Source organism: Gopherus evgoodei, chromosome 11, assembly GCF_007399415.2.
Source record: "Gopherus evgoodei ecotype Sinaloan lineage chromosome 11, rGopEvg1_v1.p, whole genome shotgun sequence".
NCBI classification, from domain to species: Eukaryota; Metazoa; Chordata; order Testudines; family Testudinidae; genus Gopherus; species Gopherus evgoodei.
The window spans coordinates 20509970-20736415 of NC_044332.1; the positions used below are offsets into that span (position 1 = coordinate 20509970).

A 226446-nucleotide genomic window follows, 5' to 3' on the forward strand; every position below is an offset into this window, starting at 1 on the left:
GACCTGGGCAGTGCTTAAAGAGCTGGAGGCCAAATTCTGCCCTGATTTACACTCCTGCAACTACACTGGGCTAGAGTCTGATTTCAGTTACACCAGTATAATAGCAGAGTAACTCTGGATTTATACTGGTGTAACTGACAGCAATACAACAGAATCTGGCCTACAGCATTTAGGAAGCAGGATAAGATGCCAGAGAGAGACAGGAATACAAACAAGGAAACAGAGTCAGATATGGAAGGCCATATATTACATATGGCAGGAATCATCAGAGGCTCAAAGAGAATTAGAAAAAGTTATCTTATGGGGAAAGATTGTACCAGAGCAATATCAAGGAAATGAATGGTCTTGAAAGGACAGAAAATCAGATTCAGTCAGCTGAAAAAAGGCAAGTTTGGTGGCAAATCTTGACTGCCAGCATCCTGCCATAGGAATTTGGCATGCTGACTGAATCATTTTTCCACAGTTTTTTAAGGTGTTGGAACATGAGCCATTTTCAAATACAGCTACAAAGCTTTGCTCAGTGCCACACCACGCTAGATACTTCAATTTTTTAACTAATTACTTCTTATTAAATTTATTTCAGCAGGGTAAATAATCACTCTTGAGACACAGGCCTCATGTGGGTGGAATGGCCAGTAAGGAAGTAATTACTTCTTTTTAATTAGACAAGTTCTATTACCCTGGGAGGAAGCTGTGGTCACTCACCTCAAGAGATGAATGGTCACAATACATGAAGTCAATGTATGTAGTGTTACATACGTTCTGAGTGTCTTCACCATAAAAAGTTGAAATCTCTCCCACATGGCCATAACTTTTAAAAGTGCATGTTTAAAATTCTAAAAGCAAGATGAATTAAGAGGTCTATACAAAACTCTAAGAAAACTAGTTTTCACTTAACTCAGCTGCCGCCAATTAGGATAAACATACTTCCATATGCAATTTGATGGACATGGCTCCAGACCTCAATATTTACCTCTGCAGAGGTATTTAATAGATGCTTAGCTGCTCATCACATGACTGTTTTGTATCAATCATAAGTCAGGCTTTTTTCTCTTGTAAGTAACAAAATGCAACCTACTTATATTCAAGATCTTAGTAGGACAGTTCATTAGGATTTCTGATAAATACACATTAATGGCAATCAATAAAAAATGTTCATAAATATAAACTGTGAAACTGCAGCAAAAATGAAATGGAAAAATGGCAGACTTACTTTGTTTCCTCACATTTTGTTCAACACTGTCTTGCTTAGAGCTTCCCCTTCCAGTGTCATGTCTCCTATGAAGGAAACTGGTTAACATATGGAAGGTTGAAAAGAAAGGCAGCTGAAATCATATTTTGTTTGTTCCTTTTAAAAGTCCTTTCAAAATGGGGAAAACTCATGCATTTTCCATTATAATCTTAGAGCTCATTGATAGATATAGGCAGCTGCTTCAAGCTGGCTATGGTGTGCAAAGTTCACTGTCATTAATGACCGACTGCCAAACTGTCAGGAAAAAAATTAACAAATACTCACGAAGAGGGGGCGAATGTGTGGCAGTTTTATAAACGCACTTTCCAATAAAGCATACTGTGAACTATAGACTATTGCACATTTCAACATAACACAAGAAAAGTAGGGCATTCAAAAGATAATACATTCTGTAACATAGAAACATACTAATTAACTTAAGCACAGAAAAGAAAACATGGGTACAAGACACCACTGCAGTCAAACCTGTCTTAGGCCTGGTCTACACTACGCATTTAAACCGAATTTAGCAGCGTTAAACCGATTTAACCCTGCACCCGTCCACACAACGCCCTTAATATTGATATAAAGGGCTCTATAAACTGGTTTCTGTACTCCTCCCCGACGAGAGCAGCAGCACTGAAATCAGTACTGCCATGTCGGATTAGGGTTAGCGTGGCCGCAAATTGACTGTATTGGCCTCCGGGCGGTATCCCACAGTGCACCATTGTGACCACTCTGGAAAGCAATCTGAACTCGGATGCACTGGCCAGGTAGACAGGAAAAGCCCTGCGAACTTTTGAATTTCATTTCCTGTTTGCCCAGCATGGAGCTCTGATCAGCATGGGTGGCCATGCAGTCCCAAATCCAAAAAGAGCTCCAGCATGGACCGTACGAGAGATACTGGATCTGATCGCTGTATAGGGAGACAAATCTGTTCTATCACAGCTCCGTTACAGAAGACGAAATGACAAAGCATTTGAAAAAATTTCCAGGCTATGATAGACAGAGGCCACAGCAGGGACTCAGCACAGTGAGCGTGACAAGCGTAACGGAAAGCCAAAGAATCAAATGGACACTCATGGAGGGAGGGAAGGGGGACTGAGGACTCCAGCTATCCCACAGTCCCCGCAGTCTCCGAAAAGCATTTGCATTCTTGGCTGAGCTCCCAATGCCTGAAGGGTCAAAAACATTGTCACTAGTAGTTCAGGGAATATGTCATCAATTTACCCCCTCTCCCCCCCTTAAAGAAAAGGGAAAAAAATAGTTTCTCACCACTTTTCAATGTCACTGTATGTCTACTGGATGCTGCTGGTAGACGGGGTGCTGCAGCGCTAAACAGCAGCATCCTCTCCTCTCCCTTCCCCGGTGGCAGACGGTACAGTACAAAATGACTGATAGCCGTCCTTGTCATCATCCTGTGAGTGCTCCTGGCTGGCCTTGGTGAGGTCGGCCGGGGGCGCCTGGGTAAAAATGGGAATGACTCCCTGTCATCCCTGGCAGACGGTACAAAATGCTGGGTAACTGTCCTCATCATAGCAGCTGGAGCCTGAGCTCCATCAGCCCCCCCTCCTTTCGTGTCTAAAGAAAAGATTCTGTACTCCCTGGACTATCATAGCAGCGGGAGGCTGCGTTCCTCTCCCCCTACTCTTTAATGTCCTGCCTGGACTATCATAGCAGCAGGAGGCTGCCTCCCCCTCACTTTATCTTGCTAACAAGTCAGTGTTTCTTATTCCTGCATTCTTTATTACTTCATCACACAAATGGGGGGACACTGCCACGGTAGCCCAGGAGGGGTGTGGGAGGAGGGAAGCAACGGGTGGGGTTGTTGCAGGGGCACCCCCTAGAATGGCATGCAGCTCATCATTTCTGCGGGATCTCTGGAGCTCTGACCCAGAGCGGCTGTGCCCTTTGGCTCTCTAGTAGACTTCCCCCTTATTTTAGGCAGGACTGACTACTTTTAGACAAAACCTAAAGAAGGGAATGACCCGGGGAGTCATTTTTGTCCATGCGTCCTCAGCTGACCTCAGCAAGGCCAGCCAGGAGCACCCATGACAGCAGCAGACGGTACAAAAGGATTGATAACCGTCATAGCCAATTTCCAATTGCAAACGGTACAAAATGACTGAAAACCGTCATCTCATCACCAATTTACAATGGCAGATGGTGCAATAGGGATGGTAACCATCTCTGCTACCTTGCAAAGGCAAATGAATGCTGCTGTGTAGCGCTGCAGTACCGCCTCTGTCAGTGGCATCCAGTACACATACAGTGACAGTGACAAAAGGCAAAATGGGCTCCATAGTTGCCGTGCTATGGCGTCTGCCAGGGCAATCCAGGGAAAAAGGGCGCGAAATGATTGTCTGCCGTTGCTTTCACGGAGGAAGGAATGAGTGACGACATTTACTCAGAATCACCCGTGACACTGTTTTTGCCCCATCATGCAGGGGAGACTGCAGGAACTATGGGATAGCTACGGGATAGCTACCCACAGTGCAACGCTCCGGAAATCGACGACAGTATCGGTACATGGACACACACCGCTGAATTAATGTGCTTAGTGTGGCCGCGTGCACTCAACTTTATACAATCTGTTTTACAAAACCGGTTTATGTAAAATCGGGATAATCCCGTAGTGTAGACATACCCTTATAGTCTGCTTATGTTTTTAGTGACCTTTAGGAACTGGTCCAAACTGATTATCAGCAATATTTTTTTTGTTATTTTTTTTAAAAAAATATTTTGAGACCACATTTTTGATACACATATATATAATTCTGTGGTCAAAGACAGACAGACTTAACCTTAGCGATACTAAATAAAAGTGCAAAAACGTTCAAAAAATGAAAAAAAAATATGGAAGCATAAGCTAAAAAATTTCTGCATAGCTGAAATCTATTTAAAGCGAGTTCTTGGCAGGGGGAGCTGACAGGAGGAGAAAGCAGTTTTTTAAAATGTCTTCTGCATGTTTGTTTCAAATAATGCAAAAATGTCATTTTGTTGGCTTTTAAAATATTTCACAGGCAGTTCACTCCTGCATCCTTGGACACCATTGTTGTGGCAGTACCGCCGTCTGCCAGGTAAACAGCAGTGTTGGATTTAGAGTGGACTGCCCTGTCACTGCCATTGTTGTTCACCTCGCAGTCCAGTGGTTCAGTGGAGATGACCCATGTTGAAGGGCGCCACCGCTTAAGTGAATATGGAGTTTTCACACGTTTCTTGATCTTTTCTCCTGAGCCCGGTTTGCCATCTTGTGATGAGTCACCTACTGAAAATAAAAGTCGCAAATAAAATGTTACAAGAAGAGTATGCTTGAGAGTTCAAGGTAGTTACATGTACATGGCTGAAAAAAACCAATCCTGTCAAAACTGGCAATAGTGACAGAAAAGGTAACTAGTATTTATGTACAGTGGGTGCCATTAAAACAAAGGGCCAGATTGTGCTCTCCATTATTACAGTGTAAATCCGTAGTAACTCCAGTGGAGTAAATTCAGCTACCCTACGCATACAGTGGTGTAAGAGAGTAGAATCTAGCCCTCAGCATTTAAATTAATGTGACTTTTGTATCCATGCTATTTTTCTATACTTGGAATGGGAGACAAAGCACTACTGCAATATTACAGGGCAGTAAATGCTGAGTTTTTAAATGGTATCATTACATCATTTCCCTTTTAAATTCCATTCTACCTGGCAAATAGGTTCTTACATACATGACCACAGACAAAACCCAGCTTTTAATTTTGAGGCCAAATGTTCTATTCCAGGGGTTGGCAACCTTTCAGAAGTGGTAAGTTGAGTCTTCATTTATTCACTCTAATTTAAGGTTTCGCGTGCCAGTAATACATTTTAATGTTTTTAGAAGGTCTCTTTCTATAAGTCTATAATATCTAACTAAACTATTGTTGTATGTAAAGTAAAGAGATTTTTTAAATGTTTAAGAAGCTTCATTTAAAATTAAATTAAAATGCAGAGCCCCCCAGGCCAGTGGCCAGGACCAGGGCAGTGTGAGTGCCTCTGAAAATCGGCGCACACGCCACCTTTGGCACACGTGCCGTAGGTTGCCTACCTCTGGTCTAGTCTCTGATTTTCCTGAACCAGAACTTGAGTCTAGGATAGTGAAACCTTTAAGAGAGTTGTTTTGTCACCTTTTCTGTGTTTAAATATCAGCAACTGAGATTTTATTTTAAAAAAAAAAAAAAAAACAAAAAACCTACATCTTCTTTATTTAACCTGTAAAAAGATGAGGTAAGAGAAAAGTACTACAATAAAAAAACAACCCCAAACCTAACTGAATTCATTTTACTAAATTAGAACAAACTGAAGCTAGAAAACCATTCCACCAGTGAACATTTAACCATATTTAATGAGTGCTCTGTTGCTGGTTTGCACTCTTCCTTTCCAAAAAGTACCAGTGTGTTCTACATTGCTAATTAAACATGTGTGTCTCCTCAGTTTCTGCTGAAAAAGCCCCCACATCCACATAACTTCGCTAATAATATATTCTCTGTCTGCCTGAGCACATTCAAAGGCTTCCAATCCCAGTTACCTTGGCTCCTTCCAAAATACCCTGTGTTCTTGGAAAAGAAAAATTTTTCCCCAAAGAAAGATAAACAGGCCTTTCCAACAGTCCCTTTGAAACTGAACAGAACAGGGAATAACTAATGGAAGCTATAACCAATGGAGAGCTTAGCTATAACCATTCGTTACTTTTGCCTTGCAGGGAAAAGACAAAAAGCCCATTGTGGCTTCTTGTGTCCTTTGCTGTTGAAGCCCAAAGGGTGATTACAGTTATTCTACAGTCTATTAAAGTTGTTTATATCTAAAAATATGTTGCTTTATACAACTGTTGATCAATTTCTCGAACACGCACACTATGTTGATGAAATATTTACTATTACACTGGGATTCAGACAAAAGTATGGAGCAGTCTGTAGTTTTTCTATCTAGTCTGAACCCCCCTAATGGGACATACTGATCTTCCAGGTCTTAGCCCTGGTATCTAATGCTAATTATACGTGAGAGCTACATACCAATATTGGGTACCAAGACATCAGCTCACAGGATTGGAATATTTCAAGAAAAGTAATTTATATAACTGTAATTGTTGTTATTTACCACAATAAAATCAGATGTACTTATTCAGAAAAGCTAATAATAATATAGTACAACCAGTCATTTAAAAATAATGGCATATGTAACTAGTTATTGTAATCATTTATTTTAACAACCCTGAAATATTGGACAGGAGGAGAAAATGGAAGGCTTAGGGTCTCCAGAATACCCAGGAGAGGAACCGGGATGGCAGTAGCAGAGAAGCTCTGCAAAGAGGAAGAGGTTTAGAAGTGATTGGATTTGGAGAGTGAAAGCAGAATTGATTAGAAAGGAAACCAATTTATTCCACAGGTGAGGGAGGGAGAAAACTGATATATTTTCAGGCTAGGGCTACAAATTTAATGTAATAGGGATGAGTGAAATTACACCAATAGAAATTAAATATGCATGCAATTCGGAGGGTGGGGTTGCCTATTTGGGCTGTGAGACAATACAGATATTTTTCAACCACGCACTTATGTTTAATTCTCAGGTAAGAAAATGTTGGGGAAATTTTTTGAGTTCTGTCAACACTTACATTGCAAGCTACTGCTGTCCAAAGAATTTGTGGCTGATAGATCTAGTGAATTAGGCCTCTGTGCTCTTCTAGTCTGCGTCTGCCCAGGGTATGTTGTCATTCTCTGGGTGCCAAGTGTAGTAACATCTTGCATTAGACATGGATTACTGTTGTTGTTATTGGCGTTTGTTCGGCCATTATCCAGCGGTCGCTCTCTCCTGTCCACTAGACGATCCAAAACACCTTCATCTTGGCCAACTTGCTGCTCCCGTCTCAGTAAAGGTTCATGCTCATCGGGGCTTGAGTTAATATTCAGCCGACTGTCCTCTCCACTGAACTGATTCTGCAGCATTTCCTGGGCCCTGTGTGCCACTGAACTGGTTGTCTGGCCAGATGGCACTGCACCATTGGCGTATTGGGTTGTTACACCATGAGAGTTTATGCTTTGGCTCCTCCCAACCACTCCATTCATGGTAACTGTTACCACATGAGGTTCTGCAGCATTGATCGTATTCATCTTGGCAACTCCAGTTTCCACTTGCTTCAAGTTTGATTTGTGCTTGCCACCAAATTTCAGTCGTGGCTCCTTTGTTGAATTTTTGGTGTTTAAAGGTAGACTAGTAGGCCTCTTCGGAAGGTTCTGCTGCTTGGGTAGAGGGTAGACCTGAGTAGATGGGACATCTGGAATCAAACATGCTTGACCATTCCCAGCTTGCGTGAAGTCCTGCTGTCCTGTCACCTCTGCTGCAAGTTTGATCAGTGGGTAAAGCAAGCTGGAGCTGGTGCTGCTGAGTGGATCCGGTCCACTGAACTGTTTAAGGGAATGCTCCATCAGATTCTCATCAGAGCTCTCCTTTAGGTTCTTATCTACTTCTTTTGGATCCAGCTTGTTGGTTTCTAAGTCCTCCTCTGTTAGTTGCAGACAAACAGGAGTCGGTCCAACAGGCTGCATGACATTTGTAGCATGTTGGTTTGTTTCATCTGAGTAAGGCATCTCAGATATGGTAGTCATGCCAGTGCTAGGCGTGAGGCCAGTTGTGTTGGTGGTAGTTGTGTTGGTGGACAAACTGGTGACACTAGTCTCAGGGCTAGGGATGCGAGCCTGTGCTTGCTGTCGTTCATAGTTAATGGAGTTTCTGTTCTTCTCCCCTGAAGTCAATGGTGTAGTGGACACTGAATGCTCAGAAGAAATGTTCTTCACTATACTGTCAGTGTGGTGGATTGAGTCTTCAATATAAGAGGAAGAAGAGTAATCTGGATATGGCCTGATTTTTGGCACACGCCTGTGATGTGACAGGTTGCTTTAAAAGAAAAGAAAAAGTCTGACATTAAGACTTTATATATATATATATATAAACAAACTGCCTCTCACCACTAAAGGTCTCTATTTTTCCCTTCACGTATAATCCAAAGACCAACCACTTAAGGAGCTCTGATAACACACTATAGCTTCCATGAAAAATTCTGGCTGCCATGAAATTGAACTTGTAGGGCAGCAGGTTTCATCATGGATGTTATTTATGTAACAAAGCCTCTTAATTGTTTTTAAAGCCAAAAGTAAGGAATTTTGTCATCCCATCTGATGACTGCCCATTTCACTGCTGAGGCTCCACTCTAAGTGCAATGAAGAGATCTTGGGGTGAGGGAGGTGAAGAGAGCCCTGCGGAGAGGATGGAGGAAATGAAACAGGAAAAATCATGGAGTTGCAAATTATGATAAAAATCCATGATACATAATTTTAAACACAAGTTTAATATGGTAAGACACACTGCCTTGGGTATCAAGAGTAACCCCTAACAGGATAAGACAGTTACTCACCTTTGAAACTGTTGTTCTTCGAGATGTGTTGCTCATATCCATTCCAAGTAGGTGTACGCGCCGCGCATGCACGTCTGCCGGAAACTTTTTACCCTAGCAACTCCAGTGGGCCGGCAGGTCGCCCTCTAGAGTGGCGCCAGTATGGTATATACCCCTGCTGGCCCGCCGCTCCTCAGTTCCTTCTTGCCGGCTACTCCGACAGTGGGGAAGGAGGGCGGGTGTGGAATGGATATGAGCAACACATCTCGAAGAACAACAGTTACAAAGGTGAGTAACCGTCTTTTCTTCTTCGAGTGATTGCTCATATCCATTCCAAGTAGGTGATTCCCAAGCCTTACCTAGGCGGTGGGGTCGGAGTGAGAGGTCGCGGCCTGGAGTACTGCAGAGCCAAAGGCTGCATCATCTCTGGACTGCTGAACCAGGGCGTAATGGGAAGCGAATGTGTGGACCGATGACCAGGTCGCCGCCCTACAAATCTCTTGGATTGGCACCCGGGCAAGGAAAGCCAGCGATGATGCCTGTGCTCTGGTGGAGTGAGCAGTCACACCGCCCGTCGGAACGTGGGCCAGATCGTAGCAGGTCCTGATGCAGGAGGTAACCCAGGAAGATAACCTCTGGGAGGAAATCGGCAGCCCCTTGACCCGGGCCGCTACCGCCACAAATAACTGGGGGGACTTGCGGAGGGGTTTGGTCCTGTCCACATAAAAAGCTAGCGCCCGACGGACATCTAGCGAGTGGAGCTGTTGCTCCCTGCGGGACGAATGGGGCTTTGGGAAAAAGACTGGGAGGAAAATCTCTTGGTTAACATGGAAAGCTGAGACTACCTTGGGGAGAAAGGCAGGGTGAGGCCTCAGCTGCACCTTGTCTTTATGGAAGATGGTATACGGGGGGTCCACTGTGAGGGCCCTCAGCTCTGACACTGGTCTAGCTGAGGTAATGGCCACTAGGAAGGCGGTCTTCCACGAGAGGTAGAGCAGGGAGCAAGTAGCTAATGGCTCGAATGGAGGGCCCATGAGCCGAGTTAGGACCAGGTTGAGGTCCCATGAAGGGGCCGGAGGGCGGATTTGTGGATAGAGCCACTCCAGTTCCTTCAGGAATCTCGCCACCATAGGGTAGGAGAAGACAGAACATCCGTCCATTCCAGGGTGAAACGCGGAGATGGCCGCTAGGTGGACCCGGAGGGACGACAACGCCAGACCCTGGGTCTTGAGGGACCAGATGTAGTCTAAAATAGTGGTGACTGGAGACTCCATAGAGCGAAGAGCTTTCTCTGAACACCAGCAGGAGAAACGCTTCCACTTAGCTGAGTAAGTTGCCCTGGTGGAAGGCTTTCTACTGCCCATGAGAACCTCCCGAACCGGGGTAGAACAGTGCAACTCGGAGCCTGTCAACCACGCAGGAGCCATGCCGTAAGGTGTAGAGACGGAAGGTCCGGGTGACAGAGCCTGCCTTGGTCCTGGGTGATCAGTTCCCGATGTAGGGGCAGGGTAACTGGGTTGGCTACTGAGAGGTCCAGCAACATGGGGTACCAATACTGTCTGGCCCATGCTGGAGCTATGAGAATCACCCGGGCTCTGTCTCTGCGCACCTTGAGGAGAACCCTGTGTATCAGAGGAACAGGAGGGAATGTGTAACACAGGTGGGCTGTCCATAGGATCAGGAATGCATCTGCTAGAGACCCTGGTTCCCGACCCTGGAAGGAGCAGAATGCTCGACACTTCCTGTTGTGCCTGGACGCGAAGAGGTCCATCCGGGGACGACCCCACCTCTGGAAGAGTGAGAGGGCGACGTCCGGACGGAGGGACCACTCGTGCGAACGGAAGGATCTGCTCAGCCGATCCGTTAGAGTGTTCCGCACTCCCGGGAGATAGGAGGCGGAAAGGTGAACTGAATGGGCTATGCAAAACTCCCAGAGGCGCATTGCCTCGAGACACAGGGGAGAGGATCTGGTGCCGCCCTGCTTGTTGATGTAAAATATGGTTGTCGTGTTGTTGGTGAACACCGCGACACAACGACCGTGAAGGAGATGGACAAACGCTTGACAAGCAAGGCGGACCGCTCTCAACTCTCGTATGTTGATATGGAGGTTGATCTCTTGAGGTGTCCACAAGCCCTGAGTTCTCTGGTTGCCGCAGTGCGCCCCCCAGCCCAGATCTGAGGCGTCCGTGGTCAGGGATGCCGAGGGTTGGGGCGGATGGAACGGGAGCCCCGCACAGACCATGGACTGGTCCAGCCACCAGCGAAGAGAGTCCAGTACTCTCTGAGGAATAGTGACGACTGTGTCCAACGAATGTCTGGCCGGCCGATACTGCGCAATGAGCCATGATTGAAGAGGCCTCATGCGGAGTCGGCATATGCCGTTACGAACGTACAGGCCGCCATGTGGCCTAGAAGGGCCAGACACGTTCGTAGAGAGGTCAGCGGGGCCGTCTGCAAATGCAGAATGATGGCCGACAGCGACTGGAACTTGGGGAAGGGTAGCAAGGCCCTGACCAGGGTAGAGTCCAGAACGGCCCCGATGAACTCTATCCGCTGCGTGGGGAGCAGAGTAGACTTGTCCACATTGATGACGAGGCCCAAGGCAGCAAAGAGGGTGCTGATCCTGTCGACATGGACACGGACCTGGAGCTCCGATGTGCCTCGGATCAGCCAGTCGTCCAGGTAGGGGAAGACGTGAATGCGGCAACGTCGAAGGTGTGCGACGACGACTGCCATGCATTTCGTAAACACCCTCGGGGCCGTAGAGAGGCCAAATGGGAGGACCGCAAACTGATAATGTTGGCGGCCGACCACAAAGCGGAGAAAACGTCTGTGTTGGGGGGCAATGGAGATGTGAAAGTAAGCGTCCTGCATATCAAGGGCGGCGTACCAGTCTCCGGGATCCAGGGATGGGATGATGGTTCCAAGGGATATCATGCGGAACTTCAACTTCACAAAATACTTGTTGAGTTCCCGCAGGTCAAGGATGGGCCTGAGGCCGCCCTTGGATTTGGGGATTAGAAAGTAGTGGGAATAAAACCCCTTGCCCTTCTCGTTGTCCGGAACCGCCTCTATGGGTCCCTTGACAAGGAGTGCTCGCGCGTACCTCCTGACGGAGGAATTGCTCGTGAGAGGGGTCCCTGAAGAGGGACGGGAATGGAGGGTGAGGGGGGGGGCGAAGAAAACTGCAGGCGATAACCAGCCTGCACCGTATGCAAGACCCAATGGTCTGACGTTATTCGGGTCCACACCGGGAGGAAAAAAGAAAGGCGGTTGGAAAACTGTGGGAAGGGATCCGGAGGGGAAACTGGTACTGCGCCCTCGGGCGCACCTTCAAAAGGAAGGCTTAGGCCCTGGAGGGGCCTTGGCGGAGCCTTGGTTCTGCCCCGTTTGGCCACCGGACTGCCTGCGGCGGTTGTTCCTGCCGCGGCGCCTAGAGAGGTCCTGCCGCGGGCGGAACTGGAGGTACGGCCGCCGCTGCTGCTGCTGCTGGTTTTGCTGCCGGAATGGCCTGTGCTGCATCGCAGGCATATGCATTCCCAGCGACCGTATTATGACCCTGTTATCCTTGAGGTCTTTTAGTCTTGGGTCTGTTTTATCAGAAAACAGGCCCTGGCCTTCAAAGGGGAGATCTTGGATTGTATGTTGGAGCTCCGGTGGAAGGCCAGAGACCTGCAGCCAAGAAATACAGCGCATCGTGAGCCCCGAGGCCAGGGTCCGAGCGGCCGAGTCGGCAGCATCAAGGGAGGCCTGTACGATGTTCTTGCTACTTTCTTGCCCTCCTCCAGGGATGATGGAAAACTCCTGGTGGGCGTCCTGAGGCAAGAGCTCTGTGAACTTCCCCGCCGCTACCCACGAGTTGAAGGAGTAGTGGCTGAGGAGGGCCTGCTGGTTTGAGACCCGGAGGGCTGTAACGCCCCCGCCAAATAGACCTTGCGGCCCAGGAGGTCCATGTCTTCTTGCCTCCTTCGACTTGGGCGCTGGGGCCTCTTGTCCGTGGCGCTGTCCGTTCACCGACTAGACCACCAATGAGCAGGGTGTCGGGTGAACGTATAACGTATTCATAGCCCTTCGAGGGGGCCATGTACTTTCGTTCCACCCCTCGAGCGGTCGGAGGGATGGAGGCCGGTGACTGCCAGATGTTATTGGCGTTGGCCTGGATTGTCTTTATAAAGGGCAGGGCCACTCTGGTGGGCGCATCGGCGGAAAGGATGCTCACCACCGGGTCCTCAATTTCAGACACCTCCTCCGCTTGCAAGTCCAGGTTCTGTGCCACCCGGCAGAGGAGGTCTTGGTGCGCCCTAAGATCCAGCGGGGGAGGACTGGAGGACGAGGTACCCGCCACTGCCTCATCCGGAGAAGAGGACGAGGAAACCCCCGGCAACAAAGTGTCCACGGGAAGGTCCGTGTGGGGCTGCACCTCCGTCCCTGGAGGGAGCTCTGGGTCCCGGTGACTGGACCTGCCGTCTGCTTCCGGGGAGTGAGGGGGTCTAGATATCGTCGCCTCCGGAGGTCTGCGTTCCCCCGTAGGGCGCGGGGTAATGTGCTGCGGACCCTGGGCCTGGGAATACGCCCATGGGGTCCAAAACCCCCATTGTTGAGGCCCTCGCTCTTGTGGGGGAGAGTCCTGGAACAGGGCCGAGTGCGTGTCCTGGCCCATGGCATAGGCACTGTCAGTCTGGGAAGGAGACCCGATGGCTCCCTAGACGGCCACGGAGGCGCTGATCCTGATATGGTATGCGACTCTGTGCGCCGAGACCGACGCTCCCCTCGGTGCCGAGGCTCGGTGCCCGCGACCACAATCGGTGCCAGGTCAGGATCGGGATCGGGAACGGCGATGATGACTTGGTGCCAGGATCCGGATCAGGACCGGGAGCGATGTCGTGTGCCGGGAGCTGGACCGCGACCTTCGATGAGCGCGGTGCCGGGATGCAGCGGGACCGGGACACTGCCACGGCGCAATGCCGGGAGGTCGACCGGGATCGGGACCTACCACTGGTTCGGTGCCGGGAGGTCGACCGAGGAGCCGAACGCCGAGGTGAACGGCTCCTGGAGTCTCAGTGCTGGCGGTGAGACGAGCCCGACCGGGACTGTGCAGATGGCGATCGGTGCCGCGAGTACGACCGGTACCGCCTGGGAGAGCGGTGCCGGGACTCCGAGCGGCGACCCGAGCGCGAGCGTTCAAGCCTCCGGGGTGATCGGTGCTGGGACTCGGGAGACAGCGCTCAAAGCATCGGTTTACCCCTGGAGGTTACCCATCCCGGGGGAGCCGGCTGAGGCTGCGATGGCTCTGTCATCGCGATCAGGTCCCGAGCCGAGGCAAAGGTCTCCGGCGTAGACCGTACCCGTAGCTCGACCCCTGATCTTAATGGGGAGCTAGGAGGGGCTGGACTCGACGGACCTTCCGGGCCCGGAGTCGACAGCAGTCCTGCAGGCGGTGCCGCGGCCAGGGTAGGTGCCGGGCGCTCCACTCGGGCCTGCCTGGATGGTGTTGCAGACGCCGAGGGACGAGAGTCTGCTCCCGGTGCCGGAGATAGTCGGTGCCGGGGAGTCTTGCCGGTGCCGGCGCAGTCCGGTGCTGGAGTAGAACTGGCTGACTGCGCTGCCGGTGCCGGAGACAGAGCCGCTTCCATAAGGAGAGCGCGGAGTCTTTGGTCTCTATCCTTCTTCGTGCGAGGCTTGAAGGCCTTGCAAATGCGGCACTTTTCGCTCATGTGCGATTCCCCCAGGCACTTAAGGCACGCGTTGTGGGGATCGCTCGTAGGCATCGGCTTCTTGCATGCCGAGCACTGCTTGAAGCCCGGCGAGCCAGGCATGGGCCCGGTGCTGGGTGCCGGGGAGGGCAACGGCCCACCCGCAAGCGATGTTAGACAACTATATACAAGATTCTAACTAACTACTATGCTAACAGTCTATCTACTAATTAACTATGAACTATTTACAACGAAAAACGACGAACAAGTACAGGAGAGCTAGGTACGTGGAGGTCAGCAAGCCGCACTCCACAGTTCCAGCAACCGACATGGCGGTAAGAAGGAACTGAGGAGCGGCGGGCCGGCAGGGGTATATCAGGTGCCATACTGGCGCCACTCTAGGGGGCGACCTGCTGGCCCACTGGAGTTGCTAGGGTAAAAAGTTTCCGGCAGACGTGCACGCGCGGCGCGTACACCTACTTGGAATGGATATGAGCAATCACTCGAAGAAGAACTCTAGCATACACAGAGCATTAATATCAACTCAGCTGACTCTCCTTCCCCTTTGGATCATTTACAGTCAGAAAAGGGAAATACGCAGTCTCTCTCTGCAGGTCAGAATCATTATAAAGTCAATGCTGACCTTTTGGTTCCTTACTTGAAAAATACAGGACTGGGATTCTGAATGATTTCCTGAACTCATGTCTCTCAGCTGGCAGTGAACACACAAAGCTTTTAGCAGAAACATTTTAAACAGAAATGTCATGAATCATTTAGCAAGAGTTCCTGAAGACACTTCATAATCACTTCTTTATTTTGACTGTGGAAGTTCAAGGCTATTTTTCAGGTAGCTATATAACTCAGTGAGAAGGTCTGATCTTCTCTCTCCAAAATACATTGTGTACATCCATAGGTATATTGAATTTGTGGGAATCTGGGGACCCAAAGCTACAAGGAATCAGTTAGTTGTGGATTCATATAGTAAGTTTGTGAAAAATCTACACAAAACTATGCAAAGTCCATATACACACTAGGTCACACATGTTCATATAAATATGCCAGTTCCCAAGAATAGTCAGCTACTGTTAACATTCTGATCTCACTCCCAGAGTGACCTGTGTACTGAGGACAGCTGACTAACACCAGACTACTTCACTTCTTACCGCTCATTCTGCATGGCAGTAGACATAGGATTGACTGTTGGGCTGACTGATTTGTTCCTCTCCCAAATCATCATGAGTTCAGCCATCCTCTCTTCAGCACACTGCGCTGTCAGTCGAGCTTCAGCATCTTGGTCCCAACAGTCTTCGATCGTCTCTTTAAGGGACCTCACAGCCTGCAAGAGAAACATTGTGTTAAATTATTCTCCTTTACATGTTGTGTTTTTAATCTACTTTCTTATGATTTATAGTGATCTGAATAAAGTGGAATACTGACTTTTAGCCATAAGTTGGTGTGCATTTTAATGAGAGAATGAAGGTAAAAATGCATGAATCTGTTTATTTAAAGTTAATTTACACAAAAGAGTGAAAATTTACATGATGCTATAATCCTAATACCTTTCATAATATATTACATTACAAAATATATGGTCAAGTATTCAAAAATCAAGAAATGCCAGAATTATGGTTGCCTGTGCAACCTTCCTTCTGGCTCTGGTGCATATGGATTATGATAGTCTTTAATTACATGATCACATACTTTTTTTTTTTTTAAACTGAGGCCCTGCCTCATTCAATGTACAGAATGTACTCAGGAATACTATCATTTTTATCCTATCATTCAATTGACGGTTCCTGTTTTATTTTGCTAGAGACACAATTAATGCAAGATCACTTATTTTCTCCTGGTCTCTTCCAGACTGTTCATCACTGCAGGCTCTGAGTACCTCACAAACATCAACGAATTTCTCTTCACTGAGAGATATGAAAAGGTTGTTATTCCCATTTTACAGATGGCAAAATGCAGAGAGAGTCTCTCACGAGTCAGTGGCAGAGGTATGTGAGACTCTGAACATTCCTCCAGACCATGCTGCCATGCTCCACACATAGTGGTGCAGAGCATGCACAGCTGCAGTTACAAGTGCTCCACACTCCTACTTCCTCAGGGTCCAAAGTGGGGCACAGAGGAAATGAGAACACATTTAATGGCTACCTACTAACATTTTGACTTAAGGCTTAAATTTTCAAAAGAGCCTGTGTATTTTAGGAGCCTAGGACCCATTTTCAAAACTCACCTCAGTATTTCAGAGCCTCTTTTGAAAATGGGATTTATGTGTTTTTGAAAATTTTAATCTAAATTTCATGTTCAATGTCATATACAAAAACAGTGGCAGAAATAGACCTGAGCTGTCCTGTGACAGTCACCTGCTTTAACCACAAGACCATCCTTTTTCTTCCTGTATTTCCCTCCCTGAGCCAATTACACACCTTCCAGCTTCTAGAGCAAATGAAGCAGGGAATCTACAGACTGTTTCATTCACTACACCACCCTGGTTATTCCCCAGAGCACCATCCAGTGCACCAAATGAGACTGGGCCCTATGGAAAAAATAGAACGTGATCATGTAATTATAGACTGTATCATAATTCAAGTTCAGCAAAAAAGATTCTGCAAATAGTAAATTTGCTAAAAAATGCATTATGTGCAACTGTAACTGTCACGTATCATGCATCACTGGTGGGGTTTGAACCCTGAAACTTTCACGCATAACACAAGGCAGTTATTCCCATGGAGTGGGGTGGTAAAGATGAACCCAGCATATGTCCCCAGTGGTCTAAGGAGTGGTCCAGAGGAGCCCAGCCCTCTCTTCCCACTCCTCCCAGGAGGTAGGGAGAGCTCTTTCCCCAGCTGGTGCCCCTAGAGTTGGGAAATGGACCAGTGGGACCATGTCTTGGGTATGGAGGAGGTGAGGGAAATTACTAGAAAATGCCTAGACTAGTTCTCCCCCCCACCCCTCATAGAGATGTTGTCTGTTCCTAGTGCTCCTACTGAAGTGTGTGTACTGCCAGGGCCGCCCAGAGGATTCAGGCAGCCTGGGGCAAAGCGGGGCAGCGGACATTAAAAAAGGCGCCACCAGCTGCAGAACTTGTACTCACCAGGAGGCGGTCCGAGTCTGTGGCAGTGGCAGGTCCTTCGCTCGCTCCGCGTCTTTGGCAGCACTGAAGGACCCGCCACTAAAGTGCCACCAAAGACCTGGAGCAACTGAAGGCCCCCCCCGCAGCCAAAGTGCCGCCAAAGACCCGGACCGCCGCCAGGTGAGTAAAAATTAAAAAGGCGTCTCTAGCCAGGAAAGGGGTTCTCGCCCATGGCTCGCAGGGCCCCTGTGGGGCCTGGGCAAATTGCTCCACTTACCCCCCTCCCCGGTAGCCCTGTGTACTGCTACTGATGATTATTTTGTAAGCAGCATAGACCCAGCCTTAGATTAGAATGTACATTTTCAGTTATTTTGGAATGTAGCCAAAAGCTTAGTGACAACACAAGAAAAATGGTAGTCACCTAAACACAGGGGCTACCAGTCCACCCTATAATAATCCTAATAGTTCTATAGTTCAACATAATTAGCATTTAAAATGAAAATCTGTAAAACAACATAACCCAACCTGAGCATCAACAGGGTATGTCTGCACTGCACTAACACACCCCTGGCTGGCCCCATGTCAGCTGACTTGGGCTTGTGGGGCTCAGGCTGTGGAGCTATAAAACTGCAGTGCAGACATTTGGGCTGGGGCTGGAGGCCAGGCTCTGGGCCTCTCCCCCACCCTGAGATCCCAGTGCCCTGCCTCATCTAACCCAAACAGCTACGCTGCAATTTTACAGCCCCATAGCCTAAGCCTAAGTCAGCTGACATGGGCCAGACACAGGTATTTTACTGCAGTGCAGACATACCCAAAGAGTCCAATCAACATTGTGAACAGGACTAGCTACAACTGTGCCAAACTTGGTTCTTCCAGAGCTGTATTTACCAGCAATATAATATCCGTGCTGTAGTGAGAACAGTGCACCATGGTTTTCTTGAACAATATGGATGAACCTGTGCAACTGTTTCTAGGTAGTTTCACTTTTTCAAAAACGTCACAATGTCTTGCAATAACATTACTCTGGTAGACCATGTCCAGATCTGAAATGGTTTAAGACATGCTGACACGCGCTAGAGCAGATATGGCCTTAGGTTCTCTTATCACCTTGAGAGTGCAGGTTGTTACACGTTGACTACCAAAGTGTCTGATGGTTCAAGAAGACAATTTCAACCATTGAAACAATACAACTAGAAAATCACTTTTATTAAAAGCCAAATATTTAGTCCATTTATTTTTTTACCCACCATTTCTCTCACTTCTTTGACTATTTTTATATTTGTTCTGACATAAACATGTAAATCATCATACTTTTCATTTTCTACCTTTAACAAACAGCCTAAAGATCACCTCCAATTTACAGAGATTATTTTAACTCAATTACTAAGTAGGGAGTAGAGTGCAACAGATATTGTCAGTGCTGGATCAGCTCAGTGGAACAGACAAAAAGTTGGGAAATTTTTCTCATCTCCTAATCAGAAAACGGCCTTATTTATATTTTTTGAGAACAGAAATTTTTCAAATGAATATCAAATTAATAAGCAACATAGTATTTCTAAAATCTGGTAATATTTATTAAATGATCAGTGAACGCTGTAGGCTCTGCAAATGTTGAAGAACATATTTCTTGGCAAAAGAAGATATAATTTAAGGAAGTACTCAGCTTTACAATCCTTATGTTGCTTAGCTTCAATAGCAGATACTATGCAATTTTTACCAGCTAAAATTTTGAGGCATTCTTAGTTTATAAAATTTCCAGATATGGACTGTCTTGATATTTCTGCCTTGTTTACGTTGAGGAAATTTGGGCACTTGGCATATAATAATATTAATAATAAATATAATGTACTTTTGCACCTATAACACTTAAAAATCCAGTAGTAAATACAGTATTTCTCTTTTAAAACCCCTAGTTTTAATCTGAACTGTTTTATAACAATGAATTCTTTTAAATTGAATTCAGTATTTTAAAAAGTCCAGCCTGGAGCAGCTCTAGAACTTTAAATATTAATGTAAAGTAGAAAAAAATGGATTTAACATTTGGCTTTGAAGAGGGAGAGCACGACTTAGCTGCCTCAAGAAAATGCTTCTTTTTAACTTTCTATCTTACCAGGCTGTTCTCTTTCCAAGCTTCTGGGAATTTTGGTCGTTGCTTCTCCCTAGACACCAGTACTTGCATATCTTCAAAAGTGGGATGGTTTCCAACTTCTGTCTGGAATGCCATCTGGTACTCTGGCACTGACTCCCCTGTTAGGAAAGAAAAACAAACAAACAAAAACCCCATAATGAAATCACAGCTGTAAAAAAACAAACAAACAGGGAATCAAGAACTTTTACATGAGAGGAGCTGGCATGGAGATTGCTCCCTATGACGTTTTCTTCCCTTTCCCTTAAAACAGACATTTTAAATTAACAAAATGTAGTTGAGTTAGTTAAATATGAACAAGTCATTGTTTAGAACTGCCTAGGGAGGCACTCAAAGCTTTGCCTAATTGATGGGTGCATTGGCAACTGCCCAGGAACCTGTGGGACACATCTAATTTGTATGGAAAAAAAACCAAACAGATTGTATTTAACATGGGAGGGAGGCATAATCAGACTATAGGTCCCAGCATGCCATGTACAGCTGTTCGGCTATAGATGGAATACTACATGCCAGCACCTGTTAAATCCACAGGCTGCACCTCAGTAATACATACAAGGGTGGCTATGGGTTCCACTTTACCTGCCCATTTCCCCTTCTACCATATTACAGGCACTGAGTGAGTCTTCAGAGGATACTGGTATCAAAAGGGCAAATGAACTATACAAGGATGTGTTTCATCCATGTCCATTGTATTACAACTGAGTACACTGTACTAATTCCAATAAAATCCTTAACAGGCACTGAGATAAAGGTGAAAAACAGTGAAGAAAAATCTATTCTGTAACACAAGTGTAATGGATTGTATTTTTAAAATGTGAAAACACAAATTTGGTTTCTGATCCATATTTATTAACTTCATTATTTCAGTCAATCTTTTAGTTACCTGGGAAGAGGTCTGTGCATCTCATGAAGATCTCCCAGTAGATAAGGCCTAGTGCATACATATCTACTTGTTTCAGAGCAGATTCACAGTCCCTCAAGTTCACTGCTCCTTCGAGCACCTCAGGAGCCATATAGCGGATTGTACCAACCTGTAAGAACAAACAGTTGCAGTCTTAACTCATTAGGTAAAGTCTACATTTGACTCAGTTTATTACAGATCCTATTTATTATTCTTACCCTACCTTGTGTGTTCTTCTATCATTTAGAAGAAAAAGCAGTTACTTCCATTACGTATATCCTTGGACTCTAACCTCTTATCACCAGCCTAGTCATAATAAAACCTTTCCTGCGCTATCTTGCTTCTGTTGTACTTATCAAATACATGCAAAATAAATGATTACGTCCCTTGTATTGTGTCCTCATATTCAGCAGGACACAGTGGAAATGCCTTTGATAGAGGAATAATAATTCCACAAATAACTTCACTTTATAGCAGAGTATTTTATGGCAACAGGAGAGGACCTACTGGGAAAAATAATTCATCTTCTTCACCTAGGAACATTGGCAGGGCCGCCCCTTCTTTCCTGCAGGTTCAGGGAACATTGACGACTGTATGCCTACTCGCATGTCTATCACCACACATTTACTCTCATTGGGGAACAGGCAGCAAGGTCAGTCCAGCCCTTCTTCGTTACCGATTGGGTAGTGTTAGGTTCCACTTATGCTTGCCCTTTAAAAAGTGGTAACTTATTCTCTCTCTGCCTCTTTCTTCAGTTAGGCATTAAGTTCTGTATATCTAGAGAATTTACATCTAAGCATTAAGAATTATTTATTTATAGCATATTATTATTATTATTATTATAGCTGAATTCCAAGGGAATTACATTAACACAGTTGAACACATATTGAGAAGTGAGACTTCACTGTAAATGGACTGAAGCATTCTGGGACTTTCACTCTTTTTCACTTAAAGCAGTGCTTCACTATAATTGAGTTTCCTATATTCAGATTCCACTGTATTCATGCTTCTACAAGTTACAGAAAGAAGCAGGTTCTTAAACATCCTTGCATGGGTCAGCACCCCTCAATCTCCACAATCTGACCACATAATGATGTCAGGGGATGATGGAAGGGTCTAAATGGCTTGTAGAAAGCTGGAAGTGGGACATGGAGACTTTATTTCCATGCCACTTCTTCAAATCCACTTCAGGGTTGGTCATGACAAAAGATCATTACCATCTGAAGGTTGTTTGGGGCCTATACAAAAAGAACTGGCAATCTCGATACAAGACCTAAAGACTGTGTATCCAAACCACAACAAACCCCAATGCAATTGCACCTATGTTTACAGATCTCAGCAGAGAGACAAAGGATTGAATTGGTATGGAGAGTCAATTACTTTCTGGGACCTAGCAGTGGTCTCTCCAAGTTTGGACCAAGGGGCTTTGGTGGGAAAATGTGCACTGCCACTGATCTGTCAGACCTATTCTATTGAAAGAGCACTTCCAACTCCAGGGCTGTCTATATGTTCTCTTTCAAAAACACCAAATTTGTTTTAAAATGTTTTATTAAAAGGGCCAAAGAATCTTATCGCCCCAATGCTATAACCCACTCTTTTCAATATCTTCCCTTCATAGAAATTGGGCAACCATTGCATTTACCCTGTGACTTGAGGAGCAAATATTTCAAGACTGCTTCCAAATTCATTTTTCTCTTGCTAGATACCATTTACAAATGCCCATCATTGTGTTTTCTTAATTCATGCTCACCTCACTAATGGCTGCATTGTCCTCCTCGCCCGGACGTACCAGTCGATTTCCAGTTAATCTCATGGATAATCCAAAATCACTAATTACACATGTTCCATCATTCTTCACCAATACATTACGGCTGTTCAAGTCGCGATGGGAAATTGCAGGTTTATAATGGTCTATTGGGAGAGATGGAAATGTTCATTATTACTTGAGTAGCTCTTTTGCTTGGCAAAAGAGGAACCAAATTGTGTTTGCTTGGTTTTTATAGAACTTTTGTTTTTAAGGCCGCTAACAATTTCCCCTGCTTACAGTGACCACTGCAACATGTTCTATTAACTACTGAAACACTGACAGGTGTTCATGATATTTTGCTATTTATGTGCAATGCATTATTATATAATTGTGATACATAGATCTAATAGTCAGTAAGATTCTTTTGATTCCAAAAGTAGTTCAGCATTTTAGCTGTAGTGTATTTAAGCATAGATCTGCTGTCACGGATCTAATGGCTAGTCCAAATGAGGTCACCATATTCATACAGTCCTCATTTAAAAGAAAGCACCAGCAATTCACTATAATTAGCTTGGTGTCTGTGCAGAAACTGGACAGATGGGGGCACTTATATCAGTATACGTCTCACACTTATTCCAATGCTTGAACACATTACAGTACTATTGAAATGGATCTCAGTTGCCCCACAGGAGAACCTCAGATTCCTCTTAAATTTACTACTCCAGTTGGACAACTGAACACACATGGGTAAGTCTAAACTGCAATTAGACACCCATGGTTGACTTGGGCCATCAGACTTGGACTCGTGGGCCTTGAGCTAAAGGGCTATTTAATTGCAGTGTAGAGGTTTCAGATCATGCTGCAGCCCAAGCTCCGGAACCCTCCCACCTTGCAGGGTTCTAGAGCCTGCGCTCCAGCCAAAGCCTGAACATCTACCTTGCAGTTTAACAGCCCCTTAGCCTTAGGCCCACGAGCTCACATCAGCTGGCACGGGCCAGCCAGAGGTTTTTAGTTGCAGTATAGATGTTTTTAGCAAATTTTTGTGGATTTCACTATAAATTGTATAATATAGCTGAACAAGTTAATTATACAGAGGCTTAGCAATGCTTTTATCATAAAATATTGTGACTATAATCTTAACAAGAATTCTCAAGTTACTACTGCTAGACAGTGGAAGAGTTTATATCCATTATTTGAATCAAGACTTGTTCACTACAACACCCAAGACTATAGAGGTGATTTTGTTCTGATCTGATATTCATAGAACCACAGGAGCTTCTTAAACACTGCGAGCTCCTTGCTGGCTTTTACAAATCAGTCTATTGCTCTCTCTCTATGGTGGTGGACGGCTTACACAATTATAGCTGCTTACGAAGATACCTGGATGTAAATTTCAAAATGATTAAATTAAGGTGGTGCCTGCAGTTTCACTAGCATACATGAATACCAAGTATGGTAGCACTAGCCTGGTATTTAAGTAGCTATTTTCCTTTATTTTTCACAGTCTTAGCAAATATCAATCCTTATTTTTATGTAACCTTGCTTTTTTAATCGAACATTCAGCACACTCTCAAGTTCTAGCAGTTACTGGTGAATTGATCTTTCCACAGCTTTTTATCTTTTCCTTTTGTAACAAAAAGGCTAATACCTCACTGCCTGCCAATACTCCGCAATCTTTTACATCACACATCTCAGAATATGTCTGGTATAAAATCACGATACTTTAGCTCCTAAAATGTTAAATGAAGCATGCAAGCACAGAAGAAAAACCCTTATATCAGTATGTTGTCCCATCTAGTGCTGTAATAAACCATTAAAGTATGGTAGGTCATGTCATTTATACACCAAAAAGCTATAATCTTTGTCCTGAAATAAAAAATGAAATAGTATGAAAAATAAAACTACAATAAAACAGAAGATTTAAATATTTTCCTTCCATATACATCATACCCACCCTTTTAAACCACATACACTATTTCAGTGACCTATACCTGAACTGCACAATGCATGAGAACACTTCAATTTTCTTGCATTTAGATACTGTACGTTAAATTTTTTAGGTCTTTAGTAATTTGTTGCTATGATACAGCAGCATTGTGCAACTCTGCTTCTTGCTTGCCTGTTTATAGGATTCTGTAGCATCTCATTCCACATTTTCATAGAAGTGTCTACAGATCTATATCATGGTCCTGACGTACTCAGGAGATCAGAATGTACTGCAGGAAGCTCTTTGTAGTCTATTCTGAGTCATCATCTGCTCACATTAATTAATTTCTCAAACCATATATTTTCTCTTCATTACTAAGATTAAAAACAAAACAACCACCTCCCGCCCCCAACTACTACCTGGTACCAGCACAGTTATTGTGGTGAAAACATGTCCCTTCCTGACCATACCTCCTCGAGGTAACTCTGTGTGAAGGTATGCCAGGCCCCTGGTTACCGAATGTGCCAAACGACAGGAGCTCACCCAGTCGCTGGTGTGAAGACTCAAATACTTGCACAAAGAACCCTAGAGAAAGAATAAAAACAGTGCATTGACATTTTATCATGTTGAATAACCAAGTCAAAATCTTTTCAAGGGCCCACATGACACACAGTACTCCCTAATACCCTGATCCTGAAATTGCTCATCAGTCTACCTGCATCCCATCAGTTGCTGGATCAGGGTCCAAGTTTACCTTTATGAGTGTTTGTTGCTGCTATTGGTTTTTTGGTTTAGTCAGAAAATGAAAGTAGATAAACCAAGAGACTGCATTTATTTTTTGCAGCTGTTATAATATTCTGAAATTCCTGATGAATAGTGCCTGAACAAAGGTAACTGAAGAAACTATTAGGCTGAGTACAAAGTGGTGGACTTCAAACAATATCAAGATTTTAGTCATAATAAGAGGTTTACTAACTTATCTCCCTGATATTTTCCCAGTCCCAGCAGATTTAGGCTTGGTCTGCACTACCAATTGATGTTAGTATAACTATGTCACTCAAGGTGTGCAAAATCCACCCTCTTGAGCAACACATTCATACCAACCAAACTTGCAGTGTCGACAGCGCTACATAGCCAGGAGGGCTTGTCCAGTTGACATAGTTACTTGAGAGGTGGAATATAAATGTCGACGTAGACGGCGTCTTCACTAAGTGCTATAAGTGTAGACAAGCCCTTAGTCAGTCAGCAAATATTGCAGGGATAGAAACAGGAACATCATGATCCCCTTTCCCACCGAGAGAAGTTAAACAAGGAAATAGAGCTCCTGACAAAGCTGTGGAGGAACAAATCTGAAAGAGAAACTGAATGCTGTCATTTTGGGAATTGAAAAGATTCCAGATAGCTCTTATTTTCAAAAAGTGTCTATAGGAAAAACTCCAGTCTCATCTATCTGGAAGATGCAAGATTCCCAGTAAAATAAGGACTAGATCCTACCAATCTTTACTCCCACATGCACTCCTTTATGCAAGTAGTCTTACTAACATTACAGTCCATTAAACCTCTCCTCCCCCCAAGAGCCCAGCAACAGAGCACTCCCCAGCCCAGATACTCAGACCCTCTGCCCCCTCCCCGAAGCCCAGCCATGAGGTGCTCCCCTAGGCCAGGCACCTGCACCCCCTTCCCACAGAGCCCTGCCATAGGGCACACACCCAGGCCAGCCAGCCAGCCACATCCACTATCCCCAGACCTCAGCTGTGGGTTACCCCCTATCCCAGACTCTTGCAGGCCCTCCTCTTAGAGCCCAGGGATCCAGAGTGAGAAACAGCCTGATGCTGAGTCCCGGGCTTGTACATAGTTTCCTGCACACTGCCACCTTCCTTCGGGACATGCTGGGAAATGCAGCTGCCAGGAACTCTCCAGACCCCCGTTCTTCCCAACAGTGTCTTATATTTGCAAGCTAGGGAGCTGGTCTCTGCTGGGTCCAATGTCCCCTAGTGGCAGCCAGCAGCTCTGCAGCCCCAGTTCTGTGGACGTAAAGGAAATTCTGCACAAATTCTGCATTGCACAGTGGTGCAGAACTCCCCCAGGGGTAGTATATGCATTACAATAAAGTGCTTATTTACATGATTGCATACTATGTTTGCCTATAAGACCCGCTTCATTCATACTCAGGTACATAAGTAGCACAGTGGCAAAAGTGTTTTTTCCACTGTCTTCATACTGAAATTAGCTGAACCAGTTTTACTTGATCTTTCAAGAACAATTTTTCTCTCTCTCAGGTTATGACCAAGTGGAAAATTTCAAACTAGAAATTAGTTTGGGAAAGTGATCTGTAACAAAAAGGCTACGTTCACTGCCTGACAATACTCTGTAAACTTTACATCACACATCTCATATCTCTGATATACAATTACAACACTTTTTGCTTGTGTAAATCACTGCACCTGAGGTCTGCATGTGACTGAGCTTTTCCTGTGGGAATTCTTGGTTTGTAGCGGTCTCTCTACTTACATATCCATCTCACTGCGAGTGCTTTTTCAGAGGCATTTTTAGTTTTAATCACTGACAACTAAGACATCTTTATAGCATTCAAGTTTAATCACTGGCACCTGGTACTGTCTCCTTTACAAGTTATGCCACATAGTTTGGCTTTTAAAATATTTTATATAGCTTTTATATTATGTATTCATTTTTAATTCTCACTTAAAGTGTGCGCGCACGTGCGTGTGTATATTTATATATATGAAAGCTTAAATATCTTGGATGGGCAGCATTTATATATAAGAAATAATGTTTTACTATTGATTAAAATAATTACCCTTGGATATTCCATTCCTATTGAACACTGATGCTTCCCACCCATTTTCACCCCCAAGACTCATCCCACAATCCTCATCTTTCTGGATAGTAGAGAATATGGTTTAGTAGCTCAGTTATACAAGGACAAATCTCATTTTTAAAGTTATCTGATTGCCTGAATATATAACTATTTTATCTATTAAAACCAACAAGAACCAAATAAAAATTAAAGCTTGTGTTTGTTATATATATTTCACATACACTTCAATTATTTTATAATATTATTTCATCATTAATGTATGTAACATTAGTTACTATGTATGCACACTCCCCCAATGATGAATTCAGCCAGTTCTGGTATGAGGTCACAAAATCAACCAGAACAAAGCATGCTACACAACATTTTGGCAAAGGGCATGAAGAAAATTATTCCCATCAGTCTCACTTCCTGCCTATCTTTTTTAAACAAAATACTATGAGGTCTTTAATGTCCACATGGAGCAACCGACTCATCCGTAGTTTTTAAAATCTCATGTGAAAGATCACTCTCCACCTCCCCCCTCCGTAACACACACACTATAAGTTGCATAGAACTCAATTTATTTGCTGTGGGAGAATTAAGGTGAGGTGATTCAGTATTTCTAGCCTGACCTCAGGCTCCTTTGAAGTACACTGGTCCTTTATGACTTTGCTCTTCTAGCCTCCTAGTTCAACTCCAGCTATTCTCAAATCCTTATGTCATATTTCTATCTCCTCTAACTCAGAGAGTATAGCAGATGCGATACCTGCTTAGGGCCTCTGTGCCCTCCCCAGCAGTCTCATATCAGTCCTCAGGAGCTTCTAATCCTATTCCTTGAATAGCTTTCTGCCAGTCTGCTGCTGGTGCAAAGTGGTTCTCAGCCTCTCTGGCAGCAGCCCCCTTCTGCCTCGGCTGCAGTTTCTTATGTCAACTGTTGGTGATCAACCAACTGGCCACACCTGAGGGAGTAGCTACTCACCCCTTAATCCCTTAGGCTGGGTCAACACTATCACCTATTTCAGTGTAACTTACACCGCTCAGGGTGTGAATAAGACCCCTCCTGAGCAACATAAGTTATACCAATCTAAGCACCAGGGTGGACACTACAACATCCTCTCTACTTTACTATTCTTAGTATAAACCAATTTATTTCTGTGAAGTACTTACATTGGGATAATATTCCATCACCAACAAATATTCCATACGTCCATCTGCAGTGAATCGCTCGTCGCCCACAATGAAGCGGCAATATGTGTCATGGTCCAGTGGGACTCTGTAAATGTTCCTCTCGTTGATAAAGTTCTGGCGGTTAGCAAAGGAAAATACTTTTACAGCCTGGATGCTCATCTAGGGAACCTTTATACACAGCTCCATATCGCCCCCGGCCAATCAGCTGTAAAAAGTTAAAAGTAGTCATTACATGGATTAAAATAGTAATGATCAAGAGAGATTTTCACGCTGCAAAGTAGAATGAATATAGTTAGGGTCACGTTTTAAAATTTCACTATCATATACTCCACATGTATTACCAAATAGAGTGTCAGCATTCAAGAAATACATTCTCATAAAATTGAGGTTCAGATTTGCATGAAATAAATGCATACACATGCTAAAATTTGATAATGGCATAGCACTATACTTCCACAAGGAATTACTCATTATGTACAGGCAAAGAAATATACATGTGAGCACAAATTTTTGGAATACAAACCTCTAGCTCTAGTTTAAAAAGTTTGTTTTTAAAACAGTTACTGTCCCATGAGAGAAAGAGCAGGTTCCAAGTAAACTATGACGTTTTGAACACTGTATTGAATATGGTTCTCAGAGAAGACAGATCCTACAGCTGCATTTCTGTGACCCTAAAAGTGTCTCAAACCAAGAAAGCAAGAGACTCTCTGGTATCAAGCACTCAGTTTCAGCTGGCTTGACCAGCCCAGTACCCCAACTCACTGTTGTCATAATCTGTATCTAAAAGGTGTCATGTAAGGTATCGGAAGTGAACAGGTGACGCACTGGTGATTAATATCATTGTGAAATGTACGCATTAACGTTATATATAATTACACATAGTCTGTAAACCAGCCATGTAGGTAAAACAGGTTTTTTTCTAGCCAAAGGAATGTGGGTCTGCCTGCTTGAGTGTGCTTCCATGTTTCAAGCCAGGTAAAAGACCATGGGTATCGGAGACTGCAGGAAGATCATTTGCATTGTAAAAAAAAATCATAAACGGGAAGAAGCCAGCATAGCCTCTACACCAGACAGTGTGACATTTACATTCAGCAGGGGAAAGGAACTTTATTAGGGATACTCTTCAGAAAAATGCATTTCAAAGGTTGACTGGACTATAAAGAGGGGAAAGCGAACCTCTAAATCATTCTTCACCTGAGGAGTCAAGAAACTAAGTGCTTTGAGCTCTGGTTAATGAACGGGTTTGCCGTGCTGGAAGATGACAGTGGTGAGAAAAATTTGAACAAAAGACTAGTTTGAAGTTGAGTTTTAGTCTTATAAACATCTTTTTACTTTTGTTTGTAACCATTTTTATCCTTATTCCTTATACTTGGTATCACTTAAACATATGTCCTTTTGTTAATAAACTGGTTTTACTTTTACCATAAACCAACTCAGTGCTTTGATGGAAGGGAAGGGTGTGCTAACCCTCTAGTCAAGTTAATAAGATGCTGTGTTCTGTGTCTTTAAAGGGCAGTGAACGTAAGATTTTTAGGTCCTACAGTCAGAGGGGCTGTGCACTGGAGAAAAGATGTCTCTGTGACCTCAGGAACTAGAGTTCACTGATTATAACCTCTAAGCACGGTTGATACAAGTAGATTTGTTGTTTTTTGTTTTTTTGGGCAAGTCCTGAAAAGAGTTTGCTGGCACAGAAGACAAGCTGGTGTGTCAGGGAGCTAACACATCTCTTAGCGGCAGCAAAGCTCTCACTTGCTGAGGCTGAGGGGTAACATGGCAGCTCATGGTTCCAAGAACCCTAGCACAGTGTCACAATTTACAACTGTGGTTCTACTTTGAGTAGTTATATTGTAATATGGCATTGCAGAATTTCATGTTTATTGTGTCTCACTTATTTTCACAGACAGCTTGCTGAAAGTTCGGAAATTAAAAATAAAACAATCCAGTCAGCCTGAGTCTAGCCGGGTTCCTTCCTTTTCCCACAGTTACATCCAGATATCCCATTATCTTCAAATGATGCTATCAGTTACATTTGTGCAGTCCCCTAAGCCTTCAGCCAGAGTTGCACAGGTGTAACTGAGGGCATAAGTAGAATTGCAATATATTTATTAAGATGCATGAGAAGAAAAGAAGCAAGTCTGGCTCTCAGAGCCCAAGAGGAGTTTGCATCTAGCAGTTAGAAAAGACCCTATCTTTTTATTTCTAAATGGAACAATCTTGATATAAAATTAGCGAGACACAATAATTAGAGGGTTCTACTAAAAATAAATATTCACCTTTCAGGGTAGAATACTTTTAAAATGTTATTTAAAATTTTGTTTTAAAACCAAGCAATTTAAAACATTTCTCTGTTTGAAATTGTTTTTTAAATCCCAAATAGAGTTTTTAAAGTAGCCACTGGGACACAGACCTTCAAAAGGAGCAAATAAAAAATGGACAAGACAATCTGCTGGCATTTCATAGTTTTTATATAGACGGTCCTGAAGGAGCTACAGATCCTACACTGCAATGCATCATGAAAATGTCACTACTGCACAAACACATAGACACACTGTAGTGAATATATTGTACTGTATAACAATAACGCAACGTTGCCCAAAAGTCTATATAACGTTCCAGTGCAACCATAGGCAAAACTAGACTTTACTCCATTTCTTTCTGCTCCAAATGTATAAATTAACTCATTTATTCAGCATATTTTTTAAAAAACGCACCACAGATAAAACCCATTTTTTCTGTAGTGCTGATTTTCTTACCATCAATATTTTGCAAAGTAAATGTTTTTAACTCATGCATGACCAATCAATCTCATTGTTCACAGTTAACTGTACTCTTTTAGGGAGTTTATGAGCACTAAGTAATCTTACTTGTTGTATGTATTGAAAACCCAAAGAACAAAAGCAATGAGTTAAGGATGCTGTGTCAACCTCTCCTTGCTTTTAGTGGTTTGCATATCACCCTTAAAGACATACATACTTTCAGCTTGTTTAGGTTCTATATTTGCCCTGATTTAAAACGGTTATAATCTATTGCAGAAAGTCATGAAAATCTAACTTCCATCTTTGCAACCTCCACTTTTCCATAACTCCCTCCCAGTTCTGATCCAAAATATAATCCGGTCCCAGCATAATTCCCAGTGCCTTAAACCAGTTCGGCTCCACAATAGTCCCCTAGCAAAGTTGGGGGACAAGAGATCACCCAAGCCCCAGCAGGATTGCGTCACTCTTCTCTCAATTTATGAGAGCTGATGAAGCCTGATCAAAAGAGTGCTGATATTCAGTCAAAACCAGATCATAATCATGAGTAATAAACAGAGTCACATCATCAGTTTATGTGGAGACTCACTGGGGTACAAGCTCAAACAGGGAGAGAAAGGATTTGCAATACGCAGAACAGAGGCTTGATAGAGCATACAATATCCCAGACAGGGAACAACCCTGTTTGATTCCCCTACAGCAGTGGTGGGCAACCTGCAGCCAGCACACGGGCCGTCAGGTTAATCCGCTGGTGGGCTGCGAGACAGTGTTTACATTGACCATCTCCAGGCACAGCCTCCTGCAGCTCCCTGTGGCAGCGATTTGCTGTTCGCAGCCAATGGGAGTCGTGGGAAGTGGTGGCCAGCGCGTCCCTGTGGCCCATGCTGCTTCCCACAGCTCCAAATGGCCAGAAACGGGCAACCGTGGTCACTGGGAGCTGCAGGCGCCCATGGCTGGGGACGGTCAATATAAACAAACAGTCTTGCAGCCCGTCAGCTTACCCTGACAGGCTGCGTGCGAGCCGTGGGTGCGGGTTCCCCATCACTGCCCTATAGACTGGAAAGCGGGCATTCAAAATACCATTCATCTTAAGAAGACGACTATATCATTACACACTACAGCAACTGAATGCAGAGGACAAACCTGGGCTCAAAACCAAAAGCACAAAGGATGCAAAAAACAAATATCTATGATCTACACGATCAAAAGCCTTTTCTTGGTCAAGGAAAATCAACCCAATATGCAAATCAAAATTTCTGAGGCTGAAATTACCTCCTGCATTAGGAAAAGGTTATCAAAATGGACCTGTATGAACGCAATAGGTCTGATCAGGGTGCATGACTGAACCCGTCAATGTTCAGTCTATTTGCCAAGGCATTTGAAAAAAGGTTATATTCAGGGCAAAGTGGGGACACAGGTCTCCAATTCTTCACCTCCCCAAGGTCTCTATTCCTAGGCAACAGGAAGAACCACTTGATGACAACTGAGTGGCTGTTTTCTCTGATACCCCCTGAAAAACTTGAAGCAAATCAGGCCCAAGAAGGGTCCCGAAAGGCCTTATAAAACTCAATAGGCAAACCATCAATACCTTGTGCCTGTCTTAGAGCAAAGTCATTTAGTGCAGAAGTCAATTCTGAGAGTGCCAGATCCTGTTCAAGTCCGTCCACATTCAATGCTGAGATCCTAAGAAGATCCTCAAGGAGCCACCAAGTCTCAGATGGACACACAGGCTCTGTGGCATACAGGTCTGAGAAAAAAATCACAGCAAAGTTCCTAATCCCATCCTTCATCTGTTGATGCTATGAAGTGTCTTGTTGATAGTGTTGGTTTATTATTTTGGGGGGAAAGGAGAAACTTCTCCCTGGGACAATGAGTGAGTTGTATCAAATATCCTTCCCTTATTATCTCAAGCACTCATTTTCTGAGATGGTTCATTCCCAGAGGAAGGCACTTTTCATGACGTCTGAAGCCTTGCAGGTAAAACAACTTGTGGGAGGGGGGGATGCTTTGCAGCCTTCTCAACCACCTCAGCACTGACATTGCCTCCATGATGGCTTGGAGCAGAAATTTCTTCCCTCCTGGTTCCCACCAACCTTGCCTTCCCAGGAGATTCAAGAGGCTACAGTGAAACCTTCCTGTTTGCTCTGCAAACTGTACAAACAGGAGCACCATGACCAAGGGAGAAGCCATGGGGACTTGAAAACATGTCACTGACTGTGGCCTGGTCTTAGTGAAGGAAGCTTCCATAAAGACAGCTCAAGTCTCTTGGCACAGACCTTGCCCAAACTCCAACTTGGAGCTAGTTTCACTGTGGCCTGCTCAGCTGTCTTAGAGATTACCTTGCCTACATGCCATCAGAAGCCAGACTTCCCTGCAGTGTCTCAGCAGGGACATGGAAGCTGAGTTCCTGTGGTCTGCTGTCATTCTCTGCCATTTCTGAGACATGGGAAAGAGGAGCAGCAATGCTGTCCTTCAAAAAAAAATTGGCACTGAGGAGGGTTTAAGTTTAACAGTTTTGAGATGGAAAAACCTTTAAGTAAATGAAGAAAGAGACACTCTATTAATCTTTTATACATCCTCTGAAAGTTCTGATACAAAGGGAGACCTGGAGCCAGCTGTTTGTGCCACCCAGAGGCAGAGAATTCTGGAGAGTTATTCCTGATTCCTAAGCTCAGGCCCAGAGAAAAGATCTGGACTGCCTTCAGTTGCCATAGACATGGGAAACACCTTACTGTGCAGACTATTTGACATGAAGGAGATTGAGAAAACATGCAGCACCCCACTATTATTGAAATATACTACTGCAATCCACAGTAAATTTCTATACTTACAGTAATGTGACGACAATGTTTCAGACTATTACTGTAAGATATTGTACCTCTAAAATATTTTTGAACATGGTTATCAATGTCAAATAGAAAAAGCATTTTTGATGTGACACTGAAATACAATACGTGCAAGTACTCCTTACTGTTCTTCAGTAGTTAATGCTCTTCTAAAAGAAGAGCACGTTCTGACTAATATCAATGATACTGCTGAGTAAAGGGAGAAGGTAAAATAATGTCTTTGGCTTCTGGTGTTTCTGAGGTAACCTCTATTTGTTTAGTGATTTTGTTTATGGTTTTTACCGCAGTTCACAACAGTTTACAACCAGGACAATACAAATGTGGGAAAACATAGCACATTTATTACATATATCTTTTCTTAAATATTACAACAATATCTGGCAGGTAATTTGATCACAGGTGGAGCAAACAATGAAGAGTAAATAAAGAGACAGAAATTCTGAGTGGCATACTTACTTCTAGCAATTTTAGATTATCCAGGTCTAGTGAAGGCTCTGATGCTGCTGCCTCCATCATGTTCATACTGTGTAGACCTTGCTTACGGTCCCCTGCAGATACAGGAACCAAAAGTTCTGATAGTTAAGATTTTATGCAAAAATACATATGAGAATGGTTACAGAACTATTCTAGGACTTGACAGCACCAGTGGCTGTTACAGTGAAGGACAGGCCAAGCCAGGAGTAACACTGCAAACCCTTCTCCCCTGAGCTAGTAAAACTTAAGATGGGAAGAGTAAGTGGTTGGGAAGGTGCTGGCTACTTGCTACACAACTATTCTTTCCTGCACAACATGGAATCCCACTGGTGTTGGCCCTAGAGAAGACTGATGGCTCTACTCCAGCTATTTGTTAAGCAGAGGATTCATGGTAGAAAAATGGAACCCAGATTGAAAACATGTGGGAGTCCTTATAAATTTCTACGGGCCATTAAGAAATGTACATCTCTACTCTGAGATAATGCTGTCCTCGGGAGCATAAAAATCTTACCGCGTTATAGGTGAAACCGCGTTATATGGAACTTGGTTTGATCCACGGGAGTGCACAGACCCGCCCCCTCCGGAGCACTGCTTTACCGTGTTATATCCGAATTCGTGTTATATCGGGTAGCGTTATATTGGGGCAGAGGTGTATTTAAAGGGGTTGGAACAGAGGGAGGTAAGGGAATTATAATTGTGAAGAACAGTCAAAAGAATAATATGAAAAAAGAAAAGCTCATCAAATTCTACCTGCAAGCATCCTATATCCAAAGAATATAGCAGCAATCAAAACAGCTAATACAGAGACTGAAGCCAAGGCAATAACAATAGTCTCATCTCGGTGAAAAGAATTAGATGAATCTGAAAGAAAGGAGAAAGAATATACATTTTTTTAAATGTACATTAGAAAGATTCAGGACCATACAACAGACAAAGTAACAGAAATGAGAAACAAATCATGCTGTATGGATTATACTATATGTCCCTAATTTATTTTTACCATTAAAATTTGAGGAAAGAACAGGTGGCTAGCTAAACATGGCTGAGAACATTACTTCTGCAGCATCACCAGGGCTTCCTTGCCTGTATGGAGAGTGAGACCACCAAAACTGGAAACTGAATCACTGTCTTCCATATGGCAACGTACAGAACAACCACACAAGGCTGATTGTTAAAAATACAAATTGGAGGGGTGGGCCAATGTTATGAACAACAAAAGCTGTAGCAAGCCCATTATATTACTAGAAAATGCTATAGTAGTACAATGTTCAGGACTTCTTCTAAAAGGGTCATTCAGTTATGTTGATTTAATGAACTTGGCATATAAATTCACCAGAAAGCTCCTCTATTCTCCTATGATTTCTACTTCTAACTCACTTGTTTTCCTCTCATCCCTCATTTCTCTAGGTTCTGAAACACATAAACTGTACAAGGACGATATCTGAAATCAAGACATCTTAATATAATTAAAATCCTTAGTTTTCTTTAATGAATAATAATCCTTCAGAAATACATTGCAGCATGAAATCTAGGAAATCAATCAGTTGCTGAAATTAAAATAAGTTAGATTCAAAGGTTGATGGTATCTCCCAAAGCCCTGAATTGATTCCTGGTCTCTCTAAATGCACCCACTCAGGTGTCATACCTCATGATTTTATCTATCCGAGGCGGAATTTTGTTATTCTCCCACTCATAGACCAGGCCTTGGGCTACCATACCCCATGTATCAACAGTGTTGCTGGGTCAGACTTGAGTCAGTGGCTTTGTAATCTAGCACGTGGGGTTACAGTGCTACTCACATTTGGCCTGCCACTCACTAAAACCTGGCCCAGCTAACCCTCTGTGTTGCTGTGACCTCGCACATGAGATCACAACACCCAGACCCAGGGCCATTCCCCTATGGAAACGGAGCCACCAGTGTTGGGTGTGAGGAGGGCTCACTCTCCTACCACCTCACTCCCAGTGACTCCCTTCCACACCAGGCCCATGACCCAGCTAGGATCTTCACTAGCACAAAGAAAGGAAATAATGGAAGTTTATGATACTCTGAATGGGGCAGCCCTAGGCACTGGAAAATCCAGCAAACAAGATGTCACAGGGACCTTAATGGCTGTTGGCCTTGGAAATGATATTTAGAGTGTGTATACATCACTGTTTGCAAGGCCCTATAAAACCTTCAGTCAGGGCCGTTTTTAGGAATATACAGCATATGTGGCTGTGTAGGGCACCCGAAAATTTGGGGCACCATTCCCTCAAACTGGCTGCGGCTGAAATCCTCTTTTCTCCGGCCCCTCCCATGCACTGGGCCAGTGGGCTTCTCCCCGACCTCAATCCCACCCCCTCACTCACTCCCTCCTCAGCTGGCCAGCTGAGGGCCCCAGCCCCGGGGAGCCCAGAGCGGCCCGGCCCACTGACACCCAGAGCAGAGTCCCTCCCTGGACCCTGACTGCCTGTGCCGCTAGGTCTCCAGCGGGGGCCAGGCCAGGGCAAGGACAAGAGGAGTGAAACTTCCACATGAGTTGGCAGTGGGGAGGGAGGACAGGGAAGAGTCAGGCAGAGCGAAGGAGGGAGGAAGAGGAGGGCTTAAAGTATACTTCCCTAACTAAATCTACCTCACACACACACACACACACACACACACACACACACACACACACAGAGTTTCTCTCTCACACAGACCAGTTCTCACACCCACATACATTCTGCCTCTCACAAGTCACAGTCCCCCAACACAGTCACATAAACTCTCTCTCTCTCACACACACGCACACAAGAGAAACATTACAAAAAAACCCCTATGAGGAAGTGAATAATTCTGCATTTAGAGCAGGATGTGAATAATATGCAGTAAATAAGGGCTGGGGTAGCACGCTGAAAGATGAAGATCAAATGGAACACTAAATAGCTGTTCATTTAGTGAGCACCATCCATGCTGTACACTGAATGAGGCAAGGGTCCTATAGAAAAATAGTATGTGATTACACATTGATAGTCTTTAATTACATGCACAGAAGGGGACCAATTAAGGGTAAATAGGCAACCTTAAAAGTGGGGTTTCCTTATTTTTGAATGTTTGACTTTGCAATCATAACATTTGTTTAATGTAGCTCTTTGCATGTAATGTATATAAACAAGCAGACAATGTAGAATAGTTGTGCAAATTTGTGTATATTATATATATATCATATCATTCCATTTCAGAAGTAATATGTGATCAAATAATTAAAGACTGTACTGCAATGCATATTTTTATACACATTAAACAACTTCCCACTAGTCCTAATCTAGTCCTCTATGTTGCCCATTGAAGCTCAAGTGCTCTTGTGCATGTACGGTCTGCTTTGCACTCCATACAGTAAATGATTAACTGATTAAGTTTTTCTGGCATACACAGAACATGAGACAGTGCTAGAAGATACTACATATATGTATGTACGTTGTAGGTAAACACTTTATGATAACGCATTACTTGAGAAATAGTTTGTGATTACTTAAATAAAGACTGTATTGTAATGAATAAACACAAGGGGGCAGGAGTTCACAAAAGGTTGTATGCGCAACCTTAACCAGGGACCTCTATAGTCCATGATCTTTTGTCTGTAATATTTAGTGACATTAACTCTTGCCATATAATTGTACTCCAAATGTAAGCTCTCATTTAAAACATTAATGAAGTTTCCAACCTTTAAATATGCAAGGAAAACAGTAAAATGTGAACTAATACAAAAAATAAATAAGAAGAAGGAATGTACAAACAGGACAATGTTGTCTTCCTAATTCTTCAGACAATCTAACAATTGTTCAAGAAGAGGTGTTCTGCTCAATGAGTTGCTAACACTAAACATGAAACACTAAATTTACTATGGCCATGATCCTATACAGCAGGGGTCGGCAACCATTGGCACACGGCCCATCAGGGTAATCCGCTGACGGGCCACGAGACAGTTTGTTTATGTTGACTGTCCAGAGACACAGCCCCCCCCCCCCCCCCGCAGCGCCCAGCAGCCATGGTTCACCCCATTCCTGGAGAATGGGAGCTGCAGGAAGCAGCGGCTGGCACTGCAGCCCACTGCTTCCCACATCTCCCACTGGCCAGGAATGGCGAACCGTGGCCACTGGGAGCTGGGGTGGGGGCGTGCCTCCAGATGGTCAATGTAAACAAAACGTCTCGCAGCCTGTCAGCGGATTACCTTAACTCTGTGCACTGAGTAACCCCACTGATTTAACCAGGATTACTCAAAACATATAAAGTTAAACATACATGTAAGTTTTTCATAATCAAGACATAGTAAGTAACACAAAGGATACAGTAGTGATAAAATTCATTTTAACATTTAAATAAACAAAAAATTCTATCTTAAAAATTGCACAAAGCTTCCACAGAATTTCTAGTCTCATGTACCAGAGTGTTGCAGAAACGAAAGCGGCTCTGCTGCAGAATACAGTTCCACCTTGCATCAGAGTACATGGGGCCTTGTTATTATTTCTATTACTATAGCATCAAGGAGCCCCAGTCATGGACCAGGACTTCACTGTGCTAGCCACAGAACAAAATGACAGTCTTGGACCTTAACTTTGTTGTATTCACTTCTAAATTCTTAACAGTGCAGCCTGAGGCCTGATTCTTCAAAATATTGCGTGTAGGCAGACCTTTACAACCTATGTGGACTCCTATCAAAGAAACCAGGACTTCACGTGGTCCTAAGGTACTGCCCAGGCAGATTGCTTTGAAGGATCAGGGTCTTAAAACTCTCAATATAAGTTTCTCTGTTGTGATAGATTTAAAATATTCATTTTGAAACTGTTATTGCAGGGTTTTTTGTTTTGGTGATTTTAAGTAAGGAATCTGAATGACACTGGAGATGAGATCACACAGAGAACAACATAGAGAAGATCCTGAAGTTCAAAGCATGAACTTAATACAAAACAGAACTACAGAATATGTGCGCAATGTGGCCTTCAGCTGCGGAGAACTGTACATAATGCTGCTTTTCCAAGTAGGCAAAAAGGACCTTGCAAGTATAATTAATTCTAGCTGCTTCTAAAATTATTTCCTTTCACAGTGGCCCTGCAGGGCTTTTATGAAAGTGCTTGGCTTCCAGCTCTCTGAACAGATACATAATATTATCAACTGTTTCCAAGAGCTCAAGTATTTCAGCTGTCATTCTAAATTTTAATCTCACACTGATTGGTCTATCACATAATGGTCTGTATGATCTAATTTCCAGTATCTGTCTCCTCACTAAATATGGCAGTTAAAACATTTATATTTTACTCTAAAATATTTGAAACTATTTTGATCCACTTGACCCCTCAGGAAACCACACTAAAATATAAACAGAAAAAAAGAATAAATTCAGCAAACACAGAATCATAGAAATGTAGGGCTTGAAGAGACCTCAAGAGATCAACTAGTCCATTCCCCTGCACGAAGGCAGGACCAAGTATAATTAGACCATTCTGGACTGGTGTGTGTCTAACCTGTTCTTAAAATCCTCTAGTGATGGGGATTCCATAGTCTTCCATGGTAACCTATTACAGTGCTTAACTACCCTTACAGTTAGAAAGTTTTTTCCCCCCTAATATTTAACCTAAATCTTCCCTGCTACAAATTAAGCCCATTACTTCTAATTCCGTCTCCAGTGGACATGGAGATCAATTGATCACTGTCCTCTTTATAAACTGCCCTTAACTAACAGAAGACTTATCAGCTGCCACTCCCAGTCAAGACTAAACTTGTCCGTTTTTTTTAACCTTACCTAACAGGTCATGTTTTCTAAACCTTTGATCATTTTTGTCACTCTCCTCTGGACTCTCCTCAATTTGCCCACATCTTAAAGTGTGGAGCCCAAACTGGATACAGTACTCCAGCTGAGTCCTCACCACTGCTGAGTAGAGTGGAACAATTACCTCCTGTGTCTTCTATATGACACTCCTGTTAATGAACCCCAGAATAATATCAGCCTTTTGTGTAGCATATAAATGATGAGTAAGGCTAAGATTTTTGTCAGATATTTTTAGTAAAAGTCAGGGACAGGTCACAGACAAAGAAAAATTCATGGAAGCTTGTAACTTGCTCCTGACTTTTACTAAAAATATCCCTAACGAAATGAGGAGCCCAACTGCAGGGTCCCACACTGCCTGCAGAGGTTGGGCAGCTGCAGGGGCTGCTCCAAGCTCTGGGTGCCCCACCACCTGTGGGGGCCTGGAGCTCCGCGGCTGCCAAGAGTTGCAGGGGGCCCCACTGCGGCCAGGAGCTGTGGCCGGGAGCTGCAGGGAGCCCCACCGCCTGTGGCGGCCGGGAGCTGCGTGGGAGAGGCAGCTCTGAGCTCCAGCTGCAGGGGGCCCTTGCCGTCTGCAGAGGCCAGGAGCTGCGGCCCCGCTGCCCGTGGCAGCTGGGAACTCTGCAGGGCCCCCAGCATCCATAGCCAGGGTTCCTGTGGCTCCTGGGGAGGGGGTTTCCATGCGCTGCCCCCCATCCCTAGCATTGACTCCGCAGCTCCCATTGGCAGAAAAAACACCACAGTGGCCCAACATGTAGCATTTAATTTCAGAAAGGGGAACTATACAAAAATGAGGAAGTTGGTTAAACAGAAATTAAAGGGTACAATGCCAAAAGTGAAATCTCTGCAAGCTGCGTGGAAACTTTTTAAAGATACCATAATAGAGGCTTAACTTAAATGTATACCTCAAATTAAAAACATAGTAAGAGAACCAAAAAGAGCCACTGTGGCTAAACAACGAAGTAAAAGAAGTAGTGGGAGGCAAAAAAGCATCCTTTAAAAAGTGGAAGTTAAATCCTAGGGAGGAAAATAGAAAGGAGCATAAACGCTGGCAAATGAAGTATAAAAATACAATTAGGAAGGCAAGAAAGAATTTGAGAAACAGATAGCCAAAGACTCAAAAAGTAACAGCAAATTATCTTTTAAGTACATCAGAAACAGGAAGCCGACTAAACAACCAGTGGAGCCACTGGACAATCGAGATGCTAAAGGCACACTCAAAGACGATAAAGCGATTGCAGAGAAACTAAATGATTCTTTGCATCAGTCTTCATGGCTAAGGATGTGGGGGAGATTTCCAAACCTGAGCCATTCTTTTTAGGTGACAGATCTGAGGAACTGTCCCAGATTGAGGTATCATTAGAGAGGTTTTGGAACAAATTAATAAAATAAACAGCAATAAGTCACCAGGACCAGATGGTATTCACCCAAGAGTTCTGAAGGAACTCAAATGTGAAATTAAATCAGTTTTCAGAATGGAGAGAGGTAAATAGGAGTATCCCCCAGGGTCTGTTCTGGGACCAGTCCTATTCAACATATTCATAAATGATGTGGAAAAAGGGATAAACAGTGAGGTGGCAAAATTTGTAGATGATACAAAATTACTAAAGACAGTTAAGACCCAGGCAGACTGTGAAGAGCTACAAAAGGATCTCTGAAAACTGGGGACTGTGCAACAAAATGGCAGATGAAATTTAATGTTGATAAATGCAAAGAATACATACTAGAAAACATAATCCCAACTATGCATATAAAATGATGGGGTCTAAATTAGCTGTTACCACTCAGAAATGGATCTTGGGGTCATTGTGGATAGTTCTCTGAAAACATCCACTCAATGTGCAGCAGTAGTCAAAAAGCAAACGGAATGCTGGGAATAATTAAGAAAGGATAGATAATAGGACAGAAAATATCATGCTAACACGGAGAAGGACAGGGATACTATTCAGGAAGATCTGAACCACCTTGTAAACTGGTAGTAATAGTAATAGGATGAAATACAATAGTGAAAGTGCAAGGTCATGCACTTAGGGATTAATAAGAAGAATTATACGTTGGGGACTCATCAGTTGGAAGCGACAGAGGAGGGAGAAGGACCTTGGGGTATTGGTTGATAGCAGGATAACTATGAGCCGCCAATGTGATACGGCTGTTAAAAAGCAAAATGCGATTTTAGGATGCATCAGGCGAGGTATTTCCAGCAAGGATAAGGAGGTGTAGTACCGTTATATAAGGCGCTGGTGAGACCCCATCTGGAATATGTGTGCAGTTCTGGTGTCCCATGTTCAAGAAGGATGAATTCAAACTGGAACAGGTCCAGAGGCGGGCTACTAGGATGATCCGAGGAATGAAAAACCTGCCTTATGAAAGCAGACTCAAAGAGCTTGGCTTGTTTAGCCTGGCCAAAAGAAGGCTGCGGGGGGATATGCTTGCTCTATATAAATATATCAGGGGGATTAACGTTAGGGAGGGAGAGGAATTATTTAAGTTTAGTACTAATGTAGGCACGAGGACGAATGGGTACAAACTGGATATTAGGAAGTTTAGACTTGAAATTAGACAAAGGTTTTTAACCATTAGGGGAGTGAAGTTCTGGAACAGCCTTCCGAGGGAAGTAGTGGGGGCAAAAGACTTATCTGGCTTCAAGACTAAGCTTGATAAGTATATGGAGGGGATGTTATGATAGGATAGTTTAATTTGGGCAATTGATCTTGGATTATCACCAGATAAGTCTGCTCAATGGTCTGCGGGGAGATGTTGGATGGGATGGGAACTGAGTTACTGCAGAGAATTCCTTCTTGGGTGCTGGCTGGTGAGTCTTGCCCACATGCTCAGGGTTTAGCTGATCGCCATATTTGAGGTCGGGAAGGAATTTTCCTCCAGGGCGGATTGGCAGGGGCCCTGGAGGTTTTTTGCCTTCCCCTGCAGCATGGGGCATGGGTCGCTTGCTGGTGAATTCTCTGCAGCTTGAGGTCTTCAAACCAATTTTGAGGATTTCAATAACTCAGTCCTGGGTTAGGGGTTGTTATAAAAGTGGATGGGTAGGGTTCTGTGGCCTGCTTTGTGCAGGAGGTCAGACTAGATGATCATATTGGTCCCTTCTGACCTATGAGTCTATGTTGCCTCTGTATAAATCCATGGTATGCCCACATCTTGAATACTACGTGCAGATGTGGTCACTCCATCTCAAAAGAGATATATTGGATTTGGAAAAGGTTCAGAAAAGGGCAACAAAAATGATTAGGGGTATGGAAAAGCTTCTGTATGAGGAGAGAAATAAGATTGGGACTTTTCAGCTTGGAAAAGAGACGACTAAGGGGAGATATGACTGAGGTCTATAACATCATGACTGGTGTAGAGAAAGTAGATAAGGAAAAGACGGTTACTTACCTTTATAACTGTTGTTCTTCGAGATGTGTTGCTCATATCCATTCCAGTTAGGTGTGCACGCCGCGCGTGCACTTTCGTCGGAAGATTTTTACCCTAGCAACTCCGGTGGGTCGGCAGGTCGCCCCCTGGAGTGGCGCCGCTATGGCGCCTGATATATACCCCTGCCGGCCCGTCTGCTCCTCAGTTCCTTCTTGCTGACTACTCCGACAGTGGGGAAGGAGGGCGGGTGTGGAATGGATATGAGTAACACATCTCGAAGAACAACAGTTACAAATGTGAGTAACCGTCTTTTCTTCTTCGAGTGATTGCTCATATCCATTCCTGTTAGGTGATTCCCAAGCCTTACCTAGGCGGTGGGGTCAGAGAGAGATGTCGCAGAGTGCAACATGGCGGAGCCGAAGGCTGCATCATCCCTAGATTGCTGAACCAGGGCGTAGTGGGAAGCAAAGGTATGGACAGAAGACCAGGTCGTTGCCCGGAAGATTTCCTGAATGGGTACGTGAGCAAGAAAAGCAGCCGATGAGGCTTGAGCCCTGGTGGAGTGCGCAGTCACGTGGCCCGGGGGGGCATGCGCCAATTCATAGCAGGCGCAGGTGCAGGACGTTACCCACGAGGAAATCCTCTGCGAGGAAATGGGTAACCCCTTGACATGTTCCGCCACCGCAAAAAAGAGTTGGGGGGTTTTGTGGAACGGCTTAGTCCTTTCTATGTAAAAGGCGAGCGCTCTACGGACGTCCAGCGAGTGTAGCTGCTGCTCCCTGCGAGACGAATGGGGTTTCGGGAAGAAGACAGGTAGGAAGATCTCCTGGTTAAGATGGAAACCCGATACCACCTTGGGGAGGAAGGCTGGGTGTGGTCTCAGCTGCACCTTGTCTCTATGGAACACGGTATATGGGGGATCTGCTGTGAGGGCTAGAAGCTCCGAGACCCTTCTTGCTGACGTGATGGCCACCAGGAAAGCGGTTTTCCATGAGAGGTAGAGAAGGGAGCAAGTCGCTAAAGGTTCAAATGGAGGGGACATGAGCCGGGTCAGAACCAGGTTAAGGTCCCAGGTAGGAGCAGGGCGGCGAACCTGGGGGTAGAGACGCTCCTAGCCCTTAAGGAATCTAGTCACAATGGGGTGAGAGAACACCGAGTGGCCATCCCCGCTTGGGTGAAAGGTGGAGATGGCTGCCAGGTGAACCCGGAGAGATGAAATCGCCAGGCCCTGTTGCTTGAGAGACCATATGTAGTCTAAGATCTGAGCAATGGAGACCTCGGTGGGAACGAAACTCCGTTCCGCACACCAGCAGGTGAAGCGCTTCCATTTGGCCGAATACGTCGCTCTGGTGGAAGGCTTCCTGCTGCCCAGGAGCACCTGCCACACTGGGGTAGAGCAACGGAGCTCAGACCGGGTCAGCCACTCAGGAGCCAGGCCGTGAGGTGGAGCAATTGGAGGTCTGGATGACGGAGCTTGCCATGGTTCTGAGTGATCAGGTCCACATGAAGGGGCAGCGGGACAGGGTCAGCTACGGAAAGGTCCAGCAGCATGGAGTACCAGTGCTGCCGAGGCCACGCTGGAGCTATCATGATCACGTGGGCCCTGTCCCTGCGCACCTTCAACAGGACCTTGTGGACAAGCGGAAACGGTGGAAAGGCATATAGCAGGTGCGTCGTCCACGGAACAAGGAAGGCGTCCGCCACCGAATCTGGTGAGAGGCCTTGGAAGGAGCAGAACATCTGGCATCTCCTGTTCCCGCGGGATGCGAAGAGGTCCATTTGGGGAAACCCCCACCTCCGGAAGAGTGAAAGAGCCACATCCGGGCGAAGGGACCATTCGTGGGACAGGAAGGACCTGCTGAGATGATCTGCCAGCTTGTTCTGCACCCCTGGGAGAAAGGACGCGATGAGGTGAATGGAATGGGCTATACAGAAGTCCCAAAGTCGTAAGGTCTCTTGACACATGGGGCAGGATCTCGTGCCGCCCTGCTTGTTTATATAATACATGGTCGTCATGTTGTTGGTGAGCATGGAGACACAACGGCCCTGCAGATGGTGGTGGAACGCTTGACAAGCAAGGCGGACCGCTCTCAACTCCCGGATGTTGATGTGGAGGGCTAGTTCGCGAGGTGCCCACAGGCCTTGTGTTTGCAGGAGCCTGAGGTGAGCCCCCAAACCAGCGAGGAGGCATCTCTTGTCAGGGACAACCGAGGGTTGGGGTGGATGGAACGGGAGCCCCGCCACACACCACAGAAGGGCCCAGCCACCACTGAAGGGAGTCAAGACGTGTGCGGAATTGCGACAATCATGTCGATTGGGTCTCTGGCCGGACGGTATTGGGCGTGTAGCAAGGACTGGAGGGGTCTTAGGCAGAGCCTTGCATAGTTCGTTACGAACGTGCATGGCAGCCATGTGGCCCAGGAGGATAAGGCAGGTGCGCACCGAGGTTAGGGGCGCTGCTTGCAATCTCCATATGATGGCTGCCAAAGTTTGGAACCTCGAGGGAGGCAGAGAGGCTGTGGCAAGGGTGGAGTCCAGGGTGGCGTCGATAAACTCTATCCACTGTGTGGGGATTAGTGTTGATTTCTCCACATTGATCAGTAGGCCTAGGCTTATGAACAGGCTTGTGACCATGCGGATGTGCCTGAGGACTTGCGCCTCCGAAGTCCTCCAGATAAGCCAGTCGTCCAGATAGGGGAATACGTGAATACGACTGCGGCGAAGGTGAGCGACGACTACACCCATACACTTGGTGAACACTCTTGGGGCTGTAGATAGGCCAAACGGGAGGACCGCGAATTGGAAATGTTGCCGGTTGACCACAAACCGGAGGAACCTCCTGTGGGGTGGGAAGATGGCTATATGGAAGTAGGCATATTGCACGTCGAGGGCGGCGTACCAGTCTCCAGGAATGGGATAATGGTCCCCAGGGATACCATACGGAACTTCAACTTTAGTAGGTATCTGTTGAGTTCCCTCAGATCGAGAATAGGTCTGAGACCTCCCTTGGCCTTGGGGATTAGAAAGTATCGGGAATAAATCCTCTTGCCCCACTCAAACTCGGGAACCTCCTCTATGGCTCCTTTGGCGAGAAGCGCTTGTACCTCCTGTAGGAGGAGTTGTTCATGAGAGGGGTCCCTGAAGAGGGACGAGGGAGGGGGTGGGAGGAAGGAGTTAAGCAAATTGTAGGGCGTTATCCAGATTCCACCATGCGTAAGACCCGGCGGTTCGATGTTAGCTGGGACCACACAGGGAGGAAAAGGGAAAGACGGTTGGAAAAAAGGAGGGGATGGATCCATAAATGAAACTGGTACAACGTCCTCGGGCGCACCTTCAAAAGGAAGGTTTGGACCCGGAAGAAGGCTTGGAGGGTTTCTGGTTTTGGCCCCCTTGGTTGCCAGATTGTCTGCGGCGACCATTCAGGCTTCGCCGCCTGGTGAAGTCCTGCCTCTGCCGGGGTTGGGGGAAGGGCTGGCGTTGCTGCTGTGGCCAGAAGGGTCTGCGCTGGGGTACAGATGTATGCATCCCCAGGAGCGCATGATGACCCTATTGTCTTTTAGGCTTTGTAGCCTAGGGTCAGTCTTGTTGGAGAACAGGCCTTGGCCCTCGAATGGGAGGTCTTGGATGGTATACTGGAGTTCCGGGGGAAGGCAGGAGACCTGCAACCAGGAGATACAGCGCATAGTAACGCCAGATGCCAGAGTACGCGCAGCTGAGTCTGCAGCATCTAGGGCAGCCTGCAGGGAAGTTCTCACGACCTTCTTGCCCTCATCCAGGATCACGGAGAACTCCTGATGCGCGTCCTGAGGGAGCAGCTCTTTAAATCTGTCCGCTGCGGCCAGGTGTTATAATTGTAGCGGCTAAGGAGGGCCTGCTGATTAGAGACGCGGAGCTGGAGGGCCCCAGCTGAGTACACCTTGCGGCCGAAGTAAATCCATGCGTCTCGCCTCCTTGGACTTTGGGGCTGGGGCCTGCTGACCATGTCGCTCCCTCTCGTTCACATATTGGACGACGAGTGAACAAGGGGAAGGATGGACATACAAGTATTCTTACCCCTTTGAGGGGACCATATATTTATGTTCCACCCCTCGTGCAGCGGGGGGAACAGAAGCCGGAGACTGCCAGATGGTAGTGGCGTTGGCTTGGATGGTTTTAATAAACGGGAGGGCCACCCGAGTGGGGGCATCCGCTGACAATATGTCCACCACTGGATCTTGTATCTCCGAGACCTCCTCGGACTGCAGGTTCATGTTCTGTGCGACACGCCTGAGGAGGTCCTGGTGCACCCTAAGGTCAAGTGGAGGCGGGTTGGTAGATGATGTCCCAGCGACAGCCTCGTCCAGAGACGATGACGAGGAGAGACCCAGGAGGAGTGGGTCTGCAGAGGGCTCTGTCTGAAGGACTGCGTCCGACTCCGCAGGGGGTTCCGGGTCTTGAGGCTGGGACAACCTTTCCTCCACGGTAGGAGGAGGAGGACGGGAAATCGTGGCCTCAGGGATCCTGTGCTCTGAGACATTGGAGCGTGGGGGCCCCCGCTGAAAACCTTGGGCTTTATGGTATGCCCAGGTGTCTAGAACCCCCACTACTGCGGTTCATGCTCTTGGGGGGTGGGGTTCATGGAACAACGTGGCCAGGACATCCATGTCCAGGGCATATAGACTATCTGCCTGGAAGGACACAGAAGGTTGGCGAGACGGTCGGGGGGGCCGATCGAGGTTGGTACGGGCCTCTTGCCCCCGTTGGTGGAGACCTTCTCGGTGCCGGAGACCAGTACCGGGAATCATAACGGTTGCCAAGACCGCGATCGGGACCTGCCACCAGCTCGGTGCCGGGAAGTCGACCAGGATCGGGAACGTCGACGTCGCGAGCAGCTGGGGGAGTCTTGGTGCTGGTAGTGGTGGCTAGAACCGAAACAGTGCCAAGAATACCGGGAGGTGAATCTGCGCAGCGAGTACGACTGGTACCGCCATAGTGAGCGGTGCCGGGACTGCGAGTGGCGCCTCGACCGAGATCTTCCACGGGACCTGGAGCGGTGCTGGGACCTAGGTGGAGATCGGTGCCGGCTTGTCGACTCCCGGGACGGAGGTCTCATGGCTGCCGGTTTGCCTCTAGATTGAGAACCCGCACCGTCGGTGCCGGGGGTGAGGCAGAGCAGACTCGGTCATCGCGATCAGGTCCCTGGCCGACGAGAATGTCTCTGGCATAGATGGGACAGTCAGCTCTACCACGAGTCCCCGGGAAACTCACCAAGACCAGACTTGACGGACCTCTCGGGCCTGGAGTTGACGGTATTACTGGCATCGAGGCCGCGGCAGGAGTTGGTGCTGGGCGGTCCGCACGAGTCTGCGTCGCAGGAGTGGAAGCCGCTGATGTTCGTCTGTCGGGACCCGGTGCCGTGAAGGCTGGTGCCGAGGCATCTTCGCGGTGCCGCGCGGTGTCAGCACTCGGTGCCGAAGAAGGAGGGTTGAGAGCTTCCTCCATGAGGAGAGTCTTCAACCGATGGTCTCTCTCCTTCTTGGTCCGCGGCTTGAAGCCTTACAAATGCGGCACTTCTTGGATATTTGCGATTCCCCAAGGCACTTTAGGCAGGCGTCGTGGGGATCGCTCGTGGGCATCGGCTTTTTGCAGGCCGAGCATGGCTTGAATCCCGGCGATCCGGGCATGAGCCCGGGCACCGGGTGTGGGGAAGGGCTAGGGCCTGAACCCGCTAAACTATATACAGAAAAACTAATTGACAACTAAGAACTAAGTACTCTATACACTAACAACAACTATATACAACAAATGAACAAGGAGAAGCTAGGTACATGGAGGACAGCTATGCCGCGTTCCATAGTTCCAACGACCGACACAGCGGTAAGAAGGAACTGAGGAGTGGACGGGCCAGCAGGGGTATATATCAGGCGCCATAGTGGCGCCACTCCAGGGGGCAACCTGCCGACCCACCGGAGTTGCTAGGGTAAAAATCTTCCGACGAACGTGCACATGCAGCGCACACACCTAACTGGAATGGATATGAGCAATCACTCGAAGAAGAAGTGTTGTTTACTACTTCTCATAACACAAGAACTAGGGATCACCAAATGAAATTAACAGGCAGCAGGTTTAAAACAATTAAAAGGAAATATTTCTTCACAACGCACAGTCAACCTGTGCAACTCTTTGCCAGAAAATGTTGTGAAGGCCAAGACCATAAAAGGGTTCAAAAAAGAACCACCATATATACTTGATCATAAGCTGGTTCATTTATAAGCCGACTCCTCCTCCCCATCCCCAAGATGGATCAGTAAAAATGGAAAATGTTTATGACTTGTTCATAAGCCTATGCTATCATTCAAGGGTCAGCAAACTTTGGCTCCCAGGCCATCATGAATAGCCCCTGATGGGCCAAGATGGTTTGTTTACCTTGCATCCGCAGGGACGGAGATAAACCTAAGTGAACGAAGTGTCCCGGCACTCCAGCTGCTTACCCTGATGGGCCAGGACAGCAACTGGTGGGGAAATTTTTTGGGGAGGGGGGAAGCTGGGGGTCAGGGAAGTAACCCCTGTGACCCCCCCCACGACCCCACCCATAGCCCGGGACCCCCACACTCTCCCCATCCCATCCCTTCCCACCTTATCTGGGGAGGGCCAGGGGAGGATGTCTCTGGCCTGGCTGGAGCTGCTCCCGGCAGGCTGGGCAGCACAGCTGCAGCCTGCTCCGGTGGGCCAGACTGGGCAGCGTGGCCGCAGCGCGTTCAAGCAGGCTGGGTTGGGCAGCATGACTGCAGCGTGCTCTGGCGGGCCGGGCAGCACAGCCACAACCTGCTTTGGGAGGCGGGATGGAGCGGCACGGCACGGCTGCAGCCTGCCAGCCCCAGAGCTGCAGCTGCTTTGGAGGCTGGAGGAAGAGCAGCGTGGCCAGAAGCAGAGAGACTATGGTCCCACCTTCTCCCTTCTGGCTGTGCTGCCTCTCCTTGCTCCCTCTGCTCAGCCTACTCTGGGGGGTGAGGCCAAGTGGCATGGCTACTGTCTGCCAGCCCTCAAGCTGCAGCTGCTTTGGAGGCTGGGGGGAGAGCAGTGCGGCCAGAATTGGAGAGACTTTGGCCCCGCCTCTTCCCTTCTGGCTCTGTTGGGGGGAGGGGCTGTGTCCCACATCTTCCTCTCTATACCCGTTCATAAACCGACCGCCTTTTCTGGTGCTTCCCCCTTTTACTAAAAAAATTCGGCTTATGAATGAGTATATACAGTAGATAAATTCATGGACAATAGGTCCATCAATGGCTATTAGCCAGGAGGGGCAGGAATGGTGTCCCTAGCCTGTTTGCCAGAAGCTGGGAATGAGTGACAGGGGATGGATCACTTGATAATTACCTGTTCTGTTCACTACTTCTGGGACATCTGGCACTAGCCATTGTCGGAAGACAGGACACTGGGCTAGATGGACTTTTGATCTGACCCAGTAGGGCCATTCTTATGTTACATTGGGGGAATTATGACATTGTGAAAAAAGTTTTGTTGTAGTTCAGAACAAGAAGTTAGAGATTTCAAAATTTCCCACAAAAAGAAAATTCTAAAAATTTGTTTCTGAGAAATCAAATTGTTCCCACTCAATCTTTCCAAAACACCACAGAGCCGTCATCTGCCCTGACTCCAAGAGGACACTTCAAAAAGCAGAAGAGTTGTCTTGGATGCTTAAATTTTCCAGTACGTATGTCACTCTGATGCAATTTCCTTTGTATAAAATATCTTTCATAACAAGTATCAAAAACTGCTCTCATGGTAAGACATCAAGAGGTCATTTCCCTAATCTTTAGGTTGAAAGTAACTGAAAACTCTTTCAAACACAGCACACTTTCAAAAGCAATAATGGTTTAAAGTGCTGAGAAATTTGCTATTATAGAATTTGCCAATCAATGGCAGATGAAAGAGACCTGTAATGTGCTATTTCTTCTCAAAGGGACATTTTCTCCCTTACTCATTTTCCTCATTTGGAGGTAAAAACTCCATCAGTTTCAACTCAGTTTCCTGCTCATTGTTCTGTGCACAAGGAGTAGACGAGCAAGACTGATGACATTTTACCCTGAAATGAATGGTTCTTCAGAAATTGTAGATTGACACTGTTGGCCCCTCCTCCCATCAATACATGGTATGCTCTATAGAGGGAAGTCTGCAGGTTATTAATACTGCTTCAACCTCATCCCTTTACAGCTAAGCTTCCGATAACACTGATGTAATTAATTACTGTATGCAATGGAAAACAAAACCTTATCTGTACATTATCCATACCTTTAACTTGTAATGTAAATAAATTCCAACTTTTTTTTTTAAAGTGTAGTTTTATACCTGTGTATTGTAATCTACTGAAATCTTAGGTATTTTAATTAAAAAACAAACAAATTTTTCAGTTCTTTAAAAGTTATAAGGAACACTTTCTACTCTTATAAGTAATATAGATAAATAGTTGAAGAGTACCTGATTTAGGTTTTTTTTTTTGTTTTTTTTTTTTAATTCCAAGGACCTGATGGTGCCCCTGATATCTGTTCATGGAGTGAGTCTCTGTGTGTGGAAATGTCCTCATTACCAGGCGGAATGGAGGCCAATCTCCTCTCACAGCTCAGTGGGAGGACTCCTCTTGACTTCATAGAGGGAGGAGTGGATGGAGTGAGCAGACTGGGAGGAGAGGGCAGGCAAGAGACACCATGATGTCAATATGTGTGTTTCATATCATCAGTATTGCCAACACTAAGTGTTCAAAAATCATGAATCAGGCCTTAAAAACTCATTAGATTTTTAAATAATAAATTTTGGGATATTTTTATTTGCCTTCTGATTTCTGAGCATTTAGAGTACACTTAGGTCACATGTTCATGCTTTTCTTGACAACCATTTTGGGTAGGTTTTTAAAAACAAACAAACAAAAGCTGAGATTTCCATGTAACCACTTGACTCTAGGAACTCAGGCTTTAAGAAAAAAAACACCAAATATCATGAGACTTGCAATGAAATCACGAGAGATGGCAACACTCATACCCCTCTAGCACCACAAAGAGAGAGAGATAATACAGCTGGGACTGTAATATCTTTTTAGCGGAATCCCCAGAGAGGTCCTTGAAGAAACATGGCAAGATTTTGGTAGCGTGGCTCCAGTGGGCCTCCATGCATATCTCTCTGTCTCCGTGCAAATCCACCAGAATCTATAGTTGAGGTTTGGGCCCTTGGCATTTTTGCACACATGTAGTAAAAAATCTGTGCCCACTCCTCCACCCCCCGCCTTGTCATGAGATAACATGAGGGAACATCTATACAAGGAAGTCCTCACCGAGACCACCTCCTCTAGTGCCTCGGGGTTTAATATGGAAGGGTTTGATCTAGACTCAAGTCTTGTGTGTAAAAATTGTCATTTTCTTCAGCAAAGTTCTTAAAAGCCCAATTCATCTTTTCTCTCTGTTTTCATTACTCTGAATCCAGAGACATCTGTGGGTTAGCTTCTAATAGTACAGTGTGAAAAGACTGCCATATACTAAAATACTGTTTCTAATTATAGTCTTGATAGATCTGAAGTTCCTTGCTAATGTGAAATTAAACCTGAAGTAGGCTACACAACAAATTGCATTTTAAAAAGGTAAAGAGAGAGATTCTTGGCTACTGAAGAAGTAAAGTGAGAGAAGGTCTCACCTCCAAAAGCAAATTGAATGAAGTACACTTTATCGTGGTTTCAAGATTAGCATTTAGCTGCTGGAAGATAAGCATATACAATATCTGGTTTGCAATCATGAAAATGAAAATTATTTGAAAACTTTAAGACGTTCTTTAATAAATGAGAAAAAATTCACTGAAAGATAAAACGTCCCCTTACACTGATGTTGGACCCATTGGCCTTAATTTCTGACATTAAATCAAAGAGCAGCTAACTGCTTTCAATTGAGGGAAGTCACTTACTCATTTTACTGTGTAAAAATGTTGGGCCACAAAAGAATGCCTGTACCAGAACTATGAAAGTCAGACTACATTACAAAGGCAGGTTAAAACTATTTTAATTGCAACGGACTCAATAATTAAATATTTCACAAGAGCAACATTCTTGGACAGATATATCACAGACCAGAAAACATTAGAAACTGCAGAAAAACTGCTACGAAAAATATTTACATAGACTTTAAGGCCAGAAGGGACTGTCATGATCATGGCCTGGTCTACACTGGGGGGAGGAGGGAACAATCTAAGATACACAACTTAAGCTACGAGAATAGCGTAGCTGAACTCGACGTATCTTAGATCAACTTAGAATCACTTACTTCGCATCCTCGCAGCATGGGACCGACGGCCACCACTCCCCTGTTGACTATGCTTCTGCCTCTCACTGAGCTGGAGTTCAGCAATCGACGGGAGAGCGATTGGGGATCGATTTATCGCGTCTACACTACAAGCGATAAATCAATCCCTGATAGATTGCTCGCTAGCAGCCAATCCGGTGGGTACTGTAGACATACCCATCTAGTCTGACCTCCTGCACATCGCAGGCCACAGACCCTCACCCACCCACTCCTGTAATAGACCCATAACCTGTGGCTGAGTTACTGAAGTCCTCAAATTGTGATTTAAAGATGTCAAGTAACAGAGAGCCACCATTTACTCTAGTTTAAATCAGCAAGTGACCCCATGCTCCGTGCTGCAGAGGAAGGTGAAAAAAACCCAAGGTCTCTGCCAATCTGACCTGGACGAAAATTTCTTCCTGACCTCAAACATGGCAATTATTTGACCCTGAGCATGACAGCGAGACCCACCAACCAGACACCTGGGTAAGAATTCATTGCAACAACTCAGAGCCCTCCCTATCTAGTGTCCCATCTCCAGCTGTTAGAGATATTTGCTACTAGCAGTTGCAGATGCGCCATGTGCCCTTGTAGGCAATCTCATCACACCATCCTCCAAAACTCTTATCAAGTTCAGTCTTGAAACCAGTTAGCTTTTTGCCTCCACTGCTCCCTTTGGGAGGCTTCAACCCTGCAGAACTTCACTCCTCTGATGGTTAGAAACTTTCATCTAATTTCAAGTCTAAACTTGATGGCCCATTTATATCCATTTGTTCCTGTGCCAACATTGGCCCTTAATTTAAATAACTCCTCCCCCTCCCTGGTGTTTATTTTCTCTGCCGTATTTATAAAGAGCAATCTTATCTCCCTTCATCATTCGTTTGGTTCGCTTAAACAAGACAAGCTCTGAGTCTCCTCTCATAAGGTAGGTTTTCCATACCGCTGATCATCCTAGGTAGCCCTTCTCTGCACCTGTTCCAGTTGGAATTCATCTTTTTTAAACATGGGATACCAGAACTGCATATGGTATTCCAGATGAGGTCTCACACCAGTGCCTTGTATTGCGGTAATAACACTTTCCTTTCGCTACTGGAAATATCTTGCCTGATGCAACCTAGGATTGTATTAGAATTTTTCACGGCCACATCGCATTGGTGGATCATAATCATCCTGTGATCAACCAGTTACACCCACGTTTTTTTCCTCCTCTGTCGTTTCCAATTGATTTGTATTCAGCTTATAGCAAAAATTCTGTTAGTCTCTAAATCCATGACCTTTCACTTTTCACTATTAAATTTCATCCATTTCTATTACTCCAGTTTTCAAGGTCATAGAAATCTTCTTGTATTATATTCTGGTCCTCCTTCGTACTGGCAACACATCCCAACTTTGTGTCATCTGCTAATGCGAGCAGTCTAAAAATCAGGCTTTTAAATGGAAAGCACTCTAACAAACGTTATTACTTCTCTTTTTTAAAATCTTTTTGGTGTTGCAGAACTTAGGAATGCTGTCTATGATTTCAGTCAACTCATATTTCCTTCCCTCTCCAATAATTTTCACAGTAAGAAGGTTCAGCCAAACCTAAACACTGAGTTATATGTGCTTATGTGCAATAGCTGTACTTGTACAAGCAGGCACTTCCTGCATGCAGATCAGAAGCAGAGCCACTGTCTGCCTTATTGGAGCCTAGGATGTTTCTGTTTACAAATCCTGGAGCCAGGCAGGGGCATTGACTGGAGGCGTCAGCGTGCTGTCTGCTTCCTTGCTACACTCAGCCTTTGTCTGGGTCTGCGTCAAAGAAAGAACAACAGTGCTGTGCTAGCAGTAAAGGGTGGTTTAAATACAACGCCCCAGCCCAGATTCCTTAATCCTTTTACAGTCCTGTTCAGAAAGATAAACTAAGGATTAATGTGTTTTTAACAAAGCCATATGCCTTCTGGTTCAGGATTCAATAGAGTTTTAAGTCAAATTTATAGCAAATATTCTAGTACTAAAACATAGCTCTTCAGTAAATCAATACAACATTACATTCCTGTACTTTCAGTCAGCATAACATTGTACACATACAACACAACATTCCTGTACTTTCTAATTTGAAGGAACATGTTATGGTTACGGGTTAAACACTTATGTGACATTTCAAAAATTATTGAGTTTGTCTGAAGAGTGTCTATTCAGATAACCAGTGCTGTTTTCCTATAGGTACTCAGTGGTTAATGCACTGATTTCAGTCAATGTGCCTGCATTACACACAGTAAAATATTTTTAAGATTTTTGATCCCATCTTCAATGGTACTATATCCTGATCAGAACCAACCAGAGTCCAGAGGAACTGACAGTATGACTGGAAGAAAGTCTAATGTTAGAATACTGGGGGCATGGTTGAAAGGGAAAGAAAGAGGACTATACAGAGATACGAAGTTGAAGTGTCTACACAGAAAGGTGTGAAAGCCTCATTATTTATGCCTCCAGATAACAGTGTAAGCCTCAACTGTTCCATATGAACAAAACTTCCTATATTTAAATAAATCAAAACCAAAAACACCTCTCTGTTGGTCAGTAATGAGCGGGAAAATTGTGTTTGTGCTTATTTAAACCATGGATGTTTAAACTGTACGTTTATTCCATGCCTAGAGAGATTTTAAAATGTCCATATAATTCATATATATTGACAGTGGCCTGTAAAACTAGAGGAATCAGAGGGACCAGGCAAAAAACTAAATGGGAGCCCCATTTTTCCCACTAGCCCTCTGACTTCTCTGCTGTTTTCCCCATCTGCCTTCTCTCCAATAACCATTTTTTAATCTTTTACCTTCTTGCTTAATTAGGTTTTTTCCAGTTATGTTACCAGAATAATTATTCTTGTTCATTCTTCTGAATAGCAGTTTCTCTTACCAGATGATTCCACAGGCCAGGTAGGAAGGCCAGCACTGTAGACAGCTGAATGGATAACTGAGTCTCACACAGCAGGCAATTCAGGCCAGCGAAGACTCTCCAAATGTGTCTATGCCCTTCTGTTGTACTTTACCCTTGTCACTGAGGAAAATGTTGTACAATACCTCCCTCTTTCATTCACCATCCCAGCTAGCACCCAATCACTTTCACTTTTTCTCATTCCCAGCTCTGCCAGCACTCTTTCTACCATTCTCTCTCTCTCTGTTATCCTCTTTCCTTTTCCTCCTTCCAGCCTCAGCTAGCACCCAATGTCATTGCAGAGTCCTCTCTCCACACCACCGAGGATCTTCTGTGTCCCTTCCCACTGCACAGCAGAGGTGGAACCTGCCATGGATAGATCTTTTTGTTTGGACACTGCCGACTAAGGGCTTGTCTACACTGGCACTTTACAGGGCTGCAACTTTCTCGCTTAGGGGTGTGAAAAAACACACGCCTGAGCGCAGCAAGTTTCACTGCTGTAAAGCGCCAGTGTAGACAGTGCACCACCACTGGGAGCTGCGCTCCCAGCGCTGGTAGATATTCCCCTCGTGGAATTGTTTTTTTGTTTGTTTGTTTGTTTTTTAAGAGCGCTGGGTTGTGACTACACAAGCCACGTTAAAGCAGCAGTACTCTAAAGACGTGCTCTAAAAGGACAATCTTCTCCTCTTCTATATGGCAGGCTTTGGGAAGGGCTGTTCTTCCTCTTTTCCTATCCTTGCCCAAGGGAGGGTTCAGCTTCCTTCTGGACATAAAACATTAGCTCCTGCAGGGGTCTCTCTCCCGATTCAGGGGTATGTGGGGCACAGTAAGGAAGTAGCAGAAATAGAGAGAAAAAAAACAACATTGTGATCCTTGATTCATTTTGACCACGGGGTAGAAAAAATAAATATATAAAAACGAAAAAAAGTTTTTAAAAATGGAGGAAAAAATCCTAAGGGAGGTGGGGAGGCAGAGACAGAAGTTAAATAGAAAAGGAGAAGATTTAGGGTATGTCTACAGTACCTGCCAGATCGGTGGGCAGTGATCGATCTAGCGGGGGTCAATTTATCGCATCTAGTCTAGACGCCACAAATCGATCACCGAGCACTCTCCCCTCGACTCCTGTACTCCACTGCCACGAGAGGTGCAGGCAGAGTCGACGGGGGAGTGGCAGCAGTCCACTCTCCGTGGTGAAGACACCATGGTAAGTTGATCTAATACATTGACTTCAGCTATGTTATTTATGTAGCTGAAGTTGGGTAACTTAGATTGATCTGCCCTCTCTAGTGTAGACCAGGCCTAAGAGAAAACGAAGAGAAAGCAGAGACAGGGCAACCACATACAGACATGCCTTGAGGACACAGAAGGCTGGAGGAGAAGATTGCCTATCCAACAATCCATCACATGGGGGAAGGGAGGGAGGTTTATTCAAGGTAGAGTGGCCCATTAACACCTCTGCAGTCATAGAACAAAAAGAGGGACTTAGTGGGTTACAAATTGTTGCAATAAACTGTAACACTAGAGTACCTTTCCCAGACCTGAAGAAGAGTTCTGTGTGGCTTGAAAGCTTGTTTCGCTCACCAACAGCAGTTGGTCCAATAAAAGATATTACTTCACTCATCTTGTCTCTCTAATATCCTGGGACTGACATGGCTACAACTACAGAGTTTACACCTGATAGTTACCCAGGATCAAAAAGCACAACTGAAATGCAGTTTTCATTTCTGAGAAACTAACTGAAAGTGGTTTCTGCCCTGCTGACTTGCACCAAATAAATAACTAGCTCTTGTATACAAGTTTTTTTTAAACAAAAGGAAAAAGAGTATTTTCTAGTGGTTAGACTATAAAACCAGAAGGTAAGAATTCTATGTTCTATTTCCAGCTCTGCTACTGACTCACTGTGTGACCCTAGGGAGGTCACATCATCTCTCTGTGCTTCACTTTAGCCATCTGTATAACGAGGAAAATAATACCTTACCTAACCTTAGAGCCCTGTTGTGACACTTGTTGGTAAATATCTTGAAGATGAAAAGTAAAACAACAGTAATAAAGAGTAATACATGTTCTGCACAAATGCAGAAGATTCCTAAGGATCTAAAATAGTTTGACTGTGGATGGAATGAGTAGGGCTGGGATCAGAACATTCCAAGTCCTTTGCTCAGACCAATAGATTACCCCACTACTACAGAGTATGTTTGGAAAAATACAATGCTATTTCCACTCTGCGACAAGTCCCACCTACCCTATATTAACAAGCTTGGAAGTGCACCCCTGTCATAAACAAATAAGTAAGAGTTAATAGAACAGAAGTAATTCATATCTCTTTTGCCTGTAAAGGGTTAACAAGATCAGTGAGCCTGGCTGTCACCTGACCAGAGGACCAATCAGGGAACAGGATACTTTCAAATCTTGAGGGAGGGAAGTTTGTGTGTGTGCTGTTAGTTTTTTGGTTGTTGTTCTCTCTGGGTTCCGAGAGGGACCAGACGTGCAACCAGGTTTCTCTCCAATCTCTTTGATACAGTCTCTTATATGTCCAGAATAGTGAGTACTAGGTAAATAAGGCGAGTTAGGCTTATGCTTGTTTTCTTTATTTGCAAATGTGTATTTGGCTGGAAGGAGTTCAAATTTGTATTTTGCTGAAAGGATTTTAATTTGTACTTGTATACTTAGGCTGGGAGGGTATTCCCAGTGTCTATAGCTGAAAGACCCTGTAACATATTCCATCTTAAATTTACAAAGATAATTTTTGCTGTTTTTCTTTCTTTAATTAAAAGCTTTTCTTGTTTAAGAACCTGATTGTTTCTTTATTCTGGTGAGACCCCAGGGGACTGACTCTGGATTCACCAGGGAATTGGTGGGGAGAAAGGAGGGAAGGGGGAGAGAAAGGTTAATTTCTCTCTGTGTTAGGATTACTTTCTCTCTCAGGGAGAGTCTGGGAGGGGGAGAGAGAAGGAGGGGGGAAGGTGAATTTTCCTGTCTGTTTAAAGATTCAAGGAGTTTGAATCACAGTGATCTTCCAAGGTAACCCAGGGACAGAAACCCTGGGAGAGGCAACGGTGAGGGAAAGGGTTTACTTTCCTTGTGTTAAGATCCAGAGGGTCTGGGTCTTGCGGGTCCCTGAGCAAGGTTTTGGGGGGACTAGACTGTACCAGGCACTGTAATTCCTGGTTGGTGGCAGCGCTACAGGTTCTAAGCTGGTAATTAAACTTAGAGGAATTCATGCTGGTACCCATCTTTTGGACGCTAAGGTTCAGAGTGGGGAATTTTACCATGACAACCCCAAACAGTCAATAATACAGAAGTTCACAAAGAGACTGAACAGAGAGACCAGGTGGGTGAGGTAGTATCTTTTATTGGACCAGCTCCTGTAGGTAAGAGACACAAGCTATTGAGCCTATGCAGAGCTCTTCAAGAAGTTTGCAGACAAAAGTCCAAAATTCTAAGGAACTCAAAATTTAGGGTGAATTCAATTCAAAGCTGATTTCTGAGTACTTTAATGGGTTCAGTCAAACCTTTTGCACACCGAAATACCTAAGCTATTGTAAATATATATGCCTTTAACATTTCTGTTCTGGGTATACTATCTGCAATCTATTAAAATACAAACACTACTGAATCAATTCCAAAATGTTCTGTTTGCTTATCTTGCGCCTTGATATACTCCTTCTTTGACCATTTCAAAAACACATAGTAAAACTAGATAAGTTTATCACCGCAAGCAATAACTTCACAAGGCAACGATTCTTTACATAAACACCTGCTGGAAAAACCTGTAGTAATCTGATTAGAAATAGGTAAAACAACCATTTTTTAAAAATGCTAGCATAAAATGAAGATTTATTTTTGACAAACGTACTGTATGCTGATTTACTCAAATCCTGAATGTACCATGAAATTCAGTGAAACACATAGCAAAAAGTAAACCTGTTAAAGGATAGAAATCCTTTGTGTCAAACAACAAAGTATCATTATGATACTCCTGAAGGACAAGCAGTTAACTATTTCAGAGCACCTTAAAAGTAACTTTCTCTATTTAATTGAATAAATATTTAAAATCAATGGGATAGATGTTTCCATTCTTATTTCAATGGCTACATTATAAGACAAAAATGTTCACCTACTGACAGTGTAACGGTACCTAAATAAATGTACAAGACACTTTGACAGACATCATAACACAAGGAGCCAGTACATCAATGTAACTGCTATGATTTCAAACACACAATAAAGGTTTATCACTGTTAATTGAATTAAGCATATTCAGTATCAGCTTTTTTCACAGTATCAGTATCATTTTGACTGATCCTTGTAAAATGTGCAAGATTGAGGCACTTCAGCTCTAGGGTAAGTGGAGGCTGTAAATGGCTGCAGGCAAAATCAAGTGATGGTCTGAATTCTTGATGCTGACCGGTAAACATCAAACCCCATCCACTTTTCTCTCTTGCAAGCACCAGGTTAGTAAGAGGCAGGGTTTGGGCAGAAAGTGGGTTTATCTAGAGAGAGACAGGGAATAACATGTGATCCTCATCATGCTAATTAAGTACTTAGCCATACACTCCCCCTACAGTAGGTAATAATTCTGTAATCATGAGAATAATATGGTGGCCACCCAGATGTTCTCTCCTTCATGCAGGACTCAGCTACCCTCTATCCTCATCCTACTCATTACTGTGTAAATAAGTATTTATACATATAACACTGCACCAATTCAATGGAGGAGTTCAATATAGGGTGGGGGGAAGCTATACACATTAACAACTTTTGTATCGTGTTTCACGCTCATTTAATCTGTCTCAAACACTGTAAACGAGATAAAGAATTTACAACCTTTGAGTTTTTTCCATTAGGAAATTTTAGTCTTCATTATAATCTTCACAACATGCACTGGTGCACTCTAAGTCCTTTTCACCTTTTTTCTCTGCATGGCTTTATATCTTCTCTCTTAATTTGGAAATCAATCTAATTTAATTGACATGTTCATAAGATATTCAAAAATCTCATAAATTTGTTTTAAAAGTATTTGCTTGTTGTATGCTCTCATGCTGACATTACACACTTGCAATGATATGATAATAACTGACAGACAGTTTGCTGCTGAAAATGACAAATCTGGTCTCTTATTTATTCTCAAAGACTAAGCAATCTCTGCCCAGGTCTATCCAGTATCTGTCTCACTAGATGTTAACCGTTTGGCTAAGTTCAAGAGAAACATTCTTGATTTACCTCTCAGACAAAAGATTCAGAGACAACTGGTCATTCAGTTCTTGATTCTGTTGAATTGATTTAAATTACTGAATGTGTCAGCCAGTGCCACACAGTACAGTCAGCAGTTTGAAAAACAAACTCTTGTTTCAGCACTGTGTCAAAAATCATCAAAGGGAAAAAACTAACTGAGAATCCATAAAAAAGGAGGGCTATAAGCGTATCTGATCTCCATTTTGGGATTGTTATATTTGTGCCCTCTTCTTCTTCCTCCCTCCCGCCGCACACTTAAGGACAAATAAAAAAAGTGGTAAAGATTACCTAAAAATAGGTCATGGAAGTGACATGACTGTTCTAGATTTGCATCTAATATGTATCTAAAAGTACAGAATAGCAGTGTTCATGGAGTACAACACCTGACTACATCCCTGTAATATGGTTAAAATACTCATCTTTTACTAAAATTAAAAACACCAAGACCTTGACCTTAATAACTAATGACAATATGGAATTTAATACATTTTAAAAATACAGCTACCAATATACAAAGAGGTCAGGTCTGTAACAGTCACACTAATGAAATCTGTGTAACCTTGTATTTCTACATTTATATTCAGCAACTGTCTTTTAAACAGGAGAAAAATATTTTTATATACAATTACAGCAAAATAAAAGCACCCAGGAGAAATGGTAAGAAAAACATTTTTAAAGAGATGATACAGTAATGCCATGTCTGCAGTATAGAACTGCCCCACTGACCAGTGCATCAACACTACATATTAAGTTTCAGGAGCACAACGTGCACTGAAATGACATACAACACTCCTGTTAAGAGTTGCAAGGCTTGTGGATTAGTGCATCTCTGCCAAAATTCCTGGCACAGCTCTCTGGAGAAGAATGCATAGTGCCTTTGGTCTGCAGTATATATTGAAATCTACTCATATTTTTTGTTTGCTCCAATGGCTGTACCTCTGAATCATCCTGGATCTGGGCATGTCCTATGAAGACAGGGGTGTGCCTTGCTATGTCTACACAATGTAAATATCTTAAGGTATGTCTATAGCTGCTGACAAGACTGACCGTGGGTCTGCTAGCACTGCTCAGAAAGACGAAGCAGCTTAGTTCCATTCTTCTAAATTGTTTATTTGATATTTTCAAATAGCTTTCTATTTTTCCTTTAATTGTGGTTGGGCTTTTTTATGTTTTGTATTGCAGCTGTACTAACAGTTTTCTCTCTCTTGTTTTCCACTAGGTTCCAGAGACAAGGTTATCAGGACTTGTGTCCAAAAGGAAAGACATTTCTCCATGTCTCTCACTGTGGCTTCCTCTGTCAGCTAGTGCAATGAGGTTCCTGGGAACGTGTCATTCTTTTAGGGGGGAGATAGGAGGAAAGTGGATGCACTTTGGATATAAGGAATGAATATGAGAAATAGCACAGCTGCAGAACCTTTAACTGTGTTCTTTTTTTCAGATCTCAGGTATGTCGGAGATTCTATTAAAGCAGCACAGACTACCACGGCAACTGCCCTCACCTCAGAAAAGTACCTACATTGGGAAGAGCAGGAGAATGGGTGCGTCTGAACTTGTGTTTGTTCATTTTAGTCTGCTCATTAACCTGTGACTTTTTCTCTGTTTTCCAGGTGAAACTCCATGGGATATATATATATATATATATATATATATATATATATATATATATATATATATATATATATATATATATATATATATTTTTAGAAAAGTATACCTGATTTACAAAATATAAAGTTGGACTTGGCAAACCTATTTCCGCATCCCTTTGTTACACATGTGGTGAGTGAGTAAAGAGAGAGCCAAGACCAAGAAAGAACATCCTAAGTTGCTCCAAATGAAGAGTAGGGTTGGACATAGGATAGATCAGCTGAATATTGATTCAGCCGTGTACACACAATTGGTGACTAGGTTGACAGGTGGCAAAGCCAGAGCTCTGAGCCACCACCGGGAAAGCAGGGACACTGTCTGGCTACAATGTTAGAATTAGCTTTACTACTGCAGTTCCAACACTTACATTTCCTGTCCAAATGTTACAATGCTGCAGTGACCCGATGATGCAGGATGCAATGGTGCTTGAGTCTTGCTTGTACTAAGTATAACTTTGAGGGTGTGTATATATCTGTGCACTACTGTAAGAAGTTTTATATATGAACATGAGGTATTTTACCAGCATAGTAATGGTATGGAAATGGATGTTCTGCCTTTTGCTTTGATGAGAGCAGGACTGGAACCAATCTTTTGAGAGGTTGAGTGTCCTCAATTTCTATGCAAATTAGTGGGAGGTAATCATCCTCTGAACCAGACAGGAAGCACTCAGCAGAACTGGGTTGCTAACTAAAAAAAGATGGTAGTTTGGAAATATGTAATCAGTCTGACTGGGCTTTTCAAAGGAGCTTAAAGGAATTAAGTGGCCATGTCCTATTCAGATTCAATGTGATCTGAGCACCAAACTCCACTGGGCTCCTTTGAAAATCCCAGCTTCTATCTTTATCTTAAAAAACATGAAAAAGGTAAGGAATAGATGTGGATTGGACAAGGAGCATGAGTCATGTTGACCATGGTTACAATAGTGATTTTTTTTATTGAGGCATATAATGCTTAGTAACACATTTGAAAGGGTCTCTTCTTTCTCCTATACCAGTGTTTCTCAAACTGTGGGTCAGGACACCAGAGTGGGTGCCGATCCTGTTTCAATGGGATCGCCAGGGCTGGCGTTAGACTTACTGGGGCTCGGGGCTGAGCCCCACCCACCAGAGCTGAAGCCCTCAAGCTTCGGCACCTTCCAGGATGGCAGGGCTTGGGCTTTGGCCCCTCTGTCTGGAGTGGTGGAGCTCAGGCTTCAGTCCCCCTTCCCGGGGTTGTGTAGTAATTTTTGTTGTCAGAAAGGGGTCATGGTGCAATGAAGTTTGAGAAACCCTGTCCTACACCTTTCCTCTTTCAGTTTCTACACATGCCCTTGGGGGTTGAATTCATAATTCACCCTGTTTGGACATAAATCTCATGCTGCTAAAGTTATCTAAAGAATTAGGCTCTTAAAAGCTATGGCTCTGTATTTGTATGGATATGCACTATACGAACCATCCACAAGACCCATTCATTTATTTTTTTATAGATTGGATTTTAAGATAAAGCACATATCTGTTCCTTAAAAAGTTTTAAATCATCAACAAACACTGCAATGTCCTTTAATGAACTGGGGAAATCAAACAAGATTTCTTTAAAATAAACATAAGAGCATGCTAAACAAACATGCACCAGAAAAAATGTATCTAGAAAGATCTGCATCCATTATGATAGTAGCAAGCAGCCCCAATTAGAAACCTACGGAGTGTTTTCCTAACAGCCTGAATAATCAGACTTCACATTCCTAAGCCAGTACTAATGGAAATTGCAACAATGACAAGTTTCTCTCTCACACTTTATTAAGGGCTTGTCTACGTTGGCAGTTTACAGCACTGCAACTTTCTTGCTCAGGGGTGTGAAAAAAACAACACACTCCTGAGCACAGCAAGTTTCAGTGCTGTAAAGCGCCAGTGCAGACAGTGTACCTGCACTGGGAGCCACGCTCCCAGAGCTGGTAGCTACCCCCCTCGTGGAGGTGGGTGAGACCACACAAGGCACATTGAAGGTATGGCACAGCTCTGGTCTCTCTTACCCTGTATCACTACAGTTGCTCTAACGCAGGGGTTCTCAAACTGGGAGTCAGGACCCCTCAGGGGGTCACAAGATTATTACATGGGGGGTTGCAAGCTGTGAGCCTCCACCCCAAACCCACTTTGTCTTCAGCATTTATAATGGTGTTAAATATATAAGTAAGTGTTTTTAATTTATAAGGGGGGGTCAAACTCAGAGGCTTGCTGTGTGAAAGGGGTCACCAGTACAACAGTTTGAGAACCATTGCTCTAACAATTCGTAGATGGCATTCCCCGTGCAGTTTCCTGTGAAACGTGTGCAACTGCTGCACTAGTACCAGCAGTGACAGGCAGGATATGGGAACAGTCCTTTAGAATGTTTACGTTTAGTTATTATTTTGGCATATTGCTCAAGCCCTTCGTGTGAATTTACAGAATCAAGAATCTTGCTCTTTGCTGCACTCACCTTGGCACTGCTATTCAGAATGTGACTAAGAATTGCTCTTTAAACAATTAAAATATAATCAACAGCTGTACATATACCCTGCAAAATATAAAAACCACAAGTACATTTTTTCCCCTTGATTTTTCTTGAATCTCTCCCTTTTTGCCAGTAGGGATTTTAATAGCACAATTATGTACATGGGGTCACTGGTGAAGCTTTTAGTGTCTTCATCACCTCCTGTCTGGATTATAAAAACACAATTTATTTGGGCCTGAAAGCATCAGCTTTAAGAAAAACCGCAATCAGTGCAGAATGCAGTAGCACTCCTAATCAGCAATACACATTAGCAAAGTACCTTGCCATGGTGTTCTCTGCTCTCTTTGCTGGCTGCCCACTGAACACATTGTTTAATGTAAATTTATTAAATCAGTCCTTATTTTCAAGGCACTAAATGGCATTGGCTCAGCATACCTAAAAGATTACCTCACCTTCTGGGACTTTCTCCTCAGAACCAATGGAACTTTCTAAAACAAGGGCAATGCTTGTTTGCACAGGAAGTAGGGCGTTCTCAGAGGCTGACTGTAACACACACTCGAACCAGAACTAAGATTTATCACAAAACTAGCTACATTCCAGTCCAAATACACCATGCACTACTTTGAAATTGCCTTCCCTCTGAACATTATAAAGCACATGAAGTTAAAAAAGAAAAACTACACTCACACACAGAGTTTTCCTCTGGTAAGGCAGTAGAGTTCAGATTTATTACATTCGGCATACATTCATTTTTGTTAATGCCCGCTTCTGGAAGACACTCAGATACAGTAGAACAGAAGTCGGCAACCTTTCAGAAGTGGGGTGCTGAGTCTTCATTTATTCACTCTGATTTAAGGTTTCGCATGCCAGTAATACATTTTAATGTTTTTAGAAGGTCTCTTTTTATACATCTATAATATATAACTAAACTATTGTTGTATGTAAAATAAATAAGGTTTTTTAAATGTTTAAGAAGCTTCATTTAAAATTAAATTAAAATGGTGACCAGGACCCGGGCATTGAGTGTGCCACTGAAAATCAGCTCATGTGCCACCTTCAGCATACGTGCCATAGGTTGCCTACCCCTGCAGTAGAACCTCAGAGTTACGAACACTAGATTTATTAATTGACCAGTCGAACACACACCTCATTTGGAACTGTAAGCATGCAATCAGGGAGCTGCAGAGAGACCTACATACATACATAAAAGGGCAAATACAATACAGTACTGTGTTAAACTTAATCTTCTAAAAAAATAAAGGGAAAGTTTAAAAAAAAGATTTGACAAAGTAAGGAAACTCTGTGCCTATTTCATTTAAATTAAGATGATTAAAAGAAGCATTTTTCTTCTGCATAGTGAAGTTTCAAACCTATATTAAGCCAATATTCATTGCAAACTTTTGAAAGAACAACCATAACCTTTTGTTCAGAGTTATGAACATTTCAGAAGTGTTCATAACTCTGAGGTTCTACTGTACCACAAAAGATCCAAAATACTATATAGGATAGTGACTTCTTAGACCGGATCATGAAAGAATTCACCAACAGAGGGTCTCATCTGAGGAACGTAGCAATCTATGGTCACGTACTGTTCAACAGCGGTCTCAGCATTCATTAGCCACTTGGCCTGTAAATCCTATTTGGCACCTCAGTGGGCTATCACTTAACTGGTGTAGTCCAAACCTTGAGCGAAAACTTTAATCAGTTCAATCAAGATACAAAAAAAACCATCTTTTTTAAATGTTGGATCAGAGCTTGTCTTCACTACCGTGCTAAATCCCGTCAGCATAACATGGTGTAGACACTGCTTTAAATCGATGCAAGTTATGTTGACTTAAAGTTATGTAACTTATGTGACTTAACAAGAGTAATTTAGATAGACTTAGTGTTAGTGTAGACAAGGCCATAATGCTAGACAAAGCTTTGTTATAGCATCAAATTTCAATCTGTAAATTTACCACATTACTGGACAGAATCAAGAGCTTTTACAGAAAATACCTAATTAAGAAAACAGGAAAGATAAATTCCCTTGAGAGATTTTTAAAGTAATAATTCTGTATTCTGCATGAATAGGGTTATTCAGACTTAATACAGTAATCTAAAACAGATCTATTCTACATTACTGGCATTCAATTTTGTGCTCAAGACTACTTGGATTGTCTATCTGCCTCTTGTTATTGAAAAATGTCTGCATATTAAGACCTGTCTCACAATGACCATATACAGGTTAGAAAAGGTGTAGGAATTAAATGCCAATAGTATTAGCAGATGGCACCTGAGAATGCTTTACAACTAAAGCTTAAAGGTTGTCCTTGTCCCTTTTAATCTTAATGACTCCATTCAACCAAACAATTGTAATGAAAAATAAACATGGTAAATCTGTGCCCATGACAAAATCAAGTAAGAGGAATGGTAATAGCAAAGCAGAATAGAAGACAGATGGATTTATACAATTATAATACTCTCAGTGAGGCTAATATCTCCAGATTATGAACATTGGAGAATTGGTCTGAAATCAGTAAGATGAAATTCAATAAAGTCAACTGCAAAGTACTACACTTAGAAATGAAAAATTGAACACACAGATACAAAATGAGGAATAACTGACTAGGCAGTGGCATTGTTGAGAAGGAGCTGGGTTATAATGGATCAAAAATGTAATGAGTCAACAATGTGATGCTGTCGTGAAAAAAGACAAATCTCACTCTTGAATGTACTGTATTAACAGGAATGTCATATGTAAGCGGGAGGCTTCAGCTGGAGAACTATGTTCAGTTTTGGGTACTATGTTTAAGAAAGACTTGAACAAATTGGAGAGAGTCCAAAGGTGAGCAACAAATATGATAAGAGGATTAAAAAACATGACCTAAGAGGAAAGGTTGAAAGAATTGTCCATGTTTAGTCTAGAAAAGAGAAGATGGGGGGATATGATAACAGTATTCAAATACTTCAACGTATTCAAAGTTTGCTATAAATACGATGGTGATCAACAGTTCTCTATGTTCACTAAGGATATGACAAGAAGTAATCAGCTTAGTTTGCAGCAAGGAAGGTTTATATTAGATAGTAGAAAAAACTAACTAAAGCACTGGAATAGGTTATCTAGAGAGGCTGTGAAATCACCATCCTTGGAGGTTTTTAAGAACAAGTTAGGGTATGTCTACACTATCCGCTGGATCAGTGGGCAGCAATCAATTCAGTGGGGGCTGATTTATCGTGTCTAGTCTAGATGTGATAAATCGACCCCCAAGTGCTCTCCCATCGATTTCTGTACTCCACCTCCACGAGAGGCGCAGTTAGAGTCGAAGGGGGAGCAGCAGCAGTCGAATCACCGGGGTGAGGACACTGCGGTAAATCAATCTAAGTACGTCGATTTCAGCTACATTATTCATCTAGCTGAAGTTGCATAACTTAGATCAATCCCCTCCCCAACCCCCAGTGTAGACCAGGCCTTAGAGAAATACCTGGAGGAGTGGTCTAGGTTTACTTAGTCTACCTCAGTGTGGGGAAATAGACTACTACATGACCTCGAGGTCCCTTCCAGTCCTACATTTCTGTGATTCTAAGTTTGATCAACTTCTGGAAAGCAATACCTTTTCCACAGAGTCTGTGCTTCATAGAAGACAAATGTCTAATTTGTAAAATATGGAGCAAATGAGTGGAGGGAAGATTGCACATTTAATATTTACAAGCTGCATGTTAATCACATTAGATATCTTTGAGCTTCACATACTTCAATAATGTATCTCTAATAATTTTATTTCTAGAAATTCTTAATACGCTATGATATATCTTGATGGCATATCTAGACTTGCCATATGTTTCAGTTAATATACATTACTGCTTTTAATAATGTAACAGAGCAGCATAACAAATTATCTTGCTAAAGTCTTGGTCCATATATTCTCTTGTTTTATATTCAAACTACAGTAGTAGAGCAGTCATCTCAATTTCTAGCATCAAAGGTCACAGAACATGAACATTACAACTCAGTCTACATTAACTACAACTTGAACAAAGTAAAATCATATAACACAGGAGTAGTTCTTGGAATTCCAGTGAAATTACATAAATTAAGCTAGCTCTACAACTCTAGATTCAATTTAAGAATATCATTTTTGTGTTCATAGGACACAAATATGCAAATACAAAACTCAACCTTGAGCTACTGAGTCATGATCAGCTCCTCCTTAATTATGAATCCAAGGCTGTGACTCCCTAAATAACATTGTAGCTGATTAACACCCATCCCTAAATTCCTTAAAACAAATCCAATCTGCAATTAATTTACCATATGCGATCTCCTGTTGTCAGAGAAATACTATGCCAAAACTGAAGTGAATTGGACAACTATTTTAGAGGTATAAAAGTTAAAATATTGGAAGATTTTTTACTTTTTGAAAAAAAAAAATTTTAAATGGCATTGCCTAGAAATTCAAACTACACCTCTACCTCAATATAACGCTGTCCTCAGGAGCCAGAAAATCTTACCGCGTTACAGGTGAAACAGCATTATATCAAACTTGCTTTGATCCACCAGTGTGCGCAGACCCGCCTGCCCCGGTGCACTGCTTTACCGCATTATAGCCAAATTCGTGTTATATCTGGTCGTGTTACATTGGGGTAGAGGTGTATCTGATTCATCTGTCTCCAATGGGAATTAGTGTGAGAGTATTTTTGAGAGGCTGATATTTCATTCTGGAGCTATTTGCTATGAATTTCTGAACATTCTAATATTCTGTAAACATTCATGTGGACTTCCTAAGGCACCCAGCCTTAATCACTTCTTAAATACCTATCACTGTAGGATTAACTGCCTTCTTCAGAGTTTTTACAGTGTAGTAAGGGCTGGTCAAAACCCAGTTTTTGTATAGTAAATTGATATAACTGTCCAGCATGCTGGCAGCTGTACCAATGTAAGAGTGTTTACATGTGTATACCTGATTTCAGTAATAGAACTGAAATGGAGTCCACACTAGGGAGTTACAAGAATTAACTGTTTTGACTACAAAAACTGTGTGTTGAATTGCCACTTCCTTACTCCCCAGGAGCAGAATATACTGTTCTCAGTGCATTCCCAGGCCCTGCCAGCTCAAGAAGGAAGCATCAAGTGATTATTTGGAATTCAGTTTTTACCCACACGAAAGTATAATACAATTCTTATATAGGCAGCCTCCCTCCCCCTTATTTTACTATTAGTAATTTTAGAGGTGACAAAGGGGGAATTTTCTATAATATTATGATTCTTTTGTGTGCCTCAGTTTCCTCTATATTTTGCATGGTTACCTGAAGTGGGGGAAGGACTGTTTGCTCTCAGGGCAGGCTAAGAGACATAGGTATGAATGACGTCTAGCTTTCTGAGCCCAAAGAAGTCATTAGAAAGGACTGGCCTCATATCAATGGAGAATCTATGCTAACCTAAGGACTTTCTACGCTGTGTTCCATTTGACTAATAAACCCAACTGTTATGACAACACTGAGTGTCACTGCAAATGCTTGGTGAGGAGCATTAACTCCTGGAGAGTGTACAAGTCTCTATCAGGAGTCCATCTGAATGGATTCAGAGCTCAAGGTGTGAAAGAAGAGTTCTGGAGTCCCAGAAGTTCAGTCTAAGGAGGCAATGAGGCCACACGGCCTACCCTGTGCAGGAAGAGAGACCTCTTGGGGGTCCAATACACCAAAGAGGTTCTGTAAACAGACTGTTCTAAAACTTGGGTGGGGGACAGCACCAATCTTGTGGATCCATGACAATATTCATAGGACTTTTTATTGTGTCTGCCAAACAGCAGCCAAGTATCCTGACCAGAATTAACCAATTACAGACATAGCAGGGAAGATCTCAAGACTATCAGCAAACAGAAAAATAGAATGAGGAAGTAGACCAACATGACAAGACTATTTCTCCGTTTGCTGATAGTCTTGAGATCTTCCCTGCTATGTCTGTAATTGGTTAATTCTGCTCAGGATACTTGGTTCCTGTTTGGCAGACACACCCACTTTGTCTCTTTAATATCCTGGGACCAACACCGCTACAACACACCAGCCTAGAACGTCATATTTATGACAGACATACCACTGAAACAAAAGGTCAGGTTTTTAGCTCTCTTAGAAACTGCTACCAGAGAAACAGTATTATAAGTTGGCCAATATGGAGTGTTTCAAGAAAATGTATTGGATATCTTTCACCTCATTCCAAAAAAGCCCCAAACACACTACTTCTCAAGTCACAGGGAACCCTGAAAGTTACTCTTCAATCCAAGCCTGTTAAATAGCATTGCAACATGTGTGTAAGATATACATATCAGCAAGTTCCTCCTCATAGCAACTCCATTAAAGATTGGAAGAGCAGATCATCCTTGCCTGTTCCCTGTCTGCCATAAAAAGAGAAGAGGCAATATAGTATTCCAGCTCCAACTCCTGCCCTTTTGTTAAAATACTCCAATTTTCTACTAAAACATTGTCCAAGAATTTTCATTTTCATACTCTGTATTTGCCTTTGGCTTCCTTTTGAGGAAACATTTACATAAAAGATACAAAATGTACTATAGAAATGGACATCTAATGATTATTACACTGTATTCAGATTGTTTGCAGTGTTGTTGTAGCCATGTGGGTCTCAGGATAAGAGAGCGCCAAGGTAGGTGAGGGAATATGTTTTATTGGATCAACTTCTGTTGGTAGAAGGTACAAGCTTTTGAGCTTCACTGAGTTCTTCTTCAGGTCTGGGAAAGGAAACCAGAATGGCGGAGCAAAATAAAAGTTGGGACAGATTGTTAAGGAAAGGAGGTAAACATAAGTTGTGGGAGACCACTTAAAATGAAGAGGGCAGTTAAGGGTTAGCAGGCAGTGCGGTGTAATTGCTGTAATGAGATATAAAACCAGTAAAACTATTGAGTCCACATTTTTTAGTGTGTAGCACAGTTGTGAATTTAAGTTCCCAGGCTTGCCCTTTAAAGATGTTGTGCAGGTTTCCTTTGGGGACAAGTATCAACAGGTTGGATATGGAGTGATCACTTTGTGAAAAGAGTTTGGCTACAGATTATAGTGTTTTTGTCTCATCACTTTTCTGTGTGAGTTCATCTGAGAGTATAGTGATGGTTTAGTCTGAATCATATAATTGTTGTTGGGTGATTTGATGCACTGGATGTGGTACACCGCATGTTGTGATAGGCATGTGTAGGACCCTAGAATCTTGAAAGGTGTGTTGTGGGGGGTATTGATCACAGTAGAAATGGAGATATGTCTGTACAGTATTAGAAGAACATGTAGCACTTTAGAGACACACAAGACAACTTCGTCCCTGCCCCAATCTAACACAGTGATGTCAGAGAGACTATTTACGTGCTTAAAGTTAAGCACATGTGTGCTTGAAGGATTAGGGTCTAAATAAGAAATCGGAATTAAAACAGTGGAAACAATTTTTTTTAATACTTTAAAACCAAATCTGACTTCATCTCTGTCATCAGACACACAAATCAAGTATATCAAGGCAAGTTATATCAAAGTAACTGTTAAACCCTAGCTTCCATTATCCACTGCTCTCTTTCAGTTTCCAATATATTTTCTGAAGAATACTGGTAAGATCCATTTCTCTGAACTCAGTGTTATACCATACTACTGATTTCTGCTGATACAGCCCTGGTTAAACTGACACATTGTGCTGCTCTCATTTATCAAATGAAATGAAAACAGCAGATTGATATAGCAATAAATAGGGAATTTATTCACAAAGTAAAATGCCTTTAGGAAAAATGTCTTTGAAATGTTCCCACTTTTACAAACAAAAGTGAGCTAAATATATTGTGTCCGTTATCAGCATTTTGATCTTTAATGCATATAGATTTATAACAACATGCCTCTACACAGACTTTAGTTTTTCTTTCTACAGGAGGTTCTGTCTTCACAGCTTACAACATTTCAAATGTTCAGACCACAGTTACACACAAAGCTTCTATTTTAAATTCAGCAAAGATATGTTTGATATTGAGAGACTGATGTTCTTACATGGTTAAAACATTAAATGCTGCTAAAGTCAATCTTTAAGAGATATTCAGCTTTAATAGAAGTTACCTGACTCATGTGACCAGGTATCCTGGTTTTAAGAGACTGTCTGAAGTGTCTTTGCTGGTTCTGCAAAAGCTGGATTTTGTCCCAATCTCAGTATAAATATGTAGCTGGATACTGAACTGCCTTAACCCGCCCCACTCTGGCTCCCTGCCAGCATTCTCATCTCCTCCATTTGTACCCCCCATTTCTTAATCCCACATGCTGAAACCTTTTTATTCACATTCAGTGTCCACCCTTGCTGATCTTATTTAGCATGTCCTGATTTTCTGCTTCCAAAACATGGTCACTCTCTGATCAATGCACTCAGAGTATGGCTACACTTACAGTTGTACAGCGCTGGGAGTTACAGCTGTCTTCGTACAGCTATGTAGGGAAAGCACTGCAGTGTGGCCACACTGACAGCTACCAGCGCTGCAGTGTGGCCACATTTGCAGTATTTGCAGCGCTGTTGAGAGTCGTGCATTGTGGGCAGCTATCCCAGCGTTCAAGTGGCTGCAACATGCTTTTCAAAAGAGGGTGGTGAGGGGGAACGTGGGGGAGAGAGAGAGTGGATTTTTGGATCTGTCAGCTCCCTGCCTTGCAAGTTCTAAGAACTGGAACATACACATCACAAACCTGCAATCTATTTAAAAGTTTCAAGCCCTTCCCCCATCCCTCTCTTATTCACTAAATGCAAATTATGCACTCCTAAATAGCCTTCAGACCACATAAGCAGCTGCTCAACACGGACTTCTCCCTCCCCCTCTGCCGTGTGACTTCTCTCTTCAAGCAAACAGCTGTAAACCTTCCAAAGCAATTCCCCTCCCTGCCTCCGCTCGCTCACTCCAGCAAACAAGAGCTGTGTTTGTTTTTTAGATAAGCAGCTCGGGGGAGCTCGGAGTTCAGCCATTCTTCCGGTTTGTTGTGAGCAGGCATTCTGGGATACCTTCTAATACCCTGGAGGCCAATAACAGCGCTTTTGGTGGCCACACTTGATGAGCAGCGCTGCATCACCAAGCAGACCAGGTGTACAGCCAGAGCTGCAGCCAGGGAGTTGCAGCGCTGAATGTGCCTTGCAGGTGTGGACAGTTACTAAGTTGCAGCGCTGTAAACCCACCACCAGTGCTGCAACTCTCCAGTGTAGCCAAGCCCTCAGTCTGCATCCCACGTTAAATAAACAGAAATCCTTTAAATTTACTTCCTACGATCAAATAACCAATGGCAACAAGCAGGGACGATAAAGCCTTCCTAGAAGTGTGGGGGGGAGGCGTGAGGCCCCACCCCCTCTGTGGCCACACCCCTACCCCTTCTCTTCCCCCAAGGGCCTCTCCAGCCAAGGCAGAACCGGAGCCAGGCCAGGGAGCCTGGTCCCTTGCACCTGCCCAGGGAAGGGGGCCCAAGAACAGCACCAGGCCCATGTTCCCACCCCCTGGGCCCTCAGCCCAGGGCAGGTGGAGGGTCTGCAGCTCACCACAGCTGCTCCCGTGGCTCTTACCTCGACACACCTTCAGTTTCTGGCCTGGCCTGGGGATGGGGCCTCAGCGGCTGAAGAGCCACAGCCAGGCCCTGATAAGAGCTGCCCGGGCCGCTGTGGGGAGCCGCAGACCCTCCATCTGCCCTAAGTGGGTTGCCCAGGAGGCAGGGACATGGGCCAGGGGCTGCTCTCAGCCCCCGCTCCCCAGGCAGACGGAGGGTCTGTGGCTCCCCAGGCTCCCCATATTCTTCACAATGATATTATTATGATATGATTATGGCATAATTATGATGCATTTTGTACAAGATAGGTCATGTGAGGTGTCACTGGAAAAGTTATGATTTTCTGAATATGACTATCTTATTTGTATGCAAGTATCATTTTTGTATCTGAAGTTAGGAATATTGACTATGTAGCTGTATTTCAATCATGCTTACTCTGGGTGACATCCACAACTAGCCTTTCTGGTTTAAAAATGAAGAAACCAAACAGTGTTGATGGCCCATCAGCAAACACAAAGAATCCTGGAAGAACTTAATCTTCCTGTGAACGTTCCAGACAGCATGTAAGTAATGGCTGCTATGAGTCAGCAAGGTATGCAAGGGCATGTAACCAGGCCACACGACTGACTCCATCTTGAGATGTCTCTGTTTTTCCACAAACTGAGTTTGGGACAAAAGGGCTCCCGCTATAGGCTAAAGCTATATAAGGCAGGGAGAGACATCATCTGTTGTTCTTCACTCCCCACATAAGAGTACTCCTGGAAACACCTGAGGAAAAAAGACTGAACTGGGGGAAGTGCTGGACCCAGACTAAAGGGATTTCTAGCTTGTGTATGAAAGACCTAGGGATTCCAAGCTATAAAGCAAGTGCAGCTTGCCCCTTAAAAATCTGTAAGCCTGCTTGTGCTACCTCTCAGGGTGAGAAACTGCTAATTCATATCCAGTCTATCTAGTATATCAAGCTTAGTTTGCTTTTTTTTTTTAAATTTACTAGGTAATCTGCTTTGATCTGTTTGCTATCACTTACAATCACTTAAAACTTATGTTTTATAGTTTATAAACTTGTTTTTTCTTTATCTAAACCAGTGAGTTTGAGTGAAATGCATATTCCTCTCCACATTCGGAGGGAGAGATGAAATCTATGAGCTTACACTGTACAAATCCCTGTGCAGTGCAAGATGGTATAATTTTGGTTTTATATTTCGGGGGAAGCGGTCCTAGGTTGGGAAACTCGTGGTTATTTTGGCTGTAGCCTCCCTATTGTTTGTTCATGCAGTAGCTGGTCAGAGAGCCTGCATGTAACTGCAGCTGAGTGTGTCCCTACCTGTGTGAAGGCTAGAGGAACTATGGGACCAGGAGCAGGTCTGCAGATTGTCACAGCAGCAGTGTGAGAAGGAGTCCAAGCTGGTGGGTCAGAGGGCTCCTGGGGAGGAAACTCGTCATGGTGTCCAACAACCTAATCTCTCTTTCGCTCAAGTGCACAAGCAGATGTGGCTTAATCCTTCCTCCAATCACTTCCCAAGAAGAAAAGTGGGATGTTGTGCCTTCTAATGGTCAAATCCTCCTCGCCACCAGTGAAGAGGAGAATCAGGATGGGTAGTGTTCTCTAATATGGTCCTTTCCCACCATGACAAGCAGGAGCAGGGGCAGAAAGGTGGCCCTTTCTCATCCTGACACACTTAACCCACAAAAGATTAAATGAACCTGTGACTTTGGTCCACTCCACACACACATGCTGAAGTACAGATGTTACTCGGCCTCATCCTTCTCAGACACTGCAATAGATCAAGGATGGAATGCCACTTGGACCCTGCTTTTACTTCTCTCCTCTACAAGAGACTGACCATTTTTCAGCAGTCTGTAGCTTTACTTTGAATCATGCCCGTTTAGGAGGATGGGCAAGGAAAAAAATTCAAATAAGGAAGCACAGTTATTGACAAATCATGGTCTTTGAGTAGACAGAACACTGCCAAAATAGAAAGAAGTGCTCTACCTAGTATCACCCGAGAATGTAATTGCTCAGGCTCTCCATTTGCTGAAAAACTGAAATAAAAAGGAGTGTCAATTTTGAGGAGCCAGTATCAAATGTTACTCTCAAGAAAAACAGTTCAAGATAAGAAGCGAGAGGGAGCAGGATTAAGGCAACTGAAATGATCTAATTCTAAACTTTCAATAGGAGCAACAATAGCTTTTACTGGACCAGCTTCTGTGGGTGAGAGAGACGAGCTTTTGAACCACACAGAGCTCTTTAAGTCTTGGAAGCTCGTCTCTCTCACCCACAGAAGCTGGTCAAATAATAGATATTACTCCACCTACCTTGTTTCTCTAGTATCCTGGGACCGATACAGCTACAACTACACTGCATACAATAGGAGCAGCATCAGGATGCCACCTTCAGTAACCTGACCCGGCTATTCGCTTTATAAAAATAAAACATGTGTAGCTTTCTCAAGAAAGTTTTCACAAGCTCGTATGCACTCCTTACACAAATAATGTTTTACTTTAGTGGTAAGGACACTAAGCAAAGGAAGGTCATGATGCACCTCTGGAATGTTAAACCATTAACTCAGCAATCCAAAACAGAGAAGCACCTACTTGTTTTGCTGTGGGAGTTAGTCAATACTTTTACATAAATAATACCTTATGCTATTGTTTTAAATAACCTTCCAAATCCTCTAATAATTGAAGTAGACATTTATTATGAAAGGAACAAAAATCAACAGTTTTCCTACACTAGAAATATATCATATACCCAACACAACGTGTTACAAAACACAATCTTAATATTGACTTTAGTAATTTTAAAATTTTAATGATTATATATTTATGATCAAGGATATAATCTTATTCTATTTATACAGGTACTTATATGCACTCAAACATCATAGTATATAAGGGACTTGGAGAGTAAAGAATTTGTTCTCACAATACTCAGTGAGAAAGGGAAATATTATGCTCATTTTACAAATATAGAATTGAGACCCAGAGAGATTAAGTGACTTGCCCAAGATCACACAGGAAATCTTTGGCAGAACCCAGGAATCAATCCCAGATCTCTAGAAACCTTTAATCAAAAGGTCAAACTTTGTCCCCCTATCCGTCATTATTTTTTATTACCTTTTTTGGTACAGAAAATCCATCTGATTAAGTCTGACTTATCAGAGTGTGAACTAAAATGTTTTCCAAAAAAGTGTAGATTTTTTTAAAAAGACATTATACAGTTCTATGACTCAAAACAATATAAAGTAGCTATAAATCTTCAGGCTTCGCATAAATGTCCTTCCTCACTCTTCTTGCACCCTTAGCATCTGAAGGACACATCCCCAGTTTTGGATGCTTTATACTGGCAGGATACAGCAATATATAGTGCACTACATCCCACAGAGTATACAAAATTTTATTTGAAAATGCTGTGTACCATGCAGAAAAGGTTTGATCTCTCCCATATTATCTTAAAAGGGACCATTCTATTCTACATCTCATTTTTCATTCTTTATAAAAGTTTCTTTCAAAAAATGATGGGACTGAATTTTTTTGGACTCATTACCAGAACAAATGTATATTCTAACTTCGATGAAAAATAACATTTTAACTGTATCTTTGTGAAAATATTAAAATTTTGTTTTAACATAAAGGCATAAAATAATTAAAGTTAAACAAAATATTACACTTAACCAATGGCTATGTGTACAGTTTATGTGGGAACAATAACTTTGAATATCTAACTTTTGTGTATGTCAAATTTTAGAACTACTTTTTTAGATGTTTAATAGTTTTTAATTAAAAACCTTAAATATAGAATCTCCCCTTCTGTTGAAAATTTTGACCTACTATTTTTATTTGTAAGACCAAAAATTAATGAAATGAAAAAGATCAAAGAAAAATAAAGTTTCTCAATTTTTTCAGGTTTTTTTTATTTTGTGTATTTGACTACCCTATAGTCAGTTTGTGCACATCTTTCACACACAGCTACAGGCGGAATATAAAAAATTTAAAAGCAAAATAAACAACTGTTAAACCATAAAATTGGCTGTCCCACTGGCAGTACAGTACCTGTAAGCATTATTAACCCACTTTTCTAAACTGACTAAATTTTAAATTATTTATGTCTGTAATGTTTTCAGATTCTCTTAATTAATAATCAACCTACTTTTCAAATTTATATTTGGCATTCCAGGAATCAGAGGCCACTTTTGAAAACTTGGATACATCATGCCCTTAATGACTACCTACATAGACACTTATTAATGCCCAACTCTTTTTTTTATAGTGCTTTGGAATATCATGAGTATGAAAAATGTCATATGAAACAAAGTTCTATTTGTGCATGTTCTGTTGTGCATGAAAGGAAAAGTTACACCAAAAGAATATCTATGGTTACCTCTCATTGCCCTGAACAGAATGTTATAAATGTATGTAAGACCCCAATCTCTGGAGAAAATTAAGCAGTTTTTGACTTCAGTGGAACTATTTACATACTTAAAGTTAACCACAAGTTTAAATGTTTTACTGGATCAGGGTGTAAGAAGAGCTAGTTGGAAATTTTTCAACTAAACATCCTTCCATCAGAAAATGCCAACTGTCTAAACTAAATCTGCTCGTAAGAAAATTTCAGTTTTGACAAATTTCTTGTTTTGAAACTTCTTTGAAAAACAACTCAAAATTCTCAAAATGACCCTTTTCAAAAAAAACTTCCTTTTATATTTGGAAATGACTAATTTTAAAATGTAAGCCAATTATAGTAAAAAAATTTTTAAAACTGAAACAGAAAACTTTTGAAATTATCAAAACAAAATGTTTTCATTGATCGGAACCAACTTTTTTTTAATTGTCTGTTCATGAAAATTTTTGAGATGTTTGATTCTCTCTCCAAATTTGGGATGGGAAAATTCAAAATTCAAAAAGATTTCTCAAGACAGAAAAATTGTTCCCTGCCCAGCTCTGGCATAAATGAGTTACTGCACATTTGATCCTGTGCCATGGAGACTGTCACAATTGTACCATATGCTAGAAATCAAGAGAGAATGATTATATGTAGCAACTAAGTCTTGTATGAAGCCTTTATGCATCAGCTATTTTAAATGAAAACAGGTTGGTCAAAAAAAAAAAAAAAAAAAAAAAAAAAAAAAGACTCGCTATCTTGCAATGTGAAGTTTCCAAAATGAATCTCCATCTTTCACATTACTTAAACTTTACAACTACATCTATTAGATGTTTACATTTTGTTGTGTTTTACACTAGAACTAAAATAATCTGGATAAGGATTACTTTTTGAAATGTTGGCACTACTTTCTAAGATATCTTCTTGTAAATAGTTCTATTTTATTATATATTGAGAAGTGAAAAAAATATATATTTCTGATTTTAGCAGCATCCAAGGAAAATGGGGTTGGATCACCTTATCTATATTACATAACTCAAACGCTGATGATTGCCTGTGTGTCTGATAAACGTGAGAAAAAACTGTAAATTTTCTCACATTTACCAGACATATAGGCAATCTTCAGCATTTGAGTTATGTAATTTATAAATTTTCTATTTGTAAAAGCTTAAATATTGCTATCTAATATGTCAGATCCATGTAGAATTCCTAACAGAATTTCAATGCCATACAGGAAGAAGTTTTAGGCTAAACTAAGAATCAGATGTAAACAATGAAAAAGTCTTGTAAAAAAGTAGCCATTTTCCAGAGGTAGACCATTAATTTTATGTAGATATGAATAATCCATAACACCACATTCACAAAATGCCTGATTTACAAGAGCATTCTATGGTCAGTGAAGAAGGTTGTACTGAAGTATGGATTAAGCCATTAAAACTACAGGAATTTTCTACCTCTTTTTGTTGAGGAGTGATTCAACAAAATTAGCTCCAGATTTCCTGTCCCTGGGAATGACACTAGCCACCTCAAGGCCCTTCTATGTCAATTTGCTGACAGGACAAAAAGATCTTGGCATAGCAATCATGACATGGATTATTACAAATTGCTCTCTTACAGCCCCCTCTTTCTTTTCTGTTCTCTGACACTATGACGTTGGGTGGTGGGAAAAATGTATTACAGGCAAGAACTGCTGATAGTCACAAATTACACAATTAAAAAACAAAACAGAGATTAGAACATCTTGTGAAGATTCCAGTGAGGAAACTCATCTTGCACAGAAATCTTTTCTCTTATTTTAATTCTCACTCTTTTCTGTCAAAGTGAGGGCAATGAAAGTTTATCAGTTCACATTTCTGGAGATTACTGGCAGTACTGTTATCTAAACCTTAATCAAAGCAGCATCTCTTTTGGTTTTAGCTGTGTCTTCCTACTATCACTTATGCCGGGGTAGGCAACCTATGGCATGCGTGCTGAAGACGGCACGCGAGCTGAGCTTCAATTGCACTCACACTGCCCACGTCCTGGCCACCGGTTAAAAATCTTATTTACTTTACATACAATAGTTTAGTTATATATTATAGACTTCTAGAAAGAGATCTTTTAAAAACATTAACATGTATTACTGGCATGCGAAACCTTAAATTAGAGTGAATAAATGAAGACTCGGCACACCGCTTCTGAAAGGTTGCCAACCCCTGACTTATGCTATAAGATATGGTCTCTTCATTGTATAAAGTTATGTTGGGCAGTCTGTTTACAACTCTGTAGCACTCCAATATGCTTATCAAGGTAGTCCAGTATTGCTATGTAGATTCTGAATGTGTTTTAATCACGTTCCTGAACTTTACTACAGCCCTACAAAATCCAAGACTGTACAATGATCAAGGAACACATTTTGGTCCCATATATTCTAACCAAACCATACTGTGCTTTAAGTGTTTGGGCACTACTGTGTACAACTTTACAATACACTGCATACAGAATCTAAAATGCCCTTTTCACAGTGGGTTCAGAAGGGTGCTCGTTATAACCATATTTATATATAATTGTTGCTAATGGGATTCTAGCATGGTTTCCCTGATCAGAATGGACAGTGTCTTTTTGACAAATAACCCCATGACAGACAACCCAAGGGGACAGTCTGTCCATTTGGCTTGCATGCACTGGAAAATAACCCCTGACCACAAGAGGCAGAAAAACTATGCTAGAATTCTTTAAGTAACAGCCATATTTGAAAGTTCTTATAGAGATTGCATAGTTCCAATCCCAGTCTGTACAGAACCGAAATGATTTGAAAGTACAAAGTAAGGTAATGTATGACCTCTATGAAAGAATAAAAACAGCAGTGAAGTGCCAATGTGCTTTAATGTAACAAACAAACAAACAAACAAACGAACAAACGAACAAACGAACAAACGAACAAACGAACAAACGAACAAACGAACAAACAACAAAAGCAGTACAGTATATCTTTAGGTTTCTACCAATACTCCATAGTAGCATGAAAAAAAGAAGTCTTTCTCAAATTAATTACACTTAAACTATGAAATCATGTACATCTAGGGAGTTTTGACTTACTGAAAAGTGGTGTATCCGTTGGGTCAGGAGGAGGAAAGTTTTCAGTGAAGTTGACATTACACAAGTCAGTGCTGCAGCAGCAGAAGCGATACGTTCCATTCTGAATCAAGGAAGGGGTGGTTGTTACTATACACTCCTCATACTGACACTCCTGTAGGTCTCCTATGTGAGACCAGCATCCTGCAAAAGGAAGGAAGTGAAATGGTACCAAATGGTACCAAAATTGATTTTGCAGCAGTGTTTACATTTTTATATACTAAATATAATTAATAAATATAATTAACTATTTTTTCCTCCTCAACCTCTCATTCTCATCAGGCTTCTCTTGTTCCAGTATACGCCTACTTTAGTCTCCCCCATCTTAAAACAAACATCCTTGGGCTCCCCTCACTCGTAAAACTAATCACCTAGGCTCTCTTCCTCCCTTCATCACCAAATACCTCCTATGTGCCATCTACAACTGCAATCTGGAACTCCTCTTCTGCAGTTCCATCCTAGACAGACACTCTCCAAATCTAGCATACACCCTCTATGCGTCATTGAAACTGCTCTACCCAAAATCTCCAGTGATCTCTTTCTGGCCAGATTTCAGGGCAAGTACTCCATCTTCCTCTCTTAGATCTATGCCTTTGACACCTTCGAACATGCACTTCTCCTTGAAATCTTGTCCTCACTCAACTTTTGTAACTCCATCCCCCCTCTTCTAGCTCTTCTCCTACCCTCTCTAATCATATTTTCACTGTTTCATTTGGTGGATCCTTCTTATCCCTCAGACTAACTTTCAGTGGCATTCCTATATGGCTAAATCCTTGGACCTCTTCTTTCTTTCCTTCCACAGAAGAGTAGGTTAATCTTATATGCTTGCAAGACTTCAGCTACCGCAGGAGTTCTCAAACTGGGGGTCTGGACCCCTCAGGGGGTCATGAGGTTATTACATGGGGGGTCAAGAGCTGTCAGCTTCCACCCCAAACCCTGCTTGCCTCCAGCATTTAAAACAATGTTAAATATATAAAAAAGTGGTTTTAATTTATGGAGGGGGGGGTCGCACTCAGGGGTTTGCTGTGTGAAAGGGGTCACCAGTACAAAAGTTTGAGAACCACTGAGCTACCACCTTCAGATTAATGACACACAAATTCACCTGTTCTCCCATTCATCAAAACCCACATCTTTACCTATGTTTCTGACATCTCCTCACAAGTATCCAGCTGTCACCCTAAACTAAACATGGCCAAAACAGAGCACTTGATCCTTCCCCCGCAGATCCTCCCTTTTTCCTACATTTCTGAAACCACGGGCAACAGTACCATCCTCTAAGTCACTTGGGCCCACAATCTGGACGCCATCTTTGTCCTGACCCTCTCTTTAAAGTCATAAAGTCAGGCCATGTCTAAATCCTGCAGATTATTCTATGTAATATCTATAAAATTCTGTCTATTCTTATCTTGTATCTTGACAAATGCAAGTTCTTCCTCTCTGGTATTCATTAAAGCAAACTTGTCTCATCGAATCCATTTAAAATGCTGCCGTTAGATTATCCTCCTGGCTTGCTGCTCTGACCACATTACTGCACTCTGAGTTCCACCGGCACTACAAGAAAAAGTTTCTTTAGTTTGAAAGCCCTTCCAAACGTAGCTGTGTCTTCTTTAACAGCTCTAATAATTTATTGCAATGTTCCCCATCACTTTCCCTTCACCACTGTTCCCAACCTTCTTCTCCTTAATTCCTTTTCCTATGCTCTTATTTTTAGGTTTACTAACTGCCCTATTCCTGCCATTATCCCTTATCCAACTTCTACCACTAATTAATCCCCCACCCCAATATATTAAAAAAACTGATTAAAATAATAAAGAGTAACTGACTGGGACACTTCACACTGTGTCTTTAAATATGAAGTGCTCAAATCATCCCTCTGTTATGCTACCTTCGACTGGATTAATCCACTGCACAGAGCCCCCTTGCAATGGAAAGTCTCCCTGGAGAAGGCCATTCAATAGCATGAGCCACCCACAATCATCACCCATTCCAGGAGATCTACAGTAACCCAGTGTTGCCCTGGATACGCTGGCCACAATTTAAAACTGTTCTCCCTGGTAGAAACTCTAGAGGACAAAAGAGTAAATATCCTTGAGGTGAAGACCCCAAAGCATAGTTGCCCTATCATGCAAATGATTGTAATCTGCAACTATGTTGCCAGCATTGGATCAAACCCCAATCATTTCCTCTAAGTATATTAAAAATTTTGTGGAAAAGAACATTTTCTACATTCAGAATGGATTAAAGTACCATTCAGTTACCTCTAACTACTGATTAAAGAGAAACAGAGATAATCTAAGTGAAAGATTAAATTAAATGTTCTAACCTTTCAGCTCTGGAGACTGGGAACACAGTTTGAGTTATGTTAACAGAAAAACATACATGGTGTTTTTACCTGGTTCCCAGTGATATTTACACACTTCATTAAACTACTATAGTGTGGTTATCTGATGTGATTATCAGTCTCTGCTGAAAAATGACTTAGAAATGGCTAAAAGTTCTACTCCTGGATTAAATGGTATTTGATCAGAGTAAATATGACTTTTACTGTAGCTATGACCCTCTTAACATCCTTGATCACTAAATACCAATTCTCGAGTGAGCAAGATTGGTTGATTAGTGGAAGTATTTTTGAGAAAATTATAATTTTGTGACATTTATTATATTCTATAGAGTTCTTCATAATCAAACACATACAGTTAATGTAAAATGAACCTCTCTGATTAATGAGACGTTTATTCCCTATCAGACATATTGCCTACTTAGGAAATGTACAATTCACCCAGGAAAGCAGCTTTAACCTTGACATGCAGGGTAATAAGGTGTTTTATGCCTAATTTGCCTTGAATTATGCACTGAAAATGTACCTATTAGTCTTTCAAAGCACTTTTCTTTTTTTCAAAAGGAACTTTCTGTTCATACCTAATAAACAACTATACAATAAGTTTCAGAAGAAGAAAAACAAGATTTATCTAATTGTTTAGCAAAAAAAACCCTCGCAATTTAAAGCCTTCATACCAACGGGTTACTTCTACACAAAAGGATTAGCAAAGATTAACTGTTACTTACCTTGTTTTACAAGATGTATGTCTCCTTCTCGTGTTTTTTCCCAAAGTCCATAGCAGGAGGTGCCTTTCACACATAAAATTGTGCCATTCTCCTGAGAGATTCGATTCTCACTGATTCCATGGTCCTGTTGATATGGGTCCTTAAATGCACACAACCGCTCCTCACTCTGGGTAGCTTGAGAAGAAAAGAACACAGGAAAATCAATGTCTAGATTGTAACCAATTTTTTATAAAAATGTCTGCATATATGCATACATCATAATCAGCCCACTAGGTCTTGCATAGAAAGGGTGATTTAGGTCTTTCAAAAGCCAACATTCAAGACTATTTTGTTCTTGGCATATGAACATCTATCCTTTAACCTGTAATCCCACAGTCACAAACAAAGCTAAGGTCTACCCCAAGGTTAATATGATGACAACAAAAGAAAAACATTACTAAGTGCATTAAAAAAAATGTAGATTTCTGAAACTTTACAGGTACATAATACAAATTATTCCAATGCACAGTGTGCATCAGTTGGGAGGCTTCTCCAGCCTACCTGTTATGATTGCTCGGTAGCGACATGGTACACATCCTTTTGCCAGGGCTAAGTGTATTATCATTTAATTACTTCCAGATCCTTTTGGCATCAGGAGCTAAATCAAGCTGAACGCTGATGGGCTCCCACTGGACTATCAGTCCAGTCCAATATTGTGTATTCATCACCCATGGGCGGCGGGCATAGGAGGCTCTGGGAGGCTAAGCCTTCCCACACAGTCAAGAAATGCCAAATGCAGTGTGCCTCCCTTTGGAGGCATGCTGGCCTGCCACCTTTGGAGCACTGCCGCTGGAAACTCGTCGTAAGTGGGAGACCACTGGCACCCAGACCATTGACCTGCCCTCACTCTGCCCCGAGGCTCCGCCCTTGCTTCACCATTTCCCCCTGGGGCTTCCTGCCGCTCACTCCTCTCCGCCTTGGGGAGCAGGGGCAAGAAGAGGTAAAGTGAGGGTAAGACCTCAGGATAAGAGGCCAAGCAGGAGCAGGGCCTTGAGGCAGAGCATGGGAGGGGCTTTGGGAGGGAAGAGGCTGAGCAAGGGTGAAGTGGGAGCTGGGGTCATGGTCCAGGCACCAGTGCCCCCACCCACATTTTTAGGGAGCTTCCAGGGCTCATGCCCAGTCACCCCAAATGAAAGAATCACGTGCCACCTATGGAATAGCCCATTCCATTTTCTTTTTGTCTCCGCTCTTCCACAAATCTAATCCATTGGGACTACTATCTTGTCCCCAGTATCACACCTATTGCTGCCTCTGCACACCACATTTAGCAAAGAGTACCAAGAAAGAGCATTACAGTAGAGTGAAAATGATAGGATCCTGTCCAATGCTTCTGGGAAAACAAACGCTGACAGGAGCAGCAGCACATGCACAATCCTCCCCTGTGGGAATCACAGTAGGATATTTTAAAAATCCAGTAAAAGAGGATGAAAATGAATACCTTGATCCTATGCCAAATTATCTCTTAATCTTAGATAATTATCATTAGCCTTCTCTGAATATATATATTCCTTTTAGCATTAATATTAAAAGATCAACAAACTTCAAAAATATTTGGATATCTAGGAATTCAAAGCTTTCATCCACAGGATTTTTGTACTTTTTTCTATGTATATCATCATCATTTTCATAAAGATATAGTTCATGATACTAAGCCTATATTATACTTTCATTAATAACAGAACAAACATCTTTAAAGAGGACCTCAGTTGAAAGTCAGCAAGTGCGAAGTATCTAAATTAGTTGAACGAACATACTTTTTACAACACCAACATACTTTTCCTTGAAAGTGATTTTGTGAAAAGGACACACTAAAGTTGACGCACGGGTATGTGGACACATGAATTCAAGCACACTACCATGATACTGGTCTACACTATGCTCCATAGCAAAGAATTTCCTGAGAAGAATTTGCACTGAACATCTACATGTAAGCAGCTGTAATCTTAGCTCCTTCAATTCCAGGAAATGATTACTACCAACAGGATGCATTGTTTAATAGACAAGTGATCTTTTGGGATAATTAACTCTGAACTTTAAAAAAATCATTAAATTGTAGAACATAAAATTGTAAAATTATTAAATGCATTTCTTTTGCTCGCCCACAAAGACGCATGTCTTTATGAGAATCTGATTAATACTGCAATAACATTCTCATATTATAACCAACTCAAAATTGTTTATAACTGCTTGGTAGCAATAAGATTAAATAAAATTTCCAAAACTGGAAGTAAACTACTCTTGATTATAAAACCATAAATAGGCACTAAGGGCTCAAAAACTCAAGATATTCCTTATCCTGAGAACCCCATATAAAGGTAGACTGCTAAGTAAACTAGCCTATAAATAATTAATCCCAGCAACACTGTGGTATCTATAAATATTACATTACACACAAAAACAACATTAAAGTTGCAATATCAACAATAAGGTTGCAAAATCAAGTACTCAAAGGTTCAGAAATGTCTGTTTGAAAGCTATCTGTGCAACATTAAATTGACCCCCTTCTGCATATGTATTATTACACAATCTTTAATTACAAAACATACTATTTAAACAGAACTCCTGCCCTCGTTCTGTGCTCCTGATGGATGATGCTCACTTAATGAGCAGCTACTCAATGTTTGTTCTCTGCTCATTGTTCACCGTGTGACCCCAGATCTTATTTACTGCACCTTATTCAAACCCTACTATGAAAAATTATTTTCTTCACTGGCTTTCTTATGGTGCTCATCACTATAGTATCCGAGTGCTTCACAAACATTAATTTATTTATTTCCACAGCACCCTGTGAGGTGAGCTAAGTTCCATCTAAGCTGCGCAGCTATCAAGGACCACACAGGCAAGGAGAGGCACCTCTCCTCCAGCCCAGGGCTGATGCGAGAGAAGGCTCGAGGGAGTCCTCTCTCCCCGCCACAGCCCTGGGGCAGCCTGCACCCCAAACTCCTCATCCCTGGCCCCACCCCAGAGCCTGCAGCCCCACCTGAGCCCTCATCCCTCCACACTCCAATCCTCTACCCTAGCCCTAAGCCCCCTCCTACACCCCAAATCCCTCATCTCCAGCCCCACCCCAGAGCCCTCATCCTCCCACATCTCAACCCTCTACCCTAGCCCTGAGCCTTTTCCTGGCACCCCAAACCCCTCATCCCCAGCCCTACCCCCAGCAAGAGCCCTCACTCCTCCACACCCTAACCCTCTACCCTAGCCCTGAGACCCCCGCACCCGAAACCGCTCATCCCTAGCCCCACCCAAGAGTCCACACCCCCAACCCGAGCCCTTACTCCCCCACACACCCCAACCCTCTGCCCCAGCCCTGAGCCCCCTTCCACACTCCAAACCCTCGGCCCCAACCCCACCACTCACCACCTCCATATTGGTGCACATCACAAAATTAATTCCACATATGGATGCCAAAAATTAGAAGGAACATTGGAGGTGAGATATTATCCCCATTTTACAGATGGGGAACTGAAGCACAGAGAGATTAGGGTCAGAGTACACACTAATTTTAGGTGTTCAATATGAGACACCTTGGACTACATTTTCAGAGGATTTAGCATTATATAGCACTTTATGTTCAAAGCATAGTTCCCACTGATGTCAGCTGCATCTGGGACTGCTCTGCACTTCAGCAAATAAGACCCCTGTGTCTCAAGTCAAATATGATGCTATATATATGAAAGATGACCATTTGTATAATTGTTGATACCACTGTTATACAATTCCAACAAATCCTGTACAAAGAATGTCATGTAAAGTGTCAATGGAAAAGTTATTATTTGCTAAATATGATTATTTTGTTTATGCATGTATCCTCTTTCTATCTGAAGTTATGAATATCAGCTATGTACTTGCCTCTTAAACCTGTGTTGTATTCCTGGGTGACACCCCTCAAAGAGCTGTCTAGCCCTAATGTAAATTCTATGTGTTGATGGCCTACCAAGGACACTTCACTCTTACAATGAGCCACTGAAGAAACTCATCCCATCCAGACAGCTCTTCCTGAGGATGCCTCACACACCGAGGAGCCAATGTCCACCTCCTGTAATTCAGCAAAATATGTAGGACCATGCCATATGCTCATGTGACTCTGGACTCCATCTTGGGTTAGTAAATTTCCATGCATAGGGCAAAGGATATAAAAAGACACCTGAGGCATCTCCATGTTGCCTCTTCCCTGCTCTAATTCTCTGGACTGTGGATTTACAACTAAAAGGAGAATCTTGAACTATGGACTGAGAACCTTCCAATCGTTTGGAAGTTAACAGAGAGACTTTACAAGCCAGCAATCTATTCCGTCACTGCTACAAACCTGATATAAGAAGTTGCAATCATATTTATGTATATGATCTATTAACCATTTATCACACATCTTGAATATTGTGTGCAGATGTGGTCGCCCCATCTCAAAAAAAGATGAATTGGAAAAGGTTCAGAAAAGGGTAACAAAAATGATTACGGGTATGGAACGGCTTCTGTATGAGGACAGATTAATAAGATTGGGACTTTTCAGCTTGAAAAAGAGACAGCTAAGGGGAGATATGATTGAGGTTTATAAAATCATGACTGGTGTAGAGAAAGTAGATAAGGAAGTGTTGTTTACTATTTCTCATAACACAAGAACTAGGGGTCACCAAATGAAATTAATAGGCAGCAGGTTTAAAACAAATAAAATGAAGTATTTCTTCACACATCACACAGTCAACCTGTGGAATTCTTTGCCAGAAGGTGTTGTGAAGGCCAAGACCATAACAGTGTTCAAAACAGAACTAAATACATTCATGGAAAATAGGTCCATCGGTGGCTTTTAGCCAGGATGGGCAGGAATGGTGTCCCTAGCCTCTGTTTGCCAGAAGCTAGGAATGAGCAACACGGGATGGATCACTTGATGATTACCTGTTCTGTTCATTCCCTCTGGGACACTTGGCACTGGCTACTGTCAGAAGACAGGATACTGGGCTAGATGGACCTTTGGTCTGACCCAGTAAGGCCATTCTTATGTTCTTATAACTCTTTTCTTTTCTTAATAAATCTTTAGTTAGTTTACTAAGGATTGACTGGCAGCATGATATTTGGGTAAGATCTGAGATTCATACTGACCCAGGGATGTGCATCTGATCCTTTACGATTAGAAAGAACCTCACATAAGGTGAAATGAGTTTTCAATAACCTCTCACTATATTAGATTGTGTTGCCTGGATGAGAGCCAAGGGCTGGAATACCTAAAGGGTTTTCACTTCTGATTAACCAGTGTGGTACTGCACATGCTATTTCATTATGGGTTTGATTAATCTAATTGTACAGCAAACCACCAGATTTGGGGATTGTCTGTCCTATTTCTTACAGTCTACCCTGTGGGTGGCCCTCTCATTGTGGCTCTTTCATTGTGGCCCTTCCCCGGCACCCAGTCACATCAAGCACCAGAAAATGAGGAATACATTATTAGTGACCACCTACAAGACCCTGATTCACCCCAAGATCAGGTCAACCCTGTGCACTGCATGGGAAACGGGTCCTGTGGGAAAAAGTAGGATATGAAAATATAACGAAAGATTGTATCATAATACATATACACAAGAGGACCAAATTAACATTGCACAGGCAGCCTTAAATTTTGGCATTTCCTAATTTAAGGGCTTGACATGGGAACCTTAATAATTTTCTTTTTAGCATTAGGTTATTTTTGTGTATAATGCTCTAGGTTTAAAAAAAATTGAAAACACAGAAACTCCATCATGTTATATTGTACTGACAACCACATGGATCATCAGCAGGGTGAGAACCTTTAGATACACCACGCAGACTTAAGCTGAGTAACTGATAGTAGTAGGAGGCTGTCGTCCTCTATGTAAGCCAGCAGTAGAGGTGGATAGGATACTTTGCCAGGAGGCTTCACAGATATCTGCTGACAACAGCAGAATAGTGAGACTCAGGAATTTCTTGAGTCCATTCTAGGATCTGCAGGGAAGTGTGTCTAGTGGGCACAGTGTCTTCTGCCCATTTCCCCCCAAGCTTGATCCCCTTCTACCTCATCTTCCAAACTGTTCCTGTCCCAGTTCCATCTCTTCCCCAACCTAGCGTCTCATCCCAGTCCCATTGTCCACACCCAGCCAGTCCTCATCTCCACTTCTCAAGCTTCTCATTCCAGTCCTAGTCTCCGTGCCCTGCAAGTCGTAGTCTCGTTCCTCTAAACTCCCCATCCCAATCTTAATCTCACTCCCTCAGACTCTCCATTCCAGTCTCCTTGCCGAGCCAGTCCCAGTTCCTCTCCTCCTGGCTCATGACTCTCCCCACCATCCTAACCTCCACCTGCTCCACCCTCACACAGGTTCATCATCCACGTTCCCTCTCCAGGCTCACCAGTCAATCTCCCTCTATGGCTCCTTGTCCCAAACCTCCTCCATGCTCCAGCTCGTCAGATCTGTCTCCCCCTCATCTCTTTCCCTCTACCACACTGGTTCTCAGTCTGTCTCTTTATCCAGCCAGTCCTAATATCCCCCCAGCTTCTAATCCAATCTCAATCCCTCATCCCCACCCAACACCTCCCAGTTCCAGTCTCTTTTCCCAGCCAATCCCAGTCTCCTCCCTCCAGCTGCCAGTCTCCTGGCTCATCTAGTCCCAGTCTCTTCCTCTGTCTTCCAGTTTCCATGTCCAACCAGTCCCAGTCTCTGTCCCTAGCTCCCAGTCCCAGAAGTCTTGTTCAACCAGCCCTTGGCTCCTCATCCAACCTCAGTCTCCCTCTCACATACTGACTCCTAGGCTCCATTTCCTACTTTGAGCTCCCAAGCTCATCCCCTTTCCCAGCCAGTTCCAGTCTCTCCTTTTCAGCTCCTTGTCTCAATCTACTCTCCCTCCCCCTGCGGGTCTGGCTCTTGTCCCATGTGCATTTGAATTAGACAGCTTCCTCCTTCATGCAGCTTGCGGGGGGGGGGGGGGGGGGGGGCTTTAAGAGCACAGGAAACACAGGCTCTCTGCCCTCAGTACAGGGGCCTGGAATGCTCACAGCAGCCCAGAGTTACAACTGCAGGGGAAGTCCTGCTCGGGCCTGGGCTGGAGCGTACACAGTGTGGACAGAATCATCAAGAGAATTTAGCTGATAATGTTTTATTAGTTTTTACTGAATGTGTGAACTGCAATTTTTCAAAAGTTTAGAAGTCAGTCAAATTGGAGCAGATTGTCATGGGGAAAGCAAATGTTATATCCCTGACACAAAAGCCAACGCCCCTTGCCAAATTTGAAGTCTCTTCTCTGATGAACGGGGCTCTTAGAACCTCCAAATATTTTTTTTAATATGGGGAAAACAACATATTTTCACTAACCTTGTCTTGGAAACAACTGAACTGATGTTTGTTTTTAAAAAGAAAAATCCAGCCCAAGGCAGACAACCATCATGGAAAATTTCAGCTCAAAAAGTTAAAGTTTGGCAATGTTATAAGCAACTGAAAATATGGTCTTATAATGGGAAATGGACAACCTGACTAACTGGCAGTCCTACCAGCCTCACCTATAATACAGTCTTCAGCTACACTACAAGTCCCTAATTAGAGTTCTACAAGGGACACATCACATTAAAATGGAGTTTACTATAATGTGAATATTCCAAAGAGTAGTATGAGCCTGAAAATTCAGTTGGCTATCTAGTATTTCATATATATCCTTTTCTTTTCAACTGAGGATAGTCAGTCACGTTGCTTAGGACAAAAAGGTCCTATATTATCGACTAGCATATGCTGCAATGAGAAGTACTTGCCAGTCACATGCAGTAGTTTTATTCACAGGAACAGATGCTTCACGCCTGGAATACTCAGCTGTCCTGCATTCTCTGCTCTCAGACATGGGACTGGCCAAGGAAACAAATGTATGAAAAGATGGTACAATACTGTCATTCCCAACTGAAGCTAATTTCCTTGTTGAAAAGTAAAATCTGAGAATTATCACAGCAACACTGAAACGTATGATTTTCAAGAGGGAAGGGGAAGAAATCATGTTTTTATCATCTTCTCCTAGGGAAACCCTGCAGACTTTAAAATGAGTTGCATGTGGTAGCTGAATACAGCTAGGATCACATGTGAAAAAAGTTCCAAAGTTGCTGCTACAATTTTTAATCATTAGCCTTTACTGACAATGAAACCACCCAGACTTTGTTTCCTTATAAAAATTCATTGTAGGTAGTTTAAGGAAGAGGCTAATTTACACGAAGTAAATCCAGAAAAACTGCTTGAGTGGTTTAAATGATTGAAAGGCTCTTATGTTTGCTTTCTACTCAGACGTTTAAATATTTTTATTTGCGCTGTGGTAGTACACCGCTGTCTCGGTACAACGCCACCTGATATAACACGAATTCGGATATAACATGGTAAAGCAGCGTTCCAGGGGGGCAAGGCTGCACACTCCGGTGGATCAAAGCAAGTTCAATATAACACAGTTTCACCTATAACGCGATAAGATTTTTTGGCTCCCAAGGACAGCGTTATATCAAAGTAGAGGTGTATCAAAGTATAACACCACTTTATATCCAAATTCGTGTTATATTGGGTGGCGTTATATTGAGGTAGTGGTGTAGTTATATTTATAATGGGACAGGTAGAAGGAGGTAGGGGAGAGCATGCAGAATAGCAAAGGAAGAAGATAAGGTTGTTTGTGATAGGAGCTCTCCAAAAATAGTCTCTCTGCCTCTATATAGTTCCACTACCTCTCTCTCCTGGAATCCCCACTAGATTGCAACAATTTGAAAGCAGATTAAATTTTTGGTCCAAAATGACTTGCCTCTTTAATTAATAAGATTTTAAATTAGAAAGGCCAGAATGGTAAAAGTTGTCCCCCTTTACAGGGCATATGCTATTTTTGGATGCTCTTGTGCCGTTAAGGCATGAATCTGTTTTGGGAACAGCATGAAGACACTTTCACCGCATTGGAAGCACCAGGTAGCAGTATGAATCTTTATACCACTAGTTGTTAAAGGAGCTCATGTGACTAAAGTAATACATACTAGTACACAACTAAGTTTATTCATTAAACTTTTGATATTATTTTGACATTTGATGTACAAAACAAAATTTCAAGAATCACCACTTAGAATCCTGTGTTGTATTTTATTTTGTACATTGTATTTTATTGCTCAACAGAAAAATAATGCATTTTAGTAACCACTTGTTTCCTCACACACATGCTTGTAGGTTCCATTGTGTTAGCACCAAATGTAAATTCATCAGGATTCTTATTACAGGCTACTCTTCCCCGAAAAAGGATTGTCCCAGCAAAGAAATAATATTTTAGACAAAGATTATCTGAAATATTGATTTGTGGTGAAAAGCCTTAAATTACTGGTGATCTTACATGTTGCTGCACTTTAAATTGATGCAAAACCTTGCCTAGCAGAATGCCATTAATAGCACAATGTGATATGAAGCATGGGAAAGAGTCCAAAAATTAGAAATTTTTCATTCCTCACCTTTAGTCCAGTTTCCAGGAGGATAGCACTTGGCAGTTTTAACAGTACTGCAGAAGGATTCCAAAGGAAGCTAACCCTGCTTTACCAGAAAAACAATCAACTGTATAAGGCTGGTGTACAATAACAAGGTAAGTCAATCTAAGTCACACTAGTTAAGTTACATAAGCTATGTAACTTAAGTTGAGGTAGCTTAGTTTGGCTTACAGTGGTGTCTACTCCACCCTATGTCGATGGGAGATGCTGTCCCGTCGATATAGCTTGTGCCTCTCGGGGAGGTGGAGTACTGAAGTTGAAGGGAGAGCGTTCTGCCATCGACTTATGTCTTCTCTAGACCTGCTGCATCAATCACAACAGCGCCAATTTAGCCAGTAGTGATGACAAACCATAAGAAGCCTACTGTGAAAGAGAATTGGAGTTAAACAGATCAAATAAACAGGAGACTCCAAAGGGTCAGAGTAGTGGAGAAGAAAGTGTTTAGAAAATTATAAACCTTTCCTGCCTTTTAACACAAGGGGAGAAACAAACGTGAAAGTTGTTTGAGTTCTGATTTATATTTTAATATGGCTTGCATACTGCAGTATACCAGAAATGTGAGAGTTCATATTTAATATGAAAGTCATTGGGAATATTTCATTCACATTAGTTCACGCCCCAAATACTACACATTTATAATAATGAAAGTTATTTGGATTTATTCTGCTTTCACTTTGCAAAGTAGCAGTTTCAAATATCTGGCAATTACACAAAGCCATCTTGTGAATTCAAACCAGTGCCAAAACTGCAATGATTGGCAGTACCGATCTCAATTTTAAAATGATGAAGCGACTGAGAATGCAGACAGCTTTAAATCATTTAACTTCATTACAAGATGCTGCTGAATTAAAATAGCATCAAACACTAGAAGATACATTCCTCTGTTGTTTTCTGAATCTGGATATGTTTTAGTCCTTCACATTCTCATACCCATCTTTAAAAAAGTGATTAGTTAGAAGTCTGTGTTCTACCCCTCCCTAAGCCAGTGCAGTGTGCAGACTGCATTATCAGCACTGATAGAAATGCTAGCCTTTTTGGAAAACAAGATTTCTGTGCACTGGTATCTCAGTTGCTTACTGAAGTATCAATGGGCAACTACTTTCAGGTGAAGAACAACAAAATGGTACAATATGGATTTGTCAAAAAGTAAAAACTTGTTATAGCTTTGGCTACGTCTTCACTACAGAATTAACTAAAGTTATCTACATACATTTGAGTTAACGTCTCTCAAAAGTTAGCCTAGCTCAAGTTAGGCCACGTCCAGACTAGGAATTAAAATCGATTTTAGATACGCAACTTCAGCTACGAGAATAACGTAGCTGAAGTCGAATTTCTAAAATCGAGGTACTCACCAGTCTGGACGGCGCCGCATCGATGTCCGCGGCTCTCCGTGTCGATTCCGGAACTCCGTTCGGATTGATGGAGTTCCGGAATCGATGTAAGCACGCTCGGGGATCGATACACCGCGTCCAGACTAGACGCGATATATCGATCCCCGAGCAATCGATTTTAACCCGCCGATGCCGCGGGTTAGTCTGGACGAGGGCTTAGAGTGGTCACACTGAAATAACACTCGAGGCACACAGAGTGACTGGATTTCTACACAAAGTTATTGCGTTAGCAGCTGACAAATTGTAGTCGACATCTCCTGATGAGCCAGCCAACCCAAATTTTCCCATAGAACATAACATGTATTTGTTATCAAATTAAATAAATTATTTTTGCCTGTACTTTCTGTGATTCCCAAATTCAAACTGGTAACTTTGGCATTCTCTTACTTCTCCAATTTTTTGGTATCTTTTTTTCCTTAACACCACTGCTTCCATTTTACCTTTTTTTTCCCTACACAACTTAAAATGTTTGTTGTTGATTTGACACAGAAGCCTGTTAATTTCCTTTTTCAAACTTCCTGCGTTCCATTTCAGTGTTCATCTTATGAACACATTTGTGTGTGGTCTGTTCAGTCCACTGTAAATCCATGGTATTTGAATACAGCTGTTGACAACTGTTTTAAAATTTGTAACACTAACTACTCCAATAATACTTAATTTACCAGATTTTAAAGAGAAAATTCATAATTTAGGACTCTATATTACCAATTTAAGGCAAATGTAGGTCTGAATTAAATAAATAATACAGCTGGCTTCCAAAGCTGTAAAAGCCTTGAATATTTCATTTTCCTAGCTATATGTGGCCTGATTCACCAGTTCTGAACCAACAGTAACCTACTTATATAATTTAACTTGTCCTACTATTTTCAATGCAACATTGCTATTTAACTTACCTTTCATCAGCTGGTTTATATAGAGCTGTTTGTTTGGCTGGCTTTTGCTATCCTTTTTGTATGTCAACTCTGGGTACAGAATGTCCTTGGAATGTTGTGTTCAGGATCTCTTCTTTTTCCTAATCCCAGGGTTAATAGATGATCAAGCCTCTTCGCACTATGCTCCTACATTGCACAATCAATGAACAGCAGCAGGAGTTTTGTCAGAGATGTTTTTAGAGGCAGGTGAGAAGGGTGGTTACTGTCCACTTCCAGAGGGGCATCTCACTTCTCCTCCATGTGGCTGTTCTTAAATTTCGTTTCTCAGCTGCTGGGTGAAGGAGGGTTTCTGGCAAGGGCCTGGAAACCTTTTCTGCCTCAACAGGGAGAACACCATGGCCAGCCCTGAGTTACAAGCACATAGCATAAGAACAGACTCAGATACGCACTTAAACTGAAGTAAAATAAAATGTTCTTTTTCCTTTAATCTATAGCCAATGTTTTTGTAGTTGTTTTATACTACATTGAATCTAGCCTTGGTATCTTTGGTTGGACTGGGAGGGAGGGGTGAGAGTCTTCTATCATCTAGGGCTTATCTAGATGACTAGCTAGTGCACAGCCAGCTGGGGTATAAATCCACAGCACATTAGTGTGCCACATACAAACTGTCCCTATGAGCCCTGCTACTGCACATTAAAGTTCCCTAGTGCACGTTAATCTACTTTGCTTTGAAACAGGACTAGATTAAAGCGCACCAGAGAACTTCTAGTGTGAGGCAGCAGGGTCCATATGGACAGCTAGTGTGTGGCACGCTAGTGTGCTGTAGATTTACACCACAGATTGTCACACACTGTCTAGACAAGGTCTAACTTTCTCTCTCAAATTCTATCAGTTCCTGTCCTCTGTGTGCATATTGCTATCCACAAGGCCAGCATAAGGATTTGATGGGGGGGGGGGGTATCGAGTGTTTTGAAATTCTTTTTGTCCATCTCTCTCCCAACTTAACTGATCATTTTTATATTAAAAACAGAGTGGAAGAAGAGAAGTTCTTGGGTCCTAATGTAGAAATGGAAGTCAGCTACTTGCACTAGGGTCCATGCATAGTTACCAACAATTCTGCAAATAAGCAGCTAAACAGAGCTTAAAACCATAGCTACAGGAGAAATGTGTGTCCAGTCTGGTGAACGTTAGCACCTACAGAACCTGATTCTCCTCTCACATTGGTGAGAATCAGAACTACAGGTCTATCGCATCTTAGGCGCATTTAACATGCGCGATTTCAGCTTTACGTGGTTCACAAAAACAAGAACAAAACCAAAAAAAGAGAAAAATAACAATTTAAATATTGTTTCTGTAGTGCGGGTGATTCCGCCCACCATTACACTCAATGTAATTTTGACTATATGCAATTTTCACTTTACACGCCGACTGCAACGAGACAGACCTGTAACTTCATAGAAGTGTTAGAAGGGAATCAGGTACACGTGGAACTTTACACACTTTAATCACTACATTATCCCTGTGAGACGGGGGTTATTTCTTTTTTTCTAGACAGAGAAACAAACAAAAGGTTAAATGGCTTCCCTCAGGCTACAGAGTATGTCAGCATTCATGCAATGACCAGAATTCATGTGTGTCCCTTGACCTCAATCCTGTAGCTAGTCTGGTATACCAGGTTTCCTCTCACTTCTCCGCACTTTCCACCACTCCAAGGCCAGAGGCTTTTTCAGGTATTGCTGACTGGAATGCAGGAACTGACTGGAAGAGAACTTTTGAAGCAACCATGCTGCCACCAGTGACAACTCGCGTGGCACCACCCACAGCTGTGAACTGGTTTGGGGTGACCTCTTAAAAATCAAGTGAACTGTGTATGGGTTTCACAGAAGGCCAGCCCTCAGCAGCTGTAACAACATAGGTGCCAACTTTCCCACTCCACCCTTTCCCCTAAGGTTCCACACCCAGGCCCGCCACCACTTCACCCCTCCCTTGAGCACACTGCATTCTCGCTCCTCCCCCCCCCCACCCCAAGGGCTCCTTGCACACGGCAAAACAGCTGATTGCAGCGGGCAGGAGGCGCTGGGAGAGGGGGAGGTTTTGATAGGGGAGATGCCGGTGGGTGCTCAGCACCCATCATTTTTTCCCTGTGGGTGCTCCAGCCCTGGAGCACCCACGGAGCCAGCGCCTATGCCACAGGATCTTTAAGAAAGATAACCATGAGACTATAACACTAATTAACAGTTTACATTTTAAAAAATATGTTCACAACAAAAAGGGTTATAGCTATTTAAAAAAATAAAATAAAAGTTCAGATTGGTCTTGATATTTAAAAGGGGGTTGGGAAGAAATCACGCTGTAACACCAGATTTTTCATGCTCCAAATTGCACATATTTTAGTATAGTGTTGCATTCATGTAGGACTGATAGCAAGGGTAATATTTTCAGAAGTGCCTAAGTGACTTAGAAGCCTAGGTCCCATTTTTTTCAAAAAAGACATATGCACTTAGAAGTCTAAGTCTCACTACACGTCAACGAGATATAGGCTAAGTGCCTAAATCACCTTTGAAATTGGGGGTCTCAAAATTTTTACCCCCAATCTCATTTTCTTATAATGAAACTAAATAAACAAGTCAAAAAAATTTAACTTGCATTTTATTAACAGAGATAAATCTGAAAAAGGTATTTCTGGTACATAATTCTTCTCAAGTCATTTTACATAAACTTGAGCCAGAGGGCCATTTCAGGGCACCCCCTTGGAGCATAATGCAGCCCTGCAGATGTACTGCCTTTAGCTCCTTCATCTGGCTCTTGTAAAATCTCACTCCCAGACCAGAATACTTAAAGTAAGATATTCCTAGATGGGGTCTCATTTATTGAGCTTCTTACAACGTATCACACTGTTCCTTCATCCCTCAAGTCCAACCCTTCTTCCCTTTGATTCAGAGATCCCATAGTTGTCTTTCTGGGATCTGTTTGTGATACTTCAGGTATATTTCTGCTCCTTGAGTCAGGAGTCCCACAACCCTTCTTCTAGGGGGTCTGGGCTGCCAACATGCCTAGGTTTCCCTCTTTAGGTAAGGAGTCCCTCCTTCTGGGATCTGTGTGGGATAACTCCAACCAGCTGTGACCTTCACTCAGCTTCTCCAAGCTGTCCCCTCTCAACTCTGTCCCTTCCCCCTAGATAAACAGGCAAAGTAGGCTGGCCTCCTCTCCCCCACTTTACCTATCTGTAGTCTACTCTTTTATCACCAGACATGAGCTGATTTAACCACATAACTTTCCTGTTATGTGGCTACACTAATTTTCCCCGCCTCAGGAGGAAGGCTGACTGTGTCACGGGGGGTGGGACCCCTTACCTCTTAAAGGGTCAGTCACCCTCTGGCAAAGCCATTGCCTGGGGCTTTGAAAAGTAGTATACCATAAAAAACAATCCTTCACTGGCAGAGGACTAGACCAGCTGACCTAATGTTTTTTTCCATATCTGATTTCTATCATTGTATGCAATAAGAAAGATGATGGAAATTTGTACGGTAATTATTTCTAAAGAGGCTGTATTGTGAGACTGTAACAAAAGTTCTCCAAATATAGTCTAACGATTCAGTATTTACAAGAAGATTTGACTTTTATTTAAAAACATTCAGCTGTGACTCAACTAAGACATTGGTATAGAAAGTAAGAACTAATCTACTTCTATGGATTTCCTTCTTCCTCTTTTGTTTCTTTTATAATACACATCTACTGATTTTAACATTACATTATTACAGTGCAAAATAAAAGGACAAGTGTGTAACAAACAGATGTGGTAGGTAAGTTATCAATCTATTCAATATATAATTTCTAACTATATCACATTTACCAGGAGTGAAAAACCCTTTCTCACACATTAAACACAAGATTATCTCACTGTAACTGTGCATGATTGACGTTCCCTCACACCAACATTCACTGACAAAGAAAAATAGTTCAATGGTTTGCAGCAACAGATTAAAGCGCCAGGGGAGGGAAAGTGTTAACAATACAAAATGGATTTTCACTTTTTTTATAATCCTATTTCAACAGCTATTTGCTTAATTTTATAATACAGTATCTTTAGCTTTCCCCAAATTATAAGAAAGTTCCAATTTATACACTGTACAACTACAAGTTCCATAGTCATACAGGGTCCAGCTAACATTTCCTGCATGGAAATGCCTTGGCATAAGCCACACCATCCCTTCGTAAGAGGTTGCCAATCCGAGAGTCTACGCCCTGTGCAGAGGCCTCTAAGGGCCTGTATCAAAATTATTCCCTGGAGCGAAAGAGAACTCAATTACTGGAAAGCAACTGTAAATGAAAATAAAATTTAAATGGTAAAGCCATAAAATACAATATTGTAGACGTTTCCAATCACATATTGTGTTTCACTACACTCATTTAAGGTATGTATCTAATATTAATAAATTAATGGAGAAAAAAGCATAACTGAACACTATTAACTCCGGACTAATACCCTTGTCTTCTGTAATAATCTTAGAGTTTAGTTCAACTTCAGATTTTTACCGCTGGTAAAATTGTTGAAGTATTGTTTGTGAGTGTCTGTGGGTGTTCATAAAGGATAAGGTGATTTATGAAGGGACATGGCTTTAAACTGTATTTCCTGTATTTTTATGGTTTTGAGTTTTACAGCATTGTGCCTTGGCAGCCCTGTTTACATAGCATTTTTTATATCTGAAGAATATATAATTGCAATCCACACATGTACATCATGCCTGCTCCCAAAACTTGAAAACTTTAGTTGATCATAACTAGAATGGACACTCTTGGAAAGAATAGGCCAGGCAGAGGAATGGAAGGAAAAAAGGAATACATTGAATACAGTTACAGGGTGAGTCAGAAGGCTATCTTATGGATTTTTTTTAAGGTTGTGTGCTTTAAGTCTACATGACAGAGTGTCTGAGGAGCTCCTAGAACCATAGACCACGTAAGGACACAGCGTCCTCTGGAGGTCCATGAAGTATTTTTCCTTTGCATGGTTTTCTTCATGTCCATCCAACCCAGCTTGAGGTGAGGGCAAAGCCCTGCATAACTTAAGAACTCCACCAGCTTGCAGGAACAGCAGGAGAGAGGTTGAAGATATGCAGTAGGAATGCAGTAACTTTAAACACAGCTTTAAATCCTTAATGTTCCCACTTCACCAGCACTTCCACAGATCTTGAAAGAGTTCCCCTGATACTATGGCTGCCAACCTGTAGAATTTATTGTAAACCTCAGTTTCTACAGAGCTCTGAAAGTGGAAAGCCCATCTCCTGCAGACCCCCTATGATCCTCAGGATAGGTTTCCATCCTGAAGCCATTACTGTGGGTGACAATTGGTAATATGGTTGTTGGGTACACTGGAACACTAGCTGAGCCAGCTATGTGAACTTAGAAAAGCTTTTCAGTACTTCAATTAACTTTATAAGAAACAATGTCACTTTCAATAACCTACTGCAGCATTTCTCAAACTGGGGTCTGCGACAGTACTCCAAGGGGTCTGCTGGCCCTGCTGATCAACTCCCCTCTCAGTGCCTCCTGCACACTGGTGAACAGCTGTTCAGCAGCATGCAGGAGGCACTGAGAGGGAGGGGGAGAAGCAGCGACAAGACTGCTGGCACTGCTGAACAAGTCCTCCTCCTTCCTCTCAGTGCCTGCTGAATGCTGCAGAACAGCTGTTCTCCAGTGTGCAGGAGGCACTAGGAGGGAGGAGTACGAGTTGAGGGAGGAAGAGGGAGGATTGAGCAGTGGGGCCAACAAGCCCCCTGGGAGTTCCCTTGGTTCCCAGTTGTGCAGCAGGCGCTGGGAGGGATGGGGAGGAGCAGGGACAGGGCACACTCGTGGGAGGGGGCAGAAAGAGGGAAGAAGAGGAGCAGGAGTGGAGTGAGGGCAGGAAGAGGTGGGGCCGGGTTGGGGCCTTAGGGGAAGGGCTGGCGTGGGGGTGGAGTCTGGGGCTGAGTGGGGTGCCTGGGGGTCTGCAAAATTTTTTTAAATCAAAATGGGGGTCCTCGGGTTACTAACGTTTGAGAACCGCTGAGCTACTGCATTTTGACATCCTATTCTGACATCCCTACTTCAATGCTTAGCATTTTGAATATGTTTTTCAATGTCTCTGATTCTAAAGTGCTCAAAATTGGAGCCACATCTTCAAAATAGCTCAGCTACCATACACAGTATCTAAATTAGGGGCAAATTTTCAAAATTGCTCAATGCTGAACAGTTCTTTTTATCAGCATTATTTGTATTACAGAAGCAGCTAACAGCCCCAATCATGGATCACACTAGGCACTAACAGAATAAAAAGACAGTCCCTGCCCCAGAGAGTTTACATTGTTAGATAGACAGGGGGGTACAAGGAAACAATAAGATCACATTGGTCAGCATGATAAGCACTTATATCAGCACACCAGCAGTCTAACTTTTGTCGAGTTTATTGTAGGCATCACAGCAAAGAAGAGTTTTAAGGAGCGACTGTAAAAAGAGGATAATGGAGGTAGTTCGTGGATAGTCATAGAATCATAGACTATCAGGGTTGGAAGGGACCTCAGGAGGTCATCTAGTCCAACCCCTGCTCAAAGCAGGACCAAGTCCCAACTAAATTATCCCAGCCAGGGCTCTGTCAAGCCTGACCTTAAAAACCTCTAAGGAAGGAGATTCTACCACCTCCCTAAGTAACCCTTTCCAGTGCTTCACCACCCTCCTAGTGAAAAAGTTTTTCCTAATATCCAACCTAAACCTCCCCCACTGCAACTTGAGACCATTACTCCTTGTTCTGTCATCTGGTACCACTGAGAACAGTCTAGATCCATCCTCTTTGGAACCCCCTTTCAGGTAGTTGAAAGCAGCTATCAAATCCCCCCTCATTCTTCTCTTCTGCAGACAAAAGAATCCCAGTTCCCTCAGTCTGTCCCCATAAGTCATGTGCTCCAGCTCCCTAATCATTTTTGTTGCCCTCCACTGGACTCTTTCCAATTTTTCCACAAAAAATTCTAGTGTGGGGCTCAAAACTGGACACAGTACTCCAGATGAGGCCTCACCAATGTTGAATAGAGGGGCATGATCACTTCCCTCAATCTGCTGGTAATGCCCTTACTTATACAGCCCAAAATGCCGTTAGCCTTCTTAGCAACAAGGGCACACTGTTGACTCATATCCAGCTTCTCGTCCACTAACCCCTAGGTCCTTTTCTGCAGAACTGCTTCCTAGCCATTCGGTCCCTAGTCTGTAACAGTGAATGGGATTCTTCCATCCTAAGTGCAGGACTCTGTACTTGTCCTTGTTGAACCTCATCAGGTTTCTTTTGGCCCAATCCTCTAGTTTGTCTAGGTCCCTCTGTATCCTATCCCTACACTCCTGCATATCTACCACTCCTCCAAGTTTAGGATCATCTGCAAACTTGCTGAGGGTGAAGTCCACACCATCCTCCAGATCATTAATGAAAATATTGAACAAAACTGGCCCCAAGACCGACCCTTCGGGCACTCCGCTTGAAAAATGCTGCCAACTAGACATGGAGCCATTGATCACTACCAGCTGAGCCCGACGATCTAGCCAGGTTTCTATCCACCTTAAAGTCCATTCTTCCAGCCCATACTACAACAATTTGCGGGCAAGAATACTGTGGGAGATCATATCAAAAGCTTTGCTGAAGTCAAGGAATAACACGTCCACTGCTTTCCCCTCATCCACAGACCCATTTATCTCCTCATAGAAGGCAATTAGGTTAGTCAGGCTTGCCGTTGGTGAATCCATGCTGACTGTTCCTGATCACTTTCCTCTCCTTCAAGTGATTCAGAATTGATTCCTTCAGGACCTGCTTCATGATTTTTCCAGGGACTGAGATGAGGCTGACTGGCCTGTAGTTCCCTGGATCCTCCACCTTCCCTGTTTTAAAGATGGGCACTACATTAGCCTTTTTCCAGTCATCTGGGACCTCTCCCAATTGCCATGAGTTTTCAAAGATAATGGCTCTGCAACCACATCTGCCAACTCCTTTAGCACCCTTGGGCTTGTCCAGTTTTTCTAAATAGTCCTGAACCACTTCTTTCTCCACAGAGGGCTGGTCATTTCCTCCCCAAGCTGTGCTGCCTCATGAAGTAGTCTGGGAGCTGACCTTGTTTGCGAAGACAGACGCAAAAAAAGCATTGAATACATTAGCTTTTTCTGTATCCTCTATCACTAGGTTGCCTCTCTCATTCAGTAAGAGGCCCACACTTTCCTTGACTTTCTTCTCATTGCTAACATACCTGAAGAAAAACTCTTCTTGCTACTCTTAACATCTCTTGCTAGCTGCAACTCCAAGTGTGATTTGGCCTTCCTGATTTCGCTCCTGCATGCTGAGCAATATTTTTATACTCCTCCCTGGCCATTTGACCAATCTTCCACTTCCCGTAAGCTTCTTTTTTGCGTTTAAGATCAGCAAGGATTTCACTGATAAGCCAAACTGGTCGCCTGCCATATTTACTATTCTTTCTACACATCAGGATGGTTTTTTTCTGCAACCTCAATAAGGATTCTTTAAAATACAGCCAGCTCTCCTGGACTCCTTTCCTCCTCATGTTATTCTCCCAGGGGATCCTGCTCATCAGTTCCCTCAGGGAGTCAAAGTCTGCTTTTCTGAAGTCCAGGGTCCGTATTCTGCTGCTCTCCTTTCTTCCTTGTGTCAGGATCCTGAACTCGACTATCTCATGGTCACTGCCTCCCAGGTTCCCATCCACTTTTGCTCCCCCTACTATTTCTTCCTGATTTGTGAGCAGCAGGTCTAGAAGAGTTCTGCAGCACTTGCACCAGGAAATTGTCCCCTACACTTTCCAAAAACTTCCTGGATTGTCTGTGCACCGCTGTATTGCTCTCTCAGCAGCTATCAGGGTGATTAAAGTCTGCCATGAAAACCAGGGCCAGCGATCTAGTAACTTCTGCTAGTTGCCCGAACAAAGCCTCATCCACCTCATCGCCCTGGTCTGGTGGTCTATAGCAGACTCCCACCACGACATCACCCTTGTTGCTCACACTTCTAAACTTAAGCCAGAGACTCTCAGGTTTTTCTGCAGTTTCATACCGGAGCTCTGAGTAGTCATACTCCTCTCTTACATACAATGCAACTCCCTTACCTTTTCTGGCCTGCTGGTCCTTCCTGAACAGTTTATATCCATCTATGACAGCACTCCAGTCATGTGAATTATCCCACCAAGTCTCTGTTATTGCAATAACAGCATAGTTCCTTGACTGTGCCAGGACTTCCAGTTCTCCCTGCTTGTGTCCCAGGCTTCTTGCATTTGTATATAGGCACTTAATATAACTCACTGACTGTCCCGCTTTCTCAGTCTGAGACAAGAGTCCTCCCCTCTTGCATTCTCCTGCTCGTGCTTCCTCTCGGTATCCCATTTCCCCACTTACATCAGGGCTTTGACCTCCTTCCCCTGGTGAGCCTAGTTTAAAGCCCTCCTCACTAGGTTAACCAGCTTGCTTGCAAAGATGCTCTTCCCTCTCTTTGTTAGGTGGAGCCCATCTCTGCCCAGCACTCCTTCTTGGAACGCTATCCCATGGTCAAAGAATCCAAAGCCTTCTCTCTGACACCACCTGCATAGCCATTCGTTGACTTCCACAATTCGATGGTCTCTACCCAGGCCTTTTCTCTGCACAGGAAGGATAGATGAGAACACCACTTGCGCCTCAAACTTCTTTATCCTTCTTCCCAGAGCCACGTAGTCTGCAGTGATCTGCTCAAGGTCATTCTTGACAGTACTGTTGGTGCCCACATGGAGAAGCAGGAAGGGGTAGCGATCCGAGAGCTTGATGAGTCTCAGCAGTCTCTCCGTCACATCATGAATCCTAGCTCCTGGCAAGCAGCAGACCCCTCGGTTTTCTCAGTCAGGGAGGCAGATAGACGACTCAGTCCCCCTGAGGAGGGAGTCCCCGACCACCACCACCCACCTCCTTTTCTTGGGAGCAGTGGTCGTGGAACCCCCAATCTCTAGGACAGTGCATCTCATGCCTTCCAATCGGTGGAGTCTCCTTCTGTTCCCTTCCCTCAGATGTATCACATACTCCACACTCTGCATTAGTACCTGTGGAGAGAATATGAAAATAGTTGCTTACTTGTATCTCCATTGCTGGAGGGATGTCCCTCTTCCTTCTTCTGGAGGTCACATGCTGCCAAATTTCTTCACTGTCCCTCTGTCCCCTCTGCGCAGCCTGCTCCGATTCTTCAGAATGTTGTGCTCGTAGAAGCGTATCCTGACGTCTGTCTAGGAACTCTTCATTTTCTCTTTTTCTATGCAACGCAGGGTCAATACTTGTTGCTCCAGACCTCGAACCTTCTCTTCCAATATGGAGACCAGGTTGCATTTTGTACAGACAAAGTTAGGGGAAGCGCCCTCCAATCATGAGCAGTGGCATAGGAGAAAGCATGGAAGTGCTTGTTTGAAAATTTAACAGGATGCCACAGAGGCTGACATGATTAGCCGATCAAAGGCAGAAGTCAAGAGATCTTCTGATGTTTCTGGCTTATACCCGCCAAGACCTTTCAAATAAACCTTTGTGAAACCTCCGGGAAAATTGCAAGTTAGCATGCAGCAAAAAAAGCATTAAATTAATTTTAAAACTGTTTTCGCAGCAAAGAATCCTGTGGCACCTTATAGACTAACAGACGTTTTGGAGCATGAGCTTTCGTGGGTGAATACCCACCTTCCTCAGATGCATGTAGTGGAAATTTCCAGGGGCAGCTAGAGATAACGAGGTCAGTTCAATCAGGGAGGACGAGGCCCCGTTCTAGCAGTTGAGGTGTGAAAACCAAGAGAGGAGAAACTGGTTCTGTAGTTGGCAAGCCATTCACAGTCTTTGTTTAATCCTGAGCTGATGGTGTCAAATTTGCAGATGAACCGAAGCTCAGCAGTTTCTCTTTGAAGTCTGGTCCTGAAGTTTTTTTGCTGCAGGATGGCCACCTTAAGGTCTGCTATAGTGTGGCCAGGGAGGTTGAAGTGCTCTCCTACAGGTTTTTGTATATTGCCATTCCTAATGTCTGATTTGTGTCCATTTATCCTTTTCCGTAGAGACTGTCCAGTTTGGCCGATGTACATAGCAGAGGGGCATTGCTGGCATATATTACATTGGTGGATGTGCAGGTGAATGAACCAGTGATGGTGTGGCTGATCTGGTTAGGTCCTGTGATGGTGTCGCTGGTGTAGATATGTGGGCAGAGTTGACATCGATGTTTGTTCCATGGACTGGTTCCTGAGCTAGAGTTATTATGGTGCGGTGTGCAGTTACTGGTAAGAATATGTTTCAGGTTGGCAGGTTGTCTGTGGGAAAAGGACTGGCCTGCCACCCAAGGCCTGTGAAAGTGTGGGATTATTGTCCAGGATGGGTTGTAGATCCTTGATGATGCGTTGGAGAGGTTTTAGCTGGGGGCTGTATGTGATGGCCAGTGGAGTCCTGTTGGTTTCTTTCTTGGGTTTGTCTTGCAGTAGGAGGCCTCTGGGTACACGTCTGGCTCTGTTGATCGGTTTCCTCATTTCCTCGTGCGGGTATTGTAGTTTTGAGAATGCTTGGTGGAGATTTTGTAGGTGTTGGTCTCTGTCTGAGGGGTTAGAGCAGATGCGGTTGTACCTCAGTGCTTGGCTGTAGACAATGGATCGTGTGATGTGTCTGGGATGGAAGCTGGAGGCATGAAGGTAGGCATAGCGGTCGGTAGGTTTTCGATATAGGGTGGTGTTAATGTGACCATCACTTATTTGCACCGTGGTGTCAAGAAAGTGGACCTCTTGTGTAGACTGGTCCAGGCTGAGGTTGATGGTGGGGTGGAAGCTGTTGAAATCGTGGTGGAATTTTTCCAGAGTCTCCTTCCCATGGGTCCAGATGATGAAGATGTCATCAATGTAGCGTAGGTAGAGAAGGGGTGTGAGTGGACGAGAGCTGAGGAAGCGTTGTTCCAGGTCAGCCATAAAGATATTGGCATATTGTGCGGCCATGCGGGTGCCCATAGAAGTGCCACTGATCTGGAGATATATATTGTCATCAAATTTGAAATAGTTGTGTGTAAGTATAAAGGCACAGAGCTCAGCAGCCAGTTGTGCTGTGGCATCATCAGGGATAGTGTTCCTGACAGCTTGTATTCCATCTGCGTGTGGGATGTTTGTGTAGAGAGCCTCTACATCCATGGTGGCTAGGATGGTGTTCTCTGGGAGGTGACCAATGCATTGTAGTTTCCTCAGGAAATCAGTGGTGTCACGGAGATAGCTGGGAGTGCTGGTGGCATAGGGTCTGAGTAGAGAGTCCATATATCCAGACAGTCCTTCAGTGAGAGTGCCAACGCCCGAGATGATGGGGCGTCCAGGATTTCCAGGTTTGTGGATCTTGGGTAGTAGATAGAATAACCCTGGTCGGGGCTCTAGGGGTATGTCGATTTCTTCTGGTGTTAGTGTAGGGAGTGTCCTGAGTAGATGTTGTAGTTTCTTAGTGTATTCCTCAGTGGGATCTGAGGGAAGTGGCCTGTAGAATTTGATATTGGAGAGTTGTCTGGCGGCCTCTTTTTGGTAGTCAGATCTGTTCATGATGACAACGGCACCTCCTTTATCAGCCTCTTTGATGATGATGTCAGGGTGGTTTCTGAGGCTGTGGATGGCTTTGTGTTCTGCACGACTTAGGTTGTGAGGCAAGCGATGTTGTTGTTCCACGATTTCTGCCTGTGCACGCTGGCTGAAGCATTCAATGTATAGGTCCAGACTGTCATTTCGACCCTCAGAAGGAGTCCATGTGGAGTTCTTCTTCTTGTGCTGTTGGTGACAATATATATCTCCAGATCAGTGGCACTGCTATGGGCACCCGCATGGCCGCACAATATGCCAATATCTTTATGGCTGACCTGGAACAACGCTTCCTCAGCTCTCGTCCACTCACGCCCCTTCTCTACCTACGCTACATTGATGACATCTTCATCATCTGGACCCATGGGAAGGAGACTCTGGAAAAATTCCACCACGATTTCAACAGCTTCCACCCCACCATCAACCTCAGCCTGGACCAGTCTACACAAGAGGTCCACTTTCTTGACACCACGGTGCAAATAAGTGATGGTCACATTAACACCACCCTATATCGAAAACCTACCGACCGCTATGCCTACCTTCATGCCTCCAGCTTCCATCCCGGACACATCACACGATCCATTGTCTACAGCCAAGTACTGAGGTACAACCGCATCTGCTCTAACCCCTCAGACAGAGACCAACACCTACAAAATCTCCACCAAGCATTCTCAAAACTACAATACCCGCACGAGGAAATAAGGAAACCGATCAACAGAGCCAGACGTGTACCCAGAGGCCTCCTACTGCAAGACAAACCCAAGAAAGAAACCAACAGGACTCCACTGGCCATCACATACAGCCCCCAGCTAAAACCTCTCCAACGCATCATCAAGGATCTACAACCCATCCTGGACAATAATCCCACACTTTCACAGGCCTTGGGTGGCAGGCCAGTCCTTTCCCACAGACAACCTGCCAACCTGAAACATATTCTTACCAGTAACTGCACACCGCACCGTAATAACTCTAGCTCAGGAACCAATCCATGCAACAAACATCGATGTCAACTCTGCCCACATATCTACACCAGCGACACCATCACAGGACCTAACCAGATCAGCCACACCATCACTGGTTCATTCACCTGCACATCCACCAATGTAATATATGCCAGCAATGCCCCTCTGCTATGTACATCGGCCAAACTGGACAGTCTCTACGGAAAAGGATAAATGGACACAAATCAGACATTAGGAATGGCAATATACAAAAACCTGTAGGAGAGCACTTCAACCTCCCTGGCCACACTATAGCAGACCTTAAGGTGGCCATCCTGCAGCAAAAAAACTTCAGGACCAGACTTCAAAGAGAAACTGCTGAGCTTCGGTTCATCTGCAAATTTGACACCATCAGCTCAGGATTAAACAAAGACTGTGAATGGCTTGCCAACTACAGAACCAGTTTCTCCTCTCTTGGTTTTCACACCTCAACTGCTAGAACGGGGCCTCGTCCTCCCTGATTGAACTGACCTCGTTATCTCTAGCTGCCCCTGGAAATTTCCACTACATGCATCTGAGGAAGGTGGGTATTCACCCACGAAAGCTCATGCTCCAAAACGTCTGTTAGTCTATAAGGTGCCACAGGATTCTTTGCTGCTTTTACAGATCCAGAGTGACACAGCTACCCCTCTGATACTTAAAACTGTTTTAAAAATCTCCCATACTTGCTTCTTCAAATAATATCATATTTGTTAAAAAATCCAACCCCTTCATATGTATGTATGTATGTAATAAAAACCACCAGTGTTTTTCAAGAATTAACAAAATGGTCAGAAGTTCATTTTTGTAAGAACCTAGCCTAGATGTTTCACTGTGAAGTTTCTTAGGCTGGAATAAATAAGTCTCTTATTGCCTGATCTCCCATGGTCTTGGAAACTTACTTTACGGGGAATGACTGTTGTATTTCTAAGCAATTCTTCATTTCCTCCATCATTACTCTTGCTTTATGTTATAGCCACTAAAAAAAGCTATAGTTTTTAAAACAATAGATTTATTAATCCTAGGACTGCAAAGAGTGAAGCAGCTTGGGTTCAAACTGCAGTCAACTCTTAGGAGAGATATCAGGGGAAAAGTTATGAATATTTTTTATTCCACTCTGATTTCTTTTAAAGCAAAAAATGAAACATAAAACAGATAAAAAGAACAGGAGTACTTGTGGCACCTTAGAGATTAACAAATTTATTTGAGCATAAGCTTTCGTGGGCTACAAATAAACGTGTTAGTCTCTAAAGTGCCACAAGTACTCCTGTTTTTTGCGGATACAGACTAACACGCCTGCTGCTCTGAAACCTGTCATAAAACGGATAGTAGTTACAAAAAATATAATAAGTTGATGATATGGCTCCAATATTTATATACCATAAAAAGTTACATTTATAGTGTTGAATTTCATTGAATTTAGTTTCATAATTAAAGTTTGAGACATTCTGGATGTAATTTGCTACTTTCAGACAAAGCAATCAGCATAGGTCAAAAATCCTGAAATGATAATCCTTATTAATTTAAGATGAGGTATAGTGTGTCATTAAGTTTTCCAGTTCAGAAGGCCATTCAAACCCCAGCTTGAAAATTAGTTTTTCACTTCTGCACGTGGAACCAGTTATACATGATAAATTGCTTATGGAAAAAAGTTCAGTTTGTCTCTTTCTCCATCTCGTACAATGTGACAAATACAGCAAATCATTCCCAATTCTTACCATATGGTCATGCTAAAATGCTAAACAATATATGATCCCAAATAACTAAAATAAAATAATTGTATTGAAGACAGGCTATGAGTGAGAGATGATATGTTGCCTATAAGCTGTGGAAATTATCCTCCTTTTTTCTCTTTACTAGGAGAAAAGGACCATTTTACTAAATAGAACATTGCACACAATCAATTCACATGTACATAAAGGAATAAAATGATCCAAGCGCAATTGATCCTTTTGAGTTTTAATTTGTTTTATATTTACCCTTAAAGTTCTGCTTCCCATTAAAACTAAATAGGAACATCTATCTAGTCCTAAACCTGGAGCAGGAGAGTGCAGTATTTCCAGTTAGTGGACCAAATCCTTCACTCACTCAGCAATATTTACATTTACTTCAATGAAGTTTTGTCTATCTGAATAATTATTAAGCAAAGACTCCTGTTTATATTTAGTCAAGATGCTGGCAATTCCAAACCAACCCTGACATGAAGTCAAATTCTGTAAGGCAGGATGCTTCCATGATTAACAACTGAGAAGAATTCAGTTCCAAAAGAAACATCTCCTGTATTCTAGGTAGAACATGGATACACAGCACTGTTGATTCTAAAACAAACACTCTTATATTTTAAGTCAAAATATTAGCGGTTTCAGTCAAGGTGCACCAAAGTGCTCTCCACCGTTTGCCCTTTAAGAATGTGAATGTCTGTATACATAGACACTTATATTAACCTTGCAAAACTAAAATGTACCAGCTCAAACACAAACTCCACTCATCCATTCCTTTCTATGATGTTTGATAATAAAGCAAAAAACAAGTAGAGTTTACATACCTGGGCAGAATGAACTTTTGAAAATTAGAAATTTTTGTAATGAAAGTCTTAGATCTCATGTGAAAACATTTTTTGCTCAAATATACACACAATCCGCATTATACAGTTATTACTGGGAAACAACATAGTTAACGCACCTAAAGATGAGATTTCCCAGAAGAGTCTAAGGGAGTTAGGGCCCAATTTCTATGACCTCTCAACAGGATTTGGAGACTTAACTCTCATAGTTCCTTTTGAAAATCCTAGCCTAAATTTAGTCCCCGGCAGTCATTAAACAATACTTCTGCATGAGCTAAACCAAGATGATACTGTATCAATTTTATTTTTTTTAAATACACACACGCTACTGTTTTGCAATTCTGCCAAACGAGAAGTAAATTAGAATCTGAGTCACACAAACTTTTCCCAGTGGCTGTTGTGCATTCATTGGAGCTGGAAATGACTGAATTTCTTATCTTTGCCCTGGACTGGAGTTCAAGGACTTTCTCTGGATATGATTGCCAGGCTCCTGTTTATCTGAGCTGTCACAGTGAAGTACTTACTAGGAACAACACAGGAAGCCTTGCAGCAATGGGCAAAGTAAAGCAAAGTACTGGTATCTCTCCCAGAACACAGATGTGACAAACTTCTTGTAGAAACTCAATTATGATTTCAGTATAAATAAAGATATCAATGGAAGGGTTAGTTATGGGAAATGTATTATAAAATATACACTTAATTTTCCAAAGGCAGTTCCACCAGATTCTTACAACCAAGTCTTTTTCCTGAAAGCTTCTTCAAATATCTTTAAACTAGTCAAAAGGCAGTATATATACATATACACACTATGATATATATAATATACATGTATTTTATAATGTATTCCAAAGAATTCCCCTTCTGTAGCAAATATGTTCTACCATCATGACTGATGAGGAAATTTTGTACCATCCTAGTGGACAATGTCCTAGTTTCAACAGTACATACTTTTTTTTTTTTATCCTGATGGGTAGACTACAGCAATGTTATCTTGAAACCCTCAGGCTTGACAGAACTATAACTGGAGCAGAAGGCAGTAGCCTGCCTCTCAGCAACATGGGACACTGCAAGCACATCAAACCTGCCCTCTCATAACTCTCCAGAGAATACTGGGTCAACTTCAAAGTAGTAATCTTCAATGTATTTAATGATTTCGTCCCATAGTGTGGGATCAACACTTTGGTTCATCAACTCCACTCTGCTGACACAATAAAATTATCCACTGCAAGGTGAAAGCTTATTATGCAGGGGGCAGTGTGTTACCAGGGATTGATCCAAGACTGTGGAACCCATTGCTGCAGGAACTGAGAACTACCTCCACCCTTGATACTTTGTGTTCCAAGTGAAAAGCTTTCATTAATAAGAACACATAGCTCTTGGAGGAGGGGTGGGGAGAGAGAACAACAATAACAAGAATCTCTCTCCCAGGTGCAGACACAGAGAAGTTGCTTCATGCATCGTAACAAGGAGGTATAAAAATCTGAGTAGAGACGGTATGGAAGGAGATAGATGGTAGACTAAGAATATTTACTGTGTATTTGTTAAAAAGGTCAACAGTGAAAAGTTAGTGTTGCCATTTAAGCTCATTAGGTTTCAGAATTAGCGACTAATTAAGCTGAGTGGTACTGTTGTCATGTTTCCCTGAATTATGAAGACAATTCTGCATTATTTACACTCTGTACAGATTTTCTTTGCATCCATAACCACACTCCTGCTACAGGGACTGATTTCCTCACAGATTCCACACCTGCAGTATCAGAGTATGTGGGGCCAACATGTAATCTACCTCCTGGAAATAAACAAAATCTGGGAAACATGACCAGTAATTCATTTTACACAGGAGAAATTTATATTACTCATGAAAAACTGGCTGTTGTAGTCTTGATCTAATTATAAGGAAGAATTACATCTTTACATTGGGCAGGTATGAAAGAATAATCAAAAGGAAAAAAAGAGTGATTCTGCTCACAGAGGTTCCTCCAGAATGGGCTGTGATCCACTAGTGGTTGAAGTCAGTTGTATCCCATTAAGCTCTAGTATACATAAAAGCAGTGTACACACCAATATGACAAATTAACAATAGAATTGAAGTTAACGTGTAGGACAACAGCATAACGGTCATTCTCAACTACTTAACAGAAAGGATAATGAGAAAAAAACTCAAGACTTACTGAAGACAGACAGACAATCTCCCAGTAAGAGCTTTTTGCTCTGAACTCCTCTATCTTTACTGAATCCTTCAAAAAACACAAAATGCGAATATGGAGCTAGCTAGCAAACCAGTAATTACATTCGAGTCATCAAAAAAACCCTCTGAAATAGAATATATTTTGCTACAAGAACACTGAACAACAATCAGTTATTTAATTTCAAATGTCACTAGAACACGGATTCTTGTTCACTGTTTTTCCAGATTTAACCATTATGATTTACTGTATTTCTTTAGCTCAGTTAATATTTAGGGTTTTTGTTTTTTTTTTAAGAGAAGGCATAACATTTGAAGGTTTTATAGTGCTCTGGTATTTACATTTAAATTTTATTGCTTTCGTAGTAACAGATTACAAGAAAAATGACTAATTTAAAACCACAGATTACTGAGATTTGTCTTTTTTCAAATTAATGAATTCATTTTTCTTTTTTCCTAGTAATCTAGTTCAAAACAAACATCGAATTCTAAATTCTAAAATTCTAATTTATGCAAATACATATTAATATAGCAAAAATACATAATCCATGTGTATATTTTTAATTGCTGCTATGTCAAACATTATTGCTGTACTGAATATGCTGCTATATATGTACATTACACTGGATATTCCAGGTAAATCTTACACGCATAACAGTTCTTTATTGTTTTTCATAGATTCATATTCTTTTCTAGTCTTAAATAAATAAAAATCTTGTTTGTGGTAACTCTCTTAATGAGACATCCTTTTATGAGACTGAATTATTTGACATGGTGCTAAACCTGATAAGAACAAGTTCTAGTGACTAACCTACAAATCCATCCAGGGCCAAGAGAACTTAGGTTTGTTTGTTTTTAAAATAAAATCGTTTTAGCCCCATGCGTGTGCGTTTTTTTGCTACAGTTGTTGTTACACAATAGTTTATTAGCACAGAGAAAAGACACTACTGTTCTAAACTGAATGTGCATTTTAGAGTATCTTATTTATCTGTGCTAATTTATGCTACAAGATTCAGCACACTAATTTACAGGATCAGACAGGTTTCAGGACCTCTGAGACAAACTAATATTGCAATCAAAGGATCAGCAAGCCAGATGCCTGGATGCCATTACAAATGATTAGCAGCAAAGAGTTCTGTGGCATCTTATAGACTAACAGACGTTTTGGAGCATGAGCTTTCACGGGTGAATACCCATTTCGTCAGATACATGCATGATTAGCATCCACTGTAGACAGCTGGTTTAGTTAGAAAGCATTTTGAGGCGTTCTTGCCGTTTTCAGAGATGAAACTAGAAAAGAATAATCTGATAGTAATTCAAAATGTTATTGTACATCAACAAATGGAATAAAGTAAAACATTTTCTTACACATCTTCTAGCAATTTATTTTAAATTATAAACTAACAAAAATAAAAACATTCAAGGTGAACAAATGATGTCAAACAAATTCCTGAATCTTTTGTTGTCTGTATTGTTACAGACATACTTGTTGACAGGTATTTTGAAATAAACCATCAAAATAACTGAAAACTGGCATGATTATATTGGGTTATTTTGACAAATAAAATATGCAGAATTCTAAAACATTGTGCACAGAATTTTAAATTTTTTGGTGCAGAATTCCCCAGAAGTAACTATGATATTTTTCTGGTGTCTTGCCTATTTTTTTTTTTTTAAGAGCTATGTAAAATCACAGTTGCGAAGAGAAAGAGGAGGAGGAGGAGAAAGACAACTTAGGCGCTTTTGAAAATGTTACCCAATAGCGGTATTGTTCATTGACAAGGAAGCCTTTTTATAAAGTTATCTGAAGAAACTACCCTACAATCAGTCCAGTTAAAACCCACAAAATGAGGGAAATTTAGGTATGTTGCCAATCTCTGATTCCACTTGTGTCTTAGTGCTGTTTCTTACATTGCTTTCTGTCAGAACACATACACCATATCACCTGGAGACCATAATGTAAAACCGGGAGCACTAAAATGAATTGCCAAAGATGCACAAATTCTTGTGCATCAAGAGGAAAATAAAAGCCTAAACAGAGAACAAAGGAAATCCAGATGTGACTGTCTCATTATATGGAGAGATACCAACATTTTTAAGAAATCCCAGCAAGCAAAATTTGCAACTGTTCACATTCAGTGACATCAAGACAGTAAAATCACTCATGGAAGAAAAACAACATTTCAGGCATAAAAAAAATGAAGCATTTATTCATGCATGACTAAGATCTCTCTAAACAGAAAAAGCTAACAAAAAAAAAAAAAAAAGACTATCCTGACAAAGCCACCAGCAGCCCAATTTCAAATCAACCACAGAGCCAAAGGTAAAGGCAATAAAAAGACCGCACAAAAGAAAATTGTTAACAGAAAGGTATAAATTTGAGGTATTCTATAGGCAAGCCAAGATTATGGGTATTTTCAGTATTACAGGAGAAGGCAAATAAAAAACCCACAAAGATCCTACATCTTCTGAAATTCTTGTTTAAATAATTTATAAAGAACTTACTGAAAAGGCATCTGGGAATTGCATGTGAAGTATGGCCACATGCAGCAATCTTTATTCACATTGAGTAATATTTAATCACAAAAGTAGTCTCATTATAGTAAAAAGGACTATACTTGTAAATGCTACTAAAAATGTGGTTGAAGAATCTGGTCCATGGAATTCAAGTCAATAACAGGGTAGCAAGCAGAGAGAGAGAGAGAGAGACACAGACAGACAGACAGACACACACATAAATAAATAGACAGATAGATAGATAAATAGATAGATCGATCGATCATGGTCTGGCATAGTGGTCAGAGGAGGAGTCAGGTCTAAGGGAAGAGTAGGCATCCAGGTTAGGGAACAAAGCTAAGAGAAAGCATCAGAGTGAACTGCCAGTTATCAGAGCCAAGGGTCAAGCCAGAGTCAGAACCAGGAACTGAAGCTGAGGGTCAGAACTGAGATCAGATACCAAATGGTAGAGCCAAAGGTCAAGCCGGAATCAAGGTCAAAGGCCGGGGTTAGAGCCAGGAGTGGTCACTGAAGATCAACAGCAAGGTGTAAGGGCAGGGGGTAAGGCAAGGGAAGGATCAAGCACAGAGCAAGAGAACGGTGGAAACAGGAGCAAAATGTGGAAGTAAAGCAAGAGCCAGCAGTAGAGTTGGAACAAGGAACAAGGTTGGGTGCAGGAGCCAGTCACAAGCAGGGGCCAACATAGTGACAATTAGACTCTATATTGCACATTATTGAAAAAATTCCTCCTATGGAATTGTACAGTGAAATATGGACTGTTCTCATAATGGACAAGCTTTCACACAAAGAACAGACACAAGGGAAGCACAAAAAGGAGGACAGGTATTTAGATATCTGATACCCTTTCTAGTGTACTCAGAAGAGGGTTCCCCATCCTGCAAGCCAGAATCTTTAGTGAGGTTCTTTTTAATATTAACCTGAGCCTGAACAAGATGTATTGTTAATGTTTTACTGTAACTTTGTCTTAATAAACAGGTTTTAAAAAAAAAATCACCAACACGTGTGCACTCCTTAAAGTGAGTAATCACATGGTTGTACTACAGTTATCCTTGTCATTCCTCAACCTATCCCCTCTCCTTCCTTACTCTGTGTCACCCTAACTCATTGCAGTCTCTCTAAATTTTTATTGTAAACAATTTGTATGGGGACTTATTTCTTCTGTGAATAATCTACCATACCATTGGGTGCTAGAAAAGTAAGTATTAATTTAGTCAAAGCATCAGAAATCTCCCACTCACTACACTCTGGCTCCTATTAATATATCGAAGTTGCTTCAGTGTTTCTAATGTAAATCCCCCATTTACAGGGGTTTAATTTATTAACTGATTTCCGATTATTTAAAAACAGCTTTGTTTTTAAAAACTTACATGTTATTGGTCACTTTAGAATATTTACTGAGGCATTCAAGTACTACTGTAGCACTTCCAGGCCACAGTTGGGAATTGGGGCTCCATTGTATTGGGTGCTGTACATCTCCAAAACAAAATGAGAGACATACAATCACTGCCCCAGAGTGTGTACAATCTAATACACAAACAGGTGAAGGTTTGAGTTTGGGGATAACACATACCAGTGAATGAGTACGGTAAATAACTGCATTCTATGAATATTTATCTCATACCTATCCACACTTGGATAGGCACACCTGAGACTGGTCTTTCTACTCAGCTCTGCATGTACCACTTAGCCTATATTTTAGTGGTTCTCAAACCGCGGTCCATAGAAAGCCGGCTGGTCACATGGTACCAGTTCTCCTCCTTGTTCCTACTGGCTCAATTGTATTAAAAGACAGCTAAAAATACATAAACTACTTTCCTTTTTTTCATCTAAGCAATTGGGATAGTTGCCACAAGGACTATATGTGGTCACAAACAAGATGCCAGACAGTCATCATGACGGAGAGGAGAGGCGAACACGCTCAAAAACTGAGTTTTTGAAACTATGTATTAAAATGGGGTCTGCCTGATGAAACAGTTTGAGAACATTTGCTATAGTTTTATTTAATATCTGCACGTTACATCTATTCATGTTTATATGTACACTAAAGAGAGACCAGACTCCCTTACTGTACAGTAGCAATGTTTTAGTGACCTTCAAACTAAACGTAACAGCCTTTTTGTACCAACATCAGGAAATGGTTTAGTGATCAGCGTTACCATAAAAATAACTTTGAAAGGCAAAAAAAATGACACCATTGTGTTGCCTTGCTTTTAAGCTGGTTCTAAGAGCCAAAAAAAGGAATTTGTAATATGTGATAGCCTGTAAAGCCTATTCTACATGCCAAACTACACATTTCAGCCTTGTTATAAGGACTCAGGCAACTGTAGTAAATACATACTTTAAAAATTTGTAGCAATGGACACATCCAGCACTAAATATATTTGTTTATTTATGCCCTTATAAATGCATTTATGTAAGATAAAATAAATAAAATCTTTCCACTCATACAGTGTGTGCAGTGAGTGACAATGGGAAAATCTCCTTTCCAATATTCTTTCCAATGAAATGGAGGGGGTGTGAGAGTTTTTTTGAGGGGTAGAAAGGCTTACTTTAGTAGTTCTCTCCCCAAAATACCAGATCTAAATGCCACACTCACAGGAGACCTGACCTTTGCATTTGCCAAAATCCTACAATACCACAAATCCATAAGATCAGCAGCTCTGATTCACTTCTCACTTCTGTAACCCTCCAGTGTACACATTTTGACATTCATTTTGTACATAAATTGTACTAGATTAACACCCAATTAAATTTCAAATACTGATATTCAACTCAAAATTGTAAATCAGATACAAATTGTAAATCTCATACAATCAAGCTAAAAGTTGATACAGACTCTCCACCTTGGATTTAACATCAAATTAATTAAAAATGGAACAGAAGATGAAGTGGGACACTAAATGTCTTGCTGTGTTATAATCCACATTAGACTTAAGCTTCTCAGAGCAGGAACCAGTCTGTAAAGCATCTTAAACATCAGAATCCCACAGAATCTATGCACCCCACAATCACCTTCTGCTGAGATACACCCTAATCCTATCCTGCCCACACCAGAAATTCACAAGAATTCACATTCCTGACTACAAAAGCCTTAGAATAAATTTACTAACATGGAGAAGGAGAGCGACCACAACCACTTTTTTCAAGTTGCCTCATATGGATAAAGCAGATAGCTAAAACAAATGAACGAACAAACAAACAAAAACCCACTCACCTCTCTGACCAGTCGTATACTAAAGATCTAAACTGATCTGAAACTGTTCATCTCTATGTCATCACATTTCACTTTTTTGGTGTTATATATGCTGGCTCTACACACAGTTTTTAGAAAAAAAGCAAAACAGTGGAAAGCTCTGCTGCAGCATTACTACAGCAACTCACTTTTGAAGCTCCAGTAATGTAACACTCACAGGTCTGGAACCTATAAAAAGCAATATATATTTAGGTTTTTAGGGTGAGCCTTGGAAACAATTTTTTACCTTTTCCGTTATCCCTCAAAAATAAGACTTCAATCTTCCCACAGGATCAGCTACAAATGAAAATTTGGGGAAGAACTTTCAGTCTGCTGTTACAGGGTAAGGGCACCCCAGCTGGCTATGGAAGGCTCAGATGCTAATATTTACATGAGCTGTGCAAAGGTCAATTGTCCAAATAACCTTGCAGCAGGAAGCAAGTTATGGCCTGAAAAGTCACCCCTTTCCCCCTCCATTTCATGTAAATGATGTCAGTTAAGTTCTCAGGTGCGTCAACTAATCTTCCCTCTAGTCGTCCTGAAAATATTTAGTCGTACCAGACGCCGATGGGTGGGTAGGAGTATTATTTCTTATGGGTGAGGAAAAGGAGGAAAATATTTTTGTGTGTGTGTTTTTTTGTTTTAACAGGCTGTAGGGATAATTTAGCTGACATGAACAGGCCCAAGTTAAGACAAGACAAGCCTGAACAAGTAACTAGTAACTACTGAATAAGCTCAATAAGTAATTTCTGAAACAACTTACCATTGTGAATGTTTATAATAAACAAAAAGTAGGCAGAAACACACTGATCTGATGAGTTTGCCTTATGCAAGCTGTAAAGCCATTGGTCCTCACATGCAAGGAGCATAGCTGTTAATAGGAAAAAATATATACAAATCGTGTAGTGTGTGACCTGAATTGTGATTGTGATATCACCCTGAACCTAAATTACCTGCACCTGGGCCTGGTTAGCATGAAAAAAAAAGAGCTGTTACATGCCTAATGAAGTAATCTGAGTGATGAGCTGGAGTTGAACTGAGTTTTTGGATCCCAGAGAACTGTATGAAGTTTTCCTCCAGAACTGAACGAAGTGTTCTCGATAGTCCAAGTGAAAAGGTCTTGGAAGGAATCCCAACACAGGTTTACCCCAAAATGACGGCTCTCTGCAAACCTGAAAGGAGTTCAGGGATTCCCCATTGGGCCCATCCCTGGTGACTCTCCTTCAGAGTAAGAATGAAAAGCAGTGAAAAAAAACTTTCAGTCCTAGTAATCAGATTACATTTTCAAGGCTATCTTTTCAAAGAAAAGGGCTAGACATTATTTAAATGTGCTAGGTCATCCTGCCACAATTGCTATCAGCGAAGTTCCCTGAGCCTGATGCCTTTGTGTTATGAAGACGTTTGGTAATAGCCTGTTTTCCTTTGAAATGCTCTGTGCCCCAAAGTCCAAAATTGCTCGGATTTGCTGACCTGAAAGGCACACAGCAAAGCCCATCCTTTTGTGCAGGCATTGGTGAAGGACTGAAGCAATGAAGTGTGGGATTTCCAACTAGTGAGAAAGTTCAACGGGAGGTTTTATGTTGTATTTGTTACTACTGGTGATGAAGAAATGCTGTTGCTTTCTTCCACTTTTACTTTGCATCTCTTAAGTTCTTGTGTTTTTAAAATATATTCAGGAAGCCCATTGTTTTGGAGCTTGAGTAATAACATCTAAAATAAGTTTTTAAATAATTAAAAGCTAGAACAATAACTATGAATGAAAAACAATTTCACATTTTTTGAAATATTAAAATAAATTTGCTTGTGTGTTCATTTTCCATGAACTGAGCAATTACATTTCACTGACAAAAATGTTTGCAGAAAGCAAATTTCAAAAAGTCACAGAGATAGATATTTAAGGAAACCACATTTTAAATCCGAATGTGCAAAATTGGATGAGTATATAAGCAAATACCTGAGTACACAAACAAGAAATAGAAAAAAAAATGTAGTTTAACTGGGTTAACCAGTTGTAAGAAAGTTCAAATTTTGAATAATCAGAGTAAAAAATATTTTAGATATTTGAATAAATTCAAGGAAATCATAACTTACTGTGGAAATTATGATCAGAAAGAGAATTCAATGGATAAAATAGTTAATTTTAAATTATTTGCTAGACTCTAGCTGTACTACTTCTAGAAGCAAAAAAAGGATGATGCGCATAGGAGTCACAGATTCCTAAGGCTGGCTGTATAGGCTTGCAATCTGATTTTGAGATTCCAATGGAAACCACAAACAAACCAAAATGTTGACTCCAATTATTACAGAGAGAAAGGTGTATCATCTACAGTTTAAAAAAAATCCAAATCAACAGTTCAAAGATCCAACTGGCTACATTTTGTTTTAAGTGCTTTATGATTATACAGTTAAAATGGATGAGATAGTTAAAATGGAAATTAAATACAGTTCCCTTTTAAACACAGTTTTCCTTATCTGAGTCGTCCAAAGTCCTATATTCATCCTTTGTCATATAAAAGGAACAATCCTTTCGTCAGACGTGTGTAGTGGAAATGACACTATTTTGTATATTAATTTGACTAACTGGTCACATAAAAATAATACTTTATAAAATTAATGAGTTGTGATTATGTATAGACAGACTACCTCATCATTTTTTTTAAACCATATATTTACATACTTCTTCCAAATACCTAACTCCTGTCCTTTCCTTAATAAATTAGTGTGCTGCGGTGGTCAAAATCATTTCCCCCTGGCCATTACTAACAACCAGGCATTTTTTTATGTGACAGAGATATATATGTGAAAAATCAATAGCCTTAAAATCTAAGTACAACAAACGCAGTTTTCCAGTATGTGCATCAGTGTTTCTTAACTTTTTTTTTTTTTTTTTTTTTTCTCCAAATGATTTCAAAGTTTGCATAACTCAATTTTATTTTAACAGCAAACATCAGTAGTCTGGTATATACTAACATTATTTGCCTACAAAGTTAAAAAAATATATACATTGAGAGTTCTCTGGTAAATTATGGCAAGACTTGAAATGTTGATCAACTTTTGCCAGCCCATATATTACTTTTTGGTTGTTGTTGGACTCCTTTGCTTGCATTGATTTGTTTATCCTTGTTTATACCCAATTTTTTCTTCTCCCAAGTCCTACCTCTCACAAAGTAAAACAGTTCAGGTAGACTAAATAATAAATTCATCAAGCAGCTTTCTTCAAGAATCCAACAGCAACCAAATCAAAAACAAAGAAACAAACATCAACAATAAGCATCAATGTGAGAGAGGAAAGAAAAAAAACATAAAAGTAACAATGTTTTCTTTCAGACACTGCAGAATGGTTTTACACAAATTCAATGCTTCTTTTAAAAAGTGTTTTAATCACTCATCAATATTACAGCTTGCTCTGCCAAAACAAAAGCAGTAAAAAACAAACAAACTAAAAACACCCAACAACCATGGGTTGCCCAACTGTCCCCAGAGAAAGATCCCAACTATGAATATATCCACATCCCAGAACACACAGGAACAGTGGGCCTCTTGTTCTGACCTGGCTCCTTTGCAGAGAGCAGCAGCATGAATCTATTAACCAATCTGCTGCTGTACAAAGAGCAACAGTGTTTACTGGTGTCCAATTTCTCTGACTATAGTTCATCTCAATTTGAATCATTTTCACAAACTCAAATAAAATACAAGAATAACTCCCATATCTTAAACAGTGATGTCAAGTAAATACCTACAATACATATTCATTGCTGTACAAAAATCTTATACTAAAAAATAAGTATGGAACATAAAATGGGCAAAGCTGTCCACAGTAATAGTTTGTAAAATTCACAGAAAAGCTGTAGTGTACTCACAGCAACAACAAACAATTCAACTTGTTCTGAGAGCTCTACTACAAACTGATTAGTCTGGGGTCATTTGTGAGTACATGAATTTTATGTCTCCATGTCTTTTGCAATCCAGTATCATAGATAACTTGGCACATTTTTAGTTTCCATGTTCACAGTGTACAACAAAAATTGTGCTATATGGAAGTTTACCATATATATACACACTACAATCAACAACAAAAATCCACCATTCCTCCAGGAAAAATGATCTCTCTCTGGCCCAGCTGTGCTGACCAGATTGCTGTTTTCCTGGACATCCTTTAGATCTCCCAGTATTAGTTTACAACTCAGGTATTTGCAAAAGAAACAAAATTTTAAAAGCCTGGAGGAGATTTATTCCGCTAATTTACATGACAAATCAGCTAACATGAACAAATAATACCTTTCACAGTTCACAGTGCTGGATAGTATCACACTGTAGTTTAATTTTCATGTCTTTTTTCATGCAGTATTGTAGACTTTGTGGGAAGGGGTGTGAGGAAGACAGAGAAGACTGATTGAGGCGTATCCAAGTAACATACTCTTCCAAGCCATTCAATGAGATCAATTCACATTATAATCACAACTGCTGAACACTAAATTATTCTGGGTTCCCTTCATGCTTAGATAGTCTCAGTGTACAATTTTACATGTGAGTTGTTCAAAACATTTGATAAAGGCAGTACTTTTTACCCTGTGTCTGTACAAAGAGCTTTTTATAGCCAGCACTACTCAAAGCTACACCAGCAACACAAAGATGTACTTTTTAATAGCTTGAATTTAGTTTAGTAGTATGATCACAGGTTGCATTCTTTTCCCTTTTGCATTAGAAGAACTTCATTTCAGAAAGCTATGAACTTTCTTGTTTGATCCCAAAAGGAATGAGTTGCTTTAGGTCTCAATATCTAAAAAGATCTTAAAATATGGCCTCTTGCAGTTAAACTTTTATTTCTCCAGCTGTGCAATTGAAGTATATAATATTTTAATTATTGTATGTATTATATACCTTAAAAGAAACCTTAGCATGTGCATTACAGAAAGTTATGCACAAATGTATGTATATTAGCATTTAATTCACATCATTTACTGTTACAGTGAGCAATTTAAGGACATAGGATCAACTGACATTTCCTTTTCAACAGAATATACAATTTGAAAGATATGGAAAATCTGAGGCCTAAACAACTTCACAAAGGATCTTTTAAACTGCCTTATTTTGCTACAGTGGTCATGTTTACAGAGTCCTCCAAACAACTGTTTTCTTCATTCTCATCTGCGTCATAAAACTGCAAAAGAAAAGTCACTTTTATTAACAGTATTGAAGGACAGAAGTTTGAATGCCCTATTACAGTTGTTGTGTCTCATTAATACAAATAAAACAAACAAAAACAAAAAAACAAAAAAGGGAGGGGGCTAGGAGATGCTCTATTCAGCTTTACAACAACGAGTAGAAGTTAAGGGCTAAATGTAATTCCAAGAGTTCAGCTAAACCCACTTAACACAATAAGGCCACGTCCAGACTAGGAATTAAAATCGATTTTAGATACGCAACTTCAGCTACGAGAATAACGTAGCTGAAGTCGAATTTCTAAAATCGAGGTACTCACCAGTCTGGACGGCACCGCATCGATGTCCGCGGCTCTCCGTGTCGATTCCGGAACTCCGTTCGGATTGATGGAGTTCCGGAATCGATGTAAGCGCGCTCGGGGATCGATACACCGCGTCCAGACTAGACGCGATATATCGATCTCCGAGCAATCGATTTTAACCCGCCGATGCCGCGGGTTAGTCTGGACGAGGGCTATAACACAGCAATTCAGAAGTGAAGCAGACTTTTCTTCCTTTCCCCTCCCCCTTTTCCAAATTGCTTCTCTTGGTTCTCAGAGAAAATGCTGAGGCTCCACTCCATTGGATGTCTGGCTGTGATCCAAGATGCACTTAATGAGGTCTTGGCAACTCCCCAGTATTACAGATGCCTCTCCAGCACCACAAACAGCCTCCACCAAACACCAGGAACCACAGGCAAATCTGTGCCTGACAGCAGGGCTTTTACTTCCAAAGAGAAGAGACAAACAAGGACTCTAGAAAATAAAGTTTCCCAGATATTGCTAGATTAATCTAGTGTAATTTTCAATCCTTTTTCTTCCATCATAGCCAGAATCTTTAATGAGTTGTTATAATTAACACCCAGTTTGACTGAAGTATTACACAGATTTAAAAGTTTACAGCAGTATTACAATTGTACAGTGGGTAAAAGGAACTTAATGCCATTGTGCAGATTTTAGAAATGCATGTGTTTAAAACAGACATCTGTAGCAGCCAAGACAAAATTGTTACATTAACAACAAAACAGTTCTGATGCATTTTCTACCCTACTCTGGCTGGGCAAATAGCAAATACACATTTTCACCACAATCAAAGTATTGATGCTTTGAACTAATGAAATAAAGCAGTAATCTAATGAGTTTGACAAAGTTCAATATAACTTGATAGACATTGTAATATCAGCACACGTCTCATCAAAAACAAAAATTAAAACAGTTAACAAAATAATGCACGTTCACACTACATCTACTTGTAAGATAGTGCTCTACAATGATTACTCCTCTATAAAAGGCCCCAGTTACAGGGCTGACCCAAACAATACAAACTATCATTACAGAAAATAGATGCCATTTAATTTGATTCTATTTAGAAAAGTACTTATGTGTCTCTATGTGCATTTATAAAACCTGTTAAATTAATAATGCAACTTAGTTGTTTCTGATCCAGTGCCAATTAGAGGTCTCAACCCAAAGCCCGGTTAAAAAGCCTCAAATTCCCCCGGAAGATAACTTCAATCCACAAATGCGGGGGACTTCCTGACTTGAATATATAGATTGCTATATTCCCTCACTTCTTCTAAATTCATCACCTTCATTCAAAGAGATAGAGAGGACCAGACTCTCCATACAGTTCGCCGTGGATGCCAAGCTCCAGCTGAACAGTCTAGCAGTAAGTTTAGTTAACTATCAACAAGAAATCAAAGAACAATCCTATCATCTCAGTCTAACTGACTAGGATGTTTAAGTGACATAAAAATATTTAAAGAAACTTATTAACATTTAAGAAATTACCCTCCCCAGCATAATGCCAGACCAGACCCTAAGGCTAGGACTACCTAGGAAAGGCAGCCTGCAACACCTGCTGTTCAAATGCTGCATCAAAAGATGCACTACATATAGTTTGTAATGTCAGATAAAAGTACAGGGAAACTTTTAGGACCAAAATTTCTAGGGACCAAATGGATATTCCCTGAGACCAACAGGCCACCCATATGTGATGCAGATTGCCTGAGGAGTCCCTAGGCAAGTAGCAATTTGAGGCATAATAAATGCTCTCAACACAAAGAGAGCTAACGATCTTCTTTGTTATGATTTCTTGTGAAAAGGAAAAGATGTCTATGATTGATGTATGACATTAAGGCTTTTCTTCATGTATAGTACCTGCCAAAACATGACCTCCTATCATGGTATAAATCCCCACTCTGAACCTTAGCGTCCAAAAGATGGGGTACCAGCATGAATTCCTCTAAGCTCAATTACCAGCTTAGAACCTGTAGCGCTGCCACCAACCACGAATTACAGTGCCTTGTACACTCTGGTCCCCCCAAAACCTTGCTCTGGGACCCCCAAGACCCAGACCCTCTGGATCTTAACACAAGGAAACCCCATCCCCTGGGGTCTCACACCAGAATAAAAAAACAATCAGGTTCTTAAACAAGAAAAGCTTTTAATTAAAGAGAGAAAAACAGTAAAAATTATCTTTGTAAATTTAAGATGGAATATTTTACAGGGTCTTTCAGCTATAGACACTGCGAATACCCTCCCAGCCTAAGTATACAAGTACAAATTAAAATCTTGTCAGCAAAATACAAATTTGAACTCCTTCCAGCCAAAAACACATTTGCAAATAAAGAAAACAAACATAAGCCTAGCTCGCCTTATCTACCTAATACTCACTATTCTGAACTTATAAGAGCCTGTATCGGAGAGACTGGAGAGAAACCTGGTTGCACGTCTGGTCCCTCTGAGCCCCCAGAGTGAACAACCACCAAAATCTAACAGCACACACAAAAACTTCCCTCCCTCAAGATCTGAAAGTATCCTGTCCCCTGATTGGTCCTCTGGTCAGGTGACAGCCAGGCTCACTGATCTTGTTAACCCTTTACAGACAAAAGAGATATGAAGTACTTCTGTTCTATTAACTCTTACTTATCTGTTTATGACACCTCCAAATGCAGTATTATTCTGATATTTTGCCGATCTTACATATTTAAGTCAGTAGTGTAGTGGTAGTAAAACTGAAGTAGCCACATGCCAGATTCTTTGGACAGATGGTCATAAAGGGAAATGGAAAAGAAATAAGAAGAAAAAAAAAACACCAGAAGCATAATTGGCAAGCCCACTTTCTGCAAAGGTGGTGATAAAGCATGGTCTGGATTAGCATAGAAGAAGGTTACAGAAATCAGATTATATGGAAACAGGTTTGTCACAATGATAACCACAAATTAAACTGGAATTTGCATATAATATTGCTGTCAACTGAAGCAGAAGACCATGTTTATAAGTGAATAATGACTACACAATAGCTACTGCTCAATTAAATTTAATAAAAAATCTTTCATCTTAATACTGAAGGTTTTTCAACAGTAGCACCAACTAATTTGGTTTATTTCAAACACAGAAGTATTAAAAATTTACATTTTAAGATTAAAAATAAGAATTGATATTAGAATCTTTGTGTAGAAACAGTTCTGTCATAATTATTAACTGCAACAAGAAAGGTTTGCTATTCTTACTCACTTCCAGCAGCCCATAATTTAGCAGTCTGTTACAGTGAAAAACCTGTTGTTCTATTTATCAACTTCTCACCAAAGAGGTTGAACTTCAGTTCGGATTTCATTTAAGCCTGTCATTGTACCATTGCAGCTGAATTTAATTCTGTAATCATACTATTGAATAACTCGTAAATTGGTTGAATATTTTTGTGGCACTGTAGGGCTTTTCTGTGGTTCCATTAAAGCAGCCTTTGAACCTGTCTGAAGGGCTGGAAGTGAAAAGGCACCAACAATACACATATTAGGGTAATGAAGCAGAAAAACAGCAGTATCAGCAGTATCAAAGTGAAGGAACTGTGAGGAAATTGGACCTCCCCACCAGAGTCAAGATGGCACACAGCGCCTACATGACAGCACAGAGCAAAAAAGCACCACAAGTTGAGACTTCCAGTTCTGGGGATTTATTGTCCAACAAGTCTCTCTCTTCTCCTCACCTCCCAGAGTACTGAATTGTAGTCTTTATTTTATCTTTCTTCAACTTTCCATAACATGAAAATAAATAGCTTAAAACATACATTCAATGCATATCAGACATGGAAAACTCATGGTACAGAACACTGAGCATTCTTAATTTGTCAGGAAAGCATACCAACAGTCTCTTAATTTTCAGTATACAGCAAAAGGCTAGAGCTTTTCCAGCAGGGAAGACTATTATTCCACGAATGAAACTCATCTCAAGGACTGAAAAGTATGTTTTAAAAAAAATATTTCAGAATGTAAAAATGAATAGTAAATATCAACACCCACATAACTTTGTGTCTTTAGCCATATTTTAGACACTTTCAACAGGACTCTGTTTCCACATACTAATAGCCTTTAGGGCAGCATTTCTCAAACCAAGGGTCACAAATCTATTGTAGAGGGGTCACAAGATCAGAAAAGAAATTGTGATAACTTTTATATCCTTTGCTAGGGTTACCATATTTCAAGTTCCCAAACAGAGGACAAAGGGATATAGCACCCGTCACTCTCTGGCTACCCGGTTCTGAAGGCAGCACCGCTACCAAAAGCAGCCCAGAAATAATGCCGGGGGTGGCAGGTTTGTATAAGTTTTGGTGCTGCTCAGAACAGGTCCAAGTCCCGCCCCCCCCACTCCCGCCTTGTAAGCCATTATATATATTTTTTAAATAATGCAAAAATGTGAGGGCTCTGGGGTGGGGCTGGTGAAGAGGGGTCTGGGGTGTTGGAGGGACTCAGGCAGGCGGTTGGGGTGCAGGGGTGAGGGCTGTGGGTTGGGGCCGGGGATGAGGGGACAACAATGCAAGAGGGGGCTCAGGGCTGGGGCAGAGGGCTCGGTTGTGGGGGAAGATAAGGACTCTGGCTGGGGCTGGGGATGAGGGGTTTGAGGTGTGGGAGGGGCTCAGGGATAGGGCAGAGGGTTGGAGTGCGGGGGGGGTAGTCTCTGGCTGGGAGTGTGGGCTCTGGGGTGGGAGTTTGGGGTGCTAGCAGGCTGACCCGGGGCTGGGACCAGAGAGAACTCCCCCCAGCCCTCTTCCCGCCAGCAGCAACGAGCTCCTGTGGAGGGGCTCCCCTCTTCCCCTCTGGCAGCACACTCACCTTGCACCACTGTCGCTGCACGTGCTCCTAGGGCCCCTCTCAGGTCCAGGAAGCCCCCTCGCCTCCCCTGTGGAGGGTGCGGGGGAAGGGGCTGCCACCATATGTGCGCCTCCTCCCCTGCTGCTGCCCCTCACTGTAGCCTCACTGGGGGCAGGGGATGGAGCTGCCCCTTGCCCAGAATAGGGCAGGAGCGGTGACTGCAGGTGGGAGGGTCCTTGGTGGATGGGCAGGGTCAGCCTGCCCTGGCATTAGTGCCTGCGGGACAGTAGGACCCTGCGGCAGCAGTCAATGCCGGGAGCCAGCAGAACAGAGCGGAGAGCAGAGCTGCAGGTGAAAGGCAGGGACGCTATGGGGTCCGGGGGGGGGTGCATGGGGGCAGCAAGTGCGGACCACGGGACACTCGGAGGAAGCACGTGGGGGTGACAGGCCCCCAGGCCCTGAATATTGCCGAAGCCCAGGCACCACGGGCCCATATAACTTGCCATCCCTGATGGTGGCGATACCATACTGTTGCTTTACACTTTTTGTAAGACTTCAGCACCTTTGATTGCAGGGATAGTGATTACATATTTCATTTAGTGCTTCTATGAGCATGTACAGTAATTTGCTATCACTGTTTTCTGGGGTGGTGGGACATCACAGCCTAAAATATTTCCAAAGCAGGGCCCAGCAAAAAAAAAGAACCCCTGCTATAGGACTTCTCACATTCTCCCCAATTTGCTAGCCAAATTCATAGATTAAGGCCAGAAGTGACTATAGTGATAATCTAGTCCAGGGGTCAGCAACCTTTCAGAAGTGCTGTGCCAAGTCTTCATTTATTCACTCTAATTTAAGGTTTTGTGTGCCAGCAATATATTTTAATGTTTTTAGAAGGTCTCTCTCTCTAAGTCTATATTATATAAATAAACTATTGTTGTATTTAAAGTAAATAAGGTTTTAAAAATATTTAAGAAGCTTCATTTAAAATAAAATTAAAATGCCGATCTTATCAATTTAGTGTGATCCTTTTCCTTGCTGAGTTTTCCAATGTGCAAAACAGCAGGGAGTGGCTGAGGCCAGGAGCAGAGCCCTGGGCTGGCTGCAGGTACCCCAGGTCAGCAGTGGGCTGAGCAGGGCTGGAAGTCTGGACACTGGCTGGCAGGGGGGCCGGTGGTCGGAACCCCAGAGCGGCAGCGAGCTGAGCCTCTCAGCCTGCCACTGGCCCAGTTCAGTCCACTGCTGGTCTAGGGTTCCAGTAGGGGTAAAAAAATAACTTAAAATTTCTTACAGGTACTGTCATATTACAACCTCCCTCTGGGGGGAGGAGCTCAGGGGTTGGGATGTGTGGGAGGGAGCACTCAGAGCAAGGGGTTGGGGTGTGGGGGGATCAGGGCAGGGGGTGGGGATGTGGATGGTGCAGGAGTCAGGGCTGGGAGCATGGGGAGTGTAGGAGTCAGGGTTGGGTGGCGTGAGGGGTTCAGGGAAGGAAGCCGGGGGGTGTAGAGGGAAGTCCCGGGGGGATGGGGACTTGGGGCTGGCCTGGGACAGTCTCTGCTGCAGCCAGGTTACCTGGATGGTGGATGGGTCCCTGCCCCACGCTGTTCCTGTTTCTGCCAAGGGAGCTGTGGGCCGGTTGTGTTGGGGCACTGCATCTGCAAGCAAATGGGGAGTGGCGGCAGAAGACCAGGGCCGGCTCCAGGCACCAGCCTAGCAAGCAGGTGCTTGGGGCGGCCAACGGAGTGGGAGGTACGTCTGGCTCTTCGGCAGCGGGTCCCTCACTGAGGGAAGGACCAGTCGCTGAAGACTGAAGCGGTGGCAGTAGAGCTGTCGCAGATTGCGATTGTGGCTTTTTTTTTTTTTTATTTGCGCTGCTCTGGGCGGCAAAAACGCTGGAGCCGGCCCTGCAGAAGACCCTCTGGCCTGCCACTCCCTTCCCCCAGGGGCCGCAGGGACGGCACATGCCTGCAGTGCCCTGATGTCCAGCCACAGTGGCAAGAGAGGGTCAGCAGGACAGGCTGGGACGCCGACACCTTCACCACGCCTCCCGCTGGCCCCTTTCACTTGCCTGACTGCCTACTGCCTTGGCCGCCAGCGCCAGCCTGCAGGAGAGTTCCAGCAGCCAGCAGCACCCCCGCTGAGAGTGTGCCACGTGCTATGTCCCAGTATCGGTCACCTCTGGGTTTCGGTTCCGGCTGCTGGCCCCTTGCCAGCCGGGGTCTCAGCCACCAGCCTGCTCAGCCCACTGCCAGGCTGCGGTTCCGTTCACCCAGGCTGGCGGCGGGCTGAGTGGGGTCAGCGGCCGGGACCTCGGCGTACCATTAAAAAAATCGGCTCACGTGCCACCTTTGGCACACGTGCCATAGGTTGCCGACCCTGATCTAGTCTGACCTACTGTATAACACAGGCCATAAATCTTCTCCAAAATAACTCCTAGAGAACATCTTTTATAAAAGCATCCAATCGTGATTTAAAAATGGAGAATTCACCACAACTCTTGGTAAATTGTTTCAATGGTTAGTTATTCTCACTGTCAAAAATTTACACCTTATTTTCAATCTCAATTTGTCTAGAGCAGGGGTAGGCAACCTATGGCACATGTGCCAAAGGTAGCATGTGATGTGATTTTCAGTGGCACTCACACTGCCCGGGTCCTGGTCACCAGTCCGAGGGGCTCTGTGTTTTAATTTAATTTTATATTAAGCTTCTTAAACATTTTAAAAACCTTATTTACTTTACATACAACAATACTTTACTTATATATTATAGATTTCTAGAAAGAGACCTTCTAAAAACGCTAAAAGGTATTACTGGCACATGTGAAACCTTAAATCGGAGTGAATAAATGAAGACTCGGCACATCACTTCTGAAAGGTTGCCAACCTCTGGTCTAGATGAACTTCCAACCATTGGACAGTATTATACCTTCCTCTGCTAGACTCAAGTAAATATCTGCTCCGTTCCCCATGTAGGTACTTTCACACTGTAAACAAATCACCCCTTACTTAACTTTCTCTCTGTTAAACTACATCGACTGAGCGAGCTCCTAGAGCCTAATCTCATAAGGCAGGTTTTCTAATCGTTTCATCATTTTCATGGCTCTTCTCTGAACTCTCTCCAATTTTTCAATATTCTTAATTCCAGTATGTATACATTTAAACATGTTAAAACACATACTGTTTGTTTGCACTCAGTTTACCATGCAAAATAGATCGCTCTGTTTCAATTAACTGTCTTCATTATTTACACCACTTCGCCAATTTTTGTGTCATATACAGTCATCACTGAAAGTCTGTACATCTTCTTCCAGGTCATTAATAAAAATGTTAAACAGCATAGGGACAAGAACCAATCCCTGCAGGACCCCACTAGAAACACACCTGTTTGATGATGACTCCCCATTTACAGTGATATTTTGAGACCAAGCAGTTAGCTAGCATTTAAGCAGTTTAATGTGTGCTACGTTAATTTTATATCTTTCTAGTTTTTAATCAAAATGTCATGCAGTTACCAAGGCAAATGTCTTACAGAAGTCTAAGGTATATTATATCAAAAGATGTGGACAGATTGGAGAAAGTCCAGAGACGGGCACCAAACATGATTAAAGGTCTAGAACAAGAGTTCTCAACCAGCGGTCCGGGGCCCCCTAAGGGACCGCAAGCAGGTTTCGGGGGGCCTCCAAGCAGGGCCAGCATTAGACCCACTGGGGCCCAGGGCTTACTACTCCCTAACACTGGCCTTGGCTTTTATATGCAGAAAACTAGCTACTGTGGCACAGATGAGCCGGGGAGTTTTTATAGCATGTTGGGGGAAGGGGACGGGGGAGCCTCCGAAAGAAAAAGGTTGAGAACCTCTGGTCTAGAAAACATGACCTATGAGGGAAGACTGAAAAAATTGAGTTTGTTTAGTCTAGAGAAGAGAAGACAGAGGGGACATGATAACAGTTTTCAAGTACATAAAGGTTGTTACAAGCAGGAGGGAGAAAAATTGTTCTTCTTAACCTCTGAGGATAGGACAAGAAGCAACAGGCTTAAATTGCAGCAAGGGAGGTTTAGGCTTGACATTAGGAAAGAAGTCCTAAATGTCAGGGTGGTTAAGCACTGGAATAAATTGCCTATGGAGGTTGTGGAATCTCCATCATTGGAGATTTTTAAGAGCAGGCTGGACAAACACCTGTCAGGGATGGTCTAGATAATCCTGCCATGAATACTGGGGACTGGGCTAGATACCTTGATTCTATGAATACTATTACCTTTATCAGTCAAACTTGTAATCTCATCAAAAAAAGATATCAAGTTAATTTGACAGGATTTACCTTCTATAAAGCCATGTTAATTGGCCTGAATTACATTACCCTCCTGTAATTCTTTATTAATCAAATTGCGTAAGCCATTCCATTATCTCGCCCAGGAACAATATCAGACTGTCAAGCCTATAATTAGTCCAGTCATCCTGTTTACCTTTCTAAAATATTGGCACAATATTAACATTCCTCCAGACTTCTGGAACTTCTCCAGTATTTCAAGTTATTGAAAATCAACATTAATGGCATAGTAAGCTCCTGAGCCAGCTCTTTTAAAACTCTTGGATGCAAGATCTCCAAACTTTCTGATTTAAAAATCTTTAACTTTCGCAGCTGAAGTTTAACATTTTCCTGAGATACTAGTGGAATGAAAAAGGTGTTATCACCATACAATGGAATACATAATCATATTTTTCCAAAACACAGAACAGAAATACTTATTGAACACTTTTGTCTTTTCTGTATTAATTATCTTTCTACTATTTCCCTCTAGTAATGGACCAATACCATTGTTAGGATTATTGTTGTTTCTAATGTACATTAAAAAACTCCTCCTTATTGTCCTTAACGCTGATGGCCATAGATTTCTCCTTGTGTCCTGTTGCTTCCCTTATTAATTTTTTATAATTCCTAGCTTCTGATTTATGTTCATTCCTATCATTTACGATGGTTCTAATGCATCTGTAGAGCTAAAGGGGTAGTATTGCTCATTTTGAAGAAGAGATATTTGGCAAATATTAAGATTTTCTTATTCTATGCTATCCCCCCCATCTGAATTAGTACTTTTCAAAAATCCATTTAATTGTTTTTGTTAAACAGCAAAAAAGCATCAATATTCTTTATTTCAAGGGTGCTCGATAAACTAAAACAAATATGTCAAATTCACCACACCTTTAATATTCTTTGTTATATCAATGTTCAGCTCAGGAAGTAACTTTTGTTTTGCCTTTTTTCAGAGCAAATAGCTTTTTGCTCTCTCAGCAATGCCCATATCAGTCCTGAAATGATTAATCTTTTCTCTGGGGTTTGAAAAGGTGATTATACCCTCATTTCTTATTAGGTGTAAGCCGTACTCAATAACCTTCAATAATTCATTAGTGGCAATTGTATATACCAGGCCATGCTAAAGAGAAAGAATTGTAAATAAATCTATTACAAAACATTATTTTACATACAAACACACAAAATCTTAAATGCCAAGAAGAATATGACTTTTCTTTATGAAAATCCAACATAATATAATAAGAAAAATAAAAGGAATATTACAGGTTTTTTTATCAGAGAAGATTTGCCCTTCAAGGCCCCAGTTCAGCAAAGCACTTAAGCACAAGCTTAATTTTAACTATTTAAAGTTAAGGACATGCATAAGTGTATGAGTAGATTAAGGTTCAAGCAGTCATGGCTCTGTGACTCTGTACTCCGTTTAATGAGAGAGCACAGTAAAACTGAGTTATGTAGAGGTGAAATTAATACCTTCTTGCCTGCGCCTATCTCTATCGCCCACATTAAGATCCCTGGCATTGTATAGCTACTTTTCATGCAACAAAGTCTGCTTATTACCAAAAGAGTAGCAAAGTATATCTTTCTTACTTTCTTCAGAAACTGAGATGTGGGTTAGGAAAATCAGGCATGTGTAATTTACTCCAACTCTTTCAGATTACACACACACACACACACACACACACACACACACACACACACACACACACACACACACTTTTTACATAATACCAATCACTATATAGGAGAACAGAGGGCAAACATTTAGAACGATCATCATAAAACTGCATCCACAGAGAAGCAGCCACCCTACCAAATAACCCAAAATGGACAAGATTAACTCACCCTCTCCAGAAAGGACATGCAGTGAGCTATGAAAAGTACTTAAGACCCTTTGTTTTCAGTTTTTACTGATCCTTTCTCAACAATTCCCAGGTTTTACAAATGCTATTTGTTTTTGACTGATTTGCACGTGAATTTTGGATCACTCCAGTACAGGAAAATACTGATCATATTAAGAACATCCAATTTATTACATGATGCGAGACTGCCTGTTAAAATAAGGCAATGTAGTAGAAGATACATATATGTGCACATATATGGGTGTATGTACAGTTTGTGAAATAACCCATAGCATTAAGCTGCTTTTACTTTTAATCCTCTTACTTTTCTGTTTGTTGCTTTTTTCTGCCCTCCCATCCCCCAGTATTTACCCAGGCAATTGTGAAGTTAATTTTTTGCACTGATGTTCACCATTTTAAAACTTTTGTAAAACACAGATACATTATTGGAAATTTTAAACAAAATAAAAAACTAAAAATGAAAGGCCTTATGAATACTATACCCCAGGGGTCGGCAATCTTTCAGAAGTGATGTGCCGAGTCTTCATTTATTCACTCTAATTTAAGGTTTCGCGTGCCAGTAATACATTTTAATGTTTTTAGAAGGTCTCTTTCTAGAAGTCTATAATATATAAGTAAACTATTGTTGTATGTAAAGTAAATAAGGCTTTTAAAATGTTTAAGAAGCTTCATTTAAAATAAAATGCAGAGCCCCCCAGACCAGTGGCCAGGACCCAGGCAGTGTGAGTGCCACTGAAAATCAGCTCGCATGCCACCTTTGGCACGTGTACCAGAGGTTGCTTACCCCTGCTCTACCCTATAAGGAACTCAGGTTATAACTATGTCACATTCATGCAAAATTCCACTTGCTCACTTAATTGCGGCAAGTAGTTTTTTGGAGCAGGAAAGTAAAACATTAGTTTTTTTCACCATTTACCATGAATAAAGAGCAGGAGACTTGTTTTTGTACCAGGGCTAATAAAGGTTCTTGACAGTTTTGCAAGGCTGCTATAAGTCTAGGAATTTATGACTAAGCAATGTCTGTACTGTACATATTTCTGCTTTCAGTAATTATGATGAACATTACATTATTTACATTTTCTGTATTGTCTTAAGCAAGTAACCAAGGGCCCAGCAAAAACAAAAATTAGAGACACTCACTTGCTGTTAGAAATTAACATATTTTAACGTTCTGCAGCACCCTAAATGAAAAACAAGAAATAGACTGGATTTTCTTTCCAAAAAAAAAAAACAAAACAAAAAACACCGCAACACAATGGACTTACTTCCAATACACAATGGGTTTACTTAAAGTTCAAGTTAAATCTCCCCTTGCCAACTTCCACCACTTTACTGATAGAAGTGCAAAGTAACATCACTGTAAACCCTCTCAAAACAGAAGGTCAATGTCAGCTGGGGTGTCAAAGAACTACAGGCACAAAGCCACTCATTCTCCATTTTCTTTCTATTAAGGTTCTCATCCAACGCACATTGAAGTCAATGGAAAGACTCCCACTGATTTCAGTGGGCCTGGGATCATGCCAAAAATAAGCCCCTCCCTACCATTAATAAATTAACAAAAATATCAATAAGAACAGATACAGGAGGGAAAAATTGTAGTCTCTCTCAAAAATCTTCAGAGGAAATATTTTGCTAATTTATATCCTAATATATAAACAGTCTTATTAGTCAGCAGTCTGCCAGTAAATCCCTTTCACGCCCATCTGTGGGTCACAACTGACAAAACCAAATTTAGGACAAGTTGCTGAGAAATAGGGCAAACACACCCCAAAACTGGTGTTTATTCTTCCATAAGATATTCCAAACCAGCGACAAAAGTAAACTTCTGTCTCACCATACTGGCTAACAAGAAGTCAGAAATACAGCCTCTTTAGGTATTCCAGTCCTAGATTCAAAACCCAGACACTAGACTTAATGATGAGTAATTATTTAAAACCACTTTCATCAAAGGGTTCTTCTGATCCCAAAGGACTAGCCACATATCCAGGTCAATATATAACTCAGATCTTAGCCAATAATCATGCCCTTGCCAATTCTTTAGTATCCAACATGTAAAGGTTTATTTATAGAAAGAAAGCGAGAAAGAGAAAGCGAGAAAGAAGTGAGACTTAAAATTGGTTAAAGGAATCAAATACATATAACATTTCCTGAATGTGCATATACTGTACACATCATTTACCAAACCATGCAACCTTTTATTATTTACATTAAAAAAGATGAGCCATAACATTATAAAACTTATCTTGTAACCACCATATTTCTCATACCTAAAATAACCACATTTTCAAAAACAATCACCTAAACTGTGTGTCCATCGATCTGGCATTTCTGCACACAAATTGGTAGGTACACAATAACTTAGTAAACATGCAAATTTTGCAGACACAATCTAGCCAGTTTGCTTTGAAATACCACTCAAGAGAAATAAGTAGGGAAGTCCAATATTGTTAAAATTTGATTTCTCTGGAGAAAAACTGCCATAGGTTTTCCTTTTATTAGTTATTGTTTTAAACTAAGCACATTCGCCACTTGCAGCATTACATTGTACATATAGGGATTGTTTTGGCATCTAACCATCCTGGTAATTCCCCAAATAAACTTAATCACAAAACAGCAGGGCTGAATTTATTATTAGGACTAAATCAGTAACTTGCATTGTCGGAGCTCAAAGCACTTTACAAAAGTTGGTATTGTGCATGGTGCTTCTATGGCATCAGCATGTTTACTGCTAGCCAGGAGATAAATGAATAGCTAATAAAGTTCTGTTTTTATTAGAAACAGTAGCAAATATTTTCTTTGTCTCCTTTTATTGACAGCCAGCATTCTCACAAGCAGTTTGAAATTGGTCCCCCTCAACAGCCCTCCAAAGTAAAAACTAGTTCTGTTTACATTGTCATAATGGTATTTGCTGAAACAGCACTAGCTGCTAATGAGTAAATCTTCTCCATAGCTAATGCTTTTAGTTCACAGTGAATTGATCTTACTCTTCGGGTATGGCTACACTTGACATTTCAAAGCGCTGCCGCGGCAGCGCTTTGAAGTGTGAGTGTGGTCGGAGCGCCAGCGCTGGGAGAGAGCTCTCCCAGCGCTGCACATAAACCACATCCCTTAACGGGTGTAGCTTGCAGCGCTGGGAGCCACGCTCCCAGCGCTGCAGCACTGATTACACTGAGGCTTTACAGCACTGTATCTTGCAGTGCTCAGGAGTGTGTTTTTTCACACCCCTGAGCACAAAAGTTGCACCGCTGTAAAGTGCCAGTGTAGCCATGGCCTGAATCTCCAGTGTAGACTGCACTCATAACTGGCAACAACAAAAATGTCTCACATCCTCCTCATACTAGCAGTGCACATTTGGACCTCAAAGGCTAATATTCTAATCTATCGGTAGACTTCGACAGCTGATTTGTTCCTGTTAATGAGTCACTAACTTTTTGGTTTTATTATTTATTTATTATTATTATTAAACTGTACCAAGAGGGATCAATTTAGCCAATTTATAAGTGAGGTATGTTGAGATGAACTCAAGTGACCTAGCCTCCAAGTTACTGGCCAACACTTCAACAGGATCAGTGAACCTCTTGTCTGCAGACATCCACAACAAAACCTACTACCAATTCCTAGTTTAAGGGGATACTGCAGTTCTCATGAATTTTAGTCAACTATAAACTAGACAACAAACACTGCAGTATCAGATTATAAAAACAGACCCAGCTGGTACTTCGGAATACTGGGTCTGGTCTTCTGGCTGCCTACCACAAAATCTTTACTTCGTTTAAATTCCATTCTAATTCTGCCCTCAATTGTTCCATTGCTTTAGGGAAATTTCACTTGACAATATGGGAACCTCTGCCAATCTAGCCCTGCCTCTGTAAATAATGTACTTCATTAGTTACAGGATCATTTCTCCATGATAAATTACAGAATTTGCACTATGTTAGCCTTTACTCTGAAATCTAAACATGAGAGCCAAAAGGATCAAGTATTATCAGAGGACAATTTCATAACACAATGAGCCATAGTACGGATGTTTGTGGCAGGGGCAAGCTGGCAGAATTGAAGCAACTTTAAACCTGCTGGCTATATAATACACAGATAAAAATCCCCAGTGGCTGGAGACGGGACACTAGATGGGGAGGGATATGAGCAGGGCCGGTGCAACCATTTAGGAGAACTAGGCGGTTGCCTAAGGCGCCGAGATTTGGGAGCGCCAAAAAGCGCCCCCAATTTTTTTTTAAATGGTTGACCGGCCACTGCTGCTGGGACAGAGAGGGAGTCTGAGCTGCAGGCGGCAGCCGGCAGCCCAGGGGGTCCCCCGGGTCAGGGCGCCACCGTGGCAGCCGGCAACCCAGGGGGTCCCCCGGGTAAGGGTGCCACCGCAGCAGCCGGCAGCCCAGGGGATCCCCTGGCCCAGAGAAACCCCGGGCTGCTGGCTGCCGCGGCGGCACGCTGACCCTGGGTCAGCGCGCACCGCCACAGCAGCCGGCAGCCCAGGGGGTCCCCCGGGTCAGCGCGCCGCCGCGGCAGCCGGCAGCCCAGGGGGTCCCCCGGGTCAGTGCGCCGCCGTGGCAGCCGGCAGCCCAGGGGGTCCCCCGGGTCAGCGCGACGCTGCAACTGCCCAGAGGTTCAGGCTGCCAGCGGCGCGCTGACCCAGGGGAATCCCTGGGCTGCTAGCAGAGGCTCAGAAATCAGAATCCCTCTCCCTCCCAGAGCAGGGGCTCCAGCCTATGCAATTTTTCTCATTGGGGGGGCGGAGGCGGCTGAGCAGAGCTGCGCAGCTCTGCTTAGCGCACGTGGTAGGAGCCCTGCGATGGCGCGACACAAGGGCTTCTGGAGGAAAGCAGGGGCTGCCCCCTGGCTCAGCCTCCACATCAGCCCCCGCGAGGGGCAGGAGAAGAAAAGAGCCTCAGCGATGGTCTGGTGGAGTGGAGGAAGAAAGAAGACCCTGAGGCTCATGTGCTGGGCAAAGTAAGCAAGTGCTTCCCCACAGCTTGGCCTCAGGCGCCTGTGCTCCTGCCCCCTTGGTCCTTGGCTTGTCCCTGCTCCTGCTCCCCTTGTATGTGGGCGGCTCGAGAGAACAGCAGCCTGCAGAGCTGAGCTGCCCCAGTGGCCCCCAGGCACCCTCCTTGACCTCATCCCCCCCACAGCCCTGACCCCCAGCTCCGAGCCCAGCCCCTCTGAGCTGGACACCACCCTGACCCCATCTCCCCACATCCCTAAGCCCAGCCCCTGTGAGCTGGGCACCCCTGAACCCAGAGCCCAGCTCCCCACCCAGCCCTGGGCAACAACAGCACCACCCCCAGGCAGCGACAGCCCATTGGTACCAACCATCACAATCACCCATCATCTGCCCATTATGTAATTGCAAATGTATACAGACCATTACAGCTTTTAATGTTTTTAAATAATATATTTAGTGTATTTTCAAATTATTACAAGTTACTTTTTGAATGTATTTCACTAGTTATTTTTTACATTTCCTAATACATGTTACTATAGTATTGCAAATGTTTTATGGAAGGGGACCCCAATTTTGCTTTGCCCAAGGGCCCCTGAATCCTCTGGGCAGCCCTGTCTGAGTTTTAAGCCCTGCTGCTGTGTTTTGCCTGCAACAGGCAGGCCTAAGCCTGTGAGTGACCCCCATAGCAGCTGCCTGAAGAAGTGCTTGGGGGAAGCATGCAGAAGGAGCATGATATTTATTTGAGTTCTCTCCTCATGGAGGCTGTGCTCCACTTGGTGCAGGACAGCAGTCTCAGCAGGACTCTAGGCCCAGCACCTTGCCTCAGTTTGTGGACTTGTACTGCACCCGTCACTGGGCTCAGTCTGGCACCGTTACCCCTCACCAGTGCCCAAGAAGCAGTCAAAAAAGTTGGATGGACTGGTTAGGTTAGTTGTCATGCTATTGCTTGGCCAGTGTAGAGACCACTGAATGCATAATATTCCTCTGTGATGTTCTGTCCTGAGCACAATTGGCATGTTATGAGGTAGTGCCTGTGAGGGATAGGTGTCTGTTTATGTCATCCAGCCATCATATCTTAGCTCTTCTGGGGGGGAGAGCTTTTCCATCCCGCTTTCATTGGATCAAAGTCAAAGATTATTTTCGCAGGGAAGTTAGTAGGCATTTAGAGCAGATGAATATACCACCACAGAGAGCACTTGGCAACCATTTGAGTGTGTGTGACCTATTTAGTTAGAAAATGGAATTTTTCATTCAAATTGAGTTTGTACCATTTGATGTTTTTAATCATTTGGAGGTGCACGGCTAATTAGGCAGAATAGGTTCCGCAGCACTCCCAGTCAGATTTTGATATGAAGGAAGGACGTATACGTGACTAAAAAAGGTGTATTTCTGATTACAATCAACATTGCTTAATTTTAAGGGAAAGTCATCTTGATTTCTTAATCAATATTTATATCAAACAGTTGATAAAATTCAAATAGTTAATTATAGTAAGTGACATGCATTCTCTATCCTTTACTTTTAATAGTGAACAAGAAAAAGGACTGATAGGAATAAAATTTCATTTTTTTTCCGTTTACAGTTGATGCAGCCTCATGGCAGATAAAAAAAAAGACCTGGGGCACAATTTCGTGACCGTGTATAATGTATGTGATTGTGGGGGCGGGGGGGGGGGACGCAAGATAGAAGTTTCGCCTAGGGCGCAAAATATCCTTGCACCGGCCCTGGATATGAGTTACTACAGATAATTCTTTCCCAGGTGTCTGTCTGGTGGGTCTCGCTCACATGCTCAGGGTCTAACTGACTGCCATATTTGGGGTTGAGACGTAATTTCCCCCTGGGTCATATTGGCAGAGGCTCTGGGGTTTTTCACTTCCCTCTGCAGCATGAGGCACAGGTCACTTGCAGGTTTAAACTAGTGTAAATGGTGAATTCTCTGTAACATGAAGTGTTTAAACCATGATTTGAGGACTTAGTAACACTGATAATCACATGTAACACAACCAGAGATTAGAGGTCTATTTCAAAAGTGGCTGGGGGAGGTTCTGTGGCTTGCAATGTGCAAGAGGTCAGACTAGATGACCATGATGGTCCCTTCTGACCTTAAAGTCTATGATAGTTCAACATACAACCCTCAATACAGCTTAACATTTAATGTCTTCCTTGATAATAAAAAAGGTGTAAAATAGATATAAGGAAGGAAACACAAACATCTTCCTGCTTACAAGCAGGATGCAGTATACCATTCATACACTCACTAGAATGTAGCCTTCTGTGACTGTCAGCTTGATTGTGGAGTGATACAGGAATGGGAAGAAATCAGGGCGGACAAATGTCCATTAAAAAATATTTCTTTATTTAAATCAGATTTTTTTTAAATTAAAATTAAATATAGTTTTATTTTTAAAAAATAAACATATTTGAAATAGACCTATGCAAGGCCTAAACTTATTATCTATTAAAATCATTTACATTAAATAAAAAAAAATATTCAGCAGTATGTTTGCTGCCAAGTTTTAAAAGAAGTCAAACCCCTGAACTGGTGGAAGTCACTAGTTAAGCACTTGGAACCAGAGCATATTGAAGTGCTAAACCAGCTTTTGACACCAATACCCTCCTCTGGAGGTGACAGGATCCCTTTCATTTCAGTTTTATTCATCTAGTTCAGTTAAGTGACTAGCTCACTGCAAGTTAAGAAACTAATTAGGAGTTGAAGCAGGAAAGCCTGTTTGCCTCTTCTAATCTGTAAATAAAAACTAGGTGTAAGATGAGATTCACTAGTTCTAAAAATCTTGAAGGACCTGGTGACCAGAAACAAATCAGCTCAATTCACTAGCTACAGATCCTTCCCTTTGTTTAATAAATTAGTTTTAGATGAAAAAGATTTCAATATATTTTAAATAAACGTTATGTATTCAGCACATTTAAATAAAATAGGTTTTTTGTACATTTTTAATCGCATTTGAATTTCCATCTAAATAGAGCTTGACATAAATCACAGGTAACAAATAAATATAGTAAATTACAGATGAATCATTCATTCACCATTTTCTAATATAATAAAAAAGTAAAAATTACAAATCTGAATAAATATAAAGTAAGCTATATAATTGCTTAAATAAATGTGTATAGATAGTATATCACTCTGGTTAGTAAAAGTAGTATCAGATTTAGCATAAAGACTATATCTCTTGCAACTATGTTGCAAATCAGCATGTTTTAATAGTTACCATCTAATGAAAATCAACTTCTCTTTTGGAAAATAAAGTACAAATGCAAAGCAACAGCAGGTCACATGGCTATGAGATAGCAATGGCAGAGTGCGGAATAGACTTCTAGCTTGAATGGTCTCTTTCTTCACCACAAGTCAGTATGGGAGAATTCAGGCTTCTTAAATCTCTCAAAATTGCATCTTTCAACCTCGTTTGTGGTCAGCCTGATGATCTATTTCCTTCAACCTCAACTGTATAGACCTTCCATAAAAAGCATACATTCTTCTGCATGTTGGACATGACACCACCTGCCCCTGCAGGCGTCTTGTTCTCCATGGATGTAAGACTGCAACTTGCGAGGATCTTCTAAGTATCTCTTCATTTAAAACAAAAAACAAGCCAATAGATATTGAGAACATGCCTTAACTTTTGACATTGACATAACTTTTGACAACTGTTTTGTTTCCTCTCCTCGGCTGTTTTTAATGGCCATGTTTCTGCTCCATATAACAGAGCTGTCACCACCACCACCGCAAAGATGGTTACTCACCTTTGTAACTGTTGTTCTTCGAGTGCTTGCTCATATCCATTCCAGTTAGGTGTGCGCGCGCCGCGTGCACATTCGTCGGAAGATTTTTACCCTAGCAACACTCGGTGGGTCAGCTGGGCGCCCCCTGGAGTGGCACTGGATATATACCACTGCCGACCAAACCGCCCCTCAGTTCCTTCTTGCTGGCTACTCCAACAGTGGGGAAGGAGGGCGGGTTTGGAATGGATATGAGCAACACATCTTGAAGAACAACAGTCACAAAAGTGAGTAACCGTCTTTTCTTCTTCGAGTGCTTGCTCATATCCATTCCAGTTAGGTGATTCCCAAGCCTTACCTAGGCGCTGGGGTCAGAGTGAGATGTGGCAGAATGCAAAACTGCTGAGCCAAAGAGTGCATCATCTCTTGACTGTTGAACCAGAGCGAAGCAAAGGTGTGGACCGAGGACCAGGTAGCTGCGCGACATATTTCCTGGATTGGTACATGAGCCAGGAAGGCAGCAGATGAAGCCTGAGCCCTGGTAGAATGTGCAGTGAGATGGCTCGAGGGAACATGAGCCAAGTCATAACAAGTGCGGATGCACACCGTGACCCAAGAGGAGATCCTCTGGGAGGAGACAGGTAGGCCCTTCATTCGGTCTGCCACTGCAACGAAGAGTTGGGGAGATTTACGAAAGGGCTTCGTCCGTTCGATATTAAATGCGAGCGCCCTACGGACATCTAGGGAGTGCAACTGTTGCTCCCGCTGTGCCGAGTGCGGCTTCGGGAAGAAGACCGGAAGGAAGATGTCCTGATTGATATGGAAGGCCGATACCACATTAGGGAGGAAGGCTGGGTGTGGTCGCAACTGCACCTTGTCCTTGTGAAACACAATATACGGTGCGTCCACCGTGAGCGCCCAAAGCTCGGAGACTCGTCTGGCCGATGTAATGGTGTCATGGTATAATTCCCCACTCTGAACCTTAGCGTCCAAAAGATGGGGTACCAGCATGAATTCCTCTAAGCTCAATTACTAGCTTAGTACTTGTAGCGCTGCCACCAACCAGGAATTCCAGTGCCTGGTACACTCTGGTCCCCCTAAAACCTTTCCCGGGGACCCCCAAGACCCAGACCCTCTGGATCTTAACACAGGGAAAGTAAACCCTTTCCCTCACCGTTGCCTCTCCCAGGCTTCCCCTCCCTGGGTTACCCTGGAAGATCACTGTGATTCAAACCCCTTGAATCTTAAAACACAGAGGAAAATTCACCTTCCCCCCTCCTTCTCCCTCCCCCTCCCAGACTCTCCCTGAGAGATAAAGTAATCCTAACACAGAGAGAAATTAACCTCTCTCTCCCCCTTCCCTCCTTTCTCCCCACCAAGTCCCTGGTGAATCCAGACCCAGTCCCCTGGGGTCTCACCAGAATAAAAAAACAAATCAGGTTCTTAAACAAGAAAAGCTTTTAATTAAAGAAAGAAAAAAACAGTAAAAATTATCTTTATAAATTTAAGATGGAATATGTTACAGGGTCTTTCAGCTACAGACACTGGGAATACCCTCCCAGCCTAAGTATTCAAGTACAAATTAAAATCCTTTCAGCAAAATACAAATTTGAACTCCTTCCAGCCAAATATACATTTGCAAATAAAGAAAACAAACATAAGCCTAATTCGCCTTATCTACCTAGTACTCACTATTCTGGACATATAAGAGACTGTATCAAAGAGATTGGAGAAAAACCTGGTTGCACGTCTAGTCCCTCTGAGCCCCCACAGTGAACAACAACCAAAAATTAACAGCACACACAAAGACTTCCCTCCCTCAAGATTTGAAAGTATCCTGTCCCCTGATTGGTCCTCTGGTCAGGTGACAGCCAGGCTCACTGAACTTGTTAACCCTTTACAGGCAAGAGAGATATGAAGTACTTCTGTTCTGTTAACCCTTAACTATCTGTTTATGACAAATGGCTACGAAGAAAATTGTCGTCCAGGACGGGTATAGCAGCGAGCAAGTTGCTAACGGCTCAAATGGTGGAGACATAAGTCTGGTTAAGACCAGGCTGATGTCCCAGGTAGGGGCAGGGTGGCGTACTTGGGGGTATAGACGCTCCAAGCCCTTGAGGAATCTGGAAACCATAGGGTGTGAAAACACGGAGCGGCCACTCTCCCCTGGGTGGAAGGTAGAAATGGCCGCCAAGTGCACCCTCAATGATGATACCGCTAGACCCTGCTGTTTGAGAGACCAGAGGTAGTCCAGGATGGTGGGGATCGAGACCTCGGTGGGAGTAACATTTTGCGTTTCGCACCAGCAGGAAAAATGCTTCCACTTAGCCAGACACGTAGACCGAGTGGAAGGTTTCCTGCTATCCAGGAGTATTTGTTGTACTGAAGCAGAGCAGCGTAACGCTGACTGGCTCAACCACGCAGGAGCCATGTCGTGAGGTGAAGGGACTGCAGGTCTGGGAGGTGAAGTCTGCCGTGGTCCTGAGTTATGAGGTCTGGGTGAAGAGGCAGGGTAATTGGGCTGGCTATCGACAGGTCAAGCAACATGGTGTACCAGTGCTGCCTGGGCCACGCTGGGACGATCATGATCAAGTAAGCTCCGTCCCTGTGGAGCTTTAGCAGGACCCTGAACCAGCGGAAACGATAGAAAGGCGTAAAGCAGTTGGCTCGTCCATGGCATCAGGAAAGCGTCCAAGATCGAGCTCAGGGAGAGGCCTTGGAAGGAGCAGAACATCTGGCATTTCCTGTTCTCGCGGGAAGCAAAGAGGTCTATGCAGGGAAAACCCCACTTCTGGAAAACAGAATGAATAATGTCCGGACAGATCGACTACTCGTAGGAGCAGAAGGATCTGCTGAATCGATCCGCCAGAGTGTTCCAAACCCCTGGGAGAAAGGAAGCTACCAGGTCTATCGAGTGGGCTATACAAAAGTCCCAGAGCTGTCCCCCCCCCCCCCCGTTTATTTATGTAATACATGGCCATTGTGTTGTCTGTGAACACTGAGACAGAACAGCCTTGCAGATGCTGTTGAAACACCTGGCACGCAAGGCAGACAGCTCTCAACTCTCGGACATTGATGTGCAAGGCCAGCTCCTGAGATGACCAAAGGCCTTGAGTGCGAAGATGTCCGAGGTGAGCACCCCAGCCGAGAGATGACGCATCCATTGTCAGGGCCATAGAAGGCTGGGGCGGATGGAACAGCATCCCTGCACACACCAGGGAGGGCGTCAACCACCAGTCGAGGGAGCCTAGGAGTCTTAAGGGAACCGTGAGGATCCCATCTATATTGTGTCTCCTTGGGTGGTATACTGAGGAGAGCCAAGTTTGAAGGGGACGAAGGCGTAGCCTGGTGTGCTTGGTCACAAACGTGCAGGCAGCCATGTGACCCAGGAGGCCGAGACAAGTTCGAGCCGAAGTGGTTGGGAATTTTTGTAGGCCTTGTTTAATAGATATCATTGCGTGAAACCGCGGCTGTGGTAAGCAGGCCCTGGCGAGATTGGAGTCCAGAATGGCCCCAATGAACTCTATTCTTTGTGTGGGAACCAGAGTAGATTTCTCCAGGTTGATCATCAGGCCTAGTTGGATCCTTGGTCCTTGACGATGCCCACGTGCCGCGTTACTTGGGTCTCGGAGGCCCCGCGAATGAGCCAATCATCAAGATACGGGAAGATGTGTATGGGTCGACGACAGAGGGTGGCGGCAACTACGGCCACATACTTTATGAACACTCTTGGAGCTGTGGAGAGGCCAAACGGGGGGACCGTAAATTGGAAATGTTGACGGTTGACCACAAACCTGAGGTACCATCTGTGCAGAGGATAAATGGCAATGTGAAAATACGCGTCCTTCATATCGAGGGTGGCATACCAGTCTCCAGGATCCAAGGATGGGATGATGGTCCCCAGGGATACCATGCGGAACTTCAACTTTATCATGAACTTCTTGAGTTCTCGCAGGTCTCGGATACGTCTGAGACCTCCCTTCGCCTTGGGGATTAGGAAATAGCAGGAGTAGAACCCCTTGCCCCTCCAGTACCTCCTCTATAGCTCCCGGCAAGGAGGGACCGTACCTCCTGCAAGAGGATTTGCTCATGAGAGGGGTCCCTGAAGAGGGACGAGGATGGGGGGTGGGGAGGGGCGAAATAAACTGAAGGCGGTATCCAAATTCTACCGTGCACTAGACCCAACGATCTGAAGTTAGTTGGGTCCACACAGTGAGGAAAAAGGAGAGGCAGTTGCAAAAGGGAGGGAAAGGATCCTGTTGAACAACTGGTACATCGCCCTCAGGCGTGCCTTCAAAAGTTTGGTTTAGGTCCCACGGGTAGTTTGGCGGGGCCGTGATTCTGACCCCCTTGGGGTCCAGACTGCCGTCTACGATTGCCTCAGCCACGCCTCCTGCCGAAGTCCTGCCGCTGTCTAGGGAGGGGGTAAGGGCGCTGAGGCTGGGGCTGGAAAGGTCTGCGCTGAGTCTGCGGTGTGTGCATCCCAAGCGAGCACATGATCACCCTATTGTCCTTCAGACTCTCCAGCCTAGGGTCAGTCTTTTCCGAAAATAGGCCCTGACCTTCAAAGAGCAAGTCCTGTATCGTATGCTAATTAAGGTGGAAGGCCTGACACCTGAAGCCATGATATTCACTTCATGGCAATTCCTGAAGCCAGAGTTCTGGCTGCGGAGTTGGCTGCGTCTAACAAGGCCAGGAGAGAAGTTCTCGCCACCTTCTTTCCTTCCTCCAAAAGGGCCGCAAACTCTTGACGCGAGTCTTGGGGGACTAACTCTGAATTTCTCTATCGCCGCCCAGGTGTTATAGTTATAGCGGCTAAGTAGGGCTTGTTGGTTTGCCACCCTGAGTTGGAAGCCCCCCGCAGAGTAGATTTTACATCCCAATAAATCCATGCGCCTAGCCTCCTTTGCTTTTGGGGCAGGGGCTTGCTGGCCATGGCGTTCCCTTTCGTTAACCGATTGGACGACGAGGGAGCAGGGTGTACGTACAGGTACTCGTACCCCTTAGAGGGCACCATGTACTTCCTCTCAACTCCACTAGCTGTGGGCGGAATAGATGCTGGACACTGCCAGATGGTATCAGCCTTCGCTTGGATCGTGCGAATAAATGGTAAGGCCACCCTTGTGGGAGTGTCAGACGACAAAATATCTACCACTGGGTCCTCTATCTCCGGAACCTCCTCCACCTGGAGGTTCATATTCAGGGCCACCTGTCTCAGGAGGTCTTGATGTGACCTTAGGTCAATTGGAGGAGGGCCCAAGGAGGATGTCCCTGCCACCGCTTCATCTGGAGAAGAGGAAGAGGAAAGGCCAGGGACAATCGGGTCCTCTGTTGTCTCGTGGACTTGGGCGATGTCCGGCTCCGGTGGGACCTGAGGGTCTGGTGCCTGAATAGGAGTGTGCTCCATACCCACAGGAGGGGGGCAGCTAACAGTAGCCTCCGGCACCCGGTGCTTCAACGGTACGGAGCGTGATGGCACTGGAGCTCCACCTTGGGCTTGGTGATATGCCCAAGGCATCCAGAAGGACCACTGATGAGGTCCTTAGTCTTGAGCCTGGGTCTCTTGGAAGACACGGCTGGGGACATCTAAGTCATGGTCCTGTGCATAGGAAGCACTGTCCGCATGGGATGACATAGATGCATGGCGAGACGGCTAAGGAGGAGCTGAAAACCCCTGAGAATGGTCTCCATCCCCAAGTAGTCTGTCTGTAAGCTGCAGCGGAGAGCGGTACCGGGCGCTATACCAGTACCAGGAACGAGACAGGGAGCTGCGACCAGAACGGTGCCACGAGTGCGACCGGTATCGAGGAGAACAGTACCGGGACTGCGAGAGGCATCGGGACCGGGATCGGCGATGGGACCGAGAACGCCAGCGGGACCGTGATCGTGATCAGTGCCTCTCAGCGGTACCGACGGAGGATGGTCTCAGTAGGGCAGGCTTGCCTATGGACTGTATAACCTGCACCGGCGGTGCCAGGGGTTGAGGGAGCGCAGACTCCATCAGTGCAATCAGTTCGCTTGCCGTAGAGAATGTCTCCGGCATGGAGGGAATAGTAAGCTCAACCATGGCGCATGCTGGAGAGCTATCAGGCACCGGATTCGATGGCTCTTGCGGGACCGGAATCGACGGTGCTGAAGTTGTCGGTGCCACAGCAGTTGTCGGTGCCAGGCGGTCCGACTTAGGCGGGTGCTCCGACTGCGGTGTGGACACTGAAGCAGCAGAAGTCTTATGTTTTTTTACCTGCGAGGAGAGGGAGCAGTGCCGAGCAGACATCTGGGCCAGCGACGGTTGGTGCTGAGGGGCCTTAGCGGTACCGGTGCACTCTGGTGCCGAAGATGCACTTCTCCCCAGTGTGGACTGTCCGGCGCTCGGTGCCGAGGGTGGAGGAGTAAGAGCTGCCTCCATCAGGAGCTGTTTGAGACGAAAGTCCTGGTCCTTTTTGGTCCGCGGCTGAAGGCCTTGCAAATGCGGCACTTATCGGTGAGGTGGCATTCCCCGCGGCACTTAAGGCAGGAGTCATGAGGATCTCCTGTAGGCATCGGCTTGTGACAGGCCGAGCACGGTTTGAAACCCGGTGAACCGGGCATGGGCCTCGGCACGGGGTGAGAGGAAGGGGCTAATCCCCAAACCCCTCTTAACTATATACACTATGTTAAAGAAAATAATAATTTCAACTATATACAAATAACAACGAGAAAACTACGAGTAGCTAGGGAGGTGGAGATCAGCTAAGCCGCGCTCCACTGTTCCAACGACCGACACGGGCGGTAAGAAGGAACTAGAGGTGGTTGGGTTGGCAGGGGTATATATCCGGCACCATGGCAGCGCCACTCCAGGGGGCTCCCAGCCGACTCACCAAGTGTTGCCAAGGTAAAAATCTTCCAACAAATATGCATGCGGCGTGCGCACATCTAACTGAAATGGATATGAGCAAGCACTCGAAGAAGAACACTCATATCCCAGTTGTCACACAAACATCCCGCTGCCCAAACAGAAGCCTTTTAAGACACTGAAATGCCACTGACATAAGACCGATCAAACGTGACTTCTTTGGTTACAAAACCTCTTGCCATCATCAACCAACTACCTAGACAGATAAAACTATTCATCCATTCAATGCCATTGCCATCTACATGCAGCATCAGCCGCCATTCATTCCTGTTTTATAGGAGCCATGTATAGCTGTGATTTTATCACCATTCATCATTGCAATTTTCCCCAGCTCTTCCAGCATTAGCTGCAGTTGGTTAGTAGTCTTTCCAAGTAAGGCAATATCATCCACATACTCAAAATCCTTTAAAGATGAATCTTCAAGTGTTACACATCCTATTTGGGCCTCAGTCAGGTTTGTCATCAGCTAGTTTATTAGAATATCAAACAATGTAGATCAGAGAATGCATTCCTGGCATACTCCTGATTCTACTGAAAATGAGTCCCTAATACAATCATTGACCCTGCCACAACTAAATGTACCATGATAAAGTTCCTCCACTAGATACACTAGGTCCTCAGGCACCCCATACTAGTATAGCAGTATCCATAGTACTGATGGATGCACTGAGTCTAAAGCAGATGCAAAGTCTATAAATGCGATGTTAACTTCCTTTTGTCACTCTAGTTGTTTTTCAATAACATTCCACAAAACATATAACATACGGATTGTAGATTGGCCTCTTGCACAATCCCATGGTCTCCTGCACAATCCCGTGGCCTCTTGCATGCCCCCGACACCCAATATCCACAAAGCCCTGCAGACGCCCAGCACCTTCCTACCCCAGCCTCACCATATCTCTCTTGACACCCAGCACCCTGCACCCTCCACCTCTCACAGGCACCATCACCCATCCCCCTGCACCCCTCAACACCTCTCCCCATGTGAGTGCAGAGCCACTGGCCATTATCTTTGAAAACTCATGGCAATCAGGGGAGGTCCCAGATGACTGGAAAAAGGCTAATGTAGTGCCCATCTTTAAAACAGGGGAGGAGGAGGATCCGGGGAACTACAGGCCAGTCAGCCTCGCTTCAATCCCTGGAAAAATCATGAAGCAGGTCCTCAAGGAATCAATTCTGAAGCACTTAGAGGAGAGGAAAGTGATCAGGAATAGTCAGCATGGATTCACCAACGGCAAGTCACGCCTGACTAACCTAATTGCCTTCTATGGGGAAAGCAGTGGACATGTTATTCCTTGACTTTAGCAAAGTTTTTCATATGGTCTCCCACAGTATTTTTGCCAGCAAGTTAAAGAAGTACGGGTTGGATGAATGGACTATAAGGTGGACAGAAAACTGGCTAGATCATCAGGCTCAAAGGGTAGTGATCAATGGCTTCATGTCTAATTGGCAGCCGGTATCAAGCAGAGTACCCCAAAGGTCAGTTTTGTTCAACATCTTCATCAATGATCTGGAGGATGGCGTGGACTGCACTCTCAGCAAGTTTGCAGACGACACTAAACTGGGAGGAGTGGTAGATATGCCGGAGTGTAGGGATAGGATACAGAGGGACCTAGACAAATTAGAGGATTGGGCCAAAAGAAATCTGATGAGGTTCAATAACAACAAGTGCAGAGTCCTGCACTTAGGATGGAAGAATCCCATGCATTGCTACAGACTAGGGACCGAGTGGCTAGGCAGCAGTTCTGCAGAAAAGGATGTAGGGGTTTCAGTGGACGAGAAGCTGGATACGAGTCAGTGCGCCCTAGCTAACAGCATTTTGGGCTGTATAAGTAAGGGCATTACCAGTAGATTGAGGGACGTGATCATTCCCCTCTATTCAACATTGGCAAGGCCTCATCTGGAGTACTGTGTCCAGTTTTGGACACCACACTACAAGAAGGATGTGGAAAAATTAGAAACAGTCCAACGGAGAGCAACATAAATGATTAGGGGGCTGAGCACATGACTTATGAGGAGAAGTTGAGGGAACTGCGACTGTTTAGTCTGCAGAAGAGAAGAATGAAGGGGGATTTGATAGCTGCTTTCAACTACCTGAAAGGGATTCCAAAGAGGATGGATTTAGACTGTTCTCAGTGGTAGCCAAGGACAGAACAAAGAGTAACGGTCTCAAGTTGCAGTGGGGGAGCTTTAGGTTGGATATTAGGAAAAACTTTTTCACTAGGAGGGTGGTGAAGCATTGGAATGGGTTACTTAGGGAGGTGGTGGAATCTCCTTCCTTACAGGTTTTTAAGGTCAGGCTTGACGAAGCCCTGGCTGGGATGATTTAGTTGGGGATTAGTCCAGCTCTGAGCAAGAGGTTGGACTAGATGACCTCCTGAGGTCCCTTCCAAGCCTGATATTCTATGATTCTATGATTTAGGGCAGGTCTACACTACAGCAGGGATCGATGCTCTCAGAGCGATCCGTCAGCGGTCGTTTTAGCGGGTCTAGTAAAGACCTGCCAAATTGACTGCAGATTGCTCTCTGGTCAACTCCTGTACTTTACCTGATGAGAAGAGTAAGGCAAATCAACGGGAGATTTTCTACCGTTGACCTCTGCGGTGTAGACCCCACAGTAACTTGACCTAAGGTACGTCGACTCCAGCTACGTTATTCATGAAGCTGGAGCTGCGTAGCGAAGGTCAACTTACCGCAGTAGTCGAGACATAGCCTAGTCCCCTGCATTCGCAGACAATGAGCACCCATCAGCTCTCCTCAAGCATTGCTAACTTAAGTACAGGAAATACTTATTTTGTTAAGATCCAATACATTATATTAGGTAGATGCGTTTATGTTACTAATAATTAGTTTAAGTATAAATGCAGGGCTGTCTGTTAAATTAAGGCAATGCAGTGGAAGATGTGTGTGTATATACGTACTGTTAATATAGTTCATGAAATAAACCACAGCATTAAACTGATTTTACTTTCAATCTTCTTACTTTTCTCCATTTGTTGTGTTTTCTGTCCTCCTGGCCCCCAATATTAATCCCAATATTTATTCAGAAAACCATCGAGTTAATTTTTTGAACTTTTTTTCATACATTTTTTAATGTTTGTAATAAACATTAAAATATCCTGTAATTTTTATCAAACAGAAACAAAACTGAAAACAGAGGGCCTTAGGTTTAGGCAAAGATAAAGGGACCATTCCCATCAAAGTCAGTGACTTTCATAGCAGTGGAGTCAGGCACAAAATCTAGAAAGTAGCGTGGCGCTGAGGTGTCTTTGTAACATGAGACGATATAACCTCTAGAAAATGATCACTCAGTTGGCCACACATTGATAATACAGGCTCTCTGTAGTTTAAAGATACTTTGCACCGTCTAGATACTTTCATTATAGAAGCAGAGAAGGCAGCCAGGAGCCAGGGGGTGGGGGAGCCAAGGCAGATAGAAGCAAAGAGCTGTAACAGGAACACAGAAGAGCGGCATAGGGACAAGAGCCAGGATGGGTGCATGGACAGGAGCAGAGGGAAACAGAAACAGGCTAAGGGTCAGTCTACACTGCAATTAAAAACTGGGGGCTAGCCTGTGTCAACTGACTCAGGCTCATAAGGCTCCAGATGCAAGGCTGTTTAACTGCAATGAAGACTTCTGGGCTTTGGCTGCAACTTGAGCTCTGAGACCCTCCCACCTCACAGGGTCCTAGAGCCCAGGCTCCAGCCCAAGCCCAGAAGTCAACGCTGCAATTAAATAGTCCCACAGCCGGAGCCCCTCAAGCCCGAGTCAGCTGGCACTGACCAACCGCAGATGTCTAACTGCAGCGTAGACATACACACCCTTTCAGGCCGCAGCCTGAGTCGTGGGACTGTCCCAGTTCACGGTCTCCTACAGCCCAGGCTCCAGCCTGAACCAGAACTTCTACACCACAGTTAAATAGTCCTTTAGCCTGAGTGCTGCAAGCCTGCATCAGCTGGAATGGGCCAGTTGTGGGTTTTTAATTGTAGTGCAGACATATCCTGAGAACACACGGGCAAAACAGTCTATAACCACTGTCAGTGAGACTAACATTATGTAACAGAGGGCAGGGAAAGACCAGTCCTTGAGTCCCGGTGACTGTGTTTCAATGGGTCCCCCTATATATCTGTCCAGTTTCTCTAGCAGTGCTGCCTCAATGCACAGTGCAACTGCTACAACAATGCCAGTGACAGCCTTTCAAGCTAAGGGTCCAAGATAGCATGTGGACACAAAATCTTAAGCAGCAGTGACAGTTGGGCCACACAATCTACCAGTGAGAACTGTTGACTATGTCCAGTCTCCCTCACACCACTGACTTATTATAGCCAAAAGAATTGTTACATACCAATTAGCTGTAGATGAAGGGTGGTGATCAATTGAGTTATCTCTAATGTCAGAACGGTACAACTTGAGAATTACATAACCCTATCTGCAACCTACATAACCATAACGCTTAGATACAAAAACCATTAATAACTTATTTACAACCAAATTTATTCAAATACAGTCTATGCACAAGATTTCATTTATATGAGAAGTTTGGTGAATTTTGCATTCCATAGTCAATATCATCTGGGACACAAAAGACTAACACAGATGTTTAATATTAAATTAAAAAGTGGATTCTTTAAGAAGTTTAACACAAACCAATGGATTTACTTGTAAATTCTCGTAAAATTCACTGTGTTTCAGAGTAAATGGTGCAAGTTTGGGGAAAATATATTGCATTTTCCATGTAAAACAAAGCATTTGAGTCCCTACTTTAAGTGCAAAGTCAAATTCAGTGCAAAATAATGCACACTAAAGGGAAAAATTTAAACTACTTGTGAACCTTACGGGGTTCTCAATCAATTGTATCAACTCAAGAAAGTGACCTGGATGCAAGTAGACAGCTTAATGAAAACCACAGCTTACTGTGCAGCTGTGGACAAAAAAGCTAACGAAGCAGATATTTATTATTAGTAGTACTAGTAGCAGTAAGGAATGGGATGGCGAAATTATACAGAGAACATTATGCCTTTATATAAAATCAACAGTGCGGCCTCATCTGAAATACTGTATGCAGTACCAGTCACCTCATCTTAAAACTGCAGAACCAGAGGGGATTCAGGGAAGAGTGATGAGAATAATCAAAGGCCTAGAAAAATTCCCCCATGAAGAGAGATTGAGAAGACTGGGATTATTTACCTTAGAAAGGAGAAGAATAAGGGGGAAAAGGATAAAATACATAAAATAATCAAAGGTATAATGAATGTTATAGAGAAGGTAGGTCAGGAACTTTGTTCTCCCGGTCTCATGAAACAAGAAAAAAGGGCATTCAATGAAACTGAAGGGTGGGAAATTCAAAATCAATAAAAGGAAATACTTATTTACACAATTTGAGATTAAACTGTGGACTTGTTGTGGCCAAAGATACACAAAAAGGACTGGATATTTCAATAAACATATCAAGAATTCCAGAGTTATAAATAATGACAACAAACTTTGAAATATATATTAAAATGTGCTTCAGAGTTTACACCAATCTAAGGCCATACCTACACTAGTGAGGTTACAGCTGCACCGCTGTAAGATCACTCACGTAGCCACTCTATGCTGACGGGTGAGAGCTCTCCTGTTGAGATAATAAAACCACCTGAAGGAGTGGCAATAGCTATATCGGCAGGAGAAGCTGGTAGCGCAGACATGGGCTAAATATTAGAGGCCAGGATGAGTCCTATATGCAGGGCAGATTACCCCACCACAGAGCCTAATGCAAGGTTCTTGCATCCTCTTCTGAAGTATCTGGAGTTCATGAACTAGTTCAGCAGCAAACAGCTATAGAAATAGCTGTGCTTATCAGCTCCCCTCCTTCTACCACAAGGCCTTCTGAATCCTGATTTTTTAATATCAGAACAGGAAAATGGGAACTAAATCAGAAAGAAGCTGACAGACCTCAAATATAAATTAATTTTCTGTCCCAGAAGAAGTCATCATTGTCAAAGTCTCTACTTACCTTTTTTGAAATATTAAATTATCCAGAATTTCATGGTGTAGACAGATTCTGTGATAAAGGGATTTCAGTTTATTAGACAAAATTGCTTCCAACCATTTCTCTGACAAACTAACATGTTATAAACATTCTATGGCCTTTACCATTTTTTTTTCCTCCAATTGACGCAACACAACAAATCTGTCAAAAGACTACTCAACCCCTCTCTCAAACCGGTCACTCATCATCCATCTGATGATTCAGCAAGTCTAACTTTGTCTTTGGAAAACCATGGGGCAGCAAATTATATTTGAGTAGCTAAAATAAATTTTCTGAAAAAAGGAAAGGAAAGATACCCTCAGATAGTTGAAGAATTTATGCTCACTTTGACTCTTCCATTGGCCCATACAAAAGAAGCAATAATGCAGTTAGTGTTCCCAGAATTTTTTTTTTAAGTGGAATATTTTCAAATGTGCAAATCTAGGCAAAATAACCATTTAAAGAATGTTTATTCTGCCTGTTAAGGCAAGATAATATAAGTCAATTGGTAAGTTCCGATGTATTGTCACAGCAAAAAGGACCAGATGGAGTTGTTACACATAGTTTTACAAATTATTTTTTTTGGCAGTTGAGCATTGTTCAGTCTTTGAAGAAATGCTGTATTGTTCTTAATTTTGTGATGAAGGTTTTTTTGACTGGAAGGAGCTGTGGCAAACAGCAAGGGAGACTTTGCTCTCTGATTAGTTTAACTACTCAAATCTTGGGACAGAGTTGCTCCCTTGGGAACCAGGCATTGGTGTTTGGGATGATTCCAGAAAAGGCGGGATTGCCTGCATGCTGTCTGCTCACCACTGTTCAAGGACTGGGGTGTGTGTGTATATATGTGTAAATATGTGTAAATAAAACAATTTTCTCTACAAAAATATCCAGACTAAATAATTTTTCAGCTTTTTTACATGTCTGACTGTACTAATTACACCCCTGTGACAGCACAGGCTTTCAGCTACTAGTAAATACATTAAAGATTGTGAGGCACTCAGATACTATGGTAATGGAGTCCCAGACAGATATGCCAGATAAGCAAAACCTTTGTTTGTTTCTTTGGGGAGTGGCTAAATATGTTTCATTACACCACCATTTTTTAAAAGATTTGAGAATCTGAGAAAAAGATAAGCATCAAAACCATTCAACACTACATATACATATAATGCTTTTATGGGACTTGGAAGTAAAAGAACACATCAGCTCTGCATAGATTACCCTCAACAACATTAGATAAAATCTGCATTTCAGGGAAAAGAGCAGGATAAATAAAAATGTTGGTGCTCAAGTCTCAAGTGGTATTTACGCACAAACCTTGTGCATCATTAAGCTGACATCTATAGATTTACTCAAAGAACCCAGAAAAAGACTGTGCATAACACAATATTCCTCCAGAAATTATTGTTCAGTATCTTCAATGCTTACTGAGTTATTCTTATCTCTAAAATGGTCTTCTTTATGTAGTACCCAATCAGAAGAGTCATTCTTCCCACTAGTGTGGAGTCTCAAGTTTCATTCACTCAGCAGCAGACGGAAATTAGCAAAAGGTATCTTCAACTATGTCAGCACTCTTCCGCCTCGGTAGTCTTGTTCTTGTTTACAAGCAGAAAAAGGATTATAATAGCCCTTTCTGACATTTCCCTCTACTCCTGGGGGAATTTGGCACCAAAAAAATAAAAATTCTGCAAAATTCTGCATATTTCTGTCAAAACAACACAATATAATCATACCAGTTTCAATTATTTTTGGTCATTTATTTCAAAATACATGTCAGCAAGTATGTCTGCAATAATACAGACCAAAAAAAAAAAAATTCAGGAAATGTTTTTTGACAAATAGATTCCTTACTAGGCACATTAATACAGAACTTTGATTAATAATTCATTTAAACTACAATACAGAACTGTATTTCCTGCACTCCTCACAAGCTGTACAAAGGCTTGGGGGAGTCAGGGGTAACGGAAGAGCTGAGGGAGAGGGAAGTAAATTGCTGGGAAGGACCCTGGGTGTGAACTTGGAGGGTTGTTGGATATGGGTGGGGAAAGTATGGAACAGGGTTATTTTGTTTATTGGGGGGGGGGATTGTTAGGGCGCTTCCCTCATGAAGACCCTGGCTGACCCCTAGCCTTTCCCATTTGCCCCATCCCCATGTGTTTCTGCACCCCCATGTGTCCTTGCACTCCCTGTCCATGTGTGTCCCTCCACCCCACACTCAGACACCCACTCCCCCCATGCCCATGTGGCCCTGTACCACCACACTCGCCCCATGTGTCTATCTCCCCCATGTCCCATGTGTCTCTGTGCCACCTAGCCACTCCCCTGTCCCTGTACCCTTTCTCATCTCCCCATGTGTTTCTGTGTCCCCATCCAGTTACTCCCCTACCCTTGTGTCTGTGCCCCCACACAGTCACTCCCCTGTCCCTATGTGGACCTGTACCCCCTCCCGATCACCATGGGGCCCTGCACCTCCCTCCCTGCTGTGGCCCTGTGCCTGCACTCCAATTCAGTTCCTGCACCAATCTATCCCCCCCACTAGCCCTTACGAGACCCTGTCTGACTCCTCCCCAGCACCCCACACTGTCTGTCTCCCCAGAGCCCGTCTCCTGACCTGGCCTGCTGTGAATAAGGCAGGCTCTTTCTTTTCCCTGGATGGCAAGGAGCTGCTGCTTTGTTCTATTGCCACAGCACCTGCTATTGGTGAAAGGCAGAACTGCAGAAGTTATTTTCTGCTGGGAGCTGCTGCTGTTCTTGTGTCACAGCACCCACTAGTGGGCAAAGGGTGGAACTGCAGCAACATTTGGGCAGAAGCTTTTTTCTGTGCAAAAAATTAAAAATATGTAGGGCTCATTAATTATGCACATATGAGCAGTGTAGAATTCCCCTAGAAGTATTTCAGAAAGTATTTTCATTTATGACTGGTAATACAGCAGACTAAACTGCTATTTTCATCTGGTCTTCCTCTATGCTACTAGGAAAAAATAATATTTTTAATTTTACTGAATTTCTCATGGCTGTCTCACATGGACTGAGCTTAAAATCATACGTCTCATGTCATGATCTTCATACACCAAACAAACTGTAGCCCAGTGCCCAAGACCAAGTGATTTTTTTTGTACAGCTCTCACACGTTTCTTGTAGCTAGCTTGATTTATTTAATATAGATTTTGACAGTAAAGTCCCATGGCATCCTGATGATAATTTGGATACCAAGGAGTTCCACAAGTATCCTGACCAGGCAAGGTGATAAATTAGATGATCTAAGAGGTCTTTTCAATCTGTAATTTCACTTATTCAATTATGCGAGGACTCTGTTCTCCTCTCTCTTTCAAAGAAATGCAATATGTTTAAACCTCAAGATAATTTGCTAAGTATCTGCAATTAGAAACATTTCTTGCCATTATAATCAGAAGGGAAAAAAAACAGAAGTTTACCAGAAGAATGGAACATAACACCTCAATATCATTGCATGTTACACATGGTTTAAACTGAGGTAAAGTTGGCCATAACCACACTAAGGAGTGTGTGCAATCCAATTAAACCCACATAACAATTACATATAAAATTATATAAATACACAGTGCACCCACACATTGAATACTGTGTCCAGTTCTGGTCCCCCCCCATCTCTAAAAGGATAGAGTGAAACTGGAAAAGGTTCAGAAAAGGGAAACGAAGATGATCAAGGGTATGGAACAGCTTCCATACAAGAAGAGACTGGAAATTAGGGCTGTTAATCTTAGAAAAGGGATCATTAAGGAGGGATATGATAGAGGTCTGTAAAGTCATGAGCACAGAAAAAATGAATAGAGAAGTATTACTTACTCTTTCCATCCCAAGAAACACCCAAAAAACAGAGGTCACCTGACTAAATTAATTGGTGACAGGTTTATTACAAACAAAAGGAAATACTTTTCCACACAATGCATAATTAGTCTGTGGAACTCATTGCCATCGAATGCTGTGATGGCCAAAAGTATAACTGAATTCAAAAAAGAATTCAATAAGTTCATGACGAACAGATTCATGACGGAGACAAGGAGGGCCTACTGGTATAATATACATTCTGCTCTTAACAGTCTGTGCTTCTCCTCCAAGTAAGGGCTGCAGAAACCTCTGAAACTAATGAAACTGGTGGAGTTACATAGTATGATTCAGGCACTGTGAGAGAAGGGATTAAAGGAACAGGATGCAGGAAGCCCATACTGCAGGACCTTACTTCCCTGAACACCATGCCTCTGCTCTGGGGATCGATCTCTGCTCTTGTACACAGGGAGAGGTTTGAGTTAAGGTGCTTAGATCTACAAATCCAGTGGACAAGAAACCTAGAAAGACAGAGGGCAGAGCAACCATGAAGGCTACTACTGTCCTAATTAGGACCAAATCTTGTCTCTATTAGTCTTGTACAGTACCAGCATTTTATACTCAAGAGGCAAAAGTCGCAAAAAAATTCTAGCACAACTACAAAAGAAAGTCCACTGTCTGTATGTGTTACAACTCTGGTGATACAAGTATATTTTTGCACCATCATTTCAAATACCTTCAGAAGTTGATAATGTTTAGAAGAAGTTCTCTTTCCCCATCTGTACAATGGGAACATTACAACTACTTATCTTCCTAATACACTTTGAGATCCTTAGGTTAAAAGCTCTCTATAAGAAACAGTTGTTAGATATTGAGGTGGAAGGCTATACATTCCTCCAGTGGGTTTGCATTTAGTTCCCCCTTTACCTGTTTGATGATGTTTTTCTGGGGAAAAAGAAAAAAACACCAGACAAAAAAAAAAAACAACACTGAGGGCCTAAATACACATCCAAGCTACTGAAGTTTTCCTTATAGACCTCATTTCTGCAATGATCACCTGCAGGTTTGCCTCCCAAACTATTTCTTCTGGACAACCTAGGATCAAAGATGAGCCATCCTTCACAATCATGAAGGATATTCCAATACTATTCATTGCTGCTTTTGAAATTACATACAACATCCCCAATTTCAGATAAAACTGAACAGGCTGGAGTCGGGTGCACAGCCAGAGGAACCACTCAGATCACAGGCAGGCACCTAAACTAGGGAGGAACCACTTCCAGTAAGACTGATGTGATCACATCAGTAAGTGGGAATGGGGGAATTTGAACTAAATAAAAACTTAGTTCTGGACACTAGCAGGGTGCTGACACGTTGCACCCACCCCATGTTAGGTGTAGGCTCTCTCCAACTCCTGGCCTTTAAATCTATGTCTTATTGGTATAGGCTCTCTTCACCTATATGGCTTTTAACCTCCCTTTATCCCCCCTCACCTGTTGCGTAAAATGGCATCCACTCCAGATAGTGCACAAAATCTATAAACTTTTATTACAAAACACATAACCACAGCTTAAGCTTAAGCTTGCTGGGTCACATCCCATAGTGCCCTCCTGCAGTATTTATTACTCTCTCTCTCACATCTAATTTCTTCCCTTAAACCCCTCAAAAATAAGTTTTTCCACCAAGCTGATGACACCAAATTGGTTAATAAGATCATTTTAAGTTACAACCCAACATGAGGTATTATGAGGTACCTCTGAAAAGTCATGCATGGTACAGAACCATTTCCTCAAAGAAATTTATTGTAAGGCACTTCAATATCAGCTCCCTTTGTGCAACTGCAGAAGTCTGTTAATTTTGCTGTGCTCCTCACACTGTTTTGCAGGTGTTAAAATAAAGAGAGAACTGAAACCAAAGGTAGTGGTCTAATTTGGCACTGAGACTGCACAGCAGTGCAGTTCTCCTGACACTGCCCATAGAGTTTGTCTTCCTTCTACCTGTGCATAAGTCTGGGGGCATCATCTTGGCAAACAGCTTGTTTTCACAGTCTGTCCATTGCTTTTTAAAGAGAGAGTGCTCGTCTGCCTTTTGGAGACACACATCACAGTAAACACCCTTTAAAATGAGGACCGCCTGAATTACTAGACTACATCTGCAGGCCCCATTCCAAGCTCATCATATTAGCTAGAGAAATACACAAAATTACCACTCTTCCTCGGCTGCGCTGTCTTTAAATAGTCCGTACTCCCGATGGCCACAACTCATCTTGCACTAATTAACCCTTTTCCCACGTTGGCAGAACAACACTCTCTCTCTTCCTCCATCACAGGCCCAGGGATTGTATAGAAATGAGGAAGAACATAAAAGCACCTTACCATCTTCTACAAGATCACTAAAGGAATAGGAAGAAGCTATGAAATGAAATTCCAAAAAATCAAGGAAAATGCAGTATTTTATCACTGTTGGCACGGAGACCTCAATTTTTACAATAACCAGTTGTCCTTCCCCGCCCCCACCACCATCGCAGCTGACACCTTGTGGTGGCCAAGGACAGAGGTGCTAGTATTAAGTGAACACCTGTCCATCCTATGCAGGTGGAAGACATGTTCAAAGAACTCCTGTGCACATCCCAAGCGAGGCATAGAGGGAAGGGTGTCTGAAGCACAAAGGAGGAAGAAAAAGGACATGCCCTCACAAGCACAGCTGTTATAGAAGCCCCTTCACATCCCCTACGGCCCTCTAACCACTGAGACTTCCACTTTTGTGGGGACACAATTCACTGCAACAATGCCCAGAAACAGATTCTTCTCTAAGCATTCTATGCCACAGGACAATAAAGAAGACAGTAAGATCCCCTTAACTCCCTCACATATAAAGGGAGATCTCTTTCCACTAGCATCCCGCACTCCAAGAACAGTTCTGAGTGCCCTACGTGTACACATCTGTGGCCATACCTCGGGAACTTGCATGCTCCTTTTTAAAAAACTTAGAGGGGGGAGGGAAGGGTAGTTCTTTTTCCTCCTTTTCTATTTACACATTTTTAGTAAAAAAAAAAAAAAAAAAAAACCAAACACCAACACAGTCCATTGGTACACTTTTTATTAAAATACCTCTGTAGTCATGATTCTGCATCTAGGACAATTCATGTAAATGGCTACTTCCAGTGTACCTTCATATGTCCTATAATAAAATCCTTAGATACACTATGTTAAAACCACCACAAAGTATAATAGAACCCCTATGTATGTCATGAAGAAAGCTCTGTCCATTGTTCATATGCATGAATTCAAGGGCAGTAATAGTGATGTAAGCAAATGTATACATGCTGATCACAAGTGGCCCATAGCTTCAGAGTAGGAGAATAAGGCATCCTTGACTGTGCCCCTGAATAGTTGTAGCAGGTCATAGAGGCATCTTCTGTCTGTTCAAAATGTTCAGCAAGTCTCCAAATATCTTCCTCACATCCATCTGCAAGGCTCTTCCCCTTGTTCTTTCAAAAGTTGTGCAAAACACAACAAGTAGCTATCATAAGCAGCAGTTATTTCTCGTCAGCATCCAGCCTAAACATCAGATGCCTATATCTACCTTTCAGTCTCCCAAATGCACATTCCAGTCATTCTGCAGCTACTCAGTGTAGTTCCTCTTGCTTGTCCAATTGCCTAGTAAAAGGCATCATAAGCCAGTGAAGCAGAGGATAAGCAGAGTGCCCCAGAAAGACTGGAAAAATGGCAACGTCATCAACACCACTGGAGAAAAAGTCCCATTTGTCACAGTGGAGAAAAAAAAATACCCAGAGTTTCTAAAGACCCTAATGTCATGGAGCTTTCCAAAACATCCAATATATTAATATACCTTTACCTCGATATAATGCTGTCCTTGAAAGCCAAAAAAATCTTACCATGTTATATTGAACTTGCTTTGATCCACCAGAGTGTGCAGCCCCGCCCCCCCGGAGCACTGCTTTATCATGTTATATCTGAATTCGTGTTATATCGGGGTAGACGTGTATTGGTGAACCACCCATGATGACCAAACAGACCTTGCAACACCACAGAGAAATATACCTTTCTGTTGATGAACTCCAAAGCACAGATGAGGGGCAAAGAATAGGCATGTGAGTCCTAAAAAAAGAATCCAATGCAACTCAGAAACCCCATCTGTACAAACCTGTTAATAATCTCCTGTTCATTGCCCAGCCTTATGACTGGAGGGAGGAAACACTTTCCTGATGGAAGCACACACCTCCATCACAGTTGCCCCTGTGGTTGATCTACTGACACCAAACTGGTTAGCTGACCAGCAGCAGTTAGATATGAAGAGTTTCCAGACAGTACACCTCTACCTTGATATAACATGACCTGATATAATAAGAATTTGGATATAACTCAGTAAAGCAGGGCTCCAGGGGGCCGGGCTGCGCACTCCAGTGGATCAAAGCAAGTTAGATAAAACGCATTTTCACCTACAATATGGTAAGATTTTTTGGCTCCCGAGGACAGTGTTCTAGAGAGGTAGAGGTGTAATGGCCACATGCTTCTCTATACCAATGGCAGCTCTTGTATAAGTGTTTCACTGCTGCAGCTTCAGAAAGAGCTCTGCACAGGTTTATAGGAAAGTGGCTTTTAACATCCATGGGTTATGCCAGCACCCCGGTCATTTCAAGTCTGCAGCACTATCCTGTCCCACAGGTCAAGGCTAGCTGGCAGAGTCCAAAAGCAGTGCTCCATCAGAAACAATCAAGGAGAACTATCTGTTCAGTTTCATGCTTCTCCTCAGGGACCATTATCTCCCTAGTCTTGAAGTCACAAACCTAAAAAGTAGATATGCTCGCAGCAACCCTGTTTATATTCACCACCATGAAGATCGTAACACTCAGTACTTCCTCCATGCTTTTGGACAGCACTTTGAAAATAGTTTGCAAAACAAGATGGATGATAGGATAAAAGGAGAGGAATCATGGGAATTATTTAGTTTGACCCCAACACCCAGAATTCCATTATCTCTCAGAAGGAATCCCACAATGCGCAGTATGCCCAGAATACACAGAATACAGCAGTGGACCAATGCATCATGGGATGTCTGACCAGAATGCTAAGTGATATTTTTGAAACATCCCTGGGCTATATGGCAGCAATGATGTGAGGTAAAACTATATTACCCACAAGATAATTCTGTGTGTATGCACTGCTCACAGAGCACTTGTGGATCACGTAAGAGATACACAAACCTGCACCAAGTTTCAAGCGTAGACATGCCCTAATTGCAAGGCACCTCATTCGTCTCGCCAGACTTAGCACTTCCCCTCTGGCAGTGGCAGGCATGGAGTAAATCAACCCCATTCTGGGCAGTGTTTGCCTTCCCCCTTCTGTGCTCCTTTGTAGGCCCCAGGGTCAGCCTAAGGGGTGATCCCTCACCAAACAAAAAAGGAAACAGTCTTGTAAACACAAAACCCCAGAGGAGGGGTTTTTAAAGGCCTCAGGCAGCCCTTAATTGTACTCAGGTGTCCCTAATTGACTGAGGTAATCCCTTCCCAGCTTGTGGGAAAAAGGGCCTTTAACATTCTAGGGCTAATATATCGGCCTTCCAGGACCTTCTTGCAGCCATCCAGCCTCACTTTGTCACAATATAGTTAAACTTTTCCTTTAAGTACAGCACTTAGCACTTGCCAGCTGCAAAGTCAAGCATTTCAAAGTTGGAAAATGCCAAAAATTTTGTTGCTTGTACGGCATTAATTTGGCTTCTTGTGCACACAAAAAATGATACCATTTTTAACTACATAGTCACATACTGTTTTTTCCACTGGACCCCTGACTCATCTGAGGCACAAAATGCTCATCTCATTTGTTCTAGAAGTTGGAACATGTATAAAGAACACAGCAGGGGAATAAATGAAGAAAAAGGACAGTCTTGCGGTTAAGGCTGGTGACTACCACACAGGAAAGCTCAGTCTTAATCCCTGACTCTGCCAATCTTCTGATGTGATGTTGACCAAGTTACTTCCTGCAGCCCCCACTGGCCTAGAACAGCAAACCGCGGCCAGTGGGAGCTGCAACTGGCCGAACCTGCGGACACTGCAGGTAAGCAAACCATCCCAGCGCGTCAGCGGATTTCCCTGACGGGCCACGTGCCAAAGGTTGCTGATCCTTGTAATAGAGAATAACAGTTATTTCACCTGGCCCCTGCAAATGGCACCAACATTTATAATGGAAATACTGACACCACCTTTAATGATATCAAGACTCCTATAGCAACCAGATTATTTTTTTTTTCATAACTGAAATCTCCTATGTGTGTTCATGTTTTGATATGGCAGTGTGGTATTTTATATACTCCACTTACTCTTCTGTAAGCCTTGGAGAAATGTTAATTAAATTATGCTCTAACTGGGTTTAGGCACCACAGCCAGAAACGGAATAAGAATCCAGTTTATGATTATGAGAATAGTTTCTGACAGGGTAAAAGTCCACCAAGAAAGGGTTTGTTTTTTTAAATTTCATGTACCTACCTCCATCCCATGTAAGTTATTTGCCAAGTGTCTGAACTAAGCTAAAACAATGAAAACATTACCATCAGAGGGGATGAGTTGATTGGGAGTGGTGAAGGAATCTGTAGATCTGATCAGAATTTTTATTATCAGTTGATCCAAATATTTTGTTGGATAGGATATTAAATTTTAGCATAACTGAAGCCTTAAATATGAAGAGTGTCCAAAAGTCAAAGTCAGCGTGTGTTACTTATCTTTCTCTCAGGAGACACTAATATAAGCTAAAAGATTCAAACACTAATATGAAATGATGCTAATATACTAAAAAAAGAGTTCATAGAACACTATGGCTTTTAAAAATATATATATATTTTCACATCCTCAGTCATTTGGTTAACCATTCCGTTTTGGGCTAGATTTTCCTGATATATGGCATATTCAGTAATATCCAAAATCTACCCTCATGGTTAGCATTGGGAAAAACTGAGAATTCCCAAATATAATTTGGTATCCAGTAAAACAGATACAGATAACTGTCCAGTTTGAAAGTATTTTAGAATTAGTTTAATTTCAGCTTTCCATAGTAAGAAAAGTATCTGAGAGATTTTCATGTCAAAAAGTCTATTACAGATAAGTAAAGGTAATATACAGGTTTCATATTAAACCTAACCCAGGATTAAGGGCAATAAAGTATTTAACCAAACAGCAGATCAAATGGATTTTTATTTTTTAATAATAATAAAAAAAAAGACATAAGGAATCTTGAAATGAGTTACCAAGACAACCAATTTTAACGTGAACTAAAATTACTGATTTGAATTAAACTGAATTTGTGCTTATTTCATCTTTAGAATACATCAGCTTCTATCAGTGCAATTAGAGCCCCGAAAATCTGTAGATATCCACTTTATATCTGAGGATATGTATGGACCATGTTTGCGGATCAGATGCGGATACAAATTTTGATTCTGAACAGGGCTCTAAGGATAATCCATTACCTATTATTTCTGCTAATAAAAGTCTGCCTGGAGGGAATTAAATGAAACTGTATCCTCCACTCCATCTGGGTGCCCAAAGTTAATCCGTACAGCACTTGGGGGACGTTTTAATGAAGAGGAAGGTAAAAGCATACGAACTGCCCACAAGATGAAGCCCCTTTGTAATACAACCACCTCTGCAATTTGTATCCCCTTACCCCAATGAAAATGAGAATTAATAAAACCCTAAATTTATGAATTGAGACCTATTTGGTTCATCTCACCTCTGAAATTAATTGCTGTATACATAACAGTAACTTAATGATAAAGTCATTACAGAGATGTTGTGATTATCCTTAAAAAAACATTTCAAATCTAGGAAATTCAGAGTTAATCTTAAATCAAATACATTAATACACCCCAACACCCTAACTCTGCCCTGTAGCAACATCATTAAATAAACATACAATTTTGGTGAGTGCATAGCTGTTCTTGTAGTTCTAGATTAAATGTAACTGATTTTTAAAAACACATTAGACATTTTTCATTTTTTCCCTCATGGTAACACTACAAAATGCTTGATCATCCATAGTTGTATTAGCTTTACAGGAGTAACAGTAATAAAAAAAATTAAATCCATATGGTATAAAGACAAACAGAGAATAGATATGCTGGAAAAAGCAGATGCTATTTTATATTGCAGTTCTGGTCACAAAAGCATTTGAAAACAAAACAACTGTTGCACCAAATAAATTTTTATCAATCTTCTAGAAAAAGTAATCTAGGCTATGAGTTTTCAGTTCAACTCCAAACAGATCAAAATATGTGCCCATAATAGTAATGCTGACAAAACGATCTAGCTAAAATGGTATAAATTGGCATCCCTGTAATGGAGAAAGAGTTGAATTATTTAAAAGTTTTCCTGCAGTTTTCTTCTGAGTCAGCACAACTAGTAATTCAGAGCAACCAACTGATCTAGCAAAAAAATGATTTGGCTGTTTGCCATGCTCTACCCTGGTTTAATATGATATCGATTAAAGTGTGAATTATGTGCACTGCTAAGGATCTTTTTTTAAAGTCTACTTATGCACTGATGTTTTTATAAAAAGATTGAGAGTGGTTGTATGAAGTGAAAAATGTTCAGGAACTTTAGTGCTGAAAAGACATTTCTTTATGAGTCTTTATGAATGAGAGCTATGGCTCTAAAGTATATTTTTTAATTAATTTTTAACTTATTTGTTTTATTGAAGTTGTCATATAGTAAGAAACACTACATAAATGAACATATGAAAGGCACATAAATATACATAAAATACATATACATCCAAACCTCCAGAAAGAATAGGATCACCATGAAAGAGGGGCAGTTCACTTCTTCATACTACAAAAGTAATGACTGCTGCATATGTATTATTTTTGAAACTCCCAGTAGGAATTCAACCACTTAGACAAGTTACAACATAGTCTGTGGAGCATCTTAAACATTCTTAATTATGCAATAACAAGTTTAGGGGAGAAGTTTATTTCCAACGAAAAAGTGATTGGCTTATGTCATTTAATATAAAGGTAGATACACTAACTAGGATAAAATATCTACAGAGAATAATTTTGGATTATGCAGGTCCTTCACATTGTAATCTGTTTAATAGTATCTTCTTTTGGTTTTTCTATGTACAAATACTTAAAATATCTATACATTTTGCAAGTTAAGAGCCAATATTTTACCTCTGCCATTCCTTATCTAAGTGATGTTTGAAACATGACTTAGGTTTGCATGCTGCTAATGACTATGGATTTCAGCAGCAGATTTATTTTCCTGAGTCTGTGCACATGCTGCAACGAAAATTTAAAATGTTATACCTGACACATGAAATGAAAGGGGCTTATAGGAAGGAAATCTCCACAATGTTCCCCTCGCTGAGCTTCTTTTGATCTTTCCACCAGGGAGGAAGGGACGCAGGTGAACAGCACAACCCATATGTAGATCCTGTCCTTATCCCTCCTCACTGGCTCTGTGCTCCTAACAACTCCATCCTGACTCCTGAGTTGCATGGCTCCAGTGGAGCTGCCCTACCAAGAACTCCTTCTGCATGCAGATGTTTTAAGAACCTCTGACATTTTGGAGATGAACCCAGACCAGTGAGAGGTTACGTCAACACCTGCCCTATTAACCTTGGTGCATTAAATTCTCTGCTGGTGTGTTTCAGAGCCCATACACCAAAAGCCAGCACACAACCATGCAGTTCCTTGAGTGTCTGTGTGATGTGCAGTCTGTGTTCAGCATTCTGACCCTGGCAGCCTGCCTACAACCCAACAGTCCCACACTGGTCTCCACCAATCTTGGTTACTACTTGCAGGGTGACAGCAACACACTCCCAGGCCTGAACTTTCCCAAAACCATCTGCCCTGAAGTATCCAGCCCTTTCCTGGACTACTCAGAGAAGGTTCATTGCTCCTTTAAAGAGACTAAGGCACAGCTTATTACTTTACTGGCATTAACAATCACTTCAATTCAAACACGTCACTGGGTTGGTTTCAATTAAAAGTAAAACAAGTTTATTGACAAAAAGATAGGTTTTAAGTGAATTCAAGTACAAGGAATAAAGACAAAAATGGTTACAAAACAAAAACAAATAAAATACTCTTAACCAGTGGCTAAGATTTAACTCAACAAGCTACAGCCTTAGCTCAGTGCAGATTTCTTACGAATCTTTCTACTTTCCAGACATGGGTGACTCTCTCTCAGTCAGGACCTTCCACAAAAGTACAAGGTGATGGTTTCCCTTGTTGTCCTATGTGAAAGATGCAAAAATCGCTCTCTGTTTCCCCTTATATCTCTCAGAGTCCATTGACCCCGATTAAAGAGGCAGGATGACCATGCTGTTCTTCCCTTCCAATGGGCTTCCCATTCCCCAGCTGATTCACATGCAAGTAAGACATCCATTGTTTTGATTTCATCACGCTTACTTTACACAATGGAGACAGGTAAATAGCTCCCTTCCCTCTTGTCTGGGGGAAAACCTGTTTATCTCTGTGTTTGGTTACAGACTTAAAAGCATAATATCAGTAAGTATTCACTATTTCCAATAGAGAGTGTTAATACACACATTTCACAATATCAATCATCAGTGTGTCACCAACTTTCATAAATGACCTTACTCAATACACTCTGTATACAATGTGATATTATAATAGGTTGATTGAACTCATGCTTTGAGGTTTGAACCCCCTGTCTTTATAGATCAATAAACCGTGGAAATGTATTCTTAGATAGAGTTCTTTTTCTCCTGCTGGGAAGAAATGCCATGGAGTCTGATGAAGACTTCACGCTTGTTTCTCCCCTGCTGGTGATAGCTAAGTTGTTACCACCTCCCCTTGCTATCTTGATAGCTTTCATGTAAATCACAGAATCACATGACTGGAGGGGACCTCGAGAGGTCATCTAGTCCACTCACCTGCACTCATGGCAGGACTAAGCTTTATGTAGACCATTTTTGACAGGTATTTGTCTAATCTGTTCTTAAAAATCTCAAATGACATTCCACAACTTCCCTAGGCAATTCATTCCAGTGCTTAACCACTCTGACAGTTAGGAAGTTTCTCCTAACGTCCAATCTAAACTGCCCTTGCTGCAATTTAAACCCACTGCTTCTTGTCCTATCCTCAGAAGTTAAGAAGAACAATTCTCCTCCTCCTCGTAACAACCTTTCATGTACTTGAAAACAGTTATGTCCCCCCTCAGTCTTCTCTTCTCCAGACTAAAAAAACCCAATTTTTTCAATCTTCCCTTATATGCCATGTTTTCTAGACCTTTAATCATTTTTGTTGCTCTTCTCTGAACTTTCTCCAATTTGCTTACATCTTTCCTGAAATGTGGTGCCCAGAACTGGACACAATACTCCAGCTGAGGCCTAAACAGCATGGAATAGGGTGGAAGAATTACTTCTTGTGTCTTGCTTACAACACTCCTGCTAATACATCCCAGAATGACGTTCTCTTTTTTTGCAACAGCATTACACTGTTGACTCATATTTAGCATGTGGTCCACTATGACCCCAGATCCTTTTCCACAGTACTCCTTCCTAGGCAGCCATTTCCCATTTTGTATGTGTGCAACTGATTGTTCTTTCTGAAGTGGAGCACTTCGCATTTATCCTTATTAAATTTCATCCCATCTACTTTAGACCATTTCTCCAGATCATTCTGAATTTTAATCCTATCCTCCAAAGCACTTGCAACCCCTCCCTGCTTGGTATAGTCTGCAAACTTTATAAGTGTACTCTCTCTGTCATTATCTAAATCACTGATGAAGATATTGAACAGAACCACACCCAGAACTGATCCCTGTGGGACCCCACTCATGATGCTCTTCCAGCATGACTGTGAACCAGATAACTACTCTCTAGGAACTGTTTTCAAACCAGTTTTGCACCCTCCTTATAGTAGCTCCATCTAGAATGTATTTCCCTAGTTTGTTTATGAGAAAGTCATGCGAGGCAGTATCAAAAGCCTTACTAAAGTCAAGATATAGCACGTCTGCTGCTTCCCCCCCCCCCACACACACACACAAGGCTTGTTACTCTGTCAAAGAAAGCTATCAGACAATATTTCTTCTTGACAAATACATGCTGACTGCTACTTATCACCTTAATATCTTCTAGATCTTGCAAACTGATTGCTTAATTATTTGCTCCATTATCTTTCGTGGTACAGAATATACCTTCATTGTCGCTGCCCGACAAACAAGCTGGTCAGACAAATAAATATACATTCCTTTGTCTAGGGCAGACTAGGCTTATGTATTGCTTGCCAAACACATCTGAAGAACATAATTCCAGCACAGGAGTTCTCAAACTTCATTGCACCATGACCCCCTTCTGACAACAAAAATACAGGACCCTAGAAGCGGGGACCGAAGCCTGAGTCTGCCCAAGACCCACCAACCCCAGGTGTGCGGGGGCCAAAGCTGAAGCCCAAGAGCTTCAGACCCAGATAGGGGGCCTGTAACCTCAGGGCTGAAGCCCTCAGGCTTCAGCTTTGGCACCAGGCCCCAGCAGTCTAGGCCAGCTCTGGTGATCCCATTAAAACAGGGTCACGACTCCCTTTGGGGTCCTGACCCACAGTTTGAGAGCCGCTGTTCTAGCATATACACAACTCACTGTACTTGCCCTGTGCATACACCACACAAAAATACTAATTATCAGTGCGTTATCAGTTTTTCAAAGCATCTTACATGACACTTTTCAGATGTAGAATATGACAACTGTGCGTTAGGTGTTGGGAGCATGTCAGGCCTGACAAAAGTTGCTGACACAGCATAGTGAACCACAAACGGGTCTCTGTGTCACAACCTTCCTTAAAGGGCAAGTTTTCCAGGCTGTATTATCTTTTTGGGGGTAAATTCAAAAAGGACAACAGGGAAAATACATGCATCCTCTCCCGCTCCATCCTACTCAACACAGGGCTGCCTGCTCTTCACTCCAAGCACAACCTGACCAGGCCCTGATCCCTCTACCTTCCAGACACAGAGTTCCACTCACACACAGTACCTTCATCTGGGGTTCCTGGGGGAATACTCTGGTCTACTGTAGTTAGTTGGGATTCCAGATTTTCTCACATAACTTGTCTGTTAGACTATTAGCCTAACCCAATTGCAGGCTCCTTCACAAAATAATAGACAATGCTGCTTCAACCCCTCCCCCTTCACCCCACAATTTTCTCAATGCACTTTTAGCATACTGCTTGGGTGGTAACTGGCAAGACGATCAGGAATGTAACAGAAGGAAAAGTTTGGAGAGAGTCTCCAGTAGGAATGAAGACGTGATTGAAGGAAGGATAAAAGTGGAGTGTTTCATCTCTCACGGGTACACAGATAGTTTAACACTGAAAAGAGAAAAAGGACTGAAGATGTCATCTTCATTTCTCTAGATTTTAGGAGTAGGTAGGGGGTATCATCTTAGGTTTTCTCCTCTCCCTCTCACCTCACGCTTAGACCACAATGAAACCCTCTCACTCTTTTCTCTTCAGTAGTTAAAAAAATCCATTCTTTCCTTCCCATCTTAATATCCAGTCACTCTTCCATGCCCTAATCTTGTCCTCTTCATGTGTTTTGTGTGACTAATTAAGCCTTTCTTCCATCCATCCAAAAACATGCCTGCCAAAAATCTTTTCTTGTCCATCATTTTGACTATATGTAGATCTGCTCTAAGCCCTAATTTCTTGTCCTTTCTGTCAAGGCTCTACATCACACAGTCCGACAGCATTCTCTTTGGACCCTGCCGCTGCATGAGTAACACCAGTTACAACATCCCTTTCATTGTCCACTCTTACAAATACCTCTCAGCTTTCTTCCATGAGATACCTTATGCTTGGAATCCACTCAAATTCGTTTGCCAAGCTACGTCCTTTTTATTAAAATTTTTTTTTTAATTTTTAAATTGTGGAACCATGAAGATGTTCCTTACTGAATAGTTGCATACTCTTATTATTGTCATCATTCTCCTTCATCATTCTTCTACTATAAGTTTCTGAAATTCTCTTGCTGTCACATTATATTCAGACCACGTACTTTTCTGTGCATATTCTACATGTTTATTTTTGTGAGGCATACAGTACATTTTAGTGAGCTGCAAAAATAAAGGGCTCTTTTTGTTTGTTTTGCACACAAAACATGCTGAATTATTTCACTGGCCTACCCTTAAAATGAATGAAATTAAAGCTTCTAACAACATCATGAACAATATGTGGATCAACAACTTCTGACAGGAAACAAAGGAAGCAAAAAAAAATTTTAGCTTAACACTTGTAAATTTACTATAAAACATAAAGGAAAATATTTAGCAAAATATTTTAAACAATTAGGTAAAACCAATATTTTAAAAAGGAGATTAGCCAACTAACTGCTGTTAGGTGCAACAGTGTGATTGTATAATACAATGGTTCTCAAACTTTTGTAGTGGTGAATCTTTTCACACAGCAAGCCTCTCTGAGTGCGACCACCCATATAAATTAAAAACACTTTTTTATATTTAACACTATTATAAATGCTGGAGGTGAAGCGGGGCTTGGGGTGGAGGCTGACAGCTCTCAACCCCCCAGGTGATAACTGAAGTGTAGTTACTACACTGAGGTTCTCAAACTGGGGGTCGTGAAGTTAAGCCAGATGTACACCAAAAGCCAAATCCGGCCTAGAGAAATCAAATAATTTACATTTAATGAATACATATTAGATGAACTATTTGAACAAAGGAAAGTGTTGCTAACGATTCAATATGTCAGCATAAAGTGATTGCCTAATTTGCAAATATTCAAATGATAATTTAGCAACAACAGATTAGTATGCTAGTCTGTTACCCAAAGGTCATAGCTACACTCTACAAAAGTAGCTATGTTTATTATAAAATGTTTCTACAGTATCTAGAATTCATAATAGAGTCAGGGACTTTACTACATATGCTGTACAGAGAAACTGTACGAGGCCAACAAAATAGACGGCAGGGTGTTGGAAATAATTTCAGCATCCAAACCCCACCTCATACTATTGTAGAAATAAGACATTTTCAGATCTTTCCCGCCCACTTAGTTTCATAGATTCTTTTGTACTAGTCCACAAACCACAATATGAACAGAGTATTATGAATTAAGAAGCTAAAAACTCACTAAGTCTTACTAAAAGTATCATAAACAAGCTAGTCCCACAATACTAGTCATCAGTGTAAGCACTATAACTCAAAGTTTGTCTGCCGGCTGAAACAGGAGACATGAAATATACATATCTATTTCAATCATGACAGCTGCTCTAGCTGCAGTTCCTTGCCTGAGTGAATACAGCAAGAAATTTATGTCTACATTACAATCAAAGACCACAGCACGGTTGCAGCTGGCCCAGGACAGCTGACTCGGGCTTGCAAAGCTTGGACTGCAGGCTTATAAATTGCAGTGTAGACATTCTAACTTGGGCTGGAGTCCAGGCTCCGAGACCTGGTGAAGGGGGTGGACAGGGCCGGTGCAAAGATGTTTCGCACCCTAGGTGAAACTTCCACCTTGCACTCCCCCTTGTGCCCCCGCCCTGAGGTGCCCTCCCCTGCAGCAGCTCTCCCCTTCCGCCCTGAGGCGCCCCCCTTGCGCCCACCCCCCCACCCTGAGGCACCCCCTCCCCCACGCGAGCTCACTCCTGCTCCGCGCATGAGCACCCGTCGCTGCTTCACTTCTCCCACCTCCCAGGCTTGCAGTGCTTAAGCTGATTGGCGCCGCAAGCCGGGGAGTCGGGAGAAGTGAAGCAGCTCACCCCTGCCTCACCTCCTCCCCAAGCACGCCGTGGCTGCTTCACTTCTCCTGCCTCCCAGGCTTGCAACACCAATCAGCTTAGGCGCCGCAAGCCAGCGAGGCAGGAGAAATGAAGCAGCCACAGCGTGCTCGGGGAGGAGGTGGGGCAGGGGTGAGCTGGGGCGGGGAGTTCCCTGTGTGCCGCTCCCCCCTTACTTGCTGCAGGCGGCCCTCCTCGCTCTCCTCTGCCCCAGCCCCCTCCACCTAAATGCCGGCGGCGACCGGGGCAGCCAAAGATCCGGCTGCCGCAGTCGCTGCCAAAGAAAATGGCGCCTCCCAAATCCTAGCGCCCTAGGTCGCCTAAATGGTTGCACTGGCCCTGGGGGAGGGTGGATTTCAGAGCCCAGGCTCCAGACCAAGCTGGAACATCTTCACTGCTATTTTTAACCACACAACCCACCCACTCCAAACCCTAGTCAACTGTCCCAGACTCTTGAGACTCAGTGCCACAGTGGTTTTTTTATCTAACACAGATGCAAGAGAAGAGCTTTAAGAACATCCAAACATAAGAAACTAACACTGTGAGGGTATCTATACCAACTTCCTTAAATAGCTGCTTTTGCTCTTAATCTGATTGCCAATTAAAATATTACTTATATACAGAAGGTCTGCTCATTATCAGAGTATTTACTTTGCACTGGTAGTTCCAATATTCTGAAGGTTCACCAGTTTAACCTAGGATATCTCACAGCGCAAAAAAGTATGCCTGCTACTATTTTCAGTTTTATTTAATTATTACTATATTGCCACTATGTATCAATTCCATCTCAGAGGAATGAATAAAAATTAAATTAAAAGCTCTATTAGATTAATCCTAGAATAAGCAACATCCTTGTCTTCAAATAACCATAAAAAGAGAAAAAGAGTCTTAGTGATATATTCAAAACAAGTTTTACATTTAAAGGAAAATTATATTTATGTTTGATCTTGAGTACAGATTCTGCCTTAACAGATAAGATCACTGGAAAAGCATAACAGGTGAATCTGTGATAATATATTTAGTAAGTGTTTCTACAAAAAAAAATAAAAAGCAAAGATTGCTAATAATCTTAAAACCTAATAAGACTCATAAATAAGAGCTTCTGAATCTGTGCCTGCAAAACAAAAACAAAACAAAACAAAACAACAAAAACACCACACATATTAACCCCCCAGAAATGCAGACCAGGCTTTTTCAAATCAGCAGAGCCTACTTGTACATGAATGGGGTATCTTCTGTCAAAAAACACTGCTTTAGTTTTGGCTCACTCTCTTTAAAGAAGCACTGCAGAAACTGTCCGATATCTCTCGGCAGAACAACATAATATTGTGAATAAAATCAGTCCACAACTAACAAAAGCACCAGCAAAAGGTTAACAGTAGTTGGTCAAACATTCCATATCAGGACCCCATGTTATTTAATATATTAAATGATGTTGGGTCCTAAATTAACCATAACCACTTAAGAAAGTATCAGAGGGTAGCCGTGTTAGTCTGGATCTGTAAAAGCAGCAAAGAATCCTGTGGCACCTTATAGACTAACAGACGTTTTGGAGCATGAGCTTTCGTGGGTGAATACATGCATCTGAGGAAGTGGGTATTCACCCACGAAAGCTCATGCTCCAAAACGTCTGTTAGTCTATAAGGTGCCACAGGATTCTTTGCTCCACTTAAGAAAGTAATCCAAGTATCCTTGTGGTCCTGGAGCGTTAAATGAAAATCTCTGCTGAATGTGCAAAGATAGTCAAAAAATAAGCAAAAACATTAGGATACATAAAGAATAGGATGAAAAGATACTGAAAACACTATGTAAACTTGTTGTTTAGTCCTGATCTAGAATATTGTGTTGAGTTCTGATAATCCCATCTGATAAAAAGATATAACAGAAATAAAAGGGGTGTACTGATATGCCATGAAAGTTAGCCAAATGAAGAGATTTCTGTATAAGAGATGGCAAAAACTGGGAATGGATAAGGAGAAGAGAAGAGAAGACTAAAATGGTATATTGAAGGGTACAAGTCAGGTGCCCCGATTTATAATTTACAGTCTCATAATACAAGAATAAGTGAACATTCAATGAGATTGAAAGGCAATAAATTTGAAATTGACAAATGCAAAAACACAAACACGCTGTGGAACTCATTGTCATAATATATAGGCCAAAAGCTCAGTAAGATTCGTAAAAAGATTTGATGTTTACATGAATGGATCATATCACATTCAGATGTGTGCGTTAGAGAAAGGGGGAATAAATCTCTTCTTAAGGGTTATCCCCTCACAAGTTCACTAACAACCAGGTTAAGGTTATTCAAGTGCATATACCACTAACATAACTACAAAAGAACCAGGAAAATACTAGTTAAATCTTCATCCAACCCTTTCAACCTACAATTACGATTTCTTTGTCTCCACACGCCCTCACTCACATCCCTATTCACAATACACATACAACCTCTCTCTACCTCCACACAAGATGTTCAATCTGTTATTCAATGTCATTAGAAACTGATGTTTTGTATTTGTTCATGAGACTCAGTTGGGGCTGGGTTGATGGTAAGTGCATATTGTGTAGATTTGTAGTGGATGGTTATCTGTTGATGTGTACTGTGCTGGATGATTGTTAATAGAACGAAATGTTTGATTTTAATGGAAATAGTTTTAATAGCATTTATCATTTTGGAAGACACTGTTTATAAGTTTGCAGTAGTGTTATGTAGACAAGACATAGTATGGTGGCGTATTTTTTTTTCCCAGTAGCTCATGTTTGCAGTCAGTCAGTCAAGCAAGGGGCAAGGATTTCAGACACAAGGAGACTGAGCAAAGATGTTGTGAAGGGATTACAAGGGAAAGGAAAGGGAGTGCAGTACATAGCCTCTGCACTGAGACATTCATGTGGCAGCACCATGGGGAGCACTGCAGTGGTGCCTCAGCTCTTTGCAGTGCTGAGGGAGTTGAGTATCTGTATAGCAATCCCTCAGTGCAAAGGCACTAGGCTCCATCCCACCAGGACCCAGGTCCCCCGCAGAGCTGCAGACCTCCACATTCTTCCCATACATAACCTCACTCCCCCCCTCATCTCTACTACATCTCTACCCTCAAACAAAGCTCAACTCTTCATGCCTCCAAGTTCCCTTTTAATTTGTCTACCTCTCTTCCATCTTTATTCACGTGCACTCAGACTCTGCTCACTTCTGTGGCACTCTATACTGCTTGCTGCCCAGCCTGCCTTCAACGTCTGTGAGGAACTGACCTGGTGAATCATGTTGGCAGCACCAGAAACCAGAAGTGAGACAGAATTTGACATTTCTGTCTCATCTTGGCATTGCTCCATTAGATTGTCCAGAATAAAGAGACTGACTCAGTGTTTAATTTTAAGATTTCAGAAGCCTCCTCTGCCGAAAATGTTACCAGAACGTGTGTAACAGAAATTTGGAGTTTGGCAAGACTGGTTGTTTAGCTAGAAGAACCCAAAGAAACATTTAGAAACTGAGTAAGAGGGGAGCATTTTTAAAACATGCCCTCTGAATAGTAAAATTAATTGAAAGATTAATAGAAAATTCAAACATCTTGTGATGAATTATTGTGCCAAATGTGAAGATTAAACTCAACCAGAGCATAAAACAAAGGGTTTTTAATCCTATTTTACTTCCAAAATTTCAACGTAATTTTAGGGAGTTGCCACTGACACTGATAACAAACCCTCATGTTTTAGGGCAAAAGCCAGCCATAACTTTTCTTGTGCCTTCCTCTGAAACATCTCATAGTAGTAGCTGTACTTGACAAAATACTGGACTAGATGGACTAGCCTGATCTAGTATAATAATTCTTAATATTTCAATAGAGACTGCTGTATTCAAACAAGTTTATGGTTGCTTGTTTTTAAAAATAGATTATTTTCACTTCTTCCTTTGCTTGGTATTATAAAGGTTAATAAAATTGACCAATCTAAGAAAAAGAAAAACGAGCATTAGTTTCACTAAATACATAGGACCAGATAAAATGCTTACTAAGACAGTCAAAGCTGCAAGCAAGCTGTGCTCATGTTCCTAAAAGGCTAGGAATCGTTATCCAGCATAACTGTTGTTTCTCTTTCATTCCAGGTTAAGCATTTTGTTCTCAATGGGATTTATGCAGCCATTCATAAAAGGCCCTTTCACACTGGCCAGGGAAATTCTATTAGCACCTTTCCAAGTAAGTCCATATTTAAGGCACACCCATCCACTTTAAATCTAGTAAATTTTAAACAATGAATTACAAGGCCTCCTGGTGTAGAACCCAAGCACTTCAATGAGTACCTCTCTAATTTCTGTGGTTTCACAGTCACATTTTAAAATGTTCTCTCTCCTGTTGCTGCATGAAAGACAATAAAAAGGGTACTGGCTTCCTGACTCTACAGAGGAAACAGCAAAATTGACTGTACAAATTGCTGGGAAAAAAGGCACACAAAAACTTAGACTAGAAAATAATATTCTTCTCAATTTCAGTTATATTAAACATTGGTCTTAATATGTAAAAAAAATTCAAATAGCAGTGAGGTTTTTTAAGTTGATGTCCCTTTTAGGCAATATTTGCTAGAAAAGTAACACAAGGCCAGACAACCCCTCTTCTGCAAAAAAAGAAAAGCAAACATCGCAAAGGCTTGGCTCCAGTGAAAAAGGAAAACTCAGCAAAATTCCCCCGATCTCTTCATCCAGGGCAAAGTAGTGAAGTTTGCCCTATGTCAGATCGAAAGAAGCAGGAGACTCAGCTACCCAGTTACCCCTGAATCTCTAGAGGGCAGGGCCATTCACACAGAAGCAGTGTCTGTGCACTGCTCTGTTCTCTGGCACCTGGGCAACATTACTTTTGAAACCACAGCTGACATACAGATATCACCATTAAAGGAGAGGCTGGTACACTCAGAGTAAGGCCTCAGAAAAGTTAATCAATACCTACTTTAATGTGGGGGAAGGGTTTATGTACTAACATACCCTCAAGTGTACCAGTTGTATCCCTGAAGCAAGTAGAGTGGTTCTGCCTGCCAGGCTAACTCCCCTTGAACAAGTTCCCATCATCTACATATCAAAAATTTGATTTCCTGACTACTACTCAAATGAGAAAGGAAAGAGCCAATGGTCATAGGCAATGGGCAGAGCCCTACCAAATTCACAGTCCATTTTGGTCAATTTCAGGGTTTATAGGCTTTTTAAAATCATAAGTTTCATGATTCCAGCTATTTAAATCTGAAAATTCATGGTGTTGTAGTTGTAGGCGTCCTGACTCAAAAGGGGAGGGGTGGAGAGAATGTCACAAAAAGTTATATGGTGGGGGGGGGGGTTTGCAGTACTGCCACTCTTACTTCTGCACTGCCTTCTGAGCTGGGCAGCCAGAGAGAAGCAGCTGTTCGCTGGGCAGCCAACTCTGAAGGCATCACCCCATAAGCAGCAGTGCAGAAGTAAGGGTGGCAATACCACACCATGCCATCCTTAATTGTGTGCTGCCACAATGCTGCCTTCAGAGCTGAGCCGCTGGAGAGCGGTGACTGCTGGCCAGGAGCCCAGCTCTGAATGCAGAGCCACCATCAGCAGCAGCACAGAAGCAAGGATGGCATGGTATGGTATTACCACTCTTACCTCTGCACTGGTGCTGGCAAGGCGCTGCCTTCAGCGTTGGTCACCGGACCAACAGCTGCTGCTCTCCAGCCGCCCAGTGCTGAAGGCAGTGCAAAAGTAAGGGTGGCAATACCGTGACTCCCTTAAAATAACCTTGCAACCCCTCTTTTGAGTCAGGGCCCCCAATTTGAGAAATGCTGGAATCCCCCATGAACACTGTATAGTATAGGGTAAAAGCACACACACACAAAAAAAACAGATTTCATGGTCTGTGACGCATTTTTCATGGCTGTGAATTTGGTGGGGTCCTAGGAATGGGCACATCTATGGCAAAGCAGCAGGGATCTGGTGTAGACATGATTTCAGGCAACCACTTTGATATACAAGATCAATAGTCCACACAGGAGGACACCATCTTAGATCATGAGTCAGAAATACTGCTCACTAAAGAAATTGAATTTAATGGCCAATCTGTCCCACCTCTCTCAATTTCGCATTTGGAATAAAATTTTGAAACATGGAGGAAACTAACTTTCTAAGCAGAACAAGATAAGACTGCCCCAATTCATTCATTTTAAAATTTTAAAATGTTATTTTAATTGCTCTTAAAAAGACTTCAATCATGATACAGCTCCATCCATTTTAAAAGTACTTTAGCTTTTTAATATTAATAACTGAGACAAAAGCTATGCAGATAAAGACGAATGGATTTCTTAAAGATATCCTAAAAAGGCACAAACCCATTTTTTCTATTTTTTCTAATATATGCTGATTTTAATAATGTTAAAAAAAATTGAAATGCAGGTCCTTGAGGATTATACATTGCAGATACCAAGGTAGTGAAACTGACTGACTTAGAGGGGAAGTGATTTTTATTCAGATTATTAAATAAATGTTAAAAAAAAAAGTTTAACAAAAGCCACACGAGAAAAGTTCAAGGATTCAATACCCATTCCTCTTCAGTTAAGGTCTCGGGATATAAGAGTCATCCAAGAAGTCCCCCAACAACAACAACAAAAAGTGAAAATTCAATATGACTGATATTTCTAAAGGAAAGAAGTATGAGGAAGTATGTCAAGCCTTCTTTATACAAAATAAAACTAAATAAAAGTGGAACAAGCCCAATTTTTCCCTTCCCTTCATCGGTCATCTTTAAAGCCCCTATCAACGCTTTGTTGAAACTTTTTCCCCTCGCAGTAGCATTACTCTTTAGAGGGAGGGCTATACAAATTTAATAGAAGAATACTAGACACTTACTAAGATCTGTAGAAATTTTATACAGGAAGGTGGTAGATTTCCTCACAATGACTGGACAGGAAGAATTCTGAGTCTTCAATTATACATATTTATTAGGCTCGGCAGTGTCATTTCAGAAAAAAATCACAGGGGGAGGGGGAATTGTGTCAGCATATAGAATATTATATGTGATTATATTATACCCTGCAAAGTCCAGGGGGGAAGAGAGAGGGCAAGAAATGGAAGGCATCATGGAGGATATAGACCTATGAAAAGTCAGGGAGGGATGGAGGGAGCCTTACCCCATAACAAATTAAGTCCCTGATTAGGTATCTCCTTTTATGCATACAGTAGTATTCTAGATAAGGGTAAACCAAAGACTTCTAATGCCGTTTATATTTGACTGCATTTCTTATGCTCCTAACATCTTCCCGTATTTAGACTATAGCTGCAAAGGCCTTTACTGAGTTGTCTCCAAGGATGCCTAGATATTTTTCCTGAGTTGATACTCAATTACTCATATACCTTATTAAGTTTTAAATTAAATTTTTCCCTTCACTGTGCATTACTTCACATTTATCAACAATGCCTTTCACATACTATTGTCTTATCCATTGACTAGGTCAGACTAGTGTGGGACCATTAATGAAGGATTTCAGAGCTGCACAGGGCCAAAATTATGCACTCAGATGTGAATGCACAGCTCCTACTTTGGGGGGGGGGGGTGCGGGAGGGGGTCATTCACATACACACATATGGGCAGACCTTCACCTTGTGTGGTTTCCTATGTTTTTTTTTCCCCTTTTCTGAAATACACTGTTAAATTTATAGTCAAGCTTCAGAATGGTTATCTTAGCTAAATCTCAAAATATTAACATTCTTAGACAGTTATCACCAAGACTTTTTAAGCGGTACAGAACTTTTGTATTGTACGTATTAATAGCAGAAGTATTATACAGCCATCATGTGAAAATGATTTCATGCATTTCACAAGATGACCAAAGAATGTGACATTACCATCAGTCTATACAAGACAAACCCAGGACTGAAGTAGCAGTGATGATAACAGATCAGAATCGAGGTGAAATTGGCAAAGCTCACTAAGTAGGCTTGGAGGCACGTGCCTATCCCCTTCCTGGCTCAGATCAATGCCATTAAACCTTCACTCTCATCGGCACAAAGAAAAATTAACTCATAAAAGTTTAACAAAGTAATTAAATGAGAAACAAAACTATTTTTTAAAGTTTCGCATTTAAGGGAGAAGGTTAGATAATGGTATATTTTAGAGTCATACACTTTTTAATACCAAAGCTTTTGACCTTGAAAGGTTTATTCTTCAAAGAAATCCTATTACCAAACTATCACAGAGAAACATAGTAGATAACCTAAAATGTCAAGGCCGGGCAAAAGTCACGCTGATGCAGGAAAGTGCTCCATATTAACCATTTCAGTTCAATATTTCCCAAAAGAAAGCCTTTTATAAAATGGAAGACTATCCATTCTTAGTAAAGCAATGGAGAAACTGACTGAACACGTCCAATTCACAGTATTATTCTACTAGCAAAGACAGATTATTTTGAACACTGACCAAAATGCATTAAAATTAAAAAAAAAAAAAAAAGACGTGTGCCAACTGTCAATCTTCTTATGCCATCTTCACAAGAAACTGTACATTTCTCTATTATCCTGTATCTGAGGATCACATAGTAGATTATAAAAAGAATGCTGGGAAGATTGAGCATTCTACACTGGCTTCTGAGCGGAAAGAAGGATACCAAGGTATTATGATTCTTCCAAAAACTGCTAAAATCATACAGGAGAGAGGAATAAGTATTAGCACTTAATAAACCTGGGTAACACTTCAGAGAGCTCCTTCCTGCTGATCTTGCCACAATGACCAAAAGCCAATAGATGCAAGGGCTATATACTGTTTAAATCCCATAGCAAATTGTTCTGTGCATCTAACATTAGTCTTCCAAAAATTTAAAATAGAGCATTTTTAAAAAAATATTAGACTTTCATTTACTGTAGGAAAATGAAACCGATAACATTACGTATACTCAGATCTTGCAGTATTCCTCATCATCTTGTTTTACTATTCTATAAATGACAATGATGAAAAAATTCAGACTTATTTCATATTTGTTGGAGCTTGAAACAAAATGTTTTCCCTAAAACAGATAAATGTTGCAGTTATAATGCCCCTAATAGCATGGATGTTAGTAAAATAAAAGATGGCTGTGCCCAAAGACCCCATTAGCAAGCAGACATAGCTCTTGCTTGTGATTAAATTGTATTTTTTAAATTCTGGCATTACCAGATCACAAAGATGTTAAACATTTCATAGAAAAATAAATCATGCCAAATTATTCTTAAAAAAAGGGGGGGGGCGGACAGCGAGAACCAGCCAATAACCAGCATAAGCAGACCAAGAGAAAATAAACCTCAAATGCAGATTGGGTTCCTTTATACAATAAAGCATGTTTTATTCTCAAATATGGTCAGTAGGGCCTCACTTAAAAACATTATCACACTTCACTTAGACACTACTTTTTAATGGGTCACAGACATACCGAAATACTGATGGACCCCACCCCCTTCCCTGTGCCAAAATGGCTAGTATATTACACCAGGTAGCTACTTACCAGCCGCAGTGCTGAGCAGCAGGGTGGCACTGGAGAGCAAGAGCACCAGCAAAAGGTGCTGCACAGAGGCACTCATACCTGAGGAAGCCAAAAAAGGAGGCAGAAGAAAAAAAGAATACCGAAAGGAGGATTTTTCTCCCTTTAAACAATCTTAAAACTCGCTTGGATCACAATCCAGTCTGGAAGGGCAAACGGCAGATGACAGGAGCTGTCTGAGGTCTTACTCCATTACACACATCTATCTTCATGCCTCGGGACTTGGCTCCTCTTCTTTCTAACGATTATAGGAAAGGGAGGTTTTGTCTCCAAACCAGGATGCATTTCCCTTCCCCTGGGTGAGTAGCTATTCTTGCGGTCACACCGGAAACCCAGATTATTTCCCACGCAACTTCACGATATCAAAGAAGCAGCCAGGTTTAGCATGAAACATATCCAGGGGTGAGGAGGGGAAATGGATAGCCACGCTCCCCTCTGCTGCCTCCTCACTCGGCCCTGGGCACGCGGGACAAGCTGTGAAGACGAGTGGGGTCAGGGACGCTCCCGGTCTTCCTTCGCCCTCTGCGTGTCTCTTAACAAGGCGAGGTCCCCTCAGTCACTTCCATCCACAGGCTGCGCCTGGGCCCATCTGGTATCTTCAACCGCACAGGACGCGGGCGCAGCGCTGGCCGCTCCGAAAGGGAGGGCGCCCGCCCGGGTGCCTCCAGCGAAGCAATGGATCAGGCTCCAGTTCCTGCTCGCAGCCGGCCGGGAGGGCGACAGGGGCCCCTCTCCCTCCGTCTCCTCCCCGCTCCGCGTAGAGAGCGGCCGCGATGGGCGTTTCGGGGCGCCAGCCGGCGGCCCCGGGCTGTGGGGTGCCCCCGGGGCGGGAGCGGAGCCCGGCGCCTCCCCACGGGCTGACTGCCGCACGCGGCAGCTCCTGGTCCCTGCCCTCGCCCTCCGCAGCCAGGCTCGGCCGGGACGGGTGCGGGGGATTCACACGCGTCGCCTCCCAGCCCAGACACAAAGGGGAGTCGCTGCTAACTGCCAGTCTAGGCGTCCGCCTGGCCCCGCCCCGCGGGTCTCGTACCCAGCCAGCCCCGTCAACGGCCGCGCTGCTCGCCGCACGCCAGCCAGACACCCCGCTCCCCCCGCCCCTCACAGCTTGAGGAGGCCCCTGATCATAGAGGTGGGCCTCCAGGTAGCTAGAGAGGGGCCGCGGCCCCGCCCCCTCAGTCTTTGTAGGGCGGGGGGGTTGGAGGAGAAGGGTGTTGACAGGGGAGCTTGCCGCGCCCCTCCCGCACCGCCATGTTTGTGGAGAATTGTTCGTTTGCCAGACTGCGGCCTTGAGGAAAAAGTGCGTGGGCGGGTGGGCTGCAGGAGTAGCTGGCCGGTTTCCTCATAGCAGTAGCGGCAGCGCTGTTTGCAGAGCACTGTGTGAAAGCATCTCCTGCAGGCCAGGCGCTCGCTCCTTCCAGTGTGCAGCAGCCCCTGGCTGAGACTTCCCCGCAGGGATATTGCAACGTCGTTCTCTGTAGTGAGAAATTAAAAAGAACAAGACAGCCATATTCGCTTGCTCCTTCACATCCATGGCTGCAGAGGCAGGTCATTTTCTGTGCGGGCTCTTTGCCTCCGGAGCGCACGCTCTTGTATACACACTGTCAGAGGTCAGAGCATGAAGTTTTTAAACCTGGCCCCAGTGCAAAGCCTCTCTGTCCTCCCCGGGCACTAGGAGAGGGAGTGCAGTGAAGACACTTCTGCTAAACGTTGCTCTATTGTACCTTCATCCTCGTAACCGCATCCCAACCCACGTTTGTCCCCCTGGTTTCCATCAGTACCTGCTTTGTAAACTCTTGGGGGCACAGTCTTCTTTGTTACTTGCCTGTACAAGTGCAATACTAGTATGGCCCTGACTCTGGACCGGAGTTCCCAGGTGCTTCTGTCACACAAACAGTAATAACGATAATGAGGGGGAGGCTGTTTGAAGGGATATCTTTATTACAAATTCAACTGCCTACCCTTCATAAGAAACATCTGTGAGAGACATACACACACTCCTCCAGCAAAACCAGGAAAGACTAAAGTAAAAAAAAAATAGACAAAAGTATTTAAAAAATAAAAACCAATCTCTTAGATCATCTTCTTACATCATAATACAAAGAAAGAGCAAAACCCCAATGATTACAAAATAATTCCTTTGTAGTTACCTTTAAGCACTACATCGATTTTAAACTTCTAGTCCTGGCTTTTAAAGCTCTTGAAACTCAATCCTGTCCTACATCCTGGATCTTTGTCTCCTGCCATGTTCCACATCAAACTCTTTGCATCACCAACAATGCCAATAGTAATGCCTTATTCTGCTCTCCCTCAGACCAGTATCCATGCTTTTTTCCATCCTGCCACCTCTCTGCATTACATTTTCTTCCCAAGCCAGTTCACCAAGCTTACTGCTTCCCATTCAAGTCACTTTAAAAAAAAAACACTTCTTCCATGATCTTTAAAAGAAGTGAGTTTAAAACTTTTTTTAAAATAAGAAAACCAAAGCAAATCCACTAAGCTCTTCATACCTCTGCATGTAATCTTTTTACCTTCTAGAATTTAATCTCTTCAATGCAGACACTTAATTTTTGTCTAAGCATGTTAAGCATATTTTCCATTTGAAACAAATAATCATTGTTTCCCAGCATTAATATAATACTGATATATTTAAGAAGCACAACTAGGAACAGGAAATCAATACACAAAATTACTCAATTTTACATTATTTGTGAATTTTAAAATATTTTTACATTATATCTCAGATGTGACAGGAAACTCAACTCAGGCACAGCATCCTGTTTTTAGTGAAACCTGATGTTTTAAAATAATTTTTTTCTCTTAGATTTTACTGAGTCAGAAGATTGAGGACTGAGTAATCTAAAAAGGAATCTGTGGCACAGGAACATTGACTAGTAGTTTAAATATGTAACATCCAACGTAGGTATTATCTTTTAATGTGCCCATACACTACTCAATCCAATAATTTCTGATCTCAATTGGGAATATGGACATCACTGTTATAATAATGATAAATACATAAATACAAATGGGAATATCCTCAGACTTCTGAATTAGGTTTATATCTTCATTTAATACATTGTATAGGGCTTGTGCTATACCTAAGTAACATTTTTGTATTTCTTTGTCCTCTTACTAATATTTTTGACTTATATAGTGACTTCCATCTGAGAATCTGAAAGCATTTAAAAACATTAATAAATGTAGCCTCAAAATTGCCACAGATCTTATGCAAGGTTTTCTCATTTTACAGATAAGGAAACAAAGGCTGTGTCTATGCCAAGATTTTTGTGAAGTTCTCCCACTATTGCTTTAGCTCTAATCTACACCAGTTCATCCATTGGTGCTAGCAACAGTGGAATTACCTAGGTGGTAGAAAAACAGCAAGAGATTTCCACACACAAAAAGCAGTGTAGGAGGAGGGATTATATTACTTGCCCAAGGTCACAGCACGGCCCTGATCAATCTATCACACACAACTGAAGGGATGATCAGGCCTCAGAAGTATGTGGTAAAACTGGGGTTAGAATCAGATTAGTGCCTGATTCTCTGTCACCCTAAGGCCTCTTTATACTGCTCTAAAGGAGCTTTAAATGGGATGGAAAAGGCCTCTTAAACATACATTCTGCACACAAGGGGTCACCCTGTAAGGGCTCTACACTTGTCCAACCTCAAGGCTTCTATAATTTATGCTGGGGCCCAGAATATAGGGAATACAAAAATGGATTAAAACCATCTTTGTCCTCGTCCTGTTCTGACTAAATTCCAGGATGGATGAACGAAGAATCAGGCTCCCAGATCTCTAGATTCCCAGTTCAGTACCTTAAAATGGTATCAGAAAATTTATTATGTACAAATGATGCTTTTTTATTCAACAGTTTTGCTAACTATATGAACTGAGTGTCAAATGTGCTGATTTTGATGACAATAATAAGCTTTCAGCTATTTTTTTTACACTACTCATGCCTCAATGGCCAGCACAGATAAAATTAAATGGTCTGGATTCTTTCCTGGGTCATGTATTATCTACAGAATTTTTAACTAAGTTCCAATATTAGCATCTTTATTATTGCCGGTACATGTGTCAGAAACAACATCGTTTGACTTCATATTTCAAGTTGAGCTTGCAGGGCAGGCAGTTCAGAAGAACATGTTGGTTACAATATTTTTACTTCTTACCTGAACAGATTTTATATGGAAGTCAGTCAGAGACAATAAACATAAAACCACAGATTGTCATTTTTCACTGTCACTTTTCAGAGTTACAACCACGTTAACCACACGACCATTCTTCCTCTTATTTGTGGAAACAGAACTGTCAAGAAATAACCTAAAATAGTTTTACCTTCAAGAGAGAAAAAAAAATTACAGCCAATATTTTCATCGGGCTGAAAAAAATGATGTTCTTCCCTGGCTTAGCAAAAATATCTAACATAGCATGCTTTCTGACTAGCTATGCCCATCAGCAGAACAGTGGATAGCTCCGCCCTATTCACCAAAACCAATTTAACAATGTTTTACTCAACACATTTATTGCTTAGATGGTAAAAGAAAATTACAGTAATTTTATATATGATGTATATTGAAAACAAAGGGCTTGAACCTGCTGCTCTTGAAGCATAAATGGGAGAAGTCTCATTGATTTTAATAGGTGCAGGTTTGGGCTATTAATTAATACTTAGGTTTCTTACCCACAACCAAGCTGCTTATTTTTCCACTGATTGTGAGGAAGGGGGTATTTTTAGGAAAATTAAAGTGAGTGTTTTTTTGTTTGCTTTTTCAAGAGAAAGTAGGATTTTATACAATTTTTTATACAATTTTTCCCTTCAGTTATGTACAAAATTGGGCCTCAATCCTGAAAATAGCTTTGCATAGGAAGAGGCCTGTATCCTCACAGAAACCCACTGAAGTCAGGGTTTGGCCCACATACAGCTCATTTCAGGACCGGGAGTTTATTAGGCTCTCCTGGAGATGAGCTCCCAGTGAGGGTGGGGTGTGCGGGATTATTAAGACTCTTCCACAAGCAATATTCAGTTCTGCAAAATGGGTAAGTTTTAAGGGCAAGATTGTTACTTGCCCAGCATGCCTCACTCCCCTGCACAGCCTACCTATATCACTGGTCACAGTGCTGTGTAGAACAGGAACTGCAAAATTGCTACTTCTTCATTTTCCCTGGGAGTGGAGTAGGTGGTCAGAGCGAGGCCAGACCAGGTCAGGTCAGGTCAAGGAATGGGCTGAGTCTGGATTCCGCCACCCCAATGTACCAGCCAGCAAAAGGGGAAGTAATACACTGCTGGCCAAGCATCATAGCAGATTCTTCCCACAGCGGGGGAAACAGGGACCAAACTGTTACTCTCAGAATCACAGTTTGTTCCCTGATCTTCTCATGGAGCAGTGAAGATTTGTGCCATCCCTTTTCAAGGCAGATTGCAAGCTAGCTCTCTAAGTATTTAAAGCATTTAAAAAAAATATTCTCAGTTCTTTGCTGTGGTGATGTTTTATAAGTTTGAACTTTAAAAAGGAAACTCAGTAAACTAATATTCAGCAATAACAATGAAAAACCAAAGAAAAGTACTCAGGATAATGAAAACTCACAAAACTGTTACATACCAAATCACTATGTTACTCCAAATAAGAATGCGGAAAAAAGAGAGAAACTGAAAAAGGCCAAAAACATAAAAGGTTTTCTTCTAACTAGTGCTCTAGATTTCCAACGGGGAAAAAAATGCCCACAAAGCTGACAGTATTGTACTGAGCTAAACTGACAAAAGTTTACTTAGTACAATGAGGTCCATGATTAGGGTTCCGGGTCACTATGGTAATACAACAAAGAATCCTGTGGCACCTTATAGGCTAACAGACATTTTGGAGCATGAGCTTTCATGGGTGAATACCCACTTCGTCAGATGCATACATCTGACGAAGTGGGTATTCACCCATGAAAACTCATGCTCCAAAACGTCTGTTAGTCTATAAAGTGCCACAGAATTCTTTGCTGCTTTTACAGATCCAGACTAACGTGGCTACCCCTCTGATATATGGTAATACAAATACATATATAAATAAACATTATATCACAAAGAAACTCTTGATACGCTAAGCATTGACTCTTTGGCAGCAATTGCCCAGTGCCCCCAAAAAGGGCTTTTGTGACATAAGACATTGGGCTGGATTCTCTAGTCTATTAAGGCCTCTTTGCAGTGGCAGCCAGAGATGACAGTGCGCAGGGGAACTCTTCACTGATGTAAAGTTAGTGGAGGTGTTTCCATTGCCTCCCACACCAGCTGCACACACAATTCCAGTATAAGGTACGGAGGGGTATGTGTCAGAAGCATTCCAGGGGCAAAGCATGGGCAGGAGACACAGTAGAATGAGTTCCTCTATGTTCAGCTCTTCACTTGTGTAAGATCCCTCACCCTTATGACTCTAGACATGTGGCATAAGTTAGGTCTATCACTGTGAAACCCTAACTTGAGCTGTGACTGGGCAGTTCTGAATCTGGAAGCCACAATCATTTCCCCTGTGGCTGCCCCCTTCACTACATCCACACACAGAGCAGATGTTGAAAAGAATCAGGGACAAAGTATGTCCCATAAATCTACTGATGTCAGTGATGCTGATGCATACACAAAGGTGTCTTGATATTATTAACATAAGACAAGACAATACAAACATTGAAGTTATTTAAACATGCCCTTGTTAATTTCAACTCCATTAAAAACACAGGTTAGGAAAATGGAAAATTACCAGGCATCTGAGAGGGGAAAAGTCATTTTCAGGCTTCAAAGAGAATATTACAATCTGTGGAAAGCAAAAAGCAATAAAATATATTAAAATATTTTAATATAATTTTAGACATATTCTTTGTTAAATACAGTTTTCATTCACTTTTAAGAGATTTTCAGGATCAGTTATTGTTTTCCAATAATTTCTTTAGTATTGAAGCTGTATTATGTTTATTATTGTTCGGTCTCTGGAGGAAAAATGGTTACCAACCTTTTGTAACTATTGTTCTTCGAGATGTGTTGCTCACGTCCATTCCATTCTAGGTGTATGTGTGCCCGCATGCACAGTTGTCAGAGATTTTTACCTTAGTGGTATGCATAGGATCAACTGTAGCGCCCCCTTGAGTGCTGCGCCCATGCACTGGTATATAGGTGCCACCGACCCTATGCCCGCTCAGTTCCTTTTTGCCAGCAACTCCGACAGAGGGGTTGGAGGGTGGGTAATGGAATGGACATGACCAACACATCTCAAAGAACAACAGTTACAAAAGGTAAGTAACTGTTTTTTTATTCTTCATGTGCTTGCTCATGTCAATTCCACTCTAGGTGACTCACAAGCAGTATCCATGGAGATGGACTCAGAGTTCACCGTCATGTGGCTTGCAGCACTGCTCTACTGAAGCCAGCGCCATCTTGGGTAAGTGCGTAGTGAGACGTGAACGTGTAAATAGACAAACCAGGTAGTGGTCCGGCAGATATCTTGAATTGGCACCTGGGGCAGGAAGGTTGCCGAGGAGGCTTGCACTCTAGTCAAGTTGGCAGTATTAATCACCGGTGGCAGAGCCGGTGCAAGGATGTTTCGTGCCCTAGGCGAAACTTCCACCTTGCGTCCTCCCCTGTCCCCGAGCCCCTGCCCTGAGGCGCCCCAGATCACCCTTGCCCCGCCTCCTCCCCAAGCACCCCGTCACTGCTTCACTTCTCCCGCCTCCCAGGCTTGCGGTGCCAATCAGCTTAGGCGCTGCAAGCCTGAGAGGCGGGAGAAGTGAAGCAGCCACGGCGTGCTCGGGGAGGAGGCGGGACAAGGGTGAGCTGGAGTGGGAAGTTTGCCTGTGTGCCACCCCGCCCCTTACTTGCTGCAGGCGGCCCTTTCTGCGCTCCCCTGCCCCAGCTCCCTCCGCCTAAGTGCCGGCGGTGACCAGGGTGGCCGAAGAACCGGCCACCGCGGTCGCTGCCGAAGAAAATGCCACCCCCCAAATCCTAGCGCCCTAGGCAACCGCCTAGGTTGCCTAAATGGTTGCACTGGCCCTGGCCGGTGGAGGCATTTTTGCCTGCTCATAGTACAACTGGATGCAGGCGGTAATCCATGATGAAATCCTCTTGGTGGACACCAGATGATTTTAATTCTGTCCGACACCATGATGAATAGCTGCATTAATTTATGGAATGGCTTGGTCTTTTCAATGTAAAAGGCTAGAACTCTCCTGAAGTCTGGGAGAGTAGAAGCAGGGAACAGGAAGCCAGTGGCTTGAATGGGGCCCCCATGAGCCGCGCCAGCACTAGAGTCAGGTCCCAAGGAGGGACAGAGTCCCGGACAAAGGGATAGAGTTGCTCCTGACCTTTTAGAAACCAAATTGTCATGTTGTGAATGAAGACCAACCTGCCCTGGAATGGAGGGTGAAAGCCTGATATAGTAGCCAAGTGGACCTTAATTGATTAAAGGGACAAGCCCAGGAGTTTGAGATGCAGAAGGTAGGGCAGGATCGACTGCAGCGAGACCTGTTCAGGCCTAATTCTCTGGTCCCAGGCCCAGCATGCAAACTGTTTTCGTTTGGCCAGGTAGGTCACCCTGGGGGAGGCCTTCCTGCTGCCCAACAGGATCTGTTGGACACGGGCAAAGCACTCCTGCTCTTCTGCATTTAACTATGCAGCAGCCAAGCCATCAGGTGTAGCCATCAGGTTCGGGTGCAGGAGAATGCTGTGGTTCTGGGACAGCAGATCCAGCCAGAGAGGCAGCTGCAGCGGGACCGCCATCGAGAGGTCCAACAACGTGGTGAACCTGTGTTGGCGAGGCCAAGCCAGGGCTCTCGGGATTACCTTCACCTGTCCTATTTGATGTTCATGAGGACCCTGTAGATTAATGGCACTAGTGGGAAGGCATACGTCAGAGCCCCTGACCACAGGAGTAAGAAGGCGTCTAACAGGGAGCCTCTGTCAAGCTCCTGAATCAAGCAGAATGCATGGCATTTCCTGTTCTGATGGGTCGCGAACAAGTCCACTTGGGGAGTTCCCCATCTTTAGAAGATCACACCGACCACCTCAGGATGGAGTAACCATTCATGGCGAGACGAGAAGGTTCTGCTGAGGTGATCTGCTAGTAAATTCCACGTCCCCCGAAGGTGTGCAGCCATGAGATGAATGGCATGCTGCACACAGAAGTCCCAGGGCCAGAGAGCTTCCTGGCAAAGGGCTGATGACCTGGCCCCACTTTGCTTGTTGTCAGGACTTGTACCATGCTGCCCTCCAGGTAGGAATGGAAAGTGGCCTTGCATGCTGAGCTCACTCAGATAGGCTCCCCAGCCCAAGTCCAGGCGTTGGAAACCAGTGTCAGCGATGTGATGGGGCCGCAAAGGGAACTCCCTCCAACACTGATCTGGGGTCCAGTCACCATTCCAGTAACAACTGGATGTGGTACAGTACTCTATCAGGTCCAGATAAAGCGTGTTGGGGATGTAGACTGACGCCAGCCACACTTGCAGAGGCTGTAGATGGAGCCGAACATGACAGACCGCATAAGCGCAAGCTGCCATGTGACCTAATAGCCTCAGGCAGTGCGGGTGGTGGTATATGACGAGATCAAGTCCAACATTGCTTGAAAACAGGTCTCTAGAAAGAAGGATCTGGCCTGCATAGAGTCGAGGACCGCCCCTATGAATTATATTAGTTGCAGTTGTATGAGGGCGAATTTCTTTTCATTTACTAACAGGCCCAAGTCAAGACAGGTGGAGCGCACCAGATCAACATTCCTCTGCACTTGATCCCGGAATCTACCCTTGATGAGCCAATTGTCGAGATAAGAATACACCTGGACCCCTCGATGTCTCAGGTAAGTGGCTTCCAGGGCCACGCGTTTTGTGAATACCTGCGGGGCTGATGAGAGACCAAAGGCTAGCACCGTAAATTGGAAGTGGCACTGGCCTGCCGTAAAACGGAGAAACCATCTGTATCCGTGGAAGATGGTGTGACGGGTTCGGTCACAGAGACCTCCTTGGGATTGTCACTTGATGTGCTGAAGTTACCTTGGAGCCTGTTTTCCCTGAGAGCCTGCGACTCCAGAACCCTGCCTTGTTGAGCCAGACACGCTAGCCTGCTGCAACACAGACCCAGGTCTGTTCCACGCCTCCAAAGCTGCAGACTTTAACCAAAAACTGCTCAGCAAGTCTCCTATCTCCAGCACCCAGACACCTAGTTCCCAATGGGATCCAAACCCCAAATAAATCCATTTTACTCTTTATAAAGCTTATACAGGGTAAACTCCTAAATTGTCCGCCCTCTATAACATTGATAGAGAGATATGCACAGCTCTTTGCTCCCCCAGCACTTACTCTAGGTTAATTAATAAACAAAAGTGATTTTATTAATTACAAAAAGTAGGATTTAAGTGGTTCCAAGTAATAACAGACAGAACAAAGTAAGTCACCAAGCAAAATAAAGCAAAAAACATGCAAGTCTTAGCCTAATACATTAAGAAATTGATTACAGGTAAAATTTCACCCTCAGAGATGTTCCAATAAGCTTATTTCACAGACTAGACTCCTTCCTAGTCTAGGCCAAATCCTTTCCCCTGGTATAGTCCTTGTTAGCTTCAGCAGACATCTTAAAGGTGTAAACTAGGAGTTTCCTCATGACTGGCTGCCCCCTTTGTTCTGTTCCACCCTCTTTTATATCTTTGGCACAAGGCAGGAATCTTGTGTCTCTCTGGGCCCCCTCCTTCTAAATGGAAAAGTACTAGATTTAAGATGGATTCTAGTATCAGGTGACATGATCACATGTCCTGTGAGACCCCAGCCTCCATTCTTCCTGGCCTGGCTCACATGTATACAGGAACATTTGCAAGTAAACAGAGCCATTTACAACCAACTGTCCTAGTCAGTGGGAGCCATCAAGATTCTAAACCACCATAAAGGCCCACACTTTGCATAATTACAATAGGACCTCCGAGTTATACTTCATATTTCTAGCTTCAGTTACAAGAATGATACATGCATACAAATAGGATGAACACATTTAGTAGATTATAAGCTTTGTAATGATACTTTACAAGAGATCTTTTGCATAAAGCATATTCCAGTTACATTATATTAACATTCACAGCATATTTTCATAAAGCATATGGAGTGCAATGTCACAGATGGAAATATGAAAATAAGCATCCTTGAGGTCAAGAGCAGCATACCACTCTCCTGGATCCAGGGAGGGACTGATGGAAGCCCGGGAGACCATGTGGAACTTCAACTTCTGAAGATATGTGATGAGTCGCCGCAGGTCCAGAATGGGTCTTAGAACCCCTTTTGCTTTCGGAATTAGAAAGTAACCTGAGTAGAATCCTTTCCCCATCATTTCCTGAGGGACCTTCTCACTGTCCCCAGCTACAGGAGTTTTTCAACCTCCTGAACGAGGAGTTGCTCATGAGAAGGGTCTCTGTTAGAACTAGAACTAGAACTAAGCGTATAATTGATAGAATCCTGCTATTGTTACATTACTTTTTAAAAAAAATCACTGTTCACCCCTGCTGGTTCCCAATTAAAAGGCATATTGACTTTCCAAAGCTACTCTTTCTTTTTGTCCTGTAACTCTTTGTACAATCAGACATAATAATAGCGATATAATCAACACACAAGTTATAGAAGAAAGCTAACTGAATGGCTCAGAAAAAAAATTACACTTTGAGAACAAACCAACCATATTATTAACCTTCATAGACTTGCATTTGATTTAAGGCTAAGAAAATAGGGCAATAAGAAGAAATGTGCATCCATGTGCAGTCATGTTGTGCTTTCAATTTGACATGGAGTTCAGGGATTGCCAAGTGCCAATCACATGTCTATGGGAGCTATTTCCCATGGGAGGGATGGGGGTCACGAGTTTGTCACAACACAGATTCTTTAGAAATATTATCAAATGCCGTGGTTACTTATTACTTTAAAGGACTTATTACTTTACATATTTTGAAGCTAAACTAGTAATTCCTTTAAACATGTCTCAAGATATCCTGAGTGGTGTTAGGCTTTATGACCCTCAGCTACTCATCTTATTCCGAAGTCACTGAAAGGAATCTAAATTCCTAGGAAAGAGGCACCAAGCTTTGGGGTGAGAAAACTGCCCCACCTAGGTGTAAACTGGCACATGTTGTAGATTCTCTTCTTCTTCTGTTACATAAGAAAAACCAGTATTTACTGTATTTTCCTGAATGCAGGTCTCAAAGGCTTCATTGTTAGATGCATCAAAGAAGCACATTTCACTGCTGAAACCTCTCCAATCACCAGTTCTCTAGAATCCTCAACAGAACAGACCTCTCAAGGGCTAAATTGTGCTTGTTAGGCCTGGTCCACACTACAGCGTTAAATTGATTTAAACAGCATTAAATCGATTTAACGCTGTACCCGTCCACACTACAAGGCACTTTAAATCGATTTTAAGGGCTCTTAAAATCGATTTCTGTACTCCTCCCCAACGAGAGGAGTAACCCTAAAATCGATATTACTATATCGATTTAGGGTTAGTGTGGACGGAAATCGAAGTTATTGGTCTCATTCTTTTACTGAGCTACCCAGAGTGCACCGCTCCCGAAATCGATGGTAGCCTAGGACCATGGATGCACACCACCAAATTAATGTGCCCTAGTGTGGACACGTAAAATCGATTTTATAAAACCAGTTTTATAAAACCGGTTTTAATAATTTCGATTTTATGCTGTAGTGTAGACGTGGCCTTAGGCACAGCCAGCAGAAAGGAGTGGTATAGTGCTGCACTCAGAGGGAGTACCAAGAGGCATTCTGTCTCAACTCTCCAGTCACACCGGTGGGTCAGGGAGTAAATTTGTTCCACTCCTTTAATGGGTGCAGTATACTCCCCACTGTATGGCCAGTTAGTCCTGCTGGCTGGTGGATAGTGGTGGCAGAGTCATGATTCTGCCTACTCCAGACCTCTTACCAGCTTCTTTTTGGCAAATAACTTCCTGGGGAAGCAATCCAGCAGCAGCCCCTGCACTTCCTCCAGTGAAGAGCCTTTTATTGTGGCCAATCACCTGTGTCATTATTCCATCCCCACACTATATGATCACTGCAAGTCCTGCCACAATTTAGCCCTCAACCTTTGGTGTTCCCTTATATAGAAACCTCACTGTTATTTGGACTATCACTTTTAAAAAGAGAGATCACATCTGTCTACAGTGAATAGATTTTGCTCAAACTTCTCACAATAGTTCACCTTTGAACTGAGAAAAGGTGCATGCAGATTCAGTCTCAAAGCAAAAATTTTTCACAAGGCAAGAGCAAGTGAAAAGAGAGGTTAGAATGGAAGTGTCTTTTAACTATAGAGTTAAAAGAGTCACTACCATTGCAAACATTATAATCAGGGACGGCTCCAGCCCCCAGCATGCCAAGCGCATGCTTGGGGCGGCATGCCGCGGGGGGCACTATGCCGCGGGGGGCACTTTGCCGGTTGCCGGGAGGGCGTCAGGCAGGCAGCCTTCAGCGACATGCCTGCAGAGGGTCTGATGATCCCGCAGCTTCAGTGGACCCTCCGCAGGCACGCCTGTGGGAAGTCCACCGGAGCCACGGGACCGGCGACCGGCAGAGCACCCCCCGCGGCATGATGCCGTGCTTGGGGCGGTGAAATGTCTAGAGCCGCCCCCGATTATAATGAAGGACAGACCTTAGTTGGAGACATCCCTTTCAAAGGAAAGATGCAACTTTGAGCAATGCCTGCCCAGCATTTCTATCTTGGGTACAATAAACACCGAGGCCACTAATACCTATCAAAGTAAAGTAAGCTAAGCTATCAGCTTTGTACTGGACAAAGCAAATTAGATTATCTGTTCTAGATAACACAAGAACAAAACTCTCAGTTTTTGTGATTAGAAGGAAGCTGTTTTATGTTTATTCCTAAATTCCCTTCCTGGAAGTGGTTTTAAAGTTATTCCTAAATTCCAAGAAACTCTCAACATATATAAAAGTCATAATCAAATCTGAATTTTTGCCCTTTCTGAGTTCCCATTAGGAGTTTAATTTAATGACGGTATAAAATGATTAATTCACACATTCTGTCTTTGCCCTCTCTAAGCCAGAGGTCACTGCCAGGCAGGTGGTAGAGTTTCAAGGCCTAAACAGACATTTAGATGCTACTAGCTACTGCTTTTGAGGAAATTAAACATCTTAATCTTTTTCTGCTCTGGAAACTGCAAAGAATCAATAAAAAATGTTCCTCTAACAATTTAGATTGCTCAGGCAGCCTACAATTGCCTTCTGAGATTAGTTGCAGGAGTGCAATGAGTCATAACACTACCCTGTATCAGTAGGATTTTTATTCCACATATTTTTACCTGAAATTTATTGTGTAACATTTTCAGATATTCTTTTTTCACCTGAGTCAGAGCCTCCTATCCTAGCAAAATACCTTAACGCTACCTTAATGAGAAATAGAAGTTCACTATATCCCCAGAGTTTGTCTGGATTCTGTATAAATATTTAAAAATAATTTTTAACCCCAAACAAATATTTGCTTCCACCAACCACCTCTTAATGAGCCTTTTTGACAAATTTAAATTAGGACAGAAAAGTTATTTTTCTGTTGAAGTTAGTGGTTGGTCCCTCAGGGACATAGCCAGTTTAGTTGGCACAGTAACTTCCTTTACTCCCACATTCCCTTAGGGCATTCTACATAATTTCTGAGGTCTATAAGCTTTGATTCACAAAAGAGAAACACTGGTGTGCAAAGGTCATTTTCAGACCAAAACTGATGGACTTAAATCTACCAATGACATTTCCAGTATGCTGTCCTCTGACTCCTCTACTTGCTATTTAAAATAAGCTTTTAAATTAAAATTCACAGTTCCAGGTTAGGACTGGGTTGCTTTCTTCTCCTGGGGTAATCAGAAGTTCTGATTATGATCCTCACAGCCTTTCAGAGGAACTCTAGGTATAATATATAATACATAGCCTACCTGTGGATTAATTTTTTACTTTGAGACAGTCACATATTTGGTAGTAAAGTCATATAGTGACACTATCATCAACAGCATTTATATTTTTCTTTTCTCCTTTTTTATATCATTGCATGCAATACATGTGTAGAATGACAGATATGATGGATAAGAAGGGACCTCAAGAGGTCATCTAGTCCATTCCCCTCTGCCTTACAGAGCAGGATTAAGTGTAGTTAGACCATCTCTGACAGATGTTTGTCTAACATGTTCTTAAAAAACTCCAGTGACAGGGATTCCACAACCTCCCTAGGTAACCTGCTCCAATGCTTAACTATTCTTACAGTTAGAAAGTTTTTTCAAATATCTAACCTAAATCTCTCTTATTGTAAACTAAGCTGTCACTTCTTCCTTGATGGAAATGCAGAACTATTGATCACCATCATTACGTGAAGGAAATGGAAAGCTTAAACTTCCTCAATTCTTTTTTATTTTGATACATATCCCCTTTGGTCTATCCAACAGGAGGTCGTGGGAAAGGGAAGTAGCTGGTGGGAGGTTTGTTACTGGGCGTACTCCATTCCAAGATGGCCATTAGTTTTCTTACCTAATATCTGTGAAAGAGCCTGATTCTCAACTGCCTTGCACCTGCTACTTAATGGCAGCATTTTACAGACACTTTGCACACACTTTGGACAAGGTTAGATGACTATAAAAAGCTGTAAGGTAGTGGAGAATCTAAGGCTATTTACTGAGCCTTTCTGTTTGATCAGAAAAAATCTGATTCCTAGGTCCCCAATTTAACTCTAGTTCAGATACACAGTGAATGAAAGTTGTTATTATCTGATGGCTGTTCAATGGTGGCTCTATTAAATATGTGATTCTCTATTAAGTTCCCAGTAGGCAGGACATTGTCGTCATCTCTTTGCAGAGAGATTGAGGATTGAAAAGACAGAGACTGAATCACCCTTTCATCTCTTAGGTACTGTGACAGGGTGTATCAACCCACACTGGTGAGGCAAAGGTTAAGGAGCTGCTCTGGACACAGGAATCCACACACCCCTTCTGCTGGTCATGCTCCCAGCAGTGGGAACAATCAAAAGGGAGCAGCTCAGCTCAGTCTGGGCTGACCAAGGAGGAGAGCAGTTGGGTGCAGCAGCCTCCTGCTGAGAAGCTACCAGGACCCTAAGTCACTGGGGCCGAGCGTCCCAGCCAAGCTGCTGGAAGCCCATCGACCATGGGAGCTGAGGGAAATGACTCACTGTTGTCAAGGGAAGGGGCTCTGGAAATGAACCTGGGAGGAAGCCAAGAGGGATCCCAAGACTGAGCCATGACATTGCTGGAGGTACAGGGAACAGGGGTGGGAAGTGATCCAGGAAGTGTGAGTAGGGGTATCAGACCCTAGGCCAAGCATGTGGTCAGCTTTGCAGGGACCTGGGTCAGAACCTGACTGAGTAGGGTGGGGCTGGGTTCCCCCACCCCCATCCCCAGGATTATAGCCACTAGGCAGAAAGGCCCATGACTCTTGCCATTGTGCAATGTTACTGTGGGCTATAGTTGCTAGGCATCACGGCTCTTGCTGTTGGGTGACATTGCTGGCCTGGCAGCTCCTGACAGGTAGAGTTGAGGCATGTTAGCAAGGCAGTAGGGTGGAAGCTTACACTGCACTGCATGTTCTGCGAATAATTAAAGGATTTCAGTCTCTAGGGCTGTCAGGTTGGCACCTTTTGCCTGCACTGCAGTCATGTGAAAAACATATTTTTAAAAGGTTTCTCTCTATCTAATACTCAACTCCTCTGTATGGAAAAATCTTTAAATTAAACAAATCTGGCATTCACAATCTTCAGTGGGAATCCAAAACACTGTTCTCAGCTTTGAAAGTAAATGGACAATATCCACATCCCCTAAGCAAAGACAAAGCCATATTTAAACAGGTACCTTTTGCCCTCTTCTAGAATTAATACTTCCATCCACTGTTTTCTTCTCTGATCAAATCTCTTACCCTAATTTTAAAAATAGCATTGTCTGCTAAATATGCTCTGCTTTTTCATCAGGAAGGCTTATGACCTTGTCCGCTTTTCTTTTTGGCATTTGGTCTGCATCCTTATCAGCCCTCACAATGACCTCCAGCCAGCTTCACTGGAATCTCTGAAACCAAACATGTGTACAAATAATTTCAAGGGCAGCTGTTGCTACTGTATTATCTTCTTTCACAGCTTCCACAGATACAAGTAGTTAATGCAAGTGGCTACTCTTTCAACTGATAACCTCCCTTATACACTAGTAATTTTCTTCCTTTCTAGCTTCCATCTGTCATGGTCAAATACATCTCAACAAATGTGGCCTCCATTTCAGCACTGGTACTTGCTGGTCTATGCATCTTAGAGATTCTCGTTGACAAACCTTGGATAAATCGGGGCTTAAAATGCTTTCCTTTAAAATAAAATAAAAACTCCATAATCACAGACCTAGTTCTCTTCATTTTAGAAGTTCAAAACTTAATCATTAGTCCAGGCTCAAATTTATATCTGTATAAATCAGCTGAAATACAGGAGGGTCTTACAAACTTATTCATATCTACAAAACCCTCCCTCTTCACTCTGCCTGACCTAATACTAATGACTGAGCTTTTGTTAATTATAAAAGAAGCAATTAAAGAGCCAAGCCTATTCAGATCTCATTCAGTCCAAACAGCAGTTATAATTTGCTTCTAGAAATGGTTTCTATTAAGAGATTATTATGAAGGCTTTAGTAAAGCCAAGACCAGATGTGTATACTGCTCAAACCAACTGTTGTTTGATGCAATAGGCTGATTAGAAAAGCACAGGATTTACAGGAATTAGGACTGATCTATGAGACAGGGCTTTTTTTCATAGTTTTTGGTTTTGCTACAATTACGCAGGTATAAACAAACTGAAGGTGTGCATATACATTGCTTTGTCTAAAGCGGCTTAAGATACTTGCCTTGAGTATCACAACGTCCACACAACGGTGCATTGATATGCTCTCAGATTGTATTTGGAAGCATTGCTAACCTTTAGCTAGGCTTAGCAGAAGTAGATTTTTTTAATATAATTTTGACAGATAATATAAATGTTTGTTTTTAAGCATTTTTTTTTCAATTTGTTTGGATTTAAATTTTCACTGTTGCATATAATTATGGGGTGTGGTGGAGCTGCTGCCCCACTCTGCCGTGGAAGGAGTTAGAGCAAGCCAGAGAGGCTGTGCGGAGCCCCAACCAATCATGGAAAGGCTTATTGGGAACTAATCAAGTGGAGGCTTGAAAGCAGCCTGTCAGGGCCAGGTTGGGCCCTATAAGACAGCTGCAGGGTAGAGAGGAGCAGAATGTCTCCCTGGAGGGCAAAGGGAGAAGAACTAGCTCTTAGAGAGAGAGGCACCTAAGACAGAGCGGGGCTGGGAGAGGTCTAGGCTGACAACTGCTAGACTGGGGTCCTGACACAAAGGGGCAGAGAAGGTGCTGGGGCTACAGGGAAGTAGGCAGTAGAGGGGAGCTGGAAGAGGGCAGTAAGTGGCTGCCACTAGAGCAGGGATCGGCAACCTTTGGCACGCGGCTCGCCAGGATAAGCACCCTAGCAGGCTGGGCCAGTTTGTTTACCTGCTGCCTCCACAGGTTCTGCTGATTGCAGTTCCCACTGGCCACAGTTCGCCATTCCAGGCCAATGGAGGCTGCAGGAAGGGAGGCCAGCACATCCCTCGGCCCGTGCCACTTCCTGCAGCCCCGTTGGCCTGGAACAGCGAACCACAGCCAGTGGGAGCTGCAATCAGCTGAACCTGTGGACGCAGCAGGTAAACAAACTGGCCCGGCCCACCAGGGTGCTTACCCTGGTGAGCTGCGTGCCAAAGGTTGCCGTTCCTTATGCTAGAGGGTCTCTGGTTGGGGCCCAGAGTAGCAGGCAAGCAGGCCTGCACCTTTACTCCGACTTGCCAGTGATGAGACTGGCTAAGCCAGGCTGCAGTTTGCCCTTGGAGGAAGGGGCTACACTGATGATTGCAGTGAGCCACAGAGGCACGTGATAGAACCAAAAGTTGCCGGTCCCCTGTAAGGGGGGGAGAGCCGGGGGGAGAGCCAGCCGGGCAGCTACAGCTGGAGAGCAGTGTCCAGAAGTGGATGCCATGGTCTGGGAGTGACGTGGGTCCAACTGTGAGGACGGTGGAGACCGAGAGAGTAACGGTGGGTGAGACACCACTAGTGAAGGCGCATTGTTGAAAGAGCTAATTCCCAAACCAACCAGCAGGAGGCACTGCTGTGGTGAATCTGGCCTCGATACATGGAGGTTAAGTGTTTGTTCATTTGTACTGATTGAAATTTTCACAGTTGTGGGAAAGTGGAGGGGGTCAAAAGTAATTATTTAGTTAGGTAGGTGTTAAGATGCAAAAAGTTAAAGCTTTATAACTGTTAAAACAACTTCTCAACATCACATATCAAAATATGTAAGTTCTCAAGCAGCATTTTTCTTACTTTGCCTATCTGTAAAATTCAGTTATTATCGATCGAAATATTTTTGATTATTTTGGCAAGGGCAGGGCTGGCTGGCTCTGGCCACAAACATTAAGCTAAATACAATATATTATCTTCAGGGTTTGTTCCAGGGTCACCTAGGGGGTGTGTGTGGGGTGGGAGAAGTGAAGCAATTTGCCCCGGGTCCCGCAGGAGCCCCCACGAGAATATAGTATTGTACAGTATTGCAATTTTTTTTATGGAAGGGGACCCCGAAATTGCTTTGCCACACGCCCCCTGAATCCTCTGGGCAGCCCTGGTTTGATCAGTTGTGTAGCTGATATATGATTAAGCAGGAACAATGCATTGCAATAATATATACTTCAAGATACATTAATAAACTTCTTAGAATATGTTTAGTACCTAACTTAAATATTTCTGCTGAGACACATCTAACTGTATTAATTTTCTACTCCTGTATAATAGAAACCATAAAAGTATAGAATGCCACCATAAAAGAAGAAAAATAAAATAGTAATAATAGTAACATAGCACTTATGTAATAATTTACATGTTCAAAGCGCTTTAGAAATATCAGTCAATCCTCCCACTACCCCGTGAGGTAAGGAAGAACATCTTAAGCTCTGATCCTGCACATGGTTATACATGCAGTTAACTTGATGCATATGCCATTGAGTTCAATGAATCTGCTCACTTGTAAAATTACTTGTGTGTGTAAGTCTTTGCAGAATCAGGGTGTTATTTTGTAGGTTTCAGCTAAGCAGGCACAAAAGCACATTTTAAAATGAATTGATTTGGATTAAAACCGATCAGTATATTGACAATGGGCATGCAAATATTGTCTCCAACAACTCTTCTGCCCATTGAATTTCATCCAATTATCTTGTCTTCTATGAATCTGTAAATGGTGGAATTTTAGTATTCAATAGTTTTACATTTAAGTACCTAGAAATTACCACTCAGTCTTAATTAAATTTAAGACTTTTGCCTGCAAATGAATTCAATACAGTAGTGCTTTAACATTTTTCACGTCTCAAGGAGAACTCCTCTCTTTCCTGTCTGTCTGAGGGCTATTAAGCACATCCGCATTCCCAACCAATGATTTTGGCCTTGCATTACCATTAGTAATATATTGGCAGCCTGTAATTTTTAAAGTGGTACCAAATATAATCATGACAAAATAATTAATATTTGAACAGAAAGCATTTCATTGCTATAAAAGACAAGGACCTGTATCGACCATCTGAAAATGAAAAAAAAAAATAAAACCCAAATACCTACAATAAAATATAAAGTTAGAATGTTTTCCAATCAGAAACACTAGAAAAAGCTTGCTTAAGGCGTTTCAAAAGGAAGAAATAACTGGAAGGGGTTTCAGGTAAAAATATTTTACATCAGCGGGCAAAGTTAAAATAGATAGACCTTTTAAGCCACTTTTGCTTCCCTTGGAGCATGCATGTTATATCTCCAGGAGGCACAGAACACAATCTCACATTTAATATGTTAGCTGTATGAAATCACATCAGAAAAATACAGCATTCAAGAGGGATATCACAAAAGCCAGCAGCAAAGGCACTTTAGCTGTCAGTGACCCATTAAAAATCCAGGATAACTCCATTGAAGTTACTGGAGTTATTATTCTGGCAGAGCCAGCACTGGGCATAAACAGACTAAACAATTGCTTAGGGCCACAAACAACTCACGGGGGTCTCTTATTAGTTTTTTATTATGTGTTGTGGGGGCCTGTTTAGGGCCCCCAATGGGCTAGAACAGAGATCGGCAACCTTTCAGAAGTGGTGTGCCAAGTCTTCATTTATTCACTCTAATTTAAGGATTCACGTGCCAGTAATACATATTAACGTTTTTAGAAGGTTTCTCTCTATAAGTCTATAATACATAATTAAACTATTGTTGTATGTAAAGTAAATAAGCTTTTTAAAATGTTTAAGAAGCTTCATTTTAAAATTAAATTAAAATACAGATCTTATCAGTTTAGTGAGATCCTAGCCCTTGCTTTTCCTTGCTGAGTTTTCCAATGTCTGGCAAATATTTAGATACTTTAAGCTGCATAGAGGCTTCTGAGTGATCAGCTGTTAACCGGCTCTGAGAGGGACAGATCACAGATTTTATGTGTGAAAATACCTGTTCACACAAGTATGTGGCGCCAAATGCTGAAAGCATTGCAAACGCAATTTTCTTCAAAACTGTTTGCCCTGCACCCTGGAGACAGAGGTTGAGTTCGTTTAGGTGAACGTTGATGTCAGTTAGAAGCATGGGCTTACACAGCCATTTGTCATCATCCAGTTCGGGGTAGTTTTGTCCTTTTTCCGACAAAAAGGCCTTGATTGTATCAAAACAGTTTACAAAGCGCACGAAAACCTTGCCTTGACTTAGCCACCAAATGTTGCTGTGAAGTGGAATGTTGTTATAAGCATTGTCCATCTCTTCTAGCAGTGCTTGAAACTGTCTGTGAGTCAAAGCAGATCGAGCAACAAGGACATTTACAATTTGCACCATTGTATTCATCACATTATTAAGCTTTGAATTAGAAATCTTAGCACACAGGTTTTCTTGATGGATGATGCTGTGAAATTTGACTGTTGGGCGGCCAATTTGATCTTCAAGTAACTCTACAAATCCCATGTGTTTTCCGACCATGGCAGGAACACCATCTGTTGTCACACAAAATATTCTTCTGATGTCAACTCCTTGCTCTTCAAAATTGTTTACAAAACTTTCCACTATATCTTCCCCCTTTATTGTGCCATGCAGGGGTTTTAGGTAACAAAGTTCCTCTTGGATTTCATTGGAAGCACAGTATCTTGCAACAACTGCCAAACGTGGAACGTCGTTTATATCCATGCTCTCATTAATTGCAACGCTAAACACTGCTGTGTCTTTTAATGCAGTTATCTGTTTTTTGTTGTTTTCTGCCATTTCGCTTATGCATCTCTCAACTGTTCTGGCAGAGACAGGCAGGTCTTTTATTCTAGATATGATCGTATCTTTGTTAGGCAAATCATTGAACAAAACCTCCGAACTGCTGAGAAAAACTTCTTCTATATATTCCCCGTCTGTAAACGGCTTTCTGTTTTTTGCAATGCACTGTGCAGTCTTGTAACTTTCTTCTGTAGCTTGATTTTTACTTACACTTAAGCATTTAAAACCACTGCTTTGCTTCTCATTCCTGCTACTGCCTTTTTGATCAATTCAGTCCCGTCTGCTTCGTCAAGAAAGGTTTTCTCGTGCTTCGTTTCAAAATGTCATCGAACACTTGATGTGCAACAAACAACACTTTCACAACAGAAAGCACAAACAGCATGGTCCTTCTTTTGAATAAATCCAAATGTGTCTGTCCAAGAAGACTGAAATGAACGGACATCTAACACTGCTTTCTTAAGGGCTGACATTTTGTCAAATGTATCCCTCAACTCACAGGGGAAAAAAACTGGACAGACAGCACGCACAACATCAAATGCAGTGCACTGTTCCAGGTGGCCTGATATAAACAGCAAATTAGGACTTAAAAATATCCCAGTGGCGCTGGAACAATTTTTAAAGTGTGGGTGCTGAGCTGTGCCCCCTCTTGCCCCTGTCTGCACCCCTCACTGCCCCAGGCTGGGGCCAGTGGACCACAGCTGTGGGCTGGCTGCAGAGCGCTGGGCCGAGGCCAGGAGCAGAGCCCAATTCCGGCAGCGGAGTCCCCCAGACTGGTGGCCAGGACCAGCAGCGGGCTGAGCGGGGCCAGAAGATGGAACACTGGCTGAGTGGGGCCGGCGGCTGGTACCCCAGACCAGCAGCCAGTACCCCAGGCCGGCAGCGGGATGTGCGGGGCTGGCGGCTGGTACCCTGGCTGGCAGGGGGCCAGCATACAGAACCCCAGGCCAGCAGCAGAGCCCTGAGGCTGGCGGGCAGGACCTGAACAGTGTGAGTGCCACTGAAAATCAGCTCACATGCCGCCTTTGCCACAAGTGCCATAGGTTGCTGACCCCTCGGCTAGCATCACTATTGTATTTTGGATTTACTCAGGTGTAACAGAGCAGAATTTTACCCTTAAATAGTGAATTTAAGCCCTTTTTGTTGCAGACCAGGTAGAAAAAAATCTGTATTAAGGTTCAAGAGGGTGGTTCTGCTAAGTCTTTGGGCAAAACAAACTCTTTTCTTAGCGCAATCAATGGAACAGTTTAGTGACTTAAGCTAAATTTGAAATAAAGCACCAGTATCATGTTTATTCAGACCACACTGGATGGGAAATTTCCATAACAGTTCCTAAAATTATGGAATTGCGTCTTATGGAGACCTACTTAAAGTAAGATTCGATACGAACAAAGTAAAGCAAACAAAGCATGCTGGATTTTTAGAGAAACAAAGTCAAAGAGTGAGAACATGGAGGTTCTTGTTAATTATAATCTCGGTGATCAAATTGCAGAAGGCCGGATTAGGTTACATCAATACAAGAATTCATCCTGATTTAATTTTCCTGCATTTGTTGAAGATAGATAAAGGAACTAAGCCTGAATTTGGCCCATAGATTTTAGTGAACTTTTGTATTGATATGGAAGTTGATGCAAACTAGAGGATGAACTTTTGTGAATTAATAAACTCGATAGTTTTATCAAAATATTGTTGGACTATTTTTTATAGCTGCTAGTGTTAGTAAATTTCTGTTCCTGTCTGTTCAGACACCCTCTGGTGGTTATTCAAACAGGATTTTACCAAGTCCTCTTAGGCCTCATGTTGTAACTATCTGATCTTTGAAGAGAGCAGCTTTTCAGAGTACCTTGATTCTAGGTACTGTATGACCTTCATTTTAATAATTAAAGCAATTTGGTTTTGCAACCTTTCTGTTTGGTCTCTTGTACACACGCCACATTGACTCTTCTCCAATTTAAGACCTCACATAGCTCCAAACTTTGTCCAGCCAGCATTACTACATTCCAACATGCACATCTCAGCTTACTCACTTTCTTCATTTTAGCACAGGGGTTCGCAAACTGGGGGTTGGGACCCCTCAGGGGGTCGTGAGGTTATTACAGGGGGGAGGGGTTGCAAACTGTCAGCCTCCACCCCAAACCCCGCTTTGCCTTTTTAGCATTTATAATGGTATTAAATATATTTTAAAGTGTTTTTTATTTATAAGGGGAGGTCACACTCAGAGGCTTGCTGTGTGAAAGGGGTCACCAGTACAGAAGTTTGAGAACCACTGCTTTAGCAGCTCTTGTCCAGTTACAAGAGTCAGGCAGTGCTGTTGTATGGCAGTTATGGGGAATGCCCTAGCCCAGAGGTTCCTAACATTTTACTGGTATCACCCCATTTTGAATTTCCTCCTGGGACCCCAGAGAGCATGGACACCATTTTCAACAGCAGAATGGCATCCTTCACAAAGTGTGACCTTGCATGCACTGTACATGGGAGGGCATGCTGTGCAGAGCAAAATGGCTTCGTCTGCACACTAGGGATTTCTGTGATCCCATTTGTTGATGGCACAACTCCTCTTGGGGGCGCACAACCCGCAGTTTGGGAACTATTGCATTAGCCCTCTGGCGACAGGTATATTTGACATGGACATCAGATCACACGAACATACCTGTGAGGGGAGATTTATAGGTCAATTGTCCAAGCTTGACAGGTTTGGTTTGAAACAGGAGTTTCCTTCTCCTAGATGCAGGGCCGTCTTTTGGATTTATGGGGCCCTACGCAGTATTATTAAACTCATGCCCCTATGCTCCACTGAATGCGGTCCCCAGCTGGCACTGCTGGCCCCAGGTTTCGAGGTGGCACAGCCACCACCCCTGTCTGCAGACCCCCAGAACCTCCCCCCCCATTGCCGACACACACTGAGCTTCATATATAGCAGACACCGTGGCAGTGGCTCAAGGCAGGCTTGTTACCTGGGGGCTGCATCTTGCTAGAGGCCAAAGCCCTCCTGCAGCCTGTAGCCACTACTGGCTCACCACAAGCAATTTGACAGGAGGTACCAAGCAGCAGTAACAACAATAATACAAGTGTGTGGACAGAGAGCGCTGGTGTGTTAGAGCCAGGGCCAGCTTCACGCACCAGCGCAGCAAGTAGGTGCTTGGGGCGGCCAACGGGAAGGGGCGGCATGTCCGGGTCTTCGGCGGCAATTCGGTGGCAGGTCCTTTAGTCCCTCTTGGAGGGAAGGACCTGCTGCCGAAGAATGAAGCACTGGCGGTAGAGCAGCCGCCGAAGCACTGCTGATCGCGGCTTCCCCCCCTGCTTGGGGTGGCAAAAACGCTGGAGCCGGCCCTGGTGTGAGCAAAGTGGATTTGATTTAAATCATGATTTAAATCACTTGTAAAGAAGACGATTTAATCATGGATTTCTACATAAAAGCGTATTTTTGTTGGTTGTTATAACCTTAATACATATTCTTCACAACTCGGAGATAGATGTAGGTTTCATTATGAGAAGGTACATACTATACATTTTTAAGTGCTTTATTCTGAAAACTTTTCAGATTAGTTTTACAGCTATATCAGAAAGTGAATGATTGTGTGGTTATTTCATTTACCAAAGGTAACTGAAGCAGATATTTATGATGTCATTGGGAGGTGAGCTATCTCCAGTTCAACATTATTATTGGAGGATTTTCTTGCTATGCTGTATTAGAACATCACCAGACAGACATTTAAGTTGTTTTATTTAACTAAAACAACAATATTATGTATTCTGGATTTTTTCCTTCAACAGCAACAAAACAAATATATGAATTTTTGAATTTAAACATTCACTTTTTTTTAAAATCAGGTTTGTTTTTCTTAAAATTGTTTAACTACAATAGTTAAATGAGATAGTTGATTTAATTTTTGTGGTGGTGTTTTTTTAAAATATGTCAGCCAGGTCAATATGAGAAACTTAATATATTCGCTTCTGCAGCTAACTCAGTCGTCTTCATGTTCATTTTCCTGTTTGTTCGTAATCTGGAAAAGAAAGCCTTCCTGCTTTTTCAGGTCCCAAATGATTTCTCAATTTGGAATGAATTAGTCCAAAGAAAGAAAATAGCACGGTGATGCTGGTCTGGGGGCAGACAGCCCAAAGATTGCCGGTTTGCCTCTTGATGGTACTGGGGCTCAAGATGGTGGAGGGCTCGAGACAGAGGTGAAAGTAAGCTGGTCCGGTACAACGTACTGCAAGAGCCAGTACACTGTGCTGGACCGCACTGACTTCCATGATGGGGATTGAAAGGGTGGACAGCCCAAAGCCCTTTAAATCCCAGATGCGGCTCTGGCGGCTGGGCTGGGGCCGGGATTTAAAGGGCTCAAAGCTCCCCGCCGCTGCGGGCAGCCCAGAGCCCTTGGAATTCCGGCCACGGCTCTGGTGGCCAGGCTGGGGCCAGGATTTAAAGGGCTCCGGGCTTCCCTCAGCGGCAGGAGCTCTGGGCCCTTTAAATCCCTGCCCCGGCCCTGCAAAGCTGGGGGCTCCCCCTGGTGGCCAGAGCCCCGGGGTGCTCATAGCCACCTCTTCAGCTGGGAGCCCCGGTTGATTTAAAGGCCCTGGGTCTCCAGCCACAGCTGGTTCCCCAGGGCCTTTAAATCTTGAGAGGCCACGCCTCTTCTGGATGAGGCCATGCCCCCCTTAGGACTCCGGCAGTACCGGTAAATCCTGTAAGTTACTTTCAACCCTGCCTCGAGACCAGGGATTTGGGCACTGTCATTTCAATGAACCCTCTAGCAGCCTCAAAAGTATCAGGTGTGGAGGGTACCATGACCTCCTCCACCTGTAGGGAGTCTGGCGGTGTGGGGCTTCCCAGGGAGGAGGGGGCCCGTGCAGGTTGAGGCGTACTAGAAGGTTTGTTGGCTTTATGTCGCTGGCCTGCACTGTGCCCTGCCGGCAGACTGCCGGGCCCTAGAAATGCGTGCCAAGTCCTTTTTCGGTGCTGTAGATGGTACCGCTGGAGGAGTGCTCTGCACTGAAGTTCTCGGGGCCAAGTCTTGTGGCAGATAGTTAGCAGACTCCATGAGGAGTTAATATAATAATATATAGTAAATGGAGATATACCAGTCTCCTAGAACTGGAAGGGACCTTGAAAGGCCAAGTCCAGCCCCCTACCTTCACTAGCAGGACCAAGTACTGATTTTTGCCCCAGATCTCAAAGTGGCCCCCTCAAAGATTGAACTCACAACCCTGGGTTTAGCAGGCCAATGCTCAAACCACTGAGCTGTTTTAGCCTAATATCCCTCTCCTTTCTAGTGCGAGGTTTGAACACCTTGCAAATCCTGCACTTCTCCTCCTGCTGGGCCTCTCCCAGACACCAAAGATCGGCGTCCTGGGGGTCACCAGTGGGCATAGGCTTGCCGCAGGAGCGACAAGGTTTGAAGCCCCGGGATGGCTTGCCCCACAGCCCCATGGGGCACTCACTGAAGGGAAAACCCCTTCAGAAAGAAAGAGGGAAGGGTCTAGGTAGATAAACTAAATCTGTTTAAAATAACACCTTTTGTTAAACCAGTGCAACTTTCTCAGGCAGAAAAGCCCTTACTCCTACTGTAGATGTTAAGAGCATGGCTACGCTTGCAGATGTAGAGCTCCAGGAGTTGAACCAGCCCTCGGAGACTGCAGCAGGGAAATCCCTGCCGTGTGTTCACACACTGCCTGCTTCCTGAGCCCAAAAGCGGTGTTCCACTGTGGTGAGCATGTCCGTGAATGCCACAAGCAATCTCATGCCCTATGTATTATGCGTGTCGACATCATTGTCGGACTCCTTACTGACACTTTGTAGCTTAAGGAGTAACTCGACTGCAATTCGTGACATGCTGGAGAGAGCCATCCGCATATTCCTCACAGGTTCGGGATCCATTCCTGCAGACCAAAAGGGAAGACAGCGTGCAGTACAAAAACCGTTGAAAGATGGCGCCAAACGTGGATGAAAGCACAGGGATTGCTGGGTTGTGAAGCGATGCATCATGGGCCATTGGGACAGGACCAAGGATGCCCCTCTCCCCCTGACCTCCTTCCCACAAGTCGCAGCGCCAGAATGGGAAGAGGTGCTCTGTGGGATAGCTGCCCATAATGCACCGCTCCCAATGCCACTGCAAGTGCCGCAAATGTGGCCACACCAGTGTGCTTGCAGCTGACAGTGTGAACATGCAGCAGCGCCTTCCCTGCTGCGATCTCCGAGGGCTGGTTTAACTCCCGGCGCTCTACATCTGCAAGTTTAGCCATGCCCTTAGTCTTGGAGCAGAGAAACAAGCTGCAGTAACTCTTAGGAAGTTATCCTACCATAACACTTGGGCACTGGGCAGTTAAAAAAAATTACATTAATTATATCAGAGCCTGGTTATTGATAGAAAAAGAGGCTAAACCCAAACAAATCCTCTGGCCTTCTACAGGACCAAGGAGGGAATAGAGGGAGCCAAATATTTCATTTTATTTAATCTGGGGTCCAGAAACGAGTTCTGAACACTTACTGTAGATTTGGTTGGTGTCTGGACGAAGAATCTTTATGGCTCAGCTCTGAGAGGGGCAGTGTGCCCTTGCCTCCCCTTAGCCCATGTCCTGCCATTAGACTTTAAGCAGAACTCTCCATGGAAAACACTGAGGTGGTCCTGGTTAAAAATGGTAGAATATAGGCTGTTTGCCTGAAACAAAGAATGAATCCAGGGTCATTTGGAGGATGGTAGCAGTTAGCAAATACACCAGACATCACCACTGAATAACTCCTGAGGAATTAAGGGATGTCTAGAGAGGCTTGAGCATTCACAGTGAGGGAATATTGAGGAACCGTGGATGGAGGGAAAGCAATAATACCCTCAGTTTCATGGAAGGTCTCACCAAAACTTTTGGCTACAGATTTGATGGAGAACCCTATTTCCATTAAATGATACTACAGGATCCCCAACTGAAGCCAATCCCTAGCCAGCAAGGCTGGAGATAAAGCGACTGCCGCCCTTTGTGACCCACAGGAACAGAATACAATAGGCTTTTGGAGACTGCTAAAAGATAAAAATCATGTTGCTTGAAAGACTGCCAAACCATTTTTCCCCTCCAAATTAGAGCCCTGAACTACTGGGGATCAAAAAGGATTTCCTCCAGGAAAGAATTACTGCAATTTTCTGGCCAGCCAGTCTCCAGTTTGGTACAATGGGAACATAACCTCTGGCTTTGTGGTAGGACACATATCTAGACAAAGCGAAAAATAAATGATGCTATAAAACAAATATTTGAACATGGATTTCTATTTTCATCTCCTTTTTGGTAGCAACAGGCTCATTTATCTGACATTTGATGTTGATCCTTTATATTTGATCTGTTTATTACACCCTTAGTAAATTGATTTATATATTAATGTTAAAATGGTTGGGTATTAATTACTTGCACAGCAGCATTGTTGCTGTCATAAACAGATAGTTAAAGGTTAATAGGACAGAAGTACTTCATGTCTCTTTTGACCATAAAGGGTTAACAAGTTCAGTGAGCCTGGCTGTCACCTGACCAGACGACCAGTCAGGGGACAGGATACTTTCAAATCTTGAGGGAGGGACATTTTTGTGTGTGCTGTTAGTGTTTGGTTGTTGTTCTCTCTGGGTTCTGACAGCGACCAGACATGCAACCAGGTTTCTCTCCAATCTCTCTGATACAGGCTCTTATGTGCTCAGAATAGTAAGTACTAGGTAAATAAGGCGAGTTAGGCTTATGTTTGTTTTCTTTATTTGCAAATGTGTAGTTGGCTGGAAGGAGTTCAAATTTGTATTTTGCTGAAAGGATTTTAATTTGTACTTGTATACTTAGGCTGGGAGGGTATTCCCAGTGTCTATAGCTGAAACACCCTGTAACATATTCCATCTTAAATTTACAAAGATAATTTTTACTGTTTTTCTTTCTTTAATTAAAAGCTTTTCTTGTTTAAGAACCTGATTTGTTTTTTTATTCTGGTGAGACCCCAGGGGACGGGATCTGGATTCACCAGGGAATTGGTGGGGAGAAAGGAGGGAAGGGGGAGAGAAAGGTTAATTTCTCTCTGTGTTAGGATTACTTTCTCTCTCAGGAAGAGTCTGGGAGGGGGAGGGAGAAGGAGGGGGGAAGGTGAATTTTCCTCTCTGTTTTAAGATTTAAGGAGTTTGAATCACAGTGATCTTCCAGGGTAACCCAGGGAGGGGAAGCCTGGGAGAGGCAATGGTGAGGGAAAGGGTTTACTTGCCTTGTGTTAAGATCCAGAGGGACTGGGTCTTGGGGGTCCCCGGGCAAGGTCTTGGGGGGACCACAGTGCACCAGGCACTGGAATTCCTGGTTGGTGGCAGCGCTACAAGTACTAAGCTGGTAATTGAGCTTAGAGGAATTCATGCTGGTACCCCACCTTTTGGACGCTAAGGTTCAGAGTGGGGGTTTACACCATGACAGTTGCTCTGTGGGTGTAGGAGGGGGATCGGAAACAAGGATTTCTGGGTTCCATTTGTCGTGGACTCTGACTCCTTGTAATTGAAACTGACCCTCTATACACAGGGCCATTAAATGCATATGAACTATTTGAGGCCTGCTTCAGATCTGTTTTGAAAGCTGAAGTTGGACTTAAAACAGTGCATGGGCCTTGTGCTGGCTTTCTACAAAGGGGTCAATTTCACCCTGTATGGCTTTGGCCAAGGCATTAACCCAGGCCTGCACAACTCCTAAAGCAGCGAGGGCCACATTACTCCAAAGAAAACAAGTGAGGGCCGAAACCCCCCAGCCCCACGGAAACCCCCACCCACCCCCCCAGGACCTCCCGGCCCTCCGTAAACACTCCACCCCAGCACCACCCAGCCCTGCAAAAACAAACCCTCCTTTCCCAGCACCACCCCACCAAAACAGCTGTGAGCCAAAAAGGAAGGTTGGGGGTGGGGAGGTGATACTTGATTTTAAATCAACCAGGAGCTCCCAGCTGAAGAGGCGGCTAGGAGCTGTCAGTGGCAAATTAAAGGGCCGGGGGCTCTGGCTGCTTGGGGAACCTGTAGCTTTGCAGGGCTGGGGCAGGGATTTAAAGGGTCCAGAGCTCCTGCTGCTGAGGAGCCTGAACCCTTTAAATCCCAGCCCCAGCCCATCCACTGGAGCCGTGGCCGGGATTCCAAGGGCTCTGGGTTGCCTGTGGCAGTGGGGAGCCCTGACCCTTTTAAATCTCAGCAACCGCCAGGAATCTCTGCGGGCAGCCCAGAGACCTTTGATTCCCCTCCATGGCTGAGATTTAAAGGGCTCTGGGCTCCCCGCTGCAGCTAGCAGCCCAGAGCCCTTTGACTCCCGGTCGCGGCTGAGATTTAAAGAGCTTTGGGCTCCCCGCTGTTGCGGGCAGCTCAGAGCCTTTTGATTCCCCACCACGGGCCACACAGTGAACCTCGGCGGGCCGCATGTTGTGCAGGCCTGCATTAACCTCATTCTGCATTCTTCAGAGTTAGGCTAACCCCTCAGTGAGCTGCTGTGTTAACTGATCCTTGTAATACCTGTTGATATTCTTGGAGAAGCACATATGTATTATTACCGATATTCACTCTGGTAAGGTAGGTTTTCCTGTTTGTTAGATTGGCGCCAGCCAACCAAACTAATAAAAATGCAGAGAATAGTAATAAAGGCCATGTAATATTTTTAATGTTCTTATTCTTCCCCACCCTGGTATTGACACAACAAATATGAGACAAACTTGTCATTGCCACATTGTTGTCCGTTATTGCTTCAGTGTGTTGCAATACACTTTCTGGGTAATTGGAACTATTTTTTTTCCTATCGCTAATGTTACGGTGTTGCATTCACAGCTGTGTAGTCGGTCTCCCATCCTTTGTGGCTGCAGTTTGTTATGAGCTTTACGATCTCATAATTGATAGAAGGAAAGAAGGATAGAAGGAAAAGTCAGACTTCAGCAACAGTCTACGCTCCACCAGATAAATGCTGAAATGTTCATTTTTAGTTAAAAGCTGAGATTTTAAAGTGGTTCTAGACCATTATTGGGTCATTTTGTTAATGCTATTGCTATTATGCCACACAAAATTAAACATGGAATGTTTAAAGATTCTAAGTAGGTGTTTTAATTCCCTTTTCTGCAGGAATGAATCTGAGATGGCTATCATGACAGGGCCCTTAGCAGCAGTTTTATAAGAGATTTATTTGTGGTTTCAAACAGCTGTATTGCACCCTGCATTCTCAAAGACTCCTCTCCTCCCCCTACATAATACACTTCTACATAACCTCTTATCGGAGGTTCTCAGAGTGCTTTACAATTATTACTGAATTAAGTCTTGTACACTTCTGAGTTAGGAAGAATCTTCTCCCATCTAAAGAGGAGGAATAAGAGATAAAGTGACGTATCTGGGGGGCATAGATTAAATCTGTGGCAAAACCTTGGGGGAGTGGCCTGATCCAGCATACAAGATCTGAATACCCCACAAACTTTGGAGCAGTTTAGATCCAGAACCAAGCTTTGCCCTTTGAGCCCACTCCTATAGTCCAAGTGTCCCAATTCCTAGTCCTGTGCTCCCAGACCATCCTTCAGAGGTATCTGATCGTAATTGGAATTGAATGATATGAAATTCATGATAGTTTATTAAATGTTGACCCATCTTTGCACAGACGAGATCACTATTTCCATTTGTCATTTGATTATCACTACTGACAAAGTCCATAGCTTCTATATATAATCATGATGCGATACTGTCAAGAAACCCTATTTGTTGCAGATTGATATTACTGAAGATACAGAATTATTGAATATTTGGCAATTTTAAGGCTGGGACAGGAATGACATTTTCTAATAATTAAGCCAGGCTATGCAGAGAGTGGGTGAAGAATGTTAATCTGGTTTGAAAGTCATATGTCCATCTTGGACACAAAGGGGTATGTATGTATAAATAAACCTAGCCTGTATGAGGGGACAGTATTGTGTGTGGTAAGACACGTAACTGTTCATGCAAGTTGCTTTTGAAATGAAAATGGGATAGACCAGGGTGGATAACGACCTAGGTTCAAAGGGAGATGCACAGAATACTGACTAAAATTGTAACACCAAATGGGGCACTGGGGATCGTTACGTAAACCCAAGGTACTGTACCTGATATCGCTGACTTGTGTGGGTAGCATTGGATCAAAGTCTACAATCACCAGAACCACAGAGCAAGAGGGGATACTAGACATAAAAAGGGTTGTTTTGCAATATATGACTAATTAAAAAGTGGATGAAAAATTGATTATGGGTGGAAGTGCTCAGCATTGGCCGAAGCAGCTCCCCTTGAAGTCAATTTACCATTATTTCAACAGAAGAAGTTAGGCCAACGAGAGCTTTTGAAAATCCTACTGACTATAAAGGCAGAGAAACAAATAGCCTGACTGAAAGATGTCCATTCTATAACGTGCTCACAGATAGAAACAGAAGGAGAGAGGATCTTAAGCGCACAAATAAAATTTCTAGATTATGAAATTATTGTATTTTCTACTGGTTATATTAAGACTTACTTTATTTTGCATTGAAACACTAAGTCTCTCTACGTGCAAGTTTAACTTAAATAACCAAATCCAGGAGGTGGTGGGAAGCTAAGTCTTGGAATTTTTCATTGTACAAATGAGGCACAACTTTGGTGTGGGGTTGGATACAATTATATCTGTGAAGAATTAGAATAATTCTAAGATATATTCCAGTTCTCTCCCAAAGGAGAAAACAGAAGTAAATGTTTTTCTAATTTCAGGCGCACCTGCCATTCTAAATTGTGTCTTCTAAGCAAGCTCAGAGTAAACTCTAGACAAAAGGGTGCACTGGGATGAAAAACAGCTCTGAATCAGGCAGAACATGCACTTGAGCCTGGGATGTCCACATCTCAGCCTAGCACCCTAATGACCAGGCTATATAGAGTGGTTAACATGCATACACACTTTTTTGGTGAAATCTTTGGAAAGGTTTTATTTTCATTCCAATCCAAAACAAAAGTCTAAACATTGAGAATTGCTGCAAAACAGAATTTTCATCCTCCAGTGAGCTCCAATATTTATTCTCTCAATAGCATCCAGATCAAGCCACATTGTTTTCTTTTCTCATGCCTCAGATAAAGTAATAGAAGTTACAAAAGGAGAACTTCATAGACAATTGCCCATGAACAGAATCTAGATCCACTATGGTTTAGGGAAGTGTGAGCTGCAGTGCTAATATGAATCAAATTTTGTTTGCAGCAATCTCAGGGGAAAAAAAGGCAAAATACGTTCAGTAAGGTAGTGCCATTTTTATGGTGTCACTTTTACGACAAGTTATGCTCTAGCTATGCCCTGGTACTAAAGCCCATATTAAGATGTTAGATATTTTCCTCTCTCCCAATGACTTAATAGGGAGAAGTTTCAACTTAGTCTGTAAAATTTACATTCTAATTTAAAGAAAAATGATATCACCTGATTAATTTTGAACTAACTCTAGAGCTCATGAAAGTTGCCAGAATGATCCTCTAGATTAAAAGACAATGAATTCATTATTCAAGAGGTACAGAAGCACTAACAGTGTGTACTGACTACTAGGAAAGGGGCTCACAAGTTCATGTAAACACAGCCTGAATAGACATCAGAAGGTAATGAGAACATGCCACAAGACCACGGTTTGCTAAAGCTTCCCCATAAGAACTGAAGGGGGAAATACAGATTCCTAGAAGCTGAGCGACAGAGCAGAAAACTCCATAAAGTCCACTGTGGACATTGCCATGCACTTAGGCACTACAGTGATGGAACTACACAAAACCCTAAGCTAGGTAACTTTCTTTCACTGCCAGCCTGGACCAAGCATGAACCAAAGGAAAGGTTATGTGTCCAATTTCTAAGCCCCAGAACCATCCAGTCTCCATACTTTTAAATGGCAAAATCTCTCAGGTTGAGAGAGAAGAGTGAGCTGCTGTCCCACACACAACATATATTGCTCTGAGAGTTGAACAAGCACTTGTCAGTACCTCAGAATGTATATTATCACACTTTAATTACCCTTCCTATTTTCTATAGCCATGTTCCAGTAGATAAACTATCAAAGAAGTGGGCCTGGCATTTTGGTTTCTGATGACAAGTCTTGTGGGAGTTCTAAAGTCTCAGGTCTTCCAACAGACAGCTCGCCCGCTTTTCCTAGAACCCTTTACCATTGGAGATGACTATTCTCTTTATCACTATAAGAAGGAGAAGAGGTTCTCGAGATAAAGGCTGCCCAAAGCAGGGCTCTGAATACATGATCAAGACCCTGAATACAATCTGCTCTTTCACGAGGAATTAGCATAGTGATTGGCACACACCAATGAAGCCTTCACAATGATATAGAGGATTCTTTTACATTACAAGCACTTTAGGATATAAGATCAGTTTGCCTAAACTGGACTAGAAATAGCTTCCATAGTTAGCAGCAGCCTCACTAAAGACCCCTCTCCCTTTTTCTGGGCCTGACCCACCAGTCAGTGTGAAACTTATTCATAAAATCTCTTTACAAAAAAAGTTGATAAGTTGAAAAGATAAGATGCAGTAGCTCACATTTCAGGTAACTAAAGCCCTTTGAAAGTAGTAAAACTTCTGCAATGGCCATAGCATTCCCTCCTTCCACAGAGCAGCATGTATGGCAGTTGTGATTGTCTGGGTCCCACTGTCCTTGCTGAACTACCATCAATTTCATCCTGGTCTAAAATGAAGTTTCTGCACCCGTTACATGCGACTTTTATATTTAATCCATTTTATTAGTTTCTTTTTTATTTTACACACAGCCCAATTTAAAAGTATATTTTCCTATAAGCAGCACAGCTCAAATTCCTTTCTAAAGCCATTATAGCAGTGAATACTACTTTCAAAAGGGGAACTCAGTATAACCAAGCTGGTGTTAAATGCCTATAGCAGCAAACAGATTCAGCTTGTTAACTCTGGAGTATAGTGATTACCATTTCAGTGTCAACATTGTTCACTGTCACTGGCCATTTCTGCAGAACTATGGTTAATTCAAATATTGCAGTCGGATATCTAGTTGCTCTCAAGCAGTTCAAACTAGAAGTCTGATTTTAAACCTTGCTCAAAAGAGGGATAGTGGGAAAGAAGAGATGCAATCCATCACCTATTCAGGATCCAAAACTTGAATGGTCTCCCTTCCGTGTTCTTTAGTCCAAAAGGCCCATCACCTTCACCAAACACTGAAAGCCTTCAGCACCACCTCATTTTCTACAGTGCAGTTTTGTTTTGCAATATAAGAACCTGCAGCACTTAAAAGAACATGGAAATGTGAATAATCTTTAAAAATCTTGATCCGCCTAAACTTGTGTTTAGCTAATAAAATGTTCATGCAAATGTTCTGAGTCGGATAAATTATATAGGACAGTATCTGAGTATTGAATACATAATTTATTTAAGACTTTTGGGCAAGTGATTACATTAATGCTAAAGAGGATAATGAAATCCCTCATCTGTAATTATTTGTATTTGAGAATACATTTATAATAAAAAAGCTCAGGGCATTACATCAAAGATTTCTGTCTTTCATGGATAACCGCACATGCTTTTTCTTTCCACTGCAAGATTCAGATTTAATGTGTCTTATTACTTAGCCAGTAAAATTAGAATGCACTCAAAAATTCTGGAGATTACCACTGGCCTCCGGAGAAGTCCACTGCAGAGAGCTCCAAGTAGGGGAAAGATCACCTCATTTGGGCGACTAGGACCAGCAACTTGGATAAGCAAAGGGTTCAGAGCAGTCGGATGTGCCAGAGATAGGTGCCCGATATACTGATTCACAGCATCCTCTGAGAAGCCTCCCTCTGCTAATTAAAACTGCCCTCCTTTGGAGCCCCAAGGAAAGCAGTGGCTAAGCATTCACACGGGCAGAGAAGGAGGCGGCATTTTGCATCCTCTACACATCAAGAGAGATGAATTAAGCGAATAGATTAACATTTTCATTAGAGAGTCAACAAAACATGTCTGTTTACACTGTAACAAAGCAAACATGGGTAAGCAGTTAAATGTGAAGAATTGGTCAATAAATTATCTACCACAGAAAATCATCAACTGCATAAAGCAAGTATCAAACATCTTCCAGACAGAGACAGAAACCCCTGTTTTCTTAAGGAGGAATATAAGATGCCTTATTAAAAAAAAAAAAGATAAGAAAA

At 42.8% G+C, this 226446-nt stretch overlaps 1 protein-coding gene across 1 annotated transcript; it reads right to left on the bottom strand.

Moving 5' to 3' along the window:
• Positions 1 to 3812: 3812 nt before the first annotated feature.
• On the bottom strand, positions 3813 to 189757 carry BMPR2 (bone morphogenetic protein receptor type 2). The gene is given in 14 exon segments (XM_030579776.1): positions 3813 to 4499; positions 6861 to 8140; positions 15493 to 15665; positions 19516 to 19652; positions 20435 to 20582; positions 22203 to 22363; positions 24597 to 24711; positions 28112 to 28280; positions 28282 to 28337; positions 34188 to 34279; positions 34956 to 35066; positions 82895 to 83074; positions 85997 to 86170; positions 188941 to 189757. Coding segments are annotated over 14 exon segments (3123 nt in total). The 5' UTR covers positions 189017 to 189757; the 3' UTR covers positions 3813 to 4248.
• Between the last annotated feature and the right edge of the window lie 36689 nt (positions 189758 to 226446).